General features: G+C 30.5%; 17 protein-coding genes, 1 long non-coding RNA gene and 4 other non-coding genes across 32 annotated transcripts; 12 read left to right on the top strand and 10 right to left on the bottom strand.

Annotated features, from left to right (window-relative positions):
* Positions 1 to 7,195: 7,195 nt before the first annotated feature.
* Positions 7,196 to 8,491, bottom strand: LOC129915255 (uncharacterized). The gene is made up of 2 exons (XM_055994742.1): positions 8,380 to 8,491; positions 7,196 to 8,319 (listed from the first exon to the last, which is right to left on the bottom strand). The coding sequence occupies exons 1-2, from the start codon at positions 8,389 to 8,391 to the stop codon at positions 7,795 to 7,797; spliced, it is 537 nt and encodes a 178-aa protein (XP_055850717.1). The 5' UTR covers positions 8,392 to 8,491; the 3' UTR covers positions 7,196 to 7,794.
* A 53,016-nt stretch (positions 8,492 to 61,507) lies between these two features.
* Positions 61,508 to 62,105, top strand: LOC129913112 (crustapain-like). The gene is made up of 2 exons (XM_055991617.1): positions 61,508 to 61,776; positions 61,840 to 62,105. Exons 1-2 carry the CDS (start codon positions 61,684 to 61,686, stop codon positions 62,092 to 62,094), a joined length of 348 nt encoding a protein of 115 aa, XP_055847592.1. The 5' UTR covers positions 61,508 to 61,683; the 3' UTR covers positions 62,095 to 62,105.
* A 4,419-nt stretch (positions 62,106 to 66,524) lies between these two features.
* Positions 66,525 to 67,259, top strand: LOC129915021 (uncharacterized). Its single transcript, XM_055994476.1, has 3 exons — positions 66,525 to 66,659; positions 66,710 to 67,068; positions 67,124 to 67,259. The coding sequence occupies exons 1-3, from the start codon at positions 66,525 to 66,527 to the stop codon at positions 67,257 to 67,259; spliced, it is 630 nt and encodes a 209-aa protein (XP_055850451.1).
* Positions 67,260 to 67,627: 368 nt separating this feature from the next.
* Positions 67,628 to 112,475, bottom strand: LOC129913450 (5'-3' exoribonuclease 2 homolog). The gene is made up of 9 exons (XM_055992139.1): positions 112,246 to 112,475; positions 111,773 to 112,124; positions 102,807 to 104,152; positions 102,655 to 102,744; positions 102,438 to 102,594; positions 102,208 to 102,382; positions 101,963 to 102,147; positions 101,762 to 101,899; positions 67,628 to 68,002 (listed from the first exon to the last, which is right to left on the bottom strand). The coding sequence occupies exons 1-9, from the start codon at positions 112,318 to 112,320 to the stop codon at positions 67,707 to 67,709; spliced, it is 2,814 nt and encodes a 937-aa protein (XP_055848114.1). The 5' UTR covers positions 112,321 to 112,475; the 3' UTR covers positions 67,628 to 67,706.
* On the top strand, positions 92,869 to 93,599 carry LOC129913451 (uncharacterized). The gene has a single exon (XM_055992140.1). The coding sequence runs from the start codon at positions 92,981 to 92,983 to the stop codon at positions 93,551 to 93,553; it is 573 nt and encodes a 190-aa protein (XP_055848115.1). The 5' UTR covers positions 92,869 to 92,980; the 3' UTR covers positions 93,554 to 93,599.
* A 1,555-nt stretch (positions 112,476 to 114,030) lies between the features above and the next one.
* On the top strand, positions 114,031 to 119,098 carry LOC129916335 (uncharacterized). Its single transcript, XM_055996200.1, has 5 exons — positions 114,031 to 114,159; positions 117,285 to 117,466; positions 117,531 to 117,711; positions 118,040 to 118,761; positions 118,830 to 119,098. The coding sequence occupies exons 2-5, from the start codon at positions 117,331 to 117,333 to the stop codon at positions 119,018 to 119,020; spliced, it is 1,230 nt and encodes a 409-aa protein (XP_055852175.1). The 5' UTR covers positions 114,031 to 114,159; positions 117,285 to 117,330; the 3' UTR covers positions 119,021 to 119,098.
* A 2,014-nt stretch (positions 119,099 to 121,112) lies between these two features.
* On the top strand, positions 121,113 to 124,666 carry LOC129914612 (TM2 domain-containing protein almondex). The gene is made up of 6 exons (XM_055993945.1): positions 121,113 to 121,352; positions 121,418 to 121,503; positions 121,567 to 121,713; positions 121,773 to 121,885; positions 121,942 to 122,085; positions 124,465 to 124,666. Exons 1-6 carry the CDS (start codon positions 121,259 to 121,261, stop codon positions 124,598 to 124,600), a joined length of 720 nt encoding a protein of 239 aa, XP_055849920.1. The 5' UTR covers positions 121,113 to 121,258; the 3' UTR covers positions 124,601 to 124,666.
* Positions 123,055 to 123,161, top strand: LOC129917424 (U6 spliceosomal RNA). The gene has a single exon (XR_008772781.1). It is a non-coding gene; the product is annotated as a U6 spliceosomal RNA (small nuclear RNA).
* Positions 124,667 to 124,934: 268 nt separating the features above from the next.
* LOC129914611 (transmembrane and ubiquitin-like domain-containing protein 1) lies at positions 124,935 to 129,206 on the bottom strand. Its single transcript, XM_055993944.1, has 5 exons — positions 129,074 to 129,206; positions 127,802 to 128,729; positions 127,396 to 127,592; positions 125,401 to 125,578; positions 124,935 to 125,307 (listed from the first exon to the last, which is right to left on the bottom strand). The coding sequence occupies exons 2-5, from the start codon at positions 128,650 to 128,652 to the stop codon at positions 125,178 to 125,180; spliced, it is 1,356 nt and encodes a 451-aa protein (XP_055849919.1). The 5' UTR covers positions 128,653 to 128,729; positions 129,074 to 129,206; the 3' UTR covers positions 124,935 to 125,177.
* Positions 129,207 to 130,553: 1,347 nt separating this feature from the next.
* Positions 130,554 to 132,232, top strand: LOC129916096 (phenylalanine--tRNA ligase alpha subunit). Its single transcript, XM_055995877.1, has 2 exons — positions 130,554 to 131,940; positions 132,000 to 132,232. The coding sequence occupies exons 1-2, from the start codon at positions 130,654 to 130,656 to the stop codon at positions 132,198 to 132,200; spliced, it is 1,488 nt and encodes a 495-aa protein (XP_055851852.1). The 5' UTR covers positions 130,554 to 130,653; the 3' UTR covers positions 132,201 to 132,232.
* Positions 132,233 to 132,799: 567 nt separating this feature from the next.
* LOC129917423 (U6 spliceosomal RNA) lies at positions 132,800 to 132,906 on the top strand. Its single transcript, XR_008772780.1, has one exon. It is a non-coding gene; the product is annotated as a U6 spliceosomal RNA (small nuclear RNA).
* Positions 132,907 to 134,078: 1,172 nt separating this feature from the next.
* On the bottom strand, positions 134,079 to 155,119 carry LOC129913891 (saccharopine dehydrogenase-like oxidoreductase). 4 transcript variants are annotated; one of them, XM_055992853.1, is made up of 7 exons: positions 154,991 to 155,119; positions 138,657 to 138,800; positions 138,469 to 138,594; positions 135,251 to 135,485; positions 134,852 to 135,188; positions 134,430 to 134,789; positions 134,079 to 134,356 (listed from the first exon to the last, which is right to left on the bottom strand). In XM_055992853.1, the coding sequence occupies exons 1-7, from the start codon at positions 155,027 to 155,029 to the stop codon at positions 134,251 to 134,253; spliced, it is 1,347 nt and encodes a 448-aa protein (XP_055848828.1). In that variant the 5' UTR covers positions 155,030 to 155,119; the 3' UTR covers positions 134,079 to 134,250. The 4 variants fall into 4 exon arrangements, with proteins under 4 accessions (XP_055848828.1, XP_055848830.1, XP_055848831.1 ...); XM_055992855.1 differs by having other exon boundaries at positions 138,657 to 138,842; positions 154,991 to 155,118; XM_055992856.1 differs by lacking the exon at positions 154,991 to 155,119 and adding an exon at positions 139,214 to 139,337 and having other exon boundaries at positions 138,657 to 138,842.
* LOC129913892 (mediator of RNA polymerase II transcription subunit 28) lies at positions 148,508 to 155,125 on the bottom strand. The gene is made up of 2 exons (XM_055992858.1): positions 154,991 to 155,125; positions 148,508 to 149,251 (listed from the first exon to the last, which is right to left on the bottom strand). Exon 2 carries the CDS (start codon positions 149,183 to 149,185, stop codon positions 148,604 to 148,606), a length of 582 nt encoding a protein of 193 aa, XP_055848833.1. The 5' UTR covers positions 149,186 to 149,251; positions 154,991 to 155,125; the 3' UTR covers positions 148,508 to 148,603.
* Positions 151,232 to 155,117, bottom strand: LOC129913893 (protein UXT homolog). The gene is made up of 3 exons (XM_055992859.1): positions 154,991 to 155,117; positions 151,847 to 151,899; positions 151,232 to 151,779 (listed from the first exon to the last, which is right to left on the bottom strand). Exon 3 carries the CDS (start codon positions 151,727 to 151,729, stop codon positions 151,331 to 151,333), a length of 399 nt encoding a protein of 132 aa, XP_055848834.1. The 5' UTR covers positions 151,730 to 151,779; positions 151,847 to 151,899; positions 154,991 to 155,117; the 3' UTR covers positions 151,232 to 151,330.
* A 1,383-nt stretch (positions 155,126 to 156,508) lies between the features above and the next one.
* LOC129914304 (cytochrome c oxidase subunit NDUFA4) lies at positions 156,509 to 157,256 on the top strand. Its single transcript, XM_055993486.1, has 3 exons — positions 156,509 to 156,680; positions 156,861 to 157,007; positions 157,083 to 157,256. Exons 1-3 carry the CDS (start codon positions 156,639 to 156,641, stop codon positions 157,140 to 157,142), a joined length of 249 nt encoding a protein of 82 aa, XP_055849461.1. The 5' UTR covers positions 156,509 to 156,638; the 3' UTR covers positions 157,143 to 157,256.
* On the bottom strand, positions 157,246 to 157,674 carry LOC129914305 (uncharacterized). The gene is made up of 2 exons (XR_008772168.1): positions 157,481 to 157,674; positions 157,246 to 157,408 (listed from the first exon to the last, which is right to left on the bottom strand). It is a non-coding gene; the product is annotated as an uncharacterized LOC129914305 (long non-coding RNA).
* A 1,142-nt stretch (positions 157,675 to 158,816) lies between these two features.
* On the top strand, positions 158,817 to 158,923 carry LOC129917421 (U6 spliceosomal RNA). Its single transcript, XR_008772779.1, has one exon. It is a non-coding gene; the product is annotated as a U6 spliceosomal RNA (small nuclear RNA).
* A 6,077-nt stretch (positions 158,924 to 165,000) lies between these two features.
* On the bottom strand, positions 165,001 to 165,107 carry LOC129917420 (U6 spliceosomal RNA). The gene has a single exon (XR_008772778.1). It is a non-coding gene; the product is annotated as a U6 spliceosomal RNA (small nuclear RNA).
* A 2,162-nt stretch (positions 165,108 to 167,269) lies between these two features.
* On the top strand, positions 167,270 to 243,295 carry LOC129913005 (unconventional myosin heavy chain 6). 3 transcript variants are annotated; one of them, XM_055991312.1, is made up of 24 exons: positions 167,270 to 167,316; positions 167,682 to 168,058; positions 183,572 to 183,687; positions 188,639 to 188,701; positions 214,805 to 214,912; positions 220,077 to 220,221; positions 220,418 to 220,992; positions 226,299 to 226,541; positions 226,615 to 226,980; positions 227,070 to 227,212; positions 227,308 to 227,830; positions 230,428 to 230,576; positions 231,206 to 231,244; positions 234,035 to 234,314; positions 234,373 to 235,224; positions 235,294 to 235,517; positions 235,581 to 235,719; positions 235,784 to 236,191; positions 236,252 to 237,227; positions 237,285 to 237,583; positions 239,307 to 239,636; positions 239,700 to 240,116; positions 240,183 to 240,386; positions 240,454 to 243,295. In XM_055991312.1, the coding sequence occupies exons 2-24, from the start codon at positions 168,037 to 168,039 to the stop codon at positions 240,709 to 240,711; spliced, it is 6,879 nt and encodes a 2,292-aa protein (XP_055847287.1). In that variant the 5' UTR covers positions 167,270 to 167,316; positions 167,682 to 168,036; the 3' UTR covers positions 240,712 to 243,295. The 3 variants fall into 3 exon arrangements, with proteins under 3 accessions (XP_055847287.1, XP_055847288.1, XP_055847290.1); XM_055991313.1 differs by lacking the exon at positions 167,270 to 167,316 and having other exon boundaries at positions 167,700 to 168,058; positions 239,703 to 240,116; XM_055991315.1 differs by lacking the exons at positions 167,270 to 167,316; positions 231,206 to 231,244 and having other exon boundaries at positions 167,700 to 168,058.
* Positions 243,296 to 249,551: 6,256 nt separating this feature from the next.
* Positions 249,552 to 250,720, bottom strand: LOC129914198 (probable peptidyl-tRNA hydrolase 2). Of its 2 annotated transcripts, XM_055993329.1 has the most exons (4): positions 250,602 to 250,713; positions 250,325 to 250,525; positions 250,083 to 250,271; positions 249,552 to 250,024 (listed from the first exon to the last, which is right to left on the bottom strand). In XM_055993329.1, exons 2-4 carry the CDS (start codon positions 250,490 to 250,492, stop codon positions 249,842 to 249,844), a joined length of 540 nt encoding a protein of 179 aa, XP_055849304.1. In that variant the 5' UTR covers positions 250,493 to 250,525; positions 250,602 to 250,713; the 3' UTR covers positions 249,552 to 249,841. The 2 variants fall into 2 exon arrangements, with proteins under 2 accessions (XP_055849304.1, XP_055849303.1); XM_055993328.1 differs by having other exon boundaries at positions 250,325 to 250,720.
* Positions 250,721 to 254,296: 3,576 nt separating this feature from the next.
* LOC129915638 (uncharacterized protein PF3D7_1120000) lies at positions 254,297 to 266,349 on the top strand. Of its 5 annotated transcripts, XM_055995272.1 has the most exons (5): positions 254,570 to 254,688; positions 254,762 to 254,859; positions 254,914 to 255,177; positions 261,988 to 262,118; positions 266,092 to 266,349. In XM_055995272.1, exons 4-5 carry the CDS (start codon positions 261,993 to 261,995, stop codon positions 266,173 to 266,175), a joined length of 210 nt encoding a protein of 69 aa, XP_055851247.1. In that variant the 5' UTR covers positions 254,570 to 254,688; positions 254,762 to 254,859; positions 254,914 to 255,177; positions 261,988 to 261,992; the 3' UTR covers positions 266,176 to 266,349. The 5 variants fall into 5 exon arrangements, with proteins under 5 accessions (XP_055851246.1, XP_055851247.1, XP_055851249.1 ...); XM_055995271.1 differs by lacking the exons at positions 261,988 to 262,118; positions 266,092 to 266,349 and adding an exon at positions 254,297 to 254,502 and having other exon boundaries at positions 254,564 to 254,688; positions 254,914 to 255,149; XM_055995274.1 differs by lacking the exons at positions 254,570 to 254,688; positions 254,762 to 254,859; positions 254,914 to 255,177 and adding an exon at positions 260,945 to 261,075.
* A 2,464-nt stretch (positions 266,350 to 268,813) lies between these two features.
* Positions 268,814 to 269,967, bottom strand: LOC129914829 (protein zerknuellt 2-like). The gene is made up of 2 exons (XM_055994247.1): positions 269,888 to 269,967; positions 268,814 to 269,790 (listed from the first exon to the last, which is right to left on the bottom strand). The coding sequence occupies exons 1-2, from the start codon at positions 269,960 to 269,962 to the stop codon at positions 268,870 to 268,872; spliced, it is 996 nt and encodes a 331-aa protein (XP_055850222.1). The 5' UTR covers positions 269,963 to 269,967; the 3' UTR covers positions 268,814 to 268,869.
* Positions 269,968 to 288,358: the final 18,391 nt, after the last annotated feature.

Below are 288,358 nucleotides of genomic sequence, written 5' to 3'. Positions count from 1 at the left end.
ATTTGGCATCACGCCCAAAAATTGCTCTCAAGCGGTTTACCTTCTAGGAGCGTTCAAAGATTCGGGAATTTTTCGAAAAAAAATTTTACCCCAACTTTCAAAGGCGATTTTCTCGGAATTTTGAAAAAAATCGAAAAACCGGATTATACCACTATCGGGTAGCTGAGAATATAAGCTTTCATATGGCACCACTCCCCTGTCTCTAGATCAAAGCGTTGGAACGCCTATATCGCGGAATTTTGAAGAAAATGAAAATAAAATTTTTAATGCCAAAAGGAAGCGGGGACTCTAACCAACATTTGGGTACAACTCCCATCCCTGTAGGTCCACGCGTTCTCAAACCGGGAGAACTTAAAAGTAAAAAAAAAATAGGCACGATTCTGATAAAATAGGCATGATGTGGCGGTTTAACATGGAAGGCGATTTTTTAAAAATCTGATAATGTGCAAAGCGTAACCACATGACACAAGCTATCATTTGGCATCACTCCCAAAAATTGCTCTCAAGCGGTTTACCTTCTAGGAGCGTTCAAAGATTCGGGAATTTTTCGAAAAAAAATTTACCCCAACTTTCGAAGGCGATTTTCTCGGAATTTTGAAAAAAGTCGAAAAACCGGATTGTACCGGAATTTTTTTTTTTATGATAAAAAAAGAAATATTTTACTAAAAAAATAGAAATATATTTACTATTAAAAAAACCAAGAAAAAAATCACGAAAAATTATCTGTTTTATTTATAAAAATATCCATGTGTTAAAATAATTCCATTAATAACTAGAACCAAACATCTTAAGCTATAGTGTTTTATAAAAGTTTAAAATATCCTCATATTTTATTATACTTTCCAAATAAAAATCAATGTATCCCTCACCCATCACAGCTCAGCTCAGCTCACTTAACTTTAGCTCACCCAACAGCTCAGCTCACCGACAGCTCAGCTCACCCAACAGCTCAACTCAACCATCAGCTCAGCTCAACCATCAGCTCAGCTCACTTTCAGCTCAGCTCAAATGAGCTGAGCTATGGTACATAGCTCAAAAGTGAGCTAGCTCAAAATTTGAGCTGAGCTGTGAGCTGAGCTCAGCTAGCTTTTGAGCTTTGTAGCAACCCTGCAAGTTCCATATTGCTACTACTAGGGCTGAAACACACACAATTCTCAAAAAATTACCATATCGCACATTTTATGCGCAATTCATTTACTTTCGTTAAGCATATAACGTACGTTCTGAACCGCACAACATGAGTAAATTTCACAGAATAAATTGAAAACTACATGGACGCAAGGAGGATGAAAGAATTAATTTATTGTTCACTTGATAAAAATGTAAAAAAAACTAAGTGTGGATTGATTACTTCATAATAGAAATTAAAGGGAAACCGACGAAGTTACGAATACCAGAGTTACGGGCGACAGAGCTACGAGCGTCAAAGTTACGCGAAACCGAAGTTACGAAAAACTAGAGTTACGAATTCTAAAGTTATGTTAAGCTATGACATGTGATTTTTGGGTTGGCAACAATTGCGAGGAACGATATGCAATTATGGAAATACAAACAAGAGATTACAATTTTTCTCATTGAGTAATAAATGAGTAAAGCGAAAATGGGTGTTATTTAATCTTGTAAAATTTTGATTGGATAGGTATAGATATACATATTATATGGTTTTGTTTTTGTGAGAAGATCGCAAAAACCTTAAAATAGAAAAAAAAACATAAGTATACTTATGAAAGTTTGGGGGACATAATTTAAATTAACTTCTTATTTGTCCAACTTATATTGCACCTACGTATCGATATTCTCTTATTTATGTTTCCATAATTCCATATCGTTCCTCGCAATTGTTGCCAACCCAAAAATCACATGTCATAGCTTAACATAACTTTAGAATTCGTAACTCTAGTTTTTCGTAACTTCGGTTTCGCATAACTTTGACGGCGGTAACTCTGTCGCGCGTAACTCTGTTATTCGTAACTCCGTTACCATTTCGAAATTAAAAATATCAAATGAAATTCATTTACAATGAGAAGTATAACTTCAGTCGCGTGTACATGTGTACACACACTCTTTTTTTTTTATTTGTCTCGACCTCTAAAAGTTTTTTCGTTCATTTGAAAGAGTAATAAATTTTGAACATACATATATGAGAAACAAAACAAGAAAAGGAAATTAACATATAATTGTGTAATGTCAATAAATGGCATTGTGTGTTGATTGAAAGTTTTTAAAAGTAAAAGTTGTTCCTTTTATAATGTTAAACATTTTTGGATTTCTTAACTTTCTTAAAAACTTGTTTCCAAAAATTTTTAACTTTATAAGGAACAATTTTTACAACCCGCAATAAATTTCAAAAAAGAAGCTAGGTCAAAAACGGACTTTAGAGCCAAAAACCAGCTTTGAAAAATTTTCAAAAAAAAAAAAAAATAAAAACTTTCAATCAACACACAATGCCATTTATTGACATTACACAATTATAGGTTAATTTCTTGTTCTTGTTTTGTGACGTACATATTTCAAAAGATAGGGCTAAAAACCAAAATGAATCTAGCCCTAGTTTTTGACCTTTTTAATTTTTACATTGTATTACCTACAATTTTTTTTTTTTTTTGAAAAACTCAAAAACAAACTTATTTCAAAAATGGTTTTCAAAAACAGGTCTGGAATTAGAGCAAGTATTCAATGAATGTAAGTGTTGGATAAATTTCGTGTTCTAACAAGAAGAACGTCAAAACGAAAACGTAATTTGAAAACGCCAAGAGTTAAAATGTTCCAAAATTTTTCATAAGCCTACTTGTTTTGAAAATCAAAAAAATACATCGAATTATCACTTAGAAGTAAATTTCAAAAACAAGTGAGGGGGTGGGGAGAGGTGGTGGTTCAGATAGATATACTTACTTTTTTATATTGGTAGGTTTTACAAGGAAAGTTTCGGATTCGTAAAAAAAATCGAACTCGACCACTGAAGAGATTTACTTCAAACTTCTGGGTTAAGAATTTTTTAGTGATTCCCAATAAGGGATACCAATATGAAAAAGCGATTTTTTTTCTTAAAACGACTCTAACGGATTTGATAAAAATTAAAAATTAACTTTCAAAAAATATTTTTTTTTTTTAATTTAAATAAAAATTAAAAATCAATGAATTTTAAAATTTTTTTTTTTAAATATTGTCTTCTTATTGTATATAAAAAAAAATAGCCCAGAAAAAATTTCATTAATTTTGGAAAACCTTGGTATTTTTAGTCATCTTTACCATAAGAGCAAGTACGTATATTTTAATTATTTTTTAATTCAGAAATTTAATATTTTGTTTTTTTTTGCTTTTTATATTCAAATTTTATTATAAACTTGTCGTGTGATTAAAAGTCGGACCTTGAACTTCTTTACCGTAAATAAAGATTTTGGAAAAAACAAGTTTCCCATTACAAAAAAGGTTTTATATAAAAACGTTTTTTTATCAAAATTGTTTGAGAAAATTAAACTTTTTTTATAGAAGGTACCGTTATTTATGATACTTAAAAATTAATTCCAAAAACTGTTCTGGAAAGTTAAAAAAAGCGACATATACCAGTCTTGAAGAAAATAAACCTATTCGTTAAGGATGTAGTTTCATTTACACCAAAATAAGTAGAATAGCGACACGCACTTTGTACGTATGCGCTTTAATCGCTATGTATTTTTTGTTAAATACAAATTTAAAAAAAATAATAACACTGTTCACCCCTATTTCGGACCTGAGAAATCGATTGGCATCATTAGTTTTTCGATTTCGACTTCGAACAAAATTTTTTTTTGAAGTTTTTTTTCAATAGTTTTAAGCATTTTGCCCGGTTTAAAGTCATTTTTCTTGTTTATGTTGCTATTTATAAACAATTTTATGCAATTTATTTAACAATTTAGCAAGTTTTTATTAAAAAAATTGAAGAAATTTGCATCTGTTTGCATTGTTATCGTTTTATTATGTTTTAGTGGAGTAACTAAAGCAAATTACACGTCCAATTTTGATAATTTCTGTTCTTTAACGTCGGTAATAAAAAAAACTTTAAAATCCATGTGTTAAAAATTGCCGGTGTTGCCGTTTTTTTTTTTTAACTAATAATAAATCTATTTTCAAAATATTTTTTTTTTTATTTCATAAATAAAATGATGTATAAAGGTTATTTAAATTATTTATAGAAACATTCAACACATTCAATACTATGATTAACATTTTTACAAAGCCAGCAGTTTATGCTGGTAGTGAATAACGTTTGAGCAGAATAAATAGCAATATAAACAAGAAAAATTACTTTAAACCGGGCAAAATGCTTAAAATTATTGAAAAAAACTTTTGTTCCAAGTCGTACCGACAAATCGAAGTACTGATGATGCCAATCGATTTCGAAGGTCCGAAATCGGGGGAAACAGTCAACAGCGCACATGTCAAAGATTTCGACTTGCACAGTGTAATACATTTTTACATTGCAAATTTATTCTAAAATAATTTTTACTGCAAACAAGTATGTGCGACCAAGCCATGTCTTTTATTTTTTTCACAATCAACTATGAATTATAAATCCAGTTCGGCTACAACAGGTTTCTTATAAAGTGGTATAGAAAAAGAAACATGAATTTCGTATTCTCATTTACAGCGGTGGGTGGTTTGAAATATTGGTAAAGTTGTTGGGTCAAACACATAAAAAGTTGCGAAGATCAAGTTTACAGGGTAAATCACGCAATTATTGGCTATTTAAGAATACTTGCCAGAAGCTGCAATGCTAAATCAGGTCTTTCAAAGTGCAACCAATTCAAAAAATATGGTAGGTAAAATATAAGAAGGAAAAACTGGTCATCAGTAAATGTTATTATGTGAACAAAATTTTAAAATCGAGTTTTATTTAAAAAAAAATCCCGGTTGAAGAAAACATTTTGCTCGGATTCGTTTTTACCGCAGAAAAATCTCCATAGGAAATTCAGTTTTTGACTTTTTTAAGTGACTAGATTTTAAAACCAACAAACTAAAAAAGAATTTTCAAATAGCAAGTGAATTTTAACTATCGATCCATACTCAATCACAACACATAAATGAATACGTTTAGTTCGCGAAGCTATAGATATTAAATCATGATCAAATGAAACTGAAAATGAAAATATTATAAGTAGATATTGTGCGTGACTTAAATTGTTTATTAATTACAAAGTCATATTTGGGTGTTGATTATACAAAAATTTACACACGATTTATGATAAATTAATTACTATTTGGTTCCGGTGGCTAAAAGTTCGATCACCGACTTAAATAATGAAGTACTTTATCATTTTGAAATCAAATACATTTTATGTTTATATTTGTATCTTTAAATGCACAAAGTAAAAATAAGAAGACAAAGGTGATATACATATATGGTACATTTGTACGTATGTATTTTTTTATGATTATTTTCTTACCAACTCTTAATGTTGAAGATAACGTAACAGCTTAACCTTGAAAAGTAAAAGTATTGAATAATACCTTAACTAAAACAAGTTTATATTTAAGTTTTATACATAAATTAATAAAATTTAGGTGAACTTATAAATTTGAATATTTTTGATTATCAATAACTAATTGACTCAATGGATTTGTAGTATTGTGACGTTTTATTGTGTTTATAAGAATATTGTTAGGTATAGGTTGTTAATTGATAAGTTAAATAGCAAAAAATGTTCGCGCCGCTGCAGATAAAACTCACTTGCTAATGATACCAGAGGGTATAAAGGGTACGATTGGGTCGCACGTACTTGCACTTATGGTAAAAGTTGTTTAAAATACTGAATGTTAAAGAATATTTTCTTAATTTGATTTAATTTAATAAGAAATTAATTAAAAGCTTAAAAAAATTATATTTCATTATTCTAATTACGAAAACATCTTTTTAAGTAGTTTTGACCACTAAAAGGAGAATATAACAAAATTTCCTGTAAAAATAAAGCATTTTTCGTAGTTTTTTTTTTTGTTTGGAAATTGTTAGAGCCGTTTTTTTAACAACAGTTTTATATAAAAATGCTTAAAAAACTAGTATAAGAAAAGAAGATATTATTCCACACACATAAACTAAATTTCAAAAAAACATTAATATTTTTTTTTTAATAATAACACTGGTTTACAGCCAAAATGGACACTTAATCCCACTATTTTTTTCAAATGTAGGTACTTTGACCTCAGGAACTAGGAAATTACGATGGATACGTTTTCGAAATATAATTTTTCAAAGTTTTTTGTCATTGTTTTTCCCAGCATATTTAGTATTCGGGCTATATCTTGAGTAATAAACAATCAATCTGAACAGAAAAACCGGCACCTGAAAGCTGAATAAATAAGCAATAAAAACTAGAATAACTTTTTTGGGTCACTCCAGATATTTAACTGCAAAGTATCCAAACATTTTTAAAAAATCCATGTTTAAAGGAAATTTTTGCCATAAAAAAATTTCTTACCGAAAGAAAAAATATAAATCTTTCGAATCGTCAAACAAAAGTATAGTTTTTCCACACAATCTTAAATAATAGGTTTTAATCTAAATAATTTCATTTCAAACTTTTCAAAAATCAAAAATTTTTTCGGTAACTTTTTTGATTGAAAAATAAGCTTTTTTTTTCAAATTAAATTCGTCAAAAATCCAAAAATTCACTTTTTGCTCAAAAAACATTTTTAATAGATAGAAAACATAACAAAGTAGTTTTTAACCAAGTTTTGTTAAAATTCAACCATTTTTGTAAAAGATAAAAATAAAAAATCAAAAAATCGTATTTTTGCATTTTTTCCAATATTTTTGCGGTTATGGAAAAAAATTGTTTGAGTAAAAGTTGTAGACATTTATACTGCCTACAACTTTTGCATTTGAGTTTTTTCGATAGGACGTCTAGTTTTGACAGAAATTGTAAAAAACCATGATTTTTGACACCCACCCCACTTTTTCGCCCACCCACCCCCTTTCCCCCATTTTTTTTGTGGGCAATTTATTTTTCCCCTTTCATATACCATTTATCCTAAATTTTCCCACCACCCATATGCTGCTAATAATTTTTTTATTTTCAAAAATTATTGGCACTGGTCTATTAAGAAAAAGTATTAAAAAAAATGGCATTGTTGATGTTTTTACTAAATAGTCTATTTTTATCCTTTGAGAATTTATAGATATTGAACATGTAATGGAGTAAAGAAAATACTTTATCTTTCAACATAATGGTCACAAAAATTGAATTCGGCTAAAGTTAGATAACATGTGGACTTTCAAAATCTAGTGTTTTTGGTCTTTTTGAGCAGTAACTTGGTGGTAAAAAAGTTCGGCAATGCCACTTTTAAAAGTCACTGACTGATGGCACCATCAGAAGCGATTTTTGATGTTAAAGGGACTGTCCAGCTGCCGTCACCGACTTTAACGCTTAATAAAGTTCATAATATTTTCAAAAACATATTTTTTTGATATTTCTAAAATGTCGCAAGAAATCTGCGTAAACACTATTTGCACTTATCAACAGTGACACTGATGTGAAAATGTGTGCCTTGTTTGATACCATTTAGTTGGCAATACAGATAAGACAAAGTTTTTATCAACCAAGACGGAGCATTTAAGAAAGTCAAATTTACCAAAGCCTATTTTTGTGGACATATCCTTTTTTTCCTTTTTTCATTTTGAAACGCAAAGCCTTAATATTTTCGTTCAACTGTAAATCAATTATTTCGTTACATTTTATTCGTTATTGTTACTAAAAAAATTCTTAAACTAAACTTCACTTTACTTCTTAGTTGGTTATAAGGTATTCCTTCCAAAAACACTTATGGTAACAAAGCAGCAATTGGTGCAAGTTTTTCTTGCAAAGCATTTTGCAAAGCACTATGTAATCCAGTTAAAGTTTGGATTTTGTTAGTTTTCAGCTCAGCTAATTGCTTAACTGGTGGTAATTCCAAAATTTGTTGTATTGGCAATGATGACAAGAGTCCTTGCAAATCCGGCAGTGCTGGTTCAGTCTTTGTAATTTGTATTAATTTTGCTGGAGCACCAGGAGCTGGTGCTTTTGCTGGTAGTGATTGAGGTGTTTTTTTTGCCTGTGCTGGCGGAGGTGGAGCACCTGAATTTTTGGCAGTTAATTTCGCTGGAACAATTGGAATTGCAGCTACTGGTGGTGGACCGCTAACTATTGGAAGTGTCTCAACATAAGTGACTGGAGTGTATGGATAATTGTAATATGGATAGTTGTAACTATACGAAGGAGCTATGAATCCACCATAATATCCAGGAGCATAGCTAACAACATAAGGTTTCGCAGATGTTGTGGCGATGATAGCCAAAAGAGTGATGATCTACCAAAAAAATCTCAAATTACTAAGCAAAAAGTTCAACAAAAGTCAATCGAAGCTTACAAATCTACTCATCCTGCAGTTGATTAATTTGTTGGTGGAGACTCGCGGTCGGTATATAATCCAGAAAGGAGAGATCTGCTCGAGTTGAATTCGCAGCACAAACTGTCATTACTTGGCGCAATAAAGTAATTTTTATTTGACAGCCAAAAAAGCATTTGATTGAAACTATTTTTAATTTTGTTTCGTTTATGAATTCAAAACATGAACCCTCTATTCATGACCATATTAGAAGGGACGAAACTCAGCGCTAAGTTTCGTATAGGGAAAACGTTTATTTATAATTTTTTTTTTGTTCAAATTAGTTCCAAATTACGTGACGATGATGGTGAGGTAGGTATGCAATATACGTACAAATATGATTTGTATTTATTTACATATAGGAAGCCTCTCGAAATTCGAAACAAAGGTATTCGACTTGGAGTACTGATTTTATATCTGAGTACTTAAATTTTGGTTTATTTATAACTTTTAGGCCCAATTTATTCACTCTACATTATTTTTAAAGGCTCCATTAAAAATTATAAAACTGTCAAATCGCATACAAATTTTAAAATTTCCCTTTTTTAATGGCGACTTTAAATTTAATGGAGTGTGAATAAATTGGACCTTAGTTGTTTCAAAGTGGGAAATGTATTTGACTGTTTAATGTTTTGATTGTTTTATTGTTTATTACAACAAACATGTATGCTTTATTTGATTTAAACATGCTTAATTAGCTGATGGGTGTTGATTCAAAGTCACTTGTGGCACATGCAACTTTCGGTTTCACTATACATTGTTTAAGACAAGGTAACTAAATTCTTTTGCTCTATGATTTAATAATTTTTTTTTTTTGTTTGTTTTTGTCCAGTACAGTATTTATTCATAATATTTCCTGATTTTTCATTTCACCTTCGATATTTATTTCTTATTATAGACTGCAGAAAATTCGTTTCCAATGTTTTGTTAGTTTGTGTTTCTATTTACATATGTAGTTTTTTGCTTAAGTTTAATCAGCGTAAAATTAATCGAAATACGGTTTTAAATTATTCCATCCGTTTGAGCCTTCCTATATTTAAGTTAAAATAATCTATCTTTCTAGGGTAAATCAAAAAATCAGTTTAAAATAAATTTTAAAAAATAAAGTAATACATTTGTCTTGCATACTTCTTTTCGCCTCTTCTTTTTTCGTGTGATTTTTTCAATTTTATTTATTTATCTTAAAAACGTTTACTTTTTAACTCAATGCAATCACAAGTCTCAATTTTAAGTTGAGAAATCTATAACACGACATTAGCATGATAGAGAATGTGAAAAACAAACATTTTTTGTCTGTCTGTCTGTAATAAGGAGCATAAGACTGAACGGATGGGTTAGTTCACTTCAAACTTGGTATGTAACGTTTTTCGAGTCTTTTAGATAGGATTTGATCATTAATAATTTGTAACATACTGAAATAATGTTCTTAAGTTAAAAATAAAAAAAAATCAAGTTCGCACCTCAGCTCTTTTGTTTGAAGGAGGTCAAATTAATCTTTTTGCAAAGAACAGGAATCTACTCACTAAAAAAAAAAGAACAAGAATTTTACACTAAAAAAACAAATCGATCTTGTTTCTGATCAGTTAATTGAAAGTCTAACTTACTGCGCTTGCTGTATAAACAACTATGCTTGATGTTTTGAAATCATTTAAAATTGACATCGTTCTATTTTGAAAAATATTTTCGTCTTCAAGACAAAATTATTCTGAAAAATAATAATTAAAACGGTTTTCGTTAAATTGATGTTTTTTTCTGTCAGTGTATAAGTGAGTCACCACATGCTGAAATTTTAAAAGGGAGTGGAGAGTGAAGTGCTTTCCGTAGAAACTAAACTGCGTTTCAGGAAATATGTTTTTTCGTTATAGAATGTTTTGAGATATTGGCATAGAACTTCTTTCAATATTTTATTACATGTTGCAGAGAAGAAAAATCGGCAATGATCTGCGTCATTGTGGTTGTTATTAGCTGAGAAATAAAGTACTTGATCTGACCAGAAATTAAAACCGGAATCAGAAAAACACGGTTTTGGTTCAGAACGCTTTAAAAACAAAACAGTTTCGCTGAATTAATGATTCTGACTGGCTTTTGTAAAGATACATCGATACTGCATAAGCAAAAATTTTAATATGTTAATGTCCTTCCAAATTTGAAAAATTTTCTCATAAAATGAAATTTACTTTTTTCTTTTTGTTAATCGCAATTGAAGTGAACTTGCTTTATTTTCCAATGTCAATATTTTAGAGTGCTGGAAAGCACTAGAATGCCATAACAACCCTAATGTTGCTGATTAAAATCTTGTATTAAAAATCCATCATACCAAAAAATTCCCACAGTTGAAGTACCTTATACTCCTTCGAAATAATTTCTTTTTTTTTCTTATAATTTTCAGACATTTTCACTTGACCGAATCGATTAAATTAAATAAAACTTATTATTTCTATCGACAAGTCAATTGAAATCCAATCGACGGCGACGACCGTCGATGCCCGGCGGCGGCAACATTTTTTTTTCATATAATTTTATCAAAATTGCAAAGACTTCTTCTTTTGAAGGACTCGTCAAGGTATTCAATCTCAGAGAGTCTTGCATGAGGATAAGGGTGCATTATTCAATGTTAACTATCAGGGTAGGAAAGTTACTTTAACTTGACCAAGATCTAGATTCTCTCTTGATCTTGATGATCGTCCTGAATCATGCTGGGAGGTGTGCCACAGGGGTGTACTGTGTACCAGTGTTCCTATTGTATAAGATGTAGCGAAGAAAAGTACCCCATTGTGGTGGTTACAAGACGACAGACTTGGAAATGTTCACTTTTAAGCCTACGGGGATTTATTAATGTGACGAGACGATAACTCCTCATAAAAGTCCTGAATAAGATCTCAAAAAAAGGATCGTTCTCGCAGCCACCACCAGCCGATGCCGATAGTAAAGTGAGTAATAAAACTTCACGGGTGGCACTTGCTGGAATTATTTCATTCCCTCTCGCAAACAATTGAAATTTTCTGTGAATGCGCATTTTGCATTTTCCATATATCCCATATCCATAATCAAGAATATTACATCCTTCAGATGGCACGAATCTTTTGAGTATAGTTTTTTTTTTTTTGAGCATTCGAGAGGCATTTCATTCCATTACAACGATTTCCGTGTGAAAGTATTCGCGTGAAGTTGTACATTTTTACGGATGATTGGATACTGTTTTTGTGATTGAATACGTTTTCTTACAAATTATTATTTTTTTTTTCTCGCTTTTGCTCTCCTTTTTATTTTGATGTTCTCAAGTAAGAAAATTTTGTTATTTAGCTGTCGATAGTTGGCGTTTATGTAATGTTTGTCCTTTTTCGGTGATTTGAGAATCAAAAATACCAGCGGCAACAAAATCACATGTTGAACTTTTGATAAGAGGTGCAATTTTATTTGAAAAGAGAGAGGTTATGAGAAAAAAATTGATTTTTTCTTTAAATTTTTTGTTGAGAATAAAGATTGAAAATGCATTGTCCATTGAAATGCACAATTTTAATAAAGCTTAGTGGATTGGAAATCTTTTTGTGAATTACATTGTAAGGCTATGTAAGGGATATACCTATGACGAGGTTTGTGAAAAGAAAATGCATTTTTTGTTTTTAAATTAGGTTTCTTTCAATAAAATTTGTTTTGTAAGTGAATTGGGTCTTTTGCTATTTACAAGATTTCAAGAGCAATGACATATATTCGCATTGGTACGATATTGCTTTGTAAAGTTAGTTATCAAAGTTGCCGCCAAGATATTCAAGGTGCGGGAAACGAATGTTCCCCTTCAACAAATCATTAACATAATTTGTACTTTTTGCAGAAGCAAAATGTCAAATGTTATTCAATGTTTGTAAATTGCATTGGGAGAAGATAAAAATTTAAATACTTAGTCATTCTTTGTTTGACCATTAGCTCATGCGTGTAATGAATTAGAAGATGAAACAGACCTACTTCAACTTAACGCCGAATGCAAACGGCTAAGCACATTTACATTTTTTTGATAATCATCTATGTACTTGGAATCTTTGTCAATTTTATTATTTCTATATAATCCATTTGAGTTAATAATCTTGCCAAAACTTTTTTTTAAATAATCATTTTTATCAAAAAACAAAACCGACTCCCATGGGTTTTATGGTTTTTCTAATAGTTCCTATGGCCAGAAGAGAAATGGCAGCCACCAGCTTTCCAATACAAAAAAAATTATCAAAATTGGTTCACTCAGTCCAAAGTTATGAGGTAACAAACACAAGAAAAACTATGAATCAACTATAAACAGCAGTCCTATATTAGTGTATATTAATCTTTAGTATAAGTCATTTAATTTCTTGTATAACAAAGATTTTTTCTAATCTTAAATAAATAATTTTTGTATATTTTATACAAAAAATATTACATTTTACCAAATCAAATGATGTGTCAATCTAAGGAAAATTTTTATCAAAGCATAAAACCAAAATTGAAAACACACTTCTGCTCAAAATTAACGCACACTTTTTTCTCCTTAAGTCTTACTCCTGTACCTTTTTTAAAATGGCTTTAAAATTCTTTGATGTAATTTTTGAAGTTATACTTCTTATGGGAGGGTGGGTATGAAAATTTACTTTTTGACAAGAATGCTACACCCTGGGTAGCAGGGCTGTCGTTTCACCTTTAGAGTAGGCAGTACTTTAGTATTTAAAAATGCAGTACGCCGCAGTACGGCAAACATAAAACACACAACACGTTGCAAGTTACATGTTTCATATGGCAAGTTGCATGTGGCAAGCTGCGTGTGGCAAGTTGCATGTGGCAAGTTACATGTGGCAAGTTGCATGTGGTAATTTCCATGTGGCAAGTTGCCAGGGTTGCAAAAAGCTCACATTTCAGCTCAGCTCACAGCTCAGCTCAAATTCGAGCTAGGTACCATAGCTTAGCTCATTTGAGCTGAGCTGAAAGTGAGCTGAGCTGAAAGTGAGTGCCCCAACTTCCAACGCCTATATCTCGGAATTTTGAAGAAAATGAAAAAAAAATTGTTGATGCCAAAAGGTAGCGGGGATTCTGAAAAAATAGGCATGATGTGGCGGTTTAACATGGAAGGCGATTTTTTAAAAATCTGACAATGTGCAAAGCGTAGGCCCATGACACAAGCTATCATTTGCGATCACTCCCAAAAATTCCTCTCAAGCGGTTTATCATCCAGGAGCGTTCAAAGATTCGGGGATTTTTCGAAAAAAAAATTTACCCCAACTTTCAAACCCGATTTTCTCGGAATTTTGAAAAAAATCGAAAAACCCGATTATACCACTACCGGGTAGGTGAGAATATAAGCTCCATAATGTGAGAATATAAGCACCACTCCCCTCTCTAGATCAAAGCGTTCAGCTCGCAGAAGTTTTTTCGCGCCCCCAACTTCCAACGCCTATATCACGGAATTTTAAAGAAAATGAAAATACAATTTTTTGATGCCAAAAGGTAGCGGGGACTCTAACCTACATTTGGGAACAACTCTCATCCCTGGAGGTCCACCCGTTCTTAAACCGGGAGAACTTAAAAGTAAAAAAAAATAGCCACGATTCTGAAAAAATATGCATGATGTGGCGGTTTAACATGAAAGGCGATTTTTTAAAAATCTGACAATGTGCAAAGCGTAGGCCCATGACACAAGCTATCATTTAGCATCAATCACAAAAAAAACCCGATTGTACCGGAATTTTTTTTTTTATAAAAAAAAAAAAATATTTTACTAAAAAAATAGAAATATATTTACTATTAAAAAAACCAAGAGAAAAGTTCACGAAAAATTATCTGTTTTATTTATAAAAATATCGATTTGTTAAAATAATTCCATTAATAAATAGAACCAAACATCTTAAGCTATGGTGTTTTATAAAAGTTAAAAATATCTTCATATTTCATTATACTTTCCAAATAAAAATCAATGTATCCTCTCACCCATCACAAGGATGATGAAAGAATTAATTTATTGTTCACTTGATAAAATTGTAAAAAAAACGAAGTGTGGATTAATTAATTTAATAATAGAAATTAAAAATATCGAATGAAATTCATTTACATATGTATACTGAATGAGAAGTATAACTTCAGTCGCGTGTACATGTGTACACACACTCTTTTTTTGTGTTGGCTTATTGTTTAGCAAGTCGAAAAAATGCTAAATTGCAACAATATTATCAACCAAAAAAAAAAAGATGTACCAAATTTAGCAATTCAAGATCTAAAAAATGATATTAAAATCATTTTTGTTTTTTAAGAGAAAACAATTTAAAAAATGGATGCAAGTGACAGTTCTTTTCAATCATTTTATTCAATACTTGGTATTGTATCCTCTAGCGCATATGATCTAGTGGTGATTGAAACCGCATGCTGTTCGAGAATATCAGTCAAGCATCTTTGGGTGCTTAACGTAGGTCTAGCGTACCCCGTACGTGTCGTAAAGCAGATTTTACTCCATGAAAATTTATGATGCTTCTCTTAAAGGTTCGCGGAATGACAGACACTTCAGCAAATCTCTCCCCAAACCTTCCAGACAAACTTTTAATTCCATACCTTGAATTTAAGGTCTCTCCTGCCTCATTTGAGAAAATAACCATGATACTGTGACATAGAGTTATAGAAGAACTTTTCTGTAAAAAAAAATAGGATGTGCGATAAATTTGAGCAGGAGTGTATGTAGGTATCTATGTATTGGTATATATCAATCAATTTCCAAAAAATTGATTTTACAAAAATATTTTGGATTTTATTTTCTAAGCTGAAACTTATTTTTATAAATGTTTATTTACGTTTTTTACGAGGAAATCAATACTATAAAAAACGGTCTTATGTTAACAGGTTAAAACATTTTTTTTAATTTCAAAAAATCGTATGTGCCGTTTTTGAGAAAATTAAGCTTTTTCATATTTTCAAGTATGTACATTAATACAAATTTTGTACCCACTTTGACAAAATTAAACCTAAATTATTGGATCAGACTTCTGATTATCCACAAAAAAAAAAGTTGTGTTATTCTATGAAAACTTTTTTGAAAACTAAAATTTGATTCATTATAAACAAAGGATGCTGCACATTTTGTATGAGAAGTAGCCCTTGGTGAAAAAAAAACGAAAAAAAAATACACACCATCCCATTAATTTGTTTGCCTCTACATAAAACACACTTTTACCCAACATGATTTATTATTTGCTCTTAAAATCCTTTAAAATCCTTTATTTGTAGGTATTGCAAATGAAATCTTAATGACAAGTTTACCGAGGATATACATAAATCTATAAAAAATCATTTTTTAACTATACTTTGTACTACAAAAACTTTATTAGGTACTTTAAAATAAAATTTTAGAAAGTGATTTATTCAAAAAAAAAAAAAAACTAAAAGATAGTTGATCAAATTTTCTAAACTGACAACAAACGAATACGAAACTATTTTCAAACTTTAACAAATCATCTATCGATGACGATAGATGCTTGCGAGTGTTATCACCTACATTTTTTAGTTGTAGCATTCGAAATCCAGTGCCAGATTCGAGTCACAGCAGATAAATACTAAATAAAAAATACATATCAATTCAAAAATATGAAGGTTTACCTACATAATATAACCTACACGTCTAAACGTCTATTTGCTTATCCTACAATAATTTTCTATTTAAGTCAAACGTTTTCTACATAATTCGATTCTAGTTTGGCTGAAGAGGGCACGATTTTCAAATTGAGCCAGAGCAACGTTTTGAGTGGTACCACTCGAAGTTGTCAATCAATTTTTTTTATACGTTCACATGCATACTATAGTCGTCATCGTAGTCGTCAGCTCAAAGGTATACCTACACCACTTAGATATACTACAGCATTCAAAACCTGGGAATCTCATTCGTTTGAGATTTTTTTTTTTTTTTTGTGTAGAGGTAGAATCGTGGGGATTGGATGGGTTATATATTATATATTCTGATGCCTTCGACTTATATGAGATGCAAATGAGTTAGCCAAGCAATTTCAATTTCCTTTCATTCAATTTATTATTCAGCAATTTGTTGTGATAGTTGCTGATTGGTAAATTGTTTTAATGATTTTTTTTTTTTTGAAAACGAAAAAAAAAGAAACAAAAAAAAATATATTTGAACAATTACAAATTTACCCGTCACATAATGTCAGCAATGGCGTATAGAAGTGTTTTAATGTCTGATGAATGCTTTCGCTTATTTATGCAAATGTGTGCCGTGAGAAATTCATATTTGCATTAATCTTCAAATAAATTATCTAAAATTGAATCGTGACAGCTTCATTGAACACATTTGTTACAAGTTTTGAGAAAAAAGATTTTTTTCAAAAATTATGACAAAGCATACAATTTTATGCTAATATCTAGTTTCTCTTGTTTTAAGATTTTTTTTCGGTAACTCAATTTCAGAGTAGTAAAAATATCAATTGAAAAACAATGCATTTGAAATTTAAAAAATTATTTATTGCAACGGAAAAATATTTGCATTAAAAAAAATATTTATTGCAAATGAATCGTTTATTTCAGAAACAGCATAAGTCCATTTTTTTTTTTGAGATTTCTCATTTATGTATATAGTTATACATCTTCTGGAAAAAAAATTAAGTATGTCAGGCCCCCCAAAATACGAAAACTGAAAGAAAAGGGTTCAAAATATATGGAAATATTTCACCCAGTGACAACATTTTTGACTGCTAAATACATGACTTTTTACCAGTTTTAAGTTATTTTGGCAGCAATCTCGACACGCACACCCTTTTGTTATACATCAATAAAAAGGTAAGGAATTACTCTATCTATATCTATCAAATTCATTAATTGAACTCAGGGTTTAGAAGTTATAGCTAGATTTCTCGCGGTGGTATCGTTTTTAACTGTTGAATATATGAAATTTTACCAGTTTTTAATTATTTTGGCAGCTATCATGACACGCAATCTTAAAAATTATACATCAATGAAGAGGTAAAGATTTACTCTATCTACTGCTATTTTACAATATAAGTTCAAGTGACCTCAACTCCAAAAATTTATAAAGCGTTTCGCCCAGGTCACTTGAACTTATATTGAATAATATTCAATCACTCCACTTAAAATAAAAATAATTTTAATAATTTTTTTTATTATTTTTGTTATTTTTTTTTTCGTTACTGCTATTTTATTTATTAAAATCAGAAGAAGGGTTCAAAAGCTATAGCTAGATGAAAACAAAAGTTTTACCAACAAAAATTCGTTTATTTCAGAAACGACATTAGTCCAGCGACTTTAAAGGCTTAGAAACCCGCTAAGACTTGAAAAAAGGTTTATATTTTTAAGGTTTTTAAATGCGTCTTCAGCTAGATTATAACCCGTCATACTCTAAATTTGAAGTGTTGTGGAGTTTTAACATAAAAAACAGTTTTTTGTTGCTCCTGAAAAGTTAGTGCTCATGGAATTATGCTGTTTCTGAAATAAACGATTCAAATAAGAAAATTTGCATTAAAAATAAAAATGTTGTTGCAACTGAAAATTATTTACATTGAAAATATAATTTTTATTGTAGGTAAATACAAATATTTGGCACTAAAAAAAAAACAAAAAATTTTCTGCATTAAAAAACAATATTTTTCAGTTGCAATAACATTTTTATCATGCAAAAATATTTATTTGCAACAAATATTTTTTGAATGCAAATATTTTTCAGATGCAATACAATTTTTTTTTTTTTATAAATTTGCTCTATAGGGCAAGTATTGGTTTCGTGTCAAAAAAAAAAATTCGAGGTTTTAATCAAAACTAACATTACGATGATGGAGAAGTCCAAAAAAGTGGGTTTCGTCATGACGTCCGTCGGTCTGTGCGTCGGTGCGTCTGTGCGTCCATCTGTACAAGTAGCTACAGCCTAAACGGGTAGAAGCATTTTCTTGAAATTTGGTGTGGATGTTTTTTTCGTAATTTCCAAGGTTGATTTTTTTTTGTTTTTTAATATCTCGCTTAGAACGTATACCTCCCATACAAAATTTTCGAGTTATTGCAATTTTCTCCAAAACGGCTCTAACGATTTTGATTGAATTTAATACACGTAATACTGTATATTGTTCTAACATAACTGCGTTTTTAGTTTTTCTCAAAAAATACGGATAGTGGAAATATGGTCTTTACATTTTTTTAAATCGCGGATGTCAGCTCTTCCCGTACATCATTATGGAGTTATTGCAATTTTCTCAAAAAATGGCTCTAATGATTTTGATAAAATTTTGCATACGTAATATTCAAAGTAAGTGCAGTAAAACTGCATTTTTAGTTTTTCTCAAAAAAGTCAAGTCAAATAAAAAAAGAATTATATTTAACTAACATTTGGCCTCCATGCCGGCTCTTCCCCTACATCAACCAAATTTCTTAAAAATGAATATAGAGGTAACTGTTATAATCTACAAGTAAGCTAACATAAAAGTGCTTTGAACTGCAAGAGCAAGTACGTGCGGCCCCATCAGTCGTGCATTTTATTTTTTTTACAATAAACATTTTTTTTAATTCTTAATTTTTAATGGAAAACAAATGAATAAAAAAAAAAATGATTTTTTACAGCCCTCCTTAATTTTCACTTGTTGTTTCAATGTCACATTGGAGAACTTCAAGAAGTGAGTTTTAGAAATACATATAACGGTCCATCATAATGAGGAGAGTTGCACGTCCAAATAATCTTTAATACAGTCAAATAAGGAGAAAAAAGGGGTAAATCTCGGAATGAATGTTAGTAGAATATTTTTTTGCTCAATATCTTCCTTTTGCCATTCTATAACATATCTCAAAAGTCTAGAAAAATCTCATGTCCGCTTGTCGCGATTTCAAGGTCAAATCGCGAAATGGAGATTTTCAAAATTAGCAAAAATAGGCTATGGTATTATATACACATATGATACATGATTTCAAGGTATTTTTTAATGCTGATTCCAAAAAATCTAAAATCAAGACAATCTGACGTCTCTGGAAAAAGTTATACCTGTTTTTCATCTGTCAACTCATATTATTATAACAGTTGCAAACTTACTCCCGAAAAACCCTTAAAAGTTATGGTAGATGAACCAAATTTTGCATGAAGATTTTAGAATCCATCATTATTAAAAATCAAAACAATCCATTACAAAAAATATATATACCTACGAAATAATGGTATTTTTTGATGGAGGGGCAAATTTTAGGATATGCACTAAAGAAGGTTCTTGTTCATCTTAGGAATAAGTGCTAATAGGCTAATTTTTACATTTTAATCTTTGTTTGGATGTTCTTTAACTACCCTCAAAAATCTAAAAAAATCTCATGTCCGCAAGTCCTAATTTTCTTGGTTTGAAGATAAGGTGCAGATTTGAAAAAATTGAAAAACTACTCTTCAGATATTTGTGTTAGATCAACATGAATAAGGTACATTACTTTTCAGGGATGGTCATATTGATTTTTTTGTGGGTTTTGTTGGAATTAGCGTTAAAAAATACCTTGAAATGATATGGGTTATGTTGGTATACATATAAGAATCTAATGTTTTCTTATTATTTTTTTTAAATCTGCACCTAACTTAGTTTTACCTGGAAAATTAGAACTTGCGGACATGAGATTTTTTAGATTTTTGACATAAATCACAGAATATCCAAACAAACATAGAAACCAAAAAAATAGCCTATTAGGACTAATTCCAAGATTGTACCTGGATGTTTTTAGTGCACATCCCAAAATTTCCCCTTTTCTCAAAAAATACCATTTTGTCATAGATATGAATGTTTTTTGCATTGCATTGTTTTGATTCTGAATGATAATGTATCTTAAAACCTTCATGCAAAATTTGGTTCCGCTACCATAACTTTTAAGGGTTTTTCGGTAGTAAGTTAGCAACTGTTATAATAATATGAGTTGCCAGATGAAAAACAGGTATAACTTTTTCCAGAGACGTCAGATTGTCTTGATTTTAGATTTTTTGGAATCAGCATTAAAAAATACCTTGAAATCATGTATCATATGTGTATATAATACCATAGCCTATTTTCGCTAATTTTGAAAATCTCCATTTCGCGATTTGACCTTGAAATCGCGACGAGCGGACATGAGATTTTTCTAGACTTTTGAGATATGTTATAGAAAGGCAAAAGAAAGATATTGAGCAAAAAAAATTTCTACTAACATTCATTCCGAGGTTAAACCCTTATTTGACTGGATTACTTGCCTTTCAATACTTTTGAGCTAGTACGAAAATACCTTTAAAATCTTTTCTTTTTTGAGCCAAAGTAAATATTGAAAGTAGAACATCGCTTAACAAAACGATTTCAATCAAACGAAAAGCATTACATTTTACCTTGTATCATTTTTATGATGAAGTAAAGTTGTTCAAGTTCCACGTAGTACAATTACAGATTTTCTTTGCTTGGTTAGAAAAAATCATCTTTTGAAAATTGCAACATAAAACGCTAACGGAAAAGCAAAAAAATATAACAACAACAACAAAAAACAAAAAATACAAAAGAAAAAAAATCTTTTAAGCAATAAAAGTTGCCTTTGTAGTCGTTTGTTGCAAGTTGCAAATTCATTTCCTGCACATACAGCGCCTTTTTATTTCCCTTTTTCCACTCTATCAGCATTTTTTTAAAAAATTTTCTGCCTTCTTCTGTTCTTTTTTGCAACAGCATTCTTTTTCTAGTTTTTTTTTTTTTTTTGAAGGATTCCACTTGTTATATCCCTTTGTTGTGGCATTTTTGCGTGTCATTCTTTTCTGGTTTACAAGAAGCAAGTTGGTACCAGTATAGGAGGTGGCTGTTTTTTATATGGCACTTTTATATGTGTCCTTTTTAAGACTTTTAAGATCTCAAGAATCACACACAGAAAATGCAATGAAGGAAACGGAATCATTTTTGCAATTTTTTTTTCACTCTTTGCCTTTTGCTCAAATGATGAAAAACAAAAAAAAATAATTAAAAGGAAACAAATTTTAATGGATACGAGCTATATGCCTTTCTGCGTTCCGGGGAAGGAGAATAAAAGGTTTTGGAACCTTTTAGAAAGATAAAAGCAAAGAAATATGTATAAGCCTGTACTGATGGTAAATTTTGTTGGATTTAGATACCTAGATAACTGTTATCAAAGACTTTGTTTGATGTAAAAAAGGTTTTCCGTAGGTACGTCAATAATCACTTTAAAGTCATTAGAGATCATGCATCCATCATAAATGAAAAAGTCATCTTTTCCAAATGTTATACGTCAGGAATTACATTAATGCTAAACTTGATATCCACACGCAAAAAAAACTTTACTTCTGGTATCTTTAACCATAATATAGTTGAATATAACAGGAATAAAGTTAAAGATACCAGAAATAAAGTTATCACTGTGGATTTTTTCATTGAGTTAACAGTTGAATTCTGGTCCCAGTATCTACTTTTTTCAATGCCATCCCGTACTAGTTTAAAAATATCCTGGGATTCGCAGAGTACTAACGTAAAGCTGCTTGTGAGATTAGGGAACTTTTATTACATACAATTTCTAAAGACATCTTCTTCAGAGCCTTTTGCTGCTATTTTAACATCGAAGAAGGAAAAAATTCTTATTTTATGATATTTGATTTCAAGGTGATTACTTTTGATCCGATTTGTTATCACATAAAACTAAGGTGAACAAAATTAATGAAAACTTCTTTTTCAACGATTTTGAACTAGCTTAAAATTCTTCCAAATATAAATTCGAATCATCAGAGTTTTCTTTGTCGCTGAAAATAGTATTCACAGTTATTGCCATTCAAACTCGATGCTTATATCTTCTACAAGAATCTTTTAACAGGTAACGAACGGTGAAGATTTTTGGGCAGGCTTATTTTCTACAATACAAAACGGTCGGGGCTGCAGAAAAGGTTTGGCAGACAATGAGCTTAAAACGAAAAAGATGCAACACGAGGAATGAGTGATCGCGGAAAAGGAATGAAATTCGGAAGTTTCATCAGAAGGTAAGAAAAACATAGGTATCGAAGTTATAAACATAGAACTGATGCCTGCCAAAGACCAACAAGGAAACATCGTAGTACAGTCAAAACCGATGCTGAGAATTTGGAAAAATCACTTCTGCAATCTCTATTATGGCGATGATGAAACAAACTCCTCGCAAAATCAGACAATACTGTTCAATGTCGGCTATCAAGACCAACATTTTTCCGTCTCCCCGACCTGACCAAGCTGAAGTCTTATAAAGTTGCTGGAGCTGAAAGCATTATTGTCAAGCTATCTAAACTAGCAGGGAAGATGACCTGGTTCGGAGTAGCTAACTCATCTGCCGGCTTTTAAAAGTTCGACCAGATGCTTGCATATACCGATAATATTTACAAAAGCAGAAAAAAAAAACGTGACGTCAGTGGCGATTTTCTGAGCTCCGAAGTGGAAGCGTCATTTAATCCTCCATCTATTACTTAGCAGTTTAAACTTTCAATACTCGTTGTACTAATCTAGACCAGCGTCTAAAATCTTTCTAATCACCTTCCTCCGCATATACGAAATGCGATATGCCTAAGAGTATGGAGAAAAACCTGAAAGAGCCGAATAACAATACAATCTTAAATCATACTTGAAGGAGCTAGTAAAAATGCCAAGTCTTCATTTGAAATGTTGATAAGCTAAAAAGCCTACAATTGGGTGAAGCTAAATCATGTGGTGAGGTGGTGCTGTGCGTAGTGTCCTGGCCTCTGAACTCGATTGGTCTAGGTTCAATACTCAAGTGTGACGGAAAAAGTTTTTCAAATTAAATGAAAATTACTAGACTAAGTACCACATAAAAATGGAATAAAGGAGTCTGATTATCGGATTGGCATCCGTGAAAAAGTACTGTAACTCTAGCCTTAAAAATGAGTTTGGATGCGCTTCCAAAACTTTGAAGTCGTTTTTCTTAAAACTACAATTTTACAGATCTGTGGTTTTGCCTTTATGCCCACGATATTACCTTGAACTAAGTCCAAAGACCTTTAATTGAAAAACAAGGGGGTATATTTTATCTCAGTCAAATAATAAAAACACAGTAGATATCAGCGAAAAATCAACAGCTTAAAAGCTTAACTTTATGTTAATTCACGATAACAACGTTATACCCTTAATTTCATAACACTGGCATTGGCTGGCACAAAGCCGAACTGCAGAGAAGATGTATCTATGGGGTCCTTTAAAATAGGGTGGATAAAAGTAGAAGTATAAAAAACATTTCTGCATTCTACTGGCAAATCTCTTTTACAAAAATACCTTCCAAACATGCTGTATTAATTTGTTACCAGTGTTTCCATGACTCTCGTTTCCAATGGAAAAGATATTTATATATGACTTCGACTTGATACCATCGCACCCAGTCAGCCCCATAGGTTAAAGCTAAACCAATTTCTAATAATAAGAAATTCGAATCGCATCCGTTCCATTTGAGCAATATAGAATTTGTTGCCAAGTGAATTTGGTTTATTTCTGTGTTTGGTGGTAATTTGGTCGAAGTTAAGGGGGTTGAGTGAGTGTATTTCATTGTCAAATTGGAAAATTGCTATTTTGTCAATTTTCTATTTGCCATTTCCCATTTCCACCTGTGTTATGTACCTATTGTATTTGGTATAAGGAGTGAGGGATTAGAATTAGAAACACTCGAGTGGACTGCATTCGTGCGTATGTAATCCAGTTAGTGTTTAAGGGATTGTCATTGTCATTTTGTTGGAATTCTATCAAAGGATATCATGTATACGAATTTTAGATATTTGGTATTCCAATCCAATAAATGCAGATATTTGTATATGTATGTGTATGTGTGAAGAACAAAGGATTTTACAAAGGATATTAGGTATTGGTATGTTTTTGGTATTGAATTGAACTAATAAAAGCTATTTAATGGTTAATTAAAAGGTTCAAGGAGAGGAATACAATACAAAATGAATAATGTAGCAGTTTGTTGCTATAGTTTTCTTATTAACTTACATTGTAATGTTCATTTTATACTTAGAACTTTTTTAAAGATTTCTCAACCAGAACAATATTTTTAAAAAAGAATAAATGCTGAAATATCATCAGATAATAATCCTTTTTAGTGATGTTAGCAATAAGAAAGAAGGCTGTTCACATAAAAAGATTTGTGGCAAAAAAAAAACTTACTAAACCATTGATTCTTCGATATCATTTTGACAAAAATGTATCAAAGATTTGTTTAATTTAGCACGTTATTTATTTCCAAACAAATAAACATAAAAATTAGCCCTTGGAAGCATACAAACTCTTATTTTTTCTTTTTAAAAACGACCACCCTAATGTATATATATAAATAGAAGTAACATCCTGAAAAACAACCGCTACTAGGGCTGTAAAAGTAACGACAAAACGAGTACCCGCATGTATACGTTACTCTTGATACTATCTAATATAGTTACTCGTTACTTTCGTATGTTTCGCATTATTCGTATATTTCGTATGTTTCGTGTGTTTCGTGTGTTTCGCATGTTTCGTTACTTTCGCATGCTTCGTATGTTTCGTACACATTTCGTATATTTCATGTATTTGATACGTTTCGTATGTTTGGTATTTTAAGTAGGTATGTTTCGTACGTTGGTATAAGGGTGTAAAATTTTGTTTTTTTTTTTTTTTGAAAAAAAAACAAAAACAATTTGTATAATGTTAGCTTCATTTTAGGGACATAAACATTAATTTAAGTTGCTATATTGATTTTTTTCGATTTTTTTAAAATCAAACGTGGAAACTTTTTTGATTTTTTTTCTAAATTTTCGACAAAACTTTGGTAATTTTTTGTTTATATTCGTTCCGTAATCTTAATCTTATCACAATTCTTTAGAGACCTTTATTTCAAAAGTACATTGCGCAGATCTCGGAATATTAACACTTCAATACAACCATGTCGAACAATTTTTCATTTTTCTTTTCTATTGACAGTGATTTTCAAACCTCGTTTTCTCTGCTTTTTTTTAGTTGAAAATTTTGCACTGGAAACAAATAAATTTTTTGAAAAACCAAAAAAATTTTGTACATTCTTAAGCTTCATTTCAAGACCATTAAAAAAAAGGTCATAAACACATTAGTTGCGGCGTGGGTATATTTTGGCCACATAGAGAAAATACCAAAAACGTCTCTTTTGATATTTCTGTATAAATTATGTATTTATCGATAACACAACGATATCTTGGCACTACTGTTTTTAACGAGACAAAAGTAAAATCCAGATAATTATCTGGAGTTAGCATTCCGACTACGGTAACGATATCGATACGAGATGCTAAATGCGACACTTCGTTTTTTATCTCATATATCGGATGATTTAGTATTGAAATTGGAAAGGGGTCGTTACTCGTGTGTTTCGTATCTCGTATGTTTCGTTACTTCAGTACCCAGTAATGAAACATACGAGTACACTGAGGGAAAAAACAACCTAAATTCAACGAAAACCACGTTGATTCAACTATTTTTTGGAATGATTTTGCGTTGAAGACGAAAATTTTAAAATCGAAGTAGAACATCGTTAGTTTAAAGTGGTTTACCGTTATAAAACATCTTTAAATCAAAGTTGTTTCAACTTTAAAAAAAAGCATCGATTTATAAGAAAAAAGAAAAAACGGGCAGCCGCTGGGGATCGAACCTACAACTCTTGGGTTACTAGGCGAATGCTTTAAAAACGTGCTATCTCACTGTTGAAAATAAAAGTGATAAAATGCAACAAAAGCTGAAGTTTGACAAAAATAAAAAAATTTCTTACGTTGTTTCAATTTTATTTTGAAGAAGTTTCATGTTAATTTTTTCAACATTAAATCAACGTTGAACATTTTACATTTTACGTTGCGTTTTTTCCCTCAGTGTAACGATAGTGTTTAGAAAGTAACGTTTCGTTACTCGTTACTCGTTACTGAAGCAAATACACGCATTTTAGTAACGAATACATACGATTTGCTACAGCTCTAACCGCTACAAATGAGCTCTGACGCCAAAGTCGCTTTACGAGTGTGTGAATTCTATAGTCAAAAATCCTTTTAAAAGAACTCCAAAATTAAAATTATAGTTATATATAAATTATATAAAATTAATATAATAAATTCTATTTGTGTGGGCTACAGGTCTTTTCATATTTTCCTACTTGTATAAGTCGACGTTTCAGGTATGAATATACCTTTCTTCAGGACTCTAAATAAAATTACTTAAAAATAACAAATGAATACTTTTTTTGGGCCTATTATATTGTCTTACGGCTATATTAAAATAAATCTGGATGTAAAGAAATTGAAATGTCAAAAATAAATCCAAATCCATTTTATTCATACTATCACACAGAGAAAAAATAGTCATTTTTAACTATTTTTTTTACCTATTTTCATAGTTAAAATCGGGATAACTATTTTGGATTTGGATTTATTTTTGACATTTGACAATTTTACATCCAGATGTATTTTTTAAACTAGTGAATAATATGGCCGTTAGGCTTGTTGAACGTATAATAAAGCGGTAATTGGACTTTCAAAATTGCAAAAATTCTAATGTCGTTTGTACCTGTTTAGAACGAAGATATGTACAATTTTACAAAGAAGATATCAGCTCCAGAATTTTAAAAATTAGCTATGTTTCTTCCAGGGTTCGGACTTTACTTCGATCGAAGTAGATCTACTTCGATTTTGGGAAAAAAATAAAATCTACTTCCCTACTTCTCTTTTTCAGGATCTACTTCTATTTCTTGATTGAAAAATATTTTTCAAATAATAAATTTAGAGAAAGGGATTTACCTTCAATTTTAAATCTGTTCGAGGCATTAAGGCTCAACTTAAATCTCAAAAGATGAATGGAGGTAAATTATTCTTCGAATTCAAGATATAAATAAAGTTTATCAAAGTAATTTTGACTGATTTTGATGAATTCCTGATCAAAAATTTGTTAGATTTTGTTGAATTAACCGTTTTACCCCAAAGCACCGTTACAACCACTAGATGAGAAGGGTTTTTTTTTGGAAAAGATCATAATAAAACAAGTAAAGAAAAATAATTTGTTGATAGGTAATTAATTTTTGTAGAATAAATTTTTGTAAATAAATGTTCTGAAAGTTTAATTTTGAAATCTACTTCCGACATTTTGGATCTACTTCACTTTTTTTTCAAATTTGCTTCGAAATTTTGAAACTGAAGTCCGAACCCTGGTTTCTTCTATATTTTTTCCACTATCACATCGGTTTTAGATATAAACTTGCACTGAAACATGATATTTTTATTTATAGTATTATTTATTTAAAACTTCAACAAAACATTTTTCATGACAATCAGTTGAGAATTTACTGATAAAACAATTTAAAAAAAAAACACTAAAGTCGGTTGAAAATTGACGACGCTAGACATTTTGCAATAATAGCTGAAGGTCGAAAAAATCGTGTTTTTTGCCAAAAATTTCGATTTTGGGGGCGTAATGAAATTTCAATATACTATCTCTTGATCAATGTTAAAAGTCCTACAAAACATGATGGTATTTTTTGCACAGTGTAAATTTTTAATTTTTATTTCAAAAAGGGGACGGTATAGCCGTTTTCGAGCCGTTTCATATTGTTCATATGGTAAATTTCCAAAAACATTTAGCAAGAATAAAATCTTTTGCTAAAAAAATTCCTTCTAAGATCCAGAAAAAAATGAGGACGTACCAATTCAATTCAAAAATCCGACGCTGACGCAACGGGGTAACTTATTTTGAAGAAGTTTCCAAAATCTCAGTCAAAGAGAAATCGGTCACCTTCTTCTTCTGCATTATCATGATCTCGGATAAGACCATAACCCACAGTCAAAGACCAGCTAGTGAGATAACACAGAAAATACAAATCAATTCAAATTCACGGATTGTATACTAAGTTCTGGAGAAATATGGGCATGGGAAACACGAAATACGAATGAGCCACAATTCTGTTCTCCAAAACTTTCAGCCGTGACCGAAGGCCTACATAATGTGTGATTTTTTTAAGAAAACATTCGTTTCTCCAAGCCAAAGAATTATTTATTTAATTCCAGGCTACAGACTGTAAGACTTTGAAACAAACAATTTCAACTGGACAACCGAAATCGAAATATTCTCTCGGAAAGAACCAAAAATGAACAAAATTTAGACCTCAAATCACGCTACCAAATTCTAATCTTTCATCCAAACCAATCGAAAAAGCCTTAACGAACAAATAATTTTCTGGAAGATCGTGATTTATAAAATATATAATGAACACTCAAAATGTTGACTCCTGGGCATTTCGAAAAAAAAAAAAAACAAACTCGTCCCACTTGCCTGCATTTTGCAGTAACAATCCGTGCGGCTTTCGTGTTACGCAGCAGTTCCTATTATATTTCTTGCCAATTAACCGAGACAGGGTTTTCACATAGGAAAATCATACTTTCCGCGTAGAATCTTTACCTGCTGCACTGCATGTTGTCTTATATTTACATTTCCTCCCTTCTAAAGACTCGTATAAAAAAGCAGTATGAGTTCAAGAATCCGAAACAACATTGTTGTTTCCCCTGTTTCCGTTTCCCGGAATGCATCACAGTGAAAAAGGAAAATCTGCACTTGGTCACAGAGCGAATACAATGCATCCGTATCACGTACGTGACTTCACAATTGAGCCCAGAAATATTCCCCCAACCCCCGCATGTTCTATTGTTTCTATAAAGCGGCAAGCGTTGTAGTCGTTGTCGTCGTCGGTCGTCACTGTCATCTTCGTCCTCCCATCATCATCATCATGCTCATCCTTAAAAACCTCGCTATAGCTCTAGCTGCAGCCCCCCGGAACTCACCTCACCTCCTCGCCTTGGCAAGCAGCAGCAAACCATCAGCACTTCACATGACACCACTCTGGCGCAAGATGTGCTCTCGGATAATAATGCGGATACCGACGAGAGGTGGTTGCTGCTTTAGCTTTTGTTGTGAGGCGCTAGCAGGCGAAATACACACCACATCCAGGATATGCACTTGATATTTTAAGTTTGATTTTTTTTTTCGTTGTTTTTGTTGTTTTTTTTGTATTCGTCCTTTTTTTTTTAATTCAGCAAGTCATCCTACAAAAAAGGGTTGCAGGATTATATTTCTTTGTTTGCATCAAGGAAGGACGAACTTCCGTCGAGAGAATATATGAGAGGAGAGATAGTACCGCTTCGGGGGCCGCGCAAAATTACGGTTATATGTCATGCATGTGGAGAATAAAAAGAAAATTAAAATCCAAACATATCCTGCTGCTGGATCCCAAAGTGTCTCATTATTTTGGTGAACATCTCATTGCGAATGCAGTAGAGGTACACATAAACACCCTCTAACCCCTCTCGCATGGTGAATAAACTCGCTCTACTATAATACTCTGGCATCAGGAAGAATTAAGTTAAATCAATTTTAAGGATTTTTTTTTTGTTGGCAGTGTTGGGGTCAGGCACAGAGAGGATGACCCAACTCACCCTCTCTTTTTTCGTATATATCCTTGGGACAAATATTCAATTAAATCATTTCTGCCACTGACAGATCCAAATGGTGTCACTAATGCGTTAAAAGTTGCGTAGAGCTTCTGCCCAGCAAAGTCCACATTTATTAGCCCTTAACACACATATACGAGCATACTATGTGATATGGGTGAGTCAGGAAGGATATATGTTGTTGTGTCTGCTACTGCTTTATCCTCGTATGGCCTGAAGGAGGACTACGAGCAACGTTCGTTGGCCAGGATGACCAGACCATTACTGGTAATTTCACACTGACAAAACCTTTTGTTGTGCGGGATGCGGTCAACAAAAATTTCCATTAATTTTATTTTTGTACAGCTTTTGGCACATCGTTTCGGTTTGTGTACTTTAAATTGAGAGGGGGTGAGCCCGGCGATGAAACTAACAACAATGTATAATGCACAGAGTACAGAAAAGTCAATTATTATTATTATTGTAGACTTAGGAAAGAGTACCTATATTATTTGAAATCATCAGATTGTATAAATAGATCCATTTTGGAATTGGTCAGAATGGTACGCATTTTAAAGGCATTCAAATTCGTTAATGTTAATATGGGGATTACAAACAGGGTTTTCATTTTAAATTCGTTTTTAAGTTATCTACGGAAAATAAAAATAAGTTAAGTAGGTATATACTAAATATATGTACTCTATATGAGGATGATGCATCGGAACACTTTGATTAAACAAAAAAAAAAAATAAAGCTTTTTAAAAATTGTACCTTAACCACTTTTTTACTGGCATTTGCTGAGAAATTGTTTTTTTTTTTGTTTCCGTTTTTAATGTAGGTACCTATTTAAATTTTCGAAGTTCAAAAATTTTGTCCTCAACTTTTTGATTGAAAATTGGATCACTTTTTCAAAAAAAAAAAAAAAAATAAATAAATTTTAAATCGAAAAAATGCTTTTCAATTTTATTTACATTTTAGGTACATTTTAAAAAAATATTTCTTTTTTTTGTATTTTTTTTTTTTTTTTCGAAGATATAATAAAACAGGAAAACATTAGTTTTGTCTGTTTTCTCAATATTTTGTTATAGGTATTAATGTTATGTAGGTAAAAAAATTATTCAGATTTTTGTAAACATTTTTCCATCGATATTATTGTTTATCTATTTTTTAAAATCAATTTTAATTAGCTCCACTCAGTCATTTTTTATCTCAATTTGAAGTTTAAAAAACTGCACTTCCGGTTTGCTGTATAACAAAAGTTTAAAAAATTCCAGTTTAAAATTAAACTGGAGGGTGACAGGGCCAAACGGACTTGAAATTCCGATTCAGCGGGTCCAAAAACATATAGAAAGATAGGTCTGGTTCCTGACACTTTTTTTTTGTGTGCCGGTGTTATTGTAGCTTTAGAAAACAAGATTTTTTTATGCAAACCCCAATTTTGTAGATCAAACCGTTTTTAAAATATTCAAGATTTTATTTAAAAACGTAAACTCAAAAGTAAGCTTTCAAAATTAATAAAATGCACGACTGGGGTCGCACGTACTTGCTCTTTTGCTAAAAATAACTCTTATGTTAAAGCTTTTTATTCAAGAAAATAAGAGAAAAATTTAAAATTAGATATTTTCAAGAAATTAAAAAAAGAAGTAAAATCTGTTTTTAAAATTAATTAAACACCGTTTTAAAAAAAATTTCAAAAATCGTTAGGGCCGTTTTTTTTTAAATAATTTTTTATATATAAAAATTTTCCAACTTTTTTCAAAAAAAAGTTGGTATGCCATTTTTAAATAATTAAATTAAAATAATTAATTTACACATAAAAACGAAATTTCAAAATTTTTCACTAACCCGTTTTCAAAAAATTGATTTTTCAAAAAAAAAAAATTTCAAATATTTTTTAAAAATCCAAAAATATGTTTTTTGAATATTTTCTAAAATTTCAATTTAACTTTTACTAAAATGCTTTTGTCAGAAATCAGGTTAGTTTTGTACGAGATATTTAGATACCAAAATAAACGTTCTATGGCAGGTACCGTTAATAATGGTCCAAAAAATTTTAATCAAAATCGTTAGACCCGTTTTTGAAAAGAATTAACTTTTCTATTTCCGTTAGTTTTGGTCCTTAAAAAAAATTTCAATTTCTCCTCTAGGGAATCGCCAAATATTGTTAACTACTAAGTTTGAAGAGAATCGCTTTAGTCGTTTAGGCTCTAGCTCGAGGTGCATACAGACGGACAGACCGACAGACCGACAGACAGACAGACAGACAGACAGACGGACAGACAGACAGAATTGCCGGACCCACTTTTTTGGCATTCTCCATCATCGTAATGTCATGCAAAATTGTTATCTCGAGTTCGATTTTTTTTACGAATCCTAAACTTGCCCTATAGTACCTATATCGCAAGTAAAAAAATGCGAAATTCAAAAATTTTTTTGAATATTTAAAAAACGATTTGAGCTACAAAATTGAGGTTTGCATAACAAATCTTGTTTTCAAAAGCTACAATAAGATATACATATATCTTATCAAAGCAAACAATAAAACAAAATTGAACTTATCAAAGCAAGATGTTAAAATCTAAAAAGCTACTCTCAGAATTCCATAAAAAGCATTTGTGTCAAATTAAAAATAAAATCCGTTTCCCCGCTCCTCGATTTTTTGGACTCGAAAAAAATCGAATAAATATTTTTTAGACTTTTAAGGGCAATTAAAAATTGATTTAGAAAAAATTAGTTAATTTTTCAAAACCCCAAAATAAGTGTGTTTTTTTTTTAATTTATAATTTATGATATTTCTACTTTTGAAATAAGATATATATTTTTTGGACCATTACGGTACTTGCGATACATTTATTTTCTTGCATTCTGACTTTCTCGTAAACGACTTAATTGCTTTCATCGAAAATTTTTGAACAAAATCATTTTATAAACGTGAATGTAGTGGAGTAACTAAAGCTCAAAAGCTTAGATTTTGATGATCTTTTTTTTCAAACGTCGGTAATTAAAAATACTTTAAAGTCTATAGATTAAAAATTGCCGGTGTTGCCGTTTTGATTTTTTAAATTTAATTGAAGATTTTTGTGAACAAAAACAAATTTTTTTCAAAAATTTTTCTTAAATTTCATAAATTAATTGATGCCAAAAGATTGTCTAGGAAATTCAAGGAAAAAAATATATATGGGAGTGAGGGACAATCTTCCATAGTTCAAGCGATAGATGCAATTTTCTTATTAATTGACTTCAAACACAAAAAAAAATATTTGAACACAACGGCAACACCTACAATATTCAAATATACATTTTTTAAAAGCTAGAAGCTTGGTCATATATGTAAAATTAAAATTAAGTTAATTGAATGAACGGCTTTTAAAAGAATGGTAATTGAACTCAGATTTCTGAAAAAAAAATTATTGAAAAAATTTTAACATGTCGTTTTTTAAACTTGGTCGTAATATAAAATGCATTTATTTTAAAATTTTTTTGGCCGCATTTATTATGATTTCAAATTATAAAAGGAAATGTCAATATGTATTACGGTTTATGAAAAAAATTAAAAAGTATTTCATTTTCGAAGAACTTTTTTTAATAAAAGTTTTGAAAAAAAATGTAACTTATTTTTTTTTTTAAGTTCAACATCTAAAGATAAAATAATTTTTTATTTATTTAATAACCCTTACTGTTGAAACTTAAATAGCAAAAATTTAAAGTTCCTATTTACCACAGTCTTTGAGAAAATTATAATTATTTCAATGCAAAAAACCCATTGAAATTGAAGTAATTTTTAATTTTTTTTTTTCAAAAGTGTGATATATTTTACCTTTTTTGCTTCGAAATTCAACTGATAATATTTACGACCAAACATTTTTTAAATAAATTCATATTTTATTAGAAAAAGTTTGGAAAAAAGTCATTTTAAATTTTTCTAATAACATTTTTTTTTTTTTAATTCTGAGTTTGAGGACCATTTTTTCAAAAAGTCTTGATTAAATTTAGTGGATTTAAATTTAAGAGATAGGAATGAGCTTCTGGATTTTTAAAAATGTATTTTAAAATATTGTAGGTGTTGCCGTTGTTTTCAAAATATTTTTTTTGTGTTTGAGGTCAGAATGTTCGAAAATTGCATTTATCGCTTAAACGATGGAAGATTGTCCCTTACTGCCTTTTATATATTTTCCTTAAATTACCTAGAGAATCTTTGGCTATCATTGTTTTATGAAATTTAAGCAAAAAAATGGTTTTGTTAAAAAAAAATTAATTTTAATTTCAAAAAACAATATGGCATATGGAATACTTATGTACTTTGTTTGTTAGTTAAAATCATTTAAATTAATAAAATAAATTCACGTTTTTACTAACCACTACCTGATATTATCTGGTAGCAATGGCGGGTGTAGCTTGGGTGGCACCTAGGGCTGCAATTATGGTGCCATATGTATATTTTTTTTCAAAGCCGTAGTAAATGATTTAGCATCATATACAAATTTCAGACGTCCACTAATCTCTCGGCTATTAACTTGCTAAAATTGTATCTTTTCAATTAAATTCCCCTTCACAGAGACTTGATGCTTGTTAGCTTTATGTTTATCTTCATTAATTCTTTATTTAAAAAAAAAAAATCTTACAAACAGAATTTGGTGATGTTGATGAGATGTCAATTGCCCCTTAAAAGTATGCAACATATAATTGCAATATAATAATTTCAATTTAATTCTAAACCGCAATAATGGTGCTACAAGAGAAGAGTGTCCTCTCCTTAAGCTAGATCAAAGCCATTCAAAAATAATTAAAAAAATATATCATTTAGCTCAAGATTTCAAAGAGGATATAATATAACTTAGATGATTAAGAAGAAGAAGACGTTGAAAAAAAAAAATCTTCGAAAAATGCACTAATTATACCTGTGCATCCGGCTATTATGAATAAAATAAAATAATTACTTTAATTAAATTTTCTCAAAAGAATGTCTGATATTAGGAGAAGTCAAAAGGATTCTTTTTTTTTTTTTTTGTGTGTGTTGTAACTTTATATGACTTCTCTCCTTTATAACATCGCCCACTTTTCATTTTAAAAATTTATATACCACACAGTATAGCAGAGCAATAGGTAGTAGAAGGAACTCCCTTCTGCTTTGTGTGTCCTTCAGTTCTATGATCCTTACATTAAATTCCAATTTAAGTAAAAGACTTCATAATTGCAACTTATGCACTCGCCTCAAGTTCAACTTCTATATTATAACAGTCATCCTGGCTTCGCATCACACAGAGCTTCAAGCTCTGCTCTAGCTCGTTCATTCGTTTTCTCGTATAATTATTGCAAACTTTTTACACATTTAATTAAAAAGAAATCCAATAAACAGTAATTAAAAACTAAAACCATGTGTATACCTATCAGTTAAAGGAAGAAGAAAAAAGTAACCATTAACCATCAGCGTTAACCCATTCACATCAAAGTTCAGGAAGAGGACTGTTTGACGACACACGACGAACAGACCCAAGCGCGCGGCGGAACCCGTTCCGAGGAAACAAGAACAAATTTGTTATAAGATGATGTTTCTGGAGCTTTGGCCCCAGCTGCAGTATATAGCAGCATCCGCTTTATACTTACAACGCTAAAGCCCATTCGTATATATGCGATGACGAAGCGGTGCCCCTTCAAAATTAATTATCACGCTTAACATCTCCCAATTTGTGAACCAAATAGAAAATCTCTCAAAAAAAAAAAAAAAAGTCGACAGCGACAAGAAAAAAAAAAGGATTCCCAGGGCACCTCAACCCCAAAGACCGCACTTTCTCCCAGCAATAAAGCCAACATCAGACGGGCCATATATAAAGGACGAGAGAGAGACGGATGAAGGCGAAAATACTATGTAGCCACTCGAGATCCTTTTTATTTCAATTTTTATTTCATTATAATTATAAATGTCTCAAAGGGACGTAATTAACCTCTTGAGGGAGAGATGGCTCATGGGCTCACAATAAGGAGAGCACACCTTTGAAAATTTTACACGCCCTGTAGTCTAAAAAAAAAGTAAGAAAAAAAATCTCAAAGAATGTAATTTTTGCATTACACACGTATAAAATGGAAAAATCTCCTTACATTGGATGACATCAGGAGACAGGAGGTTATCATTATATTTAAATTTAACTTACAGGGTCGGAATGATAACAAAGGCTAAGCAAATGGTCTTCTTGGGCGCCCATTATTTCGAGGTGTTGCCTATACTTAATTAGATCACAAAATCTTTAAGCCTTGAAGGCAGTAACAAAGGTTTTCTTTAAGTGTCGTAAGTATGTTGAATCCAAAACCTCAGAGGATGGAATGACATTCGGGCATTATGCTGAAAATGTTTTTCCCGGAAAATCGGGTATTTAGAAATCTTCAAGAACTTTTAGAAATGTTCTGATTTTTTCTTGAAAGGGCGCAAATTAATTTATTTATATCAGGCGCCAAGTTTCCTTAGTTCACTAATGTTCATTTTTTTTTTGGAAAGCAAGATGAAATGAAAGGTTTGAGGGATCCTTGACAAGATACAAATGTAAAAGCAAAGAAAAGTATATAGGGAATTATATTCAGAGACCGTATAACATCAGTCTCAGAATGTTATTTAATTTTTTTTTCGAAAGTGATGAGGAAAATGCTATCTTCAACGGTTTGCAATGTAGTTTTTCAACTTTAATTTAATTTAATGTCGTAAGATCTACGTATTTTAGCTTGGGATTAATATCACATAAAATAAAATAAAAATATGTCTTCTTTTTAAATGATATGTAAATATTCGCGTCAAATGAAGACATAGCCTTCTTATAGAGGATTGTTTAATTTTCTTTAAGACTTTGTTGTTAATGATAGGTACAAAAGAATCAAAACGAATTTGTCGAATTCAGTTTTCTTTTCGACTTAATTCTATTATTATTAGTTGGCTTCTGAATGGAAGAACAAAAAACGTAACAATAGTTCCAAAAGAAACCAAATAAAAATTGAACATGTTCGATGTTCGTTAAAATGAGAGACTTTTGTGGATATTTTAGAAAAATAAAATATAAAATAGTTTGTTTTTCAAAGAAAAAAAAAAAAACTTCTTAAATGAATTTGAGCTCCATAAAAAGTATGCAATTTTATTTATTTTAAAAAAATGCATATAAAAAAATTTTTTGTAAATCGTTTGAGCTGGTTTTAATAGGTATATAAATCTTCTTCTTCCTTTTTTCTCGGCGCTGTTATGATCTCGATGTCGAGGGGATCATAACCTTCCCACGTTACTGCTTCACACTAGTGATCCGCCTGTGGGGTTCGCCGGGTTGACCTCAGAAATCGGCGGCAAGCCTCCCGGTTTTGTATTGTTCCGTTTCTGAGGCCAACTGAATGCTGGTGTTTTTGCATTTGCTTGTACCAGGAGTTTTTAGGCCTACCTTTCTTTTTATTTCGTGTTGGAACGTTATATGAAATTGCTTTTTTGACGGGGTTCTCAGGATCTCTCCTTTGAACATGGCAATACCAACTGAGTCGGTCGTGTTCAATTTTTTGGGAGATGGTATTTTTAACATGAAGGCTTCCTCGGATCTTCGTACTTCTAATTCTATCAAGCTTTGTTACTCCTGCTGTCATGCGAAGCATCTTCATCTCAGCTGCCGTTAACTTACTCTCATACTTTTTGTACATTGTCCAACATTGTGAACCGTATGTGAGTGCTGGACGCACAACTGCGGTGTAGAGCCTTCCTTTCAGCTTAGGGGGCATTTTTCGATCACAGAAGATAGCAGAATTTTCCCGCCACTTCATCCACCCTACGCTTACGCGATGATTGATATCGTCATCACAAGTACCTTCGTTATTTATCATAGACCCCAGATATTTAAACTTTTCACACTTGGGAAGCACTACACCATTCAAATAAATGTCAGGAATAGGCCTGTGTGGATTAGAAAATGGGCAGCATAGGTATTCTGTCTTTTCGCGCTTATGCGGTACCCACTACCTTCTAGAACATCCACCCATACATCAAGTGCTCGTTGCAGGGATATCGGGTCTTCACTTATGATGGCTCCATCGTCAGCAAAGAATAACTGATGCACTTTTGGGTCCGTCACTTTGCCTTGAAGCAGGTAATCAAGAACGGTAATAAAGAGCAGAGGACTCAAGACGCTTCCCTGGTGTACACCTACTGTGATTTCGAATTCTTCGGTGACTCCAGCTGCACATCTTACTTTAGTAACTGCTCCATCATACATGTCCATAATTATCCGCACATAGGTTTCCGGAACTCCTCGTTGTCTGAGGGCCACCCATATCAGATCTCTTAATAGGTATATAAATATTTTGTATAAAATTATTTCAAAAAAAAAAATTCAAATTCTTATTAAAATTAAAACTAACACTTGACATTTTTTAACAAAATCGTTGGAGCCGTTTTGAGAAAATTAAACTTTTCGGAATTTGGTATATTAAATAATTAAAATAAAAAAAAAAAACTTTCAAGTGGAGTTGCAAAAGTTTAAAGATTAATAACGTATGGGTAAGCTGCTCCTTGCCATATATTCCTACAAGAATACATTTAATCTAATCTTAACAATATTCTTTTAAAAAAATGTTTTTTACATTGCGAAAACATCTTTTTTAAATATTTGCAACACATAAAATGTATGATATTTCATTTCTTGTATAGTAAAAATGCTTAAAAAAATAATTTTGAAAATCGTAAAAGCCGTTAGAAAAAAAAATAATTTTTTTATAATTAAAATTTTCAATATTTTTTCATAAGAAACTATTTTCCTGTTTTTAGGATATTATTAATCGACCACTATAAAACCCAAATTTAATATAAAATTCATTGGCCCATTAAAAAAATGACTTTTTAAAACAAAAATATGCTTAAAAATATTATTTTGAAAATCGTAAAAGCCGTTTGAAAAAAAAAATAATTTTTTTATATTTAAAACTTTCAATATTTTTTCATAAGAAACTATTTTCCTGTTTTTAGGATATTATTAATCGACCATTATAAAACCCAAATTTAATATAAAATTCATTGGCCCATTAAAAAAAATGACTTTTTAAAACAAAAAAATGCTTAAAAATATTATTTTGAAAATCGTAAAAGCTGTTTGAAAAAAAAATATTTTTTTTAAATTTAAATTTTCAATATTTTTTCATAAGAAATTATTTTGATGTTTTTTAATCCAGTCAAATAAGGATTTAACCTCGGAATGAATGTTAGTAGAAATTTTTTTTGCTCAATATCTTCCTTTTACCATTCTATAACATATCTCAAAAGTCTAGAAAAATCTCATGTCCGCTTGTCGCGATTTCAAGGTCAAATCGCGAAATGGAGATTTTCAAAATTAGCAAAAATAGGCTATGGTATTATATACACATATGATATCTATGACAAAATGGTATTTTTTGAGAAAAGGGGAAATTTTGGGATGTGCACTAAAAAACATCCTGGTACAATCTTGGAATTAGTGCTAATAGGCTAATTTTTTGTTTCTATCTTTGTTTGGATATTCTATAACTTATGTCAAAAATCTAAAAAAATCTCATGACCGCAAGTTCTTATTTTCCAGGTTAAACTAAGTTAGGTGCAGATTTAAAAAAAATAATAAGAACATTTTAGATTCTTATATGTATACCAACATAACCCATATCATTTCAAGGTATTTTTTAACGCTGATTTCAACAAAACCCACAAACAAATCAATATGACCATCCCTGAAAAGTAATGTACCTTATTCATGTTGATCTGACACAAATATCTGAAGAGTAGTTTTTCAATTTTTTCAAATCTGCACCTTATCTTCAAACCAAGAAAATTAGGACTTGCGGACATGAGATTTTTTTAGATTTTTGAGGGTAGTTAAAGAATATCCAAACAAAGATTAAAATGAAAAAATTAGCCTATTAGCACTTATTCCTAAGATGAACAAGAATCTTCTTTAGTGCATATCCTAAAATTTGCCCATCCATCAAAAAATACCATTATTTCGTAGGTATATATATTTTTTGTAATGGATTGTTTTGAGTTTTAATAATGATGGATTTTAAAATCTTCATGCAAAATTTGGTTACCCTACCATAATTTTTAAAGGTTTTTCGGTAGTAAGTTAGCAACTGTTATAATAATATGAGTTGACAGATGAAAAACAGGTATAACTTTTTCCAGAGACGTCAGATTGTCTTGATTTTAGATTTTTTGGAATCAGCATTAAAAAAAACCTTGAAATCATGTATCATATGTGTATATAATACCATAGCCTTTTTTTGCTAATTTTGAAAATCTCCATTTCGCGATTTGACCTTGAAATCGCGACAAGCGGACATGAGATTTTTCTAGACTTTTGAGATATGTTATAGAATGGTAAAAGGAAGATATTGAACAAAAAAAATTTCTACTAACATTCAATCCGAGATTTAAGCCTTTTTTCTCCTTATTTTACTGTATTATTTAGGATATTTTTAATCGACCATAATAAAACAAAATTTAATATAAAATTCATCGGCCCATTAAAAAACATGATTTCTTAAAACAAAATAAAGGAGAATGGGCAAGTTTGTATGGAACGTGGACGTTACGCGGCCAGGAATGAATTTGTTATTTTTTGATGTAATTAATGTTTACATGTATTGTGCAGAAGTTTTATCCTTGTGACGTACTTCAAAAACGGATAAAATGCATTTTTGCATTTAACAATTTATATAGATTGTCTCAATGTTATAACCTAATTGTGTATTTTAAGTGCAAAATATGATAATCTGTCATTTTCCCTGACTCTGAAGACCTTTATCTTGAATATCCAACCATTAGAACCCAAACTATAAGCATTTTAAAATAACAATTTCAAGCTTTTTTTTTTTACAGTTTTGTTGTTCAATTTTTTGTTAGTTTGAATTGTTTGAAAAGTTTCGAACAAAATCTTGAAGTTGTTGTCTTAAAAATCTTATATAATGAGTTTTATTGGTCAGATTTTCAAGATTAATGTCTTCAGACTCAGGGAAAATGACAAGGCAATATATTTTTTGTTCCAAATAAAAATATAAATCAATTTGTCCTTCATACATAGAAAAATGCATTAACAATACTTATACTGCATTATCTTGCATTCTTAATGCAATACAGCAAAAGGCCCATAGTAAAAATTCTTCCTAATTTATAGTTATTTCATTTGATACCAATTTTATTAATGTCCACTCAACGTCCAAAATGCCCATTCTCCTTTAAGTTTTTTGTTTCCAAAAATGTGTTTTTTTTTTTTAATTTCTTAAAATTTAATATTTTGGCTACTCAAAATTTTCTGTTAAAAATCGGCTTGGTTGCTTGCGAGAATGTTAAAAATTAAGAAAACAGCCATGACAGGTACCATTAGTAAAGGTTAAAAAAGTATTTTTTTTTTTATCTCAAAAGCCGAATCTTCTTTGCAAAACTACAACAAAATTTTTAAAACAAATTGTTGGAGCCATTTTTGAGAGAAGTTAACTTTTCTATATATAACAAAAACTCGATGTCAAATCACTCTCTTGTAACGAGAATCAAGAATGAAAAGATTTTGAAATTCGGAAACCCATTAGGAAAGTGTTTTCTTACCTTTTCATTACGTATCGAAAGTTTATATAATGTGCGGAAATGGTTTGCAGTAGTAAAATCAATACAGAAACCCAAAAAAATATGTTTTGGATCAATGTTATTAGTAAATTCTACTCCTGTGGAATTTAAAGGAATACCTACAGCCTACCTTCAAAAATAAGAATTTGTATAAGTAGTTGTGAATAGGTACATACCTAACTGTTAAATTAATTAAATAAAAATGAAAGCAATTCCACCTTTAAACATCCATTAAGAACATTAGTTATAAATTCTTAAATTCATGAGTTTATTAAGAAAATTCTTTAAAATAAAATGGCGAAGTTTTGTATTGTTTCCTCATATTTTATCTGAAACAATAGAATTTCGATGATTTCGATTGGTTTGCTGCTTTCAATCATCCCCAATATTGTATCTCCCCCCTAAGTTCAATTCAAAATGGTTCTGGTTTCCGTTGTTGCTGCTGCTACGGCTGCTTTTGTTGTTACCCCCATTTCCCTATATTTCTATATTTGCTCCAAAATATACACACTCGTACATAGTTTTATACAATGTATCGAAAGAGGGTCACATTTACGTGAGCTTGAGCACTTATGCGCAGGATACCGTTTCAAATGTATCTGTGTGGTTGTTGAACAATCATTTTAAATCCTTTTTTGCTACCCTCTCTATCCCCTTTGTCTTACTTCTATGGAAAAAGCTTATAGTTCCAGGTATATCTACCTATAACATTTTTTTATAACTTCAAGCCCTGAAAGGATATATACAGGTATTTAAAGCTAGTGATATGCATTCTTTTATTGCTGACTGTGCAATGAGCATCAAGGAACTATATGAATTCCATTATCCTTGTCACATATACAAAACCAAAGAGAAAAACCATAATCAGCAAGTATATTGCCTGTCAACGCATCGCTAACGAGAGTTTTCAATAACTCACCTCGTTTTTTATCGAAAACAATCAATATCTTTTATTTTGTATCCAAAAAGCTGTCTGAATTCGAAGAAGAAAAACAAAAATGCAATTGAGCAGATTTTGCCAAATCTATAGATTTGTGGCCTAATGGAAGAATCAAAAACAATTTTTTTTATTTGTCTCTCATTTATGAAGTTCAACGCTTGCGTATTAAAGACTTGACATTTGTATTCTTGTGTCGGTTTTGGAAAAAAAAAAAAAGAAAATTATTTTGTACAAGTGTGCAGATTTGGGTGGAGATGAATAAGGGGGGGTTATATTTTTCTATATCTATATACCCTTAAAGAGCTCACAACGAAAATAGAGCTCTAATTAAATAATTGTTTGATGTTATTTTTCTATTTTATTGATTTTCAATTTGAACAAGAGTTTCAATTTATTAGTTTTCCCCTTATATTGGGAATATTGAAATTGAATTAACTGCTATAATAAGAATGAAACAAAAAACCACGTTGAATGAATTGAAAATGGATCGATAAATTCTATGTTAGAAATATAGAAAAAATATTGTAAAATTTCTACTTTAAAACAGAATATTATTGAAAAAATATTTTGTCGCACAGGTCACTAGTCAAAAGTCGAGACCAAAACATCCCATGATCAACGATAATTTAAAGCTTTTAAAATTTCCTGGTTAGGGAAAACCGACGAAGTTACGAATACCAGAGTTACGGGTGACAGAGTTACGAGCGTCAAAGTTACGCGAAACCGAAGTTACGAAAAACTAGAGTTACGAATTCTAAAGTTATGTTAAGCTATGACATGTGATTTTTGGGTTGGCAAGGCGACACAGGGTGACAAGCCCGAATAGCACAGATAAAAAATGTTTGATGAAAGTTAACCTAATAAGTGTGCAACTATGAATGAACTCGAACATCAGCTTTACCAATGTTGTAGAAATGTTAAAGAAAGTAGTGACTTTTATTATTTTTGTTAGGATTTGTTATAATTAAATGAAGTTTTTGATTTCGAAAACATCTAAAAAGTGTCCGAAAAGTTATTATTCTAATTCTTATAAAATGTTTATGTCTTACTATGTTATAAAACAGATATAAGTCCAAAGTAGGGGAGAGTGGGGCCAAATGTAACACTTTTTTCTAAAATCGATGGTTCTCCTACAAATTTGAAAGTGGGTCAACCAGACCTTTTTTAAATTAAAGACCCATGTTTTAGCTCCAAGATCCATCATAAAAGTTTAGCAAAACATAACGGTAATGTTGAAAAATAAAGCTTCCAAAAAAAAATCGTGTTGTTTCAACTTACCCCACATACGGGGCAAAGTGTAACACATACCGGGGTAGGTTGTACCAAGAACTAAAAATAAGAGAAAAATACCTTTATTTGTTTATATTTATTTATTTTTAATTAATAACAATAAAAACAAACCTCAGTCATGAAATTTTGCTGCAAATTTGTAAAAAGTGGAGCAAATCCAAGATTTGCAGAGAAAATTTGACAGTAGTCTTAAATAAAAGTTTTTCGAATTCATAAATTGTTTTATAAGCTTTATGAATTCAAGTGGTGGTTCAAAAATGTGTTTCCAATTTCAAAATAAATACAAATTGAATTACAAGCATTCATATTCAGGGTTGTTAATTATATTAGGTAAACAATTTTTCAGTATAGGTAGGTTTTTACATGGTACAACTTGCCCCGAAAAATGTTACAACTAGCCCCAGCATGAAATTTGGCACATAAAATCAATTTAAAAAAAAAGGGAAACTGATATAGACATAACATATACACGCAATTTGAGCCAAAACACAGTTGCATATAACAAAAAAACACTTAGCACTCTATCTTTTTCGGGTAAAGAGGTAGACCAAAAATAAAATTTAAAAAAAAAGTTACAAACATGCATTTTTTGGGCACCCTAGTGTAACTTCTCACCCTGTCGTCTAATCTTCATCTGAAGAAAATGTGCCGGTAGATATGCAAAAATTGAGCATTTTTCTCCTTTACGCGTTTCTTAATATTGAAAGGAACATCGCTTTTTTTAGCTGTTAATTCTTATCCCTTTTACATTTAGCCCCACTCTCCCCTACTAAATCAATATAATACGTATAGTAATTATGATTGAAAAAGAAGGTTTTAGTCGTTTATGAACGGAAATTGTAATGCAATTACTATTTTTATCATACATATTATAGTATAGACCAGTGCCGATGCCTTCAAAAACATTAAAAAGTGCAAAAAAATCATAGTAGGATGAAACTCATTGGAAAAGGAGGTGAATATGATAAAAATTAAAGGAAAAATAAATTACGGGCGAGCCGAGTTAGGGAAGTGGGTGGGTTGAGTTTTTAATGGTAAAAAATGGTATATCTCGATTTCCGGCAAAACTACAAGTCCTATAGAAATAAGTTGTATGACAAGTATACTATGGTATACTAATAAAAATTTTTGTTTACACTATTGGAAAGTAGAGATTTTAACGAACAAAATACCCACCGATTTTTTGAAAAAAGCTGATATTTTGACACGTGAATTTTCGATTGAAAATTAGGGTGTTTTTTTGGTATTAAGTCAAAATAAGGTGAACAAATTAATATTTTAAATCAAATAAATTACAGTGTATTATGGGACATAATAAGGTAAGTTTTCACCAAATTTCGTAGAAATCGGTTTTTTGAATTTTTCACATAAATTTTGAGGTTTTGTGAAAAAATTGTTGATGCAAAAGTTGTAGATCTTTTTATTACCTACAACTTTGTCATACAACTTTTTTCTATAGGACTTGTAGTTTTGCCGAAAATCGAGATAAACCATTTTTTACCATTAAAAACTCAACCCACCCACTTCCCGAACTCGGCTCGCCCGTAATTTATTTTTCCTTTAATTTTCATCATATTCACCTAATTTTCCAATGGGTTTCATTCTACTATGATTTTTTTTGGTTTCAAAAATTATCGACCCTGGTCTATTAATGTTTAGACTCTATAAAATTAACAAATAATAATAATTTTTTGTATTTAAGTATAAAAGTCGGAAAAAAAGTGGGTAATGTTAGAAAATGGAATATACATCCCTTTTCACTGAAATTTAATATGGAGATAGTAACAAGGCAACATGGTGACATGGCGACATGGTGACAAGGCGACATGGCGACAAGGCGACATAGCGACAAGGCGACAAAGCAACATTTTACAAAAAGTAAAACTAGGAACCTTTCTATACTGATAATTTTCTCATGCTCAAGGTGACTTAAGACACTGTGTCTAAATATTTTTTATAAGGGTATTTTTTTCCTTAACTACCACTTTGGGTTCCCTAAAAATTTCGCAAAGTATATAGAAAATTTAAAATTTGAAAACTAAGACACCCTCATGTAATCCAGCTGTAATGCGACATGGCGATAGGGCTACCAGATAAAATTATATTAATGTCGGGACAACAGGTCTTAAAAGTCAGGACAAATCGGGACAGCAAAAAAATACAAACTTTATAAAAATAAAAAGAAATAAGAAAGTAATACCCCAGTGTTATTCCAAACTTTTCCATTTGTAAAAATTCCATTTTTTGAAAACTAAACTCAAAGAAAAATAACAAAGTCTTCATCCATAAAAAATAAAAAAACTATTAAGTGATGGATCTTTTAATAAATGTAGGTACCAAGCACCAATGTCCATTAAATTTAACGTTTCCTTTTGAAAGAAGGACTGGAAGGATTGACTTTATAAATAATTGAGAATGAAAAAATTGAAGCTAAAAGCTTTTTATGTTTAAAATTTTAATAAACGAAAGTCAAATAAATAATGGACCAATCATGGAAAGGAAGGAAATGTCAAATATTATTCATTTATTTTCATATAGCAGTGACTTTGATTTTCTTCCCCAAAGTTTTCGAATGAAAACGGATTGTCGGGACAAAATCGGGTCATTTTGTAAATCGGGACAGATATCGGAACAGGGTCCAAATGTCGGGACTGTCCCGCCGAAATCGGTACGTCTATCAGCCCTACATGGCGACAACTCGACATGGCGACAAGGCGACAAGGTGGCAAAGCGACAAGGCGACATGGCGACAAGGCCATTTTTAGATTTTAAAGTTGTTATATCAAAGAACATCAAATTTCGTGAAAAATTTTGTTCATTCATCATTTCATCTATTCTTGCTGGACTACTATGTTCAGTTACAATGCACGTTAAAAAGCCTGAGTCTGTTTTTTCCGTCACCAATAGAAAATCTAGTGAAAATAGAATACTAATAAAAATCTATACAAAAGAGCACTTAATTAACAAAAAAAAAAAAAACTTCAAATTATACTCAATGATCTAAAAGTAATTGAACTTCCTAAAAAGGTATACGTACTTCACTTATAAAAAAAGACCATACTTCAATATCTTTTTTAGTGTGCTTTAGGGATTGTTGAAAAGTTCACAGGATCAAGTATGGCTACTTTCAAAAAGTAAAAGTAGGAACCTTTGTATACTGAAAATTTTCTCATGCTCTAGAACCCACTTAAGACCCTGTCTCTACATATTTTTAGTAAGGTTAAGTTCAATAATTCAAAACTTGGATATAACCTTATTTTTTCCGTAACTACCACTTTGGTTTCCCTAAAAAAATTTCGCAAAGTATTGAAAATCTAAAATTTGAAAACTAAGACACCCTCATGTAATTCCAGCTGTGATGCAAACACAAGCCTCTATTCCGTTAGCTTTCCCACAACGAATTGAATATACGTCACATCTGCCACATAGCCTACGGGTAAAATTCATTTCATAACGGATTCCATTTGTTTAAACAATAAAAGTTAATGTTCAACTTCAATACACAATAGCCATGTTATACAGACCCCAAATGGTCTCAAAACCTAGAAGAAAAAAAAAAAACAAAATTCAAACGTATTGAACAGCGTTAGCAAATATAGCAGCTATTTGTAAGAAACTTCGACACTTCAACCCAACTGACGGAATCCTTGCTGACATCCATATCCGAATGTTTTACAGCAATAGCTTAAGCCACCATCAGTCCGTCCCTCTGCGTCATCACGATGAGATGGTTTGTTGTCAAGTGGCTCTTGTAACTCAATTGGAATGGGTTTCCAAGAGTTATGTGAACAAAAAAACATAAATTACTTGAATAATAATTTAAGCCAAAAAAAAAACTCCCGAAAAAAATTGAAAGAACAAAAAAAAACACACGAAGCTAAAATTGAAAAGAAGTTCAAGTGACCACTTGAGCTTCAACAATTGCTGGTAGTAGCACTGCCAACAATGCGACATTGAGACCCCCATATGACATGAATTTCCAAGTGGCTAAGGAATTTCTTAAAAACTTTTTTTTTTTTTCAATAAAATTTGCCGATCTAATGATCGGAGATCGGTCGTCGTCGTCTTTCACTCAAATGAACTGTGCCAGGAGAGATGGTCGCGGGCACAAGGACTTGGCAAATATATTTCCTAAATGAAGTTCATTAATACTGATTGTATGAAGCAGAAAATTTTGGAAGAAATAAGGGTTGTGATTGTGTCGCAATCGCGCATACAAACGGGAACTAAAAAGTTTCAGTTCCGCAATGCAATCAGCAGTTGTTGATGATGGTTTTAAGGGATGATGGATGGCGGACGACAAAGGCGATTCTCTGATTAACGAACGGATTGCTGCTGCCGTCTGGTTGTAGCTTCTTTTTTTTTTTGTTTAGCTGATTTTGATTTGAGTGAAACCCGCGATGATGGTGGCGCGATGATGAATTTCAAAAGAAACGAATGATTTGTCGAGTGGCATTACTTCCGATTGTGAATATAAATTTTAGCAGCTTATGGTCTGCTGGATGTTGAATATATCGAAGTGTGGTGGTTCTAAGTCTCGTTAATGCATCGGTACTGAAAGACTTTTGATGTTGTTCAATTGTTATCCGATGATTGCGATTGAAGCGAGGACTTATACAAGGACTAATGATCAAACACTCAAGAGTCACGATTAATCGATTAACGCTTGATTTTTTGCATAAAACTTGAACCTTTTAAGCTTAATAAGTGCAATTATATGAGTGACCCAAAGATATCATTGATCGAAAAGTAATATGTTACGACAGTTATGAGCTCACTTCATTAAAATTTATAAAAATTTGTACACTCAATATTGTAATAGAACACGAGAACACTTTTATAACTTTTGAAAAAAATCTGCTACCTCTTAGCAGTCAAATTTAAGTTTATTCATAAGGCGAAAAATGAGAAGGATATATTTGTCATTGATTTTCATTTGTTTAAAGAGTTTTGATGTAATCAATAAGTTATAAACACAATTTCATGTATGTACCCTACATACACATATTCAAAATTATTAAATTGGTTATAATTGATCTTTCGGTGAAATTTTAAGTGTGTAATTATTTTCTAAAAATTAAATGTTACGTATACGCCACCGTAATCAGTTGGAAATGATTCTCTGATCTTTAAGAAAGGAGATACAACAACAAACATATTAAAGCATAGTTTTGAACATTATTTAGGGCCAATTTTTCAACAGTCAGTTAAACAGTCAGTTAGTACTTATTCTCCTGATAGAGAAAAAATCATTTTTTCAACAGGCAGATATAGCTTATTCCTATGAATAAAACTATCTGCTTCTTTCAGAGACGAATAAAAATTATTCTAAGGAATAATATCAATAAAAATACTGTGTCAATTGTCAAAGCTGCTTTGAAATAATTTTGACAAAGAATACAGAGGAACACAAGAAAACAAAAACAATTATAAATAAAAAAGACGTTTAGTTTTGAATATTATTGAATTTGACAATTTTTTTTTTGTTATTCTGTAGAATAAATTATTTTTGATTGAAAAATTCAATGTTGTTATCCGATTGTTTATAAGCCTGATAAATTTATTCGTCGAACAGTTAACTGACTGTTTATTAGAAGATGGAAAAATCGGCTCTTAATATTATAACTATTATAACTCATCTTTATACATACAGCTTTTAAATAAAACGAAAAGGTAATTCATTCTTGTAGCGTTAAAAGTTCACAGTACATATTAATTTATTACGAAAAAAACCTTAACGAGAGGCACTTTTATCATGCTTTTCTAATAAAATTGTGCATTTCACCACAATGGTTATTGATTCTTTGAATTTTTCACACGAAACTGGGCTGTAAGTAGTTTTTCTTATACCTTTTAGTCTCATCAAAAAATATTAAAATCTTTAATTTAGTTAAAAATTCATTTTAGTTACCGATTAGCTGGCCAGTGGAACAGATCGGTGAAGAAAAGACTTAGCATAGTTATCATTTTTAAACCATACTAATTGAACCATTATGAAGCTTCAGTTAGAAATTTTAATTTTATCAGTTTTTGCTGTAGCCTGTGCCATGAAATGCACATCAGAAGATTGGGAAAGTTATAAGGTTAGTTGAATTGTGAGTTATTTATTCAAATCATTAATTTGTTTCAATTCAAATTTCAGTTAAAATACAACAAAAGCTATGAAAATAAAACAGACGACATGAGCCACTTTAACACATTTTGTGAAAATATAAAATTAATTGATGAGCATAACAAACTTTATAAGAACGGTGAGAGCACCTTTGAAATGGGTGTAAATCAATTTACAGATTGGAACATTACTCAGCTGAAATCCTATTTTGGATATGATGGTGGATTTTTACCTCTTATCACTAAAATATCTTTGATAGAACTATAGATCAAATTATTTTCTTCAAAAATATGTTTGAATATTATGAATCGTAGGAAAATAGTTTTATAAGTTAAAATTCACTACGAGCAAAATATATAATTTCAGAAATAAACCCAATATTGAAAAAAAGACAATTGTTGTTATTAAAATGTTTAGGAATGTTTATGTATATTTTTTAAAATGCATCAAAAATTACATCAAGGAATTTGAGAAAACAGGTTTTCTAATTTGAATTATTAAAAAAAAAACCTATTTATCATCATAGCGCTCTTCGATCTTTGCATCTGGGAAGAAACTTTGGTTAGTTTAATGCTCAAAACTATGCTTCAATATGTTTGTTATTTTATTTTCTTTCATAGTCAAACCTAAAAGATCAGTGAATACAACTTTTTATGAAAAAATTGATTTCGGGGGCGTATACGTAACTTTTTTTTTATAGAAAAAGAATTTTCAATTGATTTCATTTACACTAATAAAAACTTGTATTGAAATTAACTTTTTTTGATCACTTAATAAATGTGCTTCACATCGATACTCTCCAGATGGCCAAATTGATGGAATTAGTTGTTGATTATAATCGAAATCCTTAATTATAATGTCTAACTTGAAAAAAGTTCAAAATCAATTTGTTGTCAATTCATATTTACAAAACTAAATAACTTACAAAATATGGACACGAATGATTCATATTAGAATAATGCATAAACATTGATGAAACCATCTTCATAAATTTGCTTTTTTTTTTTGTTAAAATACTCATTTACAATAAGACTGTCCACAACTTTTACAAAATTAGAGCGAAGATTAAAAAAACGTTGTAGTTCGATTTATAGCCTTAGTCCAGCAAGTGGCATTTTTAATAGTAATTTTTACATTCTCATAAACAAATCCGAAAATTCCACCAAAAATTAGGATACACTTTATAACTTTCTTCATTTAAATTGGGCATTCGGTCAACTTTTTTAAATTTTTAAATTTAGATTTAGTTGTGACATTTTATTGAATTGGTAGGGTAAAACTATACAATACGCCCCATTTTTTTTGAATCTTCAATAAAACAAGAAAAATAAAGGAAAATAATAGTTTTTTTGGTAAATATAAAAAGTATAGTCTTTTTTCTTACTTTTGGCATATTTATATGTACTAAAATATGTCAGCATATATTATATATAAATCGTTTAAAAAAAGTTCAAGTGGGGCGTTTTGTAACTCATTTGCTGGGTAAAACGCCCCACACCAGTGACAAAACGCCCCTAAGGAAAAAGTAGGTACAAATGTATTAAATTAGAAAAAATAAATTATTTGATTTTGGAATATAGAATTTTGCGATGCTTTGCGGCCGCAAATGTTGCAATCTGGTATGTATACATGGTAAAAAAAACTCGTTCAACGCCATATGGCAAGATATGCGCTGAATACTAAACTTCTTTAAAACGGTCCTGTAATAATTTTCGTTTTTGACCATAATGGCCGCAGTGTCGTCCTTTTGTAATTTAATGCAAATCTTAAGCATATAGCAAATAAAAAAAATATTGATCAGTATTTTACTTCATAATCTACTGGGGCGTATTACACTCACTGTACTGGGCAACCCAAACTGATTTAAAGGAATTACCAAAAAAGAACTAAGAAGCCCATTTTTTGAACTTTCTAAATATATATACCAATTTGATATGGTCTTTATCTTCTTCTTCTTCTTCCTTTTTCTCGGCGCTGTTATGATCTCGATGTCGAGGGGATCATAACTATCCCACGTAACTGCTTCACACTAGTGATCCGCCTGTGGGGTTCGCCGGGTTGACCTCAGAAATCGGCGGCAAGCCGGTCTTTATACTTTCTGAAAAAATGAAATTTTGTCTGCTCTCTCCGCAATATGTTTTGGTGCCAAATTTTTGTTTTTCAGTTTTTTTCTTTTTAGGGTACACAGAATACTACAACTCAATAACACAATTGACGAGCAACTTAAATTAGTATGAACAGTTTTCGTTTTGTTTGCTTAACAACACCTGGTGTGCGTACGAGACTGGTGGGGCGTTTTGTAAACTGGGGCGTATTGTATGGTTTTACCCTATGTTTTAAACAACTAATCTTATAATAAGTTTATGATCGTGTTTTAAATACATCTGTTTCCAGTCTAGACATCATTTCACTAATTTCATTTTAATCGATCAATGATCACAGATATGTAATGGTGCGGATCATTTAATATGTGGTATTTATAATAAATATTTATGTTTACTGAATTTTGTTTACTCATTTGGATAATTTTGGTATTTTCTTGAGCTTCCAACTATTTAATAGTCCATTAGTTCAAAATATTTAAATATTTAGTAATTTCAGTGAAAAGTGATCGTATTGAGATCGAATTAACGTTTTGGTCGCAGTACGTAAATTTGTATATAGTCGCCAGGGTTGTAAAAAGTCATTAAATTCATTATAAATAAGAAAAAGAATATTTATAGCAACTAAAAATATTTCGCATTAAAAAAATTGTACTGCATATTAAAAGAAAATAAAAAAAAATTTTGTTTAAATCAATATTAAATGTGTGCATTAAATATACATATATTCGTAAATTTTCTAACAATTTTTGCTATTTGAAAATTCATAGTATGCACACTAATATAAGGCAGGATATTAAAAACAAATTTTAATGCACACATTTTAAATTGAACTTTTTTTTTAATGCATAATTTTTTTTAATTTGTAGTAAAAAAAATTTTAATGCAAAATATTTTTATTTATAGCTACATTAAATATTATTATTTAATTTCAAATGCATTTTTGTATTTAATTAATATTTGTACAACCCTGATAGCTTCCTGAAAGCTCTGTTGCGCTGTATTAATTCGTATTTGGGCAGCGAAGTCCTGGCTATTAAATATTTTCTATTTTTCTTTTATATAAATGCATTAAATCAATGGAATGAAATATGTATAACAATATCAGCAGCACACACAAAAAAAATGTGGTATGTACTTTGGACCTATACCGACATGTAATACGCCCCGCTGAAATAGGAGGGTGACCGTGCCAAACGGACTTGAAATTTGGATTCAGCGGGTCGAAATAGCTACATGTCGGTAGGTAGGGCAGGTCCAAAGTTCATATCCGGTGAATCCATCTTTCAATCGCTTTTTTAAATATTCAAGGTAAGTTACAATTTCGGACATAAAAAAAAAATTACAATTTTCGTCCACCAATTTCAGACTTATTTCAGCTAAATTTTTAAAAACAAAAACACTGTTGATCGTTTAAAAACGCGATTACTTTCTTATGCAAACAAACATGAAGAAATGTTTAAACAAATTCGTCGTTCATATTAAATATAGTATTTGTGTTACAAGATTAGAAATATACGCAGAAACTTATTCGGCGTTGAACTGAAAGTAAATCCAAAATTATTCCACATTGTGTCATAAAAACCAAGCAAATCTATGATATAATTAAAATTTTACAGACGATTAAACAAAGCTTTATAATAAACATCCATCTTATAGTCAGATAGTAGCTTGTAAAAATATCATTACACTATCATAATAAAGATCTTGGATATATGTGAACTAAAAAAAAATTCAATTTATGGATTGGGTTTTAAATTAAAAGAACTTATTATAATTTTTAGAATCATGAATTACTTATGTTGTTGTTTTACGAAAAATCAGTTCACAGTACCTTTATACTTAGAAATTTATTAAGTTCACGAAATGAAAGTTATTAATTTGTTCATAATTTGTATTGGGTTATTTATTCTTATAAATGGAGATGTAATTTTAAAATAAATTAATTGAAAGTTAAAATTATAACAAATACAACCTTTCTTTAATACTTGTAGAAGCATAATAGCGTTAAATTATTAAAAGGATATTGTATAGCTCACGATCCTGAAACAATTACAAATTTAAGCTGCTGGACAAAAGCTGTCAATCGAACAACAACATTGTTAAATCTTCGACTTAAACTCGAAAAAATTGTGGATAATGTTATGGTAATAAATTAATTGTTTTCCAAATTATTTTTCTTCCAGTTTTTTATTTTTTTTTTTTTTTTATTTCAGGTAAATTTTCAACTTTATAAAAAAGCAGAAATCAAATTTAGACCGTTTCTTATAAATATCTCGGAGGATTTTTGTTCTTTTATTGCTAAACGAAAATCAAGTACATATATGAAAGTTATTTCTGCAATATTCATGCAATATTCAAATCTGAATCATTCGTGTCCTTATTCTGTGAGTTATTTGAATTGATATTAAAGAATTAATAAATTTTTTTGTTTTTTTTAGGGAGATGTTATAATAAAAGATTTCAATTTGGATGCAAAACTTCTTCCATCAATTTGGCCATCTGGAGAATATCGATGGGACACATTAATATTGAGTGATAAGAAAAAGTTACTTACTATACAGATATTTGCTAGTGTAAAAGAAATCAGTTGAAAATGGGTAGGTAATAACATTCATTACCCATTTTCAACTACAGATTTAGATGAAAATAAATTACACTGGCTTACAGCCAAAATGGACACTCAATCAAATTATTTTTTTCTTATGTGCTTTAACCTCAGGAACTGGGATATTACTTTTAAAATAAATTGCGATGGATACGTTTTCGAGATATGATTTTTCAAAGTTTTTGTTGTTTTTTTTTTTCCAGCATTATTAGTATTCGGGCTATATCGGAAACCAGCACCTAAAACCTAATTTAATAAGCAAGAAAGAGAATAACTTTTTTTGAAAAAAAACCATATTTTTAAGGAAATTTTTGACAACAAAAATTTCTTACTGAAAGAAAAAATCAAAATTTTTCGAACTCTTACAGTTTCAAATTTTGTAACATACCTATGTCTACACTTTCTGGCAACATATGTCTACACTTTCTGGCAAAGATAATAAGATACTTTTCTTCAAAATCTATGGATAAATTACAAAGGTATGACCATTTTGTAAAGAACAAAATTTTCGACTCTTCTTTACATTTTGAGTTTTTGTGTATAACTTGAAAAGGAAGCCGAATTTAAAAGTTCTTATTAGGAAATTTTTTGACATTGCTACCGATTTATATCCTTTTTAAAGATGGATAAATTAAAATATTGTTAAAAACTTAATAAAAACTATGCAAAAAAGATAAAAAACGAGATTTTTTTACTAAATAGTCTATTTTTATTGTTTGAGCATTTTTAGATAATTGAACATGTAAGATAGAAAAGAATATACTTTATCTTTCAACAAAATGGTCTCAAAAAATTAAAACGGCTAAAATTGAATAAAATATGGGCTTTCAAAAACTTTCCAAAATCATATTTTGAAAACCTATCCATAAACATTTTTTTAATTAGATTTTCAAGTTTTCTGGGCTCAAATCTATATGAAAAGTATAACAGTACTTTATGTCCAAAAAATTTTTATTTTTTTTTTTTAAACTAGTGTTACTTGCCGAATATAAAACTTTTGGTTTTTTAAGAAAAAATTAATTTTCATAGTGGAAGAAATAGGTCAATTTTTTGGAAACGGTTGAAATTTTGTGCACATATTTTTGTTTTTGTAATAAAATATTTCACTTCATTCAATTTTCCGAAAAAAAAAGAAAAGATCATAAATTTTTGCAGTCGAATCGCATATCATGATACTGTTCATTGTATTGAACCCATACAGTGGAAAAAAGACGCTATCTTGATAAAATCCACATTTTACGGATAATTACACTATAGTTAATGAATTTAAATATCTATTGAAAGTCATAGTTGGATTGTGTTTTTTTTTAATTGAATTAAAATGGAATAGTTTGCAAAAAATATGTATATACAAAATTTTGCAAGACCATCAAATAGTTTTTCCTTGTGTTTTCGAACCCACAAAACTATTCAGTTTAACGAATCACAAAATATTTTGTAGTAATTATGAAAATTATAAATTTTCATATTTTGTTATATTTTTTTATTGTTTGTGTTGGAATATTTGGTCTTGCATATGCTAATGTAATTCGAAAATAAATAATACCTACTCAAAAACGATTTGAAACTAAAATTTTACATTCATTTCATTCTATAGAACCATAACATTGTTAAATTATTAAAAGGCATTTGTAAGGTGTATGATCATAAAACGGTACAAAATATCACCTGTGGGACGAAACCTATCAACCGAACTACAACTTTCTTGAATGCCTGTTTTCATCTTGTTCAAGTAACGGATAATATTATTGTATGTAAATTAATTTTTGCTCATTTATCTATTATTTTGAATTAAATCGTTCCTTTTTTTGTAAGTTAAATTTAAAACTTCATAAAAAAGCCGGTGTCAAATTCCTACCGTTTCTTATAAATTTCTCCGAAGACTTTTGTGCATTCGTTAGTAAAAAAGGATCCAATACATATATGAAGTTAATTTCTGCATTATTTATGGAATACTCAAATTTAAATCATTCGTGTCCATATTATGTAAGTTATTTAGATTGATAATGTTAAATTGAAAATATTGTCTCTCATTATGTTTGTCATTAAACAGGGAAAATATATTATTAAGGATTATCAATTGGAACCGCAATATCTTCCATCACTTTGGCCAACTGGAGAATATCGCTTAGACGTTTTAGTACTAAGCAAGAAGAAAAAGTTATTTTCCTTAGATGTTACTGCAAGTATTAAGGAAATCAAAATATTAAAATGAAATGTAAATCAACTTATATTTTAATTATATAAACACAAAAATCTATCATAAGAAAGGTTAATAGTATAAACATCGAACTTTTAAAAAACGAAGTCAAGACTAGATCTATGATGATTAACATCTTGTATGTAAAAGTTTGAACCACTAACGATTATCGTATCAATCAGAAAAATATTATAAAGAAATAATTGTTTTTTTTTTTTATAGAAACAAAATATTACGTATACACCACGATGACCTGCTCTTTTATAAAAGGATGTAGTTTGGTCAGAAGCTTACTGTTTAACTGTTCTTAACTTGCAGTTATTTTTTATTTTAATTCAAGTTTAAATACATCACTCATGTCTACTATTTAATTTACCTTTTGTTTTCTATTTCTACATAAGTAGGTAGGAAATCTAACTACATTTTGTTATTAAAATGGAAAAATATTCATTTTTTTGGTTGGCAAAAGATGGAAGGTTTACAATAGTAAGGCGGCTTAGCATTAAAAACAGCTCAATCGTGCACGAAATTTACATCATTGGTAGTACTCAATATAGGAGTTATTTTGAGAAATTGGCCACCTTGTATCCCATCCTGAAGGGAAAAAAAGTGGTACGCTGATAAACTTTGTAAGGACGTTTCATATACCATAGAAAAAAATTATAAAATAGGTATGTCCATCATAATATTTCGGGGTAAAGGGTGTTTTTTTTTTTAAAGCGGAAAGAACACTTTTGAAATGGTACCATTGTACCACAAGGAAAATTTATGCATTTTTTTTAACTGCATATAGATGTCATACATAGTATGAGAACCAAAAACAAAAAAAGATTTTATTACGATGCAATATTTAATTGCTTGCTTTTATTTTTCGTTCATAGAAATTAAAATTTTTAACGAGTAACGTGCATAATAGTCCAAGCGGTGACCGTCGAGTTACTTAGCTCATAAGGTTAGAGGTTAAAATTGGTGTCAAATAAAAGATAAGTTGATACTGAAAATAAAAAAATAGGGTTGCCACTTCTAAAATGAGAACTTCCATGTGGCAACCCTATTTGAAAGGAAAAATTGTCACATAACTAATATCTTTGTTATTTGGCCAGATAGAAATTTTTTTTAAATGCCAAACGAAAGTCAAAATATTTTAAAAAAAATAATAAAATAATATAAAGAACGTAACGCTACAAATGTGGCAACCCCATTCAAATGAATACAACACTGACAAAAATCTTCTTTGAACAAAACAGTATAACTTTTTATGCACTAGAAAGCTAAACAATACGCCATATTTTAGATAATACTCCCTTCTATCTAAAAAATGTCGGGTGCCACCTCGCAAATGCAGACAAGTACTCGGCAACCCTATCCAAATGCTAAAAAACGAAAAAATCAATTGTTTTTTGGCCAAAGTGTATAATTTTAATAGAGTTAAAGGATATAAAATACATCCTGTTTAGCTTAGACTCTCTTCTATCTAAAAAATGCCAAGTGCCACCTCGCAAATGCAGACAAGTACTCGGCAACCCTATCCAAATGCTAAAAAACGCAAAAATCAATTGTTTTTTGGCCAAAGTGTATAATTTTAATAGAGTTAAAGGATATAAAATACATCCTGTTTAGCTTAGACTCTCTTCTATATAAAAAATGCCAAGTGCCACCTCGCAAATGCAGACAAGTACTCGGCAACCCTACTAAAATGCTAAAAAACCCAAAAATCACTTGTTTTTTTTGGCCAAAGTGTATAATATTTGATAGAGTTAAAGGCTATAAAATACATCATGTTTAGCTAAGACTCTCTTCTATCTAAAAAATGTCGGGTGCCACCTCGCAAATGCAGACAAGTACTCGGCAACCTTATCCAAATGCCAAAAAAAAACAAGTGATTTTTGCGTTTTTTAGCATTTGGATAGGGTTGCCGAGTACTTGTCTGCATTTGCGAGGTGGCACCCGACATTTTTTAGATAGAAGAGAGTCTAAGCTAAACAGGATGTATTTTATAGCCTTTAACTCTATCAAATATTATACACTTTGGCCAAAAAAAAATTGATTTTTGCGTTTTTTTTAAAAGTAAGAAAAATAATTGTTTGTGATAAAAGGATCAAATTAATAGGATTGTTAATACAATATATTGATTACTACCAATGATGTAAATTTCATGCTTTTATCACAAAGTGCACGACTTTGTTGCTAAGCCGCCCCATTTCAAGTTTAATATCTTTTATTCGGAAAAAAACAAAAAACTTGCAATGAATTTTTTATTTTATGACCGGCGTTTTTGAGGTAATTTTTCATAAACAGCACGTGACCAGTTATCGTTGCATCTTGCATTTACAATTGTTATCTTTCTTACAACATTCTTATTCTTGAAATGAATGAATCAGAGAGGTAACCTGCTGCGAAAATATGTGTAATGGATCAAATTAATATAAGGGCTGACTTAAGTCGATTCCGATACTGTTTGTCAAAATGCGGCTATTACAACTCAGAAAAATTAACTGTGTGAACAGATATTCCTTTTGTTGATAATTTGTTTTCTTAAAAAATAAAAATATACAAACAAAAATGAAATAAACCGTTGACAATAAAATGCACGGCTGAGGCACTTTTATGGTAAAAGCTGTAGAAAAAAATATTTATAATTGTAAATATTTATAAATATTTAATGAAAAATTTAGAAAATAATATAAAATTTATTTTCAAAAATTCAAAAACATTTTTTAATAATATTTTTGATCTCGAATCCAAGTACCATTTAATATTTTCTGTAACAAAAAATTTCCGAAAAAAAATTAATCGCTGGAACTGTTATAATGGTGTTTCAAAGGACAAAAATCGTAATGAACACCATAAAGCAAGCGGAGAAATATTCTTAATTTCCTTAATGTTTTTGTGTAAAAGAATCCATTTTATTTAGAATCTTTTTATTTTTTAACTTCAACAAGGTAAATTCATGTAAAGACATCTTAGTTTAAAGTCGATTTCCATTTAAGTGGACGTGTAAGGAACTTAAATACACCTCGTTTTCTGATTGGATCGTTTTCAGATGATCCTATAAAAATATGCCCAAAACTTTAATATTAAACTTAAACTTAATTTTAAAGAATTTAAAACAATTGGGAGTTTCTTCAGTTTTTTGTTATTTTGAATGCTTTGAAAATTCTTAAAAAATGTCAAAGTTGTTGAAAAGCATGTAATTCGGGTGCAATTGGTTGGATTATACAAGGTCGAAATCTTAAAACTCAAAGAAAATGACATAGCATCATTTACTTTGTCCTTTACTCAAGTAGCACACTGGTGTATAAATTGGTGTAAATTCATTAATTTTGGTGTAAAATTGAGGAAATTGAAAAAATATGGTGTATTTCTCAAAATTATTGGTATAAAAATTATACCACTGTCTTTTCTGTAAAAAATTTCAACATTTTTTTAAGATTCCGTGCAAAAAATACACCGATATTCAGTTGTTTTTATAATATACCATTAATGGTGCATAAAATTATACGATTCTGAAATCAACCAAAACGGTATATTTTTTACACTCTCTTTGGTGTAGGAAGTACACCCTGTCGATATAAAATTCACCAGAATGCATAAGTGGGAGACGACATATTTTTCAATGGCCGCCATTTAAAAAAAGAAGACAGCGATTAATTATTTTACTATAATAGTACATATATTTATCGACCTAATTATCCCGCATTCTTGGTTTTTTCGATTCGGTATATTTTATATTATAAAAGAACTCTTCTAAAAAAATGTAAAAACAACAAAAAAATTATAATTTTTGAAAAACTGATTTGTAAAATCGAAAAAAAAATCATTAATTCACTGACATTTTTGAGGCGCTCGATTTTTAGAGGGGGTAGTATCTAAAATTAGTAGACAGAATGTGTTTCGTTTTTAAATTTGGCAAACAAATTCATATTTAACCAATAGTTTCTTATGGCAATATTATGAAAGTGAATACAAATTCGTTTTCATTTATTTCTTAAGAAATGCATTTCACACCATAGTGTGAATTAGAATTCATCAAACTGTTTGAGATAAAAAATAAACATTGGTTCAAATTTTAAATCAGAATAATTCAAATGGTGTATTTTATTCATAGATTTATTGTGTATTTTTCAATTTCAAAGGGATAATTTTCACCAAAAACCAGATCATTTAATATACCACTAGCGCCATTTATACACCAAAAATCGGTATATTTTTTACCCACCGGAGTTTATTATATACAAGAAAATGGTGTATTTTTTATATTCAAAATGCATATCACGAAAGTGCAAAAAATACACCAAATATTTTGGTGTATTTTACACTTTTGTGCTACTTGAGTACACATGGTGCGATTAACTATATATGTATATACATTAACTATACTTATATTGCAATATCTCTCTTAAGCTTTAGTTCATATAGTTTCATTTGACACTAAATTCATTAAATAGTTGCCAAACGTTAAAAATGCCCAGTCGCTTTTATTTAAAAAAGTTAATTTTCGAAAGAAATTTTAACAGTTAGAGTTAATTTGTATGGTTAAAGTCGTTTTATTTTCTGTTTGTGATTTTTACTTAATCGAAATTGTATTGTACAAATATATCTTCAGTTAACAAAGTTATTCAGTTCGTTAAAGTTCAAATAAGCGGAGTCGACTGTTCGTTTGCCATCTTGTCTGGCGTTAACGGATGACTTGACTGATTTACTTAATTACCATTTCAAGCTCATATACATGCGACTGCGATGTGCGTTTTATTTCACACAAAACCAATACATAATCTTTTTTATTTATTAAAAACTAGTTTTTTTGTTGATAAAATAATATTTCCAGAAAAATCTCAGAAATAAACATTTGAAGCTGAAATGTCAACTGATTCGATGTTTAATTTTAATACTCGATGGCCTAGCAAGCCTTACAGATCGCTGAAGAAAGAAAAGAAAATAAAGTTAACTTAATTTGCACTTTCTACACAATTTCCGTTTGCATATTCAAATCACGTCAATCATACCATTTAAATGAAGATTCAAATAGAAATCTTAATCGTTACATCATTAATTGCCTTTGCTTGTGCACAAAGTTGCACTCAAGGTGATTGGTTAGAATATAAAGTAAGTTCAATAAAAATTAAATATTTTTCAGTTTGTTTGAATTTTAAATATTTGAATTTTTAGAAAAATTTCAACAAAACCTACAAATCAATTCAAGATGAGTTGCATCATTATGACACTTTTTGTGACACAATTTACATAATTGATGAACATAATGCAGTTTACAGACGCGGCGAGGTAACATATGAGAAGAAATTGGATAAATTTTCAGATATGACGGCTGAAGAAGTAGCAGAGTACTTTGCAAAACAAGGAAAAAAACGAAGACGTGGTGGTCGTCGAAAAATGTTGCAACAACAAACTGAAGATCAACAATAAATAAGTGCATATTTGTTAACTTAGTGATAAGTTTATATTTTTTTTAAGTTAAAGAACAGGAAGTTATTGTATAAATTGGCCAAAAGAAAAGTATTATTTTTAAGTTAAAATTATTTTTTTTATGTGTTTCCAAATAAAAGTTTGAGTACCAATGTAAAGAAGTTTTTAAATCTGTTTTTTTTTTTTTAAGAAATCTTTTAATTTACAATTATAGGTTTACCGAACTAATAATGAAGCAATGAAGAAAGCGTCTTTGACGAAAGTTTTCATAATCCACTTTTTCGAAGCCATGAAAGGCAGACATTTTAACATTTATTACTGATAAGCTTTTAGAAATCCTTCTTTAAACAAAAAAAAAACCTCATACTTATAGGTAGTCATAAATCCACTCCCCAAATCTTTTGTTAGCTCTATAGCTGTGTTTAAAAATAGATTTTTCTGATTGTCTTTTCAGATCAAGTTAAAAATTCAAAAAAATCAAAAATTAAGACATATTTTATATATTATTCCGAAAATATCATTTGGGCTTAAATAATTCAATTTTGTTCACATGTAAAAGTATTTCAAAATTTATTTTTAAGACCACTTATTGGTTTCTTCATCTAAAAAACTCATTTGGATATTTTAAGTAAATCTCAAGAATAACAGACACCTGCCTATTTAAACTCATTTTTAAGTATAAATGAGTCATTCAATAAATTTTGTTTATTGAAAACGGACGCTTCTAAAAATTAATTGTAGATGAAAGGTAACAATACTAACAATTATATGAAATAAAACCTTAATATTTTAATGCTTAATCATCAAAAAGCTTTTATTGAACTACAAGAGCGAGTAAAAGTGTGCGACACAGTTGTACGTTTTATTTTATTTTTTTCATCACTACTGGTTCGCTAATTTGAAATTCAAATATTTACCAAGAAATATAAAAAAGCAAAACAAAACGATGCATTTATTTAACGATGACAATTATAATTTAATTTATTAAAATTTTGTGTGGAAATTATCTTATCAAAATCAGTTTAAATGAAATATATGATCTGATTCCATGCAAATTAAATGCGACATAAATTAAATATATATTATTTTTTGGATGTTTTTAATTATGGTAAGCAAATTATGGTAAACGTTAACATATGATACATGTTACATTTTTAAGTACGTGCCTCATTTTTAAGGATTGAAGGAAAATGCTGTGTTATTGGTGCAGTGTTTTTTTTTATGCGTCTTAAAAACTTTCTTTATCTAATTAGTAGGTACTTTGTCGGTCCTGCTATGGCTTTTATTTCTTCTGCTCATCTTAAATACACTGGCTCAGAGAGATTTTTCCATGTGGAAGCAGGGGCCCTATTTTGTAAAACGATTACACTGGTTTACAAAATTAAACTTTTTTTTTGTTGCCTGAACAAAAACATACTTTTCTGAAGGTTTTCGGTGTGCTGAACTTGAATCCGAAGTCAAAAAAATTCTAGCAGCTCCCGTTTTTGAGATATTACCGTTAGAAAGTGCAGCACTTCGGACCTTATTCTTTTATATAAGGAAAATTTTTGAGCATATTTAGTAACGGTTTTTATAAGAACTATTTACCACCTTTTTAAATCTGTTTAAATCTCTCCGATATCTTTTTTACTTCCCGAGATATCCTCAGTTGTTTGATATTTTTTAAAATTTTATAATGTCATCAAACCCACTGACTTCAGTTTAAGATATCTCGGGCAATACATAAGATATTGAAATGATTTAAACAGGTATCGAAAGATGGGAAATAGTTCTTATAGAAACCGTTACTAAATATGCTCAAACAATTTTCCTTATACAATAGAATAAGGTCCGAAATACTCAAAAAAAACGTTTTTTTGCATTTTCTAACGGTAATATCTCAAAAACGGGAACTTCGGATTCGAGTTCAGCACACCAAAAACCTTCAGAAAAATATATTTATGTTCCGGCAACAGAACCCTTGTTAACCAGTGTTATCGTTGAAACTACTTCGTTTTCGTTGAAATGCGATTAGCTATTACGATAATCGTTTGTTTTCAACGATACTCGTTAATGCTTACGACTGTCATTTCGTTTGACTTTCGTTATCGTTTGTCTTGGTTAAAAAAAAAAATTGCCAAACTTCGAAGCCAATTTTATTTCCACTGATTGCAATGAAATAACAAATATATAAACATACTCAATTATTAAAACGAACAAGTAAATTTTTTATTATTATTAAAGCACCACAACGCAACAAAACGATAAAACAAACAATTGATCTCAATCATCATGGCCAATTGGCAATGGCAGAGATAAAGTTCTCCGAAAGATGATTTCCTTCTTAAAATTCATAAAATAAGTAGTCGAAATCACATATTATGTCCATAACTTCAATTTTATTATGTTTTTGAATAGAAAATATTATTAAATAGCACAAGAAAAGTTAAAGTCAATTTTTTTGCCACTGAAGAAATAGGGCCCCAGGTATCGAGTTTCTATTCCAGATAAGTAAAATTTCTAGGTCTAAAATTGACTCAAATTTTTGCTTCATAACTGACGAGATATTCTCAATTAGATTAGAAAAAAATTGGAAATCTGGAGAGCAGAGAACACAACTTAATACCTACAAGGAAATTATTTTCTACGTTAGTATTTTTCAATATGAAAAAATAAAGGAAATGCAAAATATTATTTATAATCATGATAGTTTAATATTATTTGTAAGCTCGATATTATTCTTTCGTAATAAAAATGATACTTACAATTTTGGCTGTATGGCAAGGAGCATTGTCCTGTTGGTAAATGAATCTACAATTGTCATCAAAAAGGTGCAGCGCAAAGGTATCTAATACATTTTCCAGAACCCGTAACCCAACTTCTCCAGTGACTTTCGATTTTGGAAAGATCATTCTACATTTTTTATCTCCACAGAAGGACCCCCAGACCATCACACCTTCAGTTTTGGAAGACATACGTAAGATGCATTCAGATCTCTGTCTTTTAGTACTTGTCTTCGCGCAAGAATTTTATTTTTTCTTTTTTTTTCAAAAAGAAGCTTTAAATTCGATAACTCTGAAAAGAAAACATTGTTCCATACAATTTGAATTCAAATAAAATGCCGCTGAACGAAGAGCAATCGATTTTCTCTGACTCGTATTGAGAAATCTGGCTTCAGCATCGGATTGTGCCCAGTTTTCACGAGCCTTTTTTCACTGAACATTAAATAATTCCTTTTCATTTAGCCCTATTGCGCGTTTCACGTGAACATAATTCCACCCGGAAAATTGAATTTTACTTTTTCTCTATTGTGAGTTGCGAAAAGTTGTTCACGTTCGGACATCCTCTTGTATTTTCAACTTTTTTTCTGGTAATTTGTCAGGTATTAAACAGCTGAAGTTTTGGTGCCGAACAAGAAACTAGTTTAGCGGAAAATGTAAATTCCTTTCGGGTGAAACTCATGATAGCTTTTTAAATTCCTGGCTAACAAAAATTTTCCCGGGCGGAAAGCATTCCACGTGAAACTCACAATAGAGCTGATTTACTTTTTCTGTAGCTCGACACAGCTGATTTTTAAGATTCACCGAAGCCTTGAAAAAATGACGATAATTGAACTGCAACACTGGAGTCATATTTTTTTAAGTCTCTGACTCTTTCTTTCCGTTGGCCGTATGCCAATAAGATTTATTTTTTAGAAATTTAACGTTATGAAATTGAGACGCGACAGACACAATATTTTGACTTTCAAGTCCAAACTGATTTTAAACATTTTTTGTCACTAAATTACTTCGGTTCGTTTTGAACTGCTCTGCACCTCTTATTTATAATAACATGAATTTTAATGCAAGAACTGTGCCGGAATAGGGTAGTAAAATGTTTGCCCAAATTTTTCGAACGGCATTGTATATGCTCACAAAATGATGTGCTTCTTGTTTTTTTTTTTACATTGATATTCTTTCAAAACACAAATGATGTTTTTCCGTAGGCTTAATTACAATCATGTTATGGCCACATTCCTCAAAATTTTATAAAATATCAATTTTGTCCTTCATTTTTCGGTTCGTGACTCAAATTTGTATGCTACATTTTTAAAGCAATTTTCAATATAGGTCGATTCTAAAAAGCGTGACCACTTTTAAAGCAATAATTCATATTTGATCACATTTGCAAGAAAAAATCGTTTTTTATAGAAAAAAAATTACGTATACGCCACAGTCACCCGAAAAACTTAATTTTTTTTCCTTTTTGTAAGGTGCCACTGAATATTTTTGTTTTGCTCCATTTTTAAATCTGTTTCTGTTGGTTGACTGACGAAAATGCTAACCAAAAATGTAAATAAAATGTTTTACAGTCAGACGCATTTTTTTTTTTTTTTTACTGATTTACTTAATTGCATTATTTGTCATTTCCTCAATTTATATCAGTCTCATTATTGTCGTCACCTTGGAAAGATGGTTAATTCATACATTTCAATAACCATTTTTATTTTATTTTCAATCGAAAAACTGATTGCCTTTTCGAATTTAACCGACTTTATAAATCTTCGTCAAAAACGAAGCATTATTTATCAAGGTGGTGCAGTTAAGGTATTATTTTATAACATACATTTTTACCGAGTCTAAAAAATTTCCTTAAGTTTTCTGTTGCAGGAATTTGGCCATTATATCTTGAAGATCCTGTCAATTGGAGACAAATGAACTGCCTAGCTGGTTTACAAACACAATATGAACTCCCATCAAAGCCAAGAGACACATTCTTCAATAAAAATTGGGGTGTACCTTATGAAAGAAACTTAAAGACTATTCGAGATGAATTTGATAGATTTTCTTCCATTAAGCCAGATTTTTCTCGAGTTTTTGTTTATACTGCTTTGGAAGAATTCATGAACAGAAATGGTCGCAATGGACGCGAATGTTTACTGCGATCGATATGTGAAAATGCACAAATCGATGAGCATGTTGATGATTTCTCACGGATACTTGATGTAATTCTTACGTGAGTTTCAAAACACACAATTCACATTAACTTATTGATTCAATATGAATTTTAGTCCAGGAAGAGATGATTTGGACGAGGTTTATCGAGAAGCATTTAAAGCTGGAGAGTTTGGAGCTGATTGTTTGACTTCATATTCGAAGTGTTCGTACGGAGATAGTTTTTTAGATCGAATTGCTGTTGTAACTTAAGTCTCCACAATAAAATGTAAACATACTTTTTGATATGAGCCAATTCTTTCCTAATAAAATTTTTAAAAATAAAAGCAATTTTAAAATTAGTTTTTTTTCTGTTTTTTTTTTTATTATTATTTGTTGTTGAAATTATTTATGAAAGTGTTTGCATTACTCAAATAAAAAAATCTTTATTATTTACAACTTTTCATTGTATGAGATAGAAATTACTTCTTGGAAATGCAACAAAAATGTTATATAAAGAATCTGAGCATAATTTGCTAAACATTTTCTTTTCTATACTTTTAATAATTATCTTAATTTTATTTTATTTTTTATGGAGTTTATGTACGTTAGTATTAACATACATTGTTTTTTTTTGTATATAAAACATTTTATAACTATTTTTTTTTTTTAACTTTTTCTTTCAATAAACTTTTTTTTTTTTATGGATTTGAATAGTGCCTAGTATCTTCGGTGGTTGTTGTTATAGCCTCCTCGTCCACCTCCACGATTATTTTGGTAACCATAATTATTATTATAATTATTATTGCCATGTCTTTGTTGGTTGTTGTAGCTATTACCACCACGACCGCGCCCACCACGATTACCACCTTCTTGACCAACTTGAACCCAACTACCGCCACCACTGTGACCACCACTGTTGCCACCTCTTCCACCATATTGTTTATAATTATTGCCACCTTGTTGATAATTGTTATAATTATTACCACTACGTTGTTGGTTGGAGTTATAGCGATCTGAAAAAAAAACAAAAAAAAGAAAGTTATTATTACATATTCACAAGACAGTTTTATGCATATAAAAAAGTTTGGAGATTTAAAAATAATAAGGAAATAAACGGTATTTGTTTAATCGTTATTTATTCTTCATAAACTAAAATCAATTTCTAGAAGAAAATTACGGAAGGGAAAATCTGTAAGAATGAGTAAATAAAAAACCGCTACTTTTGTAGCCGAGAGGAGTTTTATGCTTTTCACCTTGTGTATTATATTGTACCTACTTAGAATCAAGAAGATGTTTTTCTTAAATGAATATACTTAAAATAATACGATTTCTTATTAAAATAAATGGAATCCGTTTAAATTCAAAGTGAACTTTATTGCATTTTTATAATAATTTCCTTCTTAACAAATTTTAAGTGTAAATATCTGGTAAAAATTAACAGATATACATATCATTAAATTTTTTTTGCATGCTTATTAATATTAAAAAATTAAAAAAAGGATATTTACCTTAATTTAATTTAAAAGATTCTTCGATTTAGTTTTGACATGCATTTTGCATCGTATATACTTTGTTTAGGTGCTTATAGGTTGTATATTTTAATAAATTTTTAATTTTAATAAATGAAAGCTGAAGCATTTTTTTTTTTGTGTTTAACATGGACCCTCATTGAATAATGCCCTCGATTCAAACTGACAGATGACAGGTGACAGATGTCCGATGACAGTTGATAAATGACAGACAGGTGATACCCTTCAAGCAAGAAAACGGAGTTCAGAGAAGACAATCCGACCTCCGACCCAGAAAAACGGGGTTGCACTCACACACTTGCAACTTTTTGTGTATGAACACAAATTCGAAGGAGAAATCGTGGTGAAAAAACCAATACATACATATAAAATCGGCTCCGCGGTGATTATAATTTCCATACTAATTTGAGCCGCCTTCGGACCCGTTTCTGAGCCGAAGTCGGACTCAGCTCCGCCTGAGGCGGAGCGGATTCGTACCGAGGTCGGACTTGTTTGCTTGAAGGGTAGATGACAGATGTAAAATTGAAAAATGACAGGTAACAAATATGAGATGACATGACGTACGGCAACTGATGACAAATTTTTGAAAACGTTTAAGCCGTTTTAGAATTTTTGGTGTTCTTAAGCATTTAACAGGGCTGCCGATTACTTTCTCGTATTTTAGAGATGCCACCCGACATTTTTTTAGATAAAAATGAGTCTCAACTAAAATTAATTTGAGCCTTTTAGTGAATAAAAATTAAATTTTTTTTTAGTTTATTTTCCATAATAGGGTTACCATTTTTGCAAGCATGCATTCCTTAAATGACTGTATTCCTCTAATTCAATGTCGAAAAGAGTTACAACTTCTGATTCAGCTCGCATGTTTGCAGTTTTGAAAGTTAATTGAGCAACAGGGTTTAAATAAAGCATTTGTCCTTTTTATTTTTTTTTTTACAAAGAATTCGCATAGCCAATATCATAAAGAATATGTACCAATCTTTTATGGCCACTTGCATCCATAACCAACATTATTATCGCGCTCGGAGCCACTTTACTCTCACTTTCCCCACATTCATCGCCGGGATATTTTGAAGAGGAGGCGTCATCGCAAAGGTATAGTTGTTGATGTTTTTGTTGTTGTTCTTCTGTTTTATATGAACTCTCGCAGAGTTTTTTAAAAAAGGATTCTTGGTAGCATACAAGAAGGACTCAGGTAGGGGTTTTTTTTCTCATATTTTTTTTTTTGTTTCACGCCATCATCGTCAACACAATATATTATGCACCTTTAACCAACAAGCACATAAGCCGAAAAGGTTCAAAGAGGCGGCACAGAAAGAGAGAGAGAGAGCGAGTGAGAAATTTTTTTCTGAACCCCAAGAAGGCGCGCAAAACATACAAATATAAAAAAAATCAAGCTAAAAGAAATAGAAAGTAGAAAAAGCTCTTCGTAGGTACACAAAATAATACACAAAAAAAAAGGCGCGCACAACACAAATACTCAACTTGGATAGTCAAAAAGGCTTATAAAGTCCTTGCCAAGCATTATAATAAGTTAAGAAGAGGTGAGTGCATTCAGTGCATTCAACACTCACTCAGCCATTGAATGATGCACGTCTATGATGCATGAGGGCTGAGGCCCCGTCATCATCGTCGTCAACAAGAATAAAAACAGGACTCTGTCAAGCCAAAAGGGGGGTAAAGGGAATAAGTGCCACTCCCCGAAATGAAAAGCCTCATCATATAGTGCGGTGATAGCTGGTGGTTTAAGTATGTGATGTGTAGTGGGTATAGTCGAAATCATTTGTTCGCACCTCATCTGGTTCCTTAAATGCTCACTTTTGCATCTCTCTTCGAATTGAATTTGATATCGCTTTGGTGCTTGCTTAGAAATTCTATAAGAGCGAGGACTATGAGCGACTTAAGTATTTCATAATCATAGAAACAAACAAAAGTTTTTTTTTTATAGAATGAGATTCGTCTATTGTTTTTTTTTGTGTGAAACGAAGAAAGGTGCAAATGAAGAACAGATTAGGAAAATGACATCACACAATCTTGGAAACGCTTAAGAAATGTGAAAAGTTTTGAAGTTTATTAAAAGCCTTTGATAAGAGTGTAGTTTTAATGCAAACAAAAACATATTCATCGGCATTTAGGGCTAAGTGGCGGTTATTAAAGGAAAATGGTGAATTCGAAATTAATTGTTTTCATAGTTTTTCGAATGGCTTTGATTTGTTTATTTAGAAATTTCGCTCGAAATGTCAAATCAATCGCTGAGCTTACATTTTCATCGAGAAGCGTTTTTACACTTTGGAAATGTCCGATTGTCATATTTGACACCGAAACTGTCAACAGTCTCGAAGTGAGGTGACATCGAAGTTCGAAATGTCACTTTTACACGGAAACTGTCAACACTTTTGTAGTAAAGTGGTATTGAAGATTGAAATGTCACATTTTTAACAAACTATGTAGATACAAAACTACGAATCTACTACATCACGAATACGAAGTGTCTTTTGACAGCAGTGACATCGTTAGGCAATTTTTTTTTATTTCTCAATGACAGCTAAGTCAAAGTTGCCGGTCAGGTTAATAGTCAAAGAAAAACTTTAACTTTTCGAACTAAACTGTCATGCAGACAAATTAATTTCCAATTGATGTCTTAAAAAATTATGGGTACAGCAGAGCAATCTTTTTTTTTTTGCTTCTGCCCCATTCCAACCATATCGTACATCAAATGACAAATTGTTTGCTATGTCATGCGTCATTTCTGTTGATTTGGAGTAGGACGCAGTATATTTCGAGTTCGAAATTCGTTCATATCAACAAAAATTAATTTCATCGTAACAGCACGTGCGACGACCTCTTGAAAATGTACAACTCACACCCCCCGAATCACCGCTGAAACCACTACAAACTTTATGCGAGGAATTTTGATTTGCAGATTGTATATACGCGCGACTTGTCATCGAAAAGTTTGCTTTACACGTATTTATGTTAATACAAAGAATAAATTCATCATCATCATCGTTATTATTATTTCGGTTAAAGAAAAAGATTTTTTGGGGGAGACGAAGCGAAGAGCGACAATTTGACATTTCATTCTGTCAACAAGGAAATTCTCAAGTACCTTTCCGTTTTCAATTCATAAATATTATATAGAAGTAAAGTATATCGGCTTGCTGTCACTTGCTGTACCGCGTCATCGGTGTTGGTATGGTCATTCAAAAGCGTTTTTAAGGAAATTGGAAAACAATTGTATATTTGCAGAGTGAGTGCAATTTATATAACCTCACAAACGACAATGATGAAAATAAGAATGAGAACGACACACGTTCGCAATGGGGGGTAATTAGCAAAATCTTTATTTTATATACATAAATGAATATGAATTGGATAGGTTGGGTGGGCTAGGAAAAAAAAAAAGAAAAGCAATAAAATAAAATAAAAACAACAATGATGTTTGCAAGCTGTCAATTAGACATTTTATCGATTGACGTTTTCAAGAAAGCAATGGAAGGGATTGTGAAATTTTCGACACCTTAGGTCTGTTTATTGAAAAAAATCTAGGACAGAACAAATCAGAGCAGCACAAGTTTGTAAATATTGTCAGAACAAGAAAAAACAGAAAAGTTCAACTTCGTATTTAACAAGATTGACAGTTGTCTATAAATCAATTGCAAATTTTTAAATTCAAAAATCATTTCTTGAAATGATTTTTTACTAAAATAATTTAATTTGTTGTTAATCAAAAACTCCTAGGAAATTTACTTTTTAAAATCTTATTTTTTCTTACTTTTATCACAGCATAGGAGCAAAAAAACTTAATCTTTTCTGTGCTGAAAAACTTCATGAAACATAAAATGACAGATTGTAGAACAAGTTGGGGCGAGTTTTTCTTTTTCATAAAACACAAAAACTTGTACTTTTCGGAACTTTTCTGTTCTTTTCTGTGCGGATCAAACTCATTAAACAGACCTCTTGTAGTCATTGAACAAAGATTATTATCCCATCATTGATTTTATAAATTAAAAGAGTGATTCTTGTTCTACAGTAACTCGTTACTGTAGAACAAGAAGCAATGTTTTGAAGAAAACGCTTGCAAGGAAATTTGCAAGGACTTTTTAGACTGGAAATATAATTATCTTTCTTTCTCTAGTACATCATTTTTCTCTAGGAGTCTTATGAATGGAGGTCAATTATTATTATTCGAATTCAAGATATAAATTAAATGTGTAAATTAAATGTAATTTTGACTGATTTTGAAGAATGCCTGATCAAAAATTTGTTAGATAATGCTGAGCTAACCGTTTTACCTCACAGCACCGTGTTGCAACCACTAGATGAGAAAAGTTTTTTGGAAAGGAACATAATACAAAAAGTTAGGAAAAATAATTTTGTTAAAAAATATTTTGTTTACTATAAATTTTTTGTAAATAAATGTTGTGAAAGGTTAATTTTAAAATCTACTTCCGAAATTTTGGATCTGAAGTCCGAACCCTGCGCTTACTTAAAGTCTTTATTTTTAAGAGAAATCGTCTTCTTTGTAACTGGCGTTCAAAAAATGTTAGTGTCTTTTTTGATTGCAAAGAGGCTGTTCCATTTTTCTTGCTTTTGATAATTTCTAACTTTGAGACTAATTTCCTTCAAAAAATGCATGGAAAAACATTGAGTTTATGAAAAAAAAAAGAATCACCCCTTTAATTTTTCTTATCAACTAACGGGACACTCTGTATGCACGACACAATATTCAAAAAAAAAAGCGCACCGTTAAAATTTTGCAATAATTTCGAACAGAAAAAGGTTTTTCAATGCAGTTTTGTTCAATACCATAAAACCATGTAATTTATGTAAAAAAAAAAAATATTAAAAGAAGGAGAGCAAAATCTTCATCAATTAACATTTTACTCTTTTTTATACTTATTACAGGTTCTCGTTCTTTATATAGTAATTTGCCAGGGCATGTATTGAGTAAGAATTGTTATGATGGTGTCGTATACATTTTAGTACAGCAAAGTTTGTATCAAAACAGTTGATTTGTGGAACGAAATATAGGAAGTCTGATTTTTTTTCAGTTCTGAATGAAGGGTGTTGGAAAAGCTTAAGTCCTGTTTTTCATGTTGCCCTCCACCCCCTGGCAATATCTGCCATTTTGAAAAACGCGATTTAGTCTTTATCTCCGAAACTATTAGTGTAACCGAAAAAGTTGTTAGGCCAAAGTTCTAGGAAATATAATTTCCCCTTTTTGTACATTATTTGTTTTTCTATGCGAAAATTATTTTTGAGGTTATGTCATTTTATTTTACTTTGTTTTTTTTTTTTTTTTAGTTTTTGTAATTTTTTTCATTCTTTGAGGAAGTTACATTGTTGACAAAATAATAATAAATCATTATGAAAATTGATACGAAGTTGTCAAAATAACTGCTTGTAATAATCAAGAAATACATAGCATAGCTTTTTATCTTTTTTTCATTTTATTTTTTTTTTTTGAATATGAACAGTTGCACCCAAATCGTAATTCTAGAATCTTTATATATCAATTTAGTTTGAAAGCTTGTATACTTTTCCAAAAAAGAAAATTATTTTTAAAATGCTTATCTTGGACGTCATTTTTGAAAAAAAAAAAAAAAAAAAATAGAACCACTGTATGCCACTTGGACTCTCATTTTTTTTTTAATTTGAAGAAAACTATGAATTATATTGAAAAATTCTTCTTAAGCAATGGAGCTCTTTATTGGCTAATGCTTTTGCATTATAATATAATTATTCATTTGGGTTCATGGCTTTCTGAGGTAATTCTAATTCGAACAACTTATAAGCGATTCTCTTGCTTTCGTTCGTTAACTAATAATGACGGTTCATAATGAATTATGAATACGTTTCCTTTTAATTGTTTCGATGTAAACCACACTTCAACTGATTTTTAAAAAAATATACTTGGTCTATAACGACTTTTTGAGACATATTAATCCTTTCGAAACAAACAATCTAAATATCTTGAAATATATTCGAGTATCCCTGATCACCTTCAAAATGTACCTACCAACAATCATACTAATCAGCCTAATCACAATATTTTCTTTGTTCAACACTATTCATCTGACTTCCTTTCTCAAGGATGACGATGATGATAATGTTGGCAAACAATAGAAATTCCCTTTCAAAATATTGCACGCTTAAACTATCTTCGAAAATGCAAACACAATAGATGATTACCTTACCCACAAAACAGGTACTCTACCATAAAACATAGATTGGCTTATTCAACTCACTCATCAGTTCCATTCAAATGTCATTATCCTTTTTCCAATTCAAAAATTCCAAAAAAAAAATTAAATAATACTTCTCCAGGACGACTGTATTTTATCAATACAATGCCATCCAGGATTCAGTATTCTTTTTTTTTTTATTTTTATATATTTTTACACCGCACTTACGTAAGCTTGATTGCGTTGTAATTATTAAATTAATTTAATTCCAATTCGAATTTTTCCTTTCGTGTAGAGAATTGGTGTAGGTAGTTGAAAGAAAGACACACAAACAACCAATAAATTGCATACAAACACACACCGACCGCAATAATGGAATGAAATGAATTCCTTCCTTCGATAAGAGTCCCTGATATCCTTTGTTCGATATACGCAGACAGGAATTTATAGTATTCATTCAGTATTCACCCACAACAATAACCTTTAGATTGGGAATTATCAATTATATCAATTGAAGGAGCGAAAATGCTTATTTACTTTTCAAAAACTCATTCTTTAGGTTGTTGAATGAAGGAACACAACTACTTCTCGTCTTTATCTCTAACAGATCTTTGCATCCATCTTTCTATCTACCTGCTGTGTTAACCATGAAGGAGGATCCTTGCGTCACTGTGTTTTCACAATAAGAACACCCAGCAGCACCTGAATTATTAGCCTGTGAAAAGTATTCAAGTCGAAAATGTTGATGATGATGGGAATTGCATTTCTATGTCTGTCTGCAGGTTTTGGTAAGAAATTCACAGAGTTTTCTTAAGAAACTTTTTGCGCTTCGGAAGGAAGAAGAAATCAAGAAAGTCTATTCAGCAGGAAGTACATCTTTGGAAAACAAAAGTAGTTGAGTTGAGAAGTTGGGGATATTTTTTTTGTTGAGAACAAAATACGAGAGAAAATATAAATTATCCCACTTCTGATTGCATTTAACTATATTTTGTTGAAAGATGTTAATTAGTTCTTCTCTTTCGAACAAAAAATAAAGAGACTGGGACAGAGTTTCATTCCATTCTATGAAAGGTTTTATGCTTTTTTTTTCAATTACCGTTGATTTTATTTTTCATGTTTACCTTTACATTGAAGAATTAAAATAATATAAATTGTTTTGTTTAATTTTTTTTTATTCTTCGGAACAATGCGGATAAGCAAAATGAGTGTCGGTGTCGGGCATGGTGTTGATGTGGTGGATCGTGGATGTTAATTTTCACATTTGCCCATGAAAGCGCAGAAAATTCACGAATCGTTAACTCCTTTGCTATTCGTGTGAATATGGTTTGTTGGTATGTTATGGTAATTACTTGGCATTTGTATAAAAAAAAATATAAGGTTGAAAGAATACAATTACATGGTTATGGTTGTAGGTATATTGCATATTTTACAGTGTTGCATATTTTTCTACTACTCTTAAAAATGTTTAAATCTTTAAACGAGTTTAAATTAATAACTTTTTATCCTTAGATATACTATATACTTATTAATAACAGACGTTGACGCAGTGCATTTTAGCTCGACCAACATATTGTCATATACTTCGTAACACGAAGACTAGGGTGGGTCAAAAAGATTGAAATTTTTTTTTTATTTGGTACTCCGAAAAATCGATTGCTAGACACCTCTAGAATATACACACCAAATATGAGCTCTTAATATTATTGGGAAGGTCCTCCGTTTCGCAATATTCCATTTCATCAAGCTTCTACTAAAAAAAAATCATTTTTTTTTTTAAATCGACTTTTTAGCTAATGTCTTCACATATTCTTGTAGGAAATTAAACGCTCTACAAAAAAGGCCTTAAACACATTTTTTCGTTTATCTAACCGTTTAATAGATATGTATTTGAGGTCCAAAAATCAAGAAAATCTTTAAGAGTTCGTTTTTTATTCTTAATTTTGTAGCAAATTGAAAAATTATAATAATCAAACGCGCAAGACATATTCATGTAGGAAACAGATTGCTCCACAAAAAAGGTCTTTTTATGTTTTTTCATTAATCTAACCATTCTAAGGGTATTCGAGGTCAAAGTTAAAATAAATTATAAAAACATTTTTTACTTTTAAAAATTTTCCAGTTCACTTAAAATGTATTATTTTCAAATTAGCAAGATGTATTCTTGTAGGCGATTAAACGTTCTACAAAAACTTCCTTGACATCAAATTGATTGCTTTAACCGTTTAAAAGATATTCGTATCCAAATCACAATGCATACGGGTCATAAGAAAACTATTGGAATTAGTGGGCATTGGTTTGGATACGAATATCTTCTAAACGGTTAAAGCAATCAATTTGATTCTGAGGAATTTTTTATAGAACGTTTAAGCCCTTACAAGAATATATCTTGTTAATTTGAAAATAATGAATTTTCAGTGAATTAGAAAATTTTTAAAAGTAAAAAATGTTTTTATATATTTTTTTTTTAATTTGACCATGAATATATTTAGAATGGTTAGATTTATGAAAAAAGTTAATAAGACCTTTTTTGTGGAACAATCTATTTTCTACAAGAATATGTCTTGCGCGTTTGATGATTATAATTTTTCAATTTGTTACAAAAATAAGAACAAAAAACGAATTTTTAAAGATTTTCTTGATTTTTGGATCTCAAATATCTATTAAACGGTTAGATAAACGAAAAATGTGTTTAAGGCCTTTTTTGTAGAGCGTTCAATTTCCTACAAGAATATGTGAAGACATTTGCTAAAAAGTCGATTTAAAAAAAAATGATTTTTTTTTAGTAGAAGCTTGATGTAAAAATGAAAAATTGCGAAGCGGAGGACCTTCCCATTAATATTAAGAGCTCATATTTGGTGTGTATATTCTAGAGGTGTCTAGCAATCGATTTTTCGGAGTACCAAATCAAAAAAAAAGAATTTCGATTTTTTTGACCCACCCTAACGAAGACGGTTATGTTGCAGGGTATATGGTAGTTTTGATGAGCTGTGTCACTTCGATTATTTTTTGAGAAAACCATTATCTTCGATTTACAGTACCGAGCAAAAAAAAAAGCAAAACAAAGAGGTGAAAAAAGTTTTAAACAAGAACTAAGTTATTATACATCGTAATACTTCCACTACTGTTTTATTTTCATTAAACATAGTCGATTTGTGGAATATCTTACTCCAAGACAATTATTAAATCAAAAGTTTACCTAAATATGCGTTTTAAGTCGAGCAAAAAAATGCAAATATGTAAAAAAAAAAAATAAGTATAATATAACAATGGGGCGTTATCTTTTTGGTATTTAGTCTATTAAAGACTCTCATAAATTTGATTGTATTTGTTCCCATTCTGATCGAATTTGCTTCATTACATCTGTGAAATTTGAATTCTTTCGCTTTCTAATCTCCCGATCTATACAAGATCCTATAAATTTTGTGTGGTATTGAGGTCAGGAAATTGCGCTGGCCATTCCAGAACATCGACATTTGATTGAACGTTTTTTTTGTCTCGTACCTACGTACTCTAATGTTAAAGCTTTTTATTCAAGAAAATAAGGAAAAATTTAAAATTTGATATTTTCAAGAAATTTCATAAGTACCTATAGTGTAAGAAATTAAAATCCATTTTTATAATTTAACACCGTTGTAAATTATGTTTTCCAAAAAAAAACCAAGTATGCCATTTTATTACTTGTTTAAAAAGGTATTTTTAGAAAAAAAATTTTCGAAAATCGTTAGAGCCGTTTTTTTTTAAAACTAATTTTTTATATATGTACCTATAAAAAAAATCTAACATTTTTCAGAAAAAAAACGTTGGTATGTCATTTTTAAGATAATTTACACATAAAAACGAAATTTCAAAATTTTTCACCAACCCGTTTTCAAAAAATTGATTTTTCAAAAAAAAATTTTGAAATATTTTTAAAATATCCAAAAATGCATTTTTTGAAAATTTTATAAAATTTTAATAGGTATTGTCTTTAGCTAAACGCTTTTTTATAAAAATTTTCGTTGAAATCGGGTTAATTTTGTACGAGATATTCAGAAACCAAAAACAAAAACCGTTCTATGACAGGTACCGTTAATAACGGTACAAAAAATATTTTTTTTTTATTTAAAAAGTTGGCTCTTATGTGTAATACTACACACAAAAATTTTAATCAAAATCGTTAGAGCCGTTTTTGAAAAAAGTTAACTTTTTTATTTCCGTTATATGGCAGGTACCGTTAGTTTTGGTCATAAAAAAAATTTAAATTTCCCCTCTAGGGAATCACCAAAAACTGCTAACTACCAAGTTTGAAGAAAATCGCTTCACTCGTTTAGGCTGTAGCTCGAGGTATATACAGACAGACAGAATTGCCGGACCCATTTTTTTGGCATTCTCCATCATCGTTATGTCATGTAAAATTGTTATCTCGAGTAAGATTTTTTTGTACGAATCCTAAACTTGCCCTATAGTACCTATATCGCAAGTAAAATGCCTTGAAAAAGACGTTTTTAATTATCAAAATTTCAAATAAATTTTCCTGTACAATTTTGGTGTCATTTTAACTCTTTTTGGAGCAGAATTTTAATAATAATTCTTGCTATTTTTTAGTTCATTCTTGGTAGCAAATTAAGGTTTTTTTTTCGACGGTAATGGCGTTTTGGTCCAATCCACTAATCAAGGCAAATGATCGGAGTACGTTCTTGTCTGAACTTCAAACTTGGTTATAAGTTCTATCCAGTCTAAAATTATTTATAAAAAAAAACAATTTGCGAGTTTCACCTAAATTAAGTTGAGTTCTTTTATCAAATTTCCTTTTTGTAAGCATCTGTTGAAGAAATGAGCTGTAAATTACTTTTTATTTTACTTATTATATACTATATGAACAACTTTTCGCCCAGAATTATCAAAATGAGAAAAGTGAAAATTGTAAATCATTTTGAGCCAATTTTTCAAAAGTAGGGTTAATCTCAGTATGAATTAAGTTCTAGGAATATCCTTTTTATAATGACATTATTCTTCTGCCAGTCTCACTGATGATTGAAAAAATTAAGGCTTAGTGAAATTTTAGGAGTCAATATCAATGAATAATTTTTTTTTTTTTTCAAATTATGCGCGATCCGGCTCGAAGGACCAAATGTTTAATCATTCTTAATTTTCTTAAAATTTTGTATAAAAAAAGTTTAATTGAAATACTTGAAAATAAAAATGCAACCACTTTGTTTGTAAGTTAAATTCGTTGTTGTTTTATTTTTAGTCATAAGACCTATCGTACAGCCGGTTAGTACAATCCATCATCAATTTTATTAGGTTTAAAAAAGTAGCTCAATAGTGGAACGTATTTTGTATATCATTGCCCAATGGATATTTTTAGTACTAAATTTACTACTTTTGTACTTTCGTACAGAATATATTGAAGTTTCGAAAAATTGCTGTTTTTTGTTTAAAATTTTGCCCCATTCGATTGATTCTTATTACTGTTTACTGATACCCAACTACACTTTCGCAAAACAAAAAAATGTCCAAGAGATGTCCTAAAACTTATAGTAAAAAAAAAAGAACAAGTAGTGACTCGTCACATTGTTGGTTATTTGGATTTTAAAAAGCATCGTAATGAACCCTTGTTTTACAAATTTTTAATAAAATTCAAAAAGAATTTCACTATAAATTACAGAATTTCATGGAAACAATTAAAAAGAAATAAAAAACATAACATCTCACCATACTTACTAATTTTGTAATTATAGGTTTTTGGATTGATGGGTTGTTTGGTGTGTTGTGTGCCCTCTTTTATGAATGTCAATTGTTAATACTTAATACAAGTAAACAAACCACCCTCTCGCTCGGTCAGACCACACCGAGACCGACACCACATATTATATTCTCCCAAGTAGATATTCTCCAAAAGAGGGTGTCAAATTTTAGTTCTCTCTATCAAATTCCATTCAGTCAACACCAAATAATCCTGTCGAATGCCAAAGGGAAGAAACTTCCTCAATGCTGTGTATGTCTGTGTGTTTGTGTTTCACAGAATATAAACCCGAAAACATACGATCTATACACTTTGTTCAAAATTCTCTCGTCTGTCATATGAGGACTAAAGGATATTTCCCGCATTTAATAGGGCGTACAATGACACCAGCAGCAGTAGAAGTAGAAGCAGTAGCACTACCATGAACAACAACAACAAGAACGAACAACAACAATATAATAATTGGCGGAAGGAAGAAGGGAATTTATTGGCTGCAAGCTGTCACTGCCTGTTATGATTAAATCTGACATGCCATTGTCCTCCAATTACACGCGTCATATACACTGAACTAACTGATGGTATAAATTCGTGGTGTGAATTGTGTTTTTGATGGATAAAGGAGAGAGGGTGGTAGATGGTAGTATAGTGTCAATTGTATTTCACACAGGACATTCTGCATATAATATTTTATATTATATTTGACACTTGGTATCCACAGTGAGAGAGATGAAATTCATATTTGTCAAAGGCGACTGTTGTATATCCTTGTTATAGGAGGCGATGACGCACAAAAGATGTCGCGTGTCCTTAAGCAAACTATTCAAGTCCAATTTGAGTTTTGACATTCGATCAAATTTTGGTGCGTGTTTTTGTTAAACACGAGCGTTTAGTCCTTAACTTAACTGGTTTGAATAAATTATAAATGAAGAAGTTTTGAAAAATGCTGCTGATACATTTTTGATATTAAAAATGAAATAATAAAATTAAACGTAAAACCATCAAGTTTGACAAGTGTATATGTACATATTTTGGCTTGTAAAATAATATGTAAAGGGGTGTTATTCCAAGCAAAGAACCGGTATAACATTTCATAAAATAGCAATTGATTTAGATTCAGTAAAATAAGTAGACTATTATGCATTTAAATTTTAAACACAATTTCGTTTATAGCTCAACAAATTTATAGGTTATGTAAGGCTTAACAGAAACTAAATTTTAACTTCGATAAAACTTCGTTAAAATTTCTGGGAATTTTACAAGTTTATTTTCTAATAAAAATGTGCTTTAAGAAGCCTTTTACAAGTCTTACCAAATTTGACAGTGCTTTCATTGCATTAAATCCTATTTTAAGCTTCAGCATTGGTATTTCTTCAGACTTTGTTAACAGTAATTAAAAAGGTCTAACCGAATTCTTCAATAAAAACTACTACTAGGGAACCGTTTAAAATGAAATGTTACTGAATTTTGGCAAGGCTTCTTTAAATACTTTAAAAATCTTTAAGCCAGTAATCAAAAAAAAAATATGACTTGCATAAGAAAACTGTAACAAGCTTTAAAAAGCTTTATAGAAGCTTTAACTTTTTATAGTTTAATTTTTTTTATTATTTACGAAGTGTCAACAAATACATTTTCAGCCCTATTGTGAGTGTAACTAGAAATATGTTTGTTCGTACGGAATTTAAAAAGCTAATGCTAGAATTAGCAATTTTCGCTTAACGGTTTTCTTGTTCTTCAGCAAAATTTTCATAAGTGAGAAAAGAGCAATTGATTACTTTGCATATTACCTGACAAAAAAGTTCAAAATACGAGGAACTTTTAGTGCGTGAACAACTTTTCGCTCGGGACTCACATAAGGGGAAAAGAGAATTTTGACTTTTCTCTTTTAGGTGAAACTCACAGTAAAGCTGAATAATTGTCATTTTGGACATAAATATGTTCAACTCATCACATTTTTTTGAGTAGATATTTCAGTTTCACTCGGAAAAATTTTATTCAATCAAAACTTTACAATCTATTGCGAGTTTAACCTGTAGAAAGTTAAAATATCTCCCCTTATGATGTTTGGATAAAGTCAAAATTAGGAATATCAAGAGGAATTTTTCCAATATCGAAAAACTTTCCGCCTGGAATTTTCAAAAGGGAAAAAGCGAAATGATGTTTTTAAATTTTACGATAACCTGTAGTTTCTGAAGACATTCGTGTATTTCATGATTTTTTACATTAATTTGCCGAAATCGTTCATTGTTTTGCAAATACTCACGTTCACTTGCACGCTACATCAGTGCCAAAATTTGAGCAGATTTTCCGAATTCGTCAGCGATTAACTAATTTTTACGTATGTTTTTCACGCTATATATTTGCAAGAATACGTTAGTGATTTGCCAGATTCTTCCATTTATTTTATCCAATACCTCCATCGATTTTAAGAAAACCTCCGTGATTAACAGATTCTAAAAAAATGTAATCAGATTCATTCATTCGTTTGAAAGACACGGTAATGATTTGTCGAGTTCGTGTCTCCGTAATTATTCGGCATCGTCCGTATTTTTTCGATTTTGTCAGTGATTTTTTGACTTCGTTCGTTAAATTGCCGAACACGTTCATTGATTTCTCGAATGCGATCGTACAATACGTCAACGGTAATTTTTCCGGATTCATCAGGAGTTCTCATATAATTTTCTCTAATCGTCATTTATACGTAGGATTCTTCGGATGGTTTGTCCAATCCGTACGTGATTGTCCGTTTTTCCGTTGTCATTAGATAAATTTATGACATGTTCATTAGGGTGGGTCAAAAAAATCGAAATTCTTTTTTTTGATTTGGTACTCCGAAAAATCGATTGCTAGACACCTCTAGAATATACACACCAAATATAAGCTCTTTATATTAAGGGGAAGGTCCGCCGCTTTGCAATTTTCCATTTTTACATCAAGCTTCTACTAAAAAAAAATAATTTTTTTATTAATTGACTTTTTAGCAAATTTCTTTTCAGATTCTTGTAGGAAATTGAACGCTCTACAAAAAAGGCCTTATAAACTTTTTTCGTTTATCTAACCGTTGAATAGATATGTGAGGTCCAAAAATCGAAAAAATCTTTAAAAATTCGTTTTTTGTTCTTAATTTTGTAACAAATTGAAAAATTATAAAAATCAAACGCGCAAGACATATTCTTGTTGGAAATTGATTGCTCCACAAAAAAGGTCTTGTTAACTTTTTTCATTAATCTAACCATTCTAAAGATATTCGAGGTCAAAGTTTAAAAAAAATATGAAAACATTTTATATTTTTAAAAATTTCCAGTTCACTGAAAATTCATTATTTTCAATTTAGCAACACGGATTCTTGTAGGGGAGTACCAAATCAAAAAAAAGAATTTCGATTTTTTTTTACCCACCCTAATGTTCATTGTCTTATCATTTCTGTACTACTTTGTTGAATTTCGTCCGTCTAATTTTCAGACTCATCCGTGATTGTTCAGTTGAATGTGCGTTGATCTGCACATTCATTTGTGTTCTGATTTCCCGGATACTGCTCTGAACTGCATATACGTCAGTAAAATTCAGCATTTGTCCGTTCCAATTACGGTCGAATATTTCGTCGATTTTCAAAATTTGCCCGATATTAGTCATTTTTTTTTATTTTCATCCATATTTTTTCGAGACGAGCTCAATTTGAGTCTTGGAACTCACGATTTGTATTAAAGGTCATAGTATTTAACCTGATTGAAATAAGAGAAAATTATTTCGATAATTTTTCGATATTTTTTTTCCCCTCCATTTTATTGAAGAAAAATTCTCTATTTGTTTTAACTTCTTTCTATAATTCAAACTCCTCTTTATTTAATTCAAATTGAAATTGAATACAAAACTGACACAACTTTCACGATCTATAAACAGCGCGCTCCCAGCATTTCAAAAGAAGGCCAAACTGTTAAAAAATTCCACTTAAAAGTAAAAAAGTTAACATACAAAAAAAACTACCCCAACCACCAAATATAAATAGGAAAAAAAAAAATAAAGAATAAGAACGATTCTAAAACATAAGCCGACAAATTCGCGAGCGGTTGGTCTAACCATATCAAGTACCTACTCCTTCATCATCATCATCATCGCATATAAACCTCAAGTGCGGATGCGAACGTTATACAAAAATTTCCTAAAATGCTCTCTCAATTTTAAGTTTTATGCCTTTTCATTTTTTGGGTCTTTTGTTTTGTTTTTGTTTTTTTTTTTATTTTCTTCCTTTTTGTAAGTTTTTATATTTTTAGTTTGTTTGCTCTCTTCATCTCCAGTTACACAAAACTGTAAAACAAAATATTGTAATCGACCCTTTCTCAGGCAACGGCAGCAGGCGGTTTATATACACTTGAAATTCACTTTCCCTATCTGACCATCAACATCATCATCATGGCGGAACTCTTGCTTCTTTTTAGATTATGATGGTTATCCTTTACGCGGAAACGGATGCTTACTAAATGGTGGAAAAAACTATATATGCACAGATATGAACCTATCCTCGCTTGCCTCAATTCTTCGCTTCAATAGGTTAGACGTTTCTCTTTTTTTTAAGTTTTCTTTGACTCTGAAAACGAGTAGATTCGCGGTGAAAGGTTTGTTTTATTTATTTTTTTTTAATATGAACATTCAATGTGTATTAGGGTGGGTCAAAAAAATCGAAATTCTTTCTTTAAATTTGGTACTCCGAAAAATCGATTGCTAGACACCTCTAGAATATACACACCAAATATCAACTCTTTATATTAATGGGAAGGTCCTCCGCTTCGCAATTTTCCATTTTTACATCAAGCTTCTATTAAAAACAATCATTTTTTTTAAAATCGACTTTTTAGCAAATTTCTTTACATATGTATTCTTGTAGGAAATTAAACGCTCTACAAAAAAGGCCTTGTACACTTTTTTCGTTTATCTAACCGTTTAATAGATATTTGAGGTCGAAAAATCGAGAAAATCTTTAAAAATTCGTTTTTTGTTCTTAATTTTGTAACAAATTGAAAAATTATAATAATCAAACGCGCAAGACATATTCTTGTAGGAAATAGATTGTTCCACAAAAAATGTCTTATTAACTTTTTTTCTTCGAATATCTTCTAAACGGTTAAAGTAATCAATTTGATTCCAAGGAATTTTTTATAGAACGTTCAAGCCCCTAAAAGAATATATCTTTCTAATTTCTAATGCATTTTCAGTGAATTAGAAAATTTTGAAAAGAAAAAAATGTTTTTATAATTTTTTTTAAATTTGACCACGAATATCTTTAGAATGGTTAGATTAATGAAAAAAGTCAATAAGACATTTTTTGGGGAGCAATCTATTTCCTACAAGAATATGTCTTGCGCGGTTGATTATTATAATTTTTCAATTTGTTACAAAATTAAGAACAAAAAACGAATTTTTAAAGATTTTTGGACCTTAAATATCTATTAAACGGTTAGATAAACGAAAAAAGTGTACAAGGCCTTTTTTGTAGAGCGTTCAATTTCCCACAAGAATATGTAAAGAAATTTGCTAAAAAGTTGATTTAAAAAAATATGATTTTTTTTTAGAAGAAGCTTGATGTAAAAATGGAAAATTGCGAAGCGGAGGACCTTCCCATTAATATAAAGAGTTCATATTTGGTGTGTATATTCTAGAGGTGTCTATAGCAATCGATTTTTCGACGATTTTTTTGACCCACCCTCATGTGTATGGTTGAAAGAAAGCGTAATTTTTGGCAGCGAATATCAAATGTTGCAAATCTCATTGACCGACTTTTTTTTTTAAATATATTTTTTAGCTGTCGCATTTCGGTGTTTTCTATTTTAAGAAGCTTAAGTCAAATTAAGCTCCAGGATACGACTTAATAACTCCAGAAATTTTTAGAACGCTCCTATGGAAAGTTTAAATAACCCTCCTTTATTTATTATGAATAGGTTAAAATAGATTTCAAACCTATAGAAAATCACAGAAGTTATAATGGTCTTGTTCTTATAACTGTCTTGTTATATAAATTTCAAAGTTTTGACAAAGTATGACACGAAGCCGTCAATTAAATCAATTCAAATTAAGTCAAGTACTTCTTGAAGGACTCTATACGGTTTTTTTGAGAATATTAAGAGAACCGAATTTTCTGTCATAGAGACGAAGACTTTAGAGGAATATTGAATGGGGTACCACAAGGAAGTGTTCTAGGCCCCTTTTTGTAAATTTGATTTAATAATAAATTATTAAGATCATTCTTGTAAATGTATTACCTATTTCAAAATATTAAAATTTTGGTCATTCATTCATTATCTCCTTTTTAAATAAAATCTTAATTTATCCTTGTGCAGATTTTATGTAATGTTTATAATCTTTTCTTGAAAAATCTGTTTTCAAAAGAAATAAGCCTTATTCAATTTATATACATATTTAATTAAATCATAATTGGTACTGAATGATATTTCTTATATACGAAAGAGACATTCATCTTGCTTATGTATTTTCATTTGTATACAACAAACAATAAGGATGAATAACAAAAAATGTTGATTTAATATGCACCAATTAAAAGGACACAGAGAGCTTATTCACGTTTAATAAAATTGCAACTGAAAATGACGACTTTATTCACATTTACCGTTTTATGTTATCTTTATTATAGTCTTCGTCGTTGTAAAGGAGCTTATCGTTGCAAACCTTATTTAATAAGGGAGAGCGTGCTACAAATGCTTGAATAGCTCCAAAATGAAGACGCATCGCGGTTTTTCGCGTAATATTTATAATTTTTGTTGTTGTAATTATGTTGACTTCACTTTCTTTTAATTCATATTTGACTGTTATAGTCGGGAGGATAGAGTTACAATTTTTTTACTTGCATGATCTACAGAAAAACCTCAAATTAATTGCTAATACTTCCATAGCCATTAAAAAAAGGAGGTTATCATGGTCTTATCTTAGCAATCTTTAACAATTATTGTGAGTTCAAAAACTGACGTATAATTTTTTAGTGAAGAGGGAATGGGTGGGGGTTGACCAAAAAGGGCAAAAGTAAAAAAAGAATAAAAAAATTAAGATATTAAAAACTTTTTTTTGTTGCGACAGGGTATTTTTTGGGCACGCAGAAAAAAAATGTTTCGAGTTTCACTCAATCTCGTCAGATTTTTTAGAAAAACTCAAAAAGAGTTCACAAAAAACCTGAAACAATTTTTTTTTTTTTTTTTGAGGTTATCTCAAAAACCTGACGTGATAGAGCAAAATAGACTTCAAATCTGTTTTCAGCGAACCGAAAAGCATATAATTAACATAGTCACACAACCCGATCAAAAAAAAAAAAATTTGTGTGGCTGTGATATTTTTTGAGGTTATCTCGAAAACCTAACGTGATGGGACAAAATGGACTTCTGATTCAGTTTCGGCGACCCAAAAAACATTTGATCAACATAGTCGCACCGCCAGGTCAGAACTTTTTTTTGTGTGGCTGTTTTATCATATCAGAGGGGGGTTAAAACACCCAAAAGTCTTTCCGCAAACCAAATGGCTCAGTTTCAAAAGTTAAATGCAACGTTACTTTGTGTACTATTTTAGTATTCCAGGTTAATATCAAGTAGGGATGATGGATGTGCCATCTTTATTGCCGCACCCGCTTTATACTAATAAGCCCAAGAGCCGCGTCGCAAACGGGGGCGGTGTCCCGTGCTTTTGCTTCTATTTAAATCATGAATAGCGGTACAAATTAAATTGAAATAAATATGAAAAGGATTTATACTAAATTATATTTTTTTTTCTTCTCTCTGAATTGAAAGGATGTTTTTCCTCGTCGGAGTTTTTTTTTTATTTAATTTTTGCACGAGGTTCGTCGAGGTCGAAACATTTTATTTATATTTTTTTGAAATCCCAGTCCCTCTTTTCACAATTCTCACACTCTCGCCCACAATTCTGATGTTGTATATATACTTTGCTGTTGTTGGATCGGAGGGGGGTCTTTTTATTGAAAGGATTCTTTTCGCGGCTGGTTGGTTGGATGATTCTGTAACTACTCTCTGGTGTACAATATACTCTATATTATACCACCAGGCACAGGCGGCAGGAGCAACCGTCAATGCTGAACGGTAAAAAATGTTTTTAATTAACGAATTAATTTTTGCTTTTTATTCGACGCCCGTGACGAATAGGGCAACTGTATGGAAACAAATACAAACGAAAAAAAAAAAAAAAAAGATGAATATTATATGGAACAATCTGGTCGGGAATTGCAGCAACCTTTCAGAGTCTGGTGCTTTCATTCAATTTGATTTTTTTTTTTTTTTTTTAAAATAAATACAAGAAATTTTTATTTAACAAAATAATATGAAAAATGTCTTTGTGTCTTTATATGTCTTTATGGTTATAATAACCTATTCAGTGGCGGTAGAATTTGATTACTTTATATATACAAAAAAATGAGAAAGTCTTGTTGAATGGAAGACAAATTGGCTTAAGCTGTAAGGTGTATTGAAATTGTCAAGGTAGAATTTTTTTCAATTCTGTTCACAATCAGACATAATATTAATGAAGTCTTTCGAGGTAATATAAGAAAACAATTGTATATTTTGAGATGTCAAAGTAAAAGAGCCTTTTGTATAATAAACTTTATTTTTTTTTTTTTACTTTTTATTATAAATAAATCAAAATGCGACGTCGATTCTTAAAAGTTGCGTGGTTTTTTTGTATTATTTTTATTACTAACTAGGATTTTAAGCAAACGCTGCTCAAAAATCAACAATTTTTATTGAGATCATTAGGTGGTTTTTCTTTCTATCAATATTGGACGTCTGCTGCTTTAATGCATTCCAAGAAAGATAACCCAGTAAGAATTCGCAAAAAAAGCCAGAGAAAGGAAAAAATTCGTAACAGGCTGATTTTTGGTATACAGGTTGATATTGAGAAAATAAAAAGAAAGGTAGGCCTAAAAACTCCTGGTACAAGCAAATGCAAAAACACCAGCATTCAGTTGGCCTCAGAAACGGAACAATACAAAACCTTGAGGCTTGCCGCCGATTTCTGAGGTCAACCCGGCGAACCCCACAGGCGGATCACTAGTGTGAAGCAGTAACGTGGGAAGGTTATGATCCCCTCGACATCGAGGGGAGGAGAAAAAGGAAGAAGGTTGATATTGAGGTGGTTTACAATCTGTGAAAAGTCATGAAAGTTCCTTCGTTCGCTAGACCCGTTATACACTGAGGGAAAAAACGCAACGTAAAATATAATATGTTCAACGTTAATTTTGTGTTGAAAAAACTAACATGAAACATATTTAAATTAAAATTGAAACAACCAACGCACATAGGAGTATTTGCAGTAAAAACCTGGTCAAAATTGACACCAAAAAGTTTGGCAAAGTTGGTGCAAAATAAACCTGTGTCAATATGCTGCACTCATTTTTTTGTTTTTCGATCGTGTCTTGTTAAAAAATGAGTTCAAAGTTAACTGTTACATCTACCTCATTTTTATTTGAATTCGAAGTATTTTGGTAAGTGTTATTCTATATGCGATATCGATATAAATCTAAAAAAATTTAAGAGGAGAATTCTTCTTCAGTTATTTATTAACGATATTAATAAAGTTTTGAAAATGTTAGATGGTTTTTTCTATTTTAATTCGGGCTTAGAACTAGTATCTAAAAACTTGATATTTTTGGTAAGTTATTATTTGAACTTTAATGATTTTGTTTTAGTATACCCCGTTATTCTGCAATGAATTGATACTTATGAGTTAGTTTATATGTTCTTTAACACAATGCAACAAAAATTGGGTGCTCTTAGGTGCTCTTTAGAGAATCGAGGGTCGATTAGTTTTTCACTTTCTGATAAAAAATACTCCTTACTTTATGCAACGTTTTTTATTTTTAAATTATATTTACTGATGTTATAAGTGTATTTTATTTTGGGTGATCTTAATTAAGGTTGGGGAAGAGAGAAAAAAATTGAGAATTGCGTATTAGGGATGAGGAAAAAATTTTGAGAAAAATATTGTCGACAGGCGGAGTACAGGCCATTAATCAATTTTTTTAGTTTTTGGTAAAAAAAATAAAAATAACAAAAACTAGGTTTATATTGTATTTTCTTGTAGGAATACTTATTTTAAACAGAAATAATAACAAAAACCACGAAAAATAATTATGGCCAGGTTTTTGATGACAATACTCCTATGTGCAACGTAAGAAATTTTTTTATTTTTGTTGGAATTTAGCTTTTGTTGCATTTTATCACCCTAATTTCCAACAGTGAGATAGCACGTTGGTAAAGCGTTCCAATATTAAAAAAGGAATTGAGAATAACGCCAATATTAATCGAAGACTTATTTTATTACTCGTATCAACGAAACTAAACTAAATTCTAGAATTCCACATTAATTTTTGTAAAAACAATTAAGGACTCAGAAGACTACCTTCCGGTACTACAGCCAATGCTTTGATAAACTCTGATACTCTTTTCCGTGCAACGCAAAAAAAAGTTATTTTAATAATTGTTTTTGAAGTTGAGGTGTAATGTGAAGCAGTTTACTTCAAGATAATTTCTAACGGTGTTTATAAGAACTGCCTTTTTTATTCCAAAAACTGGTTCAATCTTTCCGATATCTCTTTTATTGCCCGAGATATCTTAAGTTTAAGCTTATAAGCCAAGGACTAACTTAAATTAATCTAAAGTTTAAGTTCACTGGCAAACAATATTTTTGGCACAGTAACCAATATATACTTTTCTGAAGTTTTTACGGCTGATAACCACGAATCCATAGTCTTAATTCTATTAGCCTCGGTTTTTGAAATACAACCGTTACCAAATAGACCAGTGCCGATGCCTTCAAAAACATTAAAAAGTACAAAAAAATCATAGTAGAATGAAACCCATTGGAAAAGGAGGGGAATATGATAAGAATGAAAGGAAAAATAAATTACGGGCGAGCCGAGTTCGGGAAGTGGGAGGGTTGAGTTTTTAATGGTAAAAAATGGTATATCTCGATTTCCGGCAAAACTACAAATCCTATAGAAAAAAGTTGTATAGCAAAGTTGTAGGTAATAAAAAGATCTACAACTTTTGTATGAACAATTTTTTCACATAACCTCAAAATTTATGTGAAAAATTCAAAAAACCGAGTTTTTGGTTTTTTATTTTTATCTTTTTCAAAAACAAAAATTTTTCTACGAAATTTGGTGAAAACTTACCTTATTATGTTCCAAATACACAGTAATTTATTTGATTTAAAATATTAATTTGTTCACCTTATTTTGACTTAATACCAAAAAAACAACCTAATTTTCAATCGAAAATTCACGTGTCAAAATATCAGCTTTTTTTAAAAAGTCGGTGGCCATTTCGTTCGTTAAAATGTCTATTTTCTGATGGTGTAAAAAAAATTTTACATTAGTATACTTTAGAACATGTTTTAGTAAAATTCAAAAAATGAAAAAAGCTTGAATTCGAAAAATTTTTTTTATCATTGTTTACAATTTTGGCCATTTTATTCAAATTTACACTTTAATTACTCAAAAAAAGTAAGATTAATCAATGTTACATGAAATCTTACGTTTTTTGAGTAATTAAAGTGTAAATTTGAATAAAATGGCCAAAATTGTAAGCAATGATAAAAAATTTTTTTCGAATTCAAGCTTTTTTCATTTTTTGAATTTTACTAAAACATGTTCTAAAGTATACTAATGTAAAATTTTTTTTACACCATCAGAAAATAGACATTTATATGAACGAAATGCCCACCGACTTTTTGAAAAAAGCTGATATTTTGACACGTGAATTTTCGATTGAAAATTAGGGTGTTTTTTTGGTATTAAGACAAAATAAGGTGAACAAATTAATATTTTAAACCAAATAAATTACAGTGTATTTGGAACATAATAAGGTAAGTTTTCACCAAATTTCGTAGAAAAATTTTTGTTTTTGAAAAAGATAAAAATAAAAAACCAAAAACTCGGTTTTTTTAATTTTTCACATAAATTTTGAGGTTATGTGAAAAAATTGTTCATACAAAAGTTGTAGATCTTTTTATTACCTACAACTTTGCTATACAACTTTTTTCTATAGGATTTGTAGTTTTGCCGGAAATCGAGATATACCATTTTTTACCATTAAAAACTCAACCCACCCACTTCCCGAACTCGGCTCGCCCGTAATTTATTTTTCCTTTAATTTTCATCATATTCACCTCCCTTTCCAATGGGTTTCATTCTACTATGATTTTTTTTGGTTTCAAAAATTATCGACCCTGGTCTAAAAGGAAAACAGGATTTTTTTTTTTGCATATTTTTACAGAAATATTTCAAAAATGGAGTTCAATAAATGTTTTCTGTAAAAAAAACTGTAAAAAAGTTTTGGTCGTAAAAGAAAATTTTATACACCTAAATGTAGCAAATTTTGAGTTGTACTAATTACTGTAAATATTACTTTAAAATATTACTCTTCTATTATAACTATTTTATCGCATCTTTCATTTGAAATTTATTTTAAACAAAAAAAAGGATTAAGAAATTTTTTACTTAATACAAAGAAATACGAATCAACCCGAATCAAAAACTCGATTATGTCTCAACAAGACGAAACTTCCTCAGTATCGTGGTCACGAAAGTCTGAAAAACAAAAACAATCACAAGCTCGTAGAAAAGTCGGTCCACGTCATGAATTAACAACCGAACAAAAAGCCGACTTGAAATTAGCCTTCGATTCCTTCGACACTAATGGTACCGGTTGGATTGGTATTGAAGAATTGCGTGTAGCAATTCGTGCACTCGGCTATGAGCCTAAAATGGAACAAATGAGCAAAATGGTTGCGGAAATTGACCGCGATGGTAAAGGAAAAATTTCCTTCAATGACTTTCTTCACTTGATGGCCATTAAAATGTCCCAAAAAGATACAAAAGAGGAAATTATGAAAGCTTTTCGATTGATTGATATTTCTGGCAGTGGACAGATAAAATTTCAAGATCTCAAACGAGTTGCTGTTGAGTTAGGAGAATATTTAAACGATGAAGAATTACATGAAATGATTGAGGAAGCCGATTCGAATCAAGATGGAATTGTTACTTTTGAAGACTTTTTAAAAATCAACAAGAAATATGATGGTTTTCAAGTTGAAGCAAATTCAAGACAAAATTAAACCTTCCTTTAATTTAATATCGAAAATATAAACTTTCTTTAATAAACTCTATTGTTTTGTGAATCTCTGTGTTTGCTAAAATATCTGCAAAGACGTCTTTACGGCACCAGAACTTTCTTCATGCATCAGAAAATGTTCTCAAGAGTTGGCAAACAAATTTAGGCCTTATTCAGCGTCAAATAAGCGTGTCGATGGGTGTTGAAACTTGACAAACAAAAGCCATTCTATATTGTGGTATCTAATAGTGGGTATTCTGATTTCAATTCTTCTTCTGAATCCCCTTTTTTTTTTGTTGGAATTTCCAAATATAGAATTCATCAACCCTCAAAAAAAAAGTCAGTAGGAATGTGTTTCATAAAACCAACCCATCTTTTTTTTTTGGTTTGGAAGAATGACGCAGGAAACCAGGAAACACTTCACGTATATACGAGAATATCTCGCCACTCCAACTACACCCAGGTTTTTTGTAACGAATCCTCTTGTTTGCCAGCCAGAACCAGCAGCAGCGCCAACACCACTAACAGAAGTAGTCGCCGTTCGATACTTGAGGACAAACTTCCTACCGACACGACACGAAATGATGTGATGAATGGGGGTTTGGCTTGAGCTTTTAACTTTTTATATGATGGTAGCCCCTTTTGCTTTTGCAAGTCATATTGACAAATGGACACGCAAAACCTCTCGAACTCATCGATACCCTTGAGTTTTTTGGAAAATGTGTGCGAATTGTCAAATTGTAGTAATTACAATCAATCGATGATGAAATTCATAAAATCTTTCTCTCTGTCGATTTTGGTGTTCCTTGTTCACTATGTAAAGGACCTTACTGTACTTGGCTTTTTGTGTCGGTTTTATTGGAAGGCTTCATAAATAAATTAAAAGAAGAAAATCAGCAAATTCACACGGATTAAGTCGACATAAATTGATGGGTCCCTTTTCAGGAAAACATACTAGTGCATAGCCCAGGCCTTTGGTGTAAGGAATATAGCCTTATTCAATGATGGTTGTCATTGTGGGTTGGTGTAAAAGAAGACATTCATTTATATACATGACAACACACAGATAAACTGCACTTATGCGAAAGCACCTATGAGTTCGCATAATTGCCACAAATGTACGTGCTCAAGTATTTGATTTTCTAGAGATGTGTTGTAAAATCGGAAAATTATCACGAAAATTGTTTTATCTCGAAGCTCACACCCATTTATACTGACACCAATTGATGTTGTTGATGATGGAGATCTAAAGGAGGTTTATTTTTATGGGCTGGGGAATTGAGAAAGAAAAGGAGGTAACTTTTCGTCGGCCTTTAAGGTCTAATATGTTGACAATAAGTCTTACATTTTGCTCCTATTGAGATGTGACTTTACAATTCCATTCCATTTTTTTTTTTATTTTCTCAGAATGATTCGGTCAAAGATTCCTAGAAAACCCAACAAAGGTCCATTGGTAATATTTGTCTTTTGCGAACTAATGTTTCCAAGTCTAGGATTGTTGTTTTAAGATTGTTTATCTTATCACGAACTTTCTTCTCACTTAAATTTTGGAGATTACAAAAAAAAACAGTTTTGTAGAAAATGTAAATACCATTGAAATGAAATATCTTTATGCAAAACCTTTTAAAGAAAATATTTTTTAATTTTCTTTGAACACATAAAATATTTTAGGCGAAAAGTTTTCGTGATGTAAGTCACAATAAGGGTGAGTGGTTTTTACTTGCGATATACATAAGTAGATACTATACACCTACTTAAAAAAATGGCAGGAACCGTTTTGCTCAATTCTTACTTATGTACTCGTAAACAATTGACCGATTTAAATGAAATCTTTTAAAAATGCATTTAAGTAACCGTTATATTAAAAAACACAAATTTTCGAAAATCTAATTCTTGGATTTTTAAAACAATTTTCATTTTTTTTTTTTTAATTTTTTTGGTAAAGCCATTTTTTGAAAACGAGCCCATAAACGTTTTTTTTTTCTAAAACTTTTTCTTATTACATTTTATAAGCGATACTGGCATATGGCTGGTACCTTTCGGTACCAGCGTTACTCTCATGTAACATATCTTTAAAAATTCTTAAAAAATATTCCATCAAATATTTTTTTAGGTTTCGATGGCTTAATTAAAGTGATATATCCTAAGATGCCGAACAGATTTGCTTGCAATTTGGTAACAATTAAATCTATAAAAGATATTATTGTTTTCTAAATCCCAATCGAAAATATTTCAAACACTAAAATATTTTTTTAGCCATCTTTTTTCACCAATGGCAAACTGCATTTTCCGATTTGGCTTTTGGTTACAATAAGATCAAAAGTGTTAAAAAATATTTTGTTTTTATTTCTTGTAGGCTTTGTCAATTCCTCGCAAAAGTCAGTATTCCGGTAAAAAAAATATAATTAAAGTTTTGAGGTTGGGATACAACCCTAGACTTCGGACGTCATAGTTCATCGCCCTTGCCATTGCGCCACTTGATACTATGTCTTCAAGGTGGGGTTATTTTTTTAACATTTAGTTATTTGTAGCTGTTAATTATCCACTCTTACTAAGCTTACAATAAACTTTTTACACTGTATAATAAAAGCCTTGAAAACAGTAAAAGCAGAAGAAAAAAGCTCTTTTTCTGTTTTTCAACGACCATCAAGAAAAATTTAGATGATAGTTTTGATTAAGCTTATGTCAAGTTCAAATTAGTACTAGGTCAAAATTTTGACACAAACTTGAGCTTAGTATTTCGGTCAAAAATCAATTGGTACTAATTTAAATACTAACAACCTAGGTAATAAATCTGGTGTGAGCCAGCTAGCTAATATTAAGTCCTAACTAAAACTCGATATCGGTTTAACAGACTAGAACTTGAACAAAGAAAATAATTGAGAACTAAAATTTCTATGAAATGTCATGATAGAGTAATTACGAAGTAACAATTACAAATAATCTCCAGTCTTCTTAACTTTTTATTTGTTTCAATCATCGTTGTAACTTCATCTACTATACGTAGCTTCTCCAATTACAAAATTTCTTTGTCATTAAAAATGTCCTTGAATAAAAGTTAGTCAGCTGCAAAAATTAAAAAAGTTGTTATTCTGATGCATTTGAACAAAAAATAAAACTCCCTCTACTTGGTCTCCTCATTAAGTAAACTATTCATGTATGAAATGAAAAAAAAAAAGAACTAAAAAGCTTATAACTCATTAAAAATTATATTGATCAATAGAAAAAAACATTTTTTATTAAAAAAAAAAACCAAAAAAAAATACATACTTTGAGACTAATTCATAATATGCCATTAGTCCTAAGGATGTGCACAAACCAAATGGGGGAAATCTCTCCCATCACTGAAAACCTTTAAGTAGATGGGTGACATCTTTTGCAAAGCATCATCTACGTGCTCTTTCATTAATCAGCGTATATATTTGAAAAAAAAAAAAATCTTTATACATACAAACAAATATACATACAAACGTATAGCCCCTCCTACACCCTCACCCATCTACTCATATTATTTTTTTGTACTTGCTTGCATCTCATGATTTATACGAACCACACAACCAACCACTTAACATATCAAAACTCTGGGCAACGTTTCTAACCAAAGTATAGTATCGCAATTTTGTTCCAGCTCACTGGAAGCTAAATTTATCCCACTAGTAGATTCGTGTGCACATTATGTGGTTCCCTATGTGTATTCTCTCTCTCTCTCTCTGCATTGCATTCCACCGCAACCCAAGCCGCTTAAGTCCTGGTGATGATGAAGACAGTAGCAGTACTGCTTCTAGTAGTACCCACTTAATATATACCCCAGAGCTTTATCAAAGGTATATTTGGTACATGAGGCAAAAAATAACCACGTTAAGTGCCATGTTTCGCTAATGAGCAGAAATAAGAGTAAAAAAAAAAATTATATATGAAGAAAATTCACAAAAATAAAAAAAAAATATCATCTACTTGTGATGATGATGATGGAAGGACGACGACAACGATGAAGACGATGATGATGACGACGACTATAACGACAACGACACACGGCACGTTTATCCTACATGGTTTTGCATTTATTTAAAAAAAAATCTGCTAAAATGTTATGTGAGCCCGAGCACACAGAAAGTGTTCAACATCTTCAATACAAATTTATTATAATAGAAATTCACTTTTGAACGCATTTTCGATGTCCTCCGACTTGTGCCACCTCATCGAATAACCAAAACAAGGATATTCAAAGTGCAGAATTTGCTTCAAGGAATCGTAAATCTATGATTTATTGTTATTTAATGTCACTAATGCCTGGTTGCAGCAGCAACTTCGAAACAAGTTTACTTTTACCTGTTTGTAAATATTTTTGACTGAGGTCAAGCTGCCAAAAGACTTATCTTATTAGAAACATTAAGAATTCCTTAAAATTCAGAATAGCTTATAGTTCGATGGAAGGAAGCTATCGCGAGGAGACCCAAGAGTTCCAATTATAAAATTATAATGTATCCAGCATGTGTGTTAGCTAGTAGAAAACTAGAACGCCAATATGTATCAGACCAACATTTGATAAATAGGAAGCTTATGCGAACTTTTCGGAGTAAACCTCAACTTGGAAAGAATTACTCAAATTACTTAATAATAATCTAATAATAGGTGACACAGCTTGACTAGCTGCGCTATATCCATGAAAATCTGGCCCACTTATAATATATCAAACACAAATAATTTGCTCTCCAGACCCAGAAAAGAAATAAGCAGGATCGTTGCTGTGTGTACAGGACATTGGCCGATAGAAGAACATGCAGCAAAGCTGGCTATACCACCTTGATACATTTCAGTGACATATTATCTCAGAACCAAAGACTTGATCTAATTCCTCAATGCAACAAAGTGGATTTAGAACTGCCTCTGGGAACTGGGTATTTGACTGCTCTCCTTATGTCCTGATGCTGCGAGGTAGCAGGCTTTCAAATATGGTGAGCGACAAGTTATCCGGAGACTGGACTATGCCACTTGCTGCTTTTACCATCAAAACAACCCATTGAGTCATCAAGCTTAGTTGCTTATGACCACCATCTCTACCTACCTACCTGAGCCAAATACAAGTCGAGCCAATGAGTTTACGCTGCTATGAAGTCAACCTTCCACTACGCCTAGTCGACTACCCCACCTCAACCCAAACCAACCCCTCCACTGCAACATGGAGACGTACTATTCCAACGAAAAAAAGAAGTGTCTACGGGATTAAAACCTAGTATGGTTACTGGAGATCCTAAAAGCTATAAAATCGGCTCTAGCGAGGTATCCGTCGGAGCAGAAAATGCTCAGATTTCATACGAATCATGCTTTGAGGTGTGCTTCGGTAAAAACTCTCCGATTTGAAATCGGATAAATTTCCCATCCGACAAATACTCGCTAGGGCCGAATATTACAATAAGGGGTGAAAGAAAAAGAACTAAAATTTTTAAGAACGTAAATTTAAAAATGACAACTGAAATAGTGTAACCAGGCATTAATAACAACTTAAAAACAAAAACGACGTTAGAAGAAGCATACATATGGTACCGTTAGGTGCTATTTTTTTTTAATTATTTATTTTTTTGTTAAAAAAAAATCATCGCATAGGTAAAAGAATTTTTAAAATAATTGTCGTATTGTGAAAAACAAAGATGAAAAGATTGTACAGCTAAAAGAGGATCTATTTTTTTTTTTGCTGCTTTTATTGTTGTTATGTTTCATTTCAATCGTCTTAGATGCCCCCAAGGGAGTCTTTTGCGCCCAATCTCTTTTTCTCTTGTCGGTCTATTGTAGTATGCACACAGGAACCAGAAATAATTGTTTCTGTTTTGTCAGACACAATTTCACAAAGAGTGAAAATAAAAGCAAGAGTTTTGTGTTGAATTTTTGTTAAAAATACGTTTTTTTTTTCTTTGCTTTGTGAAGTTGCTGATTATGAGGCACTTCCGATTGAGTTTTTTTTTTTTTAATTTTAATTTTGCAGTGTTGTTTGACATCCATACAGAACAACAACACAACGACACAAGTTAATTGTCCTTTGTGGAACAAAGTGGGACTTGAATAAGAATAAGTCTATGTGAAAAGATATGTTGCTGACTACTCGTATGTTAGAGGCATTTCTCTAATTCATAATGAACTGAAGGTACAAATATGCAACAAACTAACGGTTTGAGGATTCCTTTTTTTTAATAGTAATCATGTTATTATTTTTTTCTTTAACTCGTTTATCAAAGGACATTCATTATTCATGTTTAAATTGTTTGGCAAATTATAATCAAAAACTGAGTTTTTTTTTAATTGTCTGTATGCGTTTGTAATGGCAATTTAAATAAAGGTCAATGTTCTTCTAGAAAAGTTTTAACAATACAATAAAAGAAGTTTTTATGTACATTATATGAATCCCGACGAACAATGTATTTGGATATGAACGCTTTCTTAATTTATGTCTATAATCATTCAATGTCAAAATACCATTCAAAGAATCATAAATAAGGTTGTATCAAAATTTCATATTTTTGTAAGTGGCATGCAAATGTAATTGACAAATTTTCTTGGTATATGTAAGTTGTGATGATTTTGATCCATAAAACTTTTGGAACGCCTTTTTTATTATATTAGATATTATTATTTTTTTTTATTAAACTTCTCCCCAAATTTTAAGTCCTTGTTAGCAACTTTAAGAGATACATTCAAGACAAGATCATTTACTATGGTATGTTCCGCTTTCAGTTCAAGAGTTAAAAAATCTCAAGCCTATAAACTATAGGTCAACCCAACTTGAAACTTTTTGTACAAGAACCGGTAGGCAGGGCATGGATCTGGGAACACTACTCAACACAGGCTAAATGACCACTAATCAATGACACAAATCTATGACAGCATTTATTCGTACGTTTCCAACATTTATGAAGGTCTACAAACTTCAAACGAATATGATTTTGATTTGAATTTAACCAGACAGACTTAAATCAGTTACGCCTCCTATCTTGTCAAAGTTTTAACTCTTAAAACTCGATTCAAGAATAACTTTGAATTGCAATGTCACAAATCGAGCGTTAAGTGCCAAAGTTCTAACAATTAATAACGAGATGGAGTTTGTTTGATATCTGCTTTTTAATCAGTTTAATAAGACCACGGATTCAAGAAAGAAGAAGAGGATAAAATTGCACAATTAAGCAACAAATCTTTGTTTTCTCTTGTTAGCATTCCAACTGTAAACTATTTTCTGGATTTTTCTTCTTCCTTATCGAGTGATATTATGATCTCGAGGGGATCAAAACACTCGTAAGTTTCTGCTCGAGACTGCCTTAGACAACTGTACCTAAGAAAGTCGATTTTGTAGTATTCCATTCCTGATGCCAACTAATTGCTAAAAAGGGAATACAATTTTTTTTTTTAAATACGCTCAGTGTTTACTAATGTAATTAATTTATACATTGTTAAGGTATAAATTTTATTTAAATTAAATTTGCTTAATTTGTTTTGTTGTGAAAAATCAAAATTAATATTTTATTTCTAAAAAAAACTTTTGTTGCTGAAAGACGTTTTTCGTTTTATTTCTTATAGGAAATATTTCTACCAACAGCATAATTCCATTAAAAATAATCCACTTCAAACAAAAAAAGGCATTGGTTGTCTGAAAAGTCGTTTTACGGAAGATAATTTTACGTGATAACGTCCCAAGAAAACAAGTTGTTAATTAAAAATTATTTGCAAAAGAAATTAAAAAAAAAAATTGAGCAATTCGTTCATTAGTTTTACTGTTTTAAGTTGGACTTTGCGTCATACCTTTACCTCTATTCATATCTTACAGCTTTACAAAATATGCTAATATGAACTCCAAGACGATTGCTAGAGATTAAGCGACTTTAAGAAAACTAATGATTGCAATGACTGCCAACCTACTACTTTTCGCTCAGTCCAACATGTTTTGGTTACTCTCACTTAGTAATTTAATTAAGCTTTCTCCAACATTGAAAATATATAAAATTAATTTGCTTACTAGTTAACATTTTTATAAGAAGAATAATATTACTTGCAAAATCATACTGTAGCGGTAAATCCCGCTATATATGTAAGTTTTTTTTAGACTCACTCATTTTTGTCACTTCAAAAAAAACAGTATTATTATTTGAATGAAATTATTATAATTTAATCAAATCTCCAAACTTATTAATTTGGTACAAAATTTTTAATAAATAAACAAAAAACTTACCATTATATGCATTTGGTGGAGCAATTTGTGCATAGTTATTTCCTCCATCTCTATTATTTCCACCACCACCGGTGTAGTTATTAACCATTCTATGCCCAGCAGCTCCCAATGATCCTCTTTGTGAATTCCGAGTAAATCCTAGCATTCACAAAATAAAAACAAATTCATAAAAATTTTGAAAAATTACAAAACAAGTCTTACCAATTTGTGGTCTATAACCTTCTTCTCGATCTTCAGGACCCAATACATTTGGTGGATCAACAGCATTTGGTAATCTCACTGCTGGGAATATATAATCTGGATCATATTTTGGATCTCTATATCTTACAGTAATGACAACATTCCCAGAAATATCAAGTAAACCCTTGATTGGTGATTGTAATAAGCTACAAATGAAAGATATATTACTTTGAGAACAATTTAAAGAAAATCTTTAGATCATTTACCCATCTAATGGAATATTTTCTACAGCTGACAACATTAAACCACCCATTCCTTGAATCGAAATAGGAACTTCGACATCAAGTTCAATATTATTTTTGTAGTGTGACTTCAAAGTTTTGTAGCGATCATTTTCAGTTGAAATGTATAATCGACTGTCGCCGCATTTATTCCGTTGAACTAAAAATAATGAAAAAATTAAATCCTATTCACCTTTAGTACCTCATTAACATACCTTCCGCATCTGTCAATAGTGGATAGTATGGCTTCAAAGCTTTAAATAATCTTCTTTCATCAACAAATGGCAGCAAAGCCACACCTTGCCAGGCAAACTTCTTGCCATTCAAATCAATTTTAAAGTCTTCAGGATAAAAATCAATAATTGTGGATTTCTAAAAAGAAGACAAATAATATTCATCCAATCACTTTGAAGCAATGTATGATTTACTTACAGGATCAGACATAAGTGTTGCCCAAGGAGCTGGAACATGAGAGCTACTAGCTGCTGGAAAAACTCCCATCAACTGTTCCAATGGATTGAACTGCAAAACAAAAGTTTAAGAAATCATTCAAGATTTAAAATATTTTTTTTTTTTTTTCTTACCGGTTTGGTTCCTTTTTCAAAAGCAGTTGACAATCCTGCAATATTCTTGAAATCAGAAGCAAATGGAGCATAATGGTAGGGGAAATACCATTTCCATGAAGCACATCCCTGATAGTAGTATTTCAGAACCCAACTCAGACCCCTTACATACTGCAATGCCACAGAGTAGCGGAATTCTAAGTTTTCAGGTCCCACATCAAATTTGGATTCATAGTAACGATCTTTAAAGCCATCCTCCCAGAGACGTACTTCGTCGTGTTTCTGTTCGTCATCATCGTCGTCGTCCAGACCAGCTTGATCTGCAGTTCTCTTTTGTCCACGTCCTCCTTGCTGTTGCTGGGCTTCCTGAGGACGCAATAAAGCATCCAATCCAGCTCTACCTCCTTGATTGCGAACATTGGCAGCCTCTTCTTTGTAGTTGTCAATTTTTCCAGGTTGATTGCCTCTTCCTAGTGCCGTGGCAGCAAATTGTGTATTATTGTAAGCGGATATATCTCCCTCACGACGTTTCTTTGCCTTTTCACGAGCTTGGAATTGCTTTTCACGCTTTTGTCTGTCTTTGAAAATTTGATCTTCAGCGTTGCCCAAATCGTTCAAGATCAATTGCACTCGATCGAGATTAACTTCGCCAGAGTCAGTAATGTAGCCACCTGTTTTATAGACACACTTTTTGTACAATTCCACAAGTCGATCAACGGCACCTTCACGAATTTCCAAACTTGGCAAATGTGGAAGAAAATCATTTCCCACGAAGAAACACATGAATACCCAATCGTCAAGTGCTCGATCAAAATCATATTTGAATGGCAAGCTAGGCATTTGCAGAGTTCGCTTGAGATACTCACGTAACACATTCAAACGAACAAATATAAATTTTACCTCCTGTCCGACGGGCACATCGGGCTTAAAGTCTTGAGTGTTATATGTTGCATTCAGTCCTTCACATTTGTCAAGTTCATGGCCGAATTGACCACACATGTCACATGGACGTGGTTTGTTTGGTAAAAATTCTTCACGAATAATTGTAAAATTGGGTTCGTGTGTGGCAAGTCCTAACATAATCAAATCGGCGTCAGCTCCACATAGGACATGTTGAGTGTTGGGATCGTGATCGGGTTGAGCACGTTGTTTACGAACGTAATCCATGATTTTGTGCTCGCCCTCACCAGGGACATTAGCATCGGATAGGATGACTTTGATACCTTTCCATGCGGGATTGTTGTTCATACGTTCGTGAATGTAGTAGGAGAGACATACACTCAAACGTTGCATAAATGGCGTTCCTGGTGTGATACAATTGGAATCAAAATGTTCCTCTTTTGGTTTTTCTGGTGGCAAAACACATCCTGCAACATTATTACAATATATAATTAGAAATGCATGACACATTTTTTCGACAGCTATGGTATACTTTTTTTATTTTGTGTGTAATTTAACAAATCCAATTTTTGAAATAAAAAATATTTAGCTTGAACATGTTTGAAAAAAAGTGCATCAAATGCATTTTTACCATTTCTATGCAACGCCATTGCATTTTGGCTCCTAATTCAACGACAGAATTACCGTTGAGCTGTTTTGAAACATTTTTGAAAAAAAGTGCGTTAAATGCATTTTTACAATTTCTGATGCAACGCCGTTGCATTTTTGCTCTTAACTCAACGAAATAATTGCCGTTGAGTTGTTTTGCACATCTTTGAAAAAAAGTGCATCAAATGCATTTTTACCATTTCTATACAACGCCATTGCACTTTGGCTCCTAATTCAACGACAGAATTACCCTTGAGCTGTTTTGAAACATTTTTGAAAAAAAGTGCGTTAAATGCATTTTTACAATTTCTGATGCAACGCCGTTGCATTTTTGCTCCTAACTCAACGAAATAATTACCGTTGAGTTGTTTTAAACATCTTTGAAAAAAAGTGCATTAAATGCATTTTTACCATTTCTGTTGTTTTGTGCTTTTGTAACTCAAATTAAGCTGTTTTGAGTATCTTTTGAAAAAAATGTATCAAATGCATTTTTACCACTTCTGATGCAACGCCATTGCATTTTTGCCCCTAACTCAACGAAAGAATTACCGACGCTTTCCTGATGCACATTAACTTGTCGGTGACTTCTGCGGGGCATCGTATCTTAGTATGACCTGGATTTCCGTAACCCATTATTAGATCTCTAGTTTGTTTATTGAATGCCTTTTTTAAAAACAACTAGCACAATTCAAAGAAAAGTGAAAATTGGCTTTCTGAAACAACCAAACTATGGAACTGTCTAACTGTCTCTTTTCAGTTTGAACTAGATTTTTCAGAAAAACAGTTTTAAATTTTTTATCATTTTTCATACATTTGCCGAAGAGTATGAAGTCAATTAAAAAGCGGAATAGTTTTGCCGATCTTACAGAAAGACAGAACATTTTATCGAATATTATTACTAACTCAAAAACCAGCTTTGCTTAAAATGAGCAAAAAAAAATACAGTTGTGTTCAAAATAATAGTAGTGCCTGCAACAAAATAACATTTTTTATATTTACGGTGCTTCTATGGTTAAAAATTTAATTTCTTTGATGCCAAAGTTTGTAACGGTCAATTACTAAGAAATGTATCGTAGTTTTAAAATGAAAAAGAAGGTGACAAATAGTTTTTCATTGACCTTTGGTTGTTCTTTCTAATTTGACCTGTTCAAAATAATAGTAGTTAAAGTTATTTTTGAAGAATTTAAAAGCGGTTTATAACCTAGAATATTTATTTTTGGTTTAAAAGTAAGTACTCATATAATTTGAACAATTTTTCAACAAAAAACGATTTGTTTCGGTTTTAATCTATTTAAAGTTCGAAGAGCAAAACACTGTAGTTCGGATAACGGAAACTTATACGAAAGCTGCTTGAAGAAGGGAAAATCTACTTGGAAATTCAAGGTTATAATAGGATGCTCCCCTACAATGGTAGCCAATGCAATAAACTTAACGAAAGACCCGAAACGCGCGGTAGAAAAAGAAAAAAGACCGTCGTAGATGACAGGCGTATTGTCCAGATGAGCAAAGTTGAGCCTTCTGCATCGTCGTTTCAAATCCAGAAGGCTTTAAGCCTGGATTGCAGTGCAGTAAACATTCGGAGGCGACTGTTGGAGATAAATTTGTACGCTTGAAGTCCACGAAAAGTTCCGTTGTTAACTAAGAAATATGTTAAAATACTAAAATTTTCGACCCTCCATGTTTAACTGTTTTCGTCGTATACTTTGGAACATATTCCGTATTGGTTGGAGATCCAGTACCACCAAAGAGGACAAATTTGCTCTCATCAGTAAACAATATGTTACGCCATAACTTCGCTGGCCAGTTTATGTGGTTTTTTACAAACTGGATACGCTTTCTAACATGTTTTGCGGAACTTTTCGTGGACTTCAAGCGTACAAATTAGTCTCCAACAGTCGCCTCCGAATGTTTACTGCACTGCCATCCAGGCTTAAAGCCTTCTGGATGTGAAACAACGATGTAGAAGGCTCAACTTTGCTCGTCTGGACAATACGCCTGTCATCTACGGCGGTCTTTTTTCTTTTTCTACCGCGCGTTTCGGGTCTTTCGTTGACTTTATTGCATTGGCTACCATTGTAGAGGAGCATCCTAATATAAACTTGAATTTCCAAGTAGGTTTTCCCTTCTTCAAGCAGCTTTCGTATAAGTTTCCGTTATCCGAACTGCAGTGTTTTGCTCTTCGAACTTTAAATAGATTAAAACCGAAACAAATCGTTTTTTGTTGAAAAATTGTTCAAATTATATGAGTACTTACTTTTAAACCAAAAATAAATATTCTAAGTTATAAACCGCTTTTAAATTCTTCAAAAATAACTTTAACTACTATTATTTTGAACAGGTCAAATTAGAAAGAACAACCAAAGGTCAATGAAAAACTATTTGTCACCTTCTTTTTCATTTTAAAACTACGATACATTTAGGTCAACCCCTTCTGACGCCCTAGACATACTTCTAAATCTCACACCCCTAGACATCTTCAGCAAACAAGTAGCAGCTAGCTCAGCTACTCGTCTAAAAGCAACCTCTCAGTGGACCAGTAATCATATTGGCCACACAAACATTCTAAACAACTTCGGATTCCTTCCGGATCGTCTAGACTATACCACACCTCAACTGGTGTTCGATAATAATTTCCAGAACTCCATTCCCTCCAGAACTGAATGGGAGAACCTTAGTACTCTGGATAATGACTCTTTACACTTCTATACTGATGGTTCAAAAACCAATGAAGGTGTAGGAAGTGGCATATTTTCGGAAAAACTGAATCTCAGTCTCTTCTTCCGCTTACCAGACCAATGTAGCGTGTTCCAAGCAGAAATTCTGGCGATTAAGGAGGTTCTCTCTTGGCTCAGAGAAAACGTAATATCCAACACGGATATTCGGATCTTCTCGGACAGTCAAGCAGCCATTAAATCTCTTGCCTCTGTCTCTACAAACTCAATCACGGTCCTCGACTGTCAAACATCTCTAAGGGAGATGTCTGAGCAGTTTAACATTCACCTCGTATGGGTGCCGGGACATAGAGACATCCCAGGCAACTGCAGGGCAGACGAACTTGCCAAACTAGGAACAATTACTCCTCTTCAACCAGAAAGGAACAATATAGGAACACCTATCGCTACATGCAAACTTATGCTAAAGCAGGACGCTTTAAAGAAAACCAACCTCAGATGGACTCAGAGTAATACTTGCCTAGCTACTAAACAAATATGGCCTTGTATAGACTTGAAACGTTCAAAGGGTTTGTTAAATTTAAACAGAATGCATATTAGCTGCACCATAGGTGTCCTTACAGGACACTGTCTAATAGGTAGACACGCAAAAAGAATGGGCGTGTTCTCTAACGATTTCTGCAGAAGTTGCATGGATGAAGAAGTAGAGGAAACTGTTCAACATCTTCTGTGCACCTGCCCTGCTCTCTCTAATAGAAGAAAACTCTATCTAGGAGAATTCTTCTACGATTACACTAGTGATCTAGTGAAAACGGACGTTAAAAGTCTATCTTCATTCATAAGAAGCACCGAGTGGTTCGGCTAGTGAGTCCCAACTTGCTAGTCTTTTGTGGTATCACAATGGATCCATAAGGGTCTAAGTGTGTCGGGTAATTTGCCTGACAGCCACTACTACCTAACCTAACCTACGATACATTTCTTAGTAATTGACCGTTACAAACTTTGGCATCAAAGAAATTAAATTTTTAACCATAGAAGCACCGTAAATATAAAAAATGTTATTTTGTTGCAGGCACTACTATTATTTTGAACACAGCTGTACATAGTCAATAATCTTCTAAGTAATATGGGCCAGTTTGTTGTTCAAAGGGTAGCAGTCACACACGTGATTAAAATGATATAGGCGCGAAAATATTATTTAAGGTTATTTCCGACAAAGACAACAAACAAAAATATTGTCAGATAGAACAAGTTCATTCACGTCTAAAATTTGAATAATTGTGATTCAAAAACAATGCAATACATTATCAGCCTTATCATGAATTCTATTCATATCGTATATGACTTACGAAGTATCCCGTGAGGTAAATGTTAGAAAAAAGCGGTTGAATGTAAATAAATAATTATTGTAAGTTTCTCAGCGAGTAAAGAAATGAATTTTCTATGAATCTTAATAGCCTTTAAAAAATGAATAAGAATTCATGTTCTTAACTGGCTTAAAACTAAATGTTTTCGATACGAAAAAAACAAACCGGGAATACTTTAAACTAGTACGAATTTTGCGACAATTTTTGAAACTTCAACGTTGAGCTTTCGAAGAGGAAGAAACCCTGTTCCAGAGTACACCGAAACTCCTAAATAAGCACAGCTAAGAAGAAAGACCTGATTGAAATATGTATGAGGCGTTCAGAATAACAATGGGTTAAATCCATTTGAAATTTGTGCATTATTTTGAACTTTGAAAAGCCTTTTCTCAGGAACTAAAGGAACTTTTGAAATAAATGTTTCACAGATCAAAGTCTGTAAACCTTCAGAATTTTGCTCTTACATACTATTTTATATAGAACAAAAGCCTTAATTTTTAAGACCTTTAAAAATCCAAGACATAGAGAAGTGGACCTGACCCATTATTATTCTGAACGGCTCATATGTAAGGAGGGTGTCATTCCTGAAAGTTTTCATTCTTGGTTTTCATCATTATCATCACAAATACCTTCCAGATGAAAGAGATTTTGAATAATTTATTATTTTAAATTGCAACTATCTTTAAAGCCTTCTTTTATTAGCTACTTGTTTTAACTTGTTCTGCTTTGTAAAATTTCTTATTTAACTAAGTGTAATTGAGATTTTGTCTTTACTTTTGGGCTATAATATTGTATCCTTTAACTTCATATGTCATCGAAATTTAATTTTTATCAATTACACAGCCACACAAAAAAAAGTAAAAGTTCTGACCTGGGATTGCGACTTAGTTTTTCATATAGTTTTTGGGTCGCTGAAACCGAATCTGAAGTCCGTTTTGCCCCATCACGTCAGGTTTTTGAGATAACCTCAAAAAATGTCACGAAAACAAACAATTATTTTCTCTTATCTGGATGTGCGAATATGTTAATCTATATGATTTTGGATAGCTGAATCCAGATTCGAAGTCAATTTTGCCCTATCACGTCAGGTTTTTGAGATATCCTCAAAAAAATGTCAAAACCAAAAAACAAAATTTCTTATCTGGGGTTGCGTCTAGGTTTTTCATATAGTTTTTGGGTCGCTTAAACCGAATCTGAACTCTATTTTGCCGTATCACGTCATGTTTTTGAGATATCCTCAAAAAATGTCAGATAAGAACTTTTTTTTTTGAGTTTAGATATTTTTTGAGGATATTTCAAAAATCTGACGTGATACGCCAAAATAGATTTCGGATTCGGTTTTAGCGACCCAAAAACTATATGAAAAACTTAGTCGCAATATTTCAAGAACTAAGACCGAGAGAATATATCTGACTTTATATTCGAGTTAGGCACACCAAAAACTATTGGAAAAGTATTAGTTTGGTTTATTCATAATAAAAATAGTCAAACTTTGTTGACCAGAGCTATCAGCCAAAAAACGTGTTTTTGCATTTTCTAATGGCAATATTTCAAAAACTAGAGCTGATAGAATATTTCTGACCCCGGATTCGAGTTCAACACACCAAAAATCCTTGGAAAAGTATTGTATAGTTTATTCATCCAAAACCTTGTGTGCAGTGTTATAAAAGAAAAAACAGAAAGGATGAAGTTTCATGTACATAAGTAAAAATTAAATAAGCTCACAGCATTTTTTAACAATTTATATTGAATTCACAGCACTAATTTCATATATTTAGGAATGTAGGTATTGAATTGGGTATTGTAATACCAGTTATTCCAAGGAGTACTAGGTTCTAATGATGATATGTTTAAATATTCATTTACAGCAATAAGGTTCTATTTACGACGTAAAATTCAACTAGGTTCTATCTACGAAATATTTTTTGTTTTTTTAAGGCAAAAGGTTCTATCTGGCAATTAGAACTTTGTGAACTTAAATTCATATTTATTGTTTGTAGATAGAACCTTGTTGGCTTCAATTTCATGAGTTATTTCATAAACGGAAAGAGATAGCCAAATTTGGATAGCGGCAATCGAAAGAGTGTAATGCAATATATAACTCAATTTTGGAAAAAATGTCAGTTAGAACCTTGTTGTCCTAAGGTCGCGTAATGTCAAAATGTTGAGTTTGTGTTTAATGTGATTTTTTAACAAATAACATTTGAAGGGTCCAGGGGAAAAACAGGGGCCGGTTAAGGTGATATTTGATAAGTGACAGTCAAATTGCACAATTTTGTTGTTGTTTTACTTGTTTTAGAGCATAGAAAACAGATCAATTTGACTGTCAACTATCAAATATCACCTTAGCCGATTCGGCCCCAGGACAAGTCCATTCTAACTCATTTCGAGAAAAACGCATTTTAGAATTTTGTTCTCCATACAACTTAGAACTAAAAGCAAACAATTTGTTTATTTTTTCAGCAAGGCTTAAATCTGTTTTATAAAAGTAATGATGCCATCAGATAGTGGTCCGTAAATACTATAAGACCTCATCATTAGTTTATTTTTGACAAAAAGTGGGCATATGCCATTTTTCCCCTGGAACCTTCAGTTAATATTGAATTTTCACAAGAGAAATAATCTTAAAAATCGATTTACTCAAAACTATGTTTTTGACTTAGTGCATTTTGGCTGCATAGCGACGATATACATGATAAAAAACTAAAAACATACTCCAACTTAAAGCAAATCCTATTATAAACTGTTCCAGAATATATGTAGGTATTTTGTGGAAAAAATGTGTCTTATACTTTGGGTTAAGTTAAAGGGGAATTTTGATAAACTAAGAGGAGGATTAGAACGGCTACAAAAACTTCGCTGAATCATGATCATCAGTTTTGATATCAACTTATGACTCTATTTTTATTGTTATAACAATCGAAAGATGTTATATTATGGGAATTCGCAGGGATTAATATTACACAACTCTACTTGTTCACGTTTTAAGTTAGACTCCACTTGTCTTGTCATTCCGATAGTCTCGAGCCCAACTTCCTCAGTAGATAATCGTCGGCATGTTTTAAGAGTCAGCACAATTCAATTATTGTCTTATTGCACTTTGATTGACCCAAAACAATATCCGAAAGATGATATTGAATGGACAATCAAAGTGAACATTATAATTGAAGTGTGCTGAGTTCAACGAACGACGATTTACTCTGGTATGTATGGAAGAGGGCACAACAATATGTTATGCTTTCATTCGTAAAAGGATAAAGCATATTGAGATTGACATTGTTCATAGAAAATTTAGTGTTAATATTATAGATTATACGCTGAAGTTGGATTCGAGCTCAAGATAGTGTCTACCAAATAGGTTTTATAATTTCTTTACACTTTTATTTCTATAAATCTTTCTTACCCTTAGCCAAAAGTTCATTGCGAACTCTTTCCATTTCGATACGTTTTTCCACCGATTCTTTGGCCGCTCTAAAACGCCTCGAACGTTGTTGATTCATTTTGGCTCTTGGCGCTACTCCATCAATTGCCATATAGAGTAGTTTCCTTGGCCTGACAATGCCAAACAAACGATCAATGCATTCGAATATGGCAACCATCATTTCGTCTTCATTGCGAGGAGGCGGCTTATCCTCCGGATGGGTACACGGATGTATAATTCCATTCATGTCCAAATAAAGATTATCAAATTCGATGCCATTCGGATTTGGCAATGTAGGATCTTCATATTGATTACGTCCTTCATCATCTACTGTCTAATAGAAATAAAAAACAGAATAAGTATTAAAAGCGCCTTCTTTTTAACACATCGATTATAAAAATGAGAAAATGAAAGAGGTTATGTTTTTATTATTTTAGTTCGTCGTGTGAACGAACCTTGTTTTCGACACACTCAACAATAACACTTGGATATTTGCGACTGAGCCATCTGAAGAATGCTGGTACTCCCATTATGAAATTATATTACTTTTTATTTGTTTATAATTCAAATAAGAAATAATCGTCAAATGGATTTAAATTGTTTTTAAAAAAAAATGCACAATATTTGTGGAAAAATGATTTGGTTTTCACTTTTCACAGAACCAGCGTCGTCGTCGTGAAAGATGGCTGGCTGGTAAAACGTCAGAAATGTCAAACACCAAACGTAACGTAACTTGTGGAACTTATAAACGTAATATATATTATAAGGGTATGTGCACATGCACACCAATCTACTGACGAAATTATTATATTTTTTTTTTTAATTAAGAATTTTGTTAAAAATTTTATAATTAATAGGGATGTAAGCGAATCTGTCAAAGCCAAATTTAACTAACAGCCCCCACTTTGAAGAACATGACAATACAAATTTTATATTAATTAAAACAAGGGTTTTAAATTAATTTTCGTATGAATTTATTAGCTTAATTGTTCCTGATTGCTTAGACTCTTGTTAAATTGATTTTTTTATTAAAAAAATAACAGTTTTAATATTTGCCTTAATAACAGAAAAACAAATGTCAGTGCCTTCAAAGTGGACAGTTTGACGTTTGAACACTGTATTTTATTTTTTAGTGTTAACTCTGGCAAATCTAGTAAAGAAACTGTCAAACCCATACCGAATTTTGGCTCATAGATATTTTAAGTCAAAAAAAACCTCAGCTTCGGAGATTTCTGAGACGAAAATTTTTTGAGTTCATTTCTCAGATTTTTGTCTGTCTTTTATTTTTTTGTCTTATTGTTTTGACGTTTGGTTTTTGGCTAAAAATATGAAAAAAATTTAATGAAAATTTGAAGAATATGTTATTATTTTGAACTTGCTTCACGAAATAATTTATTTTGAAATAATTTTTTTCACAAGTCAATATTTAAAGAAAAGTTGCAGTTGTGTGAAGTGGCAGTTGAAGTGTTGAATTTGAAAAAAATTGGATTCATGTGAGAAACTTGTCCCACAAAATTATTTTGCTCACTTTCAAAATGACATTGAGCCCTCAGAGATTTTTTCTTGGTGGGACGCGCCTATTTTACCACATTTTACATTAGGTGTAAACTCTTGGTAACCTCGTAAAATGGTACAAATGGTAGACGAACTGTCAAGCACATACAATATTTTGACATATTTACCACTTTTCCTCGTTTACCAGGTTTAAGGCTTAACTACATACAACACTTTTTGAAAAAGTACAAAAGTGAAAATATTTTTTTTCTGGCTTGCGCAATTGTTTTGTGAAAAAGAGTATACAAATTGTTTATTAGATCAAAAAATAAGCTTTCTGCATTATTTATTTTAATTTTCCAGCCCGAAAAACTATACAAAAATGCGTTTGAAAATTTTCACTTTTGTACTTTTTCACTTTTTGAGCCAATGTAGTTAAGGCTTTACCCAGAGTTCACACCGTTTCATGAATTCCCTTAATATTTTTTTTTTAATTCCAGACATAAATTTCGATTATTGATAAATTTTCAAAGATTTAACTTTTTGAGCAGGCACCGCCACCCCTTTTCGATTTTATTTGCAATATTCTCCCTTGTACTTAAAAAAAGAAAACATTTCTATGATAAAACAAAAATTAAGAATAAATTCTATCCAAGTGTAAGCAGACACTTAATGTGGAACGCATTCCACAAAACCGTCAACAAAAACAAAAACAACAACGAGCAAGCAAGCAAACGGAACAAACTCAATTCAGACAGTAGTTTTCTTCCAAACTTTCGTGTTCATCGTCTGCTCGTGCAACAGAAAGTAATCAATCTCCATTGTGTAAACGTTATCTATTTCAAAAATAAAAACACTTTAAACTTATTCAACATGTAAGTATTTATAAATAGATGCATGCTTTTAATTTTGTAAGCTTTTAAAAGTAAATCCATGTGATTTACACAAGAAATATGTGCATAAAAACTGCAAATGAACGCAATTCCATGCCATTCACACCGATCAATAACACAAAAGATTGTTGGGTTTAACATTTTAATGCGCGGCACAGAATAGACGTGTAAATATGACACATTCAGCCAATTGAAGATGTAGTAGTGTAAATGAGTTCAGTCAGAAAGTATTGAAATCACAGTGATACCACTTTTTAATTTTAGTATTTTCAAATTTAAATTTACATGATTGAGTTCAGTCAGAAAGTATTGAAATTACAGTGATACCACTTTTTTATTTAAGTATTTTCAAATTTAAATTTACATGATTGAGAATTGTTTTTGTTCTTGTTTGTTGTTGTTTTGTGCCTGATTGACGATGTTGTTTTAAAACGTATTTTGAAGTGCCTCAAAGTTTTAAATTTAAACATTTATTTTTTGACAAGAGTGTCAAATGGACTAACTAGTGATCTTAGCACCATCTAGTTTTCATAATTAGCCCTGTTCCATTGGAGGTGGTAGTTTACTCGTGAGTAGAAATCTAGTACAACAACTACACATTCCTATCCCCTCGAGTAGAAGATCATGTGTTAATTCTAGTACCTACTAGATCTACTCATGAGTAAACTACCACCTCCAATGGAACGGGGCTATTATAAAATAGTTTTGGTTAGTATGGTACGAACCATCTATTCTAAAGGCCATATTATTCACTACTTCAAAAATACATCTGGATGTTAAGAAACGTCAAAAATAAATCCAAATCCATAATATTCACTGCATAGGCCTGGTTCGCAGCTCGAGCTAAATTTTAGCCGAGATAAAATTTCCATACAAGTTATCGATAATTTGTATGGGATAGTTTTTATCTCGGCTAAAATTTTTCGATAACTTGTGTGGGAGCTAAAATTTATCTCGATCAGAGTACCAGGCTTTAAATCCAATCTAATACCTACTACGTTTCCACTTACCCTAAATCCGAGATTTTGCTAAGTAGATTTAGCTTATTCTAAGCGAATTAGATTTAAAATAAATCTCGAGATTTATTCTAAATCTACTTAGCTAAATCTCGGATTAAGCGCAGGTGGAAACATAGTATAAAATCCAATTCTTTATATCCAATCTCGTTAACGGCCATATTATTCACTCTGGATTTAGTTTGGATTGAACTTAATTTTACATCCAATCACTTAAATCTGAATTTTATAAATCCATGGATTTAATTTTTTGTTCATATCATTAACTCAAAAAAAAATATCATGATTATTCAATAAATTTTGTATAATTTGCGTTTATCTTTATTTTTCCTTCACAAAATGCTTGACAAAACAACTGAACACTGTAAAAATGATTTTTACATCTGGATTTAAAATGTTAAACAGACCTCTGGAGAGCAGTTTAAATTTGCTTGGATTTTACGAGGTTGGATTTAAAAAATGAGATTTAAGTTTGGATTGAAGTAGTGAATATTATGGATTTGGATTTATTTTTGACATTTGACATTTTTTACATCCAGATGTATTGTTTAAACTGGTGAATAATATGGCCGTAAGTGATTGGATTTAAAATTAACTTTAATCCAAACAAAATCCAGAGTGAATAATATGGCCGTAAGTTAATTTCTGTGAGTGGGGAATAGTATAACTTCAATCGCGAGTAGATATGTCGTCGCCCTAGTATTGGAGTGCCGTATACGCCAAATTGCATTTTTTCAACTAGGCATGCAGTCCTATGTTTTCAAGAGTGCTCTCTTTTCAAATCTGTTGTCCGTTTTGTTTTATAGTTGCTGAGATATTCACGCATTGTTTTGACGTAAACACAAAATTTTGGCATTTACGCCAAATTTTTCATGCAATTTACGAAAATTTTGAGAATTGTTTTGACGTATGTACGTGTTAATGCGGTTATTTTTTTGACGTACGCGTACGAATAAAAGAAAATTTTGATTTTAATGGCGTATACGCCAAACCATTTTGGACAAAAATTTAAATATTTTGAAAACTTAACGAATTTAAGATGTCCAATAACATGTATATAAAAGATAAATTTTAACTATATATTATGTATCATACTAAAAAATCAAAAAATCCCAGTGGTTAGTTCTTTCGCAATAATCTTCCGAACATTTAGATGCGATTTCCCAAAAATGTAAAAATAGCGTATACGGCACTTCAGTACTAGGGTGAAGATGTGTAGGTACAAATACTTTTTTTGTATTGCATTTGGCTTTCAAATTAGTAAAATGTAATGAATAAAATTATCCCTGTAAATGTTTTCCCTTGTTTCAAACATAGAATCATGAAAATTGGTGAAAAAATGTCCACGGGCATCATATTAACCGATTTTGTGTTCTGTAAATTCCAAAGGGGATTTACGATCGCAAAACAAATTCCGGTGGAAAAAATATTTTGAGGGAAATGAAATTCCTCTGAAGATTCACTATAAGGCCCTATATTTATGGACAATTATTCAGTCATTTTATACTAAAAACGGTCATTGCCAAAACAAAATATTTAAATCCAGTGACTTAAGACCTTTTTTGCATGGACTATAAGATGTTTTACGTTTTAAATTCAATTTTTCTGATTGGCTCAAAAATATTCAAGACCAAGAGTCTTTACCATATCCATCAATGGAGTTTTTCAATAAAATAATGCTTCGTTTTAAAAGGTCCGCAACGGACATAATAAATTGTATAAATTAACGACCATATAAAATCTTAGTCGTATTTTAGTTTGTACCAAGCTGTTATTTTTCCAAATTTCCGAAATGAAGAAACACAAATCATTGAAATCAATCAGATCGTCCTCGAGATATAATCATAGAATCAACTTTATACCATGAAGAAGGTAGAACAAATTCAATACAAAAATGAAGAAGATAATTTAGAAAAGGTTGGCTTACACGGTAAAATTCTTTCTCTCTGTAAAATAGAATATTTTGAAACAAATTAAAGAGATTAGATCCGTTTTAGTTACTTACTTTATCTCTTGACATGAAATGTCGAGAATTAAGGTCCCCACCAAATATTATAAAATGATTGAATCAACTTTATTCTTTGATTTCAGTTATTACAATACCCAAATTGTTTCGTATTTTTCATAAATTAATAAAATGGAGCCAGATGGTCAATTGGAACTAATTGAAGAGGTTAAAAAATATCCATATTTATATGACCGAAGGGTATTATGTGCGCCAGGGAAGAAAGAACTGGCTTGGGAAGTAATAGGAATGAAATTTTCTCAAACAGGTAGGTAACTAAACTCTTTTTTTTTATGAAAACAATATTCCAATTATTTGAATATTTTTTAAAGCTCGCCAAGCACAAATGAGATGGAGATCGATCAGAGACAGATATACTCGCTTGAGAAGAAATGCAAATGCTTTTCCGGGCACTCAACAGGGTATACTAATTAATGAATATAAATACACTGAATTTCTTGGTTTCTTAGATTCCTATATTTCATGGAAAGACAAAAATTTGACTCCTAAAAGGTAATTTAGAATTTATCGATATATTCATAGAACTTAGATCGTGTTGAGAATGAAAAGGCTGATTTCAAGTAGATCAGTCATTTCACAGTTATATTTGAAACTTTGAGGTGTGTTAAAATATGTAGGTTGTTAAACTACAACAACAAAAACGATGTCAATCTGAACAAAACAAATCGCGGTTGTCACGTTTTTATGTTTCCGTATTTCTCTAAAAAAAAATACAATCTTCTACCTTCTACGAGACTGAACTCAAACAACTTTTTCAAGCTTTATGTATTGATGCATATTATATTTCTCAAGAAATTTACTTAACCTTTTTCTCTTTTAGGACTGCCAAATATATTCCTCCAATTACAAACTCATGGGATCGTGCTCACACTCTTCTTCTCATCAAACAACTAAAAAACAACCCGTTACTTTGGGACAGCTCACATCCATACTACAATTTTAGCCTTCAAAGAATGATATGTTATAAAAAAATATGTGATTATATAAAACCATATAAGCCCGAAGTCACTCCGACAATGATTTCAAGAAAAATTAGAACTGTTCGGACTCAATATGCCAAAGAGAAAAGAGAAGCAAAACAAAGAAATCAAAAGCTAGGTGGTATATCTGCTCCAAAACTATGGTGTTACCACAGACTAAGTTTCCTTGAAACAAAAGGAACATATGACTTAGATACTTTAAATAACTCAACTGAGAAGGAAATGAAAGATATTACAGTTAAGTATGAAAAATCACTCGAAACAGGCGAATATTTAGATGAAGGTGATTATGAAGACGACGACGATGATGACGATTATAATGATAATGAATGGACATCTGCAAAAGAATCTGCTACTCGACCTTTTGAAGAAGTTGAATTAAATCAAATGGACCATGATTATACAAGAGATTCAACGAATAATTTTGAAAGTGAAATTGAAGATGTATTTGGTCAAAGTGGAACAAGGAAAAAAATTGATACCCAAACAAAAAATGATCTGTATGTTAAGTGTACAGGGCTTTTAGATACTCTTGTGCAACAAATGAAGCCTCTTCATAGAGGTAAGAAAAAAAAACGAAATAATTTATGTTTATAAATTTTTAAATTTTTTGTTTTGATTTTTTTATAGATGGTATTCTTCAAACAACTCCCTGTAATTGTAAAAATAGCCCTCCAAGTACTGTGCTGGGAAAAATGGTTGAAACAGAATTATCCAAAGTATCGGATAGTATTTATGTGGATTGCAAATGGAAAATACTTCATGTACTAGAGGAAGCTCAAAGGAGAAGTTTGCGAGAGAAACAGAACCAGAACAGTTAGTCATTTTTTATTAAGTATTTGTTTTTAATAAAATAAAATATAAATTAAAAAAATCTTTATTACTTCAAAATATTTAAATTGCTGTATTCCATCGTCACGGGTGGGTTACTAAGGGTTTCAGATTTTAGTTAAACAACGAAACTAATGGATTGAAAATATTACTTGTTAAATTGTTAGTACACTACCGGTCAAATAAGATATGGAAATTTTTCTTATGGTGGGAATAGTCCGTTATCCTTCTGAAAAATATAAATACATCGACAAAGCCGAACTCCAAAAAGTGAATATGATACTCTGTCATTTACCCTGAGTATGAAGACCTTTTATCTTGAATATCCAAGCACTAGGACCCAAACTATAAGCTTTTTAACAAAAATTTCAAGCCTATTTTGATAATAATATAGTTTAGTTTTTAGTTGTTTTAATCGTTTGAAAACTCTCGAACAAAATCTTGAAGTGATTGGCTTAAAAATCTCATATTATGAGTTCTATTGTTCGGGTTTTCAAGAACCATGGCTTCAGGTTCAGGGAAAATGACAGAGCATTATTTTTAATATTTAAAATAAAAATATAATTAGATTTGTCCTTTACGCATTGTTAAATGCAATATCTGGCATTTAACGCAATACAGCCAAACTTCCATAATAAAAGTTTTTCCTAAGTTACTGTTTTTTTCATTTTATACCAATTTCAATAATGGGCGTCCAAAAAGTCCATTCTCCTTTGGTAAATTTATATGAAAAAAAGGACACATGCAAGAAAACATACAAATTGTTCTTCAAATGCAAAAAAAACAACTCTTTAAATGAAATCGAGCCCCAAAAAAAGTATGCAATTTAATTTCTTTTCCAAAGATGCATTTTTAGAAAAAAAATCAAAATCTAACTAAACTATTTTTTTTATAAATTATTAAAAAAAAGTTTTAAAATAAAGTTGGTACCTATGCCATTTTTTGACAATTATGGGGACTTTTCTAGAGTCGATTTTTGCCGTGCGGTGAAGCTATTCAACTCGTGTGAACGTAAGTCGCAGGCGACTAAAGTGACAATCCCTAAAATCGACTCGTGAAAAGTGGACATTAGGTATTCGAAAATTCGATTTTTCAAAAAAAAACTTTCAAACTTTTCTTAAGCTTAGTATGCTGCTGATGCGAAACGAAAAATGTTCAAGTCTCCAAAATCGACAACGAAAATTCTAACGAAAAAATATCATCGAGTATTCTGTCAAAGTCAAAATAAAAAAAATCAAAATTTATTTAAAATCAAAAAAAAAATCAACGGAAAATAATTTTTAGAGCAAGAAATAAATGAATTCAAAGTGAAAAAAAAAACCGTCAACACTGCTCTTGGAGTTAAGAAAAATGCACGGGACAGTAAAAAGTAAATGACAAATCACTGCAAACTCTCCAATTTTTCGCTAGAGCTGCGTACTGAAAAACAAAAAGCAAAACGAAATTTTTCGTTCATGATTTCGCTAACGAAATTTTGTATGGAAAATTTTGTTTCGCATCAGCAGCGTACCAGGCTTAAAGAAATACAAGAAAAAACCAACCAACCATCAAATCAAATCCGAGGAAAACAAACGCATACATGCATAATACCTAAAAATATGTATGCACAAGCATATACACATACGCCACTTTTCCTCAGAATTGAAATGTGAAAAGTTTTTTTGGTGTTTTATTTTTTCTTCGACACTGACGTTTGGCTTAAAAGCCCAAAACTAGTCTTAAAAGCATTAACTTCAAATGAAAGATGAAACCTTATAAATTGTTAGCTTTTTTCGCGGATCCTACCGTAATAAATGTTCAGTGAATTTTTGTTCCTATTCGTTTATCGCCCTCAATTTCATTCAGCTTAACTCCCCTGCTAAATTTATGACAGATACAATTAATTTAGAGGGAAACTTTTGCGGATCATTTTGGTTTTCATTTTTGAAACAAGTGAAACATTCGTAAGGAAATTTCTATTCACAATATAATTTTTCATTGATACCTTTGTAGTATTTGTATTTTTCTCATTTTTTCAATGAAGTGGCATCTCTTAAAAAATGCATATTTATTTTGACATTTCTCATACAGCTGATTTTTATTTGACCTTTTTGGTTTTTTTTTATGAAGTTGCATCAAATATTTATTAACAGAATTTCAATAAAAATTTCTTGAATAAAAGTTTTTAAGTTTTTAAATAAACTACCAATTTTAGCAATGTAATGTTAAGTTAAAAAGAACAAACAAAAATGTTCCAACGAAAGTGTATTGTAATTAATATAAGATCAGCGGTAGTTTTGCTACTTGCAATTGTGGTAACAGGAATTAAACAAAGTCAAACCGGTAGGTTATGATTCTTTTTTTAAAACAAAAATATTCTATATTAACAAAATTATTTACAATAAAAGCAATTAATACAATGGACGTTGACACAAAAACTGAAATCACAAAAAACAACACAATCGATAGTATGACTGTTATAATAGGAAAAAATGTAAGTTAAAACGGATAACTTCCATATTTCATCTTGACACAGTTCCTTGTTCCCTTTTAACAGCAATTAAATGAAACATCAGCATGTCCAATTGGAGTACCCTGTAATAGCTTATCTTTTCCATGCATTGAATGCATATACAATTCCTCGTGCATTTATGGAAAAGACAATAATGTAACATGTTCTGCTGTTTCTCATGTTCAATGTTTGGTAAGATGCTAATCCAATTAGTGGTCGCTTAAATCTTATCTCCAATTTATTCAAACTAGGGTGAAAGAACATTTACAAGACAAATGAATTGTCGATATTGCTATCAAACAGAACACTGGCAACATTCGTGTTTGTTGCGGGGAAATTGTAATTCCATTGATAAATTTTATAAGTAAAAAAATAGTCACTTTAAATATGTATTACACCAATAACAATTTTGTTTTGTAGAACTAATTGTACAGCTCACAATGATGTTCTCTGCTTGGGACTTAGAACATTTAGCAAAAATGTCAAGTGCAATTGGACACAAGGATACCGATGGAGCACTGCTTTGATTATTAGTTTAACACTGGGAGGATTTGGTGTTGATAGGTAAGTTAATTGATAGACGAGAATTAGTATAAAAGATACTTCTAAATCATAGTACGTAAAAACCGGATACGTGCCTCTCGCTTAAGTGCCTAACCCGCATAAGTACCTTTGTTTTTTTAGAACTAATCTTTTAAATACCTTTCGCTAAACTACATTCGCCTCTTAATTACCTAATATTTCAAATACTTATAAACGAATTTACTTGCATACAAATCGTTTAAGGACATATTACAAACCAGTTTCAACAATAAGAAAAACTTCGTTTGCTTTAGCGCTAGCGCTTTAAAATTCAAAAATTCTACTACAGGTAGAAACTAACTAGTTAGCTAATTTAAACTTTCAATAATTTTGTTTGTGAAGATAATGTTTTTAGCTATCAAACACGTTTTTTTTATTATTTTACATGGTTTTTTTAAACTATTTTATAAATATAGAGATAAGTGCGTATGTGCACTTAAGAGGGTTCTTGTAAGTACCTTACCCGCTTTAATGCCTATCAAAACGAGGCATTTAAATTGAGGTACTTATCCGGGTTTTACTGTTTGTCTAATTGGTTTCAACAAATTCAAAATTGAGTCACGGAACAGGTCAGGTCAGTTTCATTGTTGAAAGTATTTTTTCACTTTTGACTCTATTCAGCTAAACAACAGATACCGTTCGTTGTTGAATTAATAATTAATTAATTTCCCATTTGAGAAGATGACGCAGATTTATCAATCGGTTTGAAAACAAGAGCCATATATTGATGTTCCCAATGTAAATGCATTTAATTGAAAGTATTTACCTTCTAATTAGCAAAGTTGGGACATATTTCTTATTAGAATAGCTACCCAATCAGAACATTGTGGGTTGGATTTTAGATTTTATTACTTGATTTTTTCTATACGACGAATTTTTTCTATTAATAAAGTTCACAGATTTTTTTTCATACAATTTTCAAATAAGTATAACTTTTAAAGAATGAACTTCGTTCTTGCTTCGGCAGAACATATACTAAAATTGGAACGATACAGAGAAGATTAGCATGGCCCCTGCGCAAGGATGACACGCAAAATCGTGAAGCGTTCCACATTTTTTTCTGAAAATTTTGTTAAAGAAACAAAATAGTTCAATTTACTTATTCATTCAATAACTTGCTAATAGATGCATATCTACCTTTAGATGTATATCTACCTTTGATATTGCACAAAGGAAGATAACTTTTTGAAATGTTTAAAAAATAATGTGTCAATCGTTTAGTATACCTAAAATCTCGATACAAAAAACATGTCGTCGGTCTCATAAGAAAACCTCGTAACTCCACTTTTTTTTCAAAAATGACTTTTGAATGCCATTCTTTAGAAAATATGTCAGCGAAGCAACCCAGAAAATTTGGGGTCATTCCGAAAACTCTAAATAGACTTAAATTCAAATTTTTCACAGCGCGTTTCTTCCCAACTACTCTGTTGTTTGTTTACTCTTTCGTCTCTCCTGTAAAATTTTGATTTTGGGAGTTACGAGGTTTTCTCATGAGACCGACGATGTGCTCTTTTTAAACAAAATCTACATATGCTTTAGCGGTTCTTCCCATAGAGCCATTATAATAACTTCTGGGCTTTCTTGTTCTTCAAAGACGAAAAGGGAAAAATTTCCTTTTGGTTTTTGAAAAATTTGTCTTTTTTTATTTTGATTGGAATCATTGAAATCGGTTTTGTTGTTTGAAGAAGAAGAAATCCAGAAGGTATTATAATGGCTATATAGAAAGAAACGCCAAAGCACAGAATTTGTTTAATTGTTTAAAAAAGAGCACATGATTTTTGTATGATGATGCGTTTGAGACTTCAGCGACTTAATGTCGAGCAGAATTTGAAATGAAATTTTGCACAAGCTTACCAGATTTTGATTTTACATGCAATTTCATTGGATTTTAGGAGTCCTTTAAGGTAATATCATAAAATTTTTCATGACGTAAGAAGAATGAAGGCCTTAGAACTCTTGTTAAATCCGGGAGGCTAACCGCCATTTTCTAAGTGAGCCCGGCGAACTTCAAAAACATAATATTTTTGTCTGCCCAGAATTTTAAAAGCTATTGGGAGTTTCGTCCGAAAGGAATCCACATGTTTTCGCTAAACTAGTTTCTTCTTCGCCACAAAAATTTAAGTGAGAAAAAACCTGTTGATTAACTGTCGTATTACCTGTAAATAAAGTTCAAAATGCATGGAGTTTCCCGAACGTGCACAACGTTTCGCCCGGTATTCACATTAGGCCATAGGGGAAAAGTGAAATTTAGTTTTTCTAGGTGGAATCTTGTTCAGGTGAAACACACGATAGGGTTGGTAGTGTTTTTTGTTTTAAAATTGACAAAGCGGTATGATTTTCACGGCTTTTGAATTATTTCAGATTTTATCTTGGTCACTGGCCAGAAGGCATTGGAAAACTATTCAGTTTTGGCGGCTTAGGAGTATGGACCATCATTGATGTTCTTTTAATTTCACTTCATTATCTCGGACCCGCTGACGGATCACTCTATCTCTAAGATGACTCCATTAAATGAAAATAAAACAAAATACTTTTTTTGATTAAATTCATTCATTTTCTCATATTATTTTTATTTTTTTGATATTTTATATAATAATATACATTTACACACCTATACTTATATGAACGTTCTCTCTATATACTTGGTAATTCAAAACTAAAAGCAAACCTACTGATTTGAGAGTGTTGTTAGTTATGCTATTTAAAACAAAAAAAAAAAAAAATAAACGTTTTCTTTTGGAAAAAAATAAAAATAATTCTAGAATATGTATATAAAAAAATATGTATGTATATTTTTAAAAGCATGTGTGTTTCATTTTGTTGTTTTTGTAAAAAAAAATTATATATGAATTGGATTCGTCACAGATTCAGTTTCATTAAGAGGAAACTCTATAATAGAAATGTTTTGAATTGTTTCCCCTTTTTTGCCTATTTTTGTTCCATATTTTCGTCTTGGCTTCGTGCTCACATTGCCTTTATATTGCTTGTTCAAATTGAAGCCTTTGTTGATGGTTTTTGAATAATTTGTTTTATTTATTTTATTGAAAACTTAAATATATATTTTGTTTTTATTTTTAAGTTGTTTGTTGTTGCACTTCATTGTTTTCAATAAAAAACAACAATGGAACAAGTATTGAGAAGAGAATGGTGACAAGGATAAGGACGAGGGTTGAATACCAGGAAAATAAAACGTGATATTGTATTCTGAAAATAAATATAAAAAAAATAGACAAAAAAAGTAAAGAAAATATAAATTAAAAAACAAAAAAGAAGAGCGTGTAATAACCCCAACCCCACCTGCAATACCAGCTAAATATTAAAGATAGTGTGACGAGTATTATTCCACCATACATCATCACCAGGTGACCACTGGTTGCTTCGTGATTTGAAAAGTTACCAACTAAAGGGACATCGTTGTTGGGTTGGTTAGTATCACCAGTAGAGTTGTTTTGTTGATTTGAAGTGTTTACTTGACCTGAAACAAATTTAACAGAATTATTAACTTAAATACTCGTAAGAAGGTCAAAAGTAAATTTTGTATCTCTTTTTAAATTCTGCATAAACAGTAGCCAATAATACGAGTTCTTAAAACTATTTTTTTCCAACTTGTTCTTATTAAGCAAAATAAATACCTTAAACGGAAAATTTTCCTTTATAGGAGAAAATGGACTTGATACACTAGTACATTTACATACCGTTAAAAGTTTGGAAATTCAAAAAATAAAAAACTTTTTCATTTTTGGATATAATAAAATATTTTATTTTATTTATTTTGAACAACAAAATAAATAAAACTTTCATGAAGAATCTGATGCTACTCCTTTTTTTTTTTGTAATATTTCGTCGATATTGCAACAAAACATGGGGTTAATGAGCTTCTAAGCTGTTGACGGGCGGGTGTATGGCAATTGGGCTTGTCACAAATTGCATTAGTATCATAACTTTCCCACGAATCCCGAAAAAACAATCACAGAATCTGTTCGCAATGAAAAATTTCACACTAGTTGAAGGGTCCAGGGGAAAAACGGCACATGTCCACTGTTTGTCAAAAATAAACTAATGATGAGGTCTTGTAGTATTTAATAAGCACTATATGATGGCATCCTTACTTTTATAAAAATAATTTAAGCCTTGCCGAAAAAATAAATAAAATTTGTGCTTTTAGTACTAAGTTGTATGGAGATCAAAATTTTAAAAAGCGTTTTTCTCGAAATGAGTTGGAATGGACTTGTGCTGTTTTTCCCCTTCACCCTTCAAATTTATTTAACCGTTAAATTCTTTCTATAATATAAAATGTTTCACGTACGCCACAGTAAAAATTTATGTTTTAAAATACAAATATTTGAAGTCGTAATTAGGTTTTTTTTTAAATCTAATTTTGTTCAAAATGATTTAATTGAGCAATATTTTCATTTAAAATATGAAAACTCTAAAAACTTTCCAGTAGGTTACTTAAAGAAAAAAAGCGACAAATACAGGACTGCTGTAAATTTAATTCCATAGAAATATTTTTTTTTCAGAATTGGTAACCTCTCACGGATAAACTATGTCTCGAGTCTATGACCCTATGACGGATGTATGGCTTCTGTTTCGCGGGAGTTGGCGATGATCGCTTAGATTTTGATATACACACATTTCCTATATTGTGGTTTCGGTTAAAATTTCTTTTAGCGATTTAAAGCTGTTCACCGAAACCACTTCATTCTTGAGCAATTAATCGCTTGAAATCGCAAATTCGAGCGAGTAAAAATCGAATTGGGGGGGGGGGGGGGGGGGGCTGAGTGTCTGAATCCTGAACGGCAATTTCAAGCGAGAAGTGGCTTATTACTAAACGGCAGTATCTTAAACTCTGCAAATGCTTAAAATTCGATGACTATTCGACTCACAATCCAGAGTTCTAGGTTCGATTCCCATCGGTGCAAATATATTTTTTTAAATGTTTAATACAAAATTAAAAATACTAGTTCAAAAATTTTTTTCACAAGAAACCAAGTCTACGCCAAGAACTAAAATATTTTTGTTTGTTTAGAACATAACGTAGTTTTCCGCTGAGCCGCTCAGAGTTTCCCCTCAGCCGCTCAAGAATCTACTTGGCTGCTCTTATACATTTTTATGTTTTAATTTTGTATTACCGCTAAAAATTGTTTTGTTAAAAGTTGTTTTCTTATTTAATTTGTTTATAGCTATATTTTTTAAGGTGCAAAAAAATAGTTCGTTGACTTGTTTAATCGTAAAATCTGACTTTTTTTTTATAATTACATTTCTAAAAAACTTCTACTTCTTCTTACTTACCTAAACTAGAACGGCCAGTCTGTTGTTGTTGATTTTGATTAGCTGCATTTGGATTTCTATTATGTACCAAACAATGAACAACACAATTATCAAATAATCCACATGCTTGTAGAGTTTTTGAATCAGGTTGTAGTACGTGTCCATTGAACACTAGTCGTACAAATTTCTGAGCACTCAATTCAAGTGTGAAATTTCTCCTATAATACACAAAAAAAAAAAAAAAGAAAATTTATTAACAAAAACCCAAAGTATACTTTAAAATCTCAATTCTTGGGTCGCAAATAATGAACTCGAACTCTTTTCTCACTTTTCAGAACATTTGTATGAGGTCGATCTCAAGAAAATGTTCTCAAAAGTGAGAAAAGAACTCGATCTCATTATATTACATACAACCCATTAATCTTACTTTTTAAAATCACCAATATTTTCATTTGGAGTTCCTTTAACCAATTTCATGTCATCGTTTAAGTACTTAATTTTGATTCTAAATTCGTCATTTTTTTCTGCGGGTGTAGATTCCTTTTTAGCCAAGCAATCTTCACCTACTTCGACATTCCCAACCGGCTCGGATTTCTTCTCATTTGAGCTTATTTCGGGATTCACTGGAGAATCAGTCGAATCACCACCACCTCCATCAACACTTGCTGCTTGTGTCGATGAGCTCGATGCAGCAACTTCGGCTTCAATTTGTTCAAAGCCAAGTCGTCTTCTTCTCAAACCTTCCGAAGTGTCCATAGCTGCAATAACCTCTTGAGGGCCACTATTGTCTTCTAATAATTCACTAATACCTTCCTCAAAAGACTCTAAAGTACGATAAACGTTTTCGTTTAATTGCTGTCGCACACTAGCCAAATCATGAACTTCTTCAATAACCACTTCGAGTGAAGGTGGAGGTTCAGGTATTTGTTGGACACTATTTGTCCCCTCAGATTGTGCTATATTATTGCTAGTGGTAGTGTTATTTTCAGTACTAGTTTCAGGTCTAACAGACGACGACGTACTTGCATCAGGGACAACAGGTTCTAATGTCCAATCAGTGCGTGGTCTTAAATCGCCACTGTTTAGTGCACTACTACCACCAATATCAACAAGTAAACGACGATTGTTTTCGATTATCAAAACAGCATTCGGTTGGACACGATAATCACGGACATAGGTCGATTCCCAGGCTAAGTAAACAATAAACAATACAGCAAGTGCGATTAGGAAATTCTTCAATTCAAATCCAATGAGCAGCTCTTCGAAGAAAAGTCTCATGATTTACTTATCGCCACAACCCCAACAATCAACACAGACGTTGTACACAACAAATTTTGTTTTTTTTTTTCTGATTTCTGTGAAAATTGGAAAAAAGATCTGATAAGAGAAGGGGCTCAACAAAATAAGAAAAAGAGACACCAACTAGAAATCAATTGAAATTATAAAAAAAATGACGTGTGTGATTTTGTTCAAATAAGAAAAAAACAAGTTCAAGGCATTATAAACGATACAAATTCTAATTGGAGCGCATTAAAATTATATACAAAAACATCACAAGATATCACACATTTTTTGATATCAAATAAAAGAAAATCAAGAACAAAATTAAAAAATAAAAAAATTTATAAATACAGATGGTTGCGAAAATTTAATAAAAAAAAGGAGAGAAGAATTTAAAAAATAAAATTTTGATAATTACTTTTATGTGAATATTCTTTTTAAAGCATAAATTTCGAACAAAATATATAAAATAAAAGTGTTTTGATGAAGCAAAATTTTTGCAATTATTTTTATTTCAACACAGAAAAAAAAACTTCAATTTTTTTTTGTGGAAAGAATGGATGGGTCTGTTTGATTTTAATTTTGAAGGTTTGTTTTTGACAGAAGGTGGAAACAGAATGTGGATGAAGAAAATATACGTTACGTTACGTTGTGAAAAACAAAATGCACAGAACTTTCTTTATTTTCTTGATCTGAACTTTTTTTTTATTGGAACGTTTAAAAGCTACCCCAATCGGAAATGGAAAGCGGTTGCCTACAGTGTTTTTGCATAAAAACTTTGAGGCCGACATCAGCGTTTTTTTTTCAATCTGTTCAATTGAATAGTTATTTTTTGCTATAAATGTGTTTTTCTTTTTCACGGACGGATATTCATTTCCATGAACAGCTGATTCATAACAACGAAAATTGAAACGAATCGTTCCACGGATTTGTGTTTCAATTTCAAACATATTTCACTGATACATTTCTGTCAGATAAAATTTATCGGCGATAAACGACCTGTCATGAAAATTCCAATGATTGGTTTCAATGATGAAAACCAATGATAGCTATAACTGGCCCCTAAACCTGGTAAAAAAGTGGTAAATAAATCGAAATTTCGTATGATTTGACAGTTTGTTTACCAGATTTACCAATGGACCAGATTTACCCGGAGTTTACACCGTTGTATGTCTCCTGTATCTAGACCACCGGCCGGTAAAAATAAGATATCCTTCTTCTCATACAAGCCACTTTTAAAGCCTGTTTTCACTACAGCTCAAATGAGATAATTTCGCAATTTAGGTCAGTCCAAATTTCAAATTTAATTTTTTTTTTCTATACGATTTGACATTCGAAATGAGATAATTTGCGACATCATCTCATTTGGGCTCTAGTGAAAACAGGCTATTATTTACGTTGATTAACCTTGATTAACAAATCATGGTTTTTCTACGAATTGTTTCATTTTCAAGTCAGTTTGGTTGTCAAAACTTGATCAAGAATTAAGTCTTAACTACAAAGAGCACTTTTTGCAAAAATTCCAAAAAGACGAAACACGGCTGAAAATGTGTTTTTATGAAAAAAATCCTACACCTGAAAATCGATGTTTTTTTCATAGGAAAACGCTGTCAGCAACGTTGTTTGTCAAAGCTAATTAATTTGTTAATCTATTCAATCATTAAAAAAAGTGCATTTCTGAACGGTTAATTGAAGTCAAAAGGATTAAAAATCTGATAGAAGGAAGATAAATTAGATTTTTTTACCAATTAAACCCCGATTAGATAACATTACGTTACGTTATGTCACACTAGAACGTTAACGTTCTACACCGTTACGTCACTTAATTCCAAATCAAACAGAACTTTTTAACTCCGAAAGTCCGAACTGTCATTTGTCAAAAAAGTGACATTTCGGAAATCTGCAGAAAAAAACAAAAATCCACGAGTACGGTACGATTTGCTCAAACTTTTCGGTTTTTGCATCACGTTGTGATTTCTGATAAATTTAACAATCAAAATGCATCCCGATCTAACCGAAAGAATCCTTCAACACTTGAACGTCTCCGACAAAGTTGACACTCTCGATTTAGTTCCAATATTCGGTGAAGATCATCAAAAAATCATTGGCGCTTTGAAAAGTATTCAAGCTCATGGCGAACTTGTTCTTGCTGAACCAACATCTAGAAAATCATTAGAACTTACAGGTGAGGGTATTGAAGTAGCTGCCAATGGTAGTCATGAAGCTGCAGTTTATAATGCTGTCCCATCTGAGGGCATTGCTCAAGCGGAATTGATGAAATCATCTCCAAATGCTAAAGTTGGCTTCAGCAAAGCCATGTCCCAAGGTTGGATTTTTGTTGACAAGTCAGTCACTCCTCCTTTAGTTAAAAAGAAGGTTGACAAAATTGAAGATTTAGTCATGCAAAATTTAAAAGCTGTTGCAAATGGCAATAGTGACTTGGCGGCAAATGTCGTTTCTGAATATAAAAAGAGGAAACTTCTTCAAGAAGTTACCACAAAGAGTTTCATTTTAAGCAAAGGTCCAGAGTATTCATTAACTCTGACAAAACTTGAAACCGATTTGACTGTAGAAATGCTTGCTTCTGGGCTATGGAAAGATTTGAAATTCAAAGCATACAACTTTGATGCTTTGGGTGCTCCACCAACACGTGGTCACTTGCATCCTCTGCTCAAAGTTCGCACTGAATTCCGTCAGATCTTTCTTGAAATGGGCTTCTCTGAAATGCCCACAAATAACTACGTTGAATCGTCGTTCTGGAACTTTGATGCTCTCTTTCAGCCTCAACAGCATCCAGCTCGTGATGCTCATGATACCTTTTTCATTAATTACCCATCCAAGAGTTATAAATTTCCCCAAGATTATTTACAACGTGTAAAGAAAGTACATTCCGAGGGGGGATATGGTTCCCAAGGCTATGGCTATGATTGGAAGCTTGAAGAAGCTCAAAAGAACCTTCTGCGTACTCACACGACCGCGGTGAGTGCGAGGATGCTTTATAAATTGGCCAATCAACCAGGTGGATTCAAGCCAGCCAAATACTTTAGTATTGATAGGGTTTTCCGTAATGAAACTCTGGATGCTACTCATTTGGCTGAGTTTCAGCAAGTCGAAGGTGTAATTGCTGATGTTGGTCTGACACTGGGTGATTTAATTGGAACTTTGTATGAGTTCTTCCGGAAGTTGGGTATCACCAAGTTGGAATTTAAGCCTGCTTATAATCCATATACTGAACCGAGTATGGAGATATTTTGTTTTCATCCTGGTTTGGATAAGTGGATTGAGGTAAGATATGGCACTTGTGTTTATGATTAAATAAAATCCTTATTTTGATCTCGTTTTAGGTTGGAAACTCTGGAATCTTTCGACCAGAAATGTTGCTTCCGATGGGACTACCGCCAAATGTGAATGTTATTGCATGGGGTTTGTCGCTGGAGCGACCAACCATGATTAAATATGGAATTAATAATATTCGTGATCTAGTTGGACCAAAGGTTGATTTGAAGATGGTCGAAGAAGGACCTATTTGTCGATTGGAGCGTTAAATTTTTTTTGTTTGATGCGAGCATTTTAAATTAAAAAAATAAATAAAATAAATTAATGGATTTCATTTCGTTTTTTTTTCAAGTTCTCTTCGAAGTGTAATGAAACATATGTATGTATTTTTATTTACTCGGAATAACCTTCAATGGGTGTGTCTAGAAACACTATTGAAGTCACCGATAAAAGGCTTTTGTCTAAAATTGGTAACAAAGTTCTCATATCTCTAGTCCCAACAGGCATAACAACTTTTATAACTTAAAGATGAATGAAAATTTATTCAATTCACCAGATTGGGGCATTTTCACAGTAGTCAAATTCCTTTTGTCCACAAGTGTGCAAATATCAAACACAACAACATCAAACACAAATAAAATCAATAAAAAAAATTAATCCAATCCTATTTGGTTTGAACGAAATGGCGGTTACATTTTTCTTTTATTTTTTAAATTTCTTATTGGAATGAATTTTATCTGTTTATTGATTAATGGTTTGTGTATTAGATATGACAAATATGTTTGGTAGAATATTTGCTATTTATACAATTCACAGTATTTTGTTTGAGTTGGTGACAAATAAGTATAACTTGTAGAGTAGTAACATCGTTCTTGCTTCGGCAGAACATATACTAAAATTGGAACGATACAGAGAAGATTAGCATGGCCCCTGCGCAAGGATGACACGCAAAATCGTGAAGCGTTCCACATTTTTTTGTGAACATTTTGCTTAAAAATTAAATTATTTATTTTTGGAATGACGGTAATTTTATGACATCGATTGAGTGGAGTTTTGATTGTAATGAAATAACTAATGAATGACCCAGGTTAAGCAAAGTGCTTGTCTTTTTATTATGGGGGTTTTGTAAGAGATAACGAATTTTTCAAGAACCTACCGTAGATGTAAAAATTTGGAGATGTTACAAAAAATCCCGACAATTTAGACCAGTGTTAATAATTTTGGAAACAAAAATATTAACAAAAAATTAGTGATGACGAAATTTAGGATTAATGGTAGATATGTTCATAGATACGGGTAAATACCCACTACCTCTTTTAGCTGATTCTGGAATCTAAATTTGGCAAATCGAAGACGACGGTTTTTGCGATTATAAAATGTATTATATCCTTGATATATTTGTCTGTAAGCAAAATGATTTTATTTTGTCTAAAAATCACCTCGCAAGTATTGTTCGTCCGTCCATGCCTCTCAGTCTCTTTGCAAGTCTCTGGTCTCTCAGTCTAAATTCCGTCCACCCGTTTAGGCTGCGGCTTCATGTACAGACCGACGAACGTCATGACGAAAATAATTGTTTTGGGTTCTCCATAATTGTAATGGTTGAAATGTTAAAAATTGGAAATTTTGTTTGATACGAAACCAATAGATACTTGCCCTAAATAGCATTTTCATAAAATTTCATCAAATCAAACACAGAGGTTCATAAAAAGAGTAATTTGATATATATACACTTTTTAAATTTGCGGTCCTCGTACCCCAAAACTTTGATCTTACAAAAAATTGAATGGTCTTACAATTTGTTAAAAATATTGTCCACTTTAAAATAGGTCGAAAAGGTAACATTGCTGATTAACTGCACTTTGACGTCATTTTCCTGACTGCAAAAACGGTTAATATGCTGTCAAAGTTGAAATTCAGAAATAGCACATCCAATACATTCATCCATTTTCCTTTTCAAATTCTCGGAAAATATTCTATGTATAGCTACCAAATGGTAGTTCGATATCACTAGAGAATAGATTTCTTACAATCGCTTAAGCCTTAACCTTTAAAATCCAAATCATAAAATTCTTTGAAAGAAACCTCCACAGTACACTGTGGCGTATGCGCATCATTTTTTTCACATCAAATGCAAAAAACAAAAACGATTTTAGTAAATACGATTTAATAAGTAAGTGTGTGTATAATAATTAAGCATTACAAAATTAAATGACAACAATTTTGGACTTGAAGTCGTAATTATAACGATATAATAAATAGAAAAAGAGGAATCATTTCATTTTTTATTGTGTGATGCAAATGCTGAGCTGCTGCTTGTATTTATTTATTTGCAACAATTTCGAATTTAATGCCGTGATCGTACTTCTCCAAATCAGCAATCATATTGGTTTTAGCGAAAGCTGCTCCTGGTGGCAAGACTCCTCCACTATAAGAAAATGAACAAAAAGAAAAATATTTATTTGCATAAAATTAATACAAGATACAAATATTTGATTTACCTTCCTGGCATCTTGTCACTGTCCTTAAGAATTGTTGTTGCTGCAACCAACAAAGCAACACAAGTTGCTCCATATCCTGGATTTGATCCAGTAACCTTTGCAATCATATTCTTTGATGGTGGATCAGTGAATTGATCAGTTGGCTCAGCCAACTTTTCAGCCTTTGGCCATCCATTACCCTTGATTGTGATCTTAAAACGAGTAGCATTTGACTTTGCCTCACTGGGGCCTTCATGTGAAATAAAACCAAATGAGAAGATTTTAGGATAATCCAAAAGCAATTGACGACCAAGTGCGAATTTGGTCATTATTCCAAAAACAATGCCAACAAAGGCTACAATCAAAGCAGCCACCATGGAACTTTAAAATTGAAAATGAATTTAAAACATCTGTTTAGACTTTAAAAGTCAGGATTATATTACCGAAAACCAACATAAGCCTGAACCTGGATTGGACGTTTCTTTTCCGTTTCAAATAAGAATCTTTGTGATCGTTGGATAACAGATTTGTCAGATCCGGGGAATGGTAGGCAGACAGCATCAATGACATCTGATGTGTGAATAACTGATCGGGCTTTAAGTTTGGGTTGGAACTTTGGCAAGGGTCCTTTGTAAAGTTTTGATCGAATGTCACGAAGTTCTCCAGCATGGGCCAAACCGTAAACTGCAGATTCCCAAGTGCCATAATGAATAGATGCACCACCATGGTTGCCACCTGTTGTATAACTTTCCAAATAAGTTTCAACGGAATTGATGACTCCTGTAAGATAAAATAAAACATTAAACTCGTCTTAGTTGAAATTTCAAAGAGTAGTTTATTACCATCAAAGTTCTTTTCAAGGAAAATCACACCCAAATCAGCTGGAATACTATCAAAACCACAAGCAGACACAACATATACACCCTTTTCCTTGGCCAAGTCATTGTATTTCAATTGCATTGACTCCATGTACTGGGGTTCTCCACTAACATCCACATGATGGGTTCCGGCTTCAACGCAGGCCTTGACAACTTGCTCACCATAGAAACGATATGGACCACAGCAATTTACAATAATCTGTATGGAGAAAAAGTAAACACTGATAAAATATGGACTTTTGCAGGATGGGTTATAAATCAAAGATTAACAAAAAAATAATTTATTTTTAAAACACTTTGATCTGTATGTTGTTGAGTCGATAAGAAATAATCTTTTTGATACTAAAAGGAAAAGTACCAATACTGCATAATTAACAGTTTTGAGATATTAATAGCTTTTGCATTATAATTTATGAGCTTTCTAGCCGAAAAGTCAACTCAAAATTGAAAAGTTGACTAATAAATAATATAAACTTAAAGATTTGCTAAGATTTTTTTGGACCGTAAGTAAATATTTTAATAAGCTGGCTAAACACGAAAATTGTATTTTACACAGCAAAATACTATAGCTTCATTACAAATTAAATTAAAAATTACATAATAGAATAAAAACTTGATTGCAATTTATGGATTATGGTAACAAAAATAATTGATCAAATAAGTTGAGAAATCTGTTATTAAAATGATTAAATAAATTAAACATTAAATTTAGGAGAATATCTTTCGAAATCAGTACGATAATTTGAGATATAATATAATTATATTATATAATATTGGGGACATTTCTGAAATTTCGTTGAATTATTTTAAATTTAATGCGAAACAAAAGGCATATACAGCAGTATAATTCCTCATTAACAGTTAATCAGAAACATAAGTTACACAGTCTGTTTTCAAGTCGTCATGCATATTAAAAGTTAAGGTCTGTTTTTTTTTTTTTTTAAGCGAGAGGTCATAAAGATTTTTGAGAAACAAAAAGGGCGAGTTCATAAATGCAGGACTGCAGCAGTTCTGCAAAATAGAACTTCCATTTATTCAGACAAGGACTGTCTGTTGAAAAATTTATCCAACTTACATATAAGAACTATTTGTCTTTGTTTCTAAAAACGAGTACTAAATTTTTCAAAATTCACTCGTAACTATACCAATATTATCAATTCTTTTTTGCAGCACTGCTGCACTGCAGTCCTGCATTTAAAGTTACTTAAGTATAATGTCTATTTTAGAAATTAAAAATCTATATGGTTTTTCCTAAGCTGATGCTATTTTTTTTTTTTTTAATTTTAAACTAATATTTTAGTCTAACCATTTGTAATTAAAGGAGAATGGGCATTTTGGACATTCGGTGGCCATAAAAGAAATTGGTATCAAGTAAAAGAACTATATCTTAGGAAAAACTTTTACTATGGAAGTTTCACTGTATTAATGTATCTTGTAATGTGTGACGGACAAATTGAATTATATTTTTATTTTAAACATATAATATGATGCTCAGTCATTTCCCCTGAGCCTGAAGATATACGGGCCTAGCGACGTAATCCGTCGGAGCGGAAATTCTCCGATTTCATACGAAATATTCTTCGAGATGTGTTTCCGACAGGTAAAAACTCTCCAATTCGGATGAAATTGGACTAAATCCGCTCCGACGGATTACCTCGCTAGGGCCGATAAATCATAAATATCCGACAAATAGAATTTATAATATAAGATTTTAAATCCAACACATTCGAGAGTATTCAAACGATTCACACTAACAAAAAAATTGAACAACAAAACTCCCAAAGCTGACTAGAAATTGTTGTTTTAAAAGGCTTATAGTTTGGCTTCTATTGGTTGGATTCAAGATAAAGGTCTTCAGGGCCAGGGAAAATGACAGAACATCATATTTTGCACTTTAAACACATATTAAAGTTACAACATTGAAACAATTTACATAAAATGTTAAAAGCTAAAATGCATTTTGTTCGTTTCTGAAGTACGTCACAAGAATAAAACTTATGCAAAATGTATGTAGAACGTAATTACATACAAAAAAATAACAAATTCATTCCTGGCCGCATAACGTCCACGTTCCATACAAAATTGTCTATTCTCCTTTTGCAGAGAAGATTTTAAGACTTAAGATTTCTCAATTTTTCAATAAAAAAAAGTTACACATACACCACAGTGACCCTCTAAGAAAATTACAAAAACTATCGCAACTAACAAAAGTGTTGGTCGTAAAATGCAAAATAAATCATTAAACACAATTTTGGAACCAAAATTTTATTTTGGTCAAAATAAAGTTATAAAATTTTAAATTTATTTCAAAAAGTTCACAAAATAGACAATTATGGTAATTGCTGTCAATTAAAATAAAATTTGATCAACTAAAAGTTGATCATTTAAAAAAAGCTATGTTTAAAATATAAAATTTTAGTGTTCATCAGTTGTCAACTGATCAATGAAAAATCTTATAAAGATGAACATTTTCAACTTTTATTGACAAGTTTTTGATTTTGTATCGGTGAAGTGTTGGACAGAAAAAAAAAAAAAATTAAAAAAAACTCAAACAATTCCATTGATTGTATATTATGGCGCTTTTTTATTAAACATTATATCTCAGTCTAAATTGGATCAAAGGCCACAAAACTTTAATTGTTTTTATTTATTAACACTATACTATGAAGACATACGAGTACAAAATACATGCTTCTGATCTATAATTTTTAATAGTTTTTGACTTCTAGGGAAAGAACCTACAGAAATTATACGTTTTTTTTTTTAAATAACAGAAAGACCTGTAAGTTCTAAAAGTGAGATATAAATAAATAACCCATTTACTACACATCATTTGAACTTTCAATTATTACAAAAATAATTATTTGCTTTTTTTTATAGAGTTCATTGTATTTACAGAAGCGAGTAGAGTGCGAGTGCATACATTATATTTAGATATAAATCTTTGGATCGAAATTGATTCTCAATAGAAAAATAGAAACAAAAAAATAAATACACACGTCGTATTGGATGACTCAAAGACAAAAAAAAAAAAATTGCAATTAGTTTCAGCATTTATATATGAAATTAAATGAAATGAAACCAAATGAAGTCAGCTATAAAAATAAATAAATCGAATAAAATTTATTTGATTTTAATTTTTTTTTTTTTTTTTGAGAGTAGAAGTAGTTTCGATTACTCACCTTTGCTTTGGAAGCCATTTCAGAGAGTGACTTTTCATCATTAACTTCTGCAATAATTATTGGAATTTTGGACAAATCTTTATTAGCCTTAGTGCCCATTTCCTTCAATACAGCTTCTAATTTTTCCTTAAAAGAAAAATTTTCATTTAAAATTTAAAGATTCATAAATTTTTACACTATGAACTTACTTGATTCCTTCCAGCAATACCCCATTTTAAATTCTCCAATACAGTACATGCCTCAAAGACACAATACTTTCCTGTGAATCCAGAAGCTCCGAATATAATGACATCAAGTTTCTCAGACATTTTAACAAAATTATCTAAATGAACCTTCAAAAAAGTCAGGGAACAACAACAAAACTCGCTGAATTACTAGAAGAAAAAATAGAACAAACAAGAATACCACCCAGTTATATAGTTATAATGGAAATGCAACCCGACAAACGACGAGCACCGATGCAAATGAGTTTCACCACACGATAAAAAAAAATAAAATGAATTTAAAGAAAAAAAACAATAATATTTCTCACTTTCTTAAGCAAGAAGTGTTAAGTAAAAAAAAAATAAAATATAGAAATATAGCTAGTCTTTATCAATATCATGCTGGTAGAGTCAAAGTCAAAGTTTAGTAAAATGCGATTACGATAACAATATTGCCGAATACGTAAAAAAATATTATTACTCACCAAAAACAATGATTTGTTTTTATTTTATTATAATAAAAAAAAAAATGTATTATGTACCTTTATTTTTTTTTTAAATTTATTTCAAAAGCAATCCACTCATAAAGCCTTACAAACAAACGAAAAATGAGCACAACAAAGCCGGTACGTGCGTAGGCAAGAGTGCCTGCAATTTTACTGAAAATGTGCACATAGCTCCCACATGAAATAATATTCTCCATAAACATGGCCGCATCTTAGATAAATTAACCCAAAGGCTCGCATATATTTCTGCTTTACGTTGTCTACTATGTATTCATTGTGATTTTTTTTTTAAATTTTACTGATTTTTATTATTCAGAATAAAAGAAAATTCAAATTCTACAATTAGTCCAGTGCATTTATAATTTGACCCAGCAGTTTGTACCACCCCCAAATTTTTTTGCTCATTCGATAGAGCATTGGCTGATTATTATCATTACCCTGATTTTTCGCACTCGCGAAATTCACCTTTCGGCCGCCATCTTAGATATCTCGATTTCTATTTATCCTATATAAAAGTTGTGTATACAAGAAACGTAGGCAATTAAATTTCGAGTCTTTTGTGTTAAGAACACTTTTTCGATTTTCTGAATATTAAAAAAGTTACAAGCCAACAAAGTAAAAAAACAGAAAAGAGTGACAATTTTAAAGTTTTGAGCACTTTTATCAAAATTATGAAAAAACCTTCCGTTATTAACCTTAAAATTCTCTACAACTCTGCTATACAACTTTTTTTTCTATCGCTATAAATACAAAAGTTGTTAATACTTTTTTTTGTTAAAAATGCTCTTTTTTGTTTGTGTTTTTTATCTTTACTTTTTTCTTAATTTTTTTTTACCAAATCTTGAATTTTAAATGATTAGTGACTATTTGATAGCTTTATGTTACAAGAGAAATTTCAGGACCTGCAATTTTTTTTATATTTAAGTCTCTTTATTTCATAAAAAAGGGGTATTTTTTAACAAAAAGTATTAATAACTTTTGTAGCGATAGAAAAAAAAGTTGTATAGCAGAGTTGTAGAGAATTTTAAGGTGAATAATCTTATTTCGGAAGGTTTTTTCATGATTTTGATAAAAGTGCTCAAAACTTTAAAATTGTCACTTTTTTCTGTTTTTTTTTAATTTGTTGGCTTGTAACTTTTTTAATATTCAGAATATCGAAAAAGTGTTCTCAACATAAAAGACGCGAAATTTAATTGCCTACGTTTCTTGTATACAAAACTTTTATGTAGGATAAATAGAAATCGAGATATTCAACAAAAACTAAAATCCAAGATGGCGGCCAAGGTGAATTTCGCAAGTGCGAAAAATCAGGGTAATGATATTCAGCCAATGCTCTATCGAATAAGCAAAACAAATTTGGGGGTGGTACAAACTGCTGGGTCGCTCATACATTTATGAACATCATAAATGCACTGGACTATTTTTGGAAGCCGGACGAATTGAATACCTCCTCCTTTTTGGAAGTCGGTAAAAAAATGTACCTATTTGATATTAAAAAAAAAAAGGATTTCAAAGCAAAAAAAGTATAGGGCTGTCTTGTGATTCGAACCTCAGACCTTTGGTGCAAAAGACAAATCGTTCAACAGTTTCGAACTCTGGGCTTCTGACTTTATACGTATTGCTGTCTTAATCTCAAGTTGGATTTGGCGTCATTATGATATGGCCTTTAAGATGAAATTGCAATTTATGCCACACTACTAACAGGAAGTAGAACAGGAGAATGAGTCATGCTTTTTCGTGAGATCTTCATCGATTTATAAGACTTTATTACGTAAAAATTTTGTATTGTTCATAAAAATAATTTGCATTAGAAAAAATGTTATTCCAAATTAAAAATGTTGTGCATTGAAAAACAAAAAAATCAATGCAAATTATGTGCATTTACCTAATTTCGAATTTAAGGATTTCTTACAATTTTAACAATTCGGGCTTACATTAGCTTCAATACCATAGTTTAAACAGCTTATGTAAGGTCAAATAGTCTTAATTGTAAGAAATTCGAAGAATATTAATATTTAATTTTTAGAATTTGAGGTGAATGTGTTGTGTTATTTTGGACTCAAAAAGAAAAACTATGAATATCAAAATTGGGTACTTAAAAATGTTTGTCTCTTTTTGTACAACAGGTGAAATAAAAACTTTACAAATTTCCACCATTTTGTTTTAAAATTTATTTTCTAGGTACATGGTTAGGTAAAGACCACATTACTTTTTATCTCTTGCGATACTTGTACTTGGGCATTCCGAGATTTTCGGCCCGCACTTGGAAGATATGAATTCAACAACTGAGCCGTGTTTTATTTTTAAGTGGTAGGTATAAGTCCACTTTTGGAAAAAAAAAATTAGTTAATTATGAAAGATACTTCCTCTCTCATTATGTTAGTAATCACAAACCCAAAGCAGCATTATTTCTTCCTAAATTAAAAATATTAAATTTGAAAATGCATGGTCACCAAAAAAAAAAAGAAGCACGTCAATGTATTAGCTAATTATTAAAATTCATTAATTTAAATACTCATGAAAATAAGTTGTTTTTAATTTATTTTTTACTTACAAAACTTAAAAAATTAAATTATTAAAACAATGTCTATTCAAAAATATGGATTAACTTTTATCATATTTTATTTTTTTAGTTGGCGTTGTTAATTAAAGTAGTGTAAGTGCATTTTGAGGTGAAAAACCGTTAATTTTCTTTAAGAATTTTAATAAATTTGATTGCATTTTGAAGTTTAACATGTTGATAATCTAAAATGCATCACCCGAATTCCTAATACATATTTACCTATATTTTTAAACACTTGATTAATTTATAACACTTTCAAATACAATGCCTCAACTATAAAATTTTAACTATCAGTAAATTGCAGACAAGCGTCAACTTGTTCAACTTTAATTAAAGTGAAATTAAAAGGTCACTGTGGCGTATGTGTAATTTTTTTCGAATGCAAATTTTTCTGAGGCGTATTAAGAATAATTTAAGTATTGATTTTCATACAGTAATAAAAAATAAAGTTTTTTTTTAATCTTTAATACTTTTTGTTGCCAGTTTGGATGTTTTTTGTTTTATTTTTTGGTTTCTTATAATTTTTGAAAATATGTCATTTTTTTACAGTTTCATATACAAACAATATACATATAATATTAAAATTTCTTTTTCACAAGTCTGTTTAGTTCCAAACTCATTATTTTAATTTTTCTTTAAGGGGTAGAGTATACAGAAAATATAAAGTAAAGCGCCTATTGACTGCAGCCTGTTGTACACCATTGACAATCCTACACTGTATATTGGAAAAATAAGAAGTTACAGTACATACACCTAAACTATATAGAAGTAGGAAGGAATGACCGGCCGGCCGGCGGCGGCGGCAGCGAAAAGCTAAAGGTGATGTTAATCAATCGAATCCAAACAAGTATCATGGAAAAAAGAAAAGATATTCATAAATGTGTTTGAAGAATGTGAAGTTAAAAGAAAACGACTGTATTGCAAATAATTACCCATATGCATAATGTATATTATATTGTAGATTTAATTTAAACAAAATACAAATACTTAGTTAAAATGAAAAGGTACCCACGATGAGGTAGGTAGGTACTTTATTCTGTTGAGAACAATTGAATCTGTTTGTTTAAAGGTAGGTATGCCGCCTTTTCAATGAGCTATTTTTAGGTTGTAATATGGTATAAAATGGTTATAATCAAGACTTACAAAAGGGAGATGAATAAAGAAAATATAAATACTGGTACATTATTTATTCTGCCCTGTAGAATTTAAAATTTTTTTTAACACAAAGAAAATACAGGGTGTTTGTGATTTCAATTATGAATAAGAATTTTAGAAAATGTATAAACTAATAAGCAAACAAACAATTTTAGCTGTGTCATCGTGTAGCTAAGCGCACATCGAAAAAATATAACTGAGTTTTGAGTTGACTCTCTAACTGGCATCTATTGTTTTAGAAAAAAAGTTACTTTTTCAAAATTTAAAATTTCAAAAATTATTGAATAAAACTTATTATCAAGAATTCACCCAATATGAATAATTTTTCTTTTAATATTCATTTTCGCTTTTTATGCATATTCATTGAGTTACTTACTTAACATATCCAAACAAAAAATCTAAAGTGTTTATTTTGGATGGCCAATGGAAGTAAGTTAACAGAGAGGAAGTACCTATGGACTTTGAACTTACTTGAGAATATGATAGATATTTATGTACATATGTATATATGTACGTAGGAACGTGATGTCATTAACAAAACAATAGTTGTGAAACACTCATAAATATTATTATAGAGAAAAACATTTAGCTATTGCGTAGGTATCGATCAGGTTAAATAAAAAAAAACTAAAATTAGCGTGTACTATTTTAATTAAAATATAAGGAAAGGTTTATTGATCAATATAGTTGATAAATAATAAATATCTTACGATTTGCAAACTTCGGACTTACAATGACTGTCATTATTTTGGCATGATAAGATAAGAACTTTTTTTGCTATTTAACATTTGTGAAATACGTTTTTTACAACAAAGGCCTTATGGATACATTTAATCATTGTGATGGTCAGTTATTGTCATTGAAAAACCGAAATAAATGCATCAGATGGGAAAGTAAAACCTTTGTTAAGTGTAAGGTATTGGTTTTTAATATTTAAATAGGTGTAAGTTGTAAGTAAGATGAATCTTTCCACTCATGCCGAAGAATGAATGCACAAATGAATTTTATGTTCACAATTTATGTGCGTGTAAAGGAATGTTAAACAAAAATTTATGAGCTTAAGCTTAGTACGCATATCGTACTAAATTTTAGCTCCCATACAAAATTATCTCAAAAATTTAGCCGAACTAAACTTTATTTCAGAATTTCTGCTGATTTGTGTGCAGATTCAGCTAGAAAATCGCACATTATTTCCCAACTATAGGTACATTTTTTACCTATCACAATTAAGTTGACGAAAAATAAAGCAAGAAAAATTGTGTGTAAATGATACATGTTTTCAAGTTATTTTTAAATGCTGAATCTAATTACATCAAAATTAAACGATTACTCTAAGAAAAGGTATTGCCGCACACTGGGGCCTACTATATGGGAGGGATACCCAAAAGTCCATTTCTTAAATTATAACTTTTACGTTTTTTTTGTTTTATTTCATGAGTATATGTTCTTCCCTATCTATTTCTAAGCTTTATATCATCAATTAAGCACAACAGCTGAAAAAGTGAAGCATCAAAGTGCAAAGTTTGATACCATTGATTTCATCCAGTTTTAGTGGTTAATCATGGATATAATTTTTTTCTTCGTATTAAGTGAAAATAAAAATAACTAAAATTTATCAGCTATGGGCCAAGGTTAGTAGAGTTCACTGAAGTGTTTTTTAAAATTATACTTTATAAAATATCAGAGATATTTGAGGCTAAAGTCGGAGGTCTTTCTTCGAGAAATTATCGATTTTCTTGGAAATGCGTAGGAGGCTTTTACTTTTGAGTTCAGTTTTATGTTAAGAGTACCCCTATGCATTATAAACAGGCAATAGTTTTAAAAGAACCTTGCGCATTTTCAAGAAAATCGATAATTTCTCGAAAAAAGACCTCCGACTTTAGCCTCAAATGTCTCTAATATTTTATAAAGTATAATTTTAAAAAACACTTCAGTGAACTCTACTAATATATTTTGTAAGTTTTCCAAATTTGTTATTTATAAATTTTATTAATTATTTAAAATTTTTACTTAAAGGCCTGATGAAGGGGATAACCATCCCTGAAACGTTGCGCCAAAAAATAAAAGAATAAAATTGACTTTAAGCCTACAATAAAAAAAATTATTTTAAATTTGTTTTTAAAAATATTTTGGGTGAAAGGGTGTTTTTTTGAAGGGCTGAATTATGTTTAAAAGGTTTCTTATATAAACGTTGCTAGTTTTTTAAACTTAGTGAAAAAGTTTTGTTTGTTATACGAACTAAGAATCTAAATTCTAAAGAGTCTACAATATTATATTTTTCTTTTTTTTTCAACAAAAGAGAAAATTCCGCATTGGTGCCTACCAATAACTGTGACAAAAATGGCACCCCAATGAAAAATGGTATTATTGTTTTCTACAGAAACCAAATTCTAAACGGTCTATAAAAATATTTCAGGCCAAAGGTTATTTCTTTGGAAAATATGCGATAATGGTACCCTTACGAACTTTATTACAAATGTGGGAATTACGAATATAAGAAGTCTATACCTATATTTTTTCTTGTGAAAGGGTGTTTTTTAGGTGACGACTAAATGTGGGTTTATCGCAAAAACAAAGTTATAATAATGGTACCCTATTGAAATCCAGCAATTACACTGGGCAACAAGGGGTTTAGTTTACATATTACGTTTCATAAATATTTTGCGAAGGTTTTTGGAATGTTGAATTCGAATCCTAAGTCAAAAATTTTCTATCAGCCCACGTTTTAGAGCTGCTAGAAAAAAGCTGAGGGCAGATTTAAAATCAGTGATGCCAAATTAGTAAGAGAACAGCTAGAAAATTCATAAAACAAAACACCGTGCAATTTTGTTTACCAGTGTTATTGTTTTATTTTTATTTTAAAAAAATTGTAAAGTTATAGTATTTGGCACAAACTCTGTTAATTTTTGATTTTGAGAAATTCAATAAATAAATCCACAAACACGATTTCTGATCAGTATTCCAATTTATTAAAAAAACATAAGTTATCCAAAATTTGCATGGTCAAACAAAGAAGAAATTACAGCTTTACACAAGTCTCTGTGCCTGGGTATTCAGGCAAATCAAGTTGATATTTATCCTGCAATGATTTTGGAACAAAACGTCCACCTAAATAATGATGATCACCATTAAAATGCTTGGCACACATCTTCGGAGCAGTCAGCGATATCAATAATTGCGGTTCAATAGAATTATCATCGATTTTGCCCTTTTCAACATCCCATCCACTTGGTATATCAATGCTTTAAAAAGAATAAACTTGAATTTTGAAAATATTCTTTAGAATATTAACTTTTATCAAATAAAACAAAACCTTGCAATTGGAATTTTCTTCGAAGTCATCACATTGAGAATGGGTACAAAGCTCTCCCTAACTGGCGGTTTAAAGCTAAATCCGAATAAAGCATCAACAAGCAAATTATATTTTTTTGCAGCTTCATCAGGAGTTGGACACTCATCGATAAACTCAATGTCCATTCGTTTGCATTGATGAGTAAGGTTTTCGTATAATTCCTTAGCAGTTCGCTTTGGATAGTAAATAGTTGGATGGAAATTCATCAAAGACAAATGCCTAGCACAAACTAAACCATCACCGCCATTATTACCAGGACCACAACAGATTAGAACCGATTTGAAACTGCAAACAAGAATTTTAAATGAAACATTAGGCAATAGAGATAGCGGAAAGCGCTTACCTCTTTGCAGGGAAACATTTGGCGATGGCATGAGCACAGCTTAAACCAGCCAACTCCATTAGTTGATCAACGCTGAACTTGTACTCATTGAAAAGTTCCAAATCAATATTGGTGGCTTCGGTTTGGTTAAGAAATTTCATTTTATTTTGCAAGGAACAGTACGATGCTTTCAAATAAATGCTCTGTAAGTGAAAGTAAAAAAAAATCTTGAATCAGAGTTCGTGATAGACAGTCGACAGTCCCTATAAGTATATCGATTTGATTTGAAATAAAATATTTGTTTGCATTTTTGTTTCCCTGTTGAAGTTCAGGACTCAACAGAGGTACCTATATATTTTCCAAATAAATATCAGTTTTTTAACTGCAGCGCCTTAAACAATTTCTGCAGAGAATTTTTTTAAGTTCTTAATACCGAAATAGTCTATGAAATTTTTTTAAGTTCCTGACGTGAAATTTCAGACTGACTCCTTTTTATAAAAAATCGTCTAATTTTTGGGCAATAGGCATGAGATTTTTTTCAAAATGTTGATACCCATTGTTCCTATGTATTGGAATATTTAAAAATATAAAGTCAAATTGACCTTATTTCCATTTCATAATGGAGTGGGAGACCGATGAAGATATAGCATAAGTGTGTGATTATTGCAAATAGATTCCATTTTTAAAGAAAGAAAATGTCTTACTAACAACAAAATTTGATAGACCGGTCTTGCCCCACTCCGAGTCCCCCATTATCTTTTGTTTGGTATTTTTTCTTACAATAAATCAATAAACTTAACTAATAAACACTTTAAAAGAAGTTTTAATTGGTATTTAGGATAGCCAAACAATAAAGGGACGGTCTTGCCCTACTTCTCCCACTTCAAACAATACCAATTTTATTTAGATTTTTTTCCAAAAATTATTTTCAAAAAATATGCATTATGAAAAAATATCTTGCTTGCTCTATAAAGGGCAAGTAATTTTGATTTCGTTTCAAAATCAAAATTCGAGGTTTTAATCAAATCAAATTAGGAAGTTTTCTTTTAAATTTAATTTAAAAATAAAAACACACTTTTACCGAAGATATTTGAGTCAGGGTTGTAAGAAATCATTCTTATTTTAGCATTTGTTTTCCATTACAAATTAAAAAAAAATGTTTATTGCAAATAAAAAAAATTTGCATTTAAGAAAAAAAAAAATTATTGCTACTGAAAAAAATTGCATTAAAAAAAAATGTTATTGCAACTCATGCTAAATATTTTTATTTGAAATAAAAATTTTATTTTCATTGCAAATATATTTTGGTTGCAATAATATTTTTTTTAATGCAAAATTATTTTATTTGCAATAAATATTTTTTTTTTTCAGTTCAACACCTTAATATTTGTTACAATGCAATTTTTTTTCAGTTACAATAAATATTTTTTTTTATATTTGAATGTACACATTTGATTTTTAGTTCTCATGTTAAATACCGGACTTTCACCGAATTTCATGTGTAAAACATTTCATATACAGGTTGCTTCGGTACTATTTCCGAACCCTTCAATTTCACTAAAAAAAAAACTCCTCACTTCTTTTCGTATTCATAATCGGCCTTATCACGTATTCTATCGTATCGGAAAATTTCTACGATTCCCGAATAAAACAATTACAAAATCCGATCGTGGTGACGATTTGTATGAAATTTTCCATAACGGACGGATTCCGTGATTTCAAAAATTTCCGATACGAATGGAATTCATAATAAGGCCGAATAAGTCAAAAAGTAAGACCATGATACTTCTTATAATTTTTGAAGCAAAAAATCTAAACAAAGAAAATTACTTATTTACTAGCAAAACAACTTTTTTTTTAAGAACAATAAAAAAAAAAATTCAATCTTCAACCAACAGTACACACAGAACTAGTTATGAAAAAAAAAACAAACAAAAATTCAAATTAATGAATAATTTTATTAACTTAAGAAATATGATTACATAAACTTATCCTATACAGTTAATCAGAATGAATTCTACTTCCTCATTGCTGTCATTTCATAGACTTATTCATCTTTCCGTAGTTCTGTTGCATTTGCTGCATCTGTTGGGCCTGCATCATTTTCTGCTGTTGTTGCAATTGTGATTGCATGTGCTGTTGTTGCAATTGATTTTGTGTCATTCCCATTTGCACTGGCATATTGGGTGGCATAGGATTCATGTAGCCCATTTGTTGTCCGGGCCTAATTTCACCCTGACCCGGTATTGGTGGTTTATTATAGCCCTGTTGTTGCTGAATGTCCGACAAACAATTCTTCCATTCCTCCAATCGATTATAGTGTTTATTGATTAATGCTTCCTTTCGTGTAATTTCATTCCGCAACTCTAAATTCTCATCTTTGATAAGCATGTCTGGCTTGAGAGTTGAGACCAGGAATCGTTTTTGCAGAAAGAATGCTTCCATCTGTCGGGCAACATCAATAAATTTGTTTGTTGTCTTTTGAACTTCTAGATCGATTTCTTCTTTATTGTTGCCAGTATTTGATTCTTGTTTGGTTAGTGCATGCAAGCACGATTGGAAAGCTTCTTCGAATTCATCCATAAGGTTGCCATTTTCATTGGAAGATGATGCCATTTTTTTGAGGTCTTAAATGGTTTTGGTTGGTTTCAATCAGACAGAACACGTAAACAGCACGAAACACTTTAAACAAAACAAAAAAAAAACGAGAATTTTGAGAAACGGTTTGATTCACATTTATTACAAGAAATTAAAAAAAAAATGAAAAATTACTTTTATGAAACTTAGTGTGAACACTTTAGTTAATATTATTATAAAACAATTTTACTAATGCAAATCGCACGTTACTAGTTGAAAGGAATAAAACATAGGAAGGAAATAGTCATTTAAAAAATATTTTTAAAGACTCTTTTGATGACTCAATCAAATTGAATCCTTCAACGCTACCTAAGTTTCATGATGGTATGATATAATTTTGTTTTCTTTTGTACATACAATTTTTTATCAAAATTTAAACCGACAGAAAAACTAAATAAAAACAAGTCAAAAACACTTAAATAAATGCAAAATCTACAAAATTTCGGAATAAGTATTTTGACAAAATGAAAATTTCTCTTTTTGAGAATAATCTGTAACGCTTAATTATTATAAAAAGGAAAAGTTGACAGTAAGTTATTTAATAGATATGTTATGATGATTGTCATGATGGTAAACAATTCAGTCATATGAGTGGGATTATTGTTCGATGTTGCTTTGACAAACTATCTTTTTCAATGTAAGTCAACTTACATATTTTAAGAATGTATCAAATTGTTTAACTTGTTAAGACTCCAATTTGTAGAAAAGTGGGCAAAACTGCAGAGCTAAATATTGAAATTAGTGCATCTTTTGTTGTAAGACATAATTCCGGTGTGACTGCCAAACAAATCATTTTGAGAACTGAATTAAATGCGGCAAACTAAAAATTACCAAATAAAAGAATACAAAAAATCTAAAAATTAAAATTTTGTTAAAATTTGTTGTTTGGATTTTTGGGGTCAGTCAAGGATTTTAAGTAAATTGCATCACTATTTCGCTTTCCATTTGAAATAAATTTCTGTATCAAATCCAATGATTTCTTATGACAAATGGATATTGCCAAGAGATTTATTTTTATTCTTAACTGTGTTTGCGCAATTATACCTTATAAAAAAACTGGTCAACCTGTGTGTGAAAGTGCTTGTAAAAATCAAGATCTCGAATGTTTGATATCGGATCAAAAAAGAAATGAATCTCTTTTGGCAAAAACAATTTGATATACCAGTATATAGAACAAGAGTGGTACTAAACAAAACACATAACATCATTAAAATGGGCGGTGATGAAATTCTAATAAAATAGTATCGGAGATTGACTTGTGAAGGTTTGTAAAATAGCATAAGCTGGAAGGGTATCCGAAGATACGGTTCGAAACATTCTTGCACGAAAAATTAGTCAAGAAAAAGCCTTTAAATTAATATTCTTACAGCCTTCCAGACTCTCACTCTCAGGAATGATTGAGAAAGCTTTTCTATGTTCAAAGCGATTATGTAAAAATAATAATACCATTTTTTAACTTTCTATTATTGTCAAGTCTAGAATTTGTCACCCTGCCCTCGTGCGTAAGTTGATCTTTTAGTACACAGCAGGCAGAAGCTATGTAGGTATGATGTCTACTATGTTTGTTCATGTTATGGACCAAGTTATGTTTTAATAAAACTTCATAAAATTTGTATTTTTAACTGGCAAGGAAAAATATTTCTAAGAGCCGTTTACTGAAACGAAACTTAAGGATTTAAGTTCTACATAAAATCTTATGTGACAGTTTACGCAGAAGAAAAAGCAGTTTAAGTTTCGTTCCAGCAAATGGCCCTAAGAAAAATATTTACAATATTTAATCAATGTTTGATATTCCCCTACTTCGCAAGCACACCTGGAAACACCAAAACTCATTTAATTTAACCAAATAATTCTCTTAAGTTTTCAAATTTAAATTTTCAACCATCATTATTGCTATTAAATACAAATTTAATTAACAATTTCTCCATAAAAACAGTAAAAGTAGTTTTAGCTATAGCTTTACAATTGTCTTACAAAAATAAAACCGTTAGACTAAATGTTATTAATAATATCAAGACTTAGAAGCACTGTTATAATTTTATATATATTTCTTTTATTTTGAAAAATTCAACTTTGTGTTTGAAAACAACTTTTTAGTAACTTCCTTCAATACATCTTGATAATCTAGGATAAAACCATAGTAAGTTTGACATTGGACCGTTGTTTAATACTTTCATCTCGTATTACTTGGCACTCTTTTGTAAGAACAGTAATTTTGAAGTTCAAAAATTTGATAGCTTCTACCATTGTAAATTCGACAAAGCAAGATTTTCCCACATCAATAATTATTTTATCCGTATTTTGTACTTCAGCTTTCATAAAACATCTACCGCCAATATTCATTTGTGTCTTCAATTTTTCGCCACCCTTTTTTTGTAATGCTTCAATCGAGTTCTTTAGTTGAACAAATTCCATAATTTCCTCATTATACGCTTGAATGTACTGATCGAGACGTTTTATTTCTTCTTTGAGGGTATCATTTATATATGATTCTATATTTTCTTTTGATACTTTATCCATCATTACACTTTGTCACAACACAACATAAACACAAAGGGATGAAAATAAAAAATCTGAAAGAATTGGAGAATTATTTTGTCTTCATTTTTGAGCAGATTTAGGCGTACATTAGAGACTCACATTTATAAAAATGTCTGGAAGATTGGTGCTCAATGGTATTAACCTCAAGGGATCTAAAAACAAAATGGCATCCTTATAAAATCTTTTTAAAAGACAAAAACATGTTGATAAGAAAAGTTAAATTATTTTAATCTACAAAGATACAACGGTTCACCTTTCTATCATGAAGGTTTTCATATTGTTCTTTAGTAACCACTTACATTGTTCGTTTTCAAATTTAGTGCTAATGGCTAACTAAAGATAGTTTCATAAAAAGAACCGATTTCAATCTGCTTTGATTTTAACTATCTCAATAATTTTAAAATAATCAAACAAGATCTTTTGCCCTCATTTGCCGAGTTTTACGAGAAATAAATTCATTGTGGAAGAATAAGCCAGGTGATAAACTACAAAGTTTCGTTAAACAGAAAGACTTAAAATTTTACTTCGTAAAATGTTGGGGTCTCAATAAAATTGTGCTGGCAGATTAAGTCATTGTTAAAATACAGCAATATATTTATCAAAAAGCCATTGAAAATTTCATGGAAAGAGTCATCTAAGCAGCAGGAGCCATTTCCTGAATATAAAATAAATTACGAATTCGTAGAATCAAAACGTCTTTTTTGTGTTGGCCCTACGTTCAAAATGAAGAATATAATGACCCAACACTCGTACGTCAATATTTGCAAAACATTATGCTGCCATACACCGATTTCGAAATGCCACTTTCCAACAGTATAATAACCCAAAACACACCTGCAGAGCAACTAGGCAATGGTTTCAAGACAATAAGGTTGAGACCTGCTCAGTCTCCCGACCTCATTCCCAGAAGTTTCTTAAGCCAAACCCAAAAAATAACAGTGTGCTATGGACCGTTGCTTAGGCTTGGCGATCTAGAACACCTCAAATATGTCAGGGACTTGGCAATTTCATGAAACTGATTGATTTAATATAGCTTTTTTAGGGCGTTTATTCCATACAAAAATTTGACGTTTCGTCCAGGCGCTCCATTTATTCTTTACATGAGCAATAAATTAAATTCTTAAAAATTTAATTCCAAAGCCACTTTTAATGTTTCATGTTTAACTTCAAATATTTTTTGATGCACTTGTTTTTTTTTAAATCACTTTAGAAACAAAACAAGGGTACATCACAAAAAATTACACAGGCCTATAGAAAAAGTGACCAGTACTTTTGATCTGACCTACCCACTTTACGAATTCAGTTCAGAAGTCAGTTAGTTTTGCCCTACTAACACCCTAACACCGGATTTTAAAATTTCTAAAAAAAAAAACTTACAAATCGGTTTTTTGCAATTTACTTAAAATTTTGAGGTTGTTTGGCTAAAACACCAGATTCGATACATAAAAATAGGAAGGTCCGGTCCAAAGTGGGCCGATGTTTTAGTAGATTTTTTTTTATTGAACTGTATCTTGAAGTCTAAAACATAGAAATACAAGTTGGAAATTTTCAATCGTTGACGATGAAATTGTTTAATATAACAAACATAAAAGAAATTGTGATTTTTTATGATCCTGAACTTTGTAGACAATTAATCTGCTGGGGTTTGGACAGCCACCAAAGACGCCGATTTTGAAAAATAATAAATAAAATAAACACCAATTGCTTCGTTTTATCAAAATCTAGGGGCGATATTTTTTTATTTATTCATCTTAAAAAAAACAGTTATAACAAAAAAGGCAAAAAACACAATAAATACAAAAATAACTTCAAAAATTTGGAAATTTAATCACCACTGTAATAAATAATGAACCAATTTTCATAAAACATGAACCCTAGGTTTTGACAAGGCGATTGTCGTTTATTTTATGAAAATCGATCCATTATTACAGTGGTGACGAAATAGTGAAAAAGGCCAAAGTTTTTAAGTTAATGTTTTTTGTTTTTTTTTGCATTTTTGACCATAACTTTTTTGTTAAGACAAAAAGAAAAAATATCGCATCTAGATTTAGATGAAACGAAGCGATTGCCGTTTAATTTAATAAAATCGGACTAGTTTTGCGAATAGTGGTGGCTCCCCAAACCTCAGAAGACATATTGTCTGCAAAGTTCAGGATCATGATTTTTTTAGCTTTGGATCAATCTTTTTTTATTAATAAGATTCAAACTGATAGTTTCTAACTCAGCTCGCTCTAAATAGTAGCTAAAATTTTGCATCTTTTCTTTTTCATTTTTATTCTAGCGCTTAGTTGTGACAAATAAGCACATAATTACAGTTCAAATCGAAAATTTACTTTTTTAGCTTAGGCTTAAGTAAATCGTCTAAAATTCCTTCATACATTTTAGATCAGCTATCTTTTGAGATATTTTTGTATAGGGAATAAAAGAAGATTTAGGCTTAAGTCAGTTTTTATAATATAGATAGAATGTATGTTCATGGCAGATATTCAGAATTAGTAAGTTGATTATTTTCTTTTTGTAATTTCATCGATTTTTTTTTGTAAATACAATATAAATTGCCTACAAAATAAAGAACCCAAGAGTACAAGCTCCAATAGACTTAATCGTCATCCATGTTAATAACCGAATAATGTTTCTAATTTACTGAATTTCGATTGTCACAGTTTTGTATCTTATCAAAGGAAGGTCACAAGTCAATCTCTATAAATAATACTTAAACTTCATTTTGACACACTCCCAAAAAAATACCAGACAAAAAAAAAACAGCATGCTGCATAGTTATGATTTGGGATAATAAATGAATAATATTGTGATGCAATGCAACATTCCTAATTGTAACGTTGCCAAGCCGGCAACTGCAAAATACTATATTCTAGGTCATGCACAGTGTAAAGTAAAAATGGTCTATGATAGAATAACAGTAGAGCAGGTATGTACTACATATAAAAAATAAATGATGATACAATTTTGCCGGTGTAATGACCTTTTTTTTCATGCAATTGATACTGAAATGTGTTTTTTTGTTTAATAAAATGTAGAATTTTAACAAAATTGTTAATTGTTATTGTTAATTTTTATAATGACTTGTTAAATTGATATTTTAAGGAAAACTCCTATTCTAATAAAAGAAACGCAATTGCAATATCATGCAACCTGCAGCCGGATTCACCGGATATATTCAACAAAAGAAAAATATCTTAAAATTAACTTAATTTATACAATTTTATTTAATGAATAATTTACCTGGATGTTTTTAATAAACTTATTTCTTATTGATAGCATGTAAGAATTATTGTTTAATTGGAATTAAATTAAAAAATACTTTTTGATTTCACAAATTGAAGAACGCACTTTTGGCTATGAGCTTTTTTATGTGAATTTTTTTAATTTTCAGTTTTGACAGAAGAAATGGTAGTTCACGGTGGAGACAATTTTCGATAGTGATTTGCTATCGATAACAATATAGTTTATCGATAATTCATTCACTTTATCCAACAATTACATGTGCTTGTTCCATGGGCCTCATTTTTGTAATGCAGGCTTTTCATAGGCTCATTTTTGAACCACAGATCTAATGGGATTATTATACTGTTTCGAACATGGCAAATGAGATGATTTTGATAAAATTTTTCGAAATAAGATAATTTCCCATACCAATTTCTCTCTAAAATTTAGCCGAACTAAAATTTAATTAGGAATTTGGGTATTCACAGCTCTAGATAAGAAATCACAATTTTGTTGCCAACAATTAGAACAGTAATTTTTTCTTTCAAGATTTTGTTGTGATATTTTTCTGTCGTTTTGCTTCAGCTGCCGTACTAGGCTTTAAAAAATAACGCTGTGCGTGTTGATTAAATTTTCTACCACGGTAAATTTTATCGTTTGAGCCTGGTGTGCAGATCCAAGCTAATTTTTAGCTCCCATACAAATTATCGATAAATTTTAGCTCATCTAAATTTTTTCGATAATTTGTATGGGAGCTTAAACTTAGCTCTATCTGCGTACGAGGCTTTGGTTAACAAGGGATCAAATTTATATTGTTGCTGTATGAATTTGGTTAAATGGGACTTGTTTTTGGTAAAACTTTGACTATAATTACGTCAAAATAAAACAAAATTACCCTCAAAATGATTTTTTCTTAGATTTAACCAGTTACATATTTTTATTACCAAAATCAAGCTAAAAAATATCAAGAATATTCTTATATTAAAATTTAACATACTTTTTTATCGATAATTTCCCATTTCATTATGATTAAAAACACCGTTGTGACAGTTTTTAATTCAGTATCTTTGAACACTATCGCTCTGTTAACAAAAATTGAAATGTAAAATTCTCTCTGAAGCGGCCGTGTATATGAATTACGTTAAATTTGTTCACCATCATTAAATTTTGACACTTGCTTGCGTGGTAAATAAAATGGGTTAAAATTTATTCTGCAGAGCAGCTGCTCCTAGGATAAAATTTAAACCAAGAGGTAAAAATTTAAATCCAAATTTTAACTCAATTCAAAGACGACCATAGAAACATTTTAACCACTAGTGTCATATTTTACTCTGCTCCGCAGCTGACTAAAATTTTAACACATTTTATTCACCATCACTCTAGTGTCAAAATTTAAACCAAACGTCAAACCAACATTTTAACTCAATTCACAAATGATCTAAAAAAACGAATTCTATTGTGAATCGATATCCCAAAAACATCGATAACACACCAAGACCTATTCACAATCTCAAGTGTTAAAAAAAAATTATCGACAGCGCGACGACATTCGCCCATCAGAATAGAAAAAATAATTTTGTGAAAAATCTTCTCTGTCGCTTGAACAAAAGAAGAATTTTTTGTCCGTATTTCCATCTGCAAATAAGAACATAAAAATCTATTCAACATGCAAGGAATTGGTTGGGCCAGTTTAAAAAAGAATCCAGCTGTAAGTTTAAATCAATATCATTAAACTTATCCGCAAAAAAAGAAGATAAAAATGAAACTTTGTCATAATCACCCCCGAAAAACCATGCTTACATAATCTTGTGACATTTCGATTAAAAAAAAATCATTTTTCCTATATTTTCATATCAATTATTAATAAAAATAAACATTTTTTTTAAAGCTTCTTCCACTTTACTTTTGTGTTGGTTGTGGAGCCCTTGGAGCAACTTTCTACATCATCCGTTTGGCAACCAGGAATCCAGACGTAACATGGAACCGCACCAGCAACCCTGAACCATGGCAAGAGTACAGGAACAAGCAATACAAGGTAAATAATTACGACCTATATTTTCAATTGAATAGAAACAAATTTTGAAACATTTGTCATTTTTTTTTTTTGCAGTTCTATTCCCCAATCAGGGATTACAGCAAGACCGAAAGTCCTGCACCCAAATACGAGTAGATTATGTTTTTTGATTGTCCAAATGAAAAAAAGTGATCATTTTCGCGAAAGGTTTATTTTAAGGGATAAGAGTGTAAAATACTAAAATAAAGTAGTCTGCTACTCAGAAATTAATGCATTTTTTTTTTATTGATATTGATTAGAAATTAACTGCGCAATTGGCATTCAACCAGAAATGCTTTTTGAATTTTTTATTTTCTTTTTTTGGAAAAGATTTAAGGGAACTCAGTTTCAATGCCTTATTGATGTTATGGGCTCTGGAGCAACTGGAAAAAATTGTAATTTGTATTATGATAAAATGAAGTCGTTTTTGATCCTTTTTGTTTATATTTTATTACTTTTTGATGGACGATCTTGAAACATTGGACTGGTTATTCTCCATTGGATTTGTTGTTGGCTAAATGACCTAACTAACCAAACAAATTTGTTTTAATGCCAAATTAATCACGTTTTGTTGGCACTTAAGGGAAATGATTAAAATAAATATTTACAAACAAGTTAGAACAAACATTGTTGGCTAAATGAAAACAATTTTATTGCGACGAGTTGGAAGAAGAAAAGGACTTTTCTGTAATAGGAGCTCACAATATAGTCAGGGATAAATGATCTAAAAATTACGTTGTATTATAAGTTCAATGACTACTAAGCCTAAGTATCAACTCAATAGTTGTTGAATGTTGCAAGTTCGTTCTAATGGAGAAGAAGTTCCGAAGAGCATTTTGTTTTAGCTGTATGAGCTATTGTGCAGTCCAATTCTGCTGTCCTATTCTGCTTTTCGATTCACTTGAAAGTCTCAAATAAGTAGCGTTTATGCGAGTCATGCCTATATTTGAAAATTTCAGTTAAAAAAAAAAAACATATACAACCCTTTGACATCCAAAATAAATATTTCTCAAAGTTAAAGTCGACTATAAGCTAACCAGAAGGTTAAAACAAAATGCTGAGTTTTTACAAAATACTACCAATAAACTTAGTCTCGAGTTTTCTGTTTTTGAGAAAAATATTATATAATATATATCCTAGCAGCTTATATGAACAAAAGTTGTCGTTTAAAATATATAATGCTTATAATTATTCAATGCTTATGGTATTTAAAAATGAGTACATGGATTGTATTTTTTAGAACAAGGTGGGTACCTTTTACTCCTACCGTCCTAGGTTCAAATTAGTGTGTAGCTGAGATAGTTCTTTTTTAAAATGTTTTTTTTTGTTTATTATTTTCCAGAAGAATATTGTGCTGTGATAAATAATTTATCAATAAAAAACCATCATTTTGGTTATTTTACCATCATATTGGTTATTTTACCATCATTTTGGTTATTTTATCATCAACAAAGTCAATTTTTATTTAGTGCTCGACTTTAAACATGGATTTCCGTGTATTTAATTTTGATGTTTTGCTAACTACTAAACCGGAGAATACTATTAGTATGCGGATTTTCTAAAATCTCAAGGTTTTCTTTTAACCTTAGCACTAAATTTGATTATTAGTAAGGCCCATAGTCCATATAGAGCTGTTAGAGTTTCATGTGAATCGGATAGCAGAATAGGTAGGGTTAGTATTTTCTGATAAGAATTTTTAGATTTATTAGCATTTTTTTTCCAAGTGATATAATTCACAGTATTTTTTTCGTCATGATTTTGTTTAAGTAAAATATTCATAGTACCAACATTGTTCTTGCTTCGGCAGAACATATACTAAAATTGGAACGATACAGAGAAGATTAGCATGGCCCCTGCGCAAGGATGACACGCAAAATCGTGAAGCGTTCCACATTTTTTTGTTAAAATTTTTTATATACGAAAACCATGTTAAAAACATGCTCCGTGATTCACCATTTGTTTTTTAGGTTTGCTTTGAATAATGAATATATCAATCACAGAATCCGTTTGCAATGAATCTTTTTATCAATTTTGTGTTTGTTTTTCTAAATTTTAATAATAAAATTTTAGAATCAGTTGTAGTTTGGCAATGGTAAAGCTATTAAAAAAAACTAGAAACAAAATCCTTAAAAAACTGTTAGAAATTGAAAATTAAAATTGGAGTAGTTTTTTTTTTAAATACCTATAATATTTTGTTTATGTATACAATTTTTCCAACTTTTGTCAAAAAAAAATTTGATATGCCATTTTGAAGAAGAAGCATAAATTCAAACAAAATTTCAAGTTAAGTCTTATAATAGTTGATTTTACAAAAAAAAAAAAAAAAAAAATGAAAAATTGAATTTTGAAATTTTTGTCTTAGTTTACTAACGCTGACTTTTCCCGAGTCGATCGTGTGGCGAAGCTTTTCTAGGTAAGTCGACTCGTGTGACGTAAGCCACAGGTGATTTTAGTGACAATTCGCATAGAAGAACCCTAGTCGACTTTAGTCGTGCAATATACTGTGCAGGGGCGAATACAGGATTTCTTCTTGGGGGAAGTCATGCAAAATTTTTTTTTTTACAAAAGTTTTGATAGTAGGCATAAACTTGAAAATGTGCTATTTGAATAAAAAATTTAAAATGTTGCTCGTTTTGCATATCGAATCGAGCAGTTCCGAAGAAGTCTAAGAATAACCAAACAAAAACGTTGTGTGATTCGTTTGCTTTTGTTTAGGGTTCAACCTTAAGTCTAACCAATTAAGACCATCCTGTCCTTAAAGTACATTGTAATGTATAGGGATAGGATTTTCATACAAATGCGCTCAAAATATACTCTTAAAAAAAAGTATGCACTTTAAATATGCTTTTAAGGCCACATGAATTTGTAAAATATCAATATTTCTTTAAAATTATAAAAAGATTTTACGTAACTTTTATGAAATCTATATACGAAACCATTCCCGAGTTCAAAGATGTAACTTTTTGGAAATATTGGGGTTTTCTTTAAAAACAATAAATAAAATTGGCGAAAATTTACTCTTAAATAATCCAATTTATCATTTGAGCGTGTTTTTTATGAGTTTGGACAACGTTGATTTGCCAGTTTTGCACAGCATTTGCTTACGTTTTTGACTTTTTTCCAATTGACTTTCAGTCACTTTTAGTCAAAAATTTTAAGCGTGAAATTTCGTTGTTTTTGCCAATTTTTGCGAAAATATGCACGAAAAACATGCATTTATTTCCAAAATATGTCAAAATATGCACAAAAAAAAATGCTAATAAATGCAAAATATGCACTAACGATTGATTGCCATTTTAAAGGAAATATCCTGATTCGTGTACATACTTCGTTGCCATGCTTCCGAGGTGTTCCTAAAAAAACATGCATTTGCATGGAAACCCGATCCCTAGTAATGTACAAGTCCTTCGATTCAATAATTTGCCTTTAAACAACTCTGCATTGTTTTCCGCTAGTCCAGAATTATTTTATAAGTTAAAATAAAAATCCTTTTAATTTAATAACACTGGTAATTTTGTTTTAAAATTGTACGCGAATTTTTATTTTTTTTAAGACGAGGGGGTTACAGGATTCAAATAGGTACCTCTGTGAAAATAGTAAAGACAAAAAAATATTTTTGTCGTAACAGAAAATATTAAACAAAATTATGCTAGTTTTAGGGTAGATATTTTTTCGAAATTTCAAACGCCAATACTAATTAAAGAAATGCTTTAGATCATTCAATAAGGATTTTACAATTTTCGGCTCTGATTTCGTCACCTTTGAGGTATTTATCGGCGGTTTAAAATATAAAACATATTGAGTTATATTTATTAGATTTTCTTAAATTGATTATCGAAGGATATCTTAAGTGATCTAAGCTTGCTTAAATATTTAATTTGCCTTTAGACAAGCTTGCTTATATTCTTATCTATTTTATCGGTTTAGTCAAAATTAAAAAAATATTTGGATTTTAAATCAATACAAAACTCTACAACACAGCTTAACTTGTAGCCTATCAATGCCTTATATTATCGAACGAATCAAAATAATCCTAATCCAGCATAGCGGTTGCTAAAAATATCCCCAAATATAGGAAAATTGTTGGTTTGAATACCGAAAAATTTGTTCACTTATCATTTTCGTTCATGTTCTAAATCTTCGACATTTTGCAAATCACATAACAATTTTTTGTTTATGTTATGAGTGACCCCCCCCCCCCTGTATACGCCGTTGATACTGTGCGGCTTACATCGACTCGTGAAAAGTTGTCATAAAACTAAAATTTTCGTCGAAATCGATTTAATTGCTTACGAGAAAGTCAAAAATTAAGACCATCCTGTCCTTAAAGTACATTGTAATGTATAGGGATAGGATTTTCATACAAATGCGCTCAAAATATACTCTTAAAAAAAAGTATGCACTTTAAATATGCTTTTAAGGCCACATGAATTTGTAAAATATCAATATTTCTTTAAAATTATAAAAAGATTTTACGTAACTTTTATGAAATCTATATACGAAACCATTCCCGAGTTCAAAGATGTAACTTTTTGGAAATATTGGGGTTTTCTTTAAAAACAATAAATAAAATTGGCGAAAATTTACTCTTAAATAATCCAATTTATCATTTGAGCGTGTTTTTTATGAGTTTGGACAACGTTGATTTGCCAGTTTTGCACAGCATTTGCTAACGTTTTTGACTTTTTTCCAATTGACTTTCAGTCACTTTTAGTCAAAAATTTTAAGCGTGAAATTTCGTTGTTTTTGCCAATTTTTGCGAAAATATGCACGAAAAACATGCATTTATTTCCAAAATATGTCAAAATATGCACAAAAAAAAATGCTAATAAATGCAAAATATGCACTAACGATTGATTGCCATTTTAAAGGAAATATCCTGATTCGTGTACATACTTCGTTGCCATGCTTCCGAGGTGTTCCTAAAAAAATTTTTGTCGTAACAGAAAATATTAAACAAAATTATGCTAGTTTTAGGGTAGATATTTTTTCGAAATTTCAAACGCCAATACTAATTAAAGAAATGCTTTAGATCATTCAATAAGGATTTTACAATTTTCGGCTCTGATTTCGTCACCTTTGAGGTATTTATCGGCGGTTTAAAATATAAAACATATTGAGTTATATTTATTAGATTTTCTTAAATTGATTATCGAAGGATATCTTAAGTGATCTAAGCTTGCTTAAATATTTAATTTGCCTTTAGACAAGCTTGCTTATATTCTTATCTATTTTATCGGTTTAGTCAAAATTAAAAAAATATTTGGATTTTAAATCAATACAAAACTCTACAACACAGCTTAACTTGTAGCCTATCAATGCCTTATATTATCGAACGAATCAAAATAATCCTAATCCAGCATAGCGGTTGCTAAAAATATCCCCAAATATAGGAAAATTGTTGGTTTGAATACCGAAAAATTTGTTCACTTATCATTTTCGTTCATGTTCTAAATCTTCGACATTTTGCAAATCACATAACAATTTTTTGTTTATGTTATGAGTGGCCCCCCCCACCCCCCCCCTGTATACGCCGTTGATACTGTGCGGCTTACATCGACTCGTGAAAAGTTGTCATAAAACTAAAATTTTCGTCGAAATCGATTTAATTGCTTACGAGAAAGTCAAAAAACAAGAAAACGGTTCTATGGCAGGTACTATAACGGTTAAAAAAATATTTTTTCTATATCAAAAGTAGGCCTTTATATGCCACAGTACCTAAATGTGATTTTTTTTTAAATCAAAATCTTTAGAGCCGTTTTTGAGAAAATTAATCTTTTCTATATTGGTCATTTGGCAAGTACCTAACTTTTATGAAATCTATATACGAAACCATTCCCGAGTTCAAAGATGTAACTTTTTGGAAATATTGGGGTTTTCTTTAAAAACAATAAATAAAATTGGCGAAAATTTACTCTTAACCCTTTCGAACCCAAGCTATGAAAATCAATATTAAAAAATGTTTTTTCGGTATTATCGGGTCAAAAACATCACAACTAAGAAATATGAATAGCAAAAAGTTATTTTCCAAAATAATAAATAGCAAAACTAATGTGTTTTTCTCATGTTACATGTAAGTAACATGCACTGCCTATGACCACCAAAAGAAGTCGGAGAACTGAGAAAATAACTTTTTATGAAACTATAATGTATGCTACTTCATCTAAGCAAAAAAGCAAAACACTTTCATCATTAACATTTTTTATATCTTTTTTTCAAAATTATGACCATATATAAAAAATTTTTTTTTTTGCAAAAAAAAAAAAATGTGAATTTCAGTCCCTTTCTCGATAAAAAAAAAATTAAAGGTATGATATTTGACTAACTTTTTGTAATAATCCAGTAACTAGGCATTATTATCTTTCAATTAAGCCATCGTTACCTAAAAAATTGTTTAATTTAATATTTTGTACGAATTTTTAAAAAAATGTTACATGAGAGTAACGCTGGGTCCGAAAGGGTTAAATAATCCAATTTATCATTTGAGCGTGTTTTTTATGAGTTTGGACAACGTTGATTTGCCAGTTTTGCACAGCATTTGCTAACGTTTTTGACTTTTTTCCAATTGACTTTCAGTCACTTTTAGTCAAAAATTTTAAGCGTGAAATTTCGTTGTTTTTGCCAATTTTTGCGAAAATATGCACGAAAAACATGCATTTATTTCCAAAATATGTCAAAATATGCACAAAAAAAAATGCTAATAAATGCAAAATATGCACTAACGATTGATTGCCATTTTAAAGGAAATATCCTGATTCGTGTACATACTTCGTTGCCATGCTTCCGAGGTGTTCCTAAAAAAATTTTTGTCGTAACAGAAAATATTAAACAAAATTATGCTAGTTTTAGGGTAGATATTTTTTCGAAATTTCAAACGCCAATACTAATTAAAGAAATGCTTTAGATCATTCAATAAGGATTTTACAATTTTCGGCTCTGATTTCGTCACCTTTGAGGTATTTATCGGCGGTTTAAAATATAAAACATATTGAGTTATATTTATTAGATTTTCTTAAATTGATTATCGAAGGATATCTTAAGTGATCTAAGCTTGCTTAAATATTTAATTTGCCTTTAGACAAGCTTGCTTATATTCTTATCTATTTTATCGGTTTAGTCAAAATTAAAAAAATATTTGGATTTTAAATCAATACAAAACTCTACAACACAGCTTAACTTGTAGCCTATCAATGCCTTATATTATCGAACGAATCAAAATAATCCTAATCCAGCATAGCGGTTGCTAAAAATATCCCCAAATATAGGAAAATTGTTGGTTTGAATACCGAAAAATTTGTTCACTTATCATTTTCGTTCATGTTCTAAATCTTCGACATTTTGCAAATCACATAACAATTTTTTGTTTATGTTATGAGTGACCCCCCCCCCCCCCCCCCTGTATACGCCGTTGATACTGTGCGGCTTACATCGACTCGTGAAAAGTTGTCATAAAACTAAAATTTTCGTCGAAATCGATTTAATTGCTTACGAGAAAGTCAAAAAACAAGAAAACGGTTCTATGGCAGGTACTATAACGGTTAAAAAAATATTTTTTCTATATCAAAAGTAGGCCTTTATATGCCACAGTACCTAAATGTGATTTTTTTTTAAATCAAAATCTTTAGAGCCGTTTTTGAGAAAATTAATCTTTTCTATATTGGTCATTTGGCAAGTAGGTACCGTTTATTTTGGTCCAAAAAATATAATTTCAATTTCGCCTCTAGGGAATCTTATAAAAACTCATAACTACCAGGTTTGAAAAAAATCGCTCCAGTAGTTTAAACTTTACATTAAGATAGATAATACAGAAAGACTGACAGAGAGACTGACAGAATTCGCACTTTTTTCGTATTCTATCATCGTAATGTCATGTCTGATTGTTATCTTGAGTTAGATTTTTTTTACGAATGCTAAACTTGCCATATACCTACCTATTAAAATAAAAAATTATAATTATTATAATAAAGAATAACAAAAAAATGTGGAACGCTTCACGATTTTGCGTGTCATCCTTGCGCAGGGGCCATGCTAATCTTCTCTGTATCGTTCCAATTTTAGTATATGTTCTGCCGAAGCAAGAACGATGTTAACACTTTCAATATGTAACTTAAACGAAACTTTCCCGAAAAAAATACTGTGAATTATATAACTATACAAATAATGCTTATCAATTTAATCAAATACTGAAACGCTTATAAGAAAAGGGAAAATCTAATCAGAAAATACCAACCCTCTATTCTACAATCCAATCCTAAAGATCTACTTGATTAATTACATAAAATTGGCTCTGACAAACTTCTATCTTTGGCAACATCTAACATAATTCAAGGAAACATTAAAAAAACCTTAAAAAAATAATGTTTTCTAAAAAAAGTCATTTTGACAAAAGTACATTTCTTCGCTTTCGAGTACAAAGGAGTTATGTAAGTCAAAAAATCGCTTTTCAGATTTTTATTGGACTTCAGTCAATTTTTTTTTCTCTTTCGTTTGGTCCTATCGCCATAGCTCTAGCGTATCTCCTTCAGTTAGAAATGAATCGGTACAAAAGATTTAAGTCAAAAATTTTTAAAATTGAGTGGTACTAAGGGCGTAAGTAAGTAAGACTTAACTCCTTTTTTTTGCATTAATATTTAATTTTTTAAATAAAAAAATTGATCATAAGGCGTTAAGTCAAAAGGAAGACAGAAAACGAAAATCCATTTTTCTACAGCAATATATTATTTCAAAAAGAATTCTCACATTTGGTAATTAATCACATTGATATTTCCAACTTTCTTTTATAAATTAAACTTTATTATCCATGTAAAAACAGATTTTTCTTGACTTAACACCTTTGGACCAAGTTTATTTTTGAAGACTAAGTGGCTCTAAAGGGTTAAGTCAACACAAATTTTTTTTAAGAACGGTCATTTTCTGGTCAACAGCATATGGATATTAAAAAAGATCTTATAGATGATGTTTCTGCATCATTCCTTTTTCAAAATAATAATATTCAGATTTACAAACAAAAATTGAAGCTTCAATTCCATTTTCCTCAAAATTAACTTTTCTGACTTAACACCTTTGTACCCGGCGCCAAAGATTTGACAATGGTGGGGTAAACCCCACATCGTGTGCATTATATTTTTAAAACTATCAGCGGATCTAGCTCGTCTGTTGTTTGACTAGAAAAAAATATAAATGTTTGCTTTTAAACAATTAACTAAACAATATAAAGAAAAAAAAAATAAATCAAAAAATTTAATTTTGTTGTAGGTACAATTTGTTGTACAATTTTTTTTTTGAAATAAAGGCCTTCGCTACCCCTAAGCAGTGCTGCCACCCCAAAGATAATTGAGTGCAGTATATTTTAAGAAAAAGCGCAGTAGATTGCAATATACCGCAGTAGATTTTTAAATATACAAACAACATTCAAATCACAGAAATATTTTTTACTTCAACACAAATTAAAAAATTAGCTCAACAGTAAAAAATACAAAACAGCTTTATCTCCACGTCATTTCACATCATTTTGTTCGCCCGAAATCTTAAAAAATATTGCGAGTTGCTCTTTTCACCAGTAGCCAAAATAAAACTGAGCAAAAAGATGTCGGTAACTTCTCAAATTACCTGAAAAGATTTAAAAATACGGCTAGTTTCCCGAACATGAACAGCTTTTCGCCCGGAACTCACAAGTAACAAGTGAAATTCAATTTTTCGTTTGGAATTTTGTTCACGTAAAACTCACGATAGGGCTGCATTTGAATTTTTTAGGGAATACATTTAGAGTGAGTGAACGTGGTTCAGTATTTAAAATTTTGAAATGGACAACAATCAAACTTTGGTTAGGTACTATTAAAATTTTTAATAGGGGAGTAGATTCGTTTTGCTGCGCAGTAGATATTCATTTGGTCTAAAATGCAGTAGATCTACTGCTAAAGAAGTAAGGTGGCAGCCCTGCCCCTAAGTCCGCACACAATTCTGACATGTCATCTCATTCAATTCCCAAAACAAAACATATGTTTTTCGCTTTTTTGGAGAACACCGAACCAAAATGGAATAAAACATTGTTGATAAATTTCTCTCTCTCGCGCAAATACTCTTTTTTTTCTTTAAACTTCCTTCGTTGGTGTTTGTTTGTATCTTTCTCCGCAAAATCTCAACACACACAAATATGAGAATTTCTACACGACGAAACTTCTTTTCATCGCTTCTTTTATCTTGCAGAACTTTTCATTCTCTCAGTTCTCGCAGATACACAGTTGAATTCGGTCCGAATTTCAGAATAGACTTGTTCGTTTCGTCTCTACTTGTAAAGTGTTTAATTGTTGTTGTTGTTTTTATGTGTACAATTTTGTAATAAAGTTTTTTCATTGCTGCGCTCCTGTTGTTTTTGTTACTTTTTTCTTCTTCATTTTTCAATCTCTATCCCTTTTTTGGATTTTGAAAGAATCTTAGGGCATCAACGACGGGCAAGAAAAAAAGAACTACCTTTATCGGATAGGAGTCGTCTCTCGGAGGAAAAAAGGGCAATAGAAATAAATTTTTAAGTATATTTATCCGCGAGCGCAGTTCTTTGTTAAAATTTATATTGAAAAAGAAATACATAAATAAAAATTATGAATAAAAATAAACGTTGAAATTTATTGTTTTATTCTTCTCTTATTTTTTCGCTAGCATTTTTCTTGTCCCCCAAAAATGCTATCCTTGGGTGTAATAATTCTGTGCTAAAGAGAAGAAAAAAAGGGAGTAGTTTTATGTGTTGATCAATAAAAATTTATACAAGAAAAAGTTTGAATCTTTGAATCTCCCTTTAAAGTGAAGATTTGAAAAACTTAAAGAAAAAATCATTCCTTAATATGATGAGAATGATAGTGTACTGTGTTGTGTAATCGTTATCAACTGAAGGATTAAAGAGCATAGCTTTGATCCTTTTTTAAAGTTTAATTAAACAAAAAAAAAAAAAACGGATAATTGAAGAAGAAAAATCTTCATTGATTTCAACCCAAAGTCCCATTTTCAAGGCCCAAAAATGGTTCTAAATTTTCTCGAGGGTAAGTCAAGTCCGAGTGTATAATTTTTTTTCTTTTATTGATGCTCTGCCTCACTGTGTACAGACAGAGTTTTAATTTTTCTTTACTTGTACATAAGGTTTAACTAGGGTTCAGGGAAAGGATATTATTTGCATAAACACATAATTGCTGTCGTCAAGTGATGACGATGGATAGGGAATTCCTGGATTATTTACTTCTCATTTTTACTGCTGTCGATGATGGTTTAACTTGGGATTGCCTTGAAAAAAAACATCTGGTTTTCTTAGATTTTTTTGCAGTGTTTTTTTTTTTGGGAAGATAATATTTGGGTGTCCTTCGTGAAAAAGATGAATGAATGAAAAAAATATACATAACTTTTTAGGAAAAACACACCCTTCTTTATGTTTTGCTTTGTACCTATGTTTCTCTTCTTTTCTATCCTTCACCAATTCACCATACTACTACCATCACCATCAACGACCCACATACAATCACAATGTAAATAACTGTGTGAAGGATTTAACAAAAATAAGAAGGATATCAAAAATATACCTACATACATACATATATACTCATATAAATACGTAGTTGCTCTCTTGCACTATATGAATGTATAACTGTATAATGTGTTTGTTTGTGTTTGTGTGTTTATATCGTTTTGTGTGCAAATGTCTTGTTACTTTACTGTTTTTTTGGTCGTCATCGTTTTTTTTTTTTTAACGGAAGGAAAGAAAGGATGATATGCAGCAAACTGCAGTAAGCAATAACAATGCAGCAAGTGATTCCACACCTTGTATAAACTTCTCACTATGAGTCTTAACTTGGAAAAAAAATGTCAATGCAATTGAGAAATCTTCAGGATTACTTTATATACATACGGTGTGTTTGTATGTTTTTGCACAAACGATATACAATCTACGAGCATCAACATTTTTTTTTTTGGTTTGAAGTCGTTCTAGATTTTGTTTTTGTCTTATTTTCATAGATGTTGTGAAATTGGTACAAGACTTTGAAATTTTGAATTAGTTATGTAGGTAGGTACCTAGGAATTTTAATTTGCTACTTTTTAACCTTGTGATTTTTTGTATTAATAGTATCTATACAGTGCATTTATTAAATTGTAGGAAAATGGAAACCCACCTACCTACTATCCCTTATTTAGGTGCGATTATAAGAAGTTGAAGCGAATTTGAAATTTTATTTAAAAGGGCAAAAACTAACGGTACTTGCCATCCATAGGTACCTATGTATTACCAAAATGAAAAGAAAACTTATGTACATTTTTCAAAAATCGCTTTGAGGATTTTGATTAAAATTTTGTAGGTATTTAACCCTAGAAAGATAACGAATCGACGTATGCAGTTTTTGTGTTTCTTTTGAATTATGCAATAAAAATTTAAAAAAAGTCTTTTTCTTTAATTGGACTATTAGCACGTAACAAATTGAGTTATAAACGACAAATTGCAGACAGAAATAATTTCAATTCAATTTATTGACGTAGACCTTTTTCACCTATTTTAATTAATTTTAATAAGGTTATCTTTCTAGGGTTAAAAAATTTCTTTTAGGTATGATTAAAAAGTTCTCGTTTGATAGGCTAACTGATGATTGAAAAATCAGGGCTAAATTATCTATTATTTTATGATTTTTTAATATTTTCAAAATTTGAAGATTCTATGAAACTTTTACCATAAGAGCAAGTTTGTGCGACTTATTGGTGGGTTTTACTTTTTATCATACTTTAGAGAATCGGTCGGAAAATAAGACACTGATTTTTTGCACTTGCGAAATTCACCTTTTAGCCCTCATTTTGGATTTAAAATATTGTCAAAAATATCGATTTTTTAGGTCCTATATAATATGACACCGCAGTTGTACTGATGGTGTGGAGGGAACTATCTTCGCATGGAAAAAAACTTCACCTCTTGTGGCCTTGTAGGAAATAGTGTAACCACTTCACGTAAGAAATAAACACATCAAAAAACTTTGTAAGAAAAAAAAATGGCCTATTTTAAAACCTCGAAATTTGATTCCCTCATTTTCAAAACTTTTTTCTGCTTCGCGTTTGGAACTTGAGATCAAATAGAGTATAATTATATTTGCTCTAACTCAATTTATTTTTAACTCAAATATATGTATTCATTCTTGTTCTCACTTATTTCTAAAAAGTTGCCAAAAGTTGAAAATAAAAGTAGTGGTTACACTGTATAGTAGACCTTGCACAAAAAGAAAAACCCTTAATTTATCAAAAATTCTTGGCATTCTTCTGAACTTATTTCACTTTTTCAGCCGGTGGAAAATATTCATCGACTGACGTCTCGATTGAGGTCTGAAACAGTTCGCAATAGCATGTACCTCAAATCGCTACTAGCAACCAAGGAACCACGTCTCGAATTTGGTCCAATTCATTGTACTCTCAGAAAGCTTGATAACTGCTCGAATATCTTAAAAAATTAAGGCTACTGTTAGCGTTAATATTTTTGGTGGTTAAGAAGATATGAGCTCTGGGAAATTATCATCCTAAAACAATATAAAATAACAAGTTCAAAAATGTAATAATAATAATTTGTGGCACAACACTCCATGAAATAGCTAGGTCTGGTGACTGAACACTCTCAGCCATTCTTGTGTGTAATTAATATCCAAAAGTGAAAGGGACCTACAATTTAGCAGAGATGAATTTTTTAATGACAATGATGTTAAATTTGTCGACTTCACTGAAGAGGAAATACCTCTGAAAAAATTGATTAGGTGGTAGAGGCTGGGATACGAACCCAAACCTCTGGCGTCATAGTCCATCGCAATACAAATTCAATATCATAATATGTAATTATAAAATGCTGCGAGTAAATCATCCAGTTGTTGTCAAACTTTTTTTTTTTTATCAACAGCAATGCCCACTTTTCATAACTTGTAAGATTATTACATACATTTTCTTTCTAAAAACATCGTTGCGTTTCTTATCTCAGTGTTTAGTAGTTTTGCACAATAAGGCTAGGTGCACACATGCGATTTTGATCGCGCGATTATTCAGTCGCAAATTAGATGACAAGAATTTCAATGACTGTAAAAACAATTTTCAAATTTTTAATCGCGGGAAGCATGTGTGTTCACAGGCATTAAAATCATTGTGATCCATTTTTGCGACTGAATAATCGCGCGACTAAAATCTCATGTGTGCGCCTAGCCTAAGAATGATTAATGTTGGAAAAGCCCACTTAAAATGGAAAGTCTGACTCATTTTTACGTCACAAATTTTTGACCCAGATTTTTAATCATCATCCATTATGACGACAAGAAATTATAAAATTGCAAGTATTTACAGTAATCTCTTCTATGAATAACCTGTGGTAATGGTATAGTGTACCTTTCTTATTATAGGGTGATACAAAAGTGACAGAAAAGCCAGAAGCCAGAAAGTCAAGGTCAAAAATCAATGTCATAATTTTTGTTTTTTATTATTTCGAAACAAATTTATCAAAAATCCGGCGGAAAGTAGGTTACTCTATGTCAAATAATCCAGGCGGTGGTTTTATCTAGTCTTTCGTTCTGTAGTCTTTCTAGTCTTTCGTTCTGTAAATCCTATGTACTTGTATTTAAAAAAAATCTGACACTAGTACATACTTCCTTTTGACAGTCATTGACTAGACACGTTTTTGTTTTTAATTTTTGCGAAGTAACTTATTCACACAACTTTCTAGAACTTCTGGATCTATCTATACGAGACAAAAAAAATCAAATTTTTGATTATGAAAATTGAGCATCGCAGAATTTTTGAGATAATACTATTTTTTTTTACTCAAAACTGGCAGGCCCGTACTAGGACTGCTTTAATGTTTTCGCAATTGGATAAATTCTTGGTTTCATAATTTTTGTAGGTACTTTGCTCATAAATTGTGGGTTTATTTTTATATGGATTATTCCTAATTGTCTCTTATTTAATTGAAAGCCAAAGTCTACCTACTTTCAAATCCCATAAGATTTCTTTGTAAGTACCTAAGCTACCTACCTACCTACCCTTCGTCCTAAAAAGGCATTAATTGAAAATTGATGATATGCCTAAGTTTGTAGGTACAAGAAAAATGTCCATCCATATACCTATTTTATTTTCCTATAGAACAGACGCGTTCCAGACATGTCTAACTAATTCGCAGACTTCATAAATCAGTCTTTCAATCCGAAATCCCTTTTAGAATACTAATTAACCTCTTCCCATTCCCGATTCAAATAAACCATACAAAAGGGTAAATTTCATTCTTAACCTGCATTGAGGCTGGACAATAATTACCAATCTATTTAAAAAAAAGAAAAGAAAAACAACAAAGCAAATAAAAAGGATTAAACATTTATCTAAAACACCCAGCCAGCCATTGCTTGTTTCTCGTCCTCCCCACACTCACCAACAGCAATGGCCAATAGGTGCTACAATCTCCTTGTCCACCATCCACCAGTTTATTTATAACTTTGTTTTGAAGTGCAATAGCGTAGATACTGTGCAATATAAAAGCCGAGGAAAACTAAATTAACAAAACAAAAAACAACAACACAGCAACAGCAAACAAAGTTGCTTGCCCTAAAAAGGATAATAAACAAACCTCATCATCACTTGCCATTACCATTTTTGTCGCTCGCTCGGCTTCGGCCACCATCCAGCCAGAAGAACCACCACTTTTCCAATTTAAATCCAAGTCCACGTACCTATGTGGTTGTTTAATTTTATTAACCAACACATTCATGTCACGTCCATGTCCATGTCGTCCATATCCCAATTTTTGTTGATATTTTGTATTAAAGTCCTTTTCTCTTGTCTGCCTCTGGATTTTAGCTTTTTAGCTCTGCAAAATGTTTCTAATATTTTCTTCCTGTATCGTCAGTTGAAATAATATAACAACAATAACAATAATTGCAGGACTGTGTCAAGTATGTGTATATGTATGCGACAAAATGCAATACAGAGAGGATGTTAAGGTAGACAGAAATGCGGCCGAGAAAATATGGGAATGAAACAACAATTTCGATGTGTATGCGCATCAAAACAAAGCAATAAATAGGTACCTACAGACATAGTACTGGTGTTTTTGATGATGTACCTGCTGCTGCTGTTCCTGGTTCTGTTATTATTGTTTCCTTAATCATGTAAGTGTAGGTATAGGAAGGATTTACGCATACATTTGCAAGAGTATTTTCGTTTTTGTACGCATGTATGTCATGTTTTCAGAGTAAACATACTCTTTTATTTTTGGAAAAAAGGATTTGATTTCAAAGTGTGTGTGAATCATAATTAATGGAGAGAATTCTTTTTTTTACAAAATAAAAACAATTCTTCAATTTTTCCTGAAATCCTTAATTCTTTTCAAACCATCGACGTCCATTTTCACATATTCCATTTTGAATCTGTGTGATAGAGAAACTTTTAGAATTCAAATAACAAACGCCACGAAATGGCTTTATGTGTCATCATTTGAATAAGCTCGCGAAAATCCCTCCGAACTTAGAGTCCAACGGAGATTCTACTTGCAAACTTACTTCCTTATTAGGGTTCCGAACCATGAAAGACCCCACTGTCCACGAATTCTGCTTTAAATCTTTCAGTGCATACGTTTTGTAAATCTCGTATCGTCAAAAGTGGTAGCTCCGTGAAGCCAGAACTGCGATCTCAAAATTTTTGAACCAAACTTGTCTACTTCGTATGTCCACCGTTTGTTAATGTTTGTCTACCCAAAATTTGTGTTTGTCCAACCTTCAAAAAAAAATTTAGGGTAAATTCTTTTTTTTTTTTTTGTTTAAGAAGTCTAACAAATGAAAAATCGTCTTAAACGCTCAAATTTTAAGATGACGTATAAAACCAACTGTAATCGTTTGTCCACCTCGATTTCTATATTCATACTATTTTTTATCGTTTTCAACTATCCGTTTAGGAGGTATTCAAAAAACAAATTTTGCAGAAATTCCACTAAAATCCCCAAAAATCAATTTTTTTTTTTCAAAAATTCAGTGCTGTTGTTTTGTCCACCTCGAGTTTTTTTACGCATACCTACTACAAATCATCGTTTGTCCAAAATAATTTTCTTATAGCAACTCTCATACAAAATATCATTTAATAACGAAGAAAAAAATAACAAAAATAATTAAAAATTATTAAAATTATTTTTATTTTAAGTGGAGTGATTATATACAAAATATCATTTCTTCTAAAATCCCCCAAATTTGTTTTTTTCAAAAATTCAAACGGCTATCGTTTGTCCATCTCGAGAAATGGATAAAAAGCAAAAATCATTGTCTGTCCACCCTACGTTAGACGAGGTAGACAAAAACAAATTTTCAAAATTCCGAAAAAAAGTTACGTATACACCTAAGTGTACCTACTGAAAATTTCAGTCTCGAGTTGTTAACATATGCCAAAAATCGTCGTTTAGCCACCTTACGTTTAGAAGATATTCAAAAAAAAAAATTTTATACGGAAAATTTCAAAGTCTCCTGAAATCCCCAAAAACTCCTTTTTTCAAAAATTCAAATTTCTGTGGTTTGTCCACCTCGAGTGAACACAAAACATAAAAAGAGCTTTTCAATTTTTCAGTGCAAAATTTGTTTTTTTTACCGACTTCCAAAAAGGAGGAGGTATTCAATTCGTCTGTATTTTTTTTTTTTTTTTTTTTTTTTTTTTTTTTTTATGTTTGTTACCGCATAACTTTGGACTGAGTGAACCAATTTTGATAATTCTGTATGGGAATTTTGTATGGGAAAGCTGGTGGCTACAGTGTGGTCCCATTTCAATTTCGTTCATTTTTAGCCATAGGAACTATTTTAAAAACCATAAAACCATAATTATCTAATTGGAGTAGTCCCTCGATAATTAGTGGAGTAACTAAAGCTCAAAAATTGGCAATATTAGGGAACCCGGCCGAACAGCTTAGATTTTGATGATCTTTTTTTTCAAACGTCGGTAATTAAAAATACTTTAAAGTCTATAGATTAAAAATTGCCGGTGTTGCCGTTTTGATTTTTTAAATTTAATTGAAGATTTTTGTGAACAAAAACAAATTTTTTTCAAAAATTTTTCTTAAATTTCATAAATTAATTGATGCCAAAAGATTGTCTAGGAAATTCAAGGAAAAAAAATATACGGGAGTGAGGGACAATCTTCCATAGTTCAAGCGATAGATGCAATTTTCTTATTAATTGACTTCAAACACAAAAAAAAATATTTGAACACAACGGCAACACCTACAATATTCAAATATACATTTTTTAAAAGCTAGAAGCTTAGTCATATATGTAAAATTAAAAATAAGTTAATTGAATGAACGGCTTTTGAAAGAATGGTAATTGAACTCAGATTTTTGAAAAAAAAAAAATTATTGAAAAAATTTTAACATGTCGTTTTTTAAACTTGGTCGCAATATAAAATACATCTATTTTCAAATTTTTTTGGCCGCATTTATTATGATTTCAAATTATGAAAGGAAATGTCAATATGTATTACGGTTTATGAAAAAAATTAAAAAGTATCTCATTTTCGAAGAACTGTTTTTAATAAAAGTTTTGAAAAAAAATGTAACTTATTATTTTTTTAAAGTTCAACATCTAAACATAAAATTATTTTTTATTCATTTAATAACCCTTACTGTTGAAAGTTAAATAGCAAAAATTTAAAGTTCCTATTTACCACAGTCTTTGAGAAAATTAATTATTTCAATGCAAAAATTCAGTTTTAATAAAAAAAAACCATTAAAATTGAAGTAATTTTTCATTTTTTTTTTTTCAAAAGTGTGATATATTTTACCTTTTTTGCTTCGAAATTCAACTCGTAATATTTATGGATAAAAATTTTTTTTAAATAAATTCATATTTTATTAGAAAAAGTTTGGAAAAAAGTCATTTCAAATTTTTCTAATAACATTTTTTTTTTAATTCTGAGTTTGAGGACCATTTTTTCAAAAAGTCTTGATTAAATTTAAGAGATAAGAATGAGCTTCTGGCTTTTTAAAAAAGGAATTTTAAAATATTGTAGGTGTTGCCGTTGTTTTCAAAATATTTTTTTTTGTGTTTGAGGTCAGAATGTTAGAAAATTGCATTTATCGCTTAAACGATGGAAGATTGTCCCTTACTGCCTTTTATATATTTTCCTTAAATTACCTAGAGAATCTTTTGCTATCATTTGTTTTATGAAATTTAAGCAAAAAAAAAATGGTTTTGTTAAAAAAAAATTTAATTTTAATTTTAAAAAACAATACGGCAACACCGGCAATTTTTAATCTATAGACTTTAAAGTATTTTTAATTACCTACGTTTGAAAAAAAAAATCGTCAAAATCAGAGCTGTTCGGCCGGGTTCCCTAATAATTTGCTTTAGTTACTCTACTAAATGTGAACTAATTAAAGCAAGGCGTTTTCGGATTTTAGAAGGATTCACATTATTGGAACTTTTTCCAATTCTCATTTCACTTATTAAAACAATCTATATAACCCATGAATATAACACAAAATATTTTTTGAAGCTCAGTTTAACCATTTATTGAAAAAAATTATCAAAAAAATAAATAAATAAATAAAATACAAGTAATTACGAGTCAAAACATAATGAAAAGCCATTTAAATCCGTAGAATCAATTCTTCACAATTTTCAATTTTTTAAAGTCATGTCTAAACAAATAATAGTTATTCTTTATACAGGCATATACAAAATTTGCGAGAACGAACAAGAAAAAAACGCAAGCTTTTCCAAAAAAAAATTCACATTACAGAGTCTAAAAATGTTCGAAATTCACATTATAGAGATGACAATGAACATTTTTGGCGATTCACATTTTAGAGAATTCGCATTATCGGTAATTCACATTATCGAGGGACTACTGTGGTTTTATACCTCTATCTCAACATTTTAAAATTTAATGGAAATTGCTGTACAATTTTCTTGAAGGTTGGCCAAACGAAAAATTTGGGTGGACATACGAATTAGAATTGTCTGGTGTCAAAATTTTGAGGTCTTGAAAAAGTATGTAAAAATACAATATTGTTCTTATGTTATTAAAATGAGTTTTCCTCAGCCATTCAGAAAATGTGATCTTCATCTGAAATTCAAGTCGACGGTGTTGAGCCTCTCGATTAAATCATAACTTTGTTTATGTCTCACTAACAGCCAAACCCATTTTTCAATTCGAATTAAAACTGTGAAAAGAACATTTCATTCACTTTTGCGAATATCAGTTGACTCATAAAATTCTTCCACAAAAATAAAAGGAAAAATGTACCTACGTAATATTATACCATTCCATAATAGTTCTCGGTATCAGTATAAGTTTTCTTACGAAAACTAAGTGAAAAATCGAACATTGTAACATCTTGGAGTCATAATTGATCTTTAATGAGGCGTTAACTATATTTGCCGATAATTTTTTATTATCATTGCAACAGCCAGCCTATCTTGGTTTTGCCTTTTGCCACTAATAGTTCTGAAGAAATAAACAACAATTTGCTAACTCAATTGGAAATTAATTTGTGCTATTTTCTTGCTTATAAAAGTATAGCCTATCTCGCAATTCAGACTTTAGGATTCAAGTTATCTCAGAAAAAATAATTATGTACATCAGAAGCAAGAAGAAAATGAAAATATTTCTTGTTTACAAAATTTTCCTTCGAAGAAATATAAGAACAAAAAATAAAAACCTCGCTCAAACTGCTGTAATTATACTTTAGGTGAATCATATGCCTGAACGCTATCGCAATCGCTTCTTTAGCTACATTCATCATCGTCATCCGGGGGGAAAAAATGAATTGTAACTGGTTACGGTTGCAAAACCGCGTTTAGGGGAATTCTGGAGAGTAGCATACATATTTTATGCAGATTCAGGACCGTACTGAAATAATATGAAAAAGGCGCCAGAATGATGCAAAGTTGATTACACTTTTAACAAAAGTTGTATTCTTTTAAGTTGACAAAACCTGATAAGTATTTTTTTTTTAATTTAACAAATCTATAATGTTTGAAACTTAATTTCGGAACATTAATGAATAAAAAATAAAAACCTATCCCACGATAGAGAGTTTTTAACCACGGCGCTACTGAGATTTAATACTGCACTGAGTTTAAGGAATGCTTTCCAGGTTTTTTTTTTGTTGGTCATTGTTCCACTTCGCATCATATCATCTCGTGTCAGCAGCCCGCATCCTTAAACAAAAAAACGTGCATAATATGGAAGCAGGTGGATTCTATCAGCTGCTCTTTTTTTCTTCTTATAAAAATGCAGGTGATGGTAGAAGGAGAATAACCAAAAAAAAAAAAAATATATAAAATGATCGCTGTCTCCATGTGGATCCCTGAAGGATCTCTCAATTTTATTACGTATATCGTGAATGGTGTAACTTTTGGGGCAAGGTGCTTTTCTGTTGTATAATTTTTGTGTGTTTTCTTTTTTCTTATTATTCTCCAATGATGATGACTGAAGAATCATTTGAAACTTCTTTAAAAGGGATGACTTTTTTAATTCTTTTGTAAGATATTCATCAACATTCTCATTTAAGGAAACAAAAAAAAATTTAAGTACATACCTAATAGAGTTTTGAATCATTTCTTCATTAAAGAACAATTTAAAAGGTTTGTTTTATAAGGTATCATTTTTTGTAGATCGTTGAATACAAAAATATACAGGATTAATAATTGTTGGAACAATTTGCTTATGACAATTAAAATCAAGTATTAAGTTTATACTTGTTCTTGAAACAAATGGTCCTAAAACTCAGAATTTTGTGAAAACAAAAATTTAAGTTGTCTTTTTCCAATATTTTTCTCAATAAAATATAACTTTATCTTTCAAAAGTTGTCGTCCACATTTATTGTGAGTTGATTTATGAAGAAAAAAAAAATGACTTTATTGGGAAAATATTAAAAAAAGACAACTTAAATTTTTGTAATTAAATCTTTTCACAAAATTCTGAGATTGAGGACCATTTGTTTTAAGAACACCTCATTCAGTTTACTTGAATTTTACAGATGAATTAACTACTGGCTTTGAGAAAATGTATATCTTAATAATGTATGTGTTGCGGTTGTGTTGTAATACATTTTTTTTTACATTTGAAGTCGATTTGTGAGAAAATTGCCTAGCCGATTTAATATTGTCCTTCACTCCCTTATAATTTTTTTCTTCATATAATCTAAATAATCTTTTGACATCATTTAATTTATGAAGTTAAAAAAAAAAAGTTTTGAAAAAAATTTCATTTTTAGTTTTAAAAAACAAAACGGCAACACCGGCAATTTTTAACCCATAAAGGTTAAAGTATTTTTCATTACCCACGTTTAAGAACACAAATCAAATCGATAACAATGCAAAAAATCAAAATTTCTTGATTTTTTTCAAAAAAAAAATCGCTGTTTATATCAGCAATCAAAATTTTATTGATACGAATTTGAACCCAAGCTTTAGAACTTGGTACACTTTTATATCTCAATACTTTTTGTGCCAGCATAATTTCAACATAGGATAACTTGGCTCTTTTTTTAACAGTAATGTTTTTGTTGTGATATAATAATCATGATCTTTTATTTACACCAGAGACAGAAAAAAAAAGTTTATCATAAATAAAATTTTAATTACCAACGACGTCAATTTGTTTCGATTCACTATTCAGGAAACATCAGCAAAAAAATATAGAATTATAATTACTAACAAGTGACTACAGGGAACGTCAATGACTTTTGAAATACCTACTTTGAACACGAAAAGACAGAAATATAAAAACAAAAACAAAAACAAAAAAATAACAGTTAAAGGCTGCAAATGCAGTCGTTATAATTATTTCAAACTATAAAGTCCCTCAAGTCATTAACAAATGGTGCCTAACTATGAATTAACTTTTCATGATAAAAAAAACGAATTACATTAAGATATGATTTCAAAGTCTGATTTATATAATTAAAAAACTTTTTACATACCTGTGAGCTACGATTACTAGGTTAACCAAGTTTCTATGCAATTTATTTATGTAACTTTGTAAATACAGAAATGAATAATAGTAGAATATAAAATAAAATTATTTCAGTCAGGTGGCAGCAATTAAATTTAAACACAGACGTTGTCGTCGTTTACAGGTTTTACTGGTTTCATTCACATTTTTAAACTGATAGTAAAAAATAATAGAAATAGATAATAGGAATGTTCTTAGTCATTCAATAAAAAAGTTACTCTCATAAAAGTTTTCATTTGAAAAAAAAGATGCCGGATCAAAAGCGTCTATACAAGGACTTTAGTGTGCAGGGTGAAAAGAAAGGAAAAATCAATTTTTTCAAACCGATTAAGGTTTTTTTATGTATTGATTAAAATTTTTGTTTAAAAACGACGATTACCATTTTGAAAATTAAAAGTTAAATTAAAAACAAAATATTATCTTAGAAGAAAAATAAAATAAAATGATTTATTGAAGCTTTTAAAAAGTATGCCTCTTAAGAATCTTATAAAAAAAATATTTTGTTCATAAAATTCAAAATTTTATAATAACAGCTACTTTCAAAAAAATAATTTTTCGAAAAAATAAGAAAAATAAATCCGATTTTTTTTAAATTTTTTGTATGCGACTACTTTTTGTAGGTACCTATTTATTTAATTTTTCGTAAACAAAAAATGGTTTTAGGTGTTGAAGGCTGGGATACGAACCCAGACTTCTGGTGTATAAATGTTATATACTTATACATAACACGGGAGAAACCGTTCAAAAAACGCAAGTCATAAGATCAGAAGTGAAAATTTCCTTCGAAAACAACCTGAAGAACTTTTGTGAAGTTTTAGAGAATTTCGCTTATATTACGATCAGTGCATTCTTTAACAACTTCTCAGTGAAGTTGTAAAAAACCAGACAAGACTGTTATTGAAGTTACACAAAATTTAATGGCATAGACATATTAATGTCTTTAGGGTCCGGGAAAATGACAGAGCTTCATATTATATATTTAAAATAAAAGTATAATTCAATTCTTCCTTCACACATTAAACGATGCATTAACAATACTAATATTACAATATCTTGCATTCTTAAAGCAATACAGCGAAACTTTCAATAAAAAAGTTTTTCCTAAGCTATAGCTCTTTCAACGAAAAAATGTAATTTTTGAAGATTATATGGGACTTCGAATTTTTGAGTACAAAATTTGTTTTTTTGAATATCTACTAAACGTAAGGTGGACAAACGATGATTTCTTGTTTTTAGGTATCCATTTCTCAAGGTGGACAAATGATTGCGGTTTAATTTTTTGAAAAAAGTAGTTTTTACCGACTTCCAAAAAGGAGGAGGTATTCAATTCGTCTGTAGTTTTTTTTTTTTTTAATGTTTGTTACATCATAACTTTGGACTAAGTGAACCAATTTTGATAATTCTCTTTGTATTGGAAAGCCTGCAGTGTGGTTCCATTTCGTCCAGTTATTGCTATAGAAACTATGAGAAAAACCATAAACCCAGTTTTGATCCATTTAAGTCGGTTTTGTTTTTTTTTTTTTTTTTTTTTGATAAAAAATGATTATTGGGGATTTTGAAATTATCTGTAGATACACTGTGGTGTATGCGTAGCTTTTGTTGGGAATTTTAATGTTTTTTAAATATCTCCTTAACTTAGCGTGGACAAACGATGATTTTTGGTTTGCATTAATTTCTCGAGGTGGAAAAACGATGGCCGTTTGAATTTTTGGAAAAAAATAATTTTTGGGGATTTTAGAATAAATGATATTTTGTATGAGAGTTGCTATAAAAAAATTGTTTTTTTTTAATATCTCCTAAACGTAGGTTGGACAAACGATGATTTTTGGTATATGTAAGAGGTGGACAAACGACAGCAGTGAAAAAAAATGATTTTTTGAGATTTTAGGGGAATTTTCAGTGCAAATTCGTTTTTTTTTTTAATTGCTTCTAAACGGAGGGTGGAAACACAATAATATTTGGTGTGTATATAGAACCCCAATTGGACAAACGATTGCAATTAGTTTTATACGTCTACATAATCTCAAAATTTGAGCGTTTTAGGCAATTTTTCATTTTTCAAACTTCTATTAAAGAAATAGAATTTTTTTGAAGATTGGATAAACCAAAATTTTGGGTGGACAAATATGGACAAACGGTGAACAAACGAATTAGACAAATTTGGTTAAAAAAATTTGAGGTCGCCGCAGCTCTGGCTTCACGGAGCTCGTTATCTTTTATGATGAAAGCCTATATTGTAAGCAACATTTAATTTTTTCTCGCCTTTATGATATTTTTTCTCCTAAGGAACAATTAAATATGAATTCCACAAATGCCAAAAATTGGATTTATAAATCACTCCAAAAAGTTTTGATATAATATTTTTTTTTGTCGATGGGCTTATGTAAATATGAGGTTTTTGATTTAATTCCATCCGCCCTAAAAGTACAAAAAAAGGCCTAATATCAAATGATGCCTTTGCTCTTTAGAGCAATCATCGAAGATTAACTTCAAAAATTGAAATAATCAAATCCTCATTGAGACTTTGACCTGAAACCGAATAACGATAATACTACGTTGCTTTTCTTCTTCTTAGCCTTTGTGTTTGAAGATAATATCGAACAAAGCCGACTTCTTTAATAGCCCATAAGCAGTTTCAATGTTTATTTATTTTCTTTTTTACTTGTTCACCTTCACTATGGAGAGTATCTTTTTCTTTCCGTTGCATTTATTGGTTATTTTGCCTTTATGAGGAAATTCCTCGAAATTCATATTTAAATGCCTTCCACTATATAACCACATCATCATCCACATCCACTCGGTTTGGTTTGAGGGAAGTCCAAATGCATGAGTCAGTCGTCAGAGACAAATGTAATGGAAAAACAATGTTGAAACAAACTCTCCTCTCGTATTGAAAATGAAGTCACGATGACGACCGACAACGATGTCTTTGTCTTTTGTGTAAATATCAATCGGAACTATATTTCCAATGAAATTTCATACAAAAAGATACAATATCTAATAGTTTGTTAGCAGCAGCAGTGTGAGCCATAAAACCAAAACCAGCAACAACGTCAAGTTCAGTGTGTTTAAATGACCAAGACTATTGTGTACATTGGACTCTGCTGGCTGCGGTGTCTGGCCACTGAATGAATAATTAAGTAAACCAGTTGTTGCGCAGCAAAGAGCGGCAAGGAATCACTGTCGTCATCATGTTGAATAGATATAGATACGAGTACATTTCTGTATAGATTCCCGAGTTATGTGTAGTTAACGGCTTAGATTGGATGTTAAAGTACATAACTTATTGATGATGATTATTTATTGATTACGAGAGCTTTTTCGATAAATCATGGGGATAAATTGTAGTTAAACTTGTTATGATATATTTTTCTACTTAAAGCCACTTACACGTTACACCAAATCAATGACTCAATCACTTATTGGGTTATGTTAACTAGATAAAGTGGTTATCATCATTAATAATTCAAATGTTTATCAATTTATGTTTATATTTATTTTATTAACTCCCTTTATGATTATCTTAAACCTTTTTTTATTAACCAATTTGTGTTTTGTTTCTTTACAGGTCGATTGGGTTCCACACCCGACAAAGGTGTGACGGACATGACGACCATATCGGATATCGATGAAAATGGCATAAATCAAAATCTCAAAGTTCGATACCAAAGAGATCAAATATACGTATCCTTTTTAAAAAATGCAAAACAAACAAACAAATTAAATAATTTTCTTAATCTATTTTTTTATTTACTAACTCGTAGGTCTGAAGTCATAAAATGAAGATTTTATTACGACTTAACTATAATACGACTAGGGATTGAGAAGTGTGGTACAAGGTGGCCATTATTTTCTAGACATAACTGGTTTCAGTTAACAAAAGAACGAAAACAAAATGTGACACACTTTAATGTGCTAAAAAAGAATTTTTTTTTTGTTTTTTTTTTTTATTATTTGTTGTGGATCGTTAACTTTCTGTAAGTTTTTTGAACCCCGCCAAATACAAGAGAAGAAGACAAAAAAAAACTTTATTTTATTATTCGAAAGTAGTTTAGATTTTTACTGATGGCAACCAACAGAATAAAACATTAACTTTATTCTGTTTGAAGTACTCTGTGGTCATTGTGTCTTTGAAATTTATGACCCAAAGTAAAGTAATTGGCCAAGCCTTTCTGAACTTCGGGAAAATTAAAAAAAAAAAAACAAAAAAATTCATTGAAGATGAGTTAGAAGAGAAAAGTTTAAAGTAAAAAAAAAATTACGTCTAGGTGTAAATAATTGTCAGCTAAATATTAAGTTATTGGTTATATTTTTTTCTATAAAAATATAGATTGCTTTCAAAGCTGAGTATATTTCTTTTACATTGAAATATAGTACTTATTGGAGAAACTCATTCTTAATTCTTGTGAATAAATGAAAATACCGTTTTGGAAGGAAAATGACGCATGTGAAGAAAATTGAATCACAGTGACCCTAAAAATATTTTCAGAAAGCTTTAGTACAAACTTAGACAAATCAAATATTTTCTCAAACGTACTCGTAATGACTCATATGTTAAAAAATAATTGTCATGTTTTATCTTAAGTTCTAAAAGATAGATAAAAATGATGAACAAAAAAAATCTACATCATGACTGAAATTGTGTGTTTTTTTGCTTAGATAATAAGAGTTTTAGATGAGAAAATGTTCTTTTTATAAGTGGTTATAGATAAGTCGAAGTAGGGTTAAACTTAGTTTAAATTCAAATCATTTTGGGGATAAAATTTCATATATGCAGAGTCACTGAATATTATGACCATAAAAATACTGCATTATTATAAAAAAAAACACCTTTTTGAGTATTTACATTCACATAAAAAATCCTTAAAACCACCATTTTACAGGTTCTTACTGCTCGAGTCTCAAGAGGTTAAGGCTTATTTGAAAAATGAAAGGCTTACCCTTCAGAAATAGTACTATTGCACAGATTTAATTTTGCAGAAAAATTGAATCCACCTACTGAATTGGAAATATTTTTCGAAAGACCTAACTATTTTTTGAGTCAAGCCAAAATCAAATTTTCAACTTTTGATAAAAAAATATTATTTTTAAAAATATCTCGAGAAGAATCAATAGCAGCCCAGTCATATTATATCTGGTGTAATGATGTTATTGTTTTTGGTGCTTATGTTTTTTGGGGTGCTGAACACGACAGCTTCCGGTCAAAAAACGTTGCAAAATCTATACAAATCTGAACTTTTTGGTAAACAAATAAAATATTGTTCTCATAATTTTTTTTCTAATTAAAAAGTTTTGATTTTATAGATTTTTCAAGCGAAAACACTTCAAATAACTTTTTCTTCAAGAAAAGATACCTATTTAATTTTTTTAAGTCTAAACGGTTAAGGAAACTTTGCAAGAAATGATTCACAATTTTGAATACCAATTATGCATTAGCTATTAACCAAAATCTAGAACACAAAATAAGTCTCATAAAGTATATCATATTCGAAAAGCCTAATTTTATTCGTCACCAGTGTGTTTAATATTCACCAACCATGCAAGCGTTAGTGCGAGAAGGTTATGAACCTTTTATCCAAATCTTTTATGGGTGACATATTTTGAGGGTAAATAAATAGTTACATGCCACTGTGTTTGTGGTGAAGCCTCAAAGTGAAACATGAGCTATATATCTTTATTCATTTCCTCTATATATATGATATCCTGGGCGCTGCTGCTCCTGCCTGACTCGTGTTCAATTCCTCTCACTCTCTTGGTTTTGCTGTTTAACTACTTTAAACAAGGATGTTAGCTGAGGGCATTTTATATATGCCTGATTCTGACATTTCCTCGAAAATGGTTTAAATTGCATGCATGCGCGTTGCGCACAGACGAAAAAATCCCCCGCACACAGGACATGTTGTTTTTCATATACACATAGATATTCAATTTTTAACTTTATATTTTTTTTTATTTGGGTTTTTATACTCTCTTAGGACAGAAATAAAATTCTCCTCGTCTCGGTGTTTGTGTGTGTTTTCCCTTTGAAATTGGGTTTTATTTTTATCCCTCAAATCCCTTGTGATGGTTCAATGCGAGAAAAGTCTGGAATGGTAAAAGAACGCACAAAAAAAACTCTAATTTTAAATATGATATAGTCGCGTGGATTTAATATTGGACGAATACCAAAATTCATTCCTACGTAATTATTCGTAAATATATTTGGCTGGCTGCAGTCATAATAAACAATCAAAGTGGGTTCAATGATTGCATACAAATTTTGGATTAAACGAATTTGTGGTTAAGGTAAACAATATAGACGCCTTTAATGGCCCCTACCCTACTTCGAAAGTCTGTGATGTATGGCATTCTTTTATTGAAAATCGATTTTTATTGTATTGTAGGATTTCGAGACAATTATTTGAAAAACTCAAAGGAATTCTTTTGGAAAACAATAAATTGAGTTCAAAGTGTCACCCACAATGACGTAAATTGAACAAAAATGTTAAATGGTCCCAGATGATATAAAGACGAAATAGAACATTTATCGTTACAAAATGGGGGAACACCTAATGTTTCTAACTTATTTTATTGAAAAAAAAGGGTGCCAGACATTTGAATTTTGAAAGAAAAAGATTTTCAAAGGGTTGAACTTTTAGCGATAAAATTTGGCGACAAGTTCTAAAGACTTTATTCTTGCCAAAGAAATGTGTACAATGTAAATTTCTTTCACCAAATTTAAGAAAATATGTCAACTGATAAGTTTAGCAAGGTTAGATTTTTTTTTTGTAAATTGCAGAAATAATTTTATTTGTTGTTTTTTTTTATCATCATTCAACAAACAATGTACATATGTATATTTGTTTTTGACTTTCATAACGTGTCGACGTCTTTCATTCTTTCTTGAGTACTTATCATCGAAATAACTTAAAATTATAAATAAACAATTTATCATTGCAACAAAATTTGGGTATGTTTTCTGATAAGCTGCAGAACTTGTTCTTATTTTCTATAGACCTTGACATGACATACATATTTTGTTAAAATTTATGTCAAAACCATGAGCATTGTTTATGCAATCATATCAGGGGCGGTTTGAAATTTATGGAGAAGATGGTTTTTTACTAAATTTTTTTAAATGTAGTTCGAACAAATCTAAGTTTCCAGGTTACTTTGTAAAATTTGTCTTTACATAACAAATCTGAAAATTAAATTTCGTTAGGCCGTCCGCGTCCCTTGGTCGGTCTGCGCGGCTCTGCGTCCAATTTTTCAACTTTTTACTGTCTACAAAAGTGGATGGATTTTCTTAAAATTTTGTACAGATGATTTTTTCTTTTTCTGAAATTTTTTTTTAGATAACGAATAGCTTCCATTAGCGATTGGAATATTATATAACTTTAACATACATAAATCGAATAGGTACAAAATTTTCAAAAAATAATTTTTTGATTGAAAAAATATTAATAGATTTTTTTTTGAAAAATCAATTTCATTTTACAAGTATTTTTTTAAATTTACGGTTTCAGATGTTGATAAATATTTAAAAAATCGCGTAGCTACCTACTTTATATTTTTTTTTTTTTAATATTTCATTATGTTTTTCTTCATAGAAAATTAAATTTTATGTTTTTTTTTTCGAATAGGTATTAATTTAAATTGCATTTAAAAAATGTTTAACTAAAAATTTGATGTTTCATTTAATGTACTCGTAACTCTTGAAAATATTCCGAAATTGAGGACGGCTCATATTGCATTACCACCGACATACCTACATTATGTACATCCGGGCTTCAAATAAATCAAACGACAATGTTTTTCACATTTTTGATTTATAAAAAAAATTTGTTGGTACAGTTAAACAAATTTAGTAAATACAATTTGTTTATCACTATATACGAGCACGTCCGGCGAACTTGAATAACAAATACGTAATCCTAACTTGATCATGCAATATCCACTGTTATTGTTGACTCAATGATAAAAAATCCAAAACACATTTTATTTACATTTTATTTATACATTTTTTTTCTAATATTTGAACACACTTATTTTGTTTGTTTAATTACGAGTATGATATGATAACATTTCTACAATTTATTCTTTGAAAAACATCATGATCGAATTAGAAAAGAAAATGTCTCCTCAGTTTTTTTTTTATTAATAATGGTCACTGTTACAGACATAAGACATCAAAGATATGAAAAATAATAAATTTTCCCCTGCCTCAAAAATAAATTTCCAACAAAGTAATAAGTTGAAAAAATTTAATTTTTCACTCGTGTAGGTAGTTTTACTTATCTTTTTCTAACTTTACGCTTTGCAAGTTTTCAGGTTAATGTTATCAAGCTAACGTTTTACTTGGAATATTATTTGGCCTTCAAACTTGCATAAGCATAAAATCTATATGACAAACTAGATGTTGCTCTCAATTTTTTGCCATCCAAGTTATATGAACATACTCTTATTACTTATAATTGCATCAGAAATCAGATGTGCACACCTCCATGTACCCACATATTCCTCATATAATTCTCATTAAATTTGACCTATATTTTTACTCTTTGATAATATAATTTTGATTACAGCATAAAAGTAATTTATTTTCCTTAACTAAAAAAAAAAATAATTATAATTACCCTCATCATCAACTATACAGACATATACAGGATCGATTTTAGTAGCAGTCAATCCATATAAGGACTTGGATGTCTTCACAACGGTAAGTGCCATAATAACTTGTTTTTTTTTTCTTTTTTGTATTTTAACTTTTGTTTATTGAAACTTCAATCAAAATCAAAGTGCATAATTACAGATGGTATAAACAAAAACAATATAAAAATGTGTGCATCGGAATAACACATTTCAATCCATAAGAAAAAAAAAAGAGAGATATGAATTACAGATAGTTAATAATCTATAACAAAAAAAGTTCTTGCATAACAGGGCCGGTGTGTACTTTGTACAGAGTGATTGGTGTAAACAGGCGCAAGTAATAAATAAAATTTTGTACAGAATTTAAAATTTTATTTGGTTACTGATTTAAGAAATAGTAAGTAGTGGAGAGTACTCAAGATTTTTCTACTTTTAAAACCATTAGCGCAAATTTTCAAACATTTAAACCCTACTCTAAATCTTCTTTAAAACGGTGGTCGGATCGAAAAATAGAATTTAAAACGAGAGTCTAATCTTTGATATTTTCGAACGACTTAAAGTATACTTTATCGTTAAATAGGTCGTCCAACTTTAAAAGCAGCAAAACGCTTGTTTATCTTTTTAAAGTATGCTTTTATTTGTTGATTTTTGTCAATGAAAAGTAATAAAAGTTAAGAAAATTGGTTTAAAAAGTGAAAAATATTCTTTTAAATAAATCCTTCTCATATTTGACCACATATTTGAACAAAATATATCCGACCCATACAATAAAAATTATGCTTCAGATCAACTTCACGAATTTTATCCAATATGCGATTGGTCATTTGAAGCCAACGCCAGTGTTTTTGTATTAAGTTTTAATTTTATTTCAGCAATACTTGATAGAAACAAAAATAAAAATCACTTGAACTTTCTTTTAATTAATTTCTGCAAAGTTAGAACTAAACGAGTGCTCTAACTAGAGTAGGTTTTATCGCTTAAACGAGTGCTGACTGAAAATTTGCGCCATTGCTTAGAAAACCCTTATTTTAAAATATTTTTATACATTCTCAACAAAGTTATTGAACTAAAACAAATTTGAAAAAAATTAGAGCTAAACTGTAGATCACTAGTTTTTTTTTTTGAATATTCCACCAAAAAGAAACAAATAATGACGAAAATGGTAACCTAGTTCAGAAAATTGCTACAAAAATATATATTTTACGTTTTTCTGCAAACATTTTTTTTTGTCTGAAAAAAAAAATGATTGAAAAGTCTATTTCGCCTATATGTTTTGGGTATATTAATGGTAATATTCTGATTCTTTTTTAAATAAGACTCAACTATGAGTGCGACAATAAACAAATTTGGAATTTTATTGTTTGAATATAATCTTTTCAATTAAAACTTTAGCCGTTTTAGATCCTTTATTATTTGAAGTTTTTTACTTTTTTAATTTTAACGTAATTCTGCTAAGATGAGTTTATTTCCAGTGACGTTTGGTTAGCTACAATGGTGCAGTGGCAAGCTGTATTTTTGACAAACATGAAAATAAAAGTTATAATCCCTCAAAATATATACTTTAAATTTAAACGTTGTGGATTTTTTTCTACTTCAACTGATGACTAATTTGTGAAGTGAACAATATTTTGAATTTTGCTTGGTCTTTATCAATTTTAACAACACAATCAAAGTGATTTCCACTAATCTAAGTAAAATATTATGTCATCCGCTAAAAATGTAACTAAACTACATATTATTTTTTTGCTTGAAAACAGAGCTAACGTAGATCAATAACAATATCAGGCTAAGCACGGATGAACCTTGGGAATGTCATTTTTTAAAACATTTTCTGTACTGAAAACACCATTCACTTTTGACTGCTGCGTTCCCCTGAATTCCGACTTGTAAATTTTGTCAAGAAATAAATGACGAAGAACCATATCAAAGTTAAGACATCAACTAGGTACCTTCCATACCATTATTAGAAAATGAATTTTAGAAAAATTGCTTACGGGATACTTTAAGGAGTACTTTGACTATGGATTTGTAGGTATAAGATTTTTTAAAAGAGTTTTTGTCCGTGATATTTTAAGTTGAACCTTACATAAACAGAAAAATCTTATTTCAATTCGATAGTATTAAATCAAACTATTTTCAAACTTGTTAAGCTGAAGAACTTTTATGAGAATCAATATGACATTTTTCTTGAAAATTCCACAAGGATCAGCACCTCGTATTTATTTTTTTTGAATACCTACCTCAAATATTGTTAAAAAAAATATTTATGAACAATAATATTCTTTTTTTTTCAAAACAAAAAAAAAATGTTCCACATACGCCACAGTGACCACTTGAATTAAAATTTTAAATATTGCTATATTGTTGTTAAGATAAATGAAACCAATTGGGGTTAGTTTTTTGTTTTCTGCTCTTTTTAACAGCAAAACAACGGGAACGGGTCGTTATACTATATTCAGGTAGTATGGTCAAAATTCTGTATTTGCATAAAAAAATCTGTATGAACATACTTCTGTATTCCATTATTCTGCTTTTTCTCTCAGTAGGTTTTTTAAAATTCTGTTAATCCAGAATTCTGCACTGAAAAATTCTGCACATCCAAAATACTGAATTTAAAAATTCTTTAAATCCATAGTTTTGCTTTTCAAAATTCTGCAATTTTTCATTTTCCATATACCAACAGAATTTTTGAAATAAAGAATTTTTAAATTCACAATTTTTAATGAAAAACAGAATTATAGATTGACAGAATTTTGAATCTCCACATTTTATATTTGGACTTTAAAATACAGAATCATAGGTTTACGTAATTTTTAATTTACAGAATTTTTACATTTTTAATAAAATCTCGAAAAAAAATTCAAAAACGCTAGTGAAATTTTTAACGGGAAATATTTTCGTCTTTATCTTATCATTTATAATAATTGTCACTTGCCGTTTGCAAAATGACACTTGTTGATTGTTACTGGTTAGCTTTTACTTGCAAATAACCATTTCCCACTTATTGCTAACTGATTCTATGAGGCAAAAGAAGCATCTGAAAAGTTTTTTCAAATTATTTGAGAAACCATTTTTCAAAAGACTCATGAAACGTGTGTCGTTACCTTTGAATTTCATTTAGCACAGATAGTCTCTTTTCATTTAATCTTTAATGTGCTATTCCCATTTTCGACTTAAAAAAAAACAACAACATTCAAATGCAAGGTGTGAACAAAAAAGTCAATAGGTGTCATATAAGTGCAGTAATAATCCAACCGTTAAGGCTTTTTTACCTGTGTTATAAAAAAACACGTATAACCTCATTCGTTTTAAGCGCCACGCAGGTGCTAGCTGGCGCGTCGATATGCCCCTGGAGCTGCAATAGAAAATGAAAAAAAAGAAAAAAACGGTGGCATGACTTTCAGCAATCACTCGCCGAGTATATTCCATCCATTCCATATACACATGCGGACCCTTTGATCGGGATTTAATATAATTTTTGTTCTGCGTTATGTGTGTGGAATGGGTCTTTGAAAGTGCCTCTTCTAGTGCTTTGTAAATTATCATCATTGCATGGTAACACAACACACAAAACGCAATATGTATTTCAAATTCCCATTCTCTGGTCTGGATGGAACTAACCAGAAACCAGGAGGATAGCGACAAGAAGATTGTGTGTTTCTACTATAAAAGTTCTAAAAATAAAATTTGTTTTGCATATTGGACTCGGGATTTTTATCAGTTTAGGCTGCAAAACTAAAATAAAAAAAAGAGGAAAGAATTCATCGCATGAATGGAATCTTGTCGATTCAATGGTTTTTTGTTGGTCTGTGTCTAATGGGAAATTTATGGGTTTTGTTCGTGTGAGGCGCCAAGTCTTTTGTTTAAAAAAAATAAAAAAATATGTTTCACTACTTTATCATACTGATGATGATTGTAATGAGAATGACCTTTTGGCAGTGAAACTTATAACAGTAAAGAGGGATTTTACCATGAAAAATTGCTTTTTTGATAAGCTCATAGGTGTTAAGTTTTTCAAAATTGACAGCAATTAAAATTTGCAATTTGGAAAAGATTGGTTTTCATTAATGAACGAAACTTTTTTAATGGGAAAGTGATAAGTGAGTTTCTCTACTGATTGGTCAATTGTCAAAACGTTTTCCTCACCTGCAGGCAATTTTTGATGACTGAGCAATTAGCGACTTGCTTTCCATTTAAATCTCCTTTGTTTTTTTTAAAAGTAACCATTATATTCTCCCTTTTGTATCAGAATTTAGGACACTTTCGAAATGACAATACTAAGCTTCTTGGTCGCGTTCTATTTTTCAACCTAGTTTTTATATTGCTTCTATTGTTTTTTACCCCCAAAAAATGTCTGCTGACATATTTCACCAAAGAAAATTAAATTTCTCAGAAAATATGTCCACACATTCATCTCCATCATCTTAACAAGCTTTCCACATGCACTTAAGTTTCTTATGTAACAATTTGTTCGAAAGGATTAAAAATGGAAGAACTTTAACAAAATAAAGGAGGGAAACCTCTCATCAAGAAAAATACCCCTACTCATGTGTATACTATATTCTTGTAATTCACCCCGTCCCTTCTCTCACCATCACTTAAATTGACCTGATTTCACCAAGAATAAAGGACCAGAAACCATCATATTTCTCCACTTTAGTGCAAAGCTTTCGTTCATATTTCATGTTTCACACTTTAATAATGCTTCTGCCAACAACAACGGTTCCTAGCTAGCGTATAACATTATTTTCAAAATATTACCTCACATCTCCTATATACCGCATTGTAGAGCAGCATGAAACAGGAGCATCACCAAACAACTAACTCCTAAGGACTTCTTTCAATTTTTTTTTCTTTCAAAGAAAAAAAAAAAAAAATGAAAACGCCTGTCTTCCCGTGGGGAAAACTTTTGCTGATGTCCTCTTTTTTTTACGTCATACATCCAAGCTAGAGGCATTGTGCTGGTATAACTATAGCCAAGCCAGGTACTGAAAAGGTAAATATTTATGTTGCTGCATATATGTATACCTTGTTATGATGACAGTGGGTCGGTCTTTTGAATTAATGTGTGAATCCTGTGGATATATAGTAATATTGTATACATACATATTTACGAGCAATTTAATGAAAAAACTAAAAGCTAAGGGAAACTTCAGTGAGTCACCTTATTTACATTTAAATTTTATAATTTAACAGGACAAAAGGGGGAAGAAAAGGTATTTTTCTCTTCCGTCATAAAAGTTTGCTAAAGATCAAAAAGTTAAAAAGGTAAAGGAAATTTAATGTAGTAATTAGAAGTTTATAGAAAAAACAGAAGTGGCTAAGATAATGTGACATAATTGAGAGTTGAACTTAAGGATCTTCAAGTGGCTAAAGTTGAAAAAACAAAAATCAATAAAATTTGAATATTTAGCGTACTAATGATGTTAAATCTAAGTAAATTTAAAGTTCCTTGTAAACCTTAAAATACTATTCGTGATTCATGCAAAACACGTGAAATCACTTAAAAGGTCTTGTAAATTTAGATTTTAATAATTGTATGTATGTTATAAAGTCAATTTTTCGCGTGTTTTGATTTTGTTGTTTTGGCCCAAATCCACAGCGGATTGTAGCCGCCTTACGGCGCTGGTCACCCTAAGTAAGTAAACGAAAACAATTCATCGTAAACGTATTAAAATATGAGCATGCAAAACATAATATTGTTTATTTGATAGTTTAAAAACAATATTGAAGAAAAATGTCATTCACAAGATTACCAGAAAACTCATAAATTTTATGATAATTTGCAAAACCTTCAAAAATTAAAAAACTTTTAATTTTTGTTCTTTTGATTTATTATTCAAGGCTAAGTAAAAAAAAAATATTTTTTTTATTAATAGACCGAGAGCCGGCAGCATATTTTGGCAGTTTTGATATAACCGAAATTCGAGTGTGCACATATCTAGATATGCACCACAGTATATCAACGGAACAAGTCTGGCAGTGATCTTTTTCAGCTTTCCCTTGCCAGACGCATCCAAAGTGCAGCAAAAAATCAATTTTTGGCGTTTTGATATAACCGAAAAAATGATACACCAAAAAATCATAAAAAATCCCCTGAATTCGAATCTGTGGGTACCGCAAGTTTCTTTTTCAGCTTTCTCCCCGCCAGACCGCTTTAAAGCATTTTTAAGTGCATTTTTCTAATAAAAAACCTAATTACTTATTTTCTGTTAGGTATAACCGTATGATGGTAACAAATTAATATTCTATGTCTATTCCAGGTCTAGAAAATATAATTTTTAGCCAGCTATTTTTCAGCCTTCCCTCTGCCAGACGCCCTTAAAGGTTTCCCAAACAGGTTTTTCCATAGAAAAAACACCTAGTTTCTGTTTTTTTTTCTTATAAAATTGAAATAATATTTTTTTGTTTAGAGTAACCATATGATGGCCAAATATTAACTTTCTCTGCCTTTTCCTGATTTAGAAAATGTAAGTTTAAGCCAGTTTTGTTTCAGCCTACCCTCTGCCAGACGCCCTAAAAGTTATGTCAATAGTACGGGAAAGTTAGATTTTGCTATATGAGGATCTAAGAAAAAATCTGTAATGCATTTTGACTTCAGGGTTCGAAAGGTAAAAAGACACGAGTCGTAAACCAAGTTTTGTTCAATCACACCAAGAGTCATTTGGCCGCCATTTTTTTTTTAATACAAAGTTTAGTTTTTCACATAACTCGCGTATTTTTGAACCTACAGTAAAAACAATGTATGACAAACTTGAAATAATTTAATTTTCTACAATATATGTTAAATAACATTTTTCGATTATCCCTTTGGTTTAAAAGTTAGGGTGTTTTTTTTTTTAAAACACGTCAAAAAGTGATTTTCTTATTTTTGTCATATCTCTTTTACTTGAGCGTTTTTTAAAAAATGTGTTCGTTGTAAAAATTGTAGATCTTTTAATTACCTTCATTTGTTACAATATTGGTTTTTCGATTTGACAGACCGTTTTCGATCTGTAGGCAAAAAACTTAAAAAAATTGCAATTTTTTGTATAGGGACAAACAAAATTATTCTTGGTGCGGTTGTACAAAATGTGGTTTTAGACTCTTTCTATCCCTGTGTTTATGCTCTATTAATCCCTGAAGACAAAATGCATTTCGGATTTTTTCCCAGACCCCCATGCCCCATATAGCAAAATCTAACTTTCCCGTACAATTGAGATACCTTTTAGGCGTCTGGCAGAGGGTAGGCTGAAACAAAACTGGCTTAAACTTACAGTTTCTAAATCGGGAAAAGGCAGAGAAAGTTAATATTTGGCCATCATATGGTTACTCTAAACAAAAAAATATTATTTCAATTTTATAAGAAAAAAACAGAAACTAGGTGTTTTTTCTATGGAAAAACCTGTTTGGGAAACCTTTAAGGGCGTCTGGCAGAGGGAAGGCTGAAAAATATCTGGCTTAAACTTATATTTTCTAAACCAGGAATAGACATAGAATATTAATTTGTTACCATCATACGGTTATACCTAACAGAAAATAAGTAATTAGGTTTTTTATTAGAAAAATGCACTTAAAAATGCTTTAAAGCGGTCTGGCGGGGGGAAAGCTGAAAAAGAAACTTGCGGTACCCACATTTTTGAAATCAGGGGATTTTTTATGATTTTTTGGTGTATCATTTATTGGGGTAATACCTAGCAAAACGCCAAAAGTTGATTTTTGACTGCACTTTGGATGCGTCTGGCAGAGGAAAGGCTGAAAAATAGCTGGCTAAAAATTATATTTTCTAGACCTGGAATAGACATAGAATATTAATTTGTTACCATCATACGGTTATACCTAACAGAAAATAAGTAATTAGGTTTTTTATTAGAAAAATGCACTTAAAAATGCTTTAAAGCGGTCTGGCGGGGGGAAAGCTGAAAAAGAAACTTGCGGTACCCACAGATTCGAATTCAGGGGATTTTTTATGATTTTTTGGTGTATCATTTTTTCGGTTATATCAAAACGCCAAAAATTGATTTTTTGCTGCACTTTGGATGCGTCTGGCAAGAGAAAGCTGAAAAAGATCACTGCCAGACTTGTTCCGTTGATATACTGTGGTGCATATCTAGATATGTGCACACTCGAATTTCGGTTATATCAAAACTGCCAAAATATGCTGCCGGCTCTTAGACTATAAAGATAATTTTTATTTAAAATGCAGTTATAGCAATTATTTACTATTCTTCAATGACACTCCTTTTGTTAGCTCTATTGAGAAAGTTAAGCTTCAACGAATCATAAAAGAGTTTTGAAATACATAATTTTTATTCAATGTGGGTTACTGTGGCGTATGAGTAACATTTTTTTTCATTTAAAACCCAACAGTAATCATCAATTTTCTGTCCTGGGGGTCGATTCCCGATCTGATCTTCATAATAAATTCGATTCTTTATTTCTGAAATAAATAAAACAAATGTGTAAATCTTTTCACATGATAAATTTTTTATCACAACCCAATATTCTTGTGAAAAATAATAAACAAATAAAAAACACAATTAAAAAAAAAATAAACAATCTCTCAACTACACCCGGATTTGAACCTAGGCCGGTAGAGTAAAAGGCAACCGCCTTACTCACTACACAGAGAAAAATAGGCCACATAAAATAGAACAAAAACAATAAGATTTCTCTATGGTTTTCATCCAAGAAGGAAACCTTATTAAAACAATCGGGTTTTCCTTATTGTTTTAAAATCTGCAAAAAAATAAAAAAAACGATGACCAGGCTGGGAATTGAACTGGAGACTTCAAATCATTAGTCGCCCACCTTACCACCTGAACCAACCTGCCATTAAAATATTGATCGCGATTTTTGTTCTAGTGCTAAGTTGCAAAAAAAATCAACTTTTCAGTCAAATTTTAATAAGATTTTCTCTATAAAAATAATAAGAAATCTCCTTAAAAAAACCTTATTAATCGTTGATTTTAATAAGATTTACTTATGAAATGTATGGACGGTAAAACAATATGGCAATCTGTTAGTTTTTAGCGGGTCATATTTTTCTCTGTGTAGGCTAATTCGAATTTGTTTGTTATGAAAACTTTTGTTCATATAAGCTTTTTTTCTCAAAAATGAAAGTTTTTTTCATTTAGTACTTTTTAGTACACATCTTATCACATTGAGTTTGAGAATCGCATAAGGGTTGCCTGTGATGTGATGAAATGAAAAAACGCTGTGAAAATTGAAATGATATTATTTTTATCACTTCACAGTTTCACAGATCGGGAATTGACCCCCTGGGGGTGAATGTGAAGTGATTTTATCACGTTTTCATAATAAATTCGATTCTTTATTTGTTGTTTTTTTTATGGAGCTAGAACCAAAAACCGAAAAAAACATCTTGGTTGAAAGAATCTTTTTTACGGAGGAAGAAGAATATGGTATTGATAAGAAAATTCTTTGAATCGTATCTGAAAATTTAAAAAAAAATGAGGACTTTTTGCTTCATGAAATCTTTTTCAAAATTGATGACTTTTGCTTCATTTAATTGATTTCGCAAATAAAGACTTTTTGCTTCATGAAATCCCTTTAAAAAATTAAGACTTTTTCTTCATGATATCCCTTTTAAAAATGAAGTGGTTATGTTCATGAAATCCGTTTCAAAAATAAAAAATTTTTTGATTCATGAAACCCCTTTAAAAATGAAGACTTTTTCTTTATGAAATCCCTTTCAAAAATGAAGTGTTTTTGCTTCATGAAATCTGTTTCAAAAATGAAGAATTTTTGCTTCATGAAATTCCTTAAAAAAATAAGGACTTTTCTTCATGAAATACGTTTAAAAAAAAAAGATTTTTCTTCATGAATTCCCTTTTGAAAACGAAGATTTTTTGTTCAATGATATCCCTTTTAAAATGAAGTGGTTTTGCTCATAAATCCGTTTCAAAAATAAAGAATTTTTGATTCATGAAATCCCTTTCAAAAATGAAGAATTTTTGCTTCATGAAATTCCTTTAAAAAATGAGGACTTTTCTTCATGAAATCCGTTTAAAAAATAAAGACTTTTCTTCATTAATTCCCGAAGATTTTTTGTTCCATGAAATCATTTTTGACATGAAGACTTTTTGTTTTCTCTAATTTGTTTCAAAAATGAGGATTTTTTGCTTCTAAAAAGTTAAAAATCAAGCCGACATGAGTCGGGTTATTAAAGTTTCAAAAAATTACTACAACAATTATTACTTAGTTCTGTTTTTTTTTTTTTTTTTTCGTTTAACCCCATCTTAATAATACTGAACCGTCAACAAAACTTTTTATATGATGGTAGGTATTAATTTCAAATAAGTACTACCTACGTAAATTTTTTTAAAGTGACACAGCTCAAGTTAATGAATTGATAACATAACACTACCCACTTATTACAGCTTATTTTTCTTGAAACCGAATTTGAAGAAAAAAAAAACAAAACCCTCACCTTTTCTTCTTCTTAGCCAACTCATGTTATTAAACTTGACATTGACAGATACCTTCGCACCTCGAACATAATCTCTCATGTCAAGATTTCTTTCAAAGAAAATAAATAATATAAGAACACATAAAAAAGCAACAACAATAACAACAACAAAAAACAAGAAACATATAGCAGGTGAGTGTGCTTTTATCGTACGTTGAACACAATAAAAACCACAGACCATAATGTACCTACTTTATAGCTCATTCACCGTTATTTACAGATGCTTCATAAGAACCCAATATACCTACCTACCTACATTATAATAGAAATACAAAGCTATATGTGATAGTATGGCTCGTGTTATTTCCATTGAACGCGTTTATGATAGTGCAATCACTGAAACCCACCAAACTCGCATACACACCTCACATCACAGTTTTTTTTTATATGGGGAGGGGTGAAAGAGGGGGTTTATATCTTTGTTTAATCATAACACACTGAAGTATTCATGAAGCTTAGGGGGTCAAGTTACTCGCGCTGCACTACAAAAACACGTGCAGTGTGCAGCATAAAATCCATTCAAAGACTTTGTTGTTGTTGTTGTGGCTGCAGTTGTGGTGCCGAACGAATGCCAATGCACTGTATGCCAAGGTTTTTATGTTGTAATTTGTTAAATCCGTCATTTTTTTTATACATATATCTCACCTCACCTTCTGTAATGCCCTGTGATTTTTTTTTATTTTAATTTTGTTCTCTTCCTGGTTAGAATGAAACAAAAAAGAGAAGAATATGTATATAAAACACACAAAACAAACAGAAGCTCATCCAATTCAATCGGTTGGATAAATAAAATCCCTGCCATAAAAAAAGGTCTTTAAGGTTGTATTATGCATCTACAGCAGCAGCAGCAATAGCAAGTGCAAAAATGGCAGCTGCTGCCGTAAAAAAGGCCAGAAATTAATTTCATTTAACCCTCTTTTTTTAACTATAAACCACCAGGATATCATATTACATGGTACAATGACGAAGAAGACGATGATGACGACAACGACGACGACGGCGGCTTTTGTATAACGACATTCACAAAAAGTCTTAAGGATTATTATATGCTTTGGTGACAGACAAACTGACGACAACGACGCACCATGGCGACAGAAGGCTCCTTATATTTTGCTGCTCATTTCGTTGCACCCCGATGAGAAATGGCAATATTCTGCACATCGTCATAGATTCTTTATCTTTATTTCAAAATAAGGCTTCAAAAAGGATAGTACATATAACATCAAATCATTTTGGAACAGTGTTGCCGTTTTAAATCAGTTCATTATGTTGTATATTTACAATACAACCTTGCAGTCAAAAGATTAATCAACTTTTCTGCACCGTAATCTAATAGTCCTATTATTACTTGTGTGTCTCAGTGAAAAAGCTATAACTCCTGCCTTTAATCTTAGTGAAGCATCTTCAAATTGCACTCGTGATTGTTTTTGTATTGTTCAATAAACTTCCATATAGACGCTTTATAAAAGGCTCAGCCAAGCTATAGCTCTATTAAACACGTAAACGAAATAATAAGAAATAATAAGAAAGGTAGGCCTAAAAACTCCTGGTACAAGCAAATGCAAAAACACCAGCATTCAGTTGGCCTTAGAAATGGAACAATACAAAACCGGGAGGCCCGATTTCTGAGGTCAACCCGGCGAACCCCACAAGCGGATCACTAGTGTGAAGCAGTAACGTGGGATAGTTATGATCCCCTCGACATCGAGATCATAACAGCGCCGAGAAAAAGGAAGAAGAAGAAGAAACACGTAAAGGAAAGTCTTCAGCAAGCATTTAATGCCTGCAAAGGTAGTCTTAAAAGTCGTCTGCCTTACTTGCGACTATGGTCAAGCAATGGATTTGATAGCAGCCCAACTAAAATTTCTTTGTATATAATCTTACAGAAGCTAAATTTAAACCTCGGTTAAGCTTCGTTAAAATTTCTCCGCTATTAAAAAAGATCAAGTTATACAAATTGTTTCATATTACTTCTGTAAGTTTCATAAAAGTTTTAAGGATGAATAACTTCCATAAAAAAGCTTTATAGAAGCCTTATAAAAAGTATAACCTGTATTGTGTTAGCTCTCATACTTTGACACAAATTTAAATGCCTATACTTTTGCAGGATCTCTTAAAACTATTTTGAAGTAACCATTTAACCATTTGTGCAAATCATTCAGCAGCTATCATATCATATTTATGACGTAGTTTACTATTGCACTCTGCGATAAGGCAACCAGCAGTGGTTTGATTCTTACAAATTTCTCTAGCTAGCATAGCTCAAATAAGCATTTGGTAGGAGTACTTGATGCTGGTGAAAAGCTCGTATTTGATTGCCTTTTATGGGAATCACACCAAACGGAGGGAAGGTCTTCTATGGCGAATTAGGCTTCTTTACGATTTTCCAATATGCGACCATTTTCCAGACCAGAATTGTTACGTCCTATCTCTGAGAATCATATTAAAAAATCTTTAGGGTACTCAAGAAATCTGATCAAAAAAAATCTGCGGTTCTTAAAAATGCTCTTAAATACCAGCTACGAAATATGTGAATGAAAATTTCTTCATATTGTACCTACAATTTATAAAATACTCTTTGCAAGTGGCAGCACTGGTTACTATAAACCTAAGCTCCAAGTTTGATTCCTCAACATGCTTACCATCATCATGTACCAAGTTCTGTTTGCCAATCCCTATCATCCATCTCAAAAGTGCAGTATGTGGTACTTCATAAAGGCACTCCGTCTGTTTTCATCATCTTAGAGGTTGTTTAATAAAAACACACACAAGAAAGAAATCTTTTGGGTGGAGATTGACTTCTGGGTTGATAGACCTGAGGGTTAAAGCTTCTTTCAAAGATGTTTAACAAAATCGATAGTCAAGTGAAAGAGTTCTTCCTTTGCCGTCGCCACCGTGTCGCCGCCTGGTCCTCCCCCAATATACCAATGATGATGAATAGTTCAAATGCAGTAGACCCTTGGGAAGGAAAGAACATCATGTTCAACAAGTGAATCGGTATAGTTCATAAACGATTTGGTTTTTGTTTTTCATTCGTTCGTCGGTCTATGCAGTTGCTACTGTATGCGGTACTATCTCTCGTCTGGGTGTAGCCTAGGGGCATGTACCTCAATACCTTTTACAAACTTACATACACAAAAGTCTGAGTCGTGGGTGTTTTAATTTACTTTTTATGTTTTTTTTTTTTACTTTTTTGGTGTAACATGCTTAGAAGCTCCAAGTCAAGTTAAATGAGTGACTTTCGGTTAAAGGCAGATTCTTTGTTAGATAAGCTTAAGGAAAAGTTTAGTTTTTTGTTGGACAGAAAAGAAATAAAAAAAAATAATAAACGAATTTCTATTGAAAGTAGGTAGTGGATGAATGGAAACTAGGTCGTCAGAGCACGACCCGGTAAAGAGTTTTTTTGTGGAGACGACACAAAAGATGATAAACATGGCCGCTTGTTTGGGCGGAATAATTTATGGAGGAAGTGCGTTAATTTCAAAAAATATAACCATTTAGAAAAGCAGGAAGTTTGAATATAAGAAAAGAAGAAAGTGTGCTCTAGTTTGTTGTTTTTCCATTGTTTGTTAACTTTGAGCCCATAGTGACAATAGAGGTGTCGTGTGGAAAGACTTGAAAGAGGTGTTGATTGAAAGTAGTTTGAAACTTTTGTTTCCATTATTAAACGATTGTTCTTATTAACTATTTATTCATAAGTTTTCTTTTTTAACTTAAGGTTGACGTATAAAAGTTGATGTGATTATTTTTGCTGACCGTCTTCAAACTCGTGCTTCATTCTTACTAAGGTTGACTTGTGCTTCATTCACTTACATTCTATGATAAAACAGACAGAATAATCGATAGAATGAGTTGATATGAGTTATTCACCACCCAACTAACAATTTTGCTTCTATAAAGCTTTATAGAAGCAAAAGAAGCATGTATAAAGCTTTACAGAAGAAAAATTGTTAGTCGGGCAGAGTAAAATAATAATAATATTTTGGGTGTCGTTTGACTGAAATTGTGAAACGGCCTAAGCACGAAAAATTTCAGATGCATTTGTTAAATGACAAAAATATTGACACATTATAGTCAGTCAGAAAATTGATATTGTTTTTCGCTAAGTTCTTTAGTGCAGAATTTCTTTGTATGTATTCGTTATTTTTTGTGTGGCTCACACCTCAAGTTTAGGTGTAAATTTTTTTTCTTAAATTCATTGTTTGACGGAATTCTCTGCTTCTTCCAATTGGAAATTAACGGATTTTGATGAAATACGAATATAAACTCAAGTTGGGCGCCATATCAGGAAATAAATTAATTAATATAAGCAAATCAGTGAATAAGATAAAGGAATGAAAGGAAAAAATAACTCTAAAAACTTGGTCATGCAAAGAAATTTCTCCAAATAACTTGATGGCGGTAGTAGCTCTCGAGTAGTTATTTGGACATCACGAGGGTTAGTCAAAGCTCACCTCTAGTTTATAAATAACGAGCCTCGTCCAACAATGGATAGATATCGGTAATCTGGGCATTTTTTTGTCTGAGATTCTTTCCAAGTGTGCAACTAAAGACTCCATAAAAACGAATTCTCATAGTGAAAAAGAACTCATGATGGGTTTTCTCTATTTTTCTCCGTAGCTGAGCTGCTGAACTTTCTGATATAATCTTTTATCGATTCATAAAAACTCTAGGATACCATCGTTGCTTTTTCTTATGTATTTATGAATTATGATATATAAAAATATATTTTGGACAACAATTCTTGAGTTTACGGTTAAATTAAAAAAAAAATGTCCAGCCTATTAAAAAACTATCTGTTTCTTTTTGATTAGATTTTTTTTTAATGAAAAAAATTCACTGCTTTAATCATCTACTTCAACTAGGTACTATAAACCTAAAATTCCCACCATTCCTCAGAATCATACAAATGCAACAAATTACTACTTCATTTTTGAACAAACCAATTTGCTTGCATTCTCGGCTTCTGATGTTTATCGAATTAATCTCTTCAATTCTGTGTCTGTCGCATGCAATGTATGTCTTGTTCGTAATTGATTTAACTTTGCTTGGAGTTTTCCGGTAATCGTTAACTCAGCAAGTCCAGTCTAGGTATTTTTTTTTTCTCTTGTTACTTCATAGTGGATACAAAACCCTCAACATCAAATTACGAGAGAAAGACATTGGGACAAAGTAACTTTGCAATTGGATTAAAATAATCTGCAGACAAATGCGATTGTAGAGAAACTTGAATGACATATTTTCTGTTGCAAATTTAAAAAAAAATCACAACCTTCTTCAAAAACTTAAATTTGATTTTTATTTTAAAGCTCAAGTCATTAATATTAAGACATCGAATAATAAAATATTTTTTTTAGCGGCTCATATTTATCAATTAATAATTTTTTTTTGAATTTTTTACTCATTTTACTTATATGGTTGCACTATTGTGCGCGACTCGACGCCTCAATAAACCGCCACTCAAGCCAATGAATTTCTCGTTCTGTCACACTTGCATTTCTTATTGCTCTACGTGACACTTGAGCGCATATTAAGCGCACTGTACACTTAGACTTCTATCGTCACATTCTCACCGGATTGTCATTCTAGACGGCACTTTAATAGCCAACATAATAAAAAACAATGCAGTTATTAATTTGTTTCATTTTTTTGTTCTGCGGCAAACTTCCGTTGAATGAAACATTATAGTAAAATGGCGAATGACCTCTTATTAATTTCTTCGTCATACCAGATATTGAATGATGGTAAACAATAAAAATAAAACAAAACAACAGCGAATAACAAATCAATCAAATAAGGAATACAATCAGAATAATGCACAATTATCGTTACGTCACACGATGTATGTACAAATTGTCTTGATGGATCTTTTTTTTATATTTCTGACAGTTAAGTGCAATATTGCAACAGTATTTCCATAGAGCCCACATGTGTGTTATTGTCAAATGAAGTCTTAACTGACGCAATTTGACGCACCCTTTGCACATAAAAATCCTCTTTATTGAATTAATCAATTTGAATAAGGAACAGGAAGTTGTAATCATTTGATGGGATTCTAATGATTTAAAAAAAAAAAAAACCTCGGACAATAGTTTCCGTTTTACGAAGAAAAAAAAAACTGTACATTGTTAACTCTTTTGAAGTTTCAATGAAATAGTTTAACGGTTTAAAATGCGACTCACATTGAATTTAAGATTGAAGAAAACTAAGATTCAAGTGAACTATTCATCATGTTATTGCAAGTATGTAGATGACTTTATTATGAATAACGCTGCTCAATGGATCAGATTGTGCTCTTTAATTTTTGTCTGAATAAATTATAAGAGGTACAAGGATGTTAATAATATTTTTAGGTTATCTTCTGCGACCGCAAAATTTTTGATCCAAATTGGTCTAATTGGTTTGTCCATCTTTGTTAACCCAAAATTTTTGTTTGTTCACCCTTCAAAAATTTTTAAGAGCAAAATTTTTTTTATAGAAAGTTTGAAAAATGAAAAATCATCTATGTAAAACACAAAAATTTTTAGATAGATATACAAAATTAATTACAATCGTTTGACCATCTTGAGCTGTACCAACTCCGTTTAGGATATATTCTAAAGACAAATTTTGCTCTGAAAATTTCAAAAACTCCTAAACTCTTCTATTTTTTCTTAAATTTTAAAAAACTTTTGAGAAATTTGCACTGAAAAATAAAAAAATCCCAAAGAAAATGAATACAAATTTTGCAGATCTGTTTAAGCCCAAAGTCCAAATGTTGACTCTACAGCCGTATAATTTGCAGTTAGCAAATGGTCAAAAAAATTCAGATGGTTTTACTATTCAGTCAGTGATTAAATTAGAGGAAACTAAAAAAGTCACTGTGGTGTATGCGTATCTTTTGTGAATGTAAAAATCTTTACTAGTTTTTTATTTATTTTATTGTTTGTCAGAAAAAAATAAAAAAATACATTTTTTCCAAACATTTATTTTTTTGCTGCAATTTCAATATTTTGAGCGGCATTTGCTATTGTACAAGCGCCAATGTCTTGACTGTGAAAATGAACTTATCGATAAAAACTTTTTATCTTTAAAATTTCGTTTGTCAAGTTTTGTATTCTGAAATTCCCTTTCAAAATCTGTTCCTTCCAATAAAATACACAAAAAACAACTAAATTGGATTTTTTTACGTTTCCTGAAGAATTTTTAAAAATTTCGAACACAGCACGAGTATCAGGAAAGTGAACTTAAAGAAAAAAATCTCTGTATTTGTCAGAACGTCCGAAATTGGATTCGTGGAAAACTATTTAAAATAACTTCTAATATTTATCCACGCTTTAAAGCTTCATCTTGTAAACATTATCAACTCGCAAAAAGTGAACAAAAGTAGGTAAATTTACCATTGCTGACAACTAATACCAAAAACCAAAGACAAGTTCCACAATACCTCAAAATCATACTCGTTCTCATTAATGACAAAAAAAAAGCATGCCAGCTTGTTGATGTGTATTACTTTCATTCAACAAATTATAATCCTAGCCCGCACCAATAGCCTATAACCATCTATCAACTGCATATGAAGCTTTCATTAACAGACTACACCATCACTTGCATTGAAGATTATGTCATTAAAGACAATAGCCCGTAAAGTGTCGATGAATTTAACAATAAAACTTGTAATACGATTATCGGGGTTGATTATGATGGTTTCGAATATAATACATATGGATGACTGGATGCACTTTTTCGCTATCAATTAATTAACCTCAATACATAAACCCTTCTCCTTCATCAGAATATGACGTAAAGTCTGGAAAAGAGATTAAAAATGGGGGACTAACTGACGACTTGTACATCAACATCAACCAGCAAGTCTCAAGTCATAATATAAATGAGTGTTTTCTTTTCCTTTTTTTTAAGTTCGAACAAAACGTATTCGAAAATGTCAAGCAATGCACTTGAGTCGATTCAAGAGATCTTTATTCTTCTGTATGTTGACTTAAGAAAGGTACATCTACTAGATACTTTCAAGTTGGATGAGAGAATTGAAAAAAAAAAACACTCGTGTGTTTATGATAATCTTGGCAACCGACAATGAATGACGAGCAGAGTTGCCAACGCAAAGTTATTTTTAAACTTCATTTTTACTTTCTTGACAATAACTGATGTAATCATGTCAATTAATTTATTTCGAATTTGAACATTTAACTTCGAAATTTAGAAGGTTTCTTTAGAATTTTGCAGCTTCGAGGCAACCATAGACTGAATGAAAATACGGTTAGCTCTGTTCGTTTACTTTATGTTATACCAATTACATTGACATTTAAAAGTGATTTTGATAAATTACAAAGATTTTTCTTTGGGAGCATACTGTCAACCTTTCCCATGTGTCCAGTATATTTCGAAAGCTTAAGCAGTTCTGCTGTAATTTACTATGCTATGGCAACCCTATCGACGACTGACGGTAACTTGGATTGAAAAAGAAGATGATGCATGAGAACTGGGAACCTAAGTGGAATCACTTTAAATATCTTTCGTCTTCTACTTGTTGGTCTTGAATGACGGACTACATTACGTTTACACTTATAAGTATGGAATTTTATTGTCTACTCGTTGGGTTGTGATGTAGTTCAATTAATTAAAAACTCATCGACATCAAGAACTGTAATGTAGTGTGTGTAATTTGTAGATATGGTTTAGTTACATAAATATTTAAACAGAAATTATAACACACACACGAGAGTTGGATTGAGTTTGTTTTACAAAATTGATTGATGTCACAAATTATACACATGATTCTGAGGACACAGACACATTACAATTTGGTTCATCAAAAAACATTAAAAATTGAGCCGGCAAAACAGATGTTGACTTTGAATTGGAATTATACTACTGACATTGACCAATTAAATATGCTGAACGATATGTGGTCAATTAAATACATCAGTTCCGCTTTTGGAGTGCCTTGCTGTTTGGAGTTAAGGTCAGGGTGTTGTAGTAACGTATATTAAACGTTGACAGAGTTATTTTTTTATGAGGCCTTTGAACTCGTGGGATAATGTTTTATTACTTTGGAAATATAGAGGCTATTGACTTTATTTATTATTAAAACTGGTAGTAAACAGTGTTTTCGTTTTCAAGAAGTGTATTTACTTCTCGTGAAAGGAAAAGTTAAAACTTATAGTGATAAGTTATTATTGATTATATTTTCCTTACCTTATAAATAAATTCAGATGAGAGAGTATTTTTTAGACATGAATTAATTCTTGCCCCAATCTCGGGCATTTTAGGGCTCCATCCTCAAAAAAAGCACCCTTTCACCCAAAATTATTTTTTAAAATTTGTTAATTCATTCTTTCTATCGCAAATGTACCTAATTTCATTTGGATTGCTACATTATTTTTTCCCTTTAAAAAAATAAACATTCTTTTAACAATGCAATTCTAATAGACATCTTGCTTCCAATCTCAAATGTAAAATAATTCGTGAATTAAACCATATTTCTCTACAGCTAAAAAAACACCCTTTTACATTCTGAATTGTATGTCTTCTTTGAAAAAAAAGAACCCAAATTGTGGGAAATATGCTTTTTTAATAAAAGTAAAAATCACACTTTTCAAAGTTAAGGAAATCTTTACTTAAACACAAGTTTGGCACCTATAAGACAACCACAAACATGATTCTTGAACACATTTTCCAAAATTTAAGCATTTGTTTAAAGTTAAACTACGTTTATAAATATGTAATAGCCTTAGTTCTTGTTACAAACCAAGTTTAAAAAATAAACCAAATTTATGTCAATCCCTCAAAAAACACCCTTTTGCCAGAAATATTTTTAAGAACTTTATGGATTCTTAGTATCTGGCTCATAGGCTATCTTAAAAGTCACTCCAATTTCAATCAATTTTACAGATTTCAATATACTTTGTCGAAAGTGTCAGCTAAAAATTGAAATTTATCAAAATAACATTGAATTGCCTGCAAGAAAAAATAACAGAAAAAAGGCCAACTAAAAAGTTTAGTTCCATCCAGATTTTTTTGTGAAACAAATTTTCAATATAGTACTTGAACATGCCTTCAGCTAATGTTTAGTGGGCGCTTAAAAACGCACATGAAAAAAGCCGATTCACATAGACCCCAAGGAGTACTTCAGCCTGTTCAATTGCCATAGGTATCTAATATTGTTCTACAAGCCCCCCGAGGGGCTCTTTTCCACTCTTCTCATACTAAATTGATGTTTAATTAAAACAGAATAGGTATTTTTGTTTATATTCTAGAAAGGCAACATATATGTACTTACAAACATTTGTTTATTGTATACATATCAAGTACATCTATATATACATTTTCTGACCTAAATAATTCAAAGAATCCCTTTGGGTTAATCGATCAATAGGCTTGTCCTCTATATAAAAAAAAAAAACAGGAGCAGCTGATTTATTTTTTCTTCCCCACACAAATGAATATATACACATAAAACTGTGCTGGATAAATATATACATACAATACATACATACAAAATATAGTACATTGAAAAAAAAAGAAAAAAAAAATCCTCTGTATTATCCCCATTAAAATCAGGAAAAGTCTATTTATGGAACATTAGATTCTTGGTATTTCCGTTCTTTTCTTTGGAAAATCTCTCCATAAAACTATATATCTGGAATAAGAAGTAAAATTTTAGAGCTTCATATAAGCCAAAAAGGCTGATAGGCTTGTTCACTCCCGTATACATGTAACTGGAACGAAAATATCAGCTGAAAATAAAAAAAAAAAAAAAACTTTGACACGGCTGATGATGAAAACAACGGTCTAAATTACTTTTGCTTTGATGATTTCATTCTAAAGACAAATATTGATTGTGGAATAGATTTTGGGCAAAGAGGAAAACGGATATTGATGCTAAATATATAATCAAAATTGATTTTAGCATTTCAAGTGGATGTTTGTTATTGAAGAGAATAGGAAATAAACTTTTCGGTTGAGAATATAATCAACAGAAAAACGTCAAGAAAAAGACTTTATGAAGAATCGATAAATACAGAAATTTGAAAAATATCTAAACCAGGTAATTGACTTTCGAGATCTGAAAGAAAAAAGACCTCCTCAATGAAGAACTAAAAACTTTAAATGAAAATTGGATATCCTATTTTGAAAATCGTTGCCGTTGATCCAGGTTCGGCAGATTACACTGGTCAACAAGGTTTTTGCCACAAGAACCAAAATATAATTTTCTAGTAGTTTTTGGGGTGCTGAATCCGAATCTGAAGTCAGAAAAATTTGATTGGCCTTCGTTTTTAAAATATTACCGTTAGAAAATGTCAAAAAACGTAATTTTGGCTGTTTTCGAGATTATGTTTTTATATGGAGTAATTCATTATGAATAAATTTGTAACGGTGCCTATAAGAGCTAAATTTATTCTTTCGAAAAATGTTTAAATCTTTCCGATATCTCTTTTATTGCCCGAGATATTTAAAATTTAAGTAGCGGTCTTTGAATCAGAAACAACACTGGCTAACCAAATTAAACTTTTTTTGCCACAAGAATCAAAATATACTTTTCTGAAGGTTTTTGGGTTGCTGAACTCGAATCCATAATCAGCCTTCGTTCTTGAAATATTACTGTTATAAAATGCAAAAAAAGGGTTTTTTTTTATAACGGTTATATTTCAAGAACGGAGGCTAATAGAATTTTTCTGATTGCGGATTTGAGTTCAGCAACTTGAAAACCTTCAGAAAAGTATATTTTGGTTCTTGTGGCAAAAATTCTGTGACCAGTGACTTAAACTTTAGATTAAGTTTAGTTTCTCTTTGGCTTATTAAATGAAACTTAAGATATCTCGAGCAATAAAAGATATATCGGGAAAATTTAAACAGTTTTTGAAAGAAGAATATCTGTTCTTATAATAACCGTTTCAAATTTGTTTATAATGAATTACCCCACATAAAAACAAAACCTCGAAAACAGCCAAAATGACGTTTTTTATATTTTTTATAACGGTAATATTTCAAAAACGGAGGCCAGTCAAATTTTTCTGACTTCAGATTCGGATTCAGCACCCCAAAAAAATACTAGAAAAGCATATTTTGGTAAGTTTTTGCTGAAAAGACCTTTTCATGGCAAATTTATTTCGGTAAAAAAAGAAATAATTTTGGAATCAGAGTAAGTGACATGAAAAGTTGTTAAGTTAATGCAAAATTGTTTGTATTTTTGTTGAGAAAGTAGCAGTTTTTGATCAGCTAATTGGAGTAAATGTAGACGCGTTGATCTATAGCGCTGCTCAACTTTTGTTGAAGATCCAAGAATTTTGTAATGTGTGTGATTTTTTATGAAGAAGATCTGAAGTTGAATATTTTTTTTGAATAAAAACTGTCAATTCGGGACATCCTTGACAAAAACCAAGTAAATTATGATATTTTTTTTGAAACGTTTCTCTTTTTTTTCATAAATCATAACCTAGATGACTCTTGTCCATAAATAACCTTAAAACACCCTTATCGCGTATAAATATTTACGTTTACGGTTAAGGTAACTCCTATTTCATCCAGGTTTATAATTTTCTTGTTCCATTCAACCTCGACCTATCAAAATAAATTATTCAATTCTTGGAATTTCTCAAAACAATGTTTTCTTTTCATGAAAAATATGTAGTTGGTTTGTAAAAAAAAAAAACTATTTAACTACATATTTTATTGACGACTTTATTGTGCCTTGGTTGACTGACCACATATGCTAATAAAAAATTAAACAAAACACCTAAATCAACGACGTATATTAATTGCTTAGTTATGTTGGCCCCATATTTTTGTATATCATAAATTTATTAGAGTGTGTCCCGAACTCCATCAACCATTAACACAGCATGAACATGATTTCCATGTCAGAAGAACTCATTTTTGTAATAACAAAAAAAATAAAAACAAAAAGATTACTTGAGTTCAGTACTTCGCTTCGGTTAACATTGAGTTATTAAAATCTTAATTACAAACTAATTGTAATTTCTATGTTTTAAAGGTCTTAAGTAAACGCGCGCTCGAAAACATGGGTGTCTTAACAAAAAGGGCTTCTTATTTATACTATCTTTTTAAACTGCAAAAAAAATTATGTAACTATGATTTAAATTAAAATACGGACTGGGCGCACTGGCACTTGAATTTATAATAACAACTTGATTTAATATTCAAGGCATGTTGGTAATTACCAAAACAAGAATCAAAGCTTTAAGATAGCCTTTAGAGGTTTTGCTGAAAGTTGTTGGGTTAGGTTTTGTTTGTAATTTAATTACCTATAAACAAACATTCATGACTCGTGCCAATTTGTGTTTTGTTCTTTTTTTTATGGTTTTGATTAATCATTATTAATAAAACTTATTGCAAACCTAATTTGGTTCAAGCCATAAAAATCGAGTATTGTGCGTGAGGTCCAAGAATGAAGTTCCCCATTTTTTTTTAGATTTTTTTCTACTGACATTTTGTGGTCATAATTTTGAAAAGATATTATTTATTATAAATTATAATTAATTAAAAATCAGAAAGGAAGTTATGAGCTCTTTTAAATAAAATGTTAAACTGGGTGTTGGTCTGGAAATGGTAACGGAGTTACGAATAACAGAGTTACGCGCGACAGAGTTACGGCCGTCAAAGTTACGCGAAACCGAAGTTACGAAAAACTAGAGTTACGAATTCTAAAGTTATGTTAAGCTATGAAATGTGATTTTTGGGTTGGCAACAATTGCGAGGAACGATATGGAATTATGGAAACATAAATAAGAGAATATCGATGCTCATTGGTTATTTTAATAGATTTTAACGAAAATGGTTGTGGTTTAATCTTTTTATGCAAAAAACAACCCTATTCCTTGTTTATTTATTTGACACAGGATAAGTTAAAAATCAAACAAAAACCAATTTTAAATAACACCCATTTTCGCTTTACTCATTTAGTTCTGACCAATGAGAAAAATGTTAATCTCTTGTTTGTATTTTCATAATTCCATATCGTTCCTCGCAATTGTTGCCAACCCAAAAATCACATGTCATAGCTTAACATAACTTTAGAATTCGTAACTCTAGATTTTCGTAACTTCGGTTTCGCGTAACTTTGACGCTCGTAACTCTGTCGCCCGTAACTCTGGTATTCGTAACTTCGTCGGTTTCCCAAATTATCATAATCTTTAACAAAATGCAAAATGTTTTTTTTTTGCCATTGATAAAAATGTTTGAATTCATGGGGAAAAGTGCCAAAAGTTCAAAGTTCCATTTTTCACCAAGAAATGCTCTTACCGTACTTTAAAAAAATTTAAAATTTAATCTGAATGAACAAGTTATATCCGATCCATATAGTGGTAAAGTTGGACAAAATTTTGCCAAGTTCGTAGAAAGAACCGGAAAAACTTCGAAAAAAATTTTTTTTTGTCGGTATTCTTTAGGATTTAGGGAATAACATTGCATGAAAATTTTTGCTAGAATGTTTCGAACTTTGAAATCCTTTCTAAAAATTCCAGTATGACTATTTTTACTCAAAAAACCTCAAAAAAATTTGGAATTTTTTTGTATCCCTTTATTATTTCCATTAGTTTAGTTTTTTTTTCAAACCTGTCTATAGGTTGGCAATAATTTTGATAATTTTTCTTTCTCCTTCCTAAATATGTCACACCATTTATTTTAAACTACACCTACTCCAAACTACATTAATAAACACCCCACGAATTACAGTCGCCTACATCTTAAGAACTTCCGACCCAGTTATTTACATGCAGTTAATCAACCCCAACCTCAATCTAAAAGTTAAAAGTAAAATAAAATATAAAATGGTACCTTTACACACAGTCTCTTCAACGTATATGGTATGTAGGTATACATATTTATAGTTAAAAATACAAACTTAAATTACATGAAACCACCATTAAACCTTCAAATATAATTTTCCTCTCAAGAATTCCTTGCGATGCAAAAGGCTCTCACAGAATATAACAACTTTATGTTACATTATGTGAATAATAATCATGCGGTTCACAAGAGTTCCTCGCAAAAAAAAAAAAAAAAAACACAAAATATCATTATGTCTTCAAAATGAGCGAAACAAAAATCAAAATATAAAAAGTAAACTCACGTTAAAGGGTCATAAAGTCCTTTCTGTGAGGTTATCAACAAAAAATATGTGTAAGTTAAAATATGTTTGTATACCAACTGTAACTCTGTATATTTTGCACTTTAAAGAGACTATATAGGAATGGGCTTGAGTGTATGTTGTATTGTGGAACATGAATCATAACATCCACTTAACTTCTTCCCCAACATCCTTCATAAGAATTTCTGTTTCTGTTTTTTTGTTGTTGCAAAACATAAAGTTGAGTGCGTATAAATGTCGCAACATAATGCCACACAATTAAACGAAATAATTGTGTTGCAATCGTTATAATTTGAAGTCAGTCAGTCTTTGGATGTATATTTTTTACAGTCTATGTCAAAAGTTTGTCTACAGAAAAAAAAAATAAAAAAGAAAATTTTCGAAATTTCCACCCACTTGACTTAATTTTTGAAAGATTTATATAAAATTGATAAAATTGATAAGTTCACACTGTTTCCGTTTTTTTTTTTTAAGTGTAACTCAACTTTTGGTGTACACTGTATCTACCTAGATATTTTGCAACATCATCATAATCATTATTTTTCATGCAACCTCTTTCAAATTTTTTTTTGCTTTCTTTTTCTTTGCAGGAGTACGTATTCAAGTATCACGGCCAGAAGTTGGGAATACTGCAGCCTCATGTGTTTGCCCTTGCCGAAGCTGCTTATAAGAACATTAAGGACACAAATAAAAATCAGGTAAAAATATATATCTAAAACACATTTATACCATACGCAACGTATGGTATAAGAATTAATACATATCTTAGGGTAACGACATAAAAAACAGACAGACAGACATTATTTGCTCGTGTACTTGAAGAAGTAAAAAAAAAAAACTCTTCTTTATGGTAGAAGTATGTTTTAACAATAAACAGCAAGCACCAAGGACTCGCAATTTTTCTCTTTCTCTGGGACAAAATATAATACAAAAAAAAGTTATGTGTTATACACCTGAATACAAACATTGGAAAAGCCCACTTTGGCATAATTATTATTTTCCATCAAGATTAGGGGGCTGGATCTGTTGTTTAAAGGTGTTTGTTTGTTGTTCAATTCTTGTGCTGCTGCTATTTGGTGTGATTACATACTTTTGATTTGGATGAATGACTTGGGTGTGTGTAAATTGAAATATTTATGTGGGACTTACGGAGTAAATTTTACACTCCTTGTCATATGATTGTGATTGGATAGAAGAACACAAATTATGTTCTGTAAGCAAAGATCTTTGTAAACATTAATTTGAAACATAGGTTTCGTGAGTTATAATAACATTTGAAGTGTCAAGGAAATACATATACGGGAGAATCAAATTAAAACATATTCCTAGAAACACGCACATTTTATTATTTAAATTGAACTTGAAAATCCTAGAATAAAAATAAGTAATTTTAAAAATTTTGACATCAAAAATTGATTTTGACAAAAAAAGATGGTTGCACAAATTTTGTTGTGCACAATACCTTAGTAATTCTATAATGTCATTTGATTTTGTTTGCACACTATCCCTTTGCCTTTAATCACTAAATTTTTTTAATAAGTATTCTTTTTGAGTTTATCAAAATTTTCAAAAACACGTACCTACTTTTTTTTTGAAAAATCAAAACCGTGTCATTCAATTTTCTTGAAATAAAAAAGAATGTCGTATAAGAAATAAAATCGCATACTTCGTTTGGAAGTCAAAACATCAAGATTTCGTAATATTAAAAAAGATGTCTTATTAATTTTGGTATTTTATAAAATTAAATTAAAACTTATATTTGTATGAATGTTAACATAAAAAAATCTTATCATTCTAAACAATAGTTATGATAAGGGCTAGTAAGGGCGATCGACTCATGCATTTCGTAAATTTCTGATCTATTAAAAATAAAATTTAAAAAAAGATATTGACAATTTTACTTTAAGAACAAAATTCAAGTTATTTTCAATAACTTTTTGAAAAAAAAAAACTTGCGAATTCATAAAACTTAGTACAACCCATTCGAATTATGAATTTAATGTTTGCAAGAATGTATATCAGATTAAAGAGTAAATATAAATTCTTTTTATTTTTCATTCCCATTTTATTTAATATTTCTTCAAAATATTAAAATTAAATAAATTTTTATAAGTTTTCCATATCCCAGTAATTTTAGGCATTTTTTACCTCAATCTGCGGAAAAATTTCTACTGGGCTCGATTTTGGTATAGACCTTCGTTACGGCGTTGTAATGAAGATGTGAAAAATCGACATTGATATCGCGTCCGCGTTAGAAGTTATAGAGGTCAAAAGGTCATGAAAATCAGTTTTTCGCATATATCTCGTGACCCGTTGCTCGGAGGTCAATAGGGGTCTATGGAAAATCTGTTCGTCATAAAATTATCTACAAATATTGCCTTATGCATTTTTCTGTAAATCCAACCGATTTCGGACTATATTATAATGTAGTCATTCAAACTACATAAATATGTTCAAAGTTTCGATATGACTCTTAGAAGTAGTCTAAGATTGATTTGGGGTGTTTTGACCCTCAAATGTTTTTACCCTGAGACCAAAACGTCCGACCTCCGATCAACAGGTCACGAGATATATGCGAAAAACTGATTTTCGTGACCTTTTGACCTCCATAACTTCTAACGCGGACGCGATATCAATGTCGATTTTTCACATCTTCACAACAACGCCGTAACGAGGGTCTATAGATACCAAAATCGAGCCCATTGGGATTTTTTCCGCAGATAAAACCTAAAATTACTGGACTACCGATACAATTTTCCAAATGACATTTCTCTCTAAAAAAAACAACTTTTCGATAAAGATAGGAAATAATTTTGTATTTGTAAAAAAAAAGTTGAGATATCAATCAAACATGACATTACGATGAAATTACTGGTTCAGTTTAAATAAATTTTAATGCAAAAGCACTTATATATTATAATACTCAAGCAATGAATGTAAACCAAAACCAAATCAAAACCATACCAACTTCATTAAAAAAAAAAAAATTTCAAAAAACGGCTCTGTTTTTTTCTAAAAAGGCATTTAAATAAAAGAAATCAGTTTTTCATACTTTTTTTTTGCACCTCAAATTAACTTAAGATATTATTTTTTGCCTTAGAAGGAAAAATTTTCATTTTTTTTTCAAATTTTAATACAAAAAAGTTTGAAAATTGTAAGCAACTTGATTGATTTTTGTTAAAATTATTTTTTTTTTAAATTTTTGTTTTAAATACTGATTGAATAAAAAAAATTCCAGTTATACTTTAAAAAGGGATGTGATAAGAAAATCTTTAAAACAAATTTATGAAACTACTCCCAAAATAAGAAAACTAAAAATATCTCATAATGTGGTTTTTAGGCTAACTGAGTAAAAATACGTTGAATTGAATGTAGTAGGAAAATTTTAATAAGCTCTTAAATAAAGAAAACTTCAAAATTTGTAGGAACATGAAAATGATCCCAAATGTGAAAAAATAAATATTTCCAAAAATTTGAAGTTCTAGAACGAAAACAATAAGATTTTTGCGTTTAGTGAACTCATATCCATAAAATTTGACATAAATCTTTCTGGAAAAATTTAAAAAGTTGTAATAAAGCGCAAACAAATCTATATCTTAAGTAGTCTTGGTTGATTGATTTTGTATGTCATTACGTAAATGCAGACAAGTACACGGTTAAAAATTCTGGAGTATTTTTCAATACTTTTTGGGTTACATATAGGTCTACACCAGAAATGTATTAAAATTTAATACAAGAAAATATTAAAATTTTTTAGTTAATACCAAATGTATTAAAATATAATACAGTTGTATTAAAAAATAATACAGTTTATATTAGAATTTAAAACCAAATGTATTAAATTTCAATTATTGTATATTAAAATTTAATCTTTTTATATTAATTTCTAATAATTTTATTAAAATATAATACAAATACATTTCAATTCAATACAAAATGTATTTAAAGTTAATAAAATATATTCTTTTTCTTAATTCATTACTGAAAATATATATTAATCATAAATAATATAATAATGGTGATATTATTTTCTCTATTTTACCTGTTTCACAAACTGTGGCATGTAAAATCGTATTGCCGATCAAAATTTATCTGTAATGTATGTATTTTGCTTCGAAAAAACACAAAGCGCCTTCAAATTAGTAAAAATTTGCAAATTTTAATTAAATTTTTTTTTAGAAAAGGTACCTCAAACAAAGGATTTTTTTCATTTTAAATATGGCTTCTGCTGACCACAGTACACATAAAAGGTAATATCTTCCAAACCAATGTCAGCTACCGTAAATCTTATTTCTTTTATTTAGCGACGGAAAACGCACAAAAACTGAAAAACCACGCACACGACTAATTTGTTTACAATAATTCAAGGTTTTCCGCAAGGAAACACGAAGAAAATTTGTTATTTTTTAATTTATAATTTTTTCAAATGACACTTTATAAATTTAAACTAAAACAAATTTCCTGTTTACTGCGATTAAAATATAAATATTAAAGGCCGACCTGACAGATTGGTGCCCATTTTTGACAAACAAATTTTGACAACGTTCGGAATATAATAACCTTATTATGTGTACTGTGGCTGCTGACGTTTGATTAAAATTTAATATTCTCGTATTACAATTTAATACTTTTTATATTAGTTTTTAATAAATTTGTATTATATTTTAATACAATTATATTAAAATGTAATATAATTATATTAAAATAGAAATACAATACACTCAAATATAATACAAAAATATTAAAATCCAATACAGCGGTATTAAAATTCAATACAAGATTAGAATTTAACATACGGAGATTATTTTTTAATAATTTTTGTATTACAAGTAGTAAACTTAATACTTAAATATTGAAATTTAATACCAAAAAGATTAAAAATAATTTTAATATTTTGGAAGTATTAAATTGTAATATTTTTTGTATTGAAAATTGCTTTTATACAAGAGCTGTTTTAAAAAATACTCCAGAATTTTAAACCGTGTACTAATGAGTGGAATTATGGTAATAACAGAAGTATGTACTTAAACAAAGTGATATTTTTGACACAACAATTATAAAAAAATCATAAATATTTCAGACATCATTCCTATTTCTCATTACTTCAGTCAAAGAAATGATGACAACACAATATTTCTGTCCGACATTATCGACGCAAATCATATTATGTTATTTAGTGAATTCTTGTATCAGTGCCGACAATCCAACGACTACCCCTAAACTTATAAATTTAACAAAGCATTCTTACTTTCAGTAATTGAATACTACTTTCTAATAACCAACCACAAAGCTTGAAAAAATTTCCCTCCAAACACACAAAAATTGCCCTTTATTTGTTTTTCTTATAAGTCTTTAATGTCCCTTAATGGCAAATAACATTTTTCCCTTCTACATGCAGGAAGTACTCTAATTTATCAAGAGCCAACCCCATGTTTGTAAAAGGAAACTTAAATATTTCCTTGTTTTCTTCATACAGTGAATGTCAAAGTTATTCGGACAATGCAAAGAAATTCATAAATTTATTGTACGAGTACATGAATCAATAGGTTTAAGTTTAAAAATAGATGGTTTGTAAAAGGGGTTATCCTTATATAGATCTCCTCACTTATTTGCCGGTGTCTTTGATAAACAAAAGACCACCAAATTGAATGTCCAAACAATTGTAGAAATGCCAGTATTATCCCCAGACAACTTACGACTTTATAATAATAATAACCGTCCAATTTAATACCAGTCTATTTTATCCATAAAAAATAAACATAATCAAACAAAAAGACAGCTAGACAAAAATAATAATAAAACACCTTATAAATTATTCAAAAATAAATTCTCATTTACTCATTTTTTTACTTTTGTTTACAGTCTTGTGTTATATCCGGTGAATCAGGTGCCGGCAAAACGGAAACGACCAAATTTATTCTACAGTATTTGTGCACAGTGACGTGCGACGTCTCCACATGGGTGCAGCAACAAATCCTCGAAGCCAATACAATACTCGAAGCATTTGGTGAGTAACCAAACAAAGAATTCATTACGTATCTGATGGCGATGACCTAGCCACCATATTAGTTATTCAAATGAGAATACAAAAAGTGAAACTTTTTGTTTTGACCTGGTTTCAATTAAACAGAAAAAATATCTTTCCCCGAGTGACATAACATCGTATAATAATTTCATTGTTTTGTTTGTTTTTTATTTTGCAGGCAACGCAAAAACCATCCGCAATGACAACAGTTCCAGATTTGGTAAATTCATGCAAGTGTGCTTCGATTCAAAATGGTGCATTCGAGGGTGCATTATCCAGGATTACCTACTCGAACAATCCCGCATAACATTTCAAAGTCCTGGCGAAAGGAACTACCATGTGCTGTATCAGCTTGTGGCAGAGGGCCAAAATAACAAAGAAATGGCCAATTCATTTCACCTCAAAGAACCTTCATTTTATCGATATTTAAATGGTTCGGGTAATGTCCAAATGGATATACCAACGGAGGCGAAAAAATTCGAAGCTCTACGGATGGCATTTACTGTTTTGCAAATACCACAACCAACAATTGATGGAATTATTAGGGTGTTGAGTGCAATTTTATGGTTGGGCAATTTGGATTTTCAAGATATCGATGGGGAACGTTGTGAGTTGGCTGTGAGTGATAAGGAGATTGTGGCAACAGTTGCAGATTTGTTGGGCTTGAAGGCCGATGATGTGCAGCAAGTTTGTTTGAAGAGACAAATCAATGTGAGGGGAAATATTACAAAAATTCCATTGAAATTTCAAGAGGTGAGATTAATTCGAATTTTTATGTAAATTAAAAAAAGTTTTAGTTTTGCTGAAATGGAAATACTTTTTCCTTTGGGTTGGGTAGAGGCTTGGTTTTCGAAAGGTTTTTTCATCCGGATTTAACACAAAAAAAAAAAATAAAATAAAAAATCAAAGAGATTTATATTGATTAAAACCTTCCAGATAAATTTAGTTTTGCTTGTATCCAGTTGTTCTGTAACTATACACGCTGCCTATTTTTTCGAATTTTTGAATTTTTGTTGAAATTCTTTTTATCTCATCAAAAATTGATTTATGGTATTGAGCAAAATTCCTTTTATTTTCATGGGATAAATAGAATTTTAAACAATTCACAAACGTTTACCGTCAATGCAACACGGAACAGAGGTTCAGGTATTATTTAATTGTCCAAAATGTTGTTTAAATGCATCATGGAAAGTCTTATGGGCTAATATATATTTAGGAAAATATTTAAATATTTAGAAAAAGCGACAGTAACGGTTTTTTGAGTTTCCAGTTTTCACTTCTGTTTAAGAAAAAACATTGGTCACAAGGTTTTTGGGACAGAAATATTATAATGTTACATTTTTGAGCTTATATCCTTTTGGAAATTAAAAAAAAAAAACAGTTTTCGAGATAAATTCCTCTGTAAATATATTTTTGCAAAGCACACTCAAAATGTCAGAGAAAAGGATACAAATAAGAAGATAGACATCAAGCTCACTTAAAATTTTATTTTTTTACTACCCGAGAAAAAAGAAATGCTGAAAATAAATATAACATGTATTAAATTAAGTGGATTTCTTCATGTTTTTTTCCAAGAAGACTACTGTTTTAAATTAAGCGGAAAAATTTTCTAATCGTTTTATTATTTTACCTGCTGACGATTTTATTTTTCTAAACTTAAACTTATTTTTTCATTTTTAGTCGAGTTTTTTTTAAGGAAATTCTTATTTAAATGAAATGCAGTTCACTTTAAATTTAACAGAATTTAAACAGATTCCATTTAATATTTATATATACATAAAAGGAATCTTTGTGATTTAAGAAGATGATATCTAAAATGGTGTCATCTTATTTTAAAGTGCCTTATTTTTCTACGTGTAATTACTACTTACTAAAGTTCTCTATTCTAGATTAGATTTTGTAACTCTCTTCTCTTAAGAAAAACACTTTAATTTAACCACCTTTAAAATTGTTTTTAAGAATTTTGTAATCTCAAATATTTAGGTGATAAAGATAATACGTTTTTGAAACAAAATTTTCAATTATTATTTTTCGTTGATCATTCTTCAATCCTTTATCTATTTTTCTTTTTAACTCAACCTTAAAGAAGATCAATTATTTCAAGAATCATTATGTATTAGACTTCTTTTGACGATACAAAAAGAGTGTCCTCTTTTGATCTGCTATAAACAGTAAGCAAACATTTTGACCAAATCGTTATTACAATTCCCATGTCTGATAAAGCTCTCCCCTAATTCTATCTTGATTATTTTTAATTATTCGTGTATATTCTAGTTCGCATTTAATTAATTTGTCATACACACCATTTCTTGAGTTGTTATATAAAAAGTGTGAGCCACACTAATTTAGATAATTAAAGATAAATAACACCGGCACACAAAAAAAAAAAAATTGCACGACTGGGGTCGCACGTACTTGCTCTTATGCTTAAAGTAACTATAATGTTAAAGCTTTTTATTCAAGAAATTAAAAATTTGATATTTTGAAGAAATTTCATAAGTAGTATAAAAAAATTAAATCTGTTTTTATAATTAATTAAACTCCGTTTGAAATTATCTTAAAAAAAAAAAACAAATATGCCATTTTATTTCTTGTATAAAAAGGTATTTTTAGAAAAAATTTTTCGAAAATTGTAGGAGCCGTTTTTTAAAAAAATAGTTTTTTATATATAAAAATTTTTTAACATTTTTCAAAAAAAAAGTTGGGATGCCATTTTGAAGAAATAATTAATTTACACATTAAAACTAAATTTCAAAATTTTTCATTAATCCGTTTTCAAAAAATTGATTTTTCAAAAAAAAATTTTGAAATATTTTTTAAAAAACCAAAAATGCGTTTTTTGAAAATTTTCTAAAATTTTAAAATTATCTTCACTTACACACTTTTGTAAAAAAATTTTCATTTGAATCGGGTTAATGTTGTACGAGATATTCAGAAACGAAAAAAACCGTTTTATGACAGGTACCGTTAATAACGGTACAAAAAATATTTTTTTTATTTAAAAAGTTGGCTCTTATGTGTTGTACTACACACAAAAATTTTAATCAAAATCGTTAGAGCCGTTTTTGAAAAAAATTAACTTTTCTATTTCCGTTATATGGCAGGTACCGTTAGTTTTGGTCATAAAAAAAAAATTTCAATTTCCCCTCTAGGGAATCACCAAAAACTGCTAACTACCAAGTTTGAAGAAAATCACTTCACTCGTTTAGGCTGCAGCTCCAGATAGGGACAGACAGACAGACAGACAGACAGACAGACAGACAGACAGAATTGCCGGACCCACTTTTTTGGCATTCTCCATCATCGTAATGTCATGTAAAATTGTTATCTCGAGTTCGATTTTTTTTACGAATCCTAAACTTGCCCTATAGTACGTATATCGCAAGTAAAAAGTGTCATAAACCAGAAACCAAACCTATCTTTCTATATGTTTTTGGACCCGCTGAATCCGAATTTCAAGTCCGTTTGGCCCTGTCACCCTCCAGTTTTGAGTAATATGCAAAAAACTCAAAAAAGGTAGTTTTTGGGGTCTTTTTTACACTTTTCTCAAAACTGGAGGGTGACCGGGCAAAACGGACTTAAAATTCGGATTCAACGGTCCCAAAAACATATAGAAAGATAGGTCTGGTTTCTGGTTCATACAACTTTTTTTTTTGTGTGCTAGCACTGTCGCGACATGTCGCTGTCATACGCGGCACACAAAAAAAAAAGTTTCATGTACCAGGAAGCAGACCTATCTTTCTATATGTTTTTGGGACCGCTGAATCCGATTTTCAAGTCCGTTTTGCCCGGTCACCCTTCAGTTTTGAGAAAAATGAAAAAAACTCCAAAAAAGTCATAAAAATTCAAACAAAATGCACTCACAGCTCAAAACTGGAGGGTGATGGGGCCAAACGGACTCCAAATTCGGATTCAGCGTGCCCAAAAACATATAGAAAGATAGGTCTGGTTTCTGGTTCACGACACTTTTTTTTTGTGTGCCGGTGTAATTAAAGATAATAATTATCTTATAAATCTTCTCAGGTTATATTTTTTTGTTTCATAAATCAAAACACTTTGTTTACCAACGAGTAAAACAAACAAATTCCGTCCAAACAAAGACGCAATTACGATAAGGAAAATACCATTTATTCAATGATACTAAAGAAGCTTCCTCATAACATGACACAAATCTTATAAATGATTACATTCTAAGATTTGCATATGAAAGTCATATCATCATTAATCATCTTTATTTCAGTGAAAGAAAGTTTTTTTTTATTTTCCTATATGAAAAAGAAAAGACAATAATTTTGACTTTTCTCTCTAACATAACAATAACATAAGCTTAATAACACACGCAACTCCAATAAAAATATAAAAATAAATTGTCACTCACCGTTAAAACCCAAAAACATTTTCATGGTCTACACAGATTTATATATTTTGATTAAGTCCTCGTTTACACTGCCAAGTTGTTAATCTGTTTTTAGGATCTTTTTTTTAAATAAAACAAAGAACCATATAATAAACAGACTGATATAGCTTATTTCCGATTTCCGCCTGATGTTTATCTCACAATGCGATGATTTTAAATCGAAACGAATTTGTCTGATGTTTCTTTTTTTATCGCATTGCGTGCATCAATTTAATTTTTTTTTAGGATCCACAAATTTATCAATTTGATACGACTGTTATAGAAAAGACAGACTTTATTTTGGTTTGCCACATGTAATTAATATCTTTTGGGCCTTTAAGGGGAGACTTAATTTAGTTCTTAGCTATTAGATGAAATGTTTGTCAATCAATAAATTGATGGAAAAAAAGTTATAGAGAACAATAACGTAATGTAACAAGATATCTGTTTCGGTCCCTTATTTTTTTGGACTTGAATTCATGATAAATCGAGTTTGAACAAAAAATATAAGGACAAATATTTTTCACTGTAAATAATATATCGAAGTCTTAGTAAGTAATGGATCTAATTAAAAATTATTGAATTCATCTGTATTTTAAGTTTAAGTAGATTAGTAAATTAAAATTTGCAGCGATGTTTTGAATGATATTTCTATATTTATTGCAGTTTAAATACACAAATAGCAAACATTAACAACCAGCTGCGTTACCTTATTACAAATGTCAGTATATTATATGAAAGCTTAAAACTATAATAAAGTAAGTTCACAAACTCAATTAAAATCAAAGTGAACTTCATTTTACTTTAATAGGAATTTTCTTCATAAAAAAATTCTGCTTAGAAATGAAGTGATTTTCCACTAAATTTATTTGCACTCTTGTTGAAATTAAAAGATTAAACAAAAATAAACGGGTGTTAGCCTTAATTTAAAAAAAGATTCTTTTCTTTTGTCATACATTTTATGTTTTGTTGAGGTGTAAGAAATTAAAAAGATTTGTCGGCTTATTTCAAGCCTTCTTAGTAGAAAACATGCAGAAACCCGCTTAATTTAATACAGATTCCATTTGATTTTTAGCATATCTTTTTTCTCCATGTAGGTACAAACAATTTGTACTTTTGTACTATTGGTTTGTATTATCCATAGCTTTGTTCCTTGGTTCCATGCAATTTTGCATGACAACTACGTTTCCAATTTATTCTTTATGGTAACGCATTGGCAACAATGAATAACAACATAAGTCAACTTATGTCGAAATTGAGATTTTTACAGAATCTGATGCGCAATAAGCGATTCTATCTGCCATATTTTTTTCGTATTTTTATCTTAGTGGTTTATGAATTACAGGTTAAAGAAAAATGATATTAGCATTGACTTGTAATGGGAAGCCAAACTTTCAAAACGCTCGAGCGCGCTGTCCTGAAAAGTTGTAAAAACTGACTTATGTTGTTATTCCTTGTTGCCACAAATTTATCAAGCTTATTCCACCTAACCAACGGCGATTATTTTAAACAATTTAACTGAGTTCAACTTTTCATAGTTTTTAACTAATTTGTACCTTTTCCTCATGAAAAGTGAAATTCAACCAAATAGATAAATTTTTATGCATCGAATAGTATTTCTTGCCAAGGTTTCAACAATTAAATAACGCATCTTTTTTTTCAGGCACGAGAAAATCGTCATGCTATGGCAAAAGCACTTTACTCGCGAACTTTTGCATGGCTTATCAGTCAAATAAACATCTGCATCAATCCCGGTCAGGATTCTACTCGATTCCTTGGAGTCCTTGATATATTTGGATTTGAAAACTTTGCAGTGAATTCTTTTGAACAACTCTGCATCAACTATACCAACGAAAAACTCCACAAGTTCTTCAACCATTATGTGTTCGCTCTCGAGCAGGAAATTGTAAGAAAATATTAATCCTCAAAAAAATCTCAAATTAAAATTTAATTATCATTATTCTTTTATATCAAAACAGTATAAACAAGAAGAAATCAAATATTCACACATCGAATTCACTGATAATACGTTGTGTCTTGAACTGATCGAAAAACCACCACGATGCATACTCAAACTCCTTACCGAGCAGTGTCACATGCCCAAGGGATCCGATTTGGCTTACCTTACAAATTTACACGGTGAATTCGAATCGAATGCAAACTATGTTAAAGGTACAGATCGACGGCATTGGGAAACCGAATTCGGTATAAAACACTATGCCGGTTGTGTGTTGTATACGGTGAAGGGATTTGTCGATAAGAATCGGGACGTGCAACAGGATGTTTTATTTGATTTTATGAGCCGCAGTGAAAATGTCTTCGTGCAGGAATTGTCTTCCTATCAGGTAAATACCCAAAGAAATAAATACTTTTGTATACGTGATTTTCCATCTAAAAATACAAATTATTGTTTTTTTTTTTTTTGTTCTTCAAGGATCTTCTTTCAATACAATCACAAAATCAAATATCCTCAGCAACTGTACAAAGGGGCACCTCTAAGGGCAAATTAACTGTAAGCGATACATTTAGAGTGCAATTACAATCGCTGGTAGATGTACTTCAAAGTACAAATCCATGGTAAGGATTCGGTTTTATTGTTATCCTTAAAACAAAAAAAAGGAAAAAACACAGAAAATCCCTAAATCCCTTTTTGTTTTCTTATTTTTTCCCAGGTATGTACGATGTATTAAACCGAACTCAGAAAAAGTACCAAACGATTATAACGATCGACTAGTCTTAGATCAACTTAGATACTTAGGTATGTTAGATATAATTCGGATTAGACGTGAAGGTTTCCCCATACATCTGACATTCGAGGAATTCGTAACGAAATATCGATGTTTGACAAAGCAAAAGCAACGTCTGCCAACAGCACGTGATCAAGTATTGGCTGTGATAAAGGAATTGAATGTGCCATCGGTTGAGTGGCAAGTCGGTAAGACTAAGGTCTTTCTGCGTAGTCGTGCCCATGAACCGTTGGAAGATGTACGAATGCAAATTATTAATAAGAATGCGCTGATAATACAGCGATCATGGAAAAGGTATTTGGCATTGAAAAAGTATCAAAAGATGAGAAATGCTGCTTTGAGGATACAACACGCTTATAGGGGATGTAAGTTGCGTATTGAATTCTTAAGGAAGAGAAGAGCAGCCATTGTTATTCAGGCACATTTGCGAGGAGTTTTTGCAAGAGAGGTAAGTTATGATCAGATTTTTTTTCTTTTTTAAGCGCAGGTACCTGATATGGATTTCAAATTTGTCAATTATTCATTAAAAATCCCACAATTAATATGATACATATAGGAAATGTTAACATCGCGAGAATTACAGAGTTATTTCAATGTTATCATTCTGGCGTAATTTTCATTAATTTCGACTACACGATTCAGAATTTATTTTGAAGGTAAAATTGTGGATTGTCTATCGATGGACTACTTTTTTCGGTAGTCGATCATCGAAAATTTTGGAATTTTGAATCTCTATTTTGATCGATATTTTTGGTTTATCGTTCGATCTTTTGCGTTAACAATGCTATCGACTGAAATCAAGTTTATAAAATCAAAATAGCAATAAATAAAAAATAAAATGAAATCGCTTTGATGGATTTTGATCGCATCAAAAATTGAACGACAATAAAAACCCGTTTCCTGAATCGAAACTTAAGCATTTAAGTTATAAGAGTATATGTTCAACATAAATTATTTAAGTTTCGATTCAGCAAATGGCCCTAAAGGCCTTATTCTTAAAAGTTCCTTCGGTTCCTTTATTTTTTTTTTTTAACTCTTAAGGTTTCTTTCAAGCAGCACTTTTCTCTGTTTATTTTCTATATTACCACCCAGTTTTATAGTATTTTCTGAACGTTACTTTCTTAGAAGACAATTTTTTTCGTTGTGATATAACTTTTGAAACGGGAACATCTACAAATATAGCAACTCTATTTAAAGGAAAATTGTCACATCACAAATTTGTTCACATGTTTTTTTTTAACATTTGAGTGGGGTTGACCAGTACTTGTTCATGTTAAATAGGCGGTACTTTACATTTTTTACAATAGAAGAGAGTCTTACCTAAAGCCTGCTATTAACTCTATCCTCTTCTATCTAAATTTAACTGGGTGGCACGTATTTGCTCTTACATATGTACCTTCAATATTAAAGCTTTTCAACAATTCAAAGAATTCAATATATTGTTTTATTAGAAATCTTACAAAACCTTATAAAATTGTTTTAAATTACAAAAACATCCTTTTAAATAGTTTCGACCTCCAAACAAAAACAAAAAACCTCCTTCTAGCCGTTTATTGAAAGAATAGTTTTTTTTAAGTGTACCTCTATGCTATTTAAAAGGAAATATTAATCGACACATAAAAACAAAGTTTCAAAATTCTACACATTCAAATAGCAAATAAACGGTTTCATTGCATGGTATGTAACAATTTTTTTCGTTGTGATATAACTTTTGAAACGGGAACATCTACAAATATAGCAACTCTATTTAAAGGAAAATTGTCACATCACAAATTTGTTCACATGTTTTTTTTAACATTTGAGTGGGGTTGACCAGTACTTGTTCATGTTAAATAGGCGGTACTTTACATTTTTTACAATAGAAGAGAGTCTTACCTAAAGCCTGCTATTAACTCTATCCTCTTCTATCTAAATTTAACTGGGTGGCACGTATTTGCTCTTACATATGTACCTTCAATATTAAAGCTTTTCAACAATTCAAAGAATTCAATATATTGTTTTATTAGAAATCTTACAAAACCTTATAAAATTGTTTTAAATTACAAAAACATCCTTTTAAATAGTTTCGACCTCCAAACAAAAACAAAAAACCTCCTTCTAGCCGTTTATTGAAAGAATAGTTTTTTTTAAGTGTACCTCTATGCTATTTAAAAGGAAATATTAATCGACACATAAAAACAAAGTTTCAAAATTCTACACATTCAAATAGCAAATAAACGGTTTCATTGCATGGTATGTAACATTTTTTGGAGACTCGCTAAAGAAGTTTTTGGAATTAATTTTTTTGGACCAAAAATAACGGTATACCTGTCATATTCTAACTTCAGAAAAGTTTTATTTACTCGAATACGGCTCAAACGATTTTGTTAAAAAAATCCAAATGCTAGTTTTTAAACAAGGGTTATCTTTTGATGAAAATATTTTGTTTTTGAAAATCATTATTAACGGTACCTGCCATAGAGCGCTTTTTTCAAATCTGATTTTCTGCCAAACTGTTTATGGTATTTCAATAAATTTTTTTATACAAAAGCATTTATATAATTTTAATGCCAATCAGAAATTAAAAAAAAATTTTGAAATTTTGGATTTAGATGTTGATTAGTGATTTCCACAAAATGGCATACCAATTTTATTTTTTAACTTTTTTTCCAAAAAAATTATTTATAAAAAATCATTTTTTTTTTAAAATCGTCTTAAACGATAAAAAAAACAAAGCTAATATTCAATCCTGGATTTCACAAATTGAAATTTGGCAAAATTTTGATAAATGACAGTGGCAAAATGAGCTGTTTTAAATTGAAAAAAAAAAAAATGATATGTATAAAAAAGAAAAAGAATTTAATTTCCTTAAGCTATTTTCACTTCATTTCGATTTGTAAATTTGAAATCGATTTCGGTTAATTTTTGTAAAAATAAATCTCGTTAGTTCAGGTATATTTTTTTGGCTTTGAAATATGTACCTACTTAAACAGTATACAAATCTAGTGAAGAAATATTGAATATCCAAATTGTGTATATAAAAACTAATATGAAATGTTTTCTTAGGTTGCCACTGCACTGCGTGAAATGCGTCGTGTAGACGAAGAAATGCGTAAACGTGAACGCATCGAAGCCGAACGCAAAAAACGTGAAGATCAAGCTCGTGCCGATAAGACATCTGAAGAAGATCGCAAAGCAATTGAAGAATGTGAAAGGTATGATTTGTCAATTTTTACTTCTACTCATATAATAATTATACATAAAATCAAACATTTTTTTTAAGTAAAATTAAATTTATCTTACAAGTCATAATATCAAATCAAACACTCACCGTTTTTAGTGCATTTGATTTTGTTGCGTTTATGATTTTTATAAAATAATTTTTCTTCATAGTTATAATTTTTTTGTTTTGCTTCAATGCGACATAAATTAAACAATAATTCATCATTTAGCTTTTTTTTGGTTTTTAATTTATCATTTTTAATTCATAAAAAAAAACTTGTGCATTATATGTGGCTTTTACATTTTGTGCGCTCGGGTAAATAAACATTTGGATTTATATTTTTTTATAATTTTTGTTGAATTTGCTTTGATGCTTCTAAGCAATTTTTTTCAGAGATTTTCTAGCTATAAGAAGCTTCTACATTTTTTGGTTGAGTTTTTTTTTTTATTCATTTTCTTATACAAAATTGGATTAATAACTATGACTTTCGAAAATTCCCTTTTTAAAATTATGCGTTTTTTTGTTTCGAATTGATTTTTTCATGATTTTTTATTTCAACTTTTTTTTGGTTTGTGAAAAAAAAACAAATTTTTATTTAAATTTTTAAATAAAATTTTGAAGCATGCACAGTATTGGAAGCGCTGACGAGGATGGTGGAGGGTAAGTTGGACCTACTGCTATGACGAGAATAGAGTGGTATACTTTTGTTTTGCTACTTGCAGTTTTTTGTTTTGTTTTGAAATATCTAATAGTGTATGAGTTTGGAATGCAAAAAAAAAAATAGCACTTTGTATAATTTGCACTATTTTATAATTTGTATTTTGCAAGAAAGCACTTATTCGCATCACGTAGACTCCTTGCACATGTATATTTGATTTTAGTAAAATTTTTGAGATTTAAAAACATGTTACACAAAATCCTACAAAACAGAATCAAACAATTTACACTTCTTTGAGAAAAAAACTTCATAGTTTTTTTTTAACTTCCGTTAATTTACGCAACACATTCAAACGCATGATCTCTTGTTGAACTTTTTGTTATGTTAAGAGAATTTCTAGATAATTAAAACTTAACCCTCGATATCTAGTTACTTATCTGCAACCTGGATAAATTTTCTTATAAATTTCCTATAATTTTGTTTAAAGTTCTTTATAGATGTTATTCGTTCTTAAAACAAAACAAACTCCAGATAACTACAACCATTACATTATGATATTAAAAAAAACTTATTATACCTCTATTTTTTTACACCTTGTATTTTTGGAGATTCCACGAACTTTCTCTTTGTTGTAAGAAATATAATTTCCCTTCTTTGTACCTATGTACTTGTTATTCTGAACGAGCATTATTTTTGAACTTATGTCATTTTATTTTTTTAATTTTTTGTATTTTTCTCATTCCCTGGGAAAGTTACATAATTTTTTGTTACCATTAAAGATTAAATTTGTAGGCCATTAAATTTCGAATGGTTCGGAATACTTTTAAAGATCATGCGATTGTTAAGTCCAAAGTTACGGAACTTAAAAAATCAGTTCAATATTAAATGTTCTTTCCATATAAAACACGAAAAAGAGCTAGATCGTGTTAGTTGGTAAAAACAGTTATGTGAGGGGGTGGGAAAGGTGGGTTAGGGAAGTAGCTTTTCTAATACCCTTGTTTCAGATCTGAAAAAAATCAGCCTTCCTATATTTCGTTCCACCAAAAAGAGTATCTTTTCTGTACTACTAAGAATATTTTATTTATTAAAAAATAAAAATAAAAACAATCCAGGTTTTTTTTGTATCTATTTTTTGTCAAGGAACATCTACAGATTTTCTTTTGTGAGTGAAAATATGGCCCTTCGACCCTAGGGTCAAAGGTGAGCGATCGATCTGCGTGCGTCCTGCAGGCCGCTAATTAAAAACAAGGCAAATAAAAAAATTTTAAATTGGCACCAAACAATCGAAAAATGTCGAAAAATTGAGTGAAAATTTGAAAAGTCAAATAGATTCTCTATATATAAATAAAAGGGAGCAATATCGGTTGAGAACTCTTTGAGTTATTGTGCTCCAAAATCTTAAAAATGCTGTTTCGAGAAAAAGCGTTCCGAATAACGTCAGAAAAAACAAAGAGTTCAAATTTTAAGTTCAGAACTACACCATCGTATTCTCCATATAGTGAACGACTTTTTAAGACAAAACAAAAATCGATTACTTGGAGCTTCGAATTGTATTTCCCCCCTTATTAATACTGATATATGGGATTTTAAACCTATTTGGTTGAAAAACTGATAAACTTTTTTTTGCTCAAGTTTTCAGTTTCAGTTGATAATGGCTGTCATAAGTTTCTTCAGCTGCGTTCCTTTGGGAATATTTATTTACTGCTTAGTACTTTAAACTACTTTGAACTACTTTTGCTATATTGAAAAAGTAGTTCAAAGGAGCTTTAAGTACTAAGCAGTAGATAAATATTCCCAAAGGAACGCATCTTTTGTTCGATATTTTGATAATTAAGTAATGAGATGTCAAATTTCAACTTAAATCTTTTAATCCATGGTTCTTGAAACAACATTTACTTTTTTCATTAGAAAAAAATGTTACACATACACCACAGTGACCTTTTAGTCAAAACATTAAAAACTGCCATCTTTAAGTAAATAAAAAGAGATAGGCATTTTTTATTAAACTATATTAAAGTCTTCAAAGAAATTTAAGCTCAACTGAACCTGATCTTAATAGTGCAGATGTTTAGAAAAGTATTTCGAAAAGTCTATTGTGACGCAATTATTTTTGTTTTGATGAGAAACATCCTCATCATTAATATTTAATTTTTTGCTATCCTTCAATACTATCTCCAATTATGTCACTTCTTTCATTGAGCTACTACTTCTCTCAAATTGAGAAACCCAACAATATTGTAAATTTTATTTTTTTTTCTTCTTCGTTAAAAAATCATACACTTTTAAAACTTCTTACTATGCCATACCCTGTGTATGAACATCATTATTTGATATGCACTATTTCTCTTCAACCGGAAATTCAGAAAACTTGGCATGAAACCAAAATGAATATCTTTATTTTTTAAACACAAAAATCACAACTTTTTGGGTGCCTTTCAAGGTTTTGAAAACAAACCATTTATTGGTGACGTGGAGGACGAACTTCATTAGCTTGAACAAACTTTCACATTTAGAGATGAAAAATCAATTCAATGACAATAAGGATTGCCTTGAATCTCTAGTATTTTTGTATTCGTCTCTTATACCATCACTTCTCCTTTAAAACTTTGTATTTTTATTGTATAAAGCTTGTTTGCACGGTGTGAATCCTTATGTCCTTTCTCTCTCAAGAAAAAAAAAAATTTATTCTTTTCTTATATTTCCACACTAATTACATAAATAATGTCAATAAAAAGAGAACTTTTATACTAACTCAATTTCAATTTTTCTTTTCTTCATAATTTCTTTTACAGAATGGTTCAAGAAGAGATGATTGCTTTATCTGCCATGGCCGAACAAATAAACTCAAAATTAAATCAACCTTTACCGCCTCCATTGCCACCATTCGATGGAAACACCAAGGAGACACTTACAAATGGTCATGCCACACCATCGGTTGGGGAAACCCATCAACAGAGCAATGATTCTGTCGATTTGGACAATTTGTTTGCTTTCCTCAATACTTCAGCAAATCCTCTGCTCGAAGAAATCAGCGATAAAATGGATGGAGTAATTCATGATTTAGATGTCGAGGTATGGTAACTACATCATATTGTGTTTCATTTTATTGATTTTTATCTTTTTTTCCCAGTTGGAAACTGTTCTCCAACAAGAAATGGAAGGTCTGGCTATGGAACGTCCAGCCAAAACACCACCCAACAAGGGAGTCCCAACTCTACCAGAGCCCACAATGCCTCCACCACCACCACCAACAGCTATAAACGGCACAGCCCATCCTCATACCCATTCCCATCCTCCACATCCTGTACAACCTGTCCAAACTCCAATCAAAACAGCCAAACCAAAAGACCCAGAACCAATCTACGAGGCTGTCATTCCCAAAGAACTACCTCCTCTGCCAGAGGTGAATGAAGCTCCACCACCACCTCCCCCAGTTGTCCACCAGGAACACGCCAACATGAACGGAAATCTCAACACGAATTCCCAACCCCAACCACCACCACACAAATTGCGACCCAAAAGTCCTGCAATCACAAATATGGTTCGCTCTGCCAGTCCGTCATTACAACGAACACCCAGTGGACCGATTAGTCCCTCATCACCGAAACACAGTCGACCCAGTTCAAGAACCTCCTCGACCGGTGGTGGACATCAATTTGCTGAACGCGAACAGCGACGCAAACATCGTGTCGAAAAGAAACTCCAAGAAATGCAACAAATCGATGTTTCAGAGAAAGCCAAGGATCCACTTCGTGATGATTTGTACTATGATATTCTTGAATTTGCTGAGAACTACTTCAATATTCATGAAAGAACTCCCGAAGGGACAATTATGGCTACTTTGACTAGAAAGGGTAAAAAGACTTCAGATTTGGTTCCAAAGTATGAAATGGTTACTTATCATCGAGGTGATAAGATTCCATCTTCCCATATTCATATGTATGATCCAGAGAATATTGTTGTGGCGTGTAATATATTCAGAGTGAGCTTCAAGTTGATATAGTTTATTATTACCCAACTAACTGTGTTATTTTTTTTGTATCTTTTTAAGGAACTTGGAAAGTATATCCGTGGGGAGTTGAATGCTGAAAGGGAATTGCAAGTAATTCAATACATTATTGGCCAAGGCATTGAAAGGGAAGAACTTCGAGATGAAATCTTTGTTCAATGCATGAGGCAATCCACGAATAATCCACATTCGGAATGGACAGATCGGGTTTGGTTGCTTCTTTGTTTGACCATAGTTGCTTTCCAACCTAGTAAGCTACTCTTTAGGTAAGATTTAAGAACTCAAATTATGATTGGTCACATTTTAATGAATTCTTTTTCATCTAAAAGGTATTTTGTGAGTTTTCTCAAAAAGAATCTAGAAACCCTCGATGGGAAGCTGCGACAGTACACCCAATGGTGCTTCGATAATTGCAAATGCACCAAAGTCTCACCTCGACTACATCCACCATCCAGTGTTGAAGTAGCTGTAAGTAGTTTCCTCTGATTCCATGAACTAGTCCTTAATTTCATTATTTAACTGTTCCTTCTAGGCCATGAGACGTCTTGGAACAATTGTTTGTCGATTCTTCTTCTTAGATGGTCGAACTAAAGCCATCGATGTTCACCCAACTGACAGTGCCAGTGATGCTGTTGCAAAGCTTGCTGATAAACTTAATCTTTGCAACACCGATGGTTGGGCAATCTATCAATCTCGTCCTGATGGAGAGGAGCACGTCAAATCTCATGACTATTTGTACGATATAATAGCTGCATGGGAAATAAAACAAACAAAGGCTTCGTCAGGAAGTTCAACAATGCGCCGAAATGCAGCCACTTCTGGTTCGGGAGAAAATCGTTTTGTTTTTAAGAAACGTTTGTTCAAAACTACAAGAGAACTCTCACAAGATCCGGTGGAGGTTAATATGCTCTATGCTCAAGCTGTTTATAGTGTTGTGAAAGTAAGTATTGATGTTGTCACCAGTAACTTTTATTAACTTACCATTTTTTCCCTTTTTCAGTGTGATGACTTTCCAGTTAGTGAGAAAGTTGCTCTTCAACTGGCCGGCCTGCAGGCTCAGGTAGCCCTTGGAGATCCATCAAATCAACCCAAACCCGAATATTACACAGATGTTGGCAACTATCTGCCAGAACGTATATCCAAAACACGTGAGGAGCAATTTTGGGTACCAATATTAGCTCAAGCCCACCGGCAATATGGTGCGGCACGCACCGAACTCACTGCCAAAGTTTTATATTTAAGCTGTGTTATGCAGTATCCACTATATGGCACCACAATGTTCCAGGTGACATATCGTGGCTACTGGAGCTATGGCAATAGTCTGATTTTGGGTGTTAACTGTGAAGGTATCATGCTGATTCAATCCGAGGACAAATTTGTTCTCTATGATTTCCGATATTTTGACATTGAATCGATAATGCTAGATCCTAGTGATAGTTTCATTACGATCAATTTGAATCGAACCATTCAACACCAAACATCAACTACGCCAACTAGTCCAACGGCAGAACAACAGAGGTGCTTTGTATTTGAGACCTCGCAGAAGAATGAAATTGGATCGCTGATTGTATCGTATTATCCACCGTTGTCTAATTGGATAACGGAGAATGAGGTTCCGGCAAAGAAATCCAAGGGTATTACAAATGAAGATCGTGTTAGGTTGTATCAGAATGTGGTTATATGTCGACGGCAATTGATTGATGCTGAGGTTATGAGGAAGCCTCAGGATACAAGTGGAGGTTTCTTGAGGAATACTCTGAGGCGGTTGTCAAAGCATAGGTTGGAAAAATTACGTGCTGAGCATGGCAATGCTGTGCAAGATCATGGAGAAACTTATAAAGGATTTCCACATGCATTTTGGGCATTTAGTCGACAACCGTTGCCGCAGAGTTTGAGTAAGCTAGCTGATGCTGAGGAGAATGCAATGTTGCAAATCTTTCAAGCTATTCTTACATATGCTGGTTTGGGAACAAGTGGTAAGTTGTAACAATAGCTCTATCGAATTGTGATTTTCTAATATTCTGCGTTACCAGGTGAAGCTGTTCAAAGAGCTGAAGATGAACATATAACACTTATTCAGTCGATAATGGATCGCTGTATGCGAAAGGAGTCCTTGCTAAATGAACTGTACCTTCAGCTAGTCAAACAAACAACCGATCATCCAGATCCTAATTCAAGAGTTAATCTCAGACATTGGGCTTTGCTATCGTTGGCTTGTAGTGTAATTTTACCACCAATGAAGGTGCTTCGAAAATACCTTATTGGACATTTGAAGAGATGTGCCAGTGATTCAATTACAGAAGAAGGCAAATATGCTCGATTTGCTGAAAGGGTAAGAATAGTTTCATGCATTTTTTTATTTTTTTAAACATTTTTTCTGTTGTTTCTTATTTCATCATGTAGCATTTTGTAGAGAAATGAACCCATATGTGTGTTTCTTATATCGTGTCTTATTTTGTTAATGACCTATATCATGATTTTTAAGCTCAAGTGACAAGAAATTATCTTAAACTCATTTTTGTTTTTACCAAACATAATTCGCCTCGTTTAAACAAAAGAGCTGAGCAGCGAACTTGATTTTTATTTTTATTTTTCTTCGTGTAAAAAAAATTATCTAAAATTGAAGCTACTCTTTTTGAAATCCAGGTCCAAAAAAAACTTTTTTTTGGCCCTAAGTCGACATTTTGGGCGTGTTATGGAATGCAAATTTAAGCATTTTTTAAGAATTTTCGACCAAATATGTACTTAAAGAGAATAAATACAAAATGACAAATAATGAAAATATTCACATTTTTGTTTGGGCAAAATTGCGGATTGTAAGTCTGTTAGTTTTTCGGAACATCTATGTATGAATCCGCAAAATGTGCTCGCATAAGGAATTCAAAAAAGCAAAAATTCGAAAACAGGGGAATGTAGAATTCGAATAAAAATCAGAACAGCCATGTATAACAATTTTGAAAAAACTTAGTTTTCACAAAAATTCTCCAGACCGTTGTTTATCATTTCTTACTGATTGCTGATTCCGAAAACAACATTTGATTTTTTCTAGCAGCTCTGGTTTTAAAATTATTCACACATGAAAAGGCATAGAAATTCATACAATTTTTTTTTGTTAAATATTTTTTATTTAAACATTTTTTTTTTGTATTTTTATTTTACTTACTGAACTTAAATACATTTCATTCGAAATAATTTTTTCCACCAAAGCTTTAAAAACGCTTGTGATATTAAATCTAAAAAAAAGTATGAAATTTCCTCTAAAATGTGAAAAATGAAAATATCTAAAAAAAAGAGCTCCTAGAAAGCAACCAGTGTTGCAACCATTAGGTTGGATTAAAATTTTTCTAGAAAATTTTAAAAAACAGTTGAAATAAGAATAACTTTAAAATAATAAATAAAATAATTCAAAAAATAGACCTCCTAGAAATAAATGAATGTGATTTTAAGGTTTACTGACCCAAATACATTAAGTTTAATATAAATTTGTCGCTCAAACGCTCAAAATAAGGAAAACTTAAAAATTAGTATGAATACTCCCCCAAATATGAACAATTAAATGTTTCAAAAACTAGAGCTGCTAGAAAGAAACTTATATGATTTTTGAGCTTACTGAACCCAAATCTATAAAATTTAATGTAAATCTTTCTGGAAAATTTTAAAAAATTGAAAATTGTTGGCCAGTGTGATTGTTACATACAAAATTTCAAAAAACACATATTTGTATTTTTAAAAAAATATTTAAAATTTTTAGATATCAATTTTTTGAAAACGGTTTGATGAATTTTAGTCGAAATCTGGTTTTTTGTGTGTCGAATAATATTTTCTTAAAAATGCCATACCTACTTTTTTTAAATGTTAAAACTTAGTGAATCTGTTGTTCGTTTTGTTATATGTATGTTATTATCAAAATATTTATGTTTTGTATCAGGAAATGGGTCTGATAAAATAAAATTGAGATAAATTCTTGTTTATCTGCTAACCAAAACAAACCAAACCTACTAAATCAAAATTTGTATGTTTGCAAACATTATTTTAATCAAACATTCTTCTTCTAGTGCTTTTTCAAAACTCAAGGAACTCGACGCCGCCAATGGCCACCAAGTCGTGAAGAAATTGTTTGCACAATCAATCGTCGTCCAATTTATGCCCGTTTCCATTTTATGGATGGTCAATATCATTCAGTTGAATTCCATCCAAGTTCAACAGCAAATGAAGTTATGGAATTGGTTAAAAAGAAAATCGGTTTACAAGAAAATGCTATGGGTTATGCTATATATGAAGTTTTAGGAAGTTCAGAGCGAAGTCTTTTACCAGAAGAAAAAGTATCCGATGTCATGTCCAAATGGGAAAAATATAGAAATGCTGCTGCTCAAGCTGCTCAACAGGTTTGTCAAAAAAAATCCTATCTGAAATTTAATGTTGAAATTTATATTTGGAATTATTTTCAGCAGTCTAGTCCGTCAGCACCTCCATGCCGTCGTCAACATCATATATTCTTATTCAAAAAACATCTATTCTTCGATCACTACATGAATTTGGATGATCCTGTTGAAAAGGAACTCCTCTATCATCAAGTGTTGCATGGATTGCGTAGTGAAAGATTCCCCATTACTGAAATGGAAGCTATAATGCTGACTGCCTTGCAAGGTCAACTTGAGCTGGGCGATTGTACAGAAATCCTTCATGATTATCGTATCATTGCTAGTCACTGTCTACCGCCCAGATTCGTTCCGAATATACCTCACGAAGCAGTGGCTATGCATCATCAAAGTTTACGTGGCATGCTTCCAGCTGAAGCCAAAAAGTCCTTCCTTAATCTCATCCAAAGTTGGCCGCTACATAAGGCAACCATATTCGATGTTATGGTAAGTCATAGATATTATAAAGAATATGTTGAAGAGTATTGATTTGTGTTTTTTTTATCCTTTCAGCAATCGTTCACATCGAATTGGCCCCGAGTTCTATGGCTGGCTGTAGATCAAAATGGTATTCATTTGCTGGAGCATCGTTCAAGGAACACACTCTGTACATACGAATACGCCTCGATTCTGTCATACTCGCCAAATCTCAACTGTTTGATGATAATAACCGGCACTGATAAAAAACAATCCAAGGTTATCCTAACAACTTCACAGGTAAGATTAAAATTCTCTTTTATAACAGAAAACTTTTTCTTAAATTCAAATTTTTTTTTTTTTGTAGGCCTTCCAAATTGCAAATCTCATCCGAGAATATTCTCAAGTTATTCAATCAAAAGCTGAAACAGCAAACAAAGGTGATTTACCACCGCCACCGGTACCAGAGCATGCAGCTCCATTAAAAACTGCCAACACAAACATCATCAATACAACTCCAACGACGACACCATTCGTTGTGGCAGAACACCGAAAGAGTACCTCACGCCCACCATCGATGATCAAAACTCCAAATGCGGCTCTAGTAGCCCCACAACCTAGCTAATATAATCTTTTTAGTAAGTGGGGATGACATAAGAAATTTTGAGTGAGCGTAATTATAAGCTACAAACGACAGTAGAATAACACAAACACACAATATTTCAACCACTTACAGAACAACAAAAAACAACACTATCATTACCAGCTTTTCGCAAGCAGAGAAAGTAGTAGTAACATTTTTCGCTTTTATAAAAAATTTACAAAAAAAAAACTTGTACAGAAAAAGTGTATATGTATTGTATTGTAATTTACTATTATTATCTTTTTTTCTTGTATCAAAAAACTAAAACAAAAAATCTAGAAAGTTGACTTGACTGATTGTGCGCAAATGCAGGAATGATTAATAAAAAAAATAAGAAAAGCAGGTTAAAACAATATAAAAACAGAAAGGGACATTAAATACTAAACTTACAAAAACAAATATAATTTTATGTTTAACAGTTAAATACAAATTAAACCCATATAAGTGAGATTCTCGATTCAATTAGAATTTAATTTATTTATAATAATTTTATATATTTTTATTTCCTAGTTTATTTTTTATGTATAAAGTTTAAATTAAATTTTTATAATTTGTTTAGGTGTATATAATTATTTTTTTTTTTTTAAATAAAGTTTTTTTTATGTACCTACTTGAAGTTATTTTTTATTTTTATTTTTTTTATTTTTTAATGGTTTGAAAATACAGTGATCGTTAAATAAAGTAAAAAACTTTCCAAGAAGAAATTACTTAAGAAAGCCATAAAAATACTAAATTATTGGTCGAAGACATCATTTGGTTTTTAAAAGAGTGTACACGGAGTACGATTTGGGTGGAATAATATTTCGATTCCTCTGAGACTTAAAATATGCACAATCTAAGGCATTGATGTATACCAGCTATTAAAGAACCTATCACTAAACTGCTTAACGATAGCTCAAACATGTAAACTCAGAGGGTAAATTCAGTAGGAAATGTCATACCATCCAATTGTTAAAAATTAAACGAAAGAGCTGAGGTAGAAACTGAAAAATAATAAAATTTCTTTAATATTTATTCAGAGAAAGTTCTTATAATCTACAAGTTAAACGATGTATAAGTGCTTTGCACTGCAAGAGCAAGTACCTACGTGTATTTTATTTTAATCGGATTTGGTATTGTGAGAGAAAATGTTCTGGTGCCCACTTACAAAAATCAATCTCAATACTTCTTCGGGCCCTATCTTCAAACTCCTTTTAAGTGGTGCTAACATTAAATTAACAGATATTTGCGGGAAAATAGCACGAGAAAGATTGTTGGTTCACAAAATGGCTGAATAATAAAAAGATGGCTAAAAGCCATCAACTTTGAGTTGTAAATTTTGTTTTTTGCTTTAGTAGTAAAAAGATGGGTAAAAGTGAACAGCTTTCAGTTGTAAATTTAGTTTTTTGCTTTATAACTTGTTAAAACAAACAATTTATTCATTCTTTTGAAAAGTTCTAGTTTGTTTGTAGAATTTTGTTTAGTATTTATGCGCCATCGGAAGACGAACCTTATCTGAAAGGTTGGTGTTTCTGATCACACTTTTATGTGTCAAAGATAAATAAATGTATGAGAAACTATTTTTGAAATAACCCAGCAAATGCGATTTACTCTTAAAATCAAAAATGAAATCTTCTGAAATGATATCTGGTATTCTACAACTTAACTTTATTTGCTTCATTTATTGCATTAAAATCATCTGATCTCCAGTAAATGTACGAAAAAAACGCGTACGTTTCATTCAAAGCAGTTATTTTCAGCCTATTTTCCACTTTTTAGTCAAGTTTCCAACAAAGTAGCCTTGCTAGACATACTTTCAATAACATGCACTAAAATAACAAACTGTCGACTGTCGGTATTTATACATATATTGCTAACAAAACGAAAGAGTTGTCACACAAACTTCCAATAAAAAATGCAATGCTTTTTTATCATAATTGCTTTTCCTGGAACACCTATCAGAACATCAGAAGATATTGCAGCCGAGAAACGATTGGAAAAACAAATCCAGAAAATGACGAGAGAGGAAATGTCATATGATGAGAATATGGAGTTTGTTGACTTTTATTACAGAACCTTCAAAGTAGAATATTCAAAATCCTACGACCTCTGGTGGTGGCTTGCATGCATGCAATAACCGATAACTGAGCTTTTAATTAATTTTTTCAACAGCGTGCAAGAAAGAAAAAAGCCTTTAATTGCAAATAATAGGCTTTAATTTTTCTCCGTGAGCAATAAAATCATTTTAATTCTATAAAGCTCCATGCACTTTAAAGAACACTTAAATGATACTTTTATGGAAAAATCACTTTGACTTTTTAAACCTTTGATTTTAATTTTTAATGTTTTACTTTTTTATGCTTATTTTTAAATACTCCATCTTCCAGCAATAATACCATGAACTCAAACAAACATAGTACATAATCACTTATAACAAATATGCTGTAATATACAAAAAAAATACTTTTATTCAACAACACCTACGTAAAATTAAAAAAAAATAAACCTATTTAATATTTTCAAACAATTACAAATAAATAAAAAAACAATACATATTTTACCACAAACAAGACAAAAAAATATTTTACAATATTATCATTAAATCTATTAAATGTAATACAAATCGATGATTGTTAAGACTGTTTAAATTAATTTTTCGCTATTAATTTAAAAATTAAAAAAAAAATCAATTTTGATACTTTTTGAACAAATTAATTTAATGAATTCAAATTATGTAATAATTATTATATGTATATGTAAGATATATATATATATATATTTGCGGAAATTAAAAAAAAAATATTAAAAACACAAAACACACTAAAATAAAACACAAAACCAAAACAATCAATTTAAAAGCCAGTTTATGTACTTAAAATCTTAAATAAAATCATACTTTATCTCTAGATAACAAAAATTACTAAATTAAATAGCTGTTTTCTTCATGAATGCAATTTAACAAAAGAACATTAGCTAGCTTAATATAACTTATAAAAAAAAATATCTCTATGGTATGGTAACAACAATTTATATAGAATATAGAGGAACTAAATGGAATATGAAACAAATTGTTAAGAACTGTTTTTAGGTAAATTTATTGTAACAACCAAATTTTAACAAAAAAAAACTATAACAAATATTTTCTCTCAAATTTTTATTAGTTTAATCATGAAATTATTGCCCTGAATCCATAATACCTCTTTAGTTTAGATTTTATTTATGCAAAAATGTTCCTCCTATTATCATATCCTAATCAGACATACATTTAAAAAAATAAGAATTTCTCGTATAATGATGTGTAATAATTTTTTGATAAATAATTTGATTTAAACAATCAATTAAAAAGTGTATGAAGAATGTATTTAATCCCTTAAACTTTAATGGTCCCTCTGTCTCCGATAAATTAAAAGTTGAATTTAATTTTGTTTACTTTCTTTAATCAATTATTTTAAGTAATGTAGTGTAACCGAATGAAAAAAAAAATTACATGTATAAAACTGCAAAGAAAATAATAATATTTTAATATTTATGAAAAATAACGTGCAGAAAAAAGCTCGAATTGAAAGCGAATAGGTACATATAAATAGAAGTATTACACCGCACACATAATTATTTATTTTAAAAATGAATTAATATAGATTATTTATATATATATACATATATACAAGAAAAAAAAATTAAATACAACTATGCGATACAATTTATTTATAAATATATTAAACCGTTAACAGATATAAATAAAAATATCGTTCATAAACATTAAAAATCTCGTTTTATTTTCTATTTGCCTCAAGAAGCAAAAGTTTTGGTGATTTTTTTTAACGCTAAGCTCTTTTGCAAATTTGTATCACGAAACTACAATCCCAAAATAATTTAATTTTAATTTTTGAAGGTCGACTTCCAAAATTCAGCTCCAGAAAGATGAAAATATCCTCATCTGGAAATCTGAAATCAAAAAATATTTATTCACTGAGGGAAAAAAACGTAACACTCCTCTATTCCTTTATTCGTTGCTCTACTCTCTGACTGCAATTTTTTATTTTAATAATTTCAAAAGCTGTTTGGAAAATTTTTTAAAAACATTTGAGAGCCTTTTAAATACAAAATACCCATTTTGGCAGTTAACATGTGGATACCAAACACCAAAGATATACAGGGTGTCCCACAGTCACCGCCCCAAACGAAAACCATGGATTCCTGAGGTCATTTTAAGTCGAAAAACTTAAGAGGTAATTTTCTCGTTTTCGTCCCGTGCTCGAGTTACCACGGTTTTTATGATTTTTGTTCTCTTTTCCCTTATCTAGCTTTATCTTTGCCAAACTACGTTTGATTTGAAAAATTTTTTTTACAACCAATCAAGAATTTATTACAGTTTTAGTTTGTCTCAAAACTTTTTTTTCTGCGGACAACCGTTTCTCCACAATTTTGCATCAAACACAATTTTCTTCGTTTTTTAAGTTGTTTTTTACACTTTCATATCATTTAAGTCAATAAAAACACGTTAATGAGTATTAATTTTTTGTGCTTTTTATTTAAGTCCAGTTTATTTTTATAAAAAAAAATAAGTTTTATTTCATAAAAAAGGCTACTGAAAGTAATTAAAAAAAAATAAACAAACTGAGTGAATTAAAAAAAAAAATAATTTTTAAATAAAAAATTAATTTAAATGAATTAAAACTTTTTCTGAGCTATTGTGGTTAAGAAAAGAACAAATAAATAAAGCTCAGAAAAAGTTTTAATTCATTTAGGGCCAATTTTTCAATAGTCAGTTAAACAGTCAGTTAGTACTTATTCCTAAGGATAGGGACAAATTCAATTTTTCAACAAGCAGATATAGCTTATTCCTAAGAATAAAACTATCTGCTTCTTTCGGAGACGAATAAAAATTATTCTAAGGAATAATCTCAACAAAAATATTGTGTCAGTTGTCAAAGCTGTTTTGAAAGAATTTTTAAAAAAATACAGTGGAACACAAGAAAACAAAAACAATCATGAATAAAAATGACGTTTAATTTTAAATATTTTTGAATTTGACAATTTTTTTTTGTTATTCTGTAGAATAAATTATTCTTGATTGAAAAATTCAATGTTTTTATCTGACTGTTTATGAGCCTAATAACTTTATTCGTCGAACAGTTAACTGACTGTTTATTAGAAGATTGAAAAATTGGCTCTTAAATAAATTTTGTATTCAAAAATTATTTTTTTTTTTAATTCACTCAGTTTGTTTATTTTTTTTAATTAATTTCAGTAGCCTTTTTTATGAAATAAAACTTATTTTTTTTATGAAAATAAACTGGGCTTTAATAAAAAGCACAAAAAAATAATACTCATTAACGTGTTTTTTTGACTTAAATGATATGAAAGTGTAAAAAACAACTTAAAAAACGAAGAAAATTGTGATTGATGCAAAATTGTGGAGAAACGGTTGTCCGCAGAGAAAAAAGTTTTGAGACAAACTAAAACTGTAATAAATTCTTGATTGGTTGTAAAAAAAATTTTTCAAATCAAACGTAGTTTGGCAAAGATAAAGCCAGATAAGGGAAAAGAGAACAAAAATCATAAAAACCGTGGTAACTCGAAAACGGGACGAAAACGAGAAAATTACCTCTTAAGTTTTTCGACTTAAAATGACCTCAGGAATCCATGGTTTTCGTTTGGGGCGGTGACTGTGGGACACCCTGTATATACCAACCTTTCATATTATGCTTTAAGTTAGTATTATTACCAAATATAAAAGAAAATATTATTTGTGTTTTATTAAATCATCGATATTTGAATAATATTTTTTACTTCGAAACAAAAATGAAAAAACATGAATGTTGCAGGTAGGTTTCATACTAGGTACACTGGGGCGTATACTTACTGTTTTTTTCTTTTTTCTTATGTAAAGGTATATAACTTCATTTAATTTACTTGTTACAAACTTTTTAGTTCAGTTTAAAGCTTTTATTGTAAAATATCGTGTCGCGGTTTTCTATGTATACAAGTGGAAAAGTTATAAAATTTCAGACAAATATCTTGCGATCATGATTCAAGTGTACTTTCTTATAAATGAGTCTAAAGACCTAAAGAGACCAAAACCAACACTTTCAAGCGAAACATGAACTTGAATATTTTTAATAAATCTTAAACCTGTTCGTTTATTATTAAGCGTGATTAATTCGGATGAACAAAAAACCTAGGGTCGAACGTCGAATCACGGCATATAGGTTCGTTAACGTATGGCATCTATAAATCGGTAGATTTTCAAATCCAAAAGTGTTTTTTTTTCAAAATTTTATTTTTGATTTATGTTGTAATTATATAAAATATAAATTCTTTTTTATGAAAAATTTAGTTGAAATTGAAGTAGTAGTTTGGCAGAAAATCAGATATGAAAAAAAAAAACGATTCTATGGCAGGTACCGTTAAAAATGATTTTCAAACAAAAAATTTTTGCATGAAAAGATAGACCTTGTTTAAAAAATGCTATTTGTTTTTTTTTAAGAAAATCGTTGGAGCAGTTTTCGATAAAATTAAACTTTTCCGAAATTTGTAAATGACAGGTACCGTTATTTTTGGTCCAAAAACATAACGAGAATAAGATATACTTTTCTATAGGTTTTCGGTGTGCTGAATTCGAATCTGAAGTCAGAAATATCCTATTAGCTCCCGTTTTTGAATTATTACCGTTAGAAGATGTAAAATAAACTACTTTTGAGGTTATGCTTTTATGTGAAGACATTTTTTTTTTAATATAAATTATAACGGTTTCTATAAGAACTATTTTTCTTCTTTCAAGATCGTTTTAAATCTTTTCGATATTTTTTTAGTTTTTTGGCTTATTGTAATGTATTAAACAGATATCACGTTTTCATATATCCTTTTTGATAAAAACACACTTTACTTCATTTTAAGATATCTCGGGCAGTCAAAAAGATATTGCAAGGATTTAAACAGTTCTTAAAAGAAGGAAAATAGTTCTTATAGAAACCGTTATGATTTATATTTAAAAAAATTTCTTCAAATTAAGGCATAACATCAAAAGTTGTAAAGAAATGTTTTTTTTTGCATTCTAACGGTAAGATTTCCAAAACGGGAGCTGATATAAGATATGTTTGACTTCAGATTCGAGTTCAACACACCGAAAACCTTCAGAAAAGTATATTTTGGTTCATGTAGGGAAAATCTGGTTAACTTCAAAATAAGTCAAAAAATTTTTTTGAATTTTATAAAGGTAATATTTAAAAAACGGGAGCTGATAGGATATTTCTGACTTCAGAATCAAGTTCAGCACATCAAAAACCTATAGAAAAGTATATTTTAGTGTCCGCACCAAAAAAAAAAAAAATTATAGTTAATATATATTAACAATATTGTCAAAAAAAATACAAAGAAAGAAAAATCAAGTCTTTAGTCTTTGTTGTATTAACCAACAAATACAAATTTGTACTCTTAGCATTTTGAGACATAAAAATCACATTATTTTAAGGATTTTACCTGGTGCAGTTTTTGCAAAGTATCATAGATGTAAGATTTCTATTTAAAAATGTAAAATTTTACAAATTACAATTTATTTTTTCTAAGAGTTCTTAAAATCTGGTCAAAAGTTAAAGACTGGCGCCCTATTTTGTAAATTATTATCGCTGAAACTACTTCGGTTTCGTTCAAATGCGATTACGTATTACGATAATCGTTTTATTTCAATGATACTCCTTTATCTTAACGACTGCCATTTGTTTATCGTTTGACTTTCGTTTTCGTTTAGCTATCATAATATTGTTTCGTCTGCCGTAGCCGTTAGAGTACATGCTGTGGCTTCGTTATACATAATCCTTCTCGTGGCATTCGTTTACTTCACTATAGTTTAATTGCTGCTCATTTCGGTAGACGCCCTGAAGTTTTTGTTGGTTCCTAAATTATCTAAAACGAACTTTAGATTGGAATATGTCGGTAACTAGTAAACTAGAGCTACTAGAAATATGTAAGAAAGAGTATTTTATTTTGTTAGTCATTGTTTGCACCGTTTCAAAATAATAAGGCAAGAGTTTGTTAAACAAAAAAAGCAATTTCGACTTAATATTATTTTGTGTCACGATTTCCGTCATACTAGAAAGATTTGCTTATAAATTCGGCGTGTGTGAAAAGTGGTATCGTAAGCTCCAAATAATATAGTAGTAAATATTTTCAGGATTCGTAGTACGAATTTGTTACGTCGCATCGGGGCTCGTGATACGGCCGATTCGTTTAGAAGCAAAATATCCTAAACAAATATGCATTCTTGTGAATCACTCCGAAAAAAAAAAAGAATGATTATGTGGTGTGAGACTTGGTTTAAGCCCTTTAAATATACCCCTATCGATCCTGCGCGCAAGATAAGGCTCTTTTTTTCCGTTGCGGCGCTTTGACTAGAGTACATGTTCAAGCTGATTTTTCATGTCTGTGTAAATAGCCCTCTTCCTTTGGGAGGTGAAAAAGTATTACTAGTAGTTTACTAGCAATTTTCAATGGAACGCACTTTCAACGAATTCAATACAAATCGTGTCTACTCTAGAAGAAAAGCATGAGTAGATGATACTACTAGATTAACCAAAACATCTACTTTTAGTAGGTTACCACTTCCAAAGAAACAGGGCTAATGTTGGAGTAATTTCCAATTTCTTTGACTAAATCAAAAATTTAGTAGCACTTCGGTATAATGTTCTGGGGGAAAAGCTACGATATACTCAGACAACGTTTGAGTAGTATGTTGGAGATACATTTACAACACTGTGTTTTTAGAACCACTTCTCAAATCGAATTTTAGAAAAATATGCTTTAAAATAAACTAAGGAACAAGAAAAACAAAATTTTTAATCAGCATTACAATGCTGTGCTTTTTTTTTATTATTATTATTATTTCGTGACTTCAAAAAGCCAATTTATGATTTGTTAAGTTAAAAAAAAAAAAAATGTAACAGTGAGAAAAAGTCTTAAGAATTAAATGTGAATCTATGTAAATCCATAATGTCCGTGCTAACTGGTGGTGAAACGACGACGACACGTGCTCCCTTAAATTGAATTGTTTTAGAGGTACCTTACGTTTGAAAATTCGTCAAAAGGAAGTTGATTTTGAATTCAACTTGGAATTGTCACAAAGTGTTTTTGCGCTTTACAAAAGCTTAAGATGACCTGTGACTTTATCAATATCACTAGCAGCAGCTGGTCCAATGGCCAACACAGTCTTGGAATTGGGTTCGATTTGTGTGCGACCGGCATCATGAATGACGCAACAAATCAAACCATTTGCTTCGGCAGCTCTACGAATTGTTTGTAATTCTCTTTCACTTTCAACCTAAGAGCAATTTAAGATTATCTATACGATCTAGGGTTTGGAAATGATTATGTCTTACCTTTAAAGCTATTTTAGCACAACCAGTTCGTTCCCACGCTCGCACAAGATTGGGTTTGTGTCTCATTGACTTTTGATAAGCTCCAACAGCTCCATGCCCGCATTGGGAGCCAATTTTGCCCTTTCCCATCTTTAAATCATTTCGAACTACAAGAACCATTTTGTAGTTATCCGAAAAGTCTGAAAAAGACTACAGACAAAGGAGTTATTACAAATTTAGTGAAGAAGACTTCATTTTTCTACCATTACACCAGTGGAACTAGCTTCGTCTTTGGAACAACCTTCTTTGTCTTCGTCAGCTTCTGTTATATGCTTTTTAATGGCATACTTATAGCCGACAAAAAATGAGAGTAGAACAGCTAAACCATTGATAACTTGGGTGGTATCCAGGAGTTTAGCATCGCCACCCATTTTTTTCTACTTTTTTTTCTTACAACTTCTAGACTAGATGTTTTGGGAATGAAAATTAGAATGGCAATTCAATTTTAAAGAAGAAAATGGAAGATAATGAATTATATACTTTATTTAATAAAAAAAAATTGGATTTTCTTCAAAGCAATGTGGCTTTCAAAAGGATCTTTTTTTTTTTGTGTGAAATTCCTTTGCACAGCCTCTGAAATTTTGCAAAAAAGAAAAGTCTGTCTTTTTTTTGTAGTTGTCAGTTGAAAAAACGCACATGTCAGAAATAAATTGTCATTTAATTATACCAATTAGAATTGTTTGTTTTATTGGACGTTTTCAATGAATGCGTTCAGGGTAATGTTTTGGTTTTTTATATATTTTTTAATTTTCAAATCAAGCAAAAAACCGACATTATTGCTCCTTTGGGAACGCCACGAGATTATACGAGGTTGCACTCACACACTTAAAACTTTTTATGTATGAACACAAAGTCGAATGCGAACCGTGGTAAAATGTGCAAAAAGGAGAATTAAAGAAGGAAAGACAAAGCGCCATTTTGTTTTACAGATTCTGCAGTTGCTTCTGTACAGCACTATAGAAACAAAATTGCTAGTAGGGAGTATCAATGATTAAAATAATTTTGTTTGTGAAAATAAATAAAATGAAAAAATTCTAGTGAAAAAATATATATTTTTATTTATTTTGATCGCAAATGGCTTCAAATTCCAAACCTCATTCCTTTTTTCAATTCTCTTTCTGGTAGGTTTTTCTGCTCCGACTCGAGTTTGAATTCTGCTCCGATTTCTCGTAGTAGAGAATTTCACTTCGCCAATACATATGCGATTGGCTCCGTGGTGATTATAATTTGCGTATTAGTTTAAGCCGAAATGGATCCCGTTTCGAGGCTGAGCTCGGATTCACTTTGAAGCCAATTCGGACCCAGGTCAGACTCGTTTGCTTAATAGATACAAGGTTTACCAGCTGGAAACCTAGGTTTACCCAGAGCTTACAGCGCTTCATGAATAAAGTCTAATACTAGCCGTTTTTTATTATCACTTGATCCATATAGATTATTAATTAAAATGAATTACAAAACTACATGAGATCTTGATTTTCATCAGGATCACAAATCGTGATCTTGCTTTTCATCAGGATCATGAATCGTGATCTTGCAAGATCTCATGTAGTTGTTGTAATACATTTTAATTAATGATCTATATGGATCAAGTGATAATAAAAAACGGCTACTATGTTTCCACCTACACTAAATCCGAGATTTAGCTAAGTAGATTTAGAATAAATCTCGAGATTTATTTTAAATCTACTTCGCTAAATCTCAGATTTAGGGTAGGTGGAAACGTAGTATTAACTACATTGGCTCAAAAAGTGAAAAAGGACAAAAGTCAAAATTTTCAAACATATTTTTGTATAATTTTTCGGGATTTAAAATTAAAACAAATGACGCAGAAAGATTACACTGGTCAACAAGTTTTTTGTTACAGACACCACGATATACTTTTCTATAGGTTTTTTCGGTGCTGAGCTCAAATCCGAAGTCAGAACCCAACTAACATTTCAGCTTCGGTTAAGGTATTACAAAAGCTACATTTTAGCTTCTTTTAAACTTTAGTAAGGTTGTTGGGCATGGAAAAAGGAGAACGTTATACAATTTTGACCCTCTATAAGGATCTTAAACGAAGCTTTACCGAAGCTCTACCGAAGCTTTGAGATTTGACAGATAGCTTCGGAAGAGCTTGTATAGCTCTTTAATACATGTCTTATCGAAATAAAAAAAAAAAACTACTACAAAAACAAAAAATAATTCTTTTTTAAATGGTTTTTATTTGATTTTAAATCATGAATTTTATCTTTTAATCTGAAATTATATTATTATTCCATTAGTTTTTAGTATATCTATTAATAATAATTTTAAAAGTATATAATTTTTTTACCACACTAAGGAATCGAACTTCGTATCTGCTTGTTGGCAGTCCACCACTCTACCCACTCGGCCATCCTCGTATATTAATTAATGAAATCAAAAACTTAATCAGTTCAAATAGCAGAAATGTAAAAAAAAATGTCTGAGCTAAATTATTCAATGTCAAAACCAAAAAGTGTCCCAGCTAGATTATTCAATATCAAAACCAAAAACCAAATACTAAACTTGGTAATTTCTGTAAATCTTCTATAAATTCATTAAGCAGGCTTTTCCGAAAACAAGCTTTTTTCGTTTAAGTTTCTTTAACAATATTTAAACAACTTATTAGAAGTTGTTAAACAAGTTCAAACTTCTATACAAAATTAAATTCTGAAGCAAGCCCAATACAAGCTGTATAAAAAGTAGATCCTGCGAGATCTCAATTTATAGAAGCTGTTGTGCTAGTTGGGAACAGTTCTATCACATCACGTTTTTGAGATAATCCCGTTAGAAAATCGAAAATACCGCTTTTTACAAGTTTTCGAGATTATTTCTTAGCTTTTGGTTATTTGTTTTCAATGAATTCGTAACGGTTTTTGAAAGAACTAAATCTTTTCTTTCTAAATCCGTTTAAATCTTTTAAATATCTCTTTTCTTCTTCGAGAAAACTTAAGTTGAAATCAACTTGTTTGGTATATCTCATGTTTGCTTTTAATAGCAAATCTCGAAAAGTTGTTTGCCAATCGCTTTCAAATTTCGACACAACGTTCCATTTAGAATTTAGCAAGTTTTTATATTTGCGAAGGTGGTGAATCGCGGTGAGATACATCAAAGCGTGACCGTGTCAGATAGTTATAATAAATAATTACTAGTGAGAAAAATATAACTTTTTTCTTGTTAAAAACAATAGGGGTATTCACGATTCGATGCAAATGGTCTTGTATCGTTGTAAAGTGCAAAAGTGTAACATTTTCTTAAAATAAAACAACCAAATATACAGACTAAAATTTTTTTTACACTTTTACACTTTTGCTATACCCCAACCCTATTGCAAAAATAAAATACAATGGTGCAAAATTTGTCTATTGTAGTTGTAGTAGTAGAAAACAAAATTTTACATTTTTACACCTTTTTGTTACACCGGATCGTGAATACCCCTAATATAAGAACTTACAGGAATGTAAATGAAACGTTGATTTCAACTTAAGATTTCTCGAAGAAGAAAAGAGATAATATTTAAAAGATTTAAACGGATTTAGAAAGACAAGATTTACCTAGTTTTTTTATTACAAGTTCTTTATTACAAATTTATCTATAACAAATAACCAAACGCTGGAAAAAACCTCGACAACTGGTAAAAACTGCATTTTTGATTTTCTAACGGGATTATCTCAAATACGTGATGTGAGAAATTTTTTTTGGCTTCGGATTCGAGCTCAGCACACCAAAAACCTTTAGAAAAGTATACCTTGGTTTCTGTAACAAAAAAAAGTTTAATTTTGTTGACCAGTGTTATTTTTTCGTTAAAAAAAAAAAAAAACAATTCATATAATCATATTTTCTAGCAAGAAAAAATATTTTTATTTGGGTCCGAGTGGCAACGGCCAGCTGGATTACATGGCAAGTCTGACCCTCTGTCGGTGGAAACACCATTATAAATCTCCTGTCTTTAATTTAGATTATGGTTTAGCGAAACGTAGCATTATTTACAAAATTACCCATTTGTGATCTAGTCGAAACATGCCTTAAGGTTAGTACATATCTAAACCATTCTTATTTTAACTGAACTCATTCATTTTGGTCTGAATTGAACTCATTCATTTTGGTTTGTCACGTTGGTACTACTATTCGACCAATAATTTGACATTTCTCATTTTCAAATTTGACATCAACCAAATAAACAACAGTTTACAAATATTTAAAAATACATTTTAAACAAAAAAAAGAAGATATTTAACAACAATTAAAAAAATGTCAAATGAATGTACAAAATCAGAATGTTCAAAAAAATATAAAAAGATTGGCGCAAAAGTTACAGCCTCTGCCAAAAAAGAAATACGTGAAGCCAAAGAATATGGCAAATTATGGAACAATTATTGCAAGTGATCTCAAACAAAAATTTATAATAATTTAAAATAAACATTATTTTTATATTTTAGCAAAAATTAATGACCATGTAAGTGAAAGCACAAAAGATTTAAATTCAGTGAACCTGATTATAAGAAAGAAATTACAAAAAATTGATGCACTCAAACAAATCAAAGAAGAACGCCAAGAAGAGTTGGTAAGTTGTTGAAAACCTTTTAACTTTCTGTCGATTTATAAAATGCTAAAAATTTTTTATTAATTTTCTTAAGAATAAAGTAAAAGATGAAATAAAAGAGCTAAAGGAAAAAATCAAAGTCTTACATCAAAATCAGCTGGGTTCGGAGAAAACCAAATCACCACTTGAAAAGTAGAATTCTTACTTCTTTGATATTTCTATTATTTTAATTATTTATTTCTTTAGATTGCTTAAAATGAGTTTATTAAAAAATTGCACTAGAACATACATTAGCGACAAAGCTCCACATTTAATTCGAGGATTTACCGCCAACACCGAACGTTCAGAGATTATTCCTTTTGAAATTGATCCTGGGCAAAAGACAAAAGATGAAATCGAGAAAATTGTTTGGGAAAATTGTTTAAGATCGAGTGAACATGCTAAACAATGGGAACAATTATTTAATCTTTCATTGGAATAAAGTAAAAAAAACTAAATTTTAATTAATAAGTAAGTAGTTAAGTTTTTGTGTACAATATCTTATAACTTTAAACGAGCTAAAATTGTTTATATATATGTATATATATATATAAATATATATAAAATTGGGATCTCGGAAACGGCTCTAACGATTTCGATGAAATTTTCAGGGTTTGTTCATCTAAGCGAGTAAAAAATTTTGGAAGTATTTTTGGAAAAATCCGCCCACTGCCACGCCCACTTTTTTAACATATAAGTTTTTTCAGAAACGGCTCTAACGATTTCGATGAAATTTTCAGGGTTTGTTTATCTTAGCGAGTCAAAAGTTTTGCAAGTTTTTTTTGGAAAAATCCGCCCACTGCCACGCCCACTTTTTTAACATATAAGTTTTTTCAGAAACGGCTCTAACGATTTCGATGAAATTTTCAGGGTTTGTTTATCTTAGCGAGTCAAAAGTTTTGGAAGTTTTTTTGGAAAAATCCGCCCACTGCCACGCCCACTTTTTTAACATATAAGTTTTTTCGGGAACGGCTCTAACGATTTCGATGAAATTTTCAGGGTTTGTTTATCTAAGTGAGTAAAAAGTTTGGAAGTATTTTTGGAAAAATCCGCCCACTGCCACGCCCACTTTTTTAACATGGAATTTTTTTTTGGTAACCACTTTAAGGATTTCGATGAAATTTTCGGAGTTTGTTTATCTAAGTGAGTAAAAAGTTTGGAAGTATTTTTGGAAAAATCCGCCCACCTCCACGCCCACTTTTTTAACATGGAATTTTTTTTGGTAACAACTTTAAGGATTTCGATGAAATTTTAAGGTTTTGGTCCCCTAGCCGAATAAAATGTTTTGGAAGTACTTTTAGAAACATCCGCTCACAGCTACGCTTATTTTTCTCACATATTAGTTTTTTGGTAATTGCTTTAAAGATTTCGATAAAATTTTGAGGGTTTTTTCCTCTAGGCAAATACAACATTTTGAAAGTATTTTCTCTTACATTAGTTTTTTTTCGCGGAGACAGATTCAACGATTTCAATAAAATTTTGAAGGATGGTTCCATATTTTACGCATTGTTCTTTTTCTTTTTGTTACAATAACTAAACAAAAATTTTTAGATCATGACTTTTTTGATCATGTATTGAAACTTTTAAGTAATTTGTTAATTAGGTATCACACATTACCTTTGTCTTACGTTTTTCTTTTGATTAAATGCAACTATTGTTAACGTATAAAAATAAAATAACTCACAACAAGCCGACAAGGCTTAACTTGAAAAAAAGATTAACTTTATGTACACTATCCAAAACTTTCTGACCCGTAAATTAAAATTTGAACAAAAAGGGATCTCATTGCTGTAGGCATTTTCGATAATGCAGATTCCTGTAACCCTTCTATCCATTACTGATCGTCGTATGTGTATTCAAACGTAAATAAACTGGATTATAAAGTGGGAATGTGGTGTTTTGTAACCCGCGAAAAAACTGGTCATTGCAAACTCAAACCCACTCCAAAAAATTGCTGTTTACATTTGACTTTTTGCACTGAAAGTTATGACATTTAAAGATACCGAGCAAAGCTCGGTCACCCAGGTACTTATATTTTATTGAAATAAAATTTAAAAAATGAGTCTCTAAGGTCCAATTTATTCACACTCCATTAAATTTAAAGTCGCCATTAAAAAAGTGAAATTTTAAAATTTGTATGCGATTTGACAGTTTTATAATTTTTAATGGAGCCTTTAAAAATAATGGAGAGTGAATAAATTGGGCCTAAATAAATGCCAAAACTAACTACTTTTAAGCTTAAAAATGATGAGGAGTTGTAATACTATCTTAGAACGTTTAGAAATTAGCATAGGTTAAGTAACAAACTGATTAGCTTGAGTTGAAATTCAAGTATTGATTAAAAAATAAATTTCAAATACAATATTGAATATTTTTATGGAGTTTGGTATTAAAACCATAACTTTAAATAAACTAGTTCCAAAGATATTCAATGGCCCTAACCACACTTAGGTATCTCCTTTTTCTAAAATTATGCTTGATCATAATGGCATAATGGACTCCAACTTGTGCTGTTTTGAGAAAGCAAAAATGTTTGAACTTTTAAATAAGTTAGTGTTTGGTCAAAGCAGCACAACTCAGTTTCTTTGCTTTTTTGATCAACGACGGAAATTACGGAAATATTTTAATTCCAATATTTCCACTAAGGACACAACTCGAAATAATCTTATTCTTGTAAGAAAAATAGTTTGGTCAAAACAACATATCTCACTAAAACCATATAAATACGTTTAAAAATTAAAATTTTTTACCTTATTTGTGTAAACATTATTATTAAAAAAAAAAATTGCATCCCAATATATTTGTATTAAATAAAACTGGATTTGGACTTTGGAGGAATTTTTCTAACTTTTTAATGCATTTATCTCAAAACAACGAATTTGAACTTATGTTTTTAATACCAAACTCCATAGATTTTATTCAAGAACAATTCAATAGTCCGGGCGGCACTGCAAAAATGATATACTCGACGAATTTACTCAGTTAATTTTGGATTTGAAAGATAGCTTTTCATAGAAACGAAAAGCATAGTTCTTCCGCCTGCAACTTGGTTACTGAAGAATGATCCAAAACATCTATATTCGAAACTACGAATAGTTCAGAAAGAAATAGTTAAAATAAACGCTGTTGTCGTTTGTACTTTTTGAGGTAATTGGCTAATTCAGTATCAAATTTATAGTTCTTTTAACGTAATCTTTTGAAAATCTTCCTTTCAACTAGATTCGGAACCTACTTTAAAATATTGATCTCAATTTTATAAATTCTTAAATTTCAATAAAATTTTGAATCGACCGGACCCCCAGAGACTGTCAAGCATTTAATTATAAAACTTGAAGGCCAAAAAGGTGCTTAGTTACACCTCTGATTTAAACACAAAAAAAAAAAAAATCACTAACTCGTCGACCAAAACACAAAATCTAGCGTTAATTTACTTCTTACTTTAAAACGAGCTGTTTGCCAAAACTTCCAAGATTTGACCCTGAATTTTGACATCGGAGTTTTGAAAGTAGACGCTGCAGCGTCTATAATTTAATTTTAGATTTTAGCTGGATGAGATGCATAATTCACTTTACTACCCCAATCTTGCTAAATACTAACTAGTAAATACTAATAGCCATTTTCACATCAAAATTAAATTTTCTTTAGCTTGATGAGTAAACCGTTTCTGCATTGGCCGCCCGCCCTAAAATCTTAAAAATTTAGAGCCCCCGCACACTACAGACTTTCTATCGGCCGATAGTTTAGTCGGGTTGGGCTCCTAGTGTGCGCACAGGCAGCCAACTAAACAGTCGGGTCGCTAGGAAACATTTTAGTTTGAAGGCAATTGTGTAGCTCTTAGAAAAAGGAAGTTCGTGCAAAAGCTTTTCATTAAATCTTTTTTATATGAGATGTAACTGATTTGTATATGGATGTTTATAAGTAGGCTCGGTTATAACGATAAATAATATGATCGTCTCTGTGCAATAAACTGCCAAATTTTGGAGAAATCTTAGAGAGAATAGCCTGGTACCCTAAAACAGTTTTTTCAAACTTTTCGAGACCCTTTTGACAGGAAAAACATTTTGGCGACCCCCACTATAATGAATCTGTTTTTTTTTTTTTTAAGAGCTATATGCTCTGAACCACTTCAACAATCGTTCTAAATACCTAAGATTTTACTTATTCGCGAAGTAAATTTCTCTCGTGTTGGTTGAAATTTTAAAAAAATTGTCTTTTTATATTGTAATACGCCTTGCAGAAATTTCCATTTCTTGAATTCTTAAATGCATATCACAATTATTGTCATTACAAGTATCAAGTTTTAACTGAAAGCTCTTATTTATCAAACAATTAAAGTGTTGTTTTGCGGCCACTTTCTGAAAAACACTGCCCTAGAAGAAAGCTATTTGTATAAAAAAAATTTATTGAGTCCTCTACAAGTCACGCATCGACGCCTTTCTTAGAAATAGAACTGAGCAGTGTCAAGTTTAAAGGATTGTAAAAAAATTGCAAAAAATAAATGGTCACATAAATGTCAAATACTGCGATGTTTGTATAAGTGCGCCTGCACCTTGTTAAAAGTCGAGATCGTGAAAAATTGATTTCGGACCAGATACAATCGAGACCAGAAATAACATACAACCTTTATTTCATTTTTTCTCTCAGCGATAAATCTCACTGGTTGACCATAAAAAAATAGAAAATATAGGTTTCTCTCAGACCTTGATCGAAATTTTTCTTTTTTTTTTAAATAAAGGTTATTTTATGGCCATTATTGAAAATGGCAACAAATAAGAGTTATTAAAGAACCTTTCAAAAGGTTGTGATTTATTTCTGATCTCTCCAATAAAATGATCTCCTTTAGTAAATAGTAAAAATTAACTCTCCGAATTGAAACTTTTTTAATAAAGATAACTTAAAAAAAAAAAAATTGCCAAAATAATACAAAAAACTAAACTCATTAAATCTATACAATTTCAAATTTTTCAAATCAGTTGAAAATGTCCTTAAGTAACCTTTACTTAATAAAAAACAATTGTTCTGTTCTAATTTTAAAGAAAAAAATAATAATAAAGGTCCCTCTTATTGGTTTGATAAGAGCCATGCATATTAAAACTGTATTTAACCCTTTGTTCCCGGAGTAACTTTTTTTAAAATTTTTTTTTCACGAAAAATTACAAAAATCTTGAGAAAAAGTTTTGATATTTTCTAATTACACACGAAAAAGAAAAAATAATGATTGAACTAGTAATGACATTGTATAAGGAATGTTTTGAGCTGAGATTACAAAAGTTGAAGTCAATTTTTTAGTTAAAAAAAAAAAACTAAAAGATAAAAATGCGCGTACAAACCAATGTGTTTTACCAAAAAGTCTTATTAAACTAGTATTTAGATTGGAAAAGAAAATTTTCTGATGAAAAACATGTTTACATATTCCATAGATTGAAGAACAATTATAATCATTCTCTTTCAGTGTTACAGTTATTTTATTTTATAGCTCTAAGCGTAAGGCTACTTGAAAAATTGAGAAAACCCTCACAAATTATGCATTTTTTTAACTAAACATTAACTTTTATACAGATATTAAATTTTTTGTTGGTCGTACTACTCATAATGCATGCAATGCTCATGCAACAATATTCAAATTTTGGTTATTGCAATAAAAAATAAAAAATAATTAATAGGTGGTTTCATGGTGAAACCACTAGGAAGCAAAGCGTTAACTCAGAGACGTCAAAAATTCAATAGGAAAATAATAAGTACAAACTAGGTTTGATATGCACAAAATGTGGATACAAAAGTTCATGTTGTACAATTTTTCAAGTAAAAGCATTTACTATTTATTTTTTTTTTATTTTCTATTTCTTGTTTTTTTTCAATAAGAAAATATCGATTTTGTATTTATTTCGGTCTTTACTCTTTTCTAGGTTTTGATATTCTTACCAAAAATAAAATCAATGTACTCAATACATTTTTTTTTGTGAACAAAAAATTTAAACCAAAAAATACAGTACATCAGCAACACTTTTTATCCAACCCACTTGGAGTTGGTCTCATCGTTATCATTTATTATTTAAAGAATGACATACATACAATACACAAACAAATATTCAAGGCAGGCAACGCTATCGGATCGCGTCATCAAAAAAAAAAAAAAATCTTTGCTATCACTGCCACAGAGTGATGTTAATGTTAAGGTATTCGAATCGAGTAACTTTGCCTTTGCACCGTATCGTACTCGGAAGGTTGGAGTGCGGTCGAAGTAAGGGTGTTTTTTTTTGTTGTTGTTCTATAATTGGATACAATCGCCTCTATCGTCCCCACAACTATAAAGCGTACTATGCCACAGAGCCAGATAGCAATATGATGGTGTGTCATGCGAGTGAATCGGCAAGTTGTTGTTTTGGAATTTGTATTTTTATATATTTTTCTTTTCTATTTTCTCTTCCACAACAAAACACTTCATTCATTCAACGGCTACGACGACGGCACACTTTACGCTGTGAACACGTATAATCTCTCAAGAAAAACGATCGTCGTCGAGTTTTATTTTTCTTCATTTTTTATTTTATTGAAGATCTCTTTTTTTTTGTATTTTGGGTCTGTTGGAACCAGTTGAAGCCACACCGAAACATTCAGTTTCAGACTCTTGGTGTTTATAGTCAGGAATTTACTCTCACCTTTCTGCAGTGTTTAAATTCTCTCATTTGTTTTACTTTCAACTCAAGTACGTTTTAATATTTCAACTGACTTAAAAAATATATATTTTTTAAAATTTTATTTTGTTACTATTTCAATGCGGCTGATGTCACGTACTATAAAAAATATATTTTTTTTGTTAATCCAATTAGCTCGTTTGTATTCAAAACATATTGCGCCCCCCAAAAGTCGTTTTATATATTACGACAAAATCAAGAAATATTTTTGATATCAAAGTGACGTGTGTTGATTTAATTTAATATTAAACACTAAAATTGGAAAGAAAGTATGTGTGCTTTGCTGCGTCTAAAGTTAGAAACGCATTTTTTGAAATATTTAATGCTTTTTTCGGTGACTCGATATGTTTTTATTCGCCCACCTTTTTCGAAATAAAGCAACAAGTCTATTTCTAATACAGTGAAAGCGTATGTTGGTGTTTTGGCCTTTGATATGGCGCGTTCATCAGGGCGTTTCCCCCTGAATATTTTGATATTTAAATAAGACGCAGTGTTTTGAAACAATTAAAAAATATAAATATTCAAATCGTTTATTCTTTTATACAAAAATCATTTTAATTGAGTTTATCTTGTTTATTGTTTACAGATAAAATGAATCCAATCTGGGCAATTTTTTGGTTGATCATCTTCTTCTTCATCTCATTTGTGGTAGCTGGATTCTCGGCTTTCTGTTATGTCTTTTTGTATGTGCTGGTTGTGTGCATTCCCGGATTATCGGTAAGTTGGCGTTGCTTTGAATTTGTATTCTTTGAAAACCTGTTTTTATGTTATGGTTAAAAATCTTTGTTTATGTTTTTTTCAGTTTGTTTGTTTGTATTAAATGGTAGTTACCTAGGTCGTGGTTTTGTTATTAAATAATTTTTTAAATGAACTTGAATGAAACGGTTATGTGGGGTTTTTAAGATACCACCTGGGTGAAATTATGTAATCAGAAATAACAACAAATATCTTGTTATATTTTTTGTTTTTGTTGTTAAGTGAAGTAGAACCTCCTAATTGGCTATTTTTATTATTATTTATTGACTTAGGTTATAAATTAAAACATAGCAACAACAAAAATAGAAGAAATGAATAATTAGAATGAATAATTAAACAATTAACAATAACTTTTAGTTGTTGTTGTAACAAATTTGAATTAAATTAAATAACAAACAGGTTAATGTCCCTTAAAACCCGATGTCTAATAGTTCAACGTTTTCGTAATAATTCAAGTCCCAAATTTTTGGTCAAATCAAGGTTCTAGTTTTATTTTCTTTACAAGTTATTATTAGACGTGACTTGTTTTATTGATTTTTAAAGAATCTAAAAAAACTCTTAATTATTAGGTAATACAACAATGCCTTGATTAATTTATCAGATTTATCATACATAATCTATCTTAGACTTTGTTTTATGATATCAGATTGAATAGAAGAGTGGGAATAACACAATTTAAGAAGACTTCTTGATGCTTTTTTTTTTAGACTATTGAAAACTCCGACTGCCAATTTTATCACAGAGTCATAGCGCTAATGCCGGTATCAACTGATTTCTACGCTCTAAGTAATCACTGGTGCTGTCAATTTAGTGCCCTGTGCTAGCTAGCTCCTTACAATCAGATAGTGCCTGGTTCTTATACCAATAGTTAGACATAGTTGAAAATTGTCTCATATTATCGCAGAAGTGGCTTCAGTTAAGCTGGCGATTTAGAAAAAACTTCTGAGCCGACCGTTGTCTGGCTCTGAAGTCATCTACCTATTCCTCTGTGACATGGTCCGCTTTTTTTTTAACTATTAATTGTATTGATTTTAATAACTTTGGTCCCGGGTAGTAAGTGGTTAAGTCATAAAATTGCACTCTTTGTATTGTGATGAGGAAATAATAAGGTTTTTATTCTCTTTATCAAAATAAATCTTCCTTATATAAATTAACACATCAATGCATAAAAACTTTTCATACATTACTTCAATTCCAATTTTGTGGGACCGGGACCAAAGATAAATGTGAAAATATCTACGCAACTATTTTTACTGATAATGAATTTCTTCAATTAGAATACTTAAGCTTCTACTGCCTTCATAAGCTTCGTAGATATTTTTTTTTGATTTTTTTTTTAAATTTTTTTTGAATTTAAAATATGTATTAACTAATATTTTCCATTTTACTTTTTATTTTTTTTTTTTTTCAATTTGCAAATTCATTATGTTTTTATTCACAAGAAACAGCTCAAATATTCAATAACAAAAAAAATTGAGATGTAAATACTTTTTTGAATATAAAAATTCACTTATGTATATTTAAATAAACTTAATCTTACGCTGTTCTATCCAAAACCAAATATCTGCTGATAGATAGTTGTATATGCTATGTGCAAAACACAAATATTTAAGCTTCAATAAAAACTGATATTCGTGGACGGTTATGGTGATGTCTTCTCGATGACATCATTTCGTTAACAGACAAACCCACTTTGAATAGAAACAAACGCACCACTGCAATTAGCTTCTTTCCATAATATCAACGTCATCAACATAAGCTATGAGTAAGTACCTATACCATATTGCTCAAGGCGAATGAATTGTTCTTCGTTACTAAGAAAAAATTTGAGAAAATAAGAGCGCCTAAAATTATACAATGATTGAGGTTAAACATAGCTATAATTTATGTCTGAAAAAAAGCCTGAAGCCAGGTCGATTGACCTGGTTCTTTTCATTTACGCACTAGTAACTTGTCTCGGAATACCTTTGCTTGAGTGGTCATTCTTCATACCAGTTATTTAAGGTGGTTGGAGATCCTTTTTAGATGGTAGTATAAAATACTTCTTGTCAAATGGAATGATTTCTGTTTGTTTGCAGAGTCGTTGAGTAGAGGTTCAATGTTTGAGTTTCTTCATGGTTGTTTTTGGCTGTTGGCTTTCCTCTTTCCTTGAGATCTAGTTAAATCTCACCACCTTGTATATCCTAAGAACTGCTATTGCCAGTGTAGCTGCTTTGATACAGTTTAATAAACATACCTACTAGTTATTTTTATATAGAAATACATTTTTTTTATTTATTAGCTTTGTTACAAAAAATTGGATTTATTTAATGATTTAATTTTAAAAGAGTTACAAAAGAAGAAATAATTCAACTTTAATAGACTAAATTGTATTTTTTTGTTGAAATCATGATGCGCTTCAAGTCTTATCTTTTAAAAGACCAAAAATATTCCTAAAACAATTCCTAGTCTAATCAGTTGTTATCAAACTTGAACTCCAAGATGCCTTTAAAATTCTTTTATTGTGATGCCGAAATATTTAAAGTTCTTTCTAATACAAAATAATATGATTCATAGAGAATAATTAAGAGATCATTTAAAATAATTACAGTGAAGATAATGTTTTTGTTTTCAAAACAATAATAGATGAGCTTCGATTGTAAAAGGTCTTCAAATAACGTATGCAACTAAATTAGATCACTTGTTTCAAAAAAAAAAGTTGGAATTCTTATCTACCCAATACTTATATGATTTAAAAAAAATTCTGATTATTATAAAATGTCGATATTTGGAAGAGGGGTAAGTCTTTAAAAAGTATGAAATGACAGAAGTAAAATTTTAATATTTTTCAATTTGAAATTAAATACTGAAACGGAATTCGAAATTTTTCGAGTCAATAATACTACATTCATTATTCGGAGTTCCAATCTGTTCCCGGAAATGAAGTTTTTTTTACAATATTGTCCTTCGTTCTTTTTTATTTAAAAAAATGCATGCAACTGAAATTCTTCACCTCAATGATTTTGGTCCCATGTTGTACAACTTTTCGGGTTTGAACTGTTTTATTTATTTCTTAAATTTTTTGAAAAACTTCCTTATTTAAATTTGTGAAAGAGCCCTAAAAAAGGTAATAAAACTCGAATAAAAACAAAAGTGTAAATAAAAGTCGTTTTTTTTTTTATTTAAAGACAACTATTTTTATATGTCTAGCAAACGATACATAAAGAGCTTCTAAGACTTAAAACATTTTTAATTAAATATACCTTAGTTGTTAAGTGAATAAATATTTCAAGAATTCTAGATAAATTTACTATTAATTGTTCATCGATTAAGATTTGTTTGTTTTACTTATCAAGTGAACCAAATTCTATTAAAAATTAAGTTTAACAATCTCCTCAATTTCGCTATTCAATGTTAAACAAAAACGTTTGACTCTCTTTTTGTATTATGTTTGTTTTTAAGTTTTAATGAATCATTAAATATGTTTACATGAAAAAACTGATTAGAGGGGAATTTTTTTGTACTTCTATTGAAAAGTTTGTTATCTTTATCATTTTTAACCGAAATTAATGTTTACATTTGAGCTGATTAGTTGATGGTGTTACTATTTGGATAAGAAAGTTAAAAAAATCATGTGATTCATTTAAATAGAATTTAAATAAATACATACAGTTGCATTTATGTATGCTCAATCTATTTACTACAACAACAACTTTAAATTTTTAAAGAGTATTGTCACATGCAATTTAGTGGCGGACTGATGTTACTGAAGGACAAGGCCCTATTTAATTTTTTTTTATAAAATTTTTCTAAAAAAAAATATATAACTACCAACTGAATATAAAAATAAACAAAAAAAAAAAAAGACAATGATTTTTGTTTTTCTTTAATTTTAATTGAATTATGTATTTAAAAACCAAAAACAAAACTAATATTTATTTATTTTTTCTTACAGGGTGTCACCGATATTCTGCTGCAAGGTATTCAATTTCCACATTTCTGTGCGAAAGCAATGATGGAAGGCAAACCACTATGTTAATACAAAAATTCAGAATTAATATTTAGTTATTTTTTTTTTTTTTTAATATAAAATATTTATTAATTTTGTTTAATCATTAACATTTAAATATTAAATTTCCAATAGTAAAAAATTGTAATAATAATAACTTGAATGAACAAATTAAATAAAAATTAAATAAGTACAAGTAACCAATGTAAGGTTTGTTAAAAATATTCTTTTAAAACTTGAACGAAATCTTGATCAAGAGTCAAATACCTACTCTATAAGATATTCTTGTTTATGTAATAGAAATATCTATAGTCATCAGAAGTAGACTACAACATTCTTTCTTGAATAGACTCATCACTCATCAGTCATAAATGAATTTTAAGAATGTTAAATCTTTCAAAATATTTCCACAAAAAGTGTTGAAAGCTTTTACATTGGGAATCTAATTTTAATATATTTTTATAACTGATAAGGATAATATTATAAAGCAACAGTCGAAAAGGGGTTTGTATATCTTTTTCATACTTTTGATGATGCTTTCCGTGCTATTAATTTATATTGAAGGCAGTGGCGTACGTTGAGTCGCCGGGGCCCTGGGTTAAGACTAAATTTTGGGGCCCCTTTGATATTTGGGGGCCCCTTAGTTACAAAAAAAAATTACGTATACGCTAACGTTTTTTTTTGTATGGCTTATTTATTTTTAGGTTTATTTTAATGTTTTAATATGTTCGTAATGTACTTTGCTATACTTACTTAAAATGTCTCTCATAAAAGTAGTAAGCACTTGTACTAGGGGCCCCAAAATTAAATATTTAGAGACCCCTAAAATAAAAATTTTTTAGCTAAGAATTGATAGTTCTTGGGGCCTCTGTTCTGCAGTAATAAATACATTTATTTTATTTTCCATCATCGCACATATTTTTTTTTTATTTTGGGGCCTCTGAAAAATTATTTTTAGAGCCTCAAAATTAAGTGCTTAGAGGTCCCTTAAATATAATATAATTTTTTTGGAGCCAAGAATTAATAGGTATTGGGGCCTTTGTTCTGAAGTAATATTCGGAATGCCACCAATAACGTAATGTTTTTATTTTAGGCCCTGATGTATTTATGTTGGGGCCCCTGAATTTATATTTAATTTTCCATTTGATTGTTTTGAACCACTTTTGAGGATCCTCAAATAATATTTTTGTATTATTTGTGGTGGCAAAGATTTTTCAAGTAATATTTTTTGGGGCCCTAAGATAAAATTATAATTTTTCTTTTAAATAAGCAGTTTATTTTTTTGGGGCCCCTGGGGTAAACTTTTTTTAAAATCAATATACATATATTGTGTGGCTACCAATGCATTATACATTACACTGAATGACATAATTTGTCTCCCTGGTTACTTCGTAACTCAATTTATGCTAACAGTTTTCTTCTCTGCATTGTCTCCAGTGGGGGCTCTGGGGTCGGTCGTGGGCCCCGGGGCAACGCCCCGCTTGCCCTAAGGGAGTGTACGCCCCTGATTGAAGGTTATTGAATGGAAACCGCTGGAGTTATAGCTATTTGGCTAGGGCGATTAAGTTTCTTAAGTTTTTTTTTGTAACTAGATCCATGAACCGAATTCGATCATAAAATTAGGCGTTCCTTACTTCTTCGTTAGATTTTTTCAAAAATAATTTTCTCAAATCATCTAGTTGTGAATTATGATGACTTCTCCAAAAATATTCAATCAAATTCCAATTTAAAATCAAGAAACAAATATCAGATAATAAAATTTTAAACAAGAAATAAAAAGATTAAAAGTGAAAAAATCGTCAACACAGCAAACATTTAAGACCTACCATCTTGGCGTACTAGGCTTAAACGTTGATATCAGGTCTTGTGGAAAACAACGCCTAATAAATAAAATTCGCAGTTTCTTTTCTTAAGTTAAAAATTACTCTGTTAGACTTATCTGTTATTGTACTGGTAGTTGTTTACATCTTTGTCGTTATCAAAAACGTATCTTGCACTTATATTTGTACCTACTCTTAGGTTACTTCCTACTGTGTACTTTTGTATAGTAAAGAAACTTTATTAAAAATATTGAAAATAATATCAGAACCAGCATCAGCACCGACAAGCTTGTATATGACTCATGCTCAATAGATTTAACTACCTGCAATTGTAGATTTTGGAAGATGAGTAGCAAAAATATATTTTTGTGAGCGTTTTGATATGACCTACAGTGGAATAGAGTTAGACAAATTCGGTGACGAATTCAGTTCGAAAACTTTATTAAAAATTATTTTGCAAATCATTAGATTGTTAGTAATTTATAACTAAGATTTACATATACATATAACAATTGTTCACTAAAATCTGACCTTATAGAACTGAGAAATGCTGGACAAAACTTAAATGATCCAAACTTTTTCTAAGCTTAGGACTATTTATAAAAAAAAAACAACGTAATATCAAAGAATATTTCTTTTGTATACCGATTTTTTAAGTAAAACATCCCACTGTGTGGCGCCATAAATGATTTTTTCTGGTATCAAAATGTTCTTCCTGTGCGGAAAAGAAAGATCAGTACTCTTAAAACAATTCTTAGAAAAGGGATTTGGTTAGAAAAAGTGAAGGTGAGCAATCTTGCCAGGTATTTGAGAAAAAAAAAAATAAAAGTTCAACTTCAATATAATTATTTTTTAAAACTTATTTTATTTACAATATCAACAAAAATAATATTTTACTAAAGTTTTACAATTCTAACAATCGGTGAGCTGTTAAGTCAATATCAGATGGTAGTGCGGAAAAACTCGAAGCCCAGCTTTCGTCACTTGCTGAATTTGGTGAAAGATCGCAGCTATTGTTGTTATCGTACGCCTGCGCAGGTTCATAAGTCAAATCACTGCCCATTGCAAAGTCTAAGAAATTTGGAATAAATTGATCGAAGACATTGTTCAATCTATCGCTTGAAGGAAAATCGTTAGAGGTTGGGGTGGCATAATTCTGGGAGACAAAGTTATTTCCAGCATTTATATGGTTGCTTTGATGCTGATGGGATACAGGTGCTGATGGATAGTTGCTATGCATTTGATAAGGATTAATGTATCGTGGAACTTCCATGTTATCATTTACGTTGACTGTTTGATAGTTGGTAGTCTGCATAGGTTGTTGTTGATGTTGTGCCTGGTGTTGAACTTGTACTGGGGTTACAACTTGATGAGTTGAAAGTTCACGCTGTGGACTGTACTGCAAAAGTCTTTGTACAATTCCATCATGACTCTTATCATCACTCTGAGCTTCGATCTTAATATTTGGACTTCCAAAGTTCTGATGCTGTGGTGAAACTGGTGCTGAATTTCCACGACTTGATCCAGAATCCGAACTTGGTCGGAACTTGATGTAATCGGTGATGCCTCGAGCAGCATCTTTCTTGCTCTTCATGCGACGATTTTGGAACCAAATTTTCACTTGTCTTTCGGAGAGTTCAAGACGTTGAGAAATCTCGATTCTTCGTGGACGACACAGGTACTTGTTGGTATGGAATTCCCTCTCGAGCTGAATCAATTGATTGCTGCTGAATGCAGTTCTTGCTCGCTTGCACTTTTCCTTAGTCGGTGAGGGTGACTCGGATTTCTTCACAATCACAGTTGTTGGTTCAAAATTGCAATTCATCTAAAAATATCAAAAATAAAATGGAAATTTAGTACAAAATTCAATAAATTTTTAAGGTAAGTGTGTTTTTGCTTTAAATTTTGAGATGTAAACTTACCATTTCGAAATGAGCCGAGTATGGTGGTGGTGATGATCTTGGGTAGTTTAAAAATTCTTGCTTGAATGACATCATGGTAATATAGTTTAGTATTTTTTGAAAAAATTGAAATTATTTTTGAAAATATGAAACTGTAAAATGATTCTTTTCTATATGAAATGAGCTGTTATCCTTAGAAAGATAGTCGGAGGACTGTGATTCGAAAAGATATTGCGAAAGTATTTATACTCGTTTTTGAAAGTGTGTTTTTACCTTCTTCAGAATGGATTTTTCATACCTTTGAACAGGTAGATTTTTCATTGAACAGGTTCCTAATGATTATTGAAAACAACAAGTGTACGGAGCTGAGCTGCCATTGGTCAATGCGATTTGTCTGTATCTAGCACCTTGAACGAAGTGTTTTGTTTGAAGATTATTTTTGAGGTATGCCATATTGTATACTAGATACCTATGAAAAGTTGGGTTTTCCATGGCAGACATCAATGAAAAATTTAGGTAGAGTAGCGCCATGTTTTTTAATAATTGTTTCTTGACCTTAAACGCATTTTAAAAAATGAACTTTTATGAATAGTCATTTTTAGACATGATTTTTTCATCAAGTTATTCGCTGGAATTTACATTTTTGGTGTTTTTCATATGTTTTCTTTAAGAAAAATTCAGAAAATAGAGAACTTAGAGAGTTAGGACTTTGATGAGAGCAGTCAGACAAATTAAACATTTTCACTTAAGTTTTTTTTATCTTATATAAAATCAAAAATCGAAATGTTGAAAGGAGTTCGATTAACTTTATACAACGATTGTTTAACATCTTTTCCACATTTTCGAGCACCGACAGAAATAGAAGTTTAAATTGAAATTAATGTTCAGAATTATTTTATCCATGATAAGAACTGAAGAGCTTGAAATACTGCAACTAACTAAAGTAACATGTCCAGATTCACTTCTTAAAATACAATACATCGGTTAATTTGTGTTCATTCATTAAAAGTAGATTCAAATTGAGTTGTAATTGTTTTATAGATGCACAATAAAGTAATCATTAAAATTAAATTCAATGCACATCCAAGAAAGATATACGAGTCATTTAAATACAATGTTTGGAAATTATTGTTGGACTTAAATAACTATTTGATTGTAACCTCAAAAAGTTCTTATTTTAAGAAGAGCTTATTTGTATCTGTTAGAAGAAGTAACAATAGAACTTAGGTATTTCAGTAGGTGTTATGTAAAGGTAACGTAGAGACAAGAGTGGATCATAATGTTAGCTTTTATGTTGAATGTACATGTTACAATGTTTCGCATCAGACCTTAAACACTTTGGCCCAAAATTTTAAATGATTAAGTAAAATGCTAAAGTCAAAAAGCGGACTGAGTTTTAACTTAGCAGTTTACTAAAACGGCCTTAGCATTTTAGTTAATCGTTTAAAATTTTGCGCCTTTGTCTCCAGTTTAGTTTCCAGTTTTGTATTAAAAGAATTTTTACGAAAAAACTTTCAACATTCAGCGGTTGTATAAAAATGTTCATTTTCAAACCTTTTTTAAAAAAAAGTCATGTAATCAATTACTTATTGAATTTCACCCAAAATAATTATCAAAATTGGTTCACTCAGTCCAAAGTTATGAGGTAATAAACACACAAAAATACAGACGAATTGAATATCTTCTGCTTTATGGAAGTCGGTAAAAAAACCGATGGAACTCATGCATTTGTGAGTTACCATTCTAAAATATTCTTTATATGTGCATATTTTTAAAAAAGTTGGCCACCTCTACGTTCCTATATATTTTTTTTTATACCACAAGTGTTTAAAATTTTTCAAAACATATTTTTTTTTACATTTTGCATCGAAAAACAAATTTCAATTTTTTTTAAATATAAGGTGCACAGTTATGAAAACTTTTAACTTCTTATTAGTCTATTGAATAGACCTTTTTGGATGGAACAAATTCGTTCAAGACTTTTTATTGGCGATTATGATTCCTTGGCATACAAGAATACTCTAGCCAAAAGTGCTACTAAATCCGTTGGTGCATTTCTGAGAAAACGGCAACACTGGTCGGTTTTCAGTTTTTTTGATTTAACTCGAAAACCAAGCTTGACTTTGAAATGGTTCAAAGACACTTTTCATAGCAAATTAAATTTTCTGTCAAGTTAAGATGGTTAAAAAATTTTTAAAATTATTTTTGACTAAAATTCTAACCTAAAATCAAAGAAAAAAAAGTTAAAAAATTGACAATTTTATTTTTTTTTACTAAATCAAGGGGCATTTTGTGTATGTAGCCGGGACGTCCAAACTTTGTACTAATGAAATAAAGTAGAGGTAAAATCCTTTGATAATATGCAATTTTTAATTTTTTTTCTCAAGAAACAACTTAAATGTACCTATTCAAAAATTAGCACTTTTTCTAAATTTTTGACTTTTTTAGTTAAAAGCAAGTTTTTAAAACTCCATAAAATCGTATTAATTGGTAACTTTTAGACTTTTAAAGTAAGCATACTTCGAGGGATTGATTTAATATAAACTAAATATGACAAACAAAAAAATTTATTTGCATCCTTATGGCCTTTTGTGCAATTTTGTGTATGTGCATTTTTATAAATTCGGGTCGAATGGATGGGCAGAGAGCCATTAGCTTTGGTCTATTGCATAGAAGAACATTTAATACCAACTTTTTTACTGTTTTCAATGGCCTGAAAAACAATTCTTGTAAAATCCGCGACCAACGAAAAGTTTCTCTTGAAAAACGAAAAAAATACTCTAATGAGTTTGAAACAAAATAGCTCAGGCAAATTAGTAAATCAAATTGCACTTTTCGCGGGACAAATTTTTTTCATAAAACGTGTTTAGGTGAATGTCCTTATCGTAAAATTGAATTTTTTGGGATGATAAGATATCGGGAACAGCCGCCATCTTGGAAAAGAGGTCGGTGCCGTTTTTATTTTATAACTCCATTTTTACTCATTTAAACCAAAAATGTCCGAGGATAAACTTATTATCAATTAAATTATCTAAAAAATGATATACAAATGAATTCCGTGAGTTAGTTAAATTCAATTTTATAGTCGGTCAAAGTCCGGGTTCTTCTCGCAAGGTTAAGACAATATGACATTTTTTCAAATAGCTGAAGAACTTTTGATTTGTTTGGGATTTTCTTAAAAAATGAATTATAGCACTTTTAATTATCTATGAAATGAGCCCTTTATCGTTACTGTAACCAACATAATGTATAAGTTATCTAACGTCGAAGTTCACATTCTACCAGTCAAAAGTGAGAAAATATCAAGTTTTCTTCTATTAGACCGAGCAAATTTTTGAAGTGGAGGTATAACCAAAATATAAGTAAACAGTTTTTTAACTATATTCGTCTAAATATTGAATTCAAAGTTTGAAATCTTTAATGTTAACCTTTATATGGTTTTCGAGGTTTTAAATGAAGTGAATTTTCCAATTAATGTGAATAAGCTAAAGTGACACTATTTAAAATTCTAAATATAAGAACTGATGCCCTGTCATTTTTCCTAAACATGAACACCTCAATCTCAGCATTACGATAAGTATAACTCAAGATATGAGGTGTGTAAGCCGTTATGTTTTCGAGACTATTGTGTTTAATTTTTGATTGTTTATTTGAACTATTGAAATTCCAAATATGTTCAGTTAAAAAATCGTATATCATGACTTCGACGTTTGGTTGCTTCTACAATGTGATGGTTACAAAAACAATAAAAGGTTCATTTCATAGATAATTAAAAGTGCTATATTTCATTCTTTTAGAAAATCCCAAACAAATCAAAAGTTCTTCAGATATTTTAAAAAATGTCATATTGTCTTAACCTTGAGAGAAGAACCCGGACTTTGACCGACTATAAAATTGAATTTAACTAACTCATGGAATTCATTTGTATATCATTTTTTAGATAATTTAATTGATAATAAGTCTATCCTCGGACATTTTTGGTTTAAATGAGTAAAAATGGAGTTATAAAATAAAAACGGCACCGACCTCTTTTCCAAGATGGCGACTGTTCACGATATCTTATCATCCCAAAAAATTCACTTTTACGATAAGGACATTCACCTAAACACGTTCCATGAAAAAAATTTGTCCCGCGAAAAGTGCAATTTGATTTACTAATTTGCCTGAGCTATTTTGTTTCAAACTCATTAGAGTATTTTTTTCGTTTTTCAAGAGAAACTTCTCGTTGGTCGCGGATTTTACAAGAATTGTTTTTCAGGCCATTGAAAACAGTAAAAGAGTTGGTATTAAATGTTCTTCTATGCAATAGACCAAAGCTAATGGCTCTCTGTCCATCCATTCGACCCGAATTTATAAAAATGCACATACACAAAATTGCACAAAAGGCCATAAGGATGCAAATAAATTTTTTTGTTTGTCATATTTAGTTTATATTAAATCAATCCCTCGAAGTATGCTTACTTTAAAAGTCTAAAAGTTACCAATTAATACGATTTTATGGAGTTTTAAAAACTTGCTTTTAACTAAAAAAGTCAAAAATTTAGAAAAAGTGCTAATTTTTGAATAGGTACATTTAAGTTGTTTCTTGAGAAAAAAAATTAAAAATTGCATATTATCAAAGGATTTTACCTCTACTTTATTTCATTAGTACAAAGTTTGGACGTCCCGGCTACATACACAAAATGCCCCTTGATTTAGTAAAAAAAAATAAAATTGTCAATTTTTTAACTTTTTTTTCTTTGATTTTAGGTTAGAATTTTAGTCAAAAATAATTTTAAAAATTTTTTAACCATCTTAACTTGACAGAAAATTTAATTTGCTATGAAAAGTGTCTTTGAACCATTTCAAAGTCAAGCTTGGTTTTCGAGTTAAATCAAAAAAACTGAAAACCGACCAGTGTTGCCGTTTTCTCAGAAATGCACCAACGGATTTAGTAGCACTTTTGGCTAGAGTATTCTTGTATGCCAAGGAATCATAATCGCCAATAAAAAGTCTTGAACGAATTTGTTCTATTTTTGCTCTGGAGCTCGGGTCTATTAAATAGACTATTATTTAATGAGTCAATTTTATTGTAGAAAATTATAAAAAAAAATAAATTTATAAAATTCATTCATTTGTCGTTGTGGTGAACGAAAACCTTAGATGATGAAATTTAAAATACACTGAACGAAAAAAAAACGAAAATTTTATAAACTGTTTGCGTTAGAAACTTTTTCTATTTGGTTTTAGAACAGTCATTAGTAAAGCTATAAGCCACTTCAGGCTTATCCATTCTTCACCGGACACCCTGTATATTGTTCACTGCGATTTTTTTTGTATAAAGGAGATTGGCCAATATTAATGTTACAGTGGTGGCAAAATAATTAGAAACGTTCTTATTTGTTTACAAAATGTTATTTTTTCTTACTATAAATACAAAATATTTAACAAATTTTTAGCAAACATGAGTGATGATACAATCCTTGTAACATTTTAGGAAAAAAATTTTAGAATTTATCCAACAAAAGAAAAATATTGCAAAAAATCTAAAATATAGTCCAATTTTGTGTGGAAATATAATTAGAAACACTGAGGAAAAATTACTAAGAAATATCCTGTTTTTGATTTTTAGTATTTACATTTGCCAAACTTGGTCAATTAATTAAACGTACAATTAATAAAAAGGACTATCACCAACTAATTTCTATTAGTTGGTTAATGTGGTTGCAGTCCTCGAAAAATGCCACATGTTCCAAAAAAATAATAAAACGTTATTAACAATATTCCTGACACACCAACCCCTTATATTTTAGAAAAAGAAGGTGCAATAAAGAGGAGATCCTTATAAAACATCAAGCTCTTCAAATACCTCTGTTAAAAAATATTTCTAATATTTTTTATTCATATTAAGAACATACAAACATTTTGAAAAAAAAGAGCGTGTTTCTAATTATTTTTCCACCACTGTATATTCAAAAGATAGTAAGAGTTATCTACGAATGATGTCGTTTAAATAATATGTCTTGTTTTAGTCGATGTTGGATTTTCCTCCATATCTCCTTTATCCCAAGTATTAAAATCAACAATACAATGATGATGAAATGAAAATAAAAATTGTTTTTCGTCATGCCATCCGTCTGTGCTCTATGCATTCACTTGTACATATTTTCACTGACTTAACCATTGCACAGTGGTACCGGTTTCTAAGAAGGGCGGCCATAGGGGATTATGGTTAGGATAGCAACAAAATTTACTTGAATATGTGTGAGAATATATTTTTGAGAATATATTTTTTTTTTACATACAAACAAATGATAAGTTATTTTTTAAAATTAATTATTTGGTTTTTTTTTCAATTTCAGTCATAATTTTTATGTTACATTTCAGATTTAAAGCTTGCTTAATATCATATATTTTTATAAAAATATGTGCAAAAACCTAAGGAAAACATAAAAACTAAAAAAAAAAAAAAAAAATTTTTGAAAAAGTTTTAAATATGAGAAATATGGGTAAAATTGAAACAATGAGTGTGAAAGAGTCAGTCGTCGCCCGTCGCACTTATTCGCAGACAGATTCAATTGTTTAAGAAACTACACATGCTAGAGAAAATTTATATATATGAATCATGTATTTATATTGATGACAACATAGTTAAAAGTTTCGGTAAAGTGAGAAGAAAAACAAAAGTATGGAATTTGAACCTGTCCTTTTCTAGTCTGTTTTTTATTGAAAATTTTAAATAAAATAGAATTGTAAACTCTTTAAATAAAGTACATACCTTCAACTTTAAGTTCCATAACAAAAAAAAAACTTTAAAAATAATTTTAACCGAAAAATACACTTAAAAGTTTAAGTTGATTCGGGACCAAAAATAAAGCATTGAAATCAGACTTTTTTCGACAACTTTTCATGGTCGATATGAAAAGTTCCGTTATTTTCTCAAAATGTCTGTTATGCTATCTTAAAGAATAGGCTTTTTAAAACAAACATAACGAAAAATGACGTCATTATATTGACATCGATATTTCGGCCTATGGCCTACTACGGAACCACTGTGCATTGGTAGAATTTCCTAAAATTTGGTATCAACAGCTGATTTTTATGGAATTCTGAATGTATTTTATTTTTTTTTTTATTTTGTTTTTAATAACTCGCTTAGAACATTTGCGTTATATTGCAATTTTCTCGAAAACAGTTTTAACGATTTTGATAAAAAAAAAATATGGTTATTCACTAACAGAAATTATTTTTTATAAAAAGTTTTTCGTACTCGTTGAACATTTAAGAAGACTTATAACTACCATAATAATTGGATGTATTCGCTCGGTTTTAAAATTTTGCCAGAAAGGAAATTTTCACTTTTATACAAACAAAAGACTTGCATATAACTTCAAAAATTCAAGTTTTACTATGCATATGGTCCGTCTTTTGATAAGAAAAGATATTTTCGAAAATTATTATTAAGGGTTGCTCTCATATTTTTTTTAAATTCTTGAAAATAATAAAGTTGAAATGAAATAAACTTTAGCAAGTTGTGTTTTTCCTTTGAAGAGCATTTTAACTTTGAACTTTACCTACTCTTTTTTTGGTTTTCAAAAAAGTCTGTCTTCTTTAAGGCAAGCATCTAAAAAAAAACATTGTCTAATTGTTTTGATCTCTAAAGCACCTAAAAGTTTGTATAGAAGAAGTTGTATGCTTTTTCATTTAAATTCAGGTTCGCTAATCAGCTCTTTCGTTTGCTTATTAATTTTCTCAAACGCACGCATTTTATTGTTTCAACTTAAGAATTGGAACTATTATACTATTATAACTCAGCTTAATGCTGTATTACGAATAATTAATAATTTTTCAGTATGTAAATATGTAATTAATTTTTAACCTTCAGGCCTGAAACATTTTTTTATTAATTTATTTCTTTATTTTTCAATCCAGCCCATTTGCTCTCAAATTTACTGTTAAATTTATGTTTATTACTATGACTCTATGAAATATGAACTTGAACACCCTTTTGCAACCTAATAAACTAAAGTCAGACTCAAGCCTAAACCACAAGTCTCATTAGTCTCACTCCTTTACTCATCTTCAACTAGCAATATAAACCACTGTCACCAAAAGCAATCAGTCAAAACTATTCCATAAAAATCAATCCCATGAGAATCAGACTATATAAACTAAGTATCTCGCGACTTGTCTTGTCGCCGTCTCTACAGCAAGTCGGGACATAGAAATTATGTCAGCCACGACATAATAAGGACGACGACAACGATACTATTAATAAAACTTTTAGATATAGAAATTTGACTGATATCGAGACTGCGGTATAAGTTTTCATATTTTTATACTCATATATTTTCGTATGCACTGACGACACAACGACGGCTGTCTGTTTAAGAAAATAGTCAGTCGGGCTGTGTGGTGTGTTTAGCGTTAATCCTGTCAATATGGCGCATCCTAGCGCCACCGACAGCAACAGGTAACCAGCGTTACCCAAAAACAACAGCAATTGACGAAGATGACAACAACTATATTCGCAAGTATTCGCACACTAATGACTAGACACATGACTGGCTTAGAACAACCTTTCTTACCTCTGTATTTATATCCGAATGACCCTGGTGATTCCTTTCGAATATGGACAAAAGGTGATTACAACATATCCATAAAATGCACAATTCTTCAGAGTTTGACTGATGTATCTATATCCTTGGTGGCGCTAAGAAGAATACCAAGGCACAAGGAGTGTGTTTTTAATGATTTGTGACTCACAATCTTCTAGGAGTACGAGTATACGAGAAACGAACAAAGTGGTAATGAGATTTGTTGTAGCCGAACTCTTGCACTGACACTAATAGGTTTTGTGGTTGCGTCAACCAGAACCGATAATTACCTTTGACAAAAAGATATATGTATTTAAGGTGGCGCACGCAAAACATCAACAATTGGTTTAATTCGCAATTAATAGCCGTAATCCTTGAGATTGTTTGTTTTTGAAATTAGAAGATCCTTTTTGTGAGTTTTCTTGGTTTTTCGAGTGGTTTGTGTAGGTATATCGTCAGTTCACTGTGCTACCGAATTGGAAACTGACGAACTACGGGTGGTAGGGGCCACAGCTGTTGAAGGTCAAGTAAGAAAACTGGATGATGATGGTAATTCTGCTGGAGGCGATAATGAGTCGTGTATATTCCCTCAGTGTGGGTGATAGTTTGGTGTTATAAACACAATAAAAGCTTCTTCTGTTGGGTGGGAATTTGCTTTCGTAATAGGAAGAAGAGGGAGAGGAGTATTTCTCTTGTTCTTTTTATATATTGTGGTGGGGTTTTGTGTTGAAGTTTTAGCAGCCTGGGGCTGTGTATTTTTTGACAACGGAAATTCTATCCAGAAAAACTTGAATTTTATTTTTCGTTAGAAATATTTGTGTATAAAAATTACCTACATGAGTATCGGTAGATATCTAACAGAAAAAGAATTTTTGGTTTAAGTGTTCGCTTTTGTTTCATATTGTTAAATCATCAGGAATGCAAATGCACAATAAAGTCATTTCATTCACCATACCGGAGTTTTAAAATATACCTACATATAAGGTACTTTATTAAATCCGTACATGTCTCAAATATTTGTATATAGTTCTTTAAATGTATGAATGTGTGTTTTAAGATATACCAATCTAAGATTGGCCAGTTTGACCCTTAACCAAAATAAAAGTTGCTCATTGCAGTTCATTTTTTAGCAACTTCTACTTGGTACTAAGATAATAATTTTATACGCAAATTAAAAACAAAAAACACATACTTCTACACATCATCGCGATGATTCGGTTGAAGGCAAAATTGCTCTAACAAATCATATGGAGTTAAAATAATTTTGCTTTCTGCAGGCCACATGCACTCTGAGTTAAAAATAGCAAAGGTAAAATGTAGATAGTGTATTATCTCACTGTAAAAATCAAACGTTACCAACGTTTGTCAAAATATTTTTTTTTTCGCACACAATTTATCACTTCTAATCTAATATAAATAAAACGCATGACATAAAGTTTCTTAGAATGCCATATATTTTTATAAACTTCATAAAAGAATAATTTTATATTGTTATCATTAATTTAAAAATAACTCAGCCCTATTGTGAGTTTTAGGTGAACAAAATTCCACCCGGAAAAATTGCGAATTTCACTTTTCTCCTATTGTGAGTTCCGGGCGAAAAGTTGTTCAGGTTCGGACATCTCCCGTTACCTTCAACTTTTTTTTAAGGTATTCTTGCGAGGTATTCGACAGCTCTTCTCTCACTTAAATTTTGGTGCCGAACAAGAAACTAGTTTAGCGGAAAATGTAAATTCCCTTGGGGCGAAACTCATGATAGCTTTTAAAATTAGGGGCGAACAAAAATATTATGGGCGGAAAACATTCCACGTGAAACTCACAATAGTGCTGAATGTAAAAAAGCATTAAAAGTTAATTTTAAAATAACTTAAACACATTCTTAAATATTTTGAATCTCCAAATGAGCTACATTAGACTGGGCCAAAAAAATAAAATATTTTTTTTTTTGAAATTAACTTCGAAAATCTTGTTCAGGATGATGAAAAAAAAATTTGGTGAAAATTTGAGCCGTTAAAAAAAATTTTAAGAGGTCTATCATCGGTGTTTTTTATTTTTATACATGATATGATGTTTTACAACAGAACTGCTAGACGATCAAAGTAAAAAAAATTTCTGTTCATTTTTTCTTATATAAAATTAAATTTCCTACAAAAAAGATCTAAATGAAAATTTTCGTCAGACGAGCCGTATTCGAGTAATTAAGCTTTTTAAATCGAAGTGTTTTTTCAATTTGCCTGTTTCACTTTGGAATTTTGTGATGAGCAAATAAGTGAATAGAAAAATAAAACCTCGACAGATTCTTATAGGAAATTTAATTTTCTACAAAAAAGGTCTTATAGTAATTTTCCCTAAATTGAGTTTTGAAGAAGTTATTCACGATTTAAATCGAGAAAAAAATTAAAAAATCAATTTTCAATTTCAAAATTTTCTAATTCACTGAAAATTCAATATTTTCAAATTAGCAAGATGTTTTCTTGTAGGAAATTAAACGTTCTATAAAAAGTTCCTTGGCAGCAAATTAATTGCTTTAACCGTTAAGAAGATATTCGTATCAAAACCAATGCCCACTGATTTCAATAATTTTCTTATGACAAGTATGCATTTGCGATTTGAATACGATTATCTTCTAAACGGTTAAAGCAATTAATTTGCTGCCAAGGAACTTTTTATAGAACGTTTAATTCCCTACAAGAAAACATCTTGCTAATTTGAAAATATTGAATTTTCAGTGAATTAGAAAATTTTGAAATTGAAAATTGATTTTTTAATTTTTTTCTCGATTTAAATCGTGAATAACTTCTTCAAAACTCAATTTAGGGAAAATTACTATAAGACCTTTTTTGTAGAAAATTAAATTTCCTATAAGAATCTGTCGAGGTTTTATTTTTCTATTCACTTATTTGCTCATCACAAAATTCCAAAGTGAAACAGGCAAATTGAAAAAACACTTCGATTTAAAAAGCTTAATTACTCGAATACGGCTCGTCTGACGAAAATTTTCATTTAGATCTTTTTTGTAGGAAATTTAATTTTATATAAGAAAAAATGAACAGAAATTTTTTTTACTTTGATCGTCTAGCAGTTCTGTTGTAAAACATCATATCATGTATAAAAATAAAAAACACCGATGATAGACCTCTTAAAATTTTTTTTAACGGCTCAAATTTTCACCAAATTTTTTTTTCATCATCCTGAACAAGATTTTCGAAGTTAATTTCAAAAAAAAAAATATTTTATTTTTTTGGCCCAGTCTAAGCTACATACATATGTTACTAGAAAATAATTTTTGAAATGTCATTTTTAAAATTATTGGAGCCGTTAAAAAAAAAAAATGGTAAGTGATTTTGAAGAAATTATTTTTTGACATATTTAAATAACATTTGAAGTAAATTCATTAATCCGTTTTGAACAATATTATTTTTCAAAAAAAATATTTTAAATATTTAAAAAAAATGCAAAACTGGGATCGAACTACGGCATATTATGTACGATAACGTATTGAGGCTTTATGTCTCTATCTTTTTCTTCTGATTAAATAGAGAGAGCAATAGTCAAAACGTTAACGTACGTATGCTGTAGTTCGACCCCTGATTTGTATAAAATATGTTCTTAGTTTTTAAATTGAAGCTACTAAAACATGTTAGCACAAAAATGTTCGTTGAAACTGTTCAAATGGTTCATTATAAATCAACCTACCTCCCAAACAATTTTTTTTAAGTTATTGCAATCTTCTCGAAAATGGCTCAAAAGTTTTTGATTAAACTTTGCCGAAAAGTAAAAAAAAAACAAAAATAAAATTTCATTTAACAAAAATGTTTTATAAGTAAAATAATTGAAAAGTGCTTTTAACTGCCAGATCAAGTACGTTCGACCAAGTCGTGCATTTAATATCAAAATCGTTAGAGCCGTTTTTGAGAAAAAAAGCTTTTCCATTCTGTTAATTTTAGTCTTAAAAATAAAATTATTAATAATAAACAAAAGTAATCGTTTGTTTTTGTTTATAGCATAAAGTGTTTACTCAGTAAAATACGGTTTACCACCAAAACGCGGCTATAGTAGCAATTGATATAGTTTTTTTTTTTGAACATTTGTCTATACCTAAACATTTAAATTATTAAAAAATAACTATTTGGAATTATGTATCATGTTTATAACAAGCACCATAGTTATTTACTAGGTTGAAACGGATAACAAACAGTTAAAAAAACATGAAGCAGTTTTCAAAAATATACACATTTAAGTAAGTAGGTATAGTATAATTCAGGCTATGAGTTGAGAGTTCATAAAATGCGGGTCTCCTAATATATTTTTTTAGTACAAAAAATAGATTTATGCAGCTAGATCCACTAAAAACTAGATGGCACTAAAAAAGTGTTGTTTTAAAAAACCCTGTAACCTGTATCTTAAATCTCTCGTAGCTCAAAACTTAATTTTATGGATTACACCACTATTGTTCTCATAGTCTCAATTATAAGCAATTTTTATATTTGATCTTTATGCAAAAATGCAAGAAGATAATTTAAATCAGTTGACCATTGACTAAAAATTTCCTGAAAGGTAAATCTGTACTCAGTTTCTGCTTGGATTTAAATTTGAAAAGATAGAACATGTAATTGAAATTTAAGTCTCGAATTTTATAATTAGCTCTATTTTTGAAGTGAAAACTTCTTTAGTATCGTAGTGATTTGAAACAAGATGAAACGAAAACGCGACACGACTTCAACTTGTTATAACTTTTTTGTTTTAATAGATAGATGAATGAAATTTGTACTGTAGATAGGTAATTAAATAAGTTATAATTGTACAAACTTTCAATTAATTTCATATTCAAAATTCGGAGATAACGGTAAGAAGATGTTCTTTTCCAACACACGTTATATCTTTTGATCTAGTGCACACACATATTTGATTTAACTTTAATACGCATGCTAATAACATAAGCTTTTATTTGATATATTGCACATAACGGTACGTGCTCTACAAGTTACGCAATATTAAATTGAAAAAATTGAAAAATACCTCAAAACACCTGTGGAGATCTGTTGGCGATGACCAGCTACCAGTGTAGCTCAGTCTGGAAATTCGACATGGTTGACTTTAAAAAATTCTAACTTCTCTTGTAGATTTCTTTGAAATAAGATTTATACATCATTATACAAGGTGAAACAATAAGCTTTCACATGGTATAAAAGTTTTTATAGGTTGTCAAACAAAAAAATTGAATTAATAGCATGAGAACATAAAAATAAATGTTTTTTTTGCTTTTTGGATGAAATTTCATCGAGTTTAAAAAATTCTGGCTCTTTTTGTAGATGTCTCATACACCGATCGATATATATATTTTGAGCTAAGACAATAAGCTTTCAGATGGTGTAAAAATTTGTACAAGTTGTTAGGGAAAAAAATGGATTTAATAGTGTGAGAAGATAAAAATACGTGTTTTTTCGCTTTTTTTGATGGAAATTGATTGAGTTCAAAAAATTCTAGCTCTTTTTGTAGATGTCTCATAGACTTGATCGATATATATATTTTGAGCTAAGACAATAAGCTTTTAGATGATATAAAATTTATCTAGGTTGTCATATAAAAAACATGGATTTGAAGGTGATAGAATAAAAATAGGTAGATATTTTCTATTTTTTTTTTTTTGCAAGAAAAATGATTTTTTAAGGTTTCACTTCTACCACGTGTGAATTGCGCACATGATTTTTTTTTTGTCTAATAGAAGTGGGACGTCTCGTCAAAACTTCTTATAAGAACAAGACTTAAATGAAAGTAAAACTTAAAAATCCAACTACCAATTGAGCGACTCTTACCTCCGACACCAGTCAACTTTAGTGTCATTAGATTTCAACTTAATTACCTTGGAATTGTTTACATATTTTTTTGTCTCTTATTCAAAATTGACATCGTCTATACGTATACCACTGACCTGAATCCGACCGAAAACGCGACTCAAATGCATTTGCAAAATCGCGACAAAATTAATTATGCCCTGAGTTGATTCTAATTTCGGCGTAATGACAAAAATACTTCCGGACTGTTTGGACACATACCACAAGACTTTTACTATTAGACAAATCGAACTAAAAACTATGTCTGGTTATGAATTACGTATATATTTAAAAGTGATTATGAAACTATTGGTTAGTGGAAATGTCACTAAAAGGCAGCAATTGTAATTGCTTTTGATTTCTATTAGTAATTAGGAGTCCTTATAGGTTGAAAGGAAAATTTGAAATCAGTCGTTAAATTGTTGCTCTTGAGAAAGTTTACTTTTGAATCACATTACTGTTTTAAAGTTGGTAGTTTGAAGACTTAGACTTAGGTGCAGTTTTTTGTTGGATTTCTTAAACGAAAAAAGACCGTTTAGCTTTCATTGATGGATAAATTTAGAAAAGGTTATCTTTTGGAAGAAGTTTTTAGAATCAACAAATTTCTATTTTTAAAAGTGAAATACATCCCTCAAAAGCAGCAAGATATCTTTTTAAAACAATATCGTAAATGTATTACGTCATCACCAAAATTTCAAAACCCTGAAGATGCAAAAAAACAAAAACAACCATAGGATGTTTTCGTCAGTGATGTGGACAGATAATAATTTATGATGATTATTCTGTTTATTGTGAGCATATATTTTGAATACTAAAGCATAAACACCTTGTCTTTCTGGCGACACCAAACAGCAATAAAATTCCATTGTTTAACTTCGAATACACCACAGACACAGCAGACATCTGAAAAAAATAAGATTTCGTCTTCGTGATGGTCATAAACTTATCTCAAAAATCAGATTCCGCTACACGACTGACGACAACCTCAGCGAAGTTATCCTCCTTCGCCAATTTTACAACTTATTTTTGAATTTCAACATTGTTTTCAATCCTCGCCAGTATTGTTATTTTCTGCAGAAAATCTCGATTATGAAGTCAATATTATTTGAAGGGCATATTGTTCCGTGTACACACGGATGCGCCTTCAGATTGGCGTCAGATTTAAGCTACCTGGTTTTAGAGGCGACACGACGCGACATATGGCTCGCCTTCGTATATGGTCCACCAAGCTGGTATCAGACACTGTCTCTATTGCTGGTTATGGTACAGAACAGACGCAGCATCAGTTGAATAGTAGAAACGTCTATGTTAGAATAAAGTTTGGTGCCTATAGTAATAAACAAAGAAAGGATTTTTTTAAAGAAAAGGACAAGAACAAAAGGAATCCCTCGCATCGCTTTGTAATAAAATGCAAAACTGAGTTGAGGCTTACTGAAGGCTAGTCACTTTTATAGATTTAACTTTACAAGGTTTTCTTTGACTTTTATTTGGAACTTATTTTTAACGAATTTTAACTCAGGTGTTCGAGAATTGTACCTATATATTTTTCTGAAAATGGCTGAAGCAAAAAAAAAAAATTCTCATCTGAATCAAATATAAGATCAAAAATTTCTTAAAGCTAAAACGTTAACACTGAATCAGGAAATATATTTTTTTTATTAGCGCCAATTTTTCAGCAACTAGTGAAATCACTTATCTTGAAAATAATTTTAATCCAAGCCAACTCAAGAATGCAACATGGAAAAGTGAAGCAAAAATAGAATAATAATATAAAAAAGAACTTTTTCAATTCATTTTCATCAGTTAACTCATTCAATTTGGTATTTTAATTTAACAAAAATTTCAACTTTAATTTCGCACAAAAAAACACTATTTTTATCATTTCAGATGTAGTTTGAAGTTTTTTTTTTTAATTGAAAATCTAAAAATCGGGTTGTAAAGCCCGTCTTATATTTTATATTGCTGGATTAAAACCTAGTTTGAGTTAAAAATTCTGTCAATCGAACTTTTCTTGTAGGTAATTTATAGTTATTTTTCATGAAAACAACTACCTAAGAATTTTGTTCAAGTGTCAAAGGATTTAAGTACTGATTAGCCCGATCATTCTAGACGAAATTTCACTATATATCAAAGTCAATTTAAGTACAAGATTTTTTGATGCAGTTAGGTTCCTTTGATGGAGTAGAATATGAAACCACAGTTTTACACCAAAATTTGATATGGCGTATCCCCGAAAATGACCTCTGAACCCTAGGAAGTTCGAAAAAGTGATTTCAGTCGAATTTAACAGAAATTTTATCAAAGTTAATGGAAGTACACGATTTTTTGATGCAGTTAGGTTCCTTTGATGGAGGAGAATATGAAATCACAGTTTTACACCAAAATTTGATATGGCGTATCCCCGAAAATGACCTCTGAACCTTAGGAAGTTCGAAAAAGTGATTTCAGTGATGGGCCAGCCAGGAATCGATCCCACGTACCTCTGCATACCTAGCCAGCACCTTACCAGTAGACCATACTCGAATATTAAAGATGAGTGGAAAAAAGGGAGCTAATTGAAGCCTCACATAAAAATGCAATGTTTTTTTCTAAAGCGTTACAAACATTGCATATCTGCAGGATAAAAGCTTTGCATACTTATTGGTGAAAAACATTGCATACTTGAGAGATGAAAACATTGCATACTTACAAGAACCTCTTGAAACAGGTCTTATGAAAGCCTTCGACTGAAATCACTTTTTTCGAACTTCCTAGGGTCAGAGGTCATTTTCGGGAACTCGCCATATCAAATTTTGGTGTAAAACTGTGGTTTTATATTCTCCTCCATCAAAGGAACCTAACTGCATCAAAAAATCGTGAAATCACTTTTTCCGTACTACCTAGGGGTCAGGGGTCATTTTCGGGGATACGCCATATCAAATTTTGGTGTAAAACTGTGGTTTTATATTCTCCTCCATCAAAGGAACCTAACTGCATCAAAAAATCTTGTACTTAAATTAACTTTGATAAAATGTCTAGATTGATCGGGCTAGATTCCTAATAATAGAATTTAACACGTCACACGCGTAAAATGCATTAAAATGAAGTGACAAAAAATATGATATCTTATGGCTATCGAACACAAGGTGGCGCCACTTTGAATAGATTCTTCGCCACCTTCCTTTCGATAGCAGAAATATGATTTTCTGAATTTGTTTCGCAGCTTCTAGAAAAGAAGATAATTTACAATTTATGTACTATCATTTTTGTGTAGGTACGATCACTCGAGAAAGATGGATCATATATTTTTTGTTCAATATAAAAAATATCTGAAAAAAGTATTTTTTCTGTGGTATAATTATTCAATGATATCATTACCTTCAATATCCTCGTTCCAACAGAGATTTGTAGTTACTCCATCCGTTTTGTGGTAGTTCTACTGTAATATTATAAAATAGTTATCAAATTGTGACATTTTCGTACACCTAGTGCTCGACTTGACGATATTTTGCAATAAAAGAGAATTCCTTCAATTTTTCATACAAATCCATGCTTGCTAACTATAAATTCATTCTTCTGAAAAGAACCAACTTTTTTCCATAAAAATCCATGCATGGAAAATAAAAAAAAATATATATATAGGTACTTACCAAACCCTTTGTTTATACTTACTAACTCTTTAAGGCCTCTTCTGGTAATTGCTCTGCGTAGCTTTTTAATAAGGGATCGGGTCAAAATTCTGTTTTTTTTTACGAAAATTCTGTTTTTTTTTTACGAAAATTCTGTTTTTCAAAGTTCTGTTTTTTTTTTCTATTTTGTCTTTCAAAATTCTGCTTTTTAAAATTCTAGTTTTCAAAATTCTGCCAGCATATTTTTGAACCAAAAAATTCTGCTATTTCTTTTTGTTCATAGCATATGCGCTTACATCTCATTAATGTAATTCAACTTTACCACTTTCCTTTCTGTTAATTTTGTTACTGTCCCAAATATTTGTTATATTGCATATAGATTGATTTTTTTATAGTTCACATCTATGTATAAACCGTTGAAAACTTTTAGAAACTATAAAGAAAGATACAAAATATTACTTCTACTGGAAGTGC

The sequence above is a fragment of the Episyrphus balteatus genome, chromosome 3, assembly GCF_945859705.1.
Source record: "Episyrphus balteatus chromosome 3, idEpiBalt1.1, whole genome shotgun sequence".
In the NCBI taxonomy this organism is placed as follows: Eukaryota; Metazoa; Arthropoda; class Insecta; order Diptera; family Syrphidae; genus Episyrphus; species Episyrphus balteatus.
The sequence above is the reverse complement of the archived record's forward strand: the minus strand, read 5'-3'. Positions and strand labels throughout refer to the sequence as shown.

Coding starts and splice junctions, on each gene's coding strand:
- LOC129913112 (XM_055991617.1), top strand. CDS start 61,684: ATGAAGATTCAAATAGAAATCTTAATCGTTACATCATTAATTGCCTTT. Junction 61,777..61,839: donor GTGATTGGTTAGAATATAAA/GTAAGTTCAATA, acceptor TTGAATTTTTAG/AAAAATTTCAACAAAACCTA.
- LOC129915021 (XM_055994476.1), top strand. CDS start 66,525: ATGGTTAATTCATACATTTCAATAACCATTTTTATTTTATTTTCAATC. Junction 66,660..66,709: donor ATCAAGGTGGTGCAGTTAAG/GTATTATTTTAT, acceptor AATTTCCTTAAG/TTTTCTGTTGCAGGAATTTG. Junction 67,069..67,123: donor ATACTTGATGTAATTCTTAC/GTGAGTTTCAAA, acceptor TATGAATTTTAG/TCCAGGAAGAGATGATTTGG.
- LOC129913451 (XM_055992140.1), top strand. CDS start 92,981: ATGTCTCAACAAGACGAAACTTCCTCAGTATCGTGGTCACGAAAGTCT.
- LOC129913450 (XM_055992139.1), bottom strand. CDS start 112,320: ATGGGAGTACCAGCATTCTTCAGATGGCTCAGTCGCAAATATCCAAGT. Junction 112,125..112,245: donor TTGAGTGTGTCGAAAACAAG/GTTCGTTCACAC, acceptor TATTTCTATTAG/ACAGTAGATGATGAAGGACG. Junction 102,383..102,437: donor ACTATTGACAGATGCGGAAG/GTATGTTAATGA, acceptor CATTATTTTTAG/TTCAACGGAATAAATGCGGC.
- LOC129916335 (XM_055996200.1), top strand. CDS start 117,331: ATGGAGCCAGATGGTCAATTGGAACTAATTGAAGAGGTTAAAAAATAT. Junction 117,467..117,530: donor AATGAAATTTTCTCAAACAG/GTAGGTAACTAA, acceptor TATTTTTTAAAG/CTCGCCAAGCACAAATGAGA. Junction 117,712..118,039: donor AAAAATTTGACTCCTAAAAG/GTAATTTAGAAT, acceptor TTTCTCTTTTAG/GACTGCCAAATATATTCCTC.
- LOC129914612 (XM_055993945.1), top strand. CDS start 121,259: ATGTTCCAACGAAAGTGTATTGTAATTAATATAAGATCAGCGGTAGTT. Junction 121,504..121,566: donor CTGTTATAATAGGAAAAAAT/GTAAGTTAAAAC, acceptor CCCTTTTAACAG/CAATTAAATGAAACATCAGC. Junction 121,886..121,941: donor TCCATTGATAAATTTTATAA/GTAAAAAAATAG, acceptor TTTGTTTTGTAG/AACTAATTGTACAGCTCACA.
- LOC129914611 (XM_055993944.1), bottom strand. CDS start 128,652: ATGAGACTTTTCTTCGAAGAGCTGCTCATTGGATTTGAATTGAAGAAT. Junction 127,593..127,801: donor AATATTGGTGATTTTAAAAA/GTAAGATTAATG, acceptor TGTGTATTATAG/GAGAAATTTCACACTTGAAT. Junction 125,308..125,400: donor ATATTTAGCTGGTATTGCAG/GTGGGGTTGGGG, acceptor ATTTATTTTCAG/AATACAATATCACGTTTTAT.
- LOC129916096 (XM_055995877.1), top strand. CDS start 130,654: ATGCATCCCGATCTAACCGAAAGAATCCTTCAACACTTGAACGTCTCC. Junction 131,941..131,999: donor GTTTGGATAAGTGGATTGAG/GTAAGATATGGC, acceptor ATCTCGTTTTAG/GTTGGAAACTCTGGAATCTT.
- LOC129913892 (XM_055992858.1), bottom strand. CDS start 149,185: ATGGCATCATCTTCCAATGAAAATGGCAACCTTATGGATGAATTCGAA.
- LOC129913893 (XM_055992859.1), bottom strand. CDS start 151,729: ATGATGGATAAAGTATCAAAAGAAAATATAGAATCATATATAAATGAT.
- LOC129913891 (XM_055992853.1), bottom strand. CDS start 155,029: ATGCTATCAATAAGAAATAAGTTTATTAAAAACATCCAG. Junction 135,486..138,468: donor AAATGGCTTCCAAAGCAAAG/GTGAGTAATCGA, acceptor TTCTCCATACAG/ATTATTGTAAATTGCTGTGG. Junction 134,357..134,429: donor AGTGACAAGATGCCAGGAAG/GTAAATCAAATA, acceptor ATTTTCTTATAG/TGGAGGAGTCTTGCCACCAG.
- LOC129914304 (XM_055993486.1), top strand. CDS start 156,639: ATGCAAGGAATTGGTTGGGCCAGTTTAAAAAAGAATCCAGCT. Junction 156,681..156,860: donor GTTTAAAAAAGAATCCAGCT/GTAAGTTTAAAT, acceptor TTTTTTTTAAAG/CTTCTTCCACTTTACTTTTG. Junction 157,008..157,082: donor ACAGGAACAAGCAATACAAG/GTAAATAATTAC, acceptor TTTTTTTTGCAG/TTCTATTCCCCAATCAGGGA.
- LOC129913005 (XM_055991312.1), top strand. CDS start 168,037: ATGGTTCTAAATTTTCTCGAGG. Junction 168,059..183,571: donor GGTTCTAAATTTTCTCGAGG/GTAAGTCAAGTC, acceptor GTTTCTTTACAG/GTCGATTGGGTTCCACACCC. Junction 227,831..230,427: donor GAGGAGTTTTTGCAAGAGAG/GTAAGTTATGAT, acceptor ATGTTTTCTTAG/GTTGCCACTGCACTGCGTGA.
- LOC129914198 (XM_055993328.1), bottom strand. CDS start 250,492: ATGGGTGGCGATGCTAAACTCCTGGATACCACCCAAGTTATCAATGGT. Junction 250,272..250,324: donor CTAGTTCCACTGGTGTAATG/GTAGAAAAATGA, acceptor CTTTGTCTGTAG/TCTTTTTCAGACTTTTCGGA. Junction 250,025..250,082: donor GTGCTAAAATAGCTTTAAAG/GTAAGACATAAT, acceptor AATTGCTCTTAG/GTTGAAAGTGAAAGAGAATT.
- LOC129915638 (XM_055995271.1), top strand. CDS start 254,376: ATGTCAAATGAATGTACAAAATCAGAATGTTCAAAAAAATATAAAAAG. Junction 254,689..254,761: donor AAGAACGCCAAGAAGAGTTG/GTAAGTTGTTGA, acceptor AATTTTCTTAAG/AATAAAGTAAAAGATGAAAT. Junction 254,860..254,913: donor ACCAAATCACCACTTGAAAA/GTAGAATTCTTA, acceptor TTATTTCTTTAG/ATTGCTTAAAATGAGTTTAT.
- LOC129914829 (XM_055994247.1), bottom strand. CDS start 269,962: ATGATGTCATTCAAGCAAGAATTTTTAAACTACCCAAGATCATCACCA. Junction 269,791..269,887: donor ACTCGGCTCATTTCGAAATG/GTAAGTTTACAT, acceptor TGATATTTTTAG/ATGAATTGCAATTTTGAACC.